A 273,296-nucleotide genomic window follows, 5' to 3' on the forward strand; every position below is an offset into this window, starting at 1 on the left:
TTCGAAGCCGATGCCATGGGCCAGGCAGTTTGTGAGAGCACCCGTGCGCGTGCGTGTGCAAGTAGGATTTGGTCCTGCTTGTGTGCTGATGGCTCGGTGTGAATTAAACGCCGTTGACCCTAGGTAGGCGGGGAGGGGGCTGATATTTCCAGGTGCAAAGTTTTCCTCTCCGTCTCGCACCCCTGCCTTATTTCAGGGATGAGTCACGTGCGATTAACATGCCAGGATCTTCGCAATCCCCTGGAGTTAACCCTTCGCTCATCACTCGTGGAAATGAAATGTCATAACAAACCTCAGTCAAATTACGTGTTTTAATTGGATCGTCTCCGCGAGCCTCCGGGAAGCCAGCGGCGCTTGGAGATCCGTGGAGGGGAAGCCTCGGAGAGGCGGAGGCAGCGTGGTGCAGGGGTGCCCGGGGGCTGTTCCAGGCTCTGCCACTGACTTACCACGTGGGCATGGGCAAGTCGCTTGTCTTCTCGGAGCATGCTTCCCTCCCACCTGCTGCCTGCCCTTCCTGCTTAGGGGATGGGGTTGGCCCGTACTGTGTGGGCGCGCAGCACCTCGCGCCAAGGCCGGGAGGCCCAGACAGGTGTCTCCAAGGCCGGCAGGCCGCCGGAGGCCCCAGGCCGTGCTGCTTTCCCCGGGTCCCGAGACACGGGCGGGAGCTCGGTCGTGACCCAGGCCGGGCAGCAGCAGGGCGCGGGCTGCCCGCCAGGCCAGGCCAGGCCAGGCCAGGCTCACGCCGGCCGGCCTTCCAGCTGCCCCTTGCCCCGGGCACCCGCCAGCGCCCCAGCCCGCCCTCCAAGCCCAGGCCGTGCCCCCGGAAGGGCACCTCCTGCCGCCGCTCTGCTTCCCGGCCGGGCCGGGCCCGGGGCAGCGCGCAGCGAGCCCCCGGCCGCCTCCCCGGGGCGCCCCAGCCCCTCGCCCCGCGCGCAGGCGGGCCGGGCGGCGCCGGCAGGGGGCGGTGCGGGCCGCGGGCGCGGCGGCGGCCGGGAGCCGGCGGCGCGGACTACAAGCCCCATGATGCCCCGCGCCCGCCGTCTCCCCGGGGCTCCGGAGGCCGCTCCCGCCGCTGTCAGGCGGAGGGAAGCGGCGGGGCTGGGCCGGGCGGCACCGGCGGAGGAGGCGGAGGCGGAGGCGGAGGCGGAGGCGGCGGCCGGGTGTCTTCATTTCCTCTCCCCACCCCTCGGCGAGCGCAGCCCGCCGCCCGCCCGCCCGCCGCCCGCTCCCCTTTGTGCGCCGGCCGGGCGGGATGTGAGCGGGGCCGCGGCATGCTGTCCCTCAAGGGCCCCGACGGGCCCGGCTCCCCCGCGCCGCAGCCCGACCAGCCGCGCCCCGACGCCGCCGACGGGCCCCGCCAGCCGCCGCCGCCGCACGGTGAGTCCGGTCCGGCCGAGCGGCCCTTTGTCTGTGGCGCCCGCAGCCCCGGCAGTGCCACACCGCGCTTTCTTTTCTTCCTTTTTTTTTTGGGGGGGGGGGGAGGGATTTGCAAGGAAAAAAATCACAAAAAAAGGCACCCCTCCTTCCCGGCTCCCTCCCCCCGCCACCCCTGCAACAGCCCCGGGCGGAGTGGGGGGTCCCTGCTTGCTTCCCTCCTCCCTCCCCCTCGCCTGCGGCACCGGAGCGGGGTGGCGCTCGCCGGGGTGCTGCGGGACGCTTGCTCGGGGCACGGCCGGTCCCCGGGGGAGTGACAGCTGTCAGGCCGCCCTCCTCGCCTGCCGCGCCTGCCTCGCGCGCACCTTCCCCCGCGGGCGGTTTTCGGGGCGATGCTCGGGTCCGGCAGACCTTTGTCGCGGGGGTGCCTCGAAGGTGTCACGGGGGCCGGTGGGACGCGGTGCCCGTTCCCGCCAGCCCGGGCGCTCGCCTTGGGCACGCCGGGGCGGGGGTCTTCTCATCCTCCTCCCTCCCTGCTCCACCCTGGGGTGTCTGCTCACCGCGGTCTTTCCTGCTGATCTCTGGAATTTGTTCGGGGGGGGTGGAAAGAGCTGGAGGCCGAATTCTGCTCTGCATAGGCCCGAGCCCTCATGGGTGTAGCTTTGTGGGCGCCGCCGGCGGCCACGGGACCCGATCTCGGAGCACCCCCGCTCCATTGATTTTTTTTTTTTCCCCCCGATTATTATTTTTTGTTAATTTTCCCAGCAGAGCAGCCACCGCCTGCCCCTGGCGTCCGTGACCGGATCAGCCCCAGTCGACGCCAGGGCGGCGCTGGCACCGGGTTGCGGGGGAGAGGTGGCCCGAAGGGGCGCTTGGGCAGCGCGTGCACCCTGGCCGTCTCCTCCTCCTCCTCGGAAGCAGAGGGGCCTGGGGCAAGCTATTTCTGTTGAGATCCCGAGGAAAGCTCTGGGAGAATTGTAGGCTTCTATAAATAGTGTGTCAGCCGAGTGGAAACAGAGCCTTGCAATGCTCCTGCTAGTCTCCCGAGTGCTAGAAACCAGCGCTTGGCAAACAGGGCAGCTGTGGGGGGGCTGTTTCCCGCCTCTGGGCCTGCAGCTTGGTTGTGCTGCGGGAGGGGGGACCCTGTCTGATGCACCCCCTGCACCGGAGACCTGGCCCTGTTCCCTAGTCTGTGGTCTGATGTGGGCTCCCCCGTGCAGCCAAGCGGTAATGTGGGGTGCTTCCATCTTGGGGGCAACAGGAGACCCTATAAAGGGACCTCGGTCTTCACGAAGCGCTGTGCGTCCGCTTTTGGGAAATCGGAGCCCGTCGCAGTGCGCCAGGTCCAGCATCCCGGTTGCATTGGCCCCTCACGCCGACTCTTACAGGCCATGTCTCTGGGAGGCAGAGCATGGTCCTGATTTACACCCGGGGTAAGGCAGAGGGGACCAGGGCCTGCTCTGTGCCGCCGCGCAGGCGATGGAGGTTGCGCACGTGGTTAGGCCCAGTGAAGGTTCGTGTAGCGTGTATATTATATCTATATATCTTCCCCTGGTGGGAATAAGTGCCAGGCAGAGATCCCGCCATGCTGACAGGCCTGCTAATAACTTGGGCTTCTGGAGGGAGGGGAGCATTTCTCTTGTGGCCAGCATGGTGCAAAGGGGCCTAAACCCCTGCTTCTGCGGGCATGCTCCGGACCTGGGCTTTGGGACGTGTGAGCGACTGGCCACGTGAGGGGCAATTGAGAGTGTGTCGTCCTGGTGCCCATGGGGGCACGTTCCCTCGTGCGATCGCATCCACAGCAGAGGGGTGACAAATTGCGCCCACGAGGCGTTCTCTGGCCACGCATGGCGCAGGCTGGCGTGACCCCCTGCTCTCTGTGATGCCCCATCTCCCCTCCCTAGATGTGAACGCCAGCGTTGCTCACTCGAACACCTGTGCACACTGTGGTGGGGGCACACTGCCTGGCGTGGCACACGTGGTCTTCCTGGTGTGTATGTGGAAATGCCTTGTGCTGCATGCCACGGCACCTTTGCTGCGTGTGCACGTGGACATGCACGTGGGCATGTTACCAGTGTGTGGACTGGCGTGCCACGGCCTGCCACGCCATGTCCTTGTGCATGCCGGCATGGGCCAAGGCAGCACCTTCATTTCTTCACACGATGGCGCGGTGCCGTTGCCTCTTCCTCCTTGTGCATTGAGCTAACCCCCATGCCCTTTCTACCCCCAAGACGCTAGGGCGTTGCGTTGCCCACAGGACATCCCTTCCCTGGCTGGGGGGCATTGGTGGAGGTGTTTATTTTCGCAGTAAAAGATGGCTCGAGCACCGTGGCCGGGTTTTATTTACTCTTTGCGAATACCAGAGGGAAGCCAACATGATCTCCCGCAGGTGCCCTCTGAGTTTTTAACGTGATGTCTCACGGTTGCAAGGGATCGTAGTGGGGCGAGGGCGTTATCTGGTGCTGTGACGTGAAATGGCCTGGAGTTTATTGTGCTGCATTCAGGGCCCGGCTGGGGCAGAGGGGAGCATACCCTTGCCACCCTTGAGGAGCAGAAAACGTGGCCTGTGTGCAAGGAGAGGGGTGCTGCCTTGAGTGAGGTACGCGGAGCATGCGGGCTGAGCCTGGAGCTGGGGGTGGGGAGGGAAGAGCCCTGCCTCCGTGGGGGAAGTCTGAACCACAGACTCCTCCATGGGAACCGCTGCCCCGCCTGGACACGGGGTCCTGGGTGCACAGGGAGCGGACGGTTTGTGGGGAGAACGCGCCCCTTGCTGCGACAGAGTCATCAAGGCCCCGACGCACTGGGCACGAGAAGGGTCCCTGGGTGCTGAGCAATTCCTCAGGGAGCCAATTAAATGGCTCACCCCCCCCCCCCCCAGCTGAGGGGAAGCCGGATTTCGGAGGGGGGGCCAGGCGTGCTTTCAAACAGGCTGCCCGTTGGGGCCTGTTACCTGCCCGGGCAGGAAGGCTGCCCCCGGGGAGCACCTGTTAGAGCTTGCAGGATGCGTGCATGCCAGCTGGCCGCAACAAAAGCGTGTCCCCCTCAGCCGGGGAGAGGAGGGTAGGGTGGTGTCTCCCTCCTGCCCGTTCCTACCCCCCAGCTGCCCGCGGTCACGCCGCTGGTGCTGGGAGGGGGCGAGACGTGGCCAGGTGCGTGGGATGCGCTCGGAGAGGGAAAGCAGCCCGGCTTCAAGGGCAGAGCCAAGCCCCCTCCCAGGCAGCTGGGGCTGCCAGCCCAGGTGGGCAGCGTAGGTGCCGCACAGGCCAGGCCAGGGTGGCGGGGAGATGTTAGCAAGAACTGGCAGGCGCGAAGCTCTCTGGGGAGGGAGAGGGAGAGAAGTCCCAGCCCACCCTGCAGAGAGAGGGGCAGGCTCCAACGCAGGAGCCGGAGCCGGGATTCGCGCGTTGTCATGCACATGGAGAGGAGGTGGGGGATCCTCTGCAAGCATGTGCATGGGTGCTCCAGAGACGCCCACCCTCCCCGGATGATAACGGAGGGACAAGGCAAGCCTGGCGGCTCCCCTGCTCTAGGCGCGGGCTTAACTCCCAGCTGACTGCAGCATCTGGATCCGCCTGAGCCTTTGCAGAGTCAGGGCCTCAAAACCTCCGGGCGAACACAGCCTGCGCCCGAATCTTCACCCGCGGGAGCCGGAGGGGTCTGCTCAGCGAGGGGGGGGAAATCATCCGGAGCGACCAGAGGGTAAGGCGCTGAGACGGGGCTCAGAGGAGGGCCAGGAGCCGGACCGAAACCCCGGGCGGGGGGAAGCTCCCCGTGGCGCTGGCTGGTTCCTGCTTTCCGGCCAGTCCTAGGTAGGAAGGCAGCCGGTCAGGACCTGTGGGAAAACAATGCGAGCGGGGCGCTCGGCGGGAGGGCAGGAATGCGGGGCCGGAGCCCTGGAGGTGACAGTGGACGGCGCTGAGCAGAGAGGTGTTTGCGAGGCAGGCCAGCGGCACGGGAAGTCCGTGGGCTTGGGGCCTGTGGCCTTAGAGACTGGAACAGAGGAGCCATTGTCTTCCTTCCCAGCCCCCCTCCGAGGGATGGGGCTGGGCTTCCCTGCCCCTCCGGACGGGCTGCGTCCGTCTTCCAGGAGAGGCTCAGCCCTCTCTCCGGGTGGTGGTCCTGCTACTCTGAGTGGGGGCATTTCCCCTCGGGCTCCCTCCCCTTGGCGGTGGATCTGAGAGGCTCTTGGCACGTGTAGGAGGATCCCTCCGGCTCCATAAGCAGCAGCAAACCGTGAGTCACTGGAGGGTCCCAGTGCCCCCAGTACAGGAGCCGGGCATTGGGCTGTGGGTGCCGAAGGAGGCCGGGGAGCCTGGCACACGGAGAGGGCTGGGGAGGAGTGAGCGGGGCTGGGCTACGTCTGGGCGCAGGAGTGAGATGCGGAGCCAAGAATCCAGATGGCACCAGCCGAGGACAGGCGCAGGCCCAGGGGACAGCTGGCTGTGCTCTGGCGGCATCAGGGTGCTAGCAGGGAGACCCCAGAAAGAGGGGCCAAACCCTGGCAACAGGTTGTGCTGAGGCAGGAGAGCTGGGCACCCGTGGGCTGCGATGCATTTGTCCCTACAGTGGCCCTGGGCACAGCCACCCTGATGGGCAGGGAGCTGGGACGCAGGGAGGTGGAGGGTCTTGTCCGGGAGTCTCCCAAGAGCCAGGGCAGTGCCCTAACCCCTGGGCCGCCATTTCACCCTGCTTATCCACAGTCTCAAGGGGTTTCTTCCCTTGCTCTGATGGCAGGCCGGCGACTGCAGGGGGAGGGGAGACCCGGGGGCTTTCCACAGCAGGGCAGAGGCCTGCATTTGCAGATGGATGGCAGCATGCCCGGGCTGTAATGTGACCCCGGCCTTCTGCTCCCAGCCCCAAGGTCAGCGCCTGGGCCTCAGTCTCCTAGCTACTTACCTCTCAAACCCACCCTGTCCCTGCCCCCCTGCGGCCAGCACGGTGCCCCCATCACCCGTTTTGCCCCTGGCTGGCAGCGCTGCACGGGTGGGATGTTCGTGCTGGCTCTGTCCTGTGAGTGCTCTGGCTCCGCGTGGCTCCAGGGATGCAGGGGGGCTGTGGGGACCTGAACCCCCGTCCTGCCCCAGCTCCGGGCAGCTCGGGTCGGGGTATCTCTGGGCTCCCAGAGGGGGGGAAGGCGCCTGCCCTGGGTGGTGGTGGGGCAGCGGGGCTTCGTCCGTGCTTTCTTGCCCATGCGTAGTGGGAGCAGGGCCTGCATGGCATATGCAAGTGTGGGCAGGGCAAGCGCCAGAGACCAGCTGGAGCTGGCTAGATCCTGGGGGTGCTGGAGGAGGCACTGGCATGGAAAGGCCTGGCTCCGGGGGCCTCTTGGCGCTGGCTGTCCCCTGGGCCCGGTATGCGCATGTGTGCACCACAGCTGATGGAGAGGAGAGCCAAGGGGAGGCAGGCAGGGAGGGGTCAGCTCTTAGCCTGCTCCATGGGGGCATCGCTGGGTCCCTGCGGCCTGGCACGAGCTGCAAAGGAGCAGCCTCCCACCTGTCTTGAGGACACTGCCTCGCCTTGGTCCTCCTCCCTCCTGAGATGAAGGGCATCCACTTGGTATCCAGGCCTGCGCCTGAGTGGGTGAGGGGGCCAGGGCACGGCTGGCACGTGACAAGCGAGGGGCTGAATCCCTGATCCCTGGGGACAGGAGCTGTGCTCTGCAGCCTCCATGCCTGGCCCCAGCCATTCGGGAGGAGAGGAGAACAGCCTGCAAAGCTCGTTCTCATCCTGCCCTCCTTCCTCCTGCCTCTGCTGCTTCAAAAGCAGGGATGCCCTACAGGCAGCGCACTCAGGATCTGAACATGGACATGGGGGTTGGGATTTCAGTGCTGCTCCTTCCCCTCCTGCCCCCCAGGCTGGCAACTTTGCACCCCTGTTCCCAGCCGCTTGCAGGGGCAGGGACCCCTCTGCCCTCCTTGCCAGGCCTCTCCCAGATGCAGGAGAGGAGAAGCAAGCCACCCTGGTGCCACTCTCTTCCCAAATAGGCGCAGGGGGGTGAAATGCTGTTGCACACACAGTGCTCCAGAGACTGCCAGCACATGGGCCTGCATGCGTGTGCATGGTCACACCTCTGGGGAATGCACATGTGTGCCTGCGCGCGCGCACAAACCCAGCCCCCGCAGGCACATGCAAGCTCCCTGGGCTCCCCTTCCCACAGCCACCCCTGCCAGATGCAGGCTGGCTGCCAGGCAGCTCCCCTCCGAGATGGGCAAGCGTCCCGTGTGCTCAGACCCCTTCCCCCCGCCCGGCATTCCAGGGGAGTGAAACACAAGCGCTGGCAGGGGCCGTCCGCTCGCTCCGGCCTGCTCTGCTCTCCGGTTCCTGAACAAAGCCTCCTGGCTCTCCTGGGAGCGGGGCTGAAACAGGAGAGGCGGCTGCTGCTGCCGCTGGCCGGCCGTGCCTCACGTGAGCGGTCCCGAGTCCCGGCGTGGGGCCCTGGGGCGGAGGGGAGCCGCCTCTGCTGCCCCGGGTCTGTCCGAGCCGCCGCAGTGTCTCCAGATGGCTTTTTATCCGTGCGCTGGGGCTGGAGGTGCTGCCAGCTGGGGCATTACCTGCACGTGGGGCCTTTGTGAGAGGGGAGCAGCATGGCGAGTGTTGGACCAAGTCCTGTGGGAAGAGGTGGGAGAGGGTGAATCTGGAGTCACTCCTGATTGCCGCCAGCAAGCATCCAGATGCTTCAGGGCCCAGCCCTGCTACCCACCGCCTGGTTGTCTCTTGGAGCGCGTGCTTGGCTGGCTCTGGGGCTGGACTGGGGTCCCCTGGGGATCCTTTCCCCATGGCACCGTGCACCCCAGGGTCTCGCTGCACGTGGGGAGCATGATCCACAGTTGTCCTGTGCCGGGCTGGCTCAGGACCTTTGTCCCCAGGCTGGTGTTGGGAAAGCCATGGGCGCAGGCACTCCCGGGACCTTGGGGTGGGCCCGGGCAGCTCGGGGGGCGTGGTGGGCCGGATCGTAGCATCCACCCGGGGCTGACTTCCATACCCACAGAACAAAGCCGGGTCGCCAGCCCCCATCAGCGTGCTCCCCGACAGTGAAGGTTATTTTAATGGATGCACTACTTTAAACGAACCCTCTGCCATCTGTTCCACCCCCTAATTACGAATGCGGGGGGTGGGGGGAAGAAAAGTCCCATCTCGCAGCCAGCGCAGGAGAAAGTAAAGATATAAGTGATTTAAATGCATGGAGTCGCAGCTCCACTCCTGCCTGCCAGCGAATGGGGGCAAGTGGCGGAGGGGGATGTCCCTCGGGCAGGCGTGCGGGGGCTTTTTCTTGTGTGCTGGCTGTGCCGGAGAGTGGGCTGTGGCTGGGAGGAAGAGGAGGAGGAAGAGGGGGGCATCTTCTCCCTGCCCCCTCCCGGAAGGTTAGCTTTGCCCCAAGGCTAGACTCCTCCTCGCGCTGGATTCGGAGCCTTCAAAGTGCGAGGAAATGTTCCCTTCCTCAGCTGCTGCAGTGCACGCTGGGAATTCCAGCAGGGCGGGGGCGAGCGCGTGCGCGCGGGTGTGCACCACAGAGAGAGAGTGAGCGAGCGAGCACACACACGCAGCTGCCTCCTCTTTCCTCCCAGCCCTGGCTCTCAGCAGCCCTGCCACAGCAGAAGGACGAGTGGCGGAGGCGGCTCAGCTCACGTCCGCACTGCTGGGACCTCATGTGCAAAGCCCCCACCCCCCCCTCGCCCTATGCCCCCTCTTGCACACTCCGTGCAAGCCGTTGAGGGACCGCGGTCTGTGCCGGACGTGAGCTGCAGAGGTGAAGGGGTTTGCCCAGGGCCAGGCAGGGAGACGGGAGTCCAGAGTCCTCAGGTCGCTCGCTGGACTAGGGGCAAGCCAGGCTTGAAATTGGGGCTGTGGCCGTCGCTTGCGTGACATCCCGGTCGCCTCGGTGCCAGAGGAACCAGGAGGCCCTGGGCCATGGAGCTGCTGGGTGGAGGTGCAGTGGACACAGGAGCTGAGGGCCACTGTTGAGCCAGGATGGGGCAGAGCCGGGAGCCCGAGCGGGCTTAAACCCACCGGTCGAGGGCACAGACCGGCGTGGCACCATGTCCTGCCCCGTTCACGTTCACAAGTGTTTCATGTGATGCCTGGCCCAGGGCTGCTAGCTCGTCGAGCAAAGCCGTGTCTTAATGGGGACCCCATCCTCTGGGCTGACATGGCCTGGGGACACCCGAGTTGGTGAAGGGCACCCCAGCACTTCTGCTCCCCCTGAGGCAGCCTGGGGTGCCTCCCACTCCTCACACCTTGCTCCGAATGTCTGTGGTGTCAGCACTCACCCAGCAAAAACCCGCCTCCCAGGGCAGGACAGCGCCAGCCGAAAGCAACAGGGCAGCATTCGACCCCATAGCACCCTCATCCCTGGCGTTTGGAGCAATCCTGGCCCTGGTTTCATGGCTGCTTTGAGTGGCAGGACCACCTCGCACGCCTGCAGGGTCGTGGCCCGCCGGCAGAACGTGGCACAGTCTGCCCCGATCCGTGGCGGGTGTCCGTCTGAGTCATGAGCTTCGGCTTCGGCCCAGCCTGGCTCTGCCTTCACAACCTTTTCCCCCTGCCCCATTTCCTTTAAAGCCCCAGCTCTGGGATTCATGCCATTTGGGAGTCAAGCTCTACTTGCAAAGTTCCCCCTCTTCTGCTGGCAACACCCAAACCCCACGGGTAGGATGCCTCAAAGTGGGGCACCCGACTTTAGAAACAAGACTATTATTATTATTACTATTATTAATTTATTTAAATGTCATGCTTTGGCCAGGACAGGGTCTGACGGGGTTTTCTTGCAGGCTGGGCTGGGCGTGCACGTTGTGCCGCATTCCCATGTACCTACATGCACATCTGGAGTCAGGACCCCAGACCCCTGGGGGCAGCTCCTGCCTGGCAGGGGGGCCCGATGTGACTGGGACACCCCCCCCCCCACGTGCAGGGGTGCAGGCTGGGACCTGCCCTTCCTCTGGGTGCTCCTGGCTCTCCGTGTCTGACTGCAGCAGATGCGCCAGCGCTGCAGGAAGAGGGAATTAAGTTGGGCTGGAGGAATTTTAAAGATTGCTGCAGGCCGGAGGGTCTTAGACACCCCTGTGGAGATGGGCAGTCATGCAGAATTAATCCTATCGGCAGCCCGGCGCGGCTTCAGCCGGTACGGATCTTCAGCAGAACAAGGGGGGAGTGGGGGCAGGGGCCAAGCCGGGGAAGCGAAGGCAGCGCTCGAGGTGGATGTGAAATTAATAATAAAAAATTAAAGCCCGAGCACGGCCTTCCCCAGCGGTGGGGCTGCTGGAGGGGGGTGTGGTTGGGGGAGGAGGCAGCCCATCCTGCCAGGCCTTCAAGGCAGACCTGTCTGCAATAGCAAGCAGCCTCCCCCCCACCCCTGCTCCTACAAAGCACGCAGGAGCTCCTGGGCTGGGCTGGTTTTGCACCCGCCTGTCCGCCCCAGAGGGAACTCCCTGCTTCCCACCCCAGTGCCTGGGTGGGAATCTCCCCGAGCCCTTCCCAGGAGCCCTTCCCAGGTGATCTCTGCTTGCAAAGAGGTTTCTGGGCTTCCAGGGAAAGGCCTCTCCTATGGCACGGTCCCCCCCCACTCCCCACGCGTGCCCGGGACGTGGGGCACCGTGGCCGGGTGATTGGCACCACGGGAGAGAGGGAGGCGTGTCCTGGAAGCCTGCACACGCCGGGCCCCAGCTCATGCGAGCCGCACAATAACCGATGATCTCATGGAGCCGCGGGACCTGTGGCCCGTGGCGGTACCGACCCACGGGGGGCTCCGGGGGAGCCGGGCGCCTGGCCGGACACAGGCGTGCCCTCGAGGCGGCGGGCGCTGGGCAGCCCTTCCCCCCGCGCAGGCGGTGACACATGCCCGTGGCGGCGTGGCTCGGGGGAGCAGGGCAGGGCTGCCCTCCGTGGAGTGCTCTGCAGCTGTTGCCTAGCCCTCTGCTCCTCTGTTTTATAAATAATGCAGCAGAGAGGCGTGTTGGCAGGGAGCTGCACAGACAGTTGGATCGAAGGAGCCTGCAGGCCGGGGAGGGGGGAGCGGCGGGCAGAGCCGTGCAACTCGAACCGGGGGGCTAGGGTGGCCAGCGCGCTGGCGGGGGGGAGGGCAGGGGCCGTGTAGCTCGGGGCAGCTGGGTGCCTCTCACCCCAGCCGCTGCGAGTCTCACGGCCGCGGTGGGGGCAGCGACATGGGTGGTGGGGACACGGGGCCGGAGCCCCAGCCGCGGGGTCGAGAGGGTTTAGGAACCCAGGAGTCCTTGGCGGCAGCCTCTAGATGCCACCCACCCCCGGCTGGGCATAAAGCCTGGCGCCCCTCCCCGACGCAGGTCCCAGGAGCCTGGTGCCCTGCCTGCGGCCGCCCCCCAAACCAGCGCGCGGTGGGGAGGGCGCTGATCAAACTATTCCTGGCGCAGCCCGCGGAGTCTCCAAGGTGACACCCACGCACCGCGGGGGCCATCGCGCCGTCCCCGCTCCTCCTCGTGGCTGAGTCGCCGGTGGTGGATCACAGCGTGAAAGGTTGCCATGGCAACCCTGCCGGCTCACTCAACTAACCTGAGTAAACATTAACGAGCGCTGGGGCCCGCCTGGTCCAGGGTCGGAGGTTGGGGGCGCCGGGCGGGAGGGCCGTGGCTCCGTGGGCACCGGCCAGGCCCACGGGCCCCGGGGCCCCCGGCAAGAAGCGCCAGGGCTCGTGCATGCAGGCATGGAAGTGTGTATGCCTGCATGGAGGGGGTGTTTCTTTCCTGAGCAGGGTGGAAAGATGCGTGGGGTGCAACGTGGCTCGTGGTCTGCCTGTCGGAGCAGGACTCCTCCGTTTTCTTTCTTTCCCAGGAAGGAGGTGCCGTCAGGTAGCTACGGAGCCGGGTGCCAGGACACCTGGGTCCTAGGCCCAGCGCCACGGTGCAGTGCAGGACAACCCTGGGCAAGCCCCCTTGCCCCTCCGGGACCCCCAGAGCCACCCCGAAATCTAGCACCTGGGAGACCAGCAGCTGCACCCGCACCTTTCGGGGAGCAGAAAGAGCACGGCTGGGTTTCCAGGGGTGAGGGCAGCAAGAAAGCCACCCAGGGCTCACCTGAGAGCCTGAGGATTTGGGGTGACCCCCTGAGGGCTATCGGCATGGGAAAGAGCTTCCTGGACACAGCCGCAGGCCGCGCGCTCCCAGCCGCTTCCGGACGTTGCAGCGAGCCGCCTGCGTCCCGGCCTTGCCCATGGGTCACAGGCGCAAGCCCCCGTGTCACACGTGTGTCCCCACCCGCCGTCGAGGGCTGCAGTCGGCGACGTGCCCCACAGCTCCGCTGAGCCGGCGTCCGGCCTCCGGCACCGGAGCAGTCCGGGACCCGGCTTGGCACCTTTCCGGCTGCCCGATACCCTGGCTGGCGTGCCCGGATAGGCTTGTGACTGGGTGTGCCGTGCTGCTTGCAGGGGGGTAGACCCCCGCGCTGGGGTGAGGGGTTCGGAGTCGGGCCTGTCCTGTGCCCCGTGGGTCCCGGGGCCGGCCGGTGCGGGCACCGGGCCGAGGTGCGGGGGCGTGGGCTGCCTTTGCGGTGAGGCAAGGGCGTTCCTCCAGCAGCAGCTGCCTCCCCGCCTCCCTGCAGTTGCCACGATGAGTCAATTCGCAGGGGCCCTCCCTTTCCTGAGAGCTTTTCCCTCACTGCCTTGACCCAGGCCCTCTGGTAGAGCCCCCTGCCCCCAAAGGAGGGGCCGGGCACTGTGGAGGGCCTGGGGGGCGCTTGTTTCCCAGCCTGCCCGTGTCTCGCCCCTGGTTCCCGCTGCCCCCCCGCGGGCTCGTGGCGCTCCGGCATCAGTGGCGGAGAGGACCCTCTGCCCCCTCGTTTGTGTCTCGGGGCGACAGGACCGTAATGGAGCTCATTAGAGGCGGAGGTGCAGGTGCCCCGGGTACCTTCCTCGTCCTGGAGGGCGCTTAATGAGCGGCCGCTAACGAGCAGCTCAGCCCCACACGGCAAGAGGCTTGATTGGAAAGCAGAAATCCCAGAGCTGTGCTTGGAATTGCAGAGCTGCCTTCCTGCGGGAGGGGGTTGCACCTGGACTTGGCAGGAAGAGGTTAATGAAGGGGCCAGCCCACCGCTTCCACCCCACCAGGGTCCCGGGTCACCAGGGTCCCTTCGGGGTGATGGTTCTTCGGGGTCGGAGCTGCCCCTGCTCTGGTGCACGAGGGTGCAGACGTGGCCCCCGTGCAAGGCTGCTTGTGTCCCAGAGGGGTCTTGTGCATGACTGCCCTGGTGCACGCGGGGCACTGGCAGCCCCCAGGCATCTCCGCACCTGGCCCTCTCCATCCCGTGGGTGCCTGGCTGCCCCATGGCTGCGACCCCAGCCGCTGGCGGCCGCGGCGGCACTGTGCTGATTGCTCTCAGGCCTTCTGGCCCAGTTGTCTAACAGCCTGAAACCTGCGGGAAGATGGAGCAGAGACTCCCTGCCAGCAGCTCTCCTGCAGTCGCCTGATTTCCTCTCTCACGCACGCACCTGATGAGGCTCCAGAGCCTCTTCCCTTCTGCCTGCCTGGCTGCAAAATGCACCCCCCTCCCCACAGGCCCCTTCTCTCCACACCTGCTGGGGTGCACGGGGGCGTGGGGAAGAGGGCAGCCTGCAGGGAGCTGTGCTTGAGTCATCCCCACTCGATGCCTTAGTTTCCCCCACCCCCTGCAATTCCTCTATTTCTCCGTGGGAAGGGGGTTGAACCCGGGTCCAGTTTGTAGGAAGCCACCTCCCGCAGGAGTCCCCCGGGAAGGAAGGTGGCTCTGCCTGGGAAGACCTGGGCTATTGGGAAGGGTTGGAGACTCCTCGCTGGTCCCCGCCGAGGTGCTGGGAGGTCCTGTCCGTGTTCGCTGAGGTCCGTGCATGAAGCTTTGGCCCATCCAGGTGTCGCCCACCTGGGGGGCCGGGTGCTCGGCGCCCAGCAGTGAGAACGGCTGTTCCAATGCAACTGCTTCCTCCGAGGGCTTGGGCCAGCTGCCAAGTGCCTGCAGGCACCAGGGCCGCTCCAGGCGAGGACTAGGTCCCCGTCGTGCCCACTGGGGTGGGAAGCAGCAGCGTCCCTGCCGCAGCATTAATGGAAACCAGCCCCTTGCCTTGGGTGAGGGCTTCGGCTTTGCCATGTGCAAAAAGGCTGGCCTGGAGCACCATGCCTCAGTTTCCCCACCTCTCAAGGGGAGGATGAGTGACGTCTATGTGCCTGCACGTGGGTGCTGGAGGGGTCAGGGGACACCAGCGCTGTTAAGGGGAAGGGGGTTGTCAAGGAGGACCTAGGGGCTCAGATCAGATCCCCCTCCCCCCTCCCACCCGCTTCCTTCCTCCCTCTGTGCCCCCCCCATCCATCTGTCTCTCCCACTCCCATCAGATGCTGCTCTGGAGGGAGCGGAAGGATATCGGACTCCTTCACCCCCCTGCCGGCAATGCTAACGAATGGCGACAAGCTGCACCACACTCGGCTGGGGTCCCTCGGCCCCAAGGGCGACCCCGGGCCCAGTTCCCTGGCAGCACGTGCCCTGCTCTCACAAGGTGCCTCCAGGCTTAGCCTGCCTCGTGGCTTCCCTCCCAAACCACCCGGGCACGCCTCCCGTGGTGTTACATGTCCAGGGAGAAGCCTCCTCCTTGCAGCTGTGCCTCTGCACCTTGGTGTTAGCTTGCCTGGCGCTCGTGGCCCTTTGCATGTGAGCACATCCCTGCTGCTTGCTGAGGAGCCAGCGGGTTTGCTCTGCAGCGGGGCTGGCAGTGCCCCCCCAGCCTCGGCTGTCCTTGGAGGGCAGGGGTGTACAGGGAGGCTGGCTGGTAGGAGAGGGCCTGGGGGGTCTGTATTCAGCACACAGGCCCTGACGCCAAGAACCCCCCGGGCAGTGAGCTTGCTCTGTGCAGCCCTCTTGCTAGCACCCTCTTCTCCCCACCAGCTGGTGGGTTCGGATGTGGTCGGCCTATCATAGTGTGGGGACCCTGGTGCATCTCTGGACTCGTGGCACACATGTTGCCACCCGCCATGCCCACATTGGCCCCAGGAAAGTGGGGTTGTAGCTTCAGGTTCCTCCCAACCCCCCTGGACGGACTCGCCCGCGCAGCTCCAGCCCTGGACCTGTCTCCCAGGCAGGCGGGAGGCCGCCCCCCCAGCAGGCGGGCAGCGCCAGGAGCAATCAGCTGCGCCTCTGCACTGCCACCTGCTACTCTGCCTCTGACTCATTGCCTGCATCCGGTCCTCCCTCCCCCTCCGGGCACACGGGGCTTTGGCCCGGAGGTGGGGGGGTCTCTGCCTGCGCCCCGCTGCTGGAGTCGGCTTGGCCCAAGGGAGATCTCCGCCACTTGCTAGCAGTGGCCCCGTCCCTTTGGGACGTGGAGTGGGGAGCTGGCTCCGGGCACTGCCAGCCGCTCAGGGTTGTGCAGCTCTCCAGTCCCCCTTGGAGCCAGGCGCAGGTCCTTTTTAGTGTGCAGACAAAGGCGCGGAGGAGGCTCACGGCCAAGAGCGCGAGGGTCTGGAGACAGTCAGGAGATGCCGGCGTGTCTCGGCAGCCAAGCAGACCAGAGCAGGCGCGCGCTGGGGCTTGCAGCCCCCGCCAGGCCTGTGGCTGTGGCATTGCTCTGCACAGCTAGGCCATGCCAGGCGTGCTGGGGTACCCTAGCCTGGAGGGCATGGGTTGATGCCCCCCTCCCTGCCCCGCACACAGGTGTATCCGGTGCATTTTCCCCCGGGGGGTTGGGCTGGGAGCAGGCGGGGGCAGGGGGAGCAGTGCGTGTCTCCCCACCCACCGTGAGCTAGCAGAGGAGAGACTGATGGGTGCTGCAAGGGGTGCAGCGGCTGATGAGTGCAAGGGGAAGGCAGTACTGTGCTGGTGCATGTGCCCAGCCTGGCCCCAGGTGTTTCAGAGAAGCCTCCCCACCCCCTGCCCCTGCCCCTGCTGTACCTTTAATCTCCCACCAAACCTGCTTTTCCTGCAGGCTGGTGTCTAGCCCCTCTCCCCTTCCCCCTCCCCACAGAGGAGCTCCAGGAAACCGGTCCTGCTCCCGCCAGGACCCTCCCTGCCCTTGCCCTGCTTCTTCCTTCCTGCCCCAGGCTGCTGGGCACAGCCCAGGCCATGGGGCCATGCAGCCCCGAGTGCTTGTGGGCAGGATGCGCGAGCACGGCCCAGGCTGGCCGGCCCCTAAGCGTGGCTAATGCAAGCCTGGGGAGGTGGGGGCTGAGTCCCAATGCCTCAGCACCCTCCAAAGTGGAGGAGAAGCCGTGGGCGCAGAGGAGCTCTGAAGCCCCCCAGCGCCTGTTCTCGCGCGAGTGCCTTGTAGTGTTTGTAGAGCTGAGAGCCGGCGGGAGGGGAGGCGCAGGAAGCCACAGGCCACGGTGCTGTGCTGTGCTGTGCTGCGCTGTCCGGGCACGGGAGAGGCATCGAAGTTTCCCATGGGTTGCGGAGCGACTGTCGTTCCGGCCGTCCTGCTTACCTAGACCCCAGGAGTCCTGGCCCCCTCTCCCCTGTTCTGTCCATTAGGTGACGCTCCCTCCCAGGGCTGGGAAGAGAACCCAGGCATCCTGTCCACCCAGCTCATGCACTAGCCGTGATCTCTCTCTCTCTTCTGCCCTGGTTGTTTGGCCGTGGGTTTTCCCTTGGGGGTGTCTCTGAGATGCATGTGCGTGCATTGTCCCCCTTTTAGAGATGGGGAAACTGAGGCATGACTCACAGGAGTCTGTGGCAGACCCAGGATGTGAACTCAGGTGTCTGCCCCCCACTCCCATGCACACATGTGCACACACTCCTCCAAAAGGCCACTGGCTCCCTGCTCCCTCATCCCAGGACCCCCCGCCTGTGCCAGTAGCGCAGTCAGGTCCCTCTCCATGGCAGTGCACATCTGAGCCCAGCCCTTATGAAAGGGGCTTTGTGTGCTCGGGGCAGCCGCCGGCCTCTCCCCCTCCTCCCCCGGCCCAGCTCTCAGGCTGGCCCTCTGCGCCTGTGCATCAAGGATACCATTTATTCCCGCCTGCTGGGGAAAGCCGGATGGGCAGCGGCTGCCTCTGCTCAGATTTTGGGGGGGGGGGGGGGGTCTTTTTCTTTCCCAGCTGAGCAGCAAGGCAAGACCGCGCGTAGGCACTGGATAGGGCATGGGTTGTTGGCATCTTGGATGCCAGGCTTGTCCTGCGCTAGGCACGTGAGAGCGGGGCTGGGCACCGGACTGAGAGTGGGAGCGAAGCTGCAGTGACCTGCGGACGGGCTTGTCCTGATGCAGCTTGTCTTCGGGGCACCTTGCAGTGGCTCGTGGTTGGTAAAGCCATGCCATTTCCCCCTTAGCACAGAAGGAGGCTGGGGAACAGGGTGGATGTGTGAGCTCATGGGTTACGGCTGTGCCAGAGCACGAACTTGCAGTGTGCCTGCACCGACCCGTGGTACGTGCCAGCTGCCGTGCATTTCCCGCAAGGAAAGAGCGGGCACCCTGGAGGGGCTGACCTGCCCTCGCCTCTCCCCCAGGCTTTCCCTGCCGTGAGCTGTCGGTGCAGCCGTGTGCCAAGGCAGGCCTCGCACCCGAGAAGCTCTCCCCAGCTCCAGTCCAGTGCCCTTGCCCCCTGGAGCCCAGACCCGGGGCAGTTCCCTGGCTGTCAGCCTGGCATCCGGGGGCTGCTGGCTTGAAACAAACCCGCTTGTTTTCTGGAAGGCGCCGAAAAGCCATCAGGACAGAGGCGGGGGGATGCCCTTCAGTGACTACCCCCAGCTGGCAGGGCATGGGTGGGCGCGTAAGGCACTAGCTGGAGGTATAGGAGCCTGGGGTGCCGTCCCCTGCATACCTGGTCTGTTGGGGTCTCTCTGTACTTGTCCCTCTTCCCCCACCCCCTCTGCCCATTGGATCACACGTACTTAGGGGCATCTCGCACTGTGGGAAGTCAGAGCGGGGACTGGAGCCGAAAACAGTGCCACCACCTCTCTCTGCCAGCCTCAGGGCTGTGAGCAGCAGGGACCAAGCCCATGGGCTGTGGCACAGCTACTGTCCTGCCCGTGGAGGGCAGGGGGGTACAAGGAGTCAGGCCAGCAGGTTTCAGCTCCGTGCATCCCTCACCTGCTCAGGGCAGGTGGGTCAAGCCCCGGAAGTGTGGGCAGAGCCCAGCAATGCTCCCCTGCCCACTGCCAGCGCCTTGGGATGAATCTGCCAGTCTAGGCCTGGACAGGCCAGCCAGCCTATGCACCAAGGTGGGCCATGCCCCCGTACCACCCACGTACCCACTCTCTGGGAGCAGGCGGGGAGCTTCCTCACAGCCCCCCCTGCCCTGACGTGGGAGGCCAGCCCTGGTTTGGGGTCTGTCCTAAGGAAGTTCATTGCTTTTAGGCTTTCGAGCTCTGCCAGCAGCGCTCGTCATCTCTCCCTCCATAATGGACTGCAAATTAGCGCAGCCCCCAGCAAGGGCTGGTCCCCTGGCTTGGGACAAGGGCAGAGGAAGGGGTCAGGTTCCCCGCCATGCACGCCTTCGGCCTCCTGCCTCTGCCTCTCTGCCCCCTGGCGCTGAGCCGCTGGCCGGAGGCTTGCTCCCGCTCGGCTCTGGCGTGCGGCACCGGGGCAGCTCTTGGCCTGGACAGGAAGACGAATGAATTCCATTACGGGATCGTGATTTTATTCCACGTGTCAGGGAGTCGGAGATTAACTTGCTCACCAGTCTGTGACAAACCCAGGCGCACACGCATGCCCCTCGCGCGCACACGCATGCACACATGCACGGAGGAGTTTGTGTGCCGGCTGCAGGTGCCCCCCGGGCGCATCTCTGCAGCAGGGCCGGGCAGGGAGCGTGGGCCTGCGCCCCCCAGCCGTGTGGGGCACGCAGGCCCCTCTGACCGCTGGAGCTGTTGCCGCTGTATGTGCACGGAGACCCTTGTGCATCGTTCCTCGGCTCCTCCGTCTCCCACCCTCTGTTTATCCCATAACGCTCTCCCCGTACGCAGAGTTATCCTCAGGGCAAGCTGGAAGGTAGGTAGCATTCACTGCCGGCCCCTCCGTGCAGGAGCTACTCAATGCCCTTGGTTTGCACCTCTCCAAGCCTGTCACCCTCAGGCCCCAATCCTTCCAGAGGCCGAGCCCCTGCAGCTCCTCGTTGTCCGTGGCTTCAGCCCTTGCTCTAGACCAGCAGCCGCTGGGACATTTGGCTGTGGGCCTGGGCGTGCTTTGGCCCCGTCGTGGGCGGACGTGGTTGCCCCCGGGATCCGGGATGTTTCCGTGCGTGCCGGGCAACACCTCGCCTTTCAGGTCGTCCCCCCCACGTCGGATCCTCAGCAAATCTGACCCGCATGACCGTTTCCAGGAGAGCAGAGTCCCAGGCGGGCGCGCTGACAGCGGGTGGGCTCGGTGGCTCGCCACGCGCCCCTCTCTGGGCTGGGGTAGGTCAAAGGGAGCCCGGGTGCCCTGAAGGCCGGAGCACCGAGCCCCTGCCCAGGCTGGAATGGCGGCACGCGGCTCCCCGGTACCTGGCTAAATGGCAGCTGGGCGTCGGGGCCGTGCATCTGTGCCACATCACTGCAGCGCTGGGGAGGGCTCGGCGCGGCTCAGCTCAGCTGGCTGTGTCTTTAACAGCCAGGAAAGAGGAGAGAGAGGCGCGCACACACATGCACACGCAGGCAGTAATGAGCAGGGGAAGAATAGCAGGGCTGGGTGGTTGCAGTTGACCTTCCCAGTGCAGCTGGCTCCCTCCTTTCCTCTCCCGCCCCTCCCCGAGTCGATTTGGGTGCAGGCAGCTGGAGGCTCTCGCATTCCACTTCTTGGGTCACTCGCCTTCAAAGCCTCTCGGGGACGCGGGCAGGCAGGAGCTGGAACAAACAGGCAGCGGGCTCCGGCTGCAAGGAGGCCCAGGATTGCGTCTCCTCCAGCACCCACCCTTCGAACCCCAGAGCGGCCCAGGGGCTGCCTTTGAAGCCCCCAAGGTGGGCAATGGGGTGCAGGGTTCTCCGGTTCCATGGGACATGCACGGGCCTGGGGGGTGGCAGTGTCTGGGACCCTGTGTGCTGGCCTGGGCTTACCCTTATGGAGGTGTTGGGTGCGGGGAGATGGAAGCGAAGACCTGCCCTGGGCTGGTAGACGGAAGAGGCAGGGACCCCAGGGGCTGGTCCAGGCTGGTGACTGTGCCCGGGAAGGCAGGGGCACGCGGGGATTCTCCCCGGGTGGGGAAGAGGCAGGCTGCAGCAGGGAAGGTCAGGCCTGGGCAGCTGCAGCCACTCCACCCTCCTCCAGATTTGCCCATTAATGCAAATGCAGAGGCCTGAGTGGTTCGTTAGCAGCGTGTGGAATGGAATAATGCATCCGCATCCCATTAGCCTAATGAAAAAAGGGAACGGGCACCTGGAACAAAGCTGCCGACTCTTGGCCAGTCTCCTGGAGCCGCTGGCGCGGGCGGCACCGGGGCCTGGCCCCTGCTCGCCTCGGCTGCCTCCCTGCTGTGGGCTCCAAGTGCCTCGGGGTCCCGGGGCTCTGGCGGGGTGTGGGGTGATGGGAGGGGCTGCAACGTGCCCCGCTGCCCCAGGCCTCCGGCCGTGCCCAGGCGGCCGTGTTGGAGGCTGGGGGCCTGGACCAGGCTGGGCTGTTTTTGGGAGGGCAGGTGCATGGCATTGGTGCCTGTGCTTGTCCTGGAGCTCGGCGCCCAAGCGTGGGGCAGGAGCAGGCGTGCTCCAGTGCAACTGCTACCCGGTCGCCCTCGGGCACAGCCATCACCTCCTGCCTGTATCGCCCCGCCTCGGTGCCCGAACCAGAGGGGCAACACCGGGCAGTAGCTCCAGGCCGGGCAGGGCCACGTCCTCTCGCTCCCAGCTCCGGGCCTGGCTGTGGCAGCGCCTGGCCAAGCCGAGCCGACTGGCTTCCAGCAGGCCGGGCTTCAGATGCTGTTATTTCTGCCTCTTGCCTTCCTCTGTGCGTCTCCGCGGCCCTCCCCTTCCCCTCATCCCCGCCCCCAGCCTCTCGGCTGTCTCCATTCCTCTCCGTGTTGGAGCTTGTTTTGGGCATCTCTGGGTTGCAGTGAGTCACGCCGCGCGTAGGGGATTTTAAAAGCCTTCTGCTGTCGCTGGGAGCCAGCTCGGGCTGCTCTGGCTCTGGGGGTGGCGTGCCGGCCGGGGCTTTGCAGACAGGCGCGCTCGGGGGTGGGCGGCGTGAAATTCCCCCACCCCCTGCTTCCCCCCATGACTCCCGCATGCACCGTCCCCCCCGGCGAGCGGGGCCAAGGGGTCTCTCTCTTTCTCTCTCGCTGGAGCCGGCTGCGCTTGGCCACCGCTGCCAGCGGCTGAGTCACAGATGAAACTTTAGAGCCGTTGGAACTTCCTTCGCAGGGCCCCGCGCGGAGGGATGTGGTCGATCGGGGCGACTGGGCTGGGCGTGCGGTTACCCAGTTTCCAGTCTGGGCCCCTGAGACCTGGGCGCTGGGGCGGGGGGCGGGAGATTTCCCAGCCGGGGCGGGTGGGAGGGAGCCCTGCTGCGTCTCCCCGGTTTCCTGGGGAAGGGGGCATGCCCCCTGCCCATCTGTCCCTCGCGCCTCAAGCCGTGCGGGGAAGATCTTGCGGTGGGGCTGGATCAGGCGGAGATTTAGGTCAACGGGAGTGAGGAGAAGCAGCCGTCTGCAAGGCGGAGGAGAGAGGCCGGCGGCCCCGGGGGCGGATGGAGCAGGGCGAGGGCGGGCGCCGGGGAAGACCCCGCCAGCGCTGGGGAGTGGGGGAGTCTCAGCATGGTCTGCAAAACCCCCCGAGCTGCGCTCTGCCATCCCGCCCCCACCCCTGCCAGGGCCATGTCAAGCGCGGGGGGAAGCTTGCCGGGCAGAGAGCCAAGGTCAGCTTGACTTCCAGCACCGAGCTGGGACCGGGGGGAGATCCACGGCAGGGGGACGGGGGGCTGCTCAATGTCAGCTGGCTCCTGGGGTCCCGGCGAGAAGGGCCCCAACAAGCCACGGGGCAGGCCTGTGGAGCAGGGTGCAGCCCTGGGGCTCCCATGCAGCAGGCAAACTTGGGGTCTCTCTAGGTGCTGCCCAGTCCCATCCCAGCGAAGGCCTGGTGCAAGCGTCCTGCGTGCCAAGCCCAAAGAAGATCGTGCCTTGTATGCCCTAGCAAGGCTGGAGGCATGGGCATCCCCCCCGGGCGGTGGCGTGGTGCCCGCATTGCTTTCTGTGCTGTGGTCATGCCTCCCTCTCCGGCCCCCGGAGATCTCCTGGGTCCGTTCGCACGCACAGAAAGGAGAAGCGCTGGTGGTGCTGGGGCCAGCTCCTTCCTGCCGTGGGCCTCCCCACGGCCACTGACTCAGCTCTGCCAGGCCGGAGACGGGCAGGAGTCTCTTCCAGGGGAATCCCGAAAACAGGAGGGCAAAACCCTGCCGTGACCTCCAGCCACCCGCCTCGGTGGGCTAGAGCTGGAGGTGACCCCGGACCCTGGGGAGGCTGCACCCCCTTGTGCCGGGTAGTCCGCAGGAATCCCCCTTGCCCGACCAGGAGAAATGGCCCTAAAACCTGGGCTCCCGGTACCTGCCTGGGCCTTTTCCTTTCAGTTTCCTTTTGTTATTTCCAGTGCAGCTTGGCAGGATCTCTGCTAGGAGGGATTTTCTTCCAGGAGCCCTGGCATGTAGGCCCAGCCCCGGCACTGCATCAGCTGTGCACCCACCATGGCAGCAGCACCCCAGGGTGGGGGCCCAGGCAGCTGACTGGAAGGGGCTCCCCTCGCTGAGCTCCCCGCATCTTGGGGTCCCCTGGGGAGTCGAGGGCTGGGGCGGGGTGGGAGGACAGGGCAAGGAGGGTCGGTGCCTTCCAGGAGCTGCCTGCACGGCGTGGTCTCGGCGGGCTCCACTCATTCTTTAAATATCCAGCCTTTCCAGGTGGGGCTGGCTGGAAATTAATTTCCGGAGCTATTTTCATTTTGCTGTGTTTAATTTGCTGTTTGTTTTAATTAATTAGCGCCGGGTGAGTCTCCTACCGAGCATCCTGCAGCCGGCGGTGGCAGCTGAACCCACGCGGGGAGGCCGGCCGGGGGTCCCGGGATGCCAAGGGGGCTGGGGCAGAGGCGGAGGGGATGCCCACCCCTTGCCTTCAGTTCCCCTGGGCTCCTGTCCCGCGCACGTGTCCACCGGTGCTGTGGACTTGGCGCCCTGGGCTGGGGGAAGCGATGGTCCGATTCCGGGCGTGCTCAGGCTGGAAGGGCCCTGGGCTCTGTGGTGCAGTAGAGGGAAGGGGGTCTGCTGAGAGTCCTGGGGGCAGAGGTCTAGAGGCATCTCCAAGGGGATCACGGGCTCCTCCTGCACCCCCAGATCGGGCAGTCGCTCCCCAGGGGCTGCGGGGTCCAGCAGGACCTGCTGGCATCATTAAGCCTGTGCCATGGAGGGACGGGAAACTGAGAGGAATGGGGACCGTGAGCAGGGCCTGGCGCATGAATCGGAGCAGCCTGGGAGTGCCCGTGTTGCTTGTTGGTGGCCACACAAGCCCGTCTGAGCCAGGCCACCCCCTTTGTAGTCTCCCCGGGAGGCTCTGCTGGGAGCTGCGGACCTGGGGGCCCTGCCTTGCCTGGGGCTGGGTGTGACCGAGTGCCTCCTCCAGTGGGCCCAGGCGTGGAGGAAGGGTCAGTGGACACATCTTCCCCATGCAGCTGGGGGAGGGAGGAGCTGCCAGCACCGGGGGCCAAGTGGGGCTCTTTGCACTGCCCTTCCAGCCTGCCTCCGGCTCTTGGCAAGGCGGCTGGGCCTGATAAGGGGCAGCGGATGAGGGGAGGCCTGGTCCGTGCAGCATGTCTGGATCCAGCTGCCGGGAGGGGAGCGAGAGGGAGAAGAGCAGGGCCCTCTCCTCCAGGGCACACCGGCGAGCCCAGCCTGCCGGGCTAGAAGGCAGGTGATAAGGAGGCTATTCCTAGCTCTGTTGCAGGCTGCTGATGGAGGAGGCTCGGCTTCCCAGGATGCTAAGCCCCCACATGGGTATTTGGGCCCTGTGAAGATCAGCGCCGTGCCTCAGTTTCCCCAGCTGTGGCGGGACAATGGTGCTAAGCTGTGTGCCCAGGGGGAAGGGGCCTCGCATGGGAAAGACACCAGAATCCTTTCAGCGGTAAAAGGAACTGCCTGAATCGGGCCCTGCGCTGCTAGTCCTTGTGCCCTGGGAGAGAGGGCACTTTTCAGGGGGAAACTGGGCAGGGGCAGAGATTGCAGGTGTGGTTGTGATCCAGCAGGTCCATGGCACTGCTGTCAGCCGGGTCTGTAGGCTGCGTGGTCTGGTGGCCCTGTGCTCGCTGTGCCTCAGTCTCCCCTTCTGTAAAATGGACATGGTGGCTCCCACCTCCTGTAATGTGACTTGAGATCTGTGGCTGATCCGCTCTAGAGAAAAGGCAGGCGGCAGTGGCTTTACTTATGGACTTGGGGCAGGTGACGTGACTTGCCCGGGGTAGCAAATCGGTGGCAGGGCCTGAAACATCCCTGACTCAGCAGCTTGCCATTGGCTTCTCAAGTCATGTGACTGCGATGCTGTTAACCCCGTGTGCGTGTTCCAGCTCGGGTGCAAACTCCAGGCTCGGGGCCCGGGCTCCCTGGAGGCACTCCTGCCCCAAAACCCGTGTCTCTGTGGGCGTAAGGACTGGAGAGGAAGATCCCTTTTTTGTGCAGTTGGGCTTTTCAACCCGCTAACAGCCAAGCTCTCTCCTTTCCAGCAGCCAACATATTTTGGGCAAATGCCTCTTTCCCCCCCTTGCAAACACAGAGCTGCTGGCGACCGAGAACAGCAGCTGCTTGCAGGGGGAAAACCAGGGACCGTGCAGACTTGCATTTCTGCATGCCAGGAAGCTCGTCCCGCCCCGTCCTGCTCCCAGACTGTGCGAGCCAACCTGGGCTGCGTCGCCAGCGCCAGGAGGGGAGGGGGATCCGCGTGGTGTTCGGGGGCTTGAATTCCAGCTTGGCTGCCGGAGAGCTTTGCAGGGGGAGCGAGTGCACCCCCCCCGGGGGGATCCAGCCCCTCCCCACAGCTCTGCACGGCTCCATTTAATCTGCAGTGCGTGCTCCTCGCCTCTTCTTTATCTCTAGAGGACATTGCCATGAGAACAGGATCTTTGTTTCCACAGGGCGCATCTCCAGGAAGCGAGCGAGCGAGCGAGCGCGCGGAGGCAAGGCCAGGCCGCGGCTGGCACGCCGTGCTCACTTCCCCACCCGGCCTTGCCTTGGGTCAGTGCTCATGACCCGGTGGGTCTCGGTGCATTGTGGGACACCCGCCCGCCCGGCCCCGTGCTGGGAGTGGAGGCTTTTGGGTAACTTCCAAAGGTGCCGCGATGCATTGTGGGATGGCATTGGGAGGACCAGCTGAACGGCAGCAGCTGCAGTGCTGGTGGGTGGGATTTTCCCATCCGCACTGGGAAGGGATCCACTATCCATCAGCTCAGGCGGAGCGGAGATAAAGAGCTTGTCCCTGCCTTTGCAGCCCCGCCGGCGCAGCCAACACCTGTATGCCGGCGGCCAGGGGGGTCCAAACCATGGCCTGGTGTGAGCAGGGCTGTGCCCCATCCCCGGGGTCTGCGCCCCTTGCTCAGCTGCCTTCAGGGAGCAGAGAGGCAGCAGGACCGAGTGGAGGGGGATGGGTTATGCACTACCCCCAGCCCCAGGCTTTGGGGTGGGCAAAGGGGTTGGGGGGCCGCCGTGGGACTTGCACTAGACAGCACAGAGCTCATCTCATGCAAATCTCTGCTGTTAGGACCTGGATGAGAGGGGATGCATGGCAGCTTCAAAGCATGGGCCTTTCACCTTTGGGAGGGCAGTGCACAAGGGATTCAGCTCCTTGGGTGCCTGGCGCTGCTCCTGGCGTACCAGGGTGAGGGTAGTCTGTGCTCGGGGCAGAGGCAGGCCCCAGGGCTGCAGAGAGGCCGGGCAATGATCCCTGCGCCGGCGTACCTGGATGCCCATGCTCCACGTCCCCACTGTCAGCAGTGCTGGGACCCCCTCGACTGACAACGCTCAGAGCAGCAGGTCCCTCCTCTGCTCGCGGGTCTGATCTGTGCCCTGCTGCTCCGAGACCCCCACGCCGTGAGCTGTGGGGGAGCTCGGGTATGGGTCTGGCCTTGGGCCCAGCCTGAGTTATCGTGGGCCAGAGGGTCCAAGGGGCTCTGCCCCCTCCTCTCCTGCTTCTCAGCCAGGCTGAGGTGAATCTAGCCAGGCCCCTGGAAAGAGCAGGGTTATCAGCCCCCAAGCAGGCTGCCCCCGTGGCATCGCTGGCGCTTCCTCTCAGCTGCAGGATGGCGTTTCAGGGCACAGGTATTGGGGCTGTGAAATACCGCTCGGTTCTGCAGGCCGCGGGCTTCTTGGGGCAGAGGTGAAGCTCCGGTGTGCAGCGCAGATAATGTGGCACAGACCTGTTTGCACCTGGAAAATAGGTTTGTCCAGGTTTTGCCCCTCTGGCCCAGGGCAGCCACCTGTCCAGGTCCATGCCCAGCACCCAGCAGTGGCCTCGAGCTGGCCTTGAGGGGCGGTCATGATGCACCCCGCCGGCCGCGAGCCCCTGGAGAGGGGACTGCAGGGAGAATGCCTTCCTGACCCCAGGCCAGCTTGGGACCTGAAGCATGGCGCTGCGTTCCCCCCTGACGAGTCCTCCTGAGGAAGGGCCCTGCACATTCCCCTCCTCCCCCGCACGCTCGACCTTCCCAGCCAGGCCCACTAGGCCTTTCTCCAGCCTCCCCTGTGCCTTTGAAGTGAGACGGACCCGCTAGAGCATCGGTGTGAGCCGTGCACCGCTGAATGGTCCCGGGCCAGTCCGGCCTGGCTATACCACCCGCGAGCAAGCGCAGTTCAAGCCTGAGAGGCTGGTGCACTTGGGAATCCCCGAGCAGGGCCCAGCCCTGCTGCGCCAGGGGCTGTACAGGAAGGAAGGTGCAGAAAGCCAGCGATAGGAATAGATGAGAGAGACCCACAGACAGCAGCCCAGGGCACAGCTGTGAGCGACTCTCCTTCCCCACTTTCCTCCTCTGGAGACAGGTTTCCCTGCTATCGGGCGGCCACAGCCAGCCCTTCCGCGCAGCCTAATTTGCCCTGCATTATTTCCTATCTCGGTGTTAAGGCACCCAGGCCTCCCGTGCGCCGTCAGAGTAGCAGTAACCACAGGAGGGAAGTTTAAGTGCTGTATGATCCTGTCTTAACCAGAGAGAGACCTCCGCTGGGTGCCTGGGGCTGGGGCCCACCATGGTGGGAGTTGGCATTGGCTACCATCAGGGCTGAGGGTCTGTGCTGTAACTGGCATTGGGATTTTCATGGCAAGCAAAGGGAATTAGGCACTCGCTTCCCACCCACTTGTGAGTCGGCATTTGGCTGATCCCCACCTGGACCACTCTGAGCCAGCATCAGAGGGAAGGGGTCTGCTCAGTACCCAGTGAGCTGTGCTGCCATTCCCAGCCATAGTGTAGACAGGACCCAGGGTGCTTCGCTGCTGCCTTCTAGCTCTCCTCCGAGCCGCTCCTCGCATGTCCCAGGGCTAGCGCTGGCGGAGCTGAATCAGCAGGTTGGGTAGGCGCAGCCTCGTGTGCTGCTGCCCACGCTGGATGGGTTTGCAAGCAGAGGAGGTGTGGTCACAGCCCTGCTTCCAGCTGTGCCAAGGTGTGGCTGGGGCCAGACACAGCTACCTGCAATCCTCCGTGGATGGAAACTAGCCCCTGGCACCGGAGTCAGGGCTTCGCCACTCCACAGCCTGAACCGTGGGCTGCATCAGGGCTGAGTGAGCCTGCGGCCGCCTGGATTACATGTCAGCAGCGCCACCCCCACCCCGCTTTGTGCTCCAGGCAGGAGCCACAGGGCACGCAGGCGAGAGCCAAGGGCTAAGGGGAGGTTTGGTGGAGGGGCCCTGCTCCAGCCTCCGGACTCCCCCTGCTGCAAAATAGCTGGGGTTTAATTGCAGGTTATTAATAACACTAGAAAAAAACGTTCCCCCAAGTGACCCATGCTGAACAGAGGATCCCAGAGCTGCCGGCGTGGCAGGGGGGATATATACATTGCCAGCCCAGCACTGTAGAAGTAGAGCAGGGCCGTGCTGGTGGACCAGGCAGCGGCTGGGGGTTGTGGGGGTCAGCATTTCTGTGTGGCGGAGTTTGGGTTTCCTTGGGATCCCTGTAGAGCCCCAAAACAGAGACCTCCCCACCCACACTGCTGGCTCTGACCAGAGGAGCCGTCGCTGCCACGCAGTCGTGTGTTTTTGGGTGACAGCATGTGTGTGTGTGCATTTGTGCCTGCACATGTGAGTGCGTGTGGGTATGCACATACGTGTGCATATGTCTGCGTGTCCTTGCAGCAAGAATAATGAGAACTTCCCGTGCCGCTTTTCATTCAAGGCTCTGCAAGCTCTTTCCAGCAAGCGCGCGTTCGGCATCCTCCCAGCTCCCCTCCCTCCCCTCTGGCCAGGTCTCTGTTCTTTTCTGACCCGGAGTGAACCTGTGGGGAAACTGAGGCAGGCAGCGAAGAGGTGACCCGCTTGCACGAGGCGGCGGCTGGTTGTAGGCCTGGCAAGCGATGGAGTCCCCAGTCTCCAGGCCGGGCCCATCCCGTAGCATGTGCGCGCGGCATGTGCGGCAGGGAGCGGGCCCCGCTGAGCTGGGAGACGAGGGCGCGGCGCCCGGGGCTGCCCCTGCCCTTTGGATCGAGTCGCGTGGGCGCGCAAAGGACTGCATGCTCATGGGTTTTGCTTTGCAAAGTTCTCTTCAAGTTGCAGGCGATTCTCCGCGGCGGCTGGGGCAGGGGAGGCGCCTGGGTCCTGCTCCGGCTGGCAGAGCAGAGGCGTCAGTGGGTGCTCGCCGCAGGGGTGGCAGAGCCGGGCCGCGGCGCCCCTCCTGCTGGGCCTCCACCTACATCGCGTCCTGCTGAGGGGCACTGCCACACGGCTGCGCGAGGGAGCCGTGGGGCGGCGGCGGCGCCCGTGGCCGTGGCTCTGCAGAGCCTCTCTGCCACCTCTCAGCAGGCAGCTGGGATCTACAAGGGAGATTGTGTCCTTGCGCTGGCAGCATTTCCCTACCCCGCCTCTCGCCGGGAAGGGGGGAGGAGGCGGGAGCACTGGAACCAGGGCCGAGGGAGTGAGAAGAGAAGCCTGCCTTTGAAAACCCTAACCTTATTTTCCCAGGTCCGATGCCAGTTTCCATGGAAACAGCCGGGAGCAGAAACCGGGAACCAGAATCCAGAAACGCGAAGCCTCGCGCTCCTGTTCATTGCGCTCCCTGGATTCCAGCTCCCGTTCCCCCAGGGAAACTGGCTTCGCACGCAGGAGCCGAGAGGCAGGCGCGGGCTGCAGCCGCAGCGTGGCAGCTCCCCGGGACGGCCCCGCCGCGGCAGAGCTTTTGTGCAGGCCGCTCCGGCCCCCGGTTCTGGAAGCAGTCGGGAGAGCAGCCGGCAGCTGGGGCCGAGGCCGCTCCTGGGGAGATCTCAGCTGCTGGCTTCCTGCGGGGGGATGTGAGTGTCAGGTTCCAGCGCCAGCCCAGCTCCGGACCCGTGTGAGCCGGGCGGTGGCTGGGCCGAGGGCTGCGGCGCTCACGCCTTCCAGAAATTCAGCGCGCCACGGTCCCGCCAGCCCGTCGGCTCCTCTCAGGGTCCCAGACGATGCCGCCGCGGTCAACCCATGGGGTTGGTGGTGGGGGCGGGGGGAGAAGGGCCTCGCCAAGCCCCCGGACCTGCATCTTGTATGGGCAGGACGTGCATGGACGTGTCTGTGGTGCCGGGGACTAGCCCCATGGGTGAGGCTCTGTCCGGTCCTGCCCCTATTCCAAAACCCAGCTGCCCCGTGACAGGAGACAACAGGTGGGGAGAGCACGTGGCCGGGGGGGCTGGTGAGATGCACAACCAGCCCTGTCCCGCATAACCGGCCAGGGGCACACGTGCTTCATGGTGTCACCAAGGAGCCTCCGTTGTGCACCTCCGCAGCCTGGTGCTGTACAAGTCCAGAGCAAGGAGAGCCCGGAGCATTGCGTGCAGCTAATGGCAGCGCCGTGATCACCCAGGGTACGTGAGGGGCATGTTCTGCACACCCAGGCAGCCATGGGAGCAGGGCGGATGGGACCTGCCCCTGCACGCGGGGTGTTTGGCTGCAGTTGCAAGCTGCCCAGGGCCCAGCTGCATCATGGCCCCCGGGGGCCTGGCATGAGCAGTGCAGCAAGGCCAGAGAGCATGAGCAGAGCTCCCTGCTCCCCAGTGCTCTGCAGAGGGTCCGGGCAGCTCCTCGGGGTCCGTCTCCCCATCTGTACGCTCAGCAGCAGGGGGAGGGGGCTGGCTGCTTTCGAAGCAGAGACACGCGTTGCACCGGAGGCAAGAGCAGAGCGGAGACGTTCAGGGTAGTGGGGGGGCCAGGCTGCCGCACGGTGCCTGTGTGCATATATCCTAGCTGTCAGGCCGTCCTGGCGCGCGCAACGACGCAGGCCCCGTTCCCTGCCTATCGCAGCCGGCTCACTCAGCCTGGCCTTCACCAGCTCGGCAGAGGCTGATAAAGGAGCTGCCTCGGCTTCGGGGCTGCATCTGCTTTCGCCTTTGAAGCACAAGCCCCGGGCACCGGGGATCCAGGCTCGCCTCCAGCCCAGGCGTCCCATGCGATGGTGGGCAAACCGTTCCCTTTCTTGGGCTGCGGTTTGCTCCTTTGCACCGTGCCTTTCCCCTCCTTTGCTCCCTGGCGGGTGGCGTAACTTCACCGGGCACCTGTCCCCTGTGCCAAGCATGCGGCGGCTCTCCCCAGCCCTGTGTCAAGCCCTATGCATCACAGAAGTGGAGGTATATATGGCTTTACAGTGGTGTGTGTGTACACTGGTGTTGGGCGAGACGCAGAGAGGCTTGCCAGGAGCTGTGGAGGCATGGGTGGGCTGGGCACCGTCACGCACGTCCCCTTCAGCCCGAGCCATTGATGCCCGCTGGGTGCCCTGCATCTGGCCCTCTCCGGCACTGCCCTGGGGATGGATGCCCAGGTATCGTGTGTGCCAGGCTGGCCGTCCCCCCTCCTCTGCCTCTCCCGCGCTGTGCACGGAGGTTGTGGGTCCCGGCTCAGGCAGGCATTGTGTGCACACACCGTTATACATCATCTCCAGACGGACAGGTATTAAGATACATTATGGATAACTCACAGAGAGAGACGCTATTAATAATACAGACACATACAGAGGGAAGAAAGTGCACACTCGCTTCTCCTGCCGCTACCAGGAGTTCTGAAGCTGGCGCCGGCTGCCTCTTTCCACACGTGACTGCAACACAGTGGGTAGCTGACAGCCCAGAGAGACTGGCTCCGGGCCAGGAAAAAAGCAGAAAACACAATGTCTGTGCATATCCTCTGCCTTAAAATAACACTCCGACACCGTCTGAGACGAATTAAAATAAGATCAGGAGCGATCGCGCCGACCGAGACACGGGGAAAGGCAGGCCGGGGAGCGTCCGGGGCTGGGGACCCCGTGCTGCGGCCACCGGCCGCTCTCCCTGGGGAAAAGCGGGGCTTGGGAGGGTGGAGGAGCAACGAGGCTGGGGGGCCAGAGGTGGGGAGTGCCCAGCACATGTGTCTCCTTTAGGGGAGACTTGGCAGGGCCGGGGCCTGTGAGCAGGAACGGCGTGATGGAGAGCATTAGGAATTTCCTGCAGCTGGAGAACACACCAAATACCAGAGCGCGGGAGAGAGCGCCGAGCGAGCAGGAGCCGGAGCCGGCGGGCGGGGGAGGAGGCCATGTCCAATAATCGTTAATGAAAGCAGAGTGAGCAGCAGGGTCCTGGCTTGGGGGGGGGGGGGGGTGCAAGGCAGGCAGGGCTCCTTTCTTTCCCCATCCGGGCATGTGCTTGCTGGGGCCAGGAGCTCTCGCCAGGCCTGGGGCGGGGGCATCCCTGCTGGGCGGGGACGGGCTTTGGGTGGGACCTTGCGGCTACATTGACATCAAAGCCGTGGGCCCGCGTGCCCATGCCAAGCCTGCTCCCTGGTGCCTCCTCTGCCACAGCTTGCTTGCAGACCCTTTTGGCTGGGGCTGCCCCTGCCTTTCTGCTGCTTGTCCCTTCCGTGGTGGCTGCGCAGGGTGGGGCGTGGATGGACAGGTGCCGAAGGGTGATGGGGTAGCCATGGCATGGCTGCTCTCCCCGGCCCTGGGATGGGTTCTTTTATTTCATTTGATTTTTTTTTTTTGAAACACAACCCGAACCGTTTCTGGAGCCAATGCATCCAGGTGCAGCGTGACCCCTTGGCCTCCCCTCCCGCCGGCCTGGCCAGCTCCTCGGCAGCTCCCCCTTGGATTGAGCGCCCGGCTGCAGATGCTCACTCGGCTCCCCGGGGACCCGGGTGGGAGGAGAGGAGAGCAGAGAGCAGGATGGGGCATCCTGCCGCGCCAGAGCCAGGTAGCAGGAAGGTCACGTGGAAAATCTGGAAGCGGAGTTCGGAGCGCAGCGGATGAGAGCGCCTGTAGCACGTCCCCGGGGTTAAGAAAGGGTGGGATGTCCTGGCACTGAGCTGGATAGGGGAGCATGTGTCGGAGGCTACCTCCCTGCTGCCCCTTCCCACCTCTGTCTCCCATAGACAGCACCTTCTGTCCCTGGCTCGGTTTCTGAGAGTGAGGGACATGCCCAGGGTCACACAGCAACCCAGCGGCAGAGACTGGGAGCAGGGGGCAGCTCTCAACCTCCAGCCAGGCTTTCCCCCCCCTTGGCACTGTGCACCTAGCCAGGCGCGGGGTGCTGCGAGAGGGCAAGGGGCAGATGCAGGCTAGGCCACGGCTCGGGGCAGGAGGCCGAGTGGTTCTGGGGAAGGGAGATGGGGGAAGGGCAAGGCATGCGGGGCTAACACCAGAGCCCTGCCCCCGGCATCAGGGCGCCCGGCCCGCAGGGGTGAAGCCAGTGCCTGCTGGATCTGTGCGTGACGGGAATCTCTCCTGCCCCTGCTCGCCCATCCGTGCTGCGGCCCTTTGATCCGAGGGGCCGCGTTCCTGCGCCTAATTGCAGAGGGGAGGAGGAGCAGGCGGGGCAGAGGGATCCTCACTCATAAGCTTGATCCCGTCCGGAGGAGAGCGGGGGGAGGTGGGCCTTCGGTCAGCCCCTGGGGGCAAAGTCCAGGTCTCACCCTGCCAAGCTGCCCCAAGCCTACCCTGGAGCCCAAACCTGGGTGGGTGCCCACCGTGCTCAGAACCGGCTGGGGGGGAGTTCCCTGGAGCAGAGGTGTTGGCCCCCATGGCCTGACTCCCTCCTGGGTCTTGGTGGATGAGCTGAGTTAGGTTAAGGGCTCACGGGCAGGGGGCTTCGGGGTCCTTCCTCTGCTGCAACTGTCCCCCTCCCACTCAGAGCTTGGTCCGGCATCAAACCCTGCCCTGAGCTCTGGCCATCCTGAGTCCAGGCAAACCTCCCGCTGCCTTGCCTGGGACCACGCGGCCCCCGGGGAGCGGCGAGAACCGCGCCCGGATGCAGCACCTGGCCCAGCAAACAGCCACAGCCGCTACCGGGGTGCGTGGGTCCCTGCTCGGCCCCCCCCGCCTCCATTTTCCCAGCGCCGCGTTGCAGTCATGGGTAAGGTAGCTCAGGTGCTGTCCACGGGAAAGGTCACGGGTCCGGCACGGCCCGCGGGCTTCTGGCAGAGGGGGCTGGGGTTCGGGCAGGCCGAGCCAGCCCCTTCCCCCCGCCTTGCTCTCCCGCCCGCCGGGGCTGCAGGATTCAGCAAGTCTGAGCCTGGCATCTGTCGAATGTCACCTTACACAGACAGCCCGTGCTTCCCTCTGTCTCCATATCAACCGTTCTGCTCGAGCCACCTGCGGGGGGGTGCGGTATTTAGTGGCTGGAACACAAGAGCTATTAGGCAAGAAGTATTAGCGATCTGTCTTCTCCCTGCAGCCCGTTGCACACCTACCGCCCATCCCTTCCCCCCCCCGGGATGCAGGGCTGAGGCCCATAAATCACAGCGCGGGAGCCTATTCCCTGGGTAACCAAAAGGCTGACTCAAACTCTCCTAGTCCCACGTAGGAAAGAAACCAGCCGAGAGATCTTCTGCCTGCCGGTGCCTCTCCGCCTGGGCTCCGGTGGCGTGTTGTGGCACGTGGCGGGCTTGTGCGATGTGGAGCTCGAGCGCCGAAAGGGCATGGGTGCCCCCGGCCTAGGAGTGTGGGTTCGAGTCCTTGCCACGGCCTGAGTTTGATGCACGGACGTGGTGACGTGTCTTCCTGCCACCCCTGGTGCGTGGATCGGATGGCAGGATGCATGCACGCCTACTCCTCCCCAGGCTGTTCCCACCTGGACGTGCTCCCCAGCCCCAGCCGCCCACAGCAGCAGGTTTGGCGGTGCTGGCTGTCTTGTGGCCACGTGGCAAGGCCCGGAGGCAGGTGCTGGCTCTTTGTTCTGAGCTCAGCCTCCCTGCCAGCCCTGGCACTTGTGGAAACTGCAGAGGCCTTAAGGCGATACTCTCCTCCCAGGTTGGTGGGCAGCCCCCTTTGCGCACGGGGTCTGCAGCTGGGTTTGTGTGTGCACCCTGCGATCCTCCCCGTTCAGGATGCACGGACGTGCAATCAGAAACCATGCATCTGTGCACAGGCGTGTGCACCTACTTCTGTGTATATGTGCCCATGTGCATGCTCGCATGGGGGTGGGTGCCCCTGTGTGTACCTGTGTGCCTGCCTTTGTGTGTGCACATACCTCTGTGTGCCTCTCAGTGTATGATGTGAGCGCTCGAGCAGGAGTGTGCGTGCCTGTGTATGTGTGCACGTGTGCATGGGATGTGAACGGAGCAGGGCAGCATGAGTTCCCCACGCCAGCTGCACGCCCGGCCCGGGCCGGGCCTGGCCCATTGCATCCTACTCCGTGCCCAGGGCCATTTGAACGTGCTCCAGCGGGAACACCTCTCCCGCGCCCAACCCAGCGCAGACGTGGGGACATGGGGTCGGGGGGCGTGAGTGAGCACCTTCTCACCAGCTTCTCCAGCGCGCGGGTAATTTTACCACAGTGCCTAAGCCAGGGACAGCAGCAAATTGACCTCTTCACCCTTTTTCCTACCCAGGGATTAGAGCCTGTTTCCTGTTAAATCTCCTCAAGAACTGGCTCCATCCTGCTTGGGGAGGGGGGGAGACCTTGTGCATATGCGCGTGTGTGCATCTGCGAGTGTATGTGTGTGTGGACGTGCGTATGTGTGCATGCCTGTGCATGTGTGTGCATGCGTGGCGGGGGTGCTGCATTTCTCCCCCCTGCAATCCCAGTTTGGCTTTTCCAGTAACCCAGCCTGGATGGTGGTGGCTCTCCCCACTCCTCTCCCCAGCCTGGGGACCAGGGAGGCAGCGTGGAAAATTGCTAACAGGAAGGCTCTCGGAGGCGGGGAGTGATAAATATTGAAAGGGTGGGATTTAGATCCGGGCTCAAGCAGCTGCGGTGGTTACAGTGTCACACTATCTCTCCACAGGTTTACTGACCCATTTCCATTCACACGGCTGCCAGTATCTTAGCAACTGCAACAGTCCCCCAAGAACAGGCATATTGCCTGCTATTAGTGACTGCTGCAACTATGTCAAGGTTAGCTTGCTCCCTGAAAGCCCTGCAGTGTTTGTTTTTCACCGGGAGCTGCTTCCCCCCCCCACGCCGCGCCTGCGCGGGCACCGGAGGGGCTGGCCCGCCTCCCTGCCAGCCCCGCGTGCCCCCCATGCCGTGTCCTGTGTGCCAGTGGCACCCCTGCGACCACCGCGGGACGTGGCGTGGTAGCTTTCTTGGAAGGGCGTCGAGTTCGGCAGGGTCCACTGCATTCATTCGTGCCAGCCCCCACCCCCTTGGGATCCACGTGCTGCCCTGATCTCTGGAGTCCGGGCTGATCCAGCACCGAAATGTCAGAGCAGGACGCTGCACAGTACCCAGCCCCCACGCCCTTGCCAGTGGCAGTGCCCGGCAGCGATGGTGCGGGGTTGTTAACCCTTGTCCCTAATGAGCTCGCTGTGGCATGCTTGGAGCATGCACAGCTGCGCGCTGCATTTTGCTGCAGGGGTGGGTGAAGCCGGGCTGGTTGGTGATTTATCCCCAAGCGTGCCCGATCGGGCTGGGGGCACCTTTATCTTCCTTTGCCTCTTTGTGTAGGAGAGGTGTGAACACGCGGGGCAGCGGGGAGAGAGATTTCACTCTGCAGAGTGGCTGCCGGGAAGAGAAGCAGCAGGGATTTTATTGTCAGAGCCTTGTTTGGAGAGGGGAGGTACTGCTACCGGGTCCAAATCACGCGTGCGTGCGGGTGGGTGTGCATTGGGCGTGGGCTTGGATGTCCTGCTGCCCTCTGTTGGAGAGGATCAGCACCACACCGCTGTGTGTCATGAGCCCCGTACCGCCACTAACTGCTGACTAGCGATGGGCGGGCGGTGACATGTCTTATCCAGAGGTGCCGAAGCCCGTGACAGCTAGGGCCTCCCTGGTCCCACGCCCGGAGCCCGTGGGGCAGGGAAAAGCTGCAGCAAGATCTCCGTGCAGATGCAGCACAGCCCCTTTCCGGCGGGGGGCTGCCTTTATCCCTCCAGCAGCCCTGCGAGGACAGTCCTGTCCCCCCCACACTGCACCTTTGCCTCTCTGATGACTGCAGCTCTGAGCTGGTGCAGGTCGGCAGGGACCGGAGCAGGCTCCTGCAATGGGGCAGTTTGTGGCTCTCCCCCACCAGAGATAAGACAGAGCATGGGAGGGGAAACAGAGTGGGCTTGGGGCTTTCCGGGTCCGGGGCAGCGCCAGGGATAGACCCCAGGTGTCTTGCCCTTGCCTTTGCCGCCCCCCCCAGCCAGCGCCGCATCCACTACATGAATAATAGATGTACCTGGCCAGCTTGCGGGGAGCAGAGCCAACACGGAGCTGGAGTGGGGGGCACCGGGGGTGGGGGGGCTGTACCTGTGCTGAGCGCCTCCAGCCCTAAGCCACGTCTGGCCGTGGGCTCTCAGCCTGGCGGGCGCTTAGAGGGGAGCAGCCCCGCTGATTTACGGGGCTGGCAGGATTGATTTATTAAGCACAATTAAAAGAGCTCGATGTGCTTCGCTCAGCCAGGCGGCGCCTGGGTGGGAGGGAGGAAGGGAGCCTGACCTGACGGCTGTACTGGCAGGGTGGGGCCGTGCCCAGGAAAATGGTGAAACTGGAGCCCGGCAGAAGGGAGGTTGCCCCACGGGTGCCCGTGTGCCCCTGAGTGGGCTGGAGCGCGGCAGGGGACGGGCACCCCTGCCTCTGCGTCTTCCCTGAGCCTCAATCCAACCTGTGCCCAGACTCCTCTGCGGGGGCCCTTCCTGTTGGAGTAGGCAGGGCTTGGCCCCATTCCCCGTCCGGCCTGGATAGAGGGCAGCAAGGTGGGGTGGTGGCACCGTGCTCCAGCTGCCTTGGGGGCGCGGGGTGCCCCGGTTGGCCCCTGGAGCAACCCCAAAGGGCTGGCACTGCCTGAGTGCCCCCAAGCCCACCCCACATCCCCGGCCCTGGCTGCTAGGAGAGACCCCAGTCCTCACGGTGCCTGGGTCCTTTCCTTTGGCCCACTCCGGTGCATCTGGAAAGGCTGGGGAGATGCCCTGCCAGGCGCTAGGGGAGGCTTTGGGCACCCGCCGGTGCAGAGGGACCCTCTTGTTTGCTCATCAGCAAGCCCCCTTGGAGCTGGGACCCTGGGCAGGACATAACTCCCCTCCACCCGCCTGGAGAGCCCAGGGCGGGAGGAAGAAAACCCCAAACCCATGCGAGACAGAGGAGGGAGCATGCAGAGAAGACACGCCTTTCCAAGGAGATCAGCTGGGCCAGGCCCCCTCCCTGCCCCTGGGCACTGCCCCCCGCCAGGTCGGCCCCCCTGGGCTGGCACTCGAGAGAGCCGGGAGAAATGTGATGAATAGGAACAAAAGGCGAACGAGGCCGTCGGACGGGGCTAGTGGAGCCAGGAGGCTTTCTGCTGATCTCGCGCCGGCCTGCTCCCCGCCCCCACAGCCCCTTCTGCTGCCATGTCAGCGCTGGCCGCAGCCGGCCTTCCTCCGCGAGCGCCACGAGGGACCAGAGCCCGCCGTGCCAGGCTGGAGGCCGGTGCCGCAGGGGCACCGCCACCCCGAGATCCCGCAGGGGCGTGGGGGGCATTGCTCCTGCTTTACTGCGGGGAAAACTGAGGCACGGGGCAGTTCGGTGGTCCATGTCGCCCCTTGGGCGGGTGGCGGGCCCAAGTCCCAGCCTGGTGCTCTGCCTGTTAGGCAGCCTGGCCTCCCATTCCTTGCAGCCATCCGCAGTCCTTCCCAGAGGCGTGTTTGCTGCAGCTCTGCGCCGGGTGCTGTACAAATGCAGGGAGGCATGTTGTGTCCCGGGGGGCATGGCCTTGCTAGGGATGGGGGTCAGGAGAGCTTCGCTTGACCCACATCAGCCCCTACCCAGCTGGCTGGGGATCCCGCGGGCCGTCTAGTCATTGCCAGCCCAACTGGGTCAGAACCCGCGTGGCGGAGGGGCCTGTCACCCGCCTCCGTAACCGGTCTGGGGTGGAAGTTGGGGGACGAGGAGATGGGCGCTGCTCCCAGCCGTGCCCATCTAAATCTGGAGCGTCCGCGCCGGGTTGACACGGGTGCTTGGCCTGCCTGTGTCATCAGGGCTGAGCCCAACACCGGGGTGGCTGGGCGCGTGGAGGCCTGACCGGGCCTGGCTCTGATGTCGCCGTGGGCCCATCTGCTCCGTCACTGCTTGGCCTGGGGCAGCGTGAGCCCAGGGGCTGCTCCTGAGGTCTGCCCAGCACATGATCCCCAGCCTTCTGCACTGGCCATTGAACAGCACCCCTTCTCCCTTTGCTCCGCCAGTTCAGGTGCTCCTGTCCACCCCTGTGCCCCCCAGCCCTGCCCTCGTGCTCGCAGCTGCCCTGTGAGAAGCCACGGGGTGCCACCGCCCCACAGGGTGCCACCCAGACCCTTGCTCCTGCAGCGTACCCCTTCTCCAGGCCCGGGGTCTCCCCCAAAGAGGCCTTGTGCTGCCGTCCAAGCCCGGAGCCTGGCGAGGTGGGACGGCGAGGCGGAGGGATGCGGACAGCTGGCGTGGCGTGGCGCGGCAGGGCAGGGGTGGCACGCCAGCTGCCAAGCACAGGCAGCGGCGGCGCAGGAAGGGTTAATGTGGAGTTTGCCGCTTCTGCAGACAATTAGTGACATCTCGCTGACAACGCCACACTGAGCCCAGCCGCTCCCGGCCCCCCCGGCTCCCCCACCCCCTGCCCGGCCATCCATCGCTGCGCGGCTGTTTATTCTGAACCGGCACAATTGGAATTCTGACGGCAGGATCCGGCTCCCCTCGCTGCCCTTTGACCCGCCGTTGCTGTGGCAACTGGATCCAATGTAGGACTCTGATGTCAGGATGACTGAGCCTGAATTCACAATCTCCCCACTCCCCGCCGGCACCGCGGAGCACCCGGCGCCTCCGCCCGACCCCCTGCACCGCCGGCCGGCCGCGGCTGGGCGCTCTGCAGAGGCACGGGGCCTGGCAGGGCAAGGCCGGGGCGCCTGGGGTCCCACCGGTCGAGGCACGGGTGCAAGGGTCTGCCATCGGGGTAGGAGCCGCAGGGAGCGGGTGCCAGGACGCCGGGGTTCTGCCACCACCGGCTGCGTGGCCCTGGCCCAAGCCTCGCCCTGCTCGTGCCTGGTTTCCCCTGCCGCCGAAGGGGGCTGCGCGGCTCCAGGTGTGCCGGGAGGGCTGGGACAAGTCCCCGGCTAGCGAAGGGCTGCAGAGAGAGCTAGACCACGCGCGGCCGCTTGGACTGAAGCGCTGAGCTGTGCCCGTCACGGGCGACGAGGGCCATACCCAGCTGATCCTGATGCCTCCTGTCCTCCTCCTCCCTCCGTCCCCCTGGCATCCCCAGCTCTCTTCTCCCCCAACCCTTGCTTGCCCTGGGCTCCGGGGTCCCGACAGCCCCGTGCCAGCTGCCTCGCACCTTCGCTCCCGAGCCTCGTGTGCGCCTTAAGCAGTGGGAAGAGGCCGGCAGATGCATAAAGCACATGTGAGCGGAGAGAGCCAGGGCTGCGCTGCCCATTTCCTGGAGCAGCTCGATCCTCTGCAGAGCCGCAAGGCCCTCCTGCCTTCCCTGCTCCGGTTCACACCCGCTCTGGAGGGCGGCAAGTCCAGGCCGGGAGGTGCCCGGGTGCACCTGGGCGCTGCGTGGGGGCTGCCCCCTGCGTCCCCTCTGCTGCCGGCCCCGGCCCCGCAGCCTTTCCCGAGCGGCTGGAGAAATCAGACCCCTTTCCCACAGTCGGCTCCCAGCAACTGCCCCCAGCTGAAACCTGAGCCCGAAGCATCTGCAAGCCTCCTGCCCCGGCCGACATTCCAGCTGGGAGCGAAGGCCTCCCCCTCCTTTCACTCCTTCTCCTTCCTCTCTTCCATCTCGCTCCGTCCCATCTCCCCCCCCACCTGCTCTCCACGGATTTTCTGCAGGGCTGATTTGGCTTCTGATTTCTCCGTTCCCTCCTGCAGGCGCCTTTCTCTCGCCTGAAGCCTATCTGGACCTCCTCCATCCTCCTGCTGCCCGCGCCTTGGGAGGGGACACGCAGCATCCCAGAGATGTTGTGGAGTAGGGGGGGTGGACACATGCTCTGGGAAGCTTTGGAGAGCAGGCATCTTCCTCCTCCCCAGTTGCAGAGGCCTCCTTGTCCAGCTCCCAGGCAGGAGCAGGCTGCGCCAGCCTCCGGATCTATCTGAGCGTCGTGCTCGGGGCCGCACATGGCAGCCGAGAGCTGGTTTGTGCGTTGCCTGCGCCTGTCCATGCCCCGTGCTGTTGCGCTGAGAGCCCCTTTGGTATGCAGGTGCCCTCTGTTCACCCCGAGTGAGGCTGGGAGCGCGCATGCAGCAGGGCCAGGCCACAGCTGTCCCATGCACCGGGTCTCGTCCCGCCTGCCGGCTTTACCTGGCTGAGTCCCGCGCTCCCCAGCAGCCACGTCCTGCATCGTGCTGCCCTGGGCGAGAGCTCCTCTGCTGCGCGCTGGGCTGCAGCCAGCATGAGCTGCAGCACAGTAAATCGTGCTGCAGTCGCCTGCACGAGGACAGTGCCGGGCTGCAGCCAGACGTCGCGTGGCCCCCCGGCCCTGGGTATCGTCTCGGGGGGGCATGGGAACGAGTAGGGAGAGGCTGCTTCTGCCACAAGACGCTGGCCCCGCGTGGCAGGGAGGCATCCATTCTCCAGCAGGCGCCTCATTCCCCAACAGCTGGACTCGTGGCCAGATGTCACCTGCCCTCCCCGTGCTCCCCTGCTCGTGCTGCATTGCAGTCCTGTCGCAGTGTCCTCTCCTCGCCGCCCTCCCAGCGCTTCTGGGTGCCATCGGGGCCACGTGGCCCGGGGGGCCACCACCCAGGTGTGGGGAGGTTGCCCACAGCCTGCATGGGGGAGTCTGGGCAGTTCTCGCTCCCGCACCCCTCCGGAGCATGGTGACCCGGGAGCACACAGCCTCTCTGCCCAGGCAGCCTGGATCCCAGCAGCTTCATCTTTGGGGCTCGGCATGACAAGCCAGACTGGGCCCCTCATCCCCTGGGGGGGCACAGGGGTCTCCACAGGGCACATGCAGCTCCAGGGGCAGGTGCCCGGCTGCCACGGGGAGCATGGGGAGCACTGCTGGCTCCTGCCCTTGTGGGCATAGCCTGGCCCACTAGCCCAGTCCAGGCCTACAGGGAGGAGCTCAGGGGCTGCATGAGCAGCTCCCCCTCAGCAAGCGGCAGAGACAGGTGGGCAGTCAGGACACCTGGGTCTGTTCCTGACCCCGGGCACACAGGAGGGGTCAGGACCGGATCTGGAGTCCGCATCCCACCTGCGCGGTTTTCCCACCCCCCCCGGCCAAGCGCTGGGGTGCGTGGGGGCTCCCTGGCGTCCTGGCGCCCGCGGGCTGCGCATGAGGCATCCTTCAGAAGGAGCCTGCTCTGCCACCGCCCCTCGGCAGCTGCGTTCTCCTCAATTAGAAGAGGTAATGGAGCAATTTATGGGCATCTACAAAGTGATGCCTGACTGACAGGCGGGAGGCAATCAGCACGGGCTCCGCCGGCAACGGGTGCTTTTCCCGTTGCAACGGAGAGCGGTCTGGCAAGAATAATAACCGGTGTCCCCTGCCCAGAGCCCTCTCCCCTGCCCCCCAGTTGGGTCCTGCCTCTCCTTGCACCAGGGCTGTGGTGGGGAATGCAAGCACCAGTCCCCAAAACCAGGGTGCTCTGGGAAGGCGGGTTGTGGCCCTGAGACGTGGGGTAAATGGGACCCCCAAGCCAGGCGCAGCATGCAGACACGAGTACGGAGCACTGTGGGCTCACGTGGCCCACCTCCACCCGTCCCGGCGTCTCCTGGTCCAGGAGCGTTCTTGCCACGTCGGGGTGGAGGGCAGCTGGGACCACGCTCGCTGCTCTCGGTGCTGGGGAGCATCCCACAACCCCAGCCAAGGGGATTCATCCCTCCCTGCCCCGTTGTGTGACCACAGCAATGCCGCTTCACTGCTTGAAGCATCAGTTCCCCCCCCTTCCGGTAAGAGCGGCCCCCCATGTGTGCCAGCCACGAGGTGCTATGGCTTGCAAAGTGCTTCAAGGTCCCTGGGCACGGGGCCGTGGATGGGGAAGTGCAAAGTGGTGCTTTCCTCCCCTTCGCACCTCTCCGCCTGGCTGCCGCCTGTCAGACGCCCTGGGCGGCTTTTAGGGGGGACAGGCGGGTCGGCTGCAAGTCCTCCAAAGCCGGGAGGATGGTGGAAGGGCCTCTCGGGGTCACCTGCCCAGATCCTGACACCGCTTCTTGGCATGAGGGAGGCACGGGGGTTTGCCGGCACCTTGCTTTGTGGCCGTGGCGCTGATCCGGGCAGAGCCAGTGGATGTGGTGGTGGCACCTGTCCTCGGTGGCGGTAGCCACAGCGTAGAGATGTAGGGGAATGTCTGGGACCTTGGTTTGATTGGGGAGGCCCCATCCGTGCCACCCTGGAACGTAGCCCAGGGATCTGGCTCAATCCTTGCCACGGGCCCAGCCCACACCGTTGTGGCCAGGACCTGCTGCCCTGCATGTCTGCACCGCACCTCGTCTGCTGGCGTGGGCAGGGGTAGGGCTGCAGGTGGGAACACCGAGGTGGGGGGCCCGGCCAGGACCCGGGCAAGGTGGGCAAGGGGCCTGTGAGCTCACCTCTCCCTTGCAGCGTGGGAGCTGGGGGGCCGGAGCCCAGGCGAGGAGAGCCGGCCGTCCTGAGCCTCTCCGTGGCAGATGGGGCGCTGTAGCGCGCGCGTGTGTGTGTGTGTCTCGCACGCCTGACTGGCATGCTCACTTGGGCGTTATGCTCTCCCTGGGTGTTCACCTCGGCCCCCCACCCCCGCGCCGGATCCAGCGCTGCAGCACGCCTGGGTTGGCAGCTGCCCCGTCGCCCCTCCGAGCCCCCCGCCGCGGCCCAGGTCTCCCAGGAAACTGGATCCGGGGCCAGGAGTTTCCGCTCGCCCCGCTCCCTTGCCGCGGGTCCCGCCCCGCCAGGCCCGTCTAGCCGGTTTCTAAAATTGGACCAGGGAGGGGACGGGCTCTCGCCGTCCCCCCGCTTCCCCGCCTCGTCTCTGCCCTCCCCAGATGGCGCGTGAGTCACCAGCGCCGTAGGAGAGGGGCCCCCGGGCGCCTTGAAACCCTACCTGGGTTCCGGCCGGCTGCCCCCGGGCCTTAAAATAAGGCGGCCCGGTGGGGCTAGGTGCTGGGAGCTTGCACCCGGGGTGGGCTTGGCAGGGCCGAGCAGCCCAGGTGCCCCCGCGGGGGGCAGCAGCCTCGCTCCTGGGGACATCCGCGCACCCGCACCTTCCCCACCCCAGCCCCCCAGCCCAGGCCAGCGCCGGGGAGCATCGCCTGCCGAGCTCTAGACCTCGGGACGGGCACGTTTCCAGCTGGCGCCTTCCAAATGTTACTAGCCTCGAAGCCTCCAGCCTGCCTGGCGTTAACCCGCACCGCGCCGGCCAGAGGCCTGTGCCGTGCCCGGGGTGGGGTGGGGGTGGGGGTGGGGAGCCCAGGCGGCTCCGTGCGACGACCCAGCTTGCGGCAGGCGCTGTGCAGGGTGCAGCACGGCTCTGACTCACGGGGCGTCTGCCAGGCAGAGAGCAGGCCCGGCTGCTGCGGGCGCCAGGGTGCCTTGCACGGTCCAGCCCTGGCCCGGGTGCCGCCGTGGGCACCGTCGTGCCGGGGGCCCAGCGGAGGCAGCGAGCGGGCCAGGAGCTGCCGGCAGAGACGAGGGGCGGGGGAACAAAGCTGGCACGGACGCCGGCGGCTAAATTTAGCCCGTTTCCCCACTCGCTCTCCCTGAGCCGCAGCGCGCGGCCGCCGTGCCACTGCTCCGGCGGCCCATCTGTTGGCTCCCTTCGCGAGCCCCCTCCCCACTTGTGCCCCTGCCGCAAGGTGAACGGGGTGGGGCTGCAAATCCTGCCCCCCTGCGCCGGGAAGGATCCGGCCTGGCGCGCCCCGCGTGGCTGCCCCTCCCGCCCCAGCAGGGAAGGCCCCGGGCAGCTGGGCTGAAGGTCAGAGGCGGCCCCAGGCGGGGAAGGAGCCGCTGGCCGGGGCTCGGAGCCGGGCGCGCCTGGACAGCGTCAGGAGGCCGGGCTGGACGGGGGCCGGCGGGCGGCTCGGGCGCCGCGAGGTCGTTCTCGGGGCCTGGCTGAGCCGTTTCTCCCCGGCGCTGCAGATGTCTCGGGGTCGGACCAGCTGCCTAATCCTCCCCCACAAGGCAGCGCTCAGCGCTTGGAAATTACCCGGCAGCCCTTGCTCCCGCCATCTGTGCCGGGCACCCTGCAGGCTTCCCAGAAAGCACCGGGGCGAGCCACGCTCGAGAGGCAGAGGGAGAAGCCAAAACGTCTCTCTCGGCCGCGGGGGCTGGCGTGGGAGGGGAGGCCGCTCGCCCGTGCCGGGACAAGCCGTGCGGAGGCCGCCGGGTGCCGCGTGGCCGGGGCTTGGCGCAGCCGGCCACCCGTCGGGGCGGCAGAAAGCCTTGACGCGCCACAGATGGAAAACCCCACCCCGCGAGAGCTGCCACGTCTCCCGCCCGGGGAGTGGGTGTTTCGTGGCTGTGCCATCTGCCTCGCAGCGATGCGCGGTGCCGTCCCACCGGAGGTTTCCTTCCGGCCGCCGGCGCTCGGTGCTGGGGGGGCTCCGGCAGCGGGGGCTGGCCAGATCCATCGGCCTTCCCCCCCACCCCGTGACCTCGGGCGTCAGCTCCGGCGATGGGAGCCGAGGTCACTGCTGGCCCCGTAGCTGGCCGTGAGACTCTCCCACCATCTGTTCTGGCTCCTCTGGATGAAGGCGAAAGAAACACCCGCTGCGGGGTGATGGGAGCATGCGTGTGCACACACACGCGTGTGTGTATGCACGGGGGGAGGGTCTTATACAGGCCAGTGCTTGGTGGAAAGCAGTGGGGAGCGTGGTCACCTTGCACAGGTGTGTAGATGCACATCGCGTCCCAGACGGGGCTTTACAGCTGGAACGGGCTCGTTGCAGAACTGATGCTCGCTTTCCCGGCTTTGCCCCCCGCCAGTCTGTGTCCTGCTCCCGGTCTGACCACGGGTGCAGTTCCTAAAGCCACAGCTCCCAGAGTCCTGGGGCTCGTGGCTGACTCCTAAACGTTCCCCAGCAAACGGAGCCGGCTCTGATGTTGGGGCTCTCCAAACGCCTGTTACGAATGGAGCTGACCAGGGCCCACCATGCGGCTTTGCCCTGGCCAGGGTTAGTCGTGCCATCGCCATCACCATTGCCATCGCTGCTTTTCTGTGCCAGCCGCCTGTCCTGCTGCAGAGGAAGGCAGGCAGGGGGACAGCTCAGGCTGGGGGAGGTATCAGGCGGTACCCACAGGCGCTGGCAGCACTGAGGGCAGTGAGGAGATGGACTCGGGGCCCGGGGGACTGTCTTTGCCAGAGGGGCCGAGTGAGGAGTGATGGAGCCTGGTCCCCTCCCCGTGTGACCTGTGAACCCCGACAGCTCCTGGCCTGGGCCCAGGGGCTCAGGGACGGGGAAGGGGTGGGTCCCAGTGCCCGGTGACATGAGCAGGAGGTGCTGGCAGAACGCGGGTGGCTTGCGCTGCTCCAAACCCACCTCTCCCAGCCCGGCCAGGGGCAGCCTTGAATCCACCCCATCCGGCCAGGCCCAGCCCGAGGCGCCCTGCAGAGGCACCGTCCACGTCCCGCCGGCGTTCGCTCTGACGCCGTCCGCCGTGCCTTTTGCTGGTCGCTGGCGGTGCTCCAATGTGCCCTCCAAGCCTGTGGGTCTCCCCGCAGAGCCCCGAGCTGCTTGCTCCACACGTTTTGTAGAGCGGCCTTGTGGTGCCGGGAGGCCTCACAGCATGTGCAGGACACAGGACTGTGCCCATTTCACAGAGATGAACTGAGGCCAGGCCTCTTCCCCAAGGCAGTTAGGAGCGGAGCGATGAGTTGAGTGCCTCTCTCCTGGCGTCCAGCCCCGTGCTCATCCCACACATCGCAGCCTCCTTTCATTGCCGGGCACCCCGTTGCCTTCCCATGCGGGGGTGGGGGCGGCCTGGGGAGGGACCGCAGGGCAGTGGGGACCAGGGCTAAGGGCTGGCGATGGGCAGAGCCCCTGTGAGGCACGGAGAGCTGGTGGTGCTTTGCCCGGCACCGGAGAGGAGAGGCCGGGAGGGACGTGGGGGTGAACTGGGCACAGATGGGTGAACAGGGGCCCGGCCCTTCCCTTCCCCAGCACCAGCGGGTGAGCGTGCACCTGGCTCCGAGAACGTCTCGACTAGACTCGGCCTTTGTTCCTCTTGGCTTTGAAGCCTCCGCATTGCTCCAACTATGTGCATGTGCTTCCCTTCACACCCTTGCAACGCGGGACTGGGGCCGGGCCTAGCCAGAGCCAGTGTTTTTCATGGGCTCCTTGCACGGAGCAAACAGAAACCCCGACTGGCAGGAGGCGTGGGGTGGGGGGAGCTCTGCTACCTCCCCCATGGCCTGACGCCCAGCTGGGGCAGACACGGGGCTTCCTGGGGGCTGAGGAACAGACCGGGGCATCCAGGGCTCCGGGGTCATCGTGCCTGCCTCGCTGTTCGGCTTGGCACTCAACCCCTCCCATCTGGGACTCCTGAACAGCCCCCACGTGTGCTGAATCTCACCCCTCACTGCAGCTGCAAGCCCTGCGGCGTCGCCGGGCTCTGCCTGTGGCGCGCCAGGCTGCAGGGCTAGCACGGGCTGATACCCGCTGGGGCAGGAGAGACCCCCGAATCATGTGCTCCTTCTCCGGGTGTGCAGCACCTAGCGCGGCCAGGCCCCGATCCCCAGCTGGGCCCAGTCTGTGCCTCCACTGTGCAGCGGATCAGTGTTGCAAGGAGGGGGCTCAGTGGAGGAGGTCTGGGAGGCCTGGGGAGAGGGCGAGGGGGCCTTCCCCTTGCATCCGGGGCAAGGTGGCCAGAGCTGGGCTGGGGGGCGCAGACCAGGCTGGGGCAGGAGAAGGTGCCTGCAGGCTGTCTGTGCCGCCTGCCTGCCGCGGGACCGGTGCAGCCGCCGTGCCTGTCCCCGTGGTATCGGGGCAGCCCTGGAGGCTGAGGCGCTGCCCCCCATGCCCTGCGGCAGTGGGCTTGGGGGGGCAGCCCATCCCATGCGAGGCTGGTGGAGGGTGCCCCCCCATACGCACACCCTGCCATCCTGGCTGCATCCTAGCTCCCTGCCTCCACCGGCTCCCAGCCGCCTCCCTCCCACCCACGCAGCCCTGGGGACCCCCGATGCCGCCTCCGGGGGGGCCGTGTCCTTCCCAGCATCGCCCCCCTCCATGGGGGAGAGCGGGGCAGCCCCCCCGCAGCCCCAGGCCCAGGCTGCACCGCCTCCCCGCAGGTCCCGGGGGGGGGACCGGGGTGTCTGTGTCTCTGCTTCCTGCCTCCGCCAAGCCTGAAACTGTTAAACTAATTAAAGATTTTCAGTGGCAGGATTAATCCCGCGCTGGGGGGGGAAGGGGGGAGCTCAGGTAGTCGATTAGTTCGCCAGGCGAGGATATTGGATTTCTGAAAGGCAAGTCAGCACTCTTCGGGGGCTGTTATCTTGCCAAGGCTCCAGGGGTCAGGAGGTGGAAAACAAGAGGTGACTGCAATCTCGCTGGCGCTCACACTCGCTCACACTCGCGCACGCACACCCGGCATTTCTCCTTCGGTGTCTGTCTGTGCTGATGCCCCCCCCTTCCTTTCTCTCCTTCCCCATGCATCTCTCTCTGTCTCTCTCCGTGCCTTCATCTCTCGCTCTCTCTCTTGTGTGGTCTCTGCTGGTGTTTTGTAACCAGCAAAAAAAAAAAAGAGGTGGGGGGGTGGATAAAAAAGCCCTACCCCTGGCTAACAACCCAGGAATGGCGAAGTCCAGAGCTCCTAATGTAAAACATGTGGCCGCTGCCTGGGGCTGAGCAGAGGAGGTGAAAGTGAACATTGTGTGGAGAGCATCTGTCTCCTCCGCGCCCCCACCCCTCTCTCCGGGCCCTGCAAACCCGGGGCCCCTGGGCTTTGCCGGGGCGGGAGCGTACCGTGCCCCCCTCCCCACGCCTGGCGGGCAAGATGGCGTGCCAGGGGACCGGTGTGGCGATGGGGGGTGGCGGGGTGCGTCCTCGGGGTTGAATCCCAGCCACCGCTCTCCAGTTCCAAGCAGGTCCCATGCCCCGGGGGGCAGATGCGGGTCTGGAGCCACTCCCCCCCCCTTGCACACATATGTGCACATGTGCATGCACAGGCTGAATGGGGCGCAGTGACTGAGCCCTTCTAGCAGGCTGCCGGGTGGGTGCCCCATTGGTGCGGCCTCCCCCCATGTTCCCAAGCCCCTTGGTGCCCCCAAGCATCCTTCTCCAGGGCAGGGAGTGGTTCCTGCTCCGCTCCTCCCCGGCCACGGGCTGAGCCTCCTGGGGAAAGGGCTGCAATAGCCGCCAGGCAGCCACGGCGCAGGACCCCACGCCTGCCTGCGTGGTCTGGGAGCTAGCTGGAGTGCGGGTGTGCACGTGGGTGTGTGCACCTTTGAGAGTCTGCGTGCTTCCCTCCCTCCGTGTCCACGCGCGACACGGCGTGTGCTGCTCTCCGTGGGTGCCTGTATTTCTGCGGGTGTGTTTGCACCCCTCTGTAACCCTGTGGCTGTCTGTGTTGTGTCCCTGTGTATGCCAGGCTGGGACTTCATGTGTGCGCCCCCGTGCACAGGGGTGTCAGTGAGCCAGTGTGTGCACATGTGGGTGTTACTGTACGTGTGCCTTGCAGTTGCTGCATGCATGTCTCCAGGAGCCCGTGTGTTTGTGTGTGTGTTAATGTGTGTGCCCCGTTGTGAGTGTGTGTTTGGATGCCTGCCTGTTTGTGCATGTTACTATGTGTGTCCTCTGCTGTGGCTGTGTTGGTGTCTCGAGAAGCCTGCGTGTCTGTCCACATGCGTGTGTTCCTGTGTACCCTGCTGTGATTGTGCGAATGTGTGTCTCTAGGAAACCACATCTGTGTGCCTGTATGTGTGTTATTGTGTTCCCTGCTGTGACTGTGTGTCTCCAAGAACCCACATGTTTGTGCACATGTATGTTACTATGTGCCCAGTTGTGACTGCATGTATGTGTGTGCCTGCAGTAGCCTGTGTGTTTGTGCACATGTGTGCGTGTTACTGTGTGCCCTGCTGTGACTGTGTGTGTCTCTTTGTGTCTGCATGTTTGTACACTTGGGTGCGTGTTACTGTGCATTTCCTGTTGTGACTGTGTGCATGTTACTGTATGTGTGTCTGCGTGTTTGCACACATGTGCATGTTTGTGTGCCCCGCTGTGACTCTGTGTGTGTCTCCAGGAGTCCATGCGTTTGTGCACACGTGTGTGTTGCTGTGTGCACTACACTCCCTGTGCACCCCAGGGCTCCGTCCATCTCCGCGTGTCTCCTGCACGCACAGCATGAGTGCCGCGAGCTCGCCTCCCCCGGGCCAGCCCCTCTCCTCCTGCTTGTCGGTGTAAATCCCGAGCGAGTGCCCTGAACCCGAAGCAGCTGCTCTGGATTGCTGCTGATATAACACAGGCCAGGCCCCGGCCCCCCTCCCCAGCCCCAGCCCCAGCCCCAGCCAGGGCTCCCAGTGCCTGCACTGGTTTTCAGTCTCTCCACGTTTCAGCCGAGTGAAAAGGCAGAGCAGTGTCTGTGAGTGTGCCTGGGTGTGTGTGTGCATGTGTGTGTGTGCGGCGGGGGGGACTGGGACCCAGAGGCGGTTCTGGAAAGCCTTCTGTGCACTTCCTGCCTGCTTCGCTCTCCTCTCCAGCAGCTCTCAGCTCCGGGCGCATTAGCAGATGCATCAGAGACTAGACCGGTCTTTCTAGTGCATATTTTCCTGTTCCTCGTTGCCCTTCGGTGTAACCCAACACCAGGCAGGCAGCACAGCAGCGCAGCTCTCCGCTGGGCTGGGGGGGAGCTGCCTGCATTTCCGTGCCAGCTCCGAGACCAAAGGCTTGGAGCAGGGGAAGGGAGAGGGGGTGGCGATGGGGGGAACATGGACTGAAGAACTGACAGGTTTGAATTCTCCTTCCCTGCCTCCTTGATAAGTTGTCACGCTAATCCTGGCACCAGGAACCGGGATCACGCAGAGAATATGTGTGCGTCTGTGTGCTGGGGGGGGAGGACACATTTGCACAAGCTCAGGGTGGTGGGGGGGAACACGTACACTCACAGACACACACCCCGATGAGCGACAACAAAGATCCAGAGCCGGGGACATGCTGTTTCTCTCTCCCGCGCTCGCTCGCACACGGCGGTTGGGGAAAGACACACGCACACACCAGGCGACGGAGTAGGAGGCACAATCGGCGAGGCACACAGGCAGGCAAGCCAGCCAGGAGAAGCTGGCAGAGACACACAATCACACGCACAAAGAGAGGCAGCGCGGCACAAAGAGAGAGAGAGAGAGAGAGGGAGGAAACGCGGGCCAGGACAGCCCAAAACCGGGGCTCGCACGAGCACACGGAGACCCGCACACGCGTGTGTGTGCATGCACAGGGCACGGACCCAGCCAGGCACACAAAGGACGCAAAAAGCACAACCCAGCTCAGGCAGGCAGACACACACGCCGCCTGCCTCCTGGCAGAGAGAGCCCCGGGTGCAAGGTCTTGCTAACGCAGGGCTCAGAGCCAGGCTGAGCTCTTCCGGGGCCAGAGAAACCCGGAGTCAGACGGACGGACACTGGACACACGCAGGAGACAGGGCTGGCTGGGCGGGCACGGAGAGGAGCAGGAGGGCACGCGGGGAGCACCCTTCCCCTTGCAAGGACCCTACAGCCAGAGCCACAGCCGCGCTCAGGGCCAAGCCACCCCCAGCTGACACTCAGGGAAGGGGACGCCATCGCCCCCGGAGCCTCACCTGTCAGTCCTCTCCTGCAAAGGCGGCTTAGAGGGGGAAAGAGAAGCTTAGACAACCCGACAGTTGCCGACAGCTGGGTAGGCGTGAAAGCCGGCGCTGCTCTCGGTGCCCGTGCGCACGCCGCCAGGCTGAATAACCCTGTGGGAGCCCGCGCTGACGACACCGGAGCCGAGCACGACTTGGTGCCGTGCCGGGCGCCGGGCTGCGGGGGGCATGCAGCCCCTCGCCAACGCCCCCCAATGCCCGCCACCGCCCCGAGCCCCTGGCGCATGCCGATTCCCCCCAACATGGCATGCCTCGCCCCTGCCCCTGCCTCTGGCCTGACGCGCCCGGCTCGGTGTGCTTCCATTTTGCAGATGGGAGCTCGGTCGCCTGCCAGCCCATCGGCCTGGAGAACGGAGCCAGCCCGCCCGCCGAATGGTTCCAGCGCGCCCAGGGCTCCGGACCGCGCCAGCCCGGCAGCGAGGCGGAGGGCGGCGAGAGGAGCTTCAAAGTGAACCTGTATTGCAAGCACTCGAGGCCAAGGTAATGGCTGCTGGGCCTATCCACCCCCCACACCCCTTCCCTCCACGCTGTGCCGGGCACTGGGGAATTGCAGAGGCTGATGCCATCTGCAGAGGGCCCGGTGGGGGGTCGGCTTGCCTCCTGGCATCCCCGGGAAAGCTGGCGGGTCTTGCTCCCTCCTCTGTATTTCTGGCCCGGCTGGACCCCTGTCTCTGTGCCTGCCCGGCCTCTCCTTGGCCAGCCGGGCCGCGGCGTACGGTGGGTGGTGCCCACAGGATGCCAGGACTGAATGGGCCCCTTGTGTTTCTCCTCCCAGCTCTCCCCTCCGGCAGCTGAAGCCAGGCTGGGCCTGCCAGGCCGGCCTCCCCCGGGGCACCTGCCTTCGCCCTGCCTCAGGCATTTTGGTCTCCACTGCAGCTGGGTGGGGGGGCGGAGGAGGCATCTTGCCCTAGGGGATGGCGCCGGGGGCCGAGGGGGAAGGCAGGGTCACAGGCGGGTTGGGGGCCGGCACAGCACGCAGAGGGGCTTGGGTCGGGGCCAGCTCCGGACCCTCCTGGTTCTGGGAGCGTCCAGGGGACTTCTGTCCATGTGGCGAGGCGGGGGGCGCAGAGCTGGGCTCGGGGGCATGCCAGGCCCGGCGTGGGTAGCCCTGCGTTGGAAGAGCAGCAGAGACCAGCTTGCAGCTGCTCAGACCAAGCCTGTGTCGCCCCTTGCAAAACCCCCGGGCACGTCTCCTAGGGCGTGATGAAGTGCCCCTTCCCTCCTCTGCTGGCATGGGGACTGCCGGGGAGGCTCCTGCAGCACCCCACACCCCAGGGGCACCCCAGCATGCCCCCCAGCCCTTCCTGCGTACAGTACCATGCGCTGCAGGGGGGAAATGAGGCACGGGGTAGGGCAGAGGTCACCCCAGAGCAAGCAAGCGTGGGGGGCTACATACCCGAGATGTCCTGACATCTTTATACCACCCACCCCCACCCCGCCTGCTCTGACCCCTAGCCGGCGCGGGCCCCCCCTCCGTGCCCCTCCACACAGTGACAGCCAGGCTCAGCGTTTGATCCCTGCGGGCGCCCGTGCTTTTCCCTGGGATCCTGACCCTTCTCACTCCACATCTGGCCGAGCGTTGCCTGGGAACTGCAGCCATCAGCACCGGGTGTCCTGGGGGAGGGAGGAGGGGAGCCCGAGCGCCTGCCCGTGAAGACGAGGGGCTGGGGCAGGGCGGGGGCCTTCTGTGCCAGCCCCGGGGCAGAGGGGCCGGGGGCCGGGGGCCGCGGCACACGGCCGGGACCTGCCAAAGAGCTGAGCTCACTTCCGGCAGCAATTTTCCAGGACTGGCGCCTTCAGACAGCGGCCGGCTGGGAGCAGGGCTGGTAGCTGAGCCCAGGCTGGGCTGGGCATGGGCAGCGGGGCTGAGGCCTGGCAAGCCGTGCCCATGCTCTGTGCCAGGCCAGAGCCCCCCCCGCACACCCCTCCATGGGGCTCTCTGCACGGGGCTGCAGAGCCCCCCGGGCTCCCCGTGCCAACGCCTCCTGCCCCAAGCCAGCTTGAAGCCGCAAGCCCAGAAACAGCTGGGCCCCGTGGGTCGAAGCGGGGGCCGCGGGGTGTCGCTGCTGCCAGTTCAGTCGCTCGGGCCCCATGGGAGCAGCTCGCACCTCTCCAGGTGGCAGCGGCTGTGGGAGGTGATGAAGGGATGGGGGGCTGGGGGGTGCAGGCGGGGGGAGAGGCTGGAAATCCCCGTGGGCCTGTTCTGAGCTTTGCCTCACAGCAAATGGTGCAGTTCCCCCTCCAGGGCTGCGTGGGCTCCAGCCAGCGAGGAAGGCGAGGTCCAGGGCTGGGATGGACACAGTTCCCTTCCCATGCCATGGATCTGGGGGCAGCGGTGAGATGGGGGGTCCTCTCTGCCAGCCCTGGGTGCCGGGAGACCCCAGCACCGACCGCTGGCTGTGAGCACAGGAGGGCGGCACGGAGGCTGGGGCGTGGGTGGAAGGAGCAGGGCAGACTCCCATGCACCCCGGGGTCTGATGGGGGGTCTGCTCTCATCCGTCCTGGGGAACAAAGAACTTCCTTCCTTCCTTCCTTCGACGCCACCCCCCAGATGCCCCCAAGCCAGGTGCTCCGCACGGGAGAAGGGTGCCGCCCAGCCGTCCACCCGGAGGGCAGCGCACAGGGGCCCTGCCGTCCGCCGCCAGAGCCGCTCGCAAACTTGGGCAGGGTGGGCACGGGGGCATGGGCTCGGCAGCCGGGACTTGGCACATCCTAACACCGGGAGGCGGATCGGCGGCTCGCAGGGGACACCTAGTGGCGATGGCCCCGCAAAGCCCTCCGCCGGCGGTGGCGGGGCTCCCCACGCCTCCTCCGTCCCGGCAGCGGGGCAGATGCCAACGGCAGAGGCGTCCGGCTTGGGGCCGGCTGTGGGGCCTCAGGCCGCGCTCCGGCCGTGGCGCCCGTGTGCAAAGCCCAGCCCGGCAAAGCGCGGGGCACCCCCAGCTCAGAGCAAAGCTCAGGACAGATCGGGGCAGCAGGAGTCGTGAGCGCGGGCTCAGGAGGCAGGAGCAGGGGCTGCGGGCACTGATGGCATGCCCAGGAGGCAGCTTTCCTCTCCCAGGTCATGGCAAACCCTCACGCATCTCTTGTTCCCGTGCTTGCCAGCCGGGGCTTAGTCCAGGGGTCGGAGTGCCTCAGTGCTGGAGACAAACCCAAAGCCATGCCCACAGCTCCCGGGGTGCAGGGGGGGCATTGCTCTGGGAGGGCTCATCCCCTCCTCTGTTTCCTTTGCAGGGAGCTCAAGTGCAACAGCCGCAGCGGCAAAGCCGAGGGTAAGCAGTGTGCCCCCTCCCAGCGGAGTCAGGGAGGTTGGGGCTGGGACATGGGCGCTCAGCTGGCGGGGGGGCTTTACTGCCGTGTTGGGGCGGCAGCAGGCATGGGCGGTGCTGAGCATGGCAGCTGCCACCAGTCTGGGAGGTCTGGACCCACATTCACAGTTCATTTAGGGCACAAAGGGAGCAGGGGCATGGTGGGGGGGCTGTTATCTCTGTTCCCCCCAGGTCCCTCCAGCCCGCTTGACTGTGCCTCTTGCCCTTTCCAGGTCCCTGCATCGGCTTCCCCGACTCCCATGTCAGCAACTGCTTGGCTAAGCGGCACCCGGGGGAGGAGGAGTTCAGGATGCGCGTGAAGCCCCCGGGCCCGGTGGTCACATCCAGCGCTGCCCGCAGCTCGCCTGACTACGTCCGAGAGCCCAAGTTCTACTCAGCCGGGCACCCGGGCCAGAGGCCGGCCGCCTGCCCAGCGGAGAAAGCCTTGTCCTGCAGCCTGCTAAGCTTCCCCGAGGGCTCGTGCCCGGCGCTGGGCCGGGAGCACCAATCCGGACCGCTGCTCCATGGGGACCCGGCTGACCGGTGCCAGAGCCTCCACGCCAAGGGAGAGGACTTCTCGCCCCCCGGCCTGCTGAGCGACGCCAGGGTGGTGGTGGGGACCGTGGACGAGACTGCCACACACGACCGAGCCCCCAAGACCTTCTCCAATGCCACGCTGGCCTCTGGCCGCTGCAACGTGGACAGCATCGTCTCGCTGCTGAAGAGCAAGTGCGGCAACGGGCGCATCAACCTCCACCCCGTGGTGCAGCTCATCGACATTATGAAGGACATCACCCGGCTGTCCGAGGACCTCAGGAACAGCGGCCTCCACCTGGACTGCGGCAGCCTGCGGCTCAGCGGCCCCGCGGCACCCGGCGACGAGGTCCGTCTGCCGGCCGGCGACCGGGACCTGCAGTACAGCTTCTTCTCCTCGCCCACCCTGGCCAACAGCATCCGCAGCCCGGAGGAGAGGGTGGCGCTGTGGACCGCCAAGGCCGAGGCATCGCTGCCAGGGCGCTCCATGCTGCACGAGATGGAGGGAGGCAGGGGGGGTGCCCACCACAGCAGCTCCCCCGCCGCCTCCAAGCTGCCTGGTGAGCCAGGCGAAGCCGGCAGTCCCCCGCCGGACGCCGGCAATTACTCAGAGCTGGCCGACGCGGATATACTAAATGAACTGGCCTCTTTGGCTTGCCCGGGCACCCAGCTGCTAGAGCCCCAGTCAATGGAGCCCCAGTCCCAGTTGCTGCCGGCCCAGGAGCTGGACTCCCAGTCCCACTTGCTGGACTCCCAGTCTCTGGAATCGCAGCCGCAGCTCATCGATTCCCAGGCTCTGGAGCCCCTGCCGGAGCCCCTGGAGCTGCAGAACCTGGAGCCGTTGCCCGAGCCGCTGGGGCTGCAGTCCCTGGAGCCCTTGTCTGCGTCCCTGGAGCTGCAGTCTCTGGAGCCCCTGTCCGAGTCGCTGGAACTCCAGTCCCTGGAGCCCCTCTCGGAGCCGTTAGGACTCCCGTCCCTCGAGGCGCTGCCCGAGTCCCTGGAGCCGCAGCTGCTGGACTCCCAGGCACAGCTCCTGGATGCCGAGCCGCCCTTGCTAGGCTCCCCGCCGCCGGCTCTGGGGCCCGTGCCCAAGCTGCTGGATCCCGTGCCCCAGGGGCTGGCGGCCGAGCCCCTGGGCTCGCCCGCCTTCCCGCCCCACCTCGGGAGGTGCCCCCTGGGCGCGGTGGGCCGGCGGGGCGGCTGCGCGGGGCGGGGCGCGGGGCGCTGCGGGGACGACCACCGCAAGTACGCGCTGCGCAGAACAGACAAACCAAAGATCCTCTGTCGCCGCCGGCGGGCCGGGCGGGGGCGGCGCCTGGACATCTCTGCTGAGACCCGCGTGCTGCCCCTGGCCGTGCCGGCGGAGGTGGCAGCCGGGCTGGCCGAGCCCAGCCTGCCCCCGCTGCCCACGGCCCCCGTCCCCACCGTGCCGGAGCCGGACGACGGCCAGAAGGCGCCTCTGCCCTCCAAGAAGGGCAAGTGCCGCGGGGTGCGCAAGATGGTGGTGAAGATGGCCAAGATCCCTGTGTCCCTGGGGCGGAGGAACAAGACCACCTACAAGGTCTCGTCGCTCAGCAGCAACTTGAACCTGGAGGGCAAGGAGATGGCGGCCAGCAGCTCGTTAGAGCCGACACCACTGCTGAAGATGAAGAATAACGGGCGCAACGTGGTGGTGGTCTTCCCGCCGGGCGAGATGCCCATCATCCTGAAGCGCAAGAGGGGCCGGCCACCCAAGAACCTGATGCTGGGCCAGGGCAAGCCCAAGGAGCCTGCGCCGGAGGTGAAGAAGAGGAGGAGGAGGAAGCAGAAGCTGGCCTCGCCGCAGCCCTCCTACATCGCAGACACCAACGACAGCAAGGCCGACTACTCGGACGTCCTGGCCAAGCTGGCCTTCCTGAACCGGCAGAGCCAGTGCGCTGGGCGCTGCTCCCCGCCACGCTGCTGGACCCCCAGCGAGCCCGAGTCCATCCACCAGGCGCCCGACACCCAGAGCATCTCCCAGTTCCTGCACCGGGTGCAGGGCTTCCGCCGGCGCGGGGGCAAAGGGGGTGGGTGCGGCGGGCGAGGAGGGGGCCACGGTGCCCGCACCTCCCGCTGCTCCTTCAGCGACTTCTTCGAGGGCATCGGGAAGAAGAAGAAGCCGGCCGCGGCCCTGCACGCCGACGTGGTCCACCCCCGCAAGAGGGGCCGGCCCGAGCCCGACCCCGTGGGCAAGCCCAAGCGCAAGAGGCGCTCCCGCAAGAACGGGGCGCTCTTCCCGGAGCAGAACCCCGGGCAGAGCTTCAGCGACAGCACCTCCGAGTGGGCCGGGGACAAGGGCAGCCCCTGGGCCCCCCACCACGGCCACCCTGCCAGCCAGGCCAGCCGCAACTGCAGCTTCCAGGGCGCGGAGCCCAGGGCTTTCGCCTCCTCGGCGCTGGAGTCCGGCTCCTCCAGCCGGGCCGGCTTCTACGGCGGGAGCACGACATCTTCCCAGGCTGAGGTCAGCCAGGAGCGGCACAACCTCTTCACCGGCTACTTCCGCTCCCTGCTGGACTCGGACGACTCCTCGGACCTGCTGGACTTCGCCCTGTCGGCCTCACGCTCAGAGTCCCGCAAGTCCTCGGCGGCCTACACCGCGCCCCCCAACGCCATGCCCAGCCAGCGCGGGCTGGCGTCCTACGCGGGCCGCGGCGGCAAGGTGGCGGCCGCCCCCACCACGGAGGCGCCCTTCCACTCGGTGATGCAGAGCCGCCCGGCTTTCTCCCACGGGCGGGCGGCCGCCTACGCGGTGTCTCAGGCCGCCTCCGAGTGCCGCGGCGCCGACGCCTTCCAGAAGCTGGTGCCGCCCTCCACCGTCTCGCGGTCGCCCACCGCGCACCCCGCCGCCGGCACGGCGCCCGGCTACGCGCAGTACGGCAGCTTCGGCTCCGGGCAGAGCGTGACGCCCTCCAGCGTGTTCCAGCCGGCCAAGCCGTACGCCGCCACCCAGGACTGCCCCAACAGCAAGGACTGCAGCTTCGCCTACGGCAGCGGCAGCAGCCTGCCGTCCTCCCCCAGCAGCGCCCACAGCGCCGGCTACACCCAGCAGACGGCGGGGCCCAACCTGCCCCTCAGCAAAGCCGCCTTCTTCAACAGCTCCGAGGGGGGCCAGTTCTCCAGCTCCGCGCACACGCCGCTGCGGTGCGACAGCCGGGCCAGCACCGTGTCCCCCGGCGGCTACATGGTGCCCAAAGGCTCCATCTCCTTCCAGCCGTCGCCCGAGAACTGCCGGCAGTTCCCCGGCGCGTCCCAGTGGAACTTCCGGCAAGGCTACGGCGCGCTGGACTGGAACGCCGAGGCCTTCAGCCAGCTCTACAACCCGGGCTTCGACTGCCACATCAACGAGCCCAACGTCATCCTGGACATCTCCAACTACACGCCCCAGAAGGCCAAGCAGCAGACGGTCTCGGAGACCTTCTCCGAGTCCTCCTCCGACAGCACCCAGTTCAACCAGCCGGCCGGCTACCGGCGGGCCAACAGCGAGGCCTCGTCCAGCGAGGGCCAGTCCAGCCTGTCCAGCCTGGAGAAGCTCATGATGGACTGGAACGAGGCCTCGTCGGCCCCGGGTTACAACTGGAACCAGAGCGTCCTGTTCCAGAGCAGCTCCAAGCCCGGCCGGGGGAGGCGGAAGAAAGTGGACATGTTCGACACCTCTCACCTGAACTTCTCCTCCTCTTCCTCCTCCTCCTCCGTGTACCCCTCCAAGAGGAACACGGGACCCCGGCAGCCCCGCGGGTCCCGAGGGGCCTGCACCTCCAAGAAGGAGAGGGGGACAGGGAAGGCCAAGTTCCCCTCCAAATCCCAGGCGGTGAACCCGCTCTTCCAGGACAGCACGGACCTGGGGCTGGACTACTACAGCGGCGACAGCAGCATGTCCCCCCTCCCCTCCCAGTCCCGGGGCTTCAGCGTCAGCGAGAGAGACCCGTGCGACTTTGCCGGGCCCTACTCCATGAACCCCTCCACCCCGTCCGACGGGACCTTTGTGCAAGGCTTCCAGAGCGACTCGCCTGGCCTGGGCCAGACGGACCTGGAGAGCAAGCACTTCCCCGCCCTGCCACACCAGCTGGCGGCCCCGGCCCCGCAGACGGTATTCGACGCCAGCTTGCAGAAAGCCTTCTCGCCCAACTGCTCCCCGACCCTGGCCTTCAAGGACGACCTGCGGCCGGGCGACCTCCGCAAGCTGCCGGCCTGCGACTCCCTCAAGCACGGCATGGCGGGCAGCGGCCTGCCTCATGCCGCCGCGCACATGGCTTGCCGGGACCTACCCATGCCTCAGCCCCACTATGACTCCCCCAGCTGCAAAAATCCCAGCTACTGGTACTCTCCCAACTCCAGCACCCGCAGCCCGCCCTACGACAACAAGACAGGGGCCAGCATGCTGGTGGACTTCATGGGGAGAACGGACCCCTCCTGCCTCAACCCCCACCTGACCAGCTCCAGCACCGCCGCCGCCTCCAAGGGCGAGAAGGAGACCCTCGAGATGGCCAGGGCCCACCACCGAGGGGCCTACGCCTGCCCCTTGATGAATGACTTGAATATCTCCCCAGTCCCAAGAGACTCTATGCTGCAGCTGCAGGACAACTACAGGTACCCCAGCTTTCCGCCCCAGGGCCACCCGGGCATGGCCTCCGCCCAGAAGAGCGGGTTTCTGGGGCCCATGGTCGAGCAGCACCCCGAGGACACTTTTACGGTCACCTCCTTGTAGTGTCATCTGAAGTGCCAACCGGACAACGAGGTTTTGTTACAGGGTAGGTGCCGCGGGCGGCATGGGAGACCCGGGGCTCAGGGCAGGCCTGGGGAGGTGGGTAGCTGTGCCCACGCTGGCAGCTCTCACTGCTGTTTCCAGCCTGACGTCTGAGCGCAGGGGTTGGAGCCAGGCTGGTCCCCTCTTGCCCTGCCCCGGGCGCATCAGCTCTTCGGGGCAGCTCCCAGCCTATCTGCTGTGGGGGTATCGACCGTGAGAAGTCCCAGCCCCTGGGCTGCTGGGAAGGACACCAGTCTCACAGGCCGTTGCTAGCTCTGGGGTCTTGTGCAGCTGCTTCTAGGTTGGGCAACGTCAGACCTGCGTCTCCTAATGGGACAGGTCCCCGCGGGCTCCTGGCCTGGGGGAGGCGGGCAGGGTCCGCTCCGGGCACGCGAGCGGGCAGGATCGGGGGAGCCTGTCCTTCTCCCGGGTGCAGGAGGCGGTGAAGACATCTGTAGAGCAAAAGTGGGAGCCTTTCGTGCCACCCGCCTGCTCACGCGAAGGCCCCGTGACGCAGCTCTGATTGCAAGGCTTCCCATGCACCCCAGCTGGGAGAGACAGCTTCGTGCCAGGGATCCCTGGCCCTCCGAGGCAGGGACTGGCTCTCTCCAAGTCTCCGTGGGTCAGTGGGACCCTGGCGCGTGGGAACCGGCGGTCGTTGCAGCGCAGACCGCCTGTGAGCGCCCGCTGGGCCCCTTCTCACCCCAGCCTTTTCTGTCCTTCTCTTCTAGAGCTAATTTAGCCAGCACTTTTTCTGGAACACTTTTCAAGTTCTGTATTTAAAGGAGACCGAGAACTCTTTGTTTGTTTTCTAAAAAAAAAGAGGAAAAAAAATTTTAAAAATTAAAAATAAATAAAAAAATTTTAAAAAAATCAAAGAAGAGCAAAGGAAGCGAGAGGAAACCCGGAGTTTTTTTGCTTTTTTTTTTTTTTAAATAATAATAAAAATACAAACTCGTGCTACGATCGACATGGCTGTGATTTTCGGAGCAGGCTGTGTCTTCCCTCCCCACCCCACCCACCTTCCCCCCCACGGACTCCAGCAGAAAGACAATCGGACAGCCACCTCCGCCCGCCAGCGCCAGGGGCCACGGGACGCCGGCGCGCAGCGGGGGACAGCGGTGGGGGGGGCGGGGCTGTTTGGGGGGCATGGTTGCTTTTCCCCCGTGAATCAATCGACTCTGAGAACTCAACCGAAGACCTTGCGGAGGCCGAGGAGGACTTGGCCCCGTCCCTCTGCCCGCGCCTTGGAGGTACCAGAGCCCTGCTGTCTCCGCTTCGCCATTTGTTTGAGGGGGATTTTTGTTGCTTGGGGGTTTTTTCCCTTCTTATTTTGGTTTTTGGTTTTTTTTTTTTGGTTTTTTTTTGGAAAGCCCAAAAGTCATGGAACAGTCCCCCGGCGGATCTCGCCGACACGGCCGCTGCCCAGTAAGTCCCCGCGGTCTCTTCCTCCCCTTTCCCCAACCCTGTTTCTCCCCGCGCGGGCGCGTGGGACAGTGGCACAGAAGGTGGCAGTGCCTCGGGACCTCCTCGCCACAGCCTGGCACCCCGCGGGCCTGAGGCCGAGCCGTGTGAGCGTAGCTGGGGGAGAATCGATGCCGCGGGGAGCTAGAAGCCAGCGTGCTGCACAGACTCTGTTAGCGTGGCACGGAGCGTGGGTTCATTAGCTCTGCTAAGGCTGGGTGAATTAACCTGGGTGGTGCCTCTCCGAGGCCCCTGGTTGGGAGCCCCAGGGGATCCAGGCTGAGCAGCAGGCCCTGGGGGGATTTCCATCCCCTCTGCTTGCGGGAGGTGCTGGCAGCGGTTCCCTGCAGCGTCGGACACGGCTCGGTGCTGGCGGCTGAGCTGCGAGGCCAGATCCTGCCTCGGGCAGCTCCCAGGGGCTGGATGGGGCAAGAGGAAGGCAAGGGCTTTTGGCCGTAGGTCTGCCTCCGCTGCCCTCGGCATCGGCGTCCGGGGAGCGGCTCCTCATCTGAGCCAGAGCTGAGCCCCCTCTGGCTGCCCCGTGGGTGCCCGTTAGCTCCGTTTGGAGCTGGGTCGAGCTGTCGGAGGGGAGCTTTAGGGTCTGTGCAGGGCTGGGTCCAGTCTGTGTGTCCGTGGGCAGCGCTCCCGGTCCTGCCTTCCAGATCACAGCTCCCCCCCTTTCCGGACAGCTCCCCCCACCTCTAGCTTGTGCCCCTCCCCATCTAGCCAACCCCCAACCCCTGCTGCAGCCCTGGCCTTGGCTCTCTGCGGTGTGGCCAGCCTGGGCGGCACAGATAAAGCCCTGCAGCCATCTGCTAATCCTCCCACAGGGCCTAATTGATGGGGCCAGGTGTGCGCAGGCACCCAGCCCCCCCCCCTCCCTTCCCCAGCCCCCTGCCATGAAAGGGACCCCCATGCCCGGGAATCCCAGAGCCCAGGGGCACCAAAGGGCACGTCCTTTCTAATCAGGATGTGGTTAGTGCCATCAGGGCCCAGGTAATCAGGTGCTAATTGCGTGCCAGGTTTATTTCTCCCTGGCTTGTTGGGTTTCAGGAAGGGGCTCTCCTTTAACAATCAATCGATATTGAATTAGCATACCAGAACGGCCTTGTTAAGTGCTGTTTGAGGCTGGTGATCGGAAGTGGGGTGGGGGGATTATATCTTTTTAACCCTTTCTCAGGCAGGCAAGGTGCTCGGAAGGGCTCCTGTAGGCCAGGGGGTAGTAGCCCAGAGGGACAGCTTTGCGGGGAGGAGGAGGGCACAGCCAGGGCAGTACGCCGGGCTTCCCAGCCGGGTTGGCTCCTGCCGACACCTCAAGGGGTGCAAAGACCTTGGCAAGACTTGTCCCTCGAGCGCCTTCGCGCTAGGCACTGTACAAGAGCAGAACCCAAAGCGGGATTGGAGGGCGCTGGCTCAGCCCCACAGGCCTCCGTGCCCGAGGTAGCGCCTGGCCCCTGGTGAGGTTGGTGGAGGGGGCGCATCTACAGTGCTAATTTCCTCTCGTTTCTCTCCTCCAGCTTTCACAAACAAAAGAGAAGACCCCCCACGCTGTCCCAGCCCGGCCACCACCGCAGGACGCTCTCGCGGCCCCCGGCTCCCTTTGGCAACCGGAATTTTTTGGCTAGGGGCTTGGGGAGAAGGAGGTCTTTCTCCCCGAACACCCAAGTCCAGACCCCGCAACGGCGAGAAGAGCGTGCACCTCGCCTCCCGCGCCTCCATCCGCCCTCCCACCCCGACCCCTCCTTCATCGGAAGCAGAGCTGCCCCGGGTCTTTCCTCCCTACGGAAGCAGAGGGACTCTGTTATTATTAATATTATTATTATTATTTTTCCTGCACAAAACCAGCAATTGTAAATACTTTTGAAGAAAAGGAAAAAAAAATGTAAAAAAAAAAAAATGCAGAAAAAAGAGAACCACACACACACACACACACACACACACACACATACACACACACACACACACACACACACACACACACACGGAGAACAGACAAAACCAACAAATAAAGAATGAATTTAAAAATAAAATAAAAAAAATAAAATAAACCCGAGAGAGGCAAATATGCAGGAAAGCAAAGCAAAAACCCGTCAGTATGCACTGAGAAAATTTATTTACAGATCGATTGACAAAAGAGAAAAAAAAAGTAACAATAACCTATTTATTGTATATACTGTTTTATTATAAATCGTGTCTTGTATATTGCATTCTGTACATCTGCTGTGGTTTTGTGATGTGCAAATTCAGCATGGGTTCATTGGGTTTCCGTTGCCTTTTTTTAAACGACAATGACGATGATTTTAGTTTTATTTTTCTTATCCGGACGAAGAATCCTTGTTTTTGGCAGTTCGCACCCAAAGATCCAGATTTGTATTAAAAAAAAAAAAAAAAAAGGACAAAAAAAAAAAAAGACCCCCACAAAAAAAGAAAGGAGAAAAAAAAGATTAAGACAAACAACAACGAGAAAAAGAGGGGGGGGAATGAATAACACGGCCTCTTGGAGGGGCGGGGGGTGCTCGTGGAAAGGGGGTCCGGGGGGTCGAGGTGAAGGAGAGGTCTGCGTTTTGTTTGCTACAACAGTATTCCTTCCTCCGTGCGTCCCCAGCTGCGCCTGTGATGAGCTCAGGGTGTGCGTGCCTGTGTGTGCGTGTGCGTGTGCGGGTGACACTAGTTCGGCCCCTGCCCTGTCTCCCCACGCCCCCTCCCCACCCCCGCGCCCTCCCCGTCTCCAGGATTTGGAAACTGTACAGCTTTTGTGGATTGTGCAAAAAACAAAAAAAACCATACAAAAACCCCCCAAAAAAAGGAGAAAAAAAATAGAAAAAAAGAACAAAAAAACCCCAGACCCAACGGCCCGACACCCCTCCTTGTGTTGTCTGTTACTGATCCGACGGCAGTGCTGGTCGTGAGCCCCGCGCCGGGCCCAGCGCGCCCGCCCTGAGCATCCATCGGTCCAGAACATGAGCTCCTCGTGCTTTGGGATGTCTTTGGCCGAGGCCGCCCCCGCCCCGCCCCCGCTCCCGTGCCCGAGATCCTTTCACTTTCCCCCTTGACTGGTCTTTTTGTGTATTTAGGAAGGAATTTTTAATAGGCACTTTTTTTATATTAAAAGAAACCTATATATTGAGTGACGAGGCTGCTTTTGCTTCTGTTCAGGGTCGGATGGTTGGCGGGGTGGGGTGGGGGGGCCAGGGGAGTGGTCCCCTGCCGCCCCCCCGCCTGCCCCGGTGTGCGAGGGGGCATGGAGCGCGCTGCAGTGGCTTGGCTGAGGTGTGAGGGTGCGTTCGCTGGCGCTGGGGAGAGCGAAGGCGGCTGCTCGGGGAGCTAGGCTGGGTTTGGACGCGGCCCCCTGGAAGCGACTGCGGTGAAGTGATTGCGAGGCGCCGTGCCCAGCGCCGCAGCTGCGCCGGCTTCCGAGGGGGCATCTGGTGCATCCTCCTGCCGCAGGGCGGCCGTGCCAACGTGTCTAGCCTGGCGGAGGGGGCTCAGGGTGCCGTGTCTGTGCTAGCAACGAGGCCGTGTGGCACGAGAGGGATGCAGAGGCCTGCCCCGAAGCCTGCGCGCTGGCTGGGAAGCTGGGCGTGGCATGGCCTTTCCCAGCTCGGAGGACTCTCCTCGCTGCCCGTGCGAAGGGAGGAAGCCAAATCCCCGTCTGGCCCTGAAAATCCGAGAGGAGCTGGTAGAAAGCTTGCAGAAGGCTGGTACGTCCCCCTTGCCGCCCCTATGCATGGCCACGTCCCGCGGGCTCGTGAGGGCCGGGGAGGAAATCCCGGTGGGCTCTGAGCTTGAAGTCACCCCTCAGCCCTTTGGGGGTCCTGTTGCAGCGAGCTCCCGTACGTTGGCCCCCACGGGCGACGCTCACCCTGGCACAAGGCCCAGGCTCTACCCGCCTCCGGTGGCTGTCTGAGACTTGCATCGTGGTTGTGCAGCTCCATGCAGAGCACGGGTGACAGCCTCACGTGTGCTGGCAGAGGTGGCGGCATCACGTCCCGCGGCACCAGGTTTTTCTGAGCCCCCGCACCCGGAGGCAGGAGAGACCGCAGGAACCGGCGTGCTTAGGCTCACAGCGAGTTGCAGGGTCCCGCAAACCCAACCCCAAAGGCTTAGAGCCTGGAGGGCAAAGAAGTGGACCTCAAACCCTAGCTGTAAAACGGGACCCGTGAATTTTGAGTTTTCAAAGCCGGGCTGGGGTGGAAGAGGCGAGAGCTTTCAGACCCCCACGGTCTTGGCAGGAGTGAGGGCTACAAGCGGGGGAGCCTCAGAGCGTGGACAGTCAGAGCTGGACTGGACACGGCCTGTCGGTAATCCTTAGGTTTCAGAGTGAACACGCCAGTCAGAGAAAGAGGGAAATCAGAGCCCCTCTGGTGCTCCTCCTCCTGCCTGTGCCCACGGCAGAGCCCTGCAGGAGTCACCCTGGGAACGGTGTTTCCCTGCAGTGTGAGGTTGGTGAAAGGACAAAACCCGCAATCCCAGAGATGGGGGAGAGCCAGAAACCAGACCCCTGAGACCAGGACGCTCCCCCCACAACCCCCACAGATGTATTGGGATTAACCATTTCAACCTGCTCCAAGCTTCGGGCTGGAAGTGGACAGCGTGGCAAGGATTGCACTGCTAATTCTGCAAGGCCCACGACGAGGGGCTGGAGGAACCAGGGCCAGCGGCCCAAGGATTTGGGCCAGGCTGAAGGCATTGCTGCAGCACAGCTCGCTCCTCTCCCCAACATGGCTAGGCTATAAAAGGCTGATCCTCCCGGCATCGGGAACAGCGGGGTGCTCCCGACCTGGCGGTGCTGGGCTCCATTTGCAGCAAGGAAGGCGAGGCAGCAAGTAGGTGTTAATCAGTCAAGGGATACGGGCTTGGGGGGGTTGGTACCCCCTATGCTGTAGCTGCTGAGGAGTAGGGCAAGGACAGAAGAGGCTTTGGGGAGTGGCGACATGATAGCTGGGAAGCCAGGGGTGAGTGCTGCTCCCATGCTACTAGCCCCTGGCTCGAGGAAAGCAACCCGCAGGGCCTGATCCAGCGGCAGGCTGGGTGCTTTGCACTCGTATCCATAGGAGCCCATGCTGGACGCAGCTCTGGGGCCTGGAAGGGGGAGCCCAGACAAGGGGTCTGCGAGCTGGCAGGAGCCCGGGAGCGTGCAGCGCCCCTCCCCGGAGCAGCAGCAGGCACCGGCTGCCCTTGCTCAATGTGACTGTGGCACCTTGAACATGATTGAACAGCACACCGCATGCTCCCTCCCAGGCCGCCTCTCGCCCAAGGCCGCCCGAGCGTGAATCATCGCCGGCGCGCACCCCCTCCCAGCCCCGGTGCCGCGCCCTTTGCTGTCCTTCGGTGTCAGGGACCGTGGCCGAGCCCAGCGGGCCACCCAGGGAGCAGGGCTGGGGCCGGCCAAGCTTGCACCCCGCAGCGCCTGGGCGCGTGATGGATAGATTAGATTAGCTTGTCTCCCAGCCAGCACCGGGGGGGGGGGGACATTGACTTTGGGCTGCAGACAGGTTAGCAGAGACAAATGGGAGAAGCGCCAGCGCCATAAAGGGAGGCCGGCGAGAAAGTTCCAGGAATCGGAAGATAAAGCCCGCAGCATCCCCCGGCCGGGGGCCTCGGGGGCTGCGGGCAGAGGGGGAGAGGAAAGGCGTGCCAGCTACCTGTGGGTGGGAAGAGGTTAGCCATCTCCACAGGGTCATGGCTACTGCAGCTAAGTGCTTTTTGCATTGTGGGGGGGGAACGAGAGGAAGGAGGTTGCCATGGAGAAAAACACATGATGCATACTGATGGACTGGGGGGTGCGCGGGGGGAGCACGAGCTGCCACAGCAAATACGAGAGTCTTGAAAGACATCTGCACAGTGACAGGAGGGAGCTGGGGGGGCACTCGCCAGCACAGGCCCTGGGGTTGGGGGGGAGCCTTTCTGCAGCCCTCGGATAAAAGCAGGGTCCAAGGATGCTCGGTGCCCCCACCTCTGTGTCCCCCACCCCCGGCCCGGCTCTTGCCACCCCCGGGAAAGCGCTGTCTCCCCGTGCGGCCCTGAAGCCGCAGCCTCCCCGCCGGTGCCATCCTGGCCAAATCAAACAAGAGCCTGGAAACAAATCCGCAAACAGCCCCAGCCACCTGCCAAAGTGCCACTGCAGAGCCGCGACCCCGTGGTTTGCAAATTAAAGGGCCAGCGGGAAGGCGACGGCGGGGAGAAAGGGGGCAGGGGCAGGGGGGGCTTTGCCCTGCCGGTGCCCCCGCTCGCCCCCGCAGCACGGCCGCCCCCGGGCGCCAGCTCCAAAGGCCCCGGGGGCTTGCAGCCACCACCGCCCCGTCGGCGGGTACGGCAGGGCACGGCCGGCGGGGCTTTGGCTGCAGCGAGGCCCAGGACGGCCACCATAGCCACAGCCACGAGCCGGAGGGACTCGCGCGCCCAGGCCGCGGCCTGCTCGGCTGTGCCGCGCCATCCGCCCGGGGCCCGGGGAGCCGGGCCCGACCCCGAGGTCCCGGGGCAAGGCCCGGGGGTGCCGCCGCGGGGGCGCGCTCTGCTCTAATTGCCCGCCTCGTTAGCAGCCCCTCTCCCGAGTGAGGTGCTGCGAGGGGCCCGATGGAGAGGAAGGAGAGCGAAGGCCGTTGCCTGGCAACAACACAGCTGTCTGTTGACCTAGAAGGAGCTGCTCACTCTTGACACAGCTGGTGTTTACACGGCGCTGCGCGCTCGCACGGCGCAGCGCCCGCGCCGGGGAAGGGGAGCGCCTCCGCCCAGCCCCGGGCTGCGGCCGTGCCCAGGCCGAGGGCGTCCACCGCGGTGGCGCGCCGGGCCCGGCTGGGGAAGCCGAGGCCCGGGGAGGTGCGGGAGGCGGCCCGCGGACACGCCTCTGCGTTACTGCGCATGAAGCGTCACTCCAAAACCCGTGCGCTGGCCGCAAGACGGACGTGGCGGCGCGTTTAGCTAGCGCGTCATTCGGCAAGCGCTCAACTTACCGCACCTTAATGAACGTGTGGGCGCGCCCCCTTACACGCCCAGCTCAGGCTCGGCTGCCAAGTGGACCCCAGTCCGCTTGTGCACCCGCTGCATCGGCCCGAGACGGTCCCGATCCCCGCTCGTGCTCAGCTGTCACGCCGCTTCCCCTCTCCTCCACCCTCCCGGGTATCGATCGATCGCCGCGCTGCCCAGCGACGCGCCGAAGATCTCATTTCCATTCAAATCTCTGCTTTCCATTGTCATTTCCTCGCATCAGTCGCTCCTCTTGGGCGGGAGGAGTCTCTGGGGCGAGCCCCCAAATTCCTGCTAAGTTTCAATGACCGGTGATTCTGATTTTTTTTCCTTCCGTTACTAGAGTTTTAAAAAAATCAACAACAGTAAGCCAGTGGGTCCTTTGCCTTCAGGTGTCATGAAACCAGGAACTTCAAAATGGGCTTGTTATGAAGATCTCGTTAAGATCGGACACAAGTCGAGTTGGAAGGAGATTGTGCTTTAACGTTCAGGCGCGTTCAAAAGAGCCCGTTTCAAAGACGCGCAGCACAATTTTCTAACTTTGAGTGGTCCAAACTTTGAAACAACTAAACTGATTTTCTTGGAACACAGCATGATGGATTTGATTTTTTTTAAAGACTCAATTAAATCTCCGAAAGCGCATGTGCTGCTCGTGCGGCCCAAAAGCTTACCGATTGGTTTGATTGTTATTTTTTTATCAGAGTAATCCAGCTTCTCCTATCAGCACAGTTCCTGCTGCATCGTAACTGTTCACTGAAAAAAAAAGTACTTCAAAAAAAGAAAAAGAAACGTTAGGAGTTTGGTTGCCAAAGTGTTGGCGTTGATTGTAGTGAATTCAGGGTTCGTAGGAAGTGCCCTCACACACTTCACGCGTGGGCTGGCATTACATAGCGATAGAAAACGAGTGTTCGTTACACAGGTGCTGCCGTTCGCTCCGAACTCAAGCTCGCCTTCCCGGGGCAAGCGCTGGCGCCCGGGCACTCAGATCCACGGGCCACCAGCCAAGCGCACCGCAGATGATGTCGAGGAAAACCCAGAGCCTGGAGCTCCGTGATCCGTCTTCTCCGCGGCCTTGCGGCCCGCATTCAGCCGCTTGCGCTAGGAGCTGTACGAGCGCACGGCACGAGGTGCTGCCTGCCCCAGAGAGCTTGCGGCGGAGGGAGGCGGAGCGTACAGAAAGGGGAAAGGACTCTCCCTTTCAGCCTCATGCTCTGCCCCGGCAGGCCCCAGGCCTATGCGATGTGCACTGTGCCAACGCTCACCAAGTGAAGCGGAAACCCCCTGGATGTGGGGGGCCGCTAAGCGCTCCTCCAGTGATGGCAGGGGCCAGGAAAACACGGATGGGAGTGAAGACCAAGGGTTCAAAATGAGCGCACCGAGGCAGGGCACTGAGCACCCACCGCAGGCCCGTGTGGTGCAGATGAGGAACCCGTGCCCTCTGCCCACCACCCTGCTAATAGAGAGGGCTATTGGGTATGCGTCAGCTGAATTTGTGGGACGAACAAGAGACTGAACAGGGGCAGGAGTGAGGGTCACAGGTTTATAACGAGGGCGCCAAGGGGGGATGCCGAGCAGAGCACCCCAGACAGCGCGCCAACAAGTCCAAGGGGCCAGCGGACATTGCCCAGCGATGCTCTGCCTGGGGAGGGCAAGGAAAATGGCCCGGCAGTCCCTGGGACCCTCCTGGCCAGAGCCTCCTTCCGTGGCCCATTTGGCCAGGGCCAGGAGGGGGCTGCCCAGGAGGTCCCGGGGCTTGGCGGGGCCGTGGGCGGGGAGTGCAGAAGTACAACGCTCGAGCAACCAGCATCTCGGCACGACGCTCTGGAGGCGGCGGTGCAGGGGCTGCAGCCTGGCCACGCACGGGGGTCTCCCCCGCTCACAGAAGGGGCAGGCGTCGGGGGTCCCTGAACCGCGCCAGACTCACGCCCGTGGCGACGCTCCGTGGAGGAGCCACCAGTTGAGGCCACTGGGAGCTTGCAGGATCACGGTGGAGCAAGCACAGGCTCCTCTACCGGGGAGGCAGGCGTCTTCATCGCCTTTTCGTCTTGTGGGCCTAGCCCACCACTGTGTCTGACTGGCCTCCCTCCGGCGGGGAAGCTACAGGGAAAGGGGCAAGCGGATTTCAAGCGACGAATCATGAAAAAATCAGGGACGGGAGTGCTGGTCATAGGCCGGGGGTGTGAACGCCGCGTGCCCCCGGAGGTTGGCGGGGCACGGCGAGCTCCCGCGGGTGGCGGAGGCGGTAAGCGGGGGGCTTCGCTGTCGGCGGCGGGGGGGTGGCAAATGCCGATCGGTGGTTGGCGACCACCCGCAGACGCCGCTGGCAATCGTGGACTGCCCACAGATGCCACCGGCGCGTGGGCGGTGAGCGAGGGTGGCAAGCGGTGACAGCCTGCCGGTGGCACCTTTTTGCAGGGGTTGCACTGCCACGCTCAGGGGGTGCGCGTGCACTTGTACACATCGCCAGTGGAGCAGGGGACACCGCACTGCCTGGCGCCCACTGGTCCACCGAGGACCCGGGAGAAGGGGACAAGGCGGGTCCAGCCCCACATCCATGCTGCCAGGACGGAGCTTGCAGCACCTCTCTCTCTCTCGCTCTCTCGCTCTCTTGCAGTGTTTTGCTAGTGGGGAAGTTCTCCCTCGCAGCCCCCCCGTGCTCCCCGTGGGCAGGGTGGGGCAGGGCGGGGCAGGACTTGCAGCTGGCATGGGGCGCGCGGCGCTGCGCGGGCTGGTGCTGTGCTGTGCGGTGCTGAGCCTGGCGCGGGTCTTGCTGCGCGGCCGCACCCGCACCCCGGGGCCCTTCACCGTGCGCACCATCCGCGGGGGCCCCGACCCGGATCCTGGCCCCGATCCCGGCCCCAAGCCGGCCCCACCTGCCTGCCCGCCGCGCTACCAGGATGAGAACGAGAGCCCTGCACGGCCCGTAAGCCCGGAGCCCCCCCACCCCAGGACCCACCTGGGTGCTTCCCCTTCCCCTTGCTCCTGGGTGACTTGCCCCCAGGCTCTTCTGCAGAAGGGCTGCTGGCCTCCCCCGCCCTGCCCAGGTGCTGAGATCCTAGCGGGGTGGGGAAGGGAAGGGAAGGGAAGGGAAGGGCTGTCCTTTCGGCCTCCTTTTGGGCTACGCGGACCCAGGGGGTGCTCAGGTTGGCGGGGGGTGGGGGGAAGCGGCGGGGCTGCAGGTTTTCCACGGTTAAAACTTTTCTAGTTTCTGGGAAGCACAGGAGGGATTTGCCTCTTCTCCTCCTGCCCCTCTGCTTTGCAAGGCATCCCAGCCGGGCAGACGGATCCGGGAGGCTGAGAAGAAAACCTCGCCAGTCCCCAGAAGGGAAGAAGGGCTCGGAAGGGGTTCCCGCAGGTTACGCAGAGGGGGGACAAGGGTGGCACAGGCCTGCATCGCACGCACAGCCACGCACACACCCTCACGCCATCACGCTCCTCCGCAATGTCACAGCCCCTTGTTGGAGAAACCCTGGTACATGGACCCCCCTCTGTTGCCGCAGACACAGCTCCATCTCCCTCTCACACGTGCACACGCACATGCTCGCACGTGCACCATTCTCCACGGAGGAGACCCATGCAGTCCCTCCCAGAGGCCCCTGCTCTGAAGGGCCCCGGAGACACGCGCGCTCACACGGGTGCACGCTTGGCCATTCATGGCAGAGTAGAGGAGGGAGCAGGGACGTTGTTGCATGGTGCTCGGGGGAGCGGTGGAGGACGCGATGCCTTTCGTCCTGCTCCTGCGGGCCCCAGTGACTCAAGACTCGGTGAGCAGGGAGCAGTAGAGGGTCTCTGGCATGGGCCAGCGGTTTAACTCCTGCTAGCAGAGGGTGGCGGTGCCCGTGCCCCTGCGCCGGCTTGTTTTGCTGCACACCTCTGATGCGCAGAGGCTGGAGGTTTTCAGAGCAGCCCAGGAGATTGGGACGCCCCGTTCTCATTTGCATGAATAGCCGCACCTCTGAAAATTGCAGCTGTTGTTCTGCGCTGGCATCCTTTGCACCCACTCGCCTCAAGCGCTTTGCACACGAGCCAGGAAGGGGAGGCCGTTTGAGGAGGCAGACCTGCAGCCACCGAGCCCAGCACCTTGGCTCAGAGTCTGGCACGCGTTGCTTCAGGGACTGGGTTTCTGCCCCCGCCACCCCGTCTTGCGCAGCAACTTCCGGCAGGAGGGCTGTGGAGAGCAGCCCTGGAGCTGCCCCTCCCCCACCCTAGGGCATTCCTGTTTCTCAGATGGGGAAACTGAGGCACTGAGCAGGCCGAGGCTGAGGCCCCGCATCTCGCGGCAGGCCAGCAGCAAGGCTGGGAACAGACGTGGACTTTCCCGATGCCCAGGCCCCTGCTCGTAGCCTCGGCACCATCCAGCCCCTCGGCCTGGCGTTCAAGCTGCCTGGTGCGGGGAGGGGGCGCCCCTCCCAGGGGCTGCGGGAAGCATTTCCCAGTGTTTGTCTTTCAGTCTTGCAGGCAGGCTGGCTTGGAAGGGAGACGGGGAGAGGAGGAAATGACTCAGGGGCCTGGAGAGGTGGGCCGATGCAGTGACCCGATCGGCTGGGCCCGAGTGGGGGGGCATGGCCGAGCAAACATCCCAGGGACCCAGCGGCACTTGGCCCAGCTGGGCTGAGACCCGGCGCACTCGTTGCATGCCAGCAAAGAGCAGGCAGCGACGCCCAGGCGCAGGCATCTCCCGCTGGATTTGAACCGGGCACCTCGAGGAGAAAGACCGCCAGGCAGGCCCTCGCCCGGGCGCTGGCGCTTTGATTTCGGACAAAGCTGACCCCGGCCCAGCTCGCCCAGCCAGAAGCCCGCAGCTCCCCTGCATAGCCGGCAACGAGTCTGGGGCTGAAACCCAGGGGCAGCAGGGTGGCGCCCGCTGGGAGCCCGCCCGCTGGATTATGATGAGCCCCAGCTGGGGTGGGGTGGGGACGGGGGGGACAGGTGTTTCCTGCAAAGGGCCGAGCCGAGCCGAGGGGGAGCGCAGCCTGCAGCATTCATTTTCCCCGGGGCCAGGCCGCGCGGGTTTATCAGCGGCGGCAGAAGCGCCGCGCTTCCTGGCTCAGCGCGGAGCGCAGGCTCCTCGGGGAAGGGATTAAGGGGATTATATTATTATTTGTGACCGTGGCGGGGGGGGCACAGCGAAGACACCCCGGTGCCTGGGAATTCTGCCTAATCGGAGCAGAGATTAGCTCCCGCGGCCGCGGCCGGCTCCAGCAGGCAGCCGCGCTCATCCACCGCTCGGCTGCCAGGCCGGGGCGTGCCAGGGCGGCTCTCCCCACCGGGCCGGACTTGCCCGCCCTGCGCCGCCGACGCGCCGATCGCCTGGGCCTCTGCCTGCTGAGACGCGCCAGGCGAATCGCAGGGTGCCCCCGCCCAGCCCCGGGGCACCCTCGTCCCGTCCTGCCCGCCGCGGCCTGCGGCGCAAGGGCACTTGTTCTGGCCCAGCCCTCGGCTCCCCCGGAGCTCCCCCAGCCTGGTTAGCGGGCGAGGCCTGGAGGGCGCTGGCTTCTGCATGCCCGGTGCCAGGCTTGTCCTGGGGCAGAGGTGCCCATGCTGTCTTGCATGTGGCCAGAGGGAAGGGTGGCTCACTGGTTAGAGCTAGGCTAGCAGCAGCCGCTCCTTGCTTGGGAGCATCCCTCTGCCTCCGTTACCCATCTGAGCAATGGGTCTGCGGCGAGGGGAGGCGTAGAAGCGCCTTTGCTGGTGGCTGAGGTGGGGTGAGGCAGCTCAGTGGGGGGTCGGGAGAAGACCCTGCCCAGGAGCCTCCTGCCTTCGGGGTCTGGCCCTGCTGCTAGAGGGGCTGGGGCTGGGGGGGAGAGGAGGGCGGAGGGGCTGTTCGTCTCCTTGCGCTCGAGGCCTGCTCTGGCCGTAATTAATGACCTGCGCATCCGGAGCGTTTTGGGACTCGCGGCGGGAGGCTCCGGGCCGCTTCTCTGCTGACCAGACTGACCCGGCAGGGCCGGCCGCCCCCTGCCCTGCCGCTGTTGCAGGCTTTCGCCGCGCTGCGGTGCCTCCGACCTGGGCAAGCAGGCCTTTGTTTCCTGCGCGGCGTCCTCTCCAGCCAGGCTGGGAATCGCGGGGGGTGGGTTTCCTTCTCGTGGGCCTGCTCTGGCCTCCGCCACTGACTGCCCAAGGGACCTTGGGCAAGTCGCTGCCCCTCGCTTCCAGCCCTGGAGCGGTGGTGCCTGCCCGCTACGGAGCCCCAGCTCCAGGGAGCCCTGATGGCAGGGGCTTGCAGAGGTTGCAATACCTCCTCCTCCTCTTTCCTTGGTGCTGGAGAAGAGTGCGTGTGCGAGTGATGGTGCCCACGTGGCTGGTAAATCCGTGGGGCTCTCCCCAGTGCGCTGGCCCCGCAGAGAAGGGGCTTGCTCGGCCCTGGCTGGGAGGAGCAGCCCCGACTGCCAGGGGCGACCAGTCCCCTTCCCGTCTCCCTGCGGCACTCGGCAGGAAGCTGCCGGCGCTGGGTCTGGGCTCCGCAGCCCTTCGGGCCTCGTCGGGGTCCGGTAAGGGGCTAGGAGCCTCGTGAGCTCCCTGGGGCGCGGCGGCTTGTCTCGCGGGCTTCCCCGGCCTCCCGTTTTGCAGCGTGTTTTCTCTCCACCCCCAGCAAACCCACCAGGACGTGGTCCCGCAGCCCTGGGCCGACGGCAGCGAGTCCCTGCAGAAGGAGGCCGAGCGGTTCCTTGCCTACATCAGCACCCCGCAGGTTGGGCGCGTGGCACCGCGGCCCCTCTCCAAACCAGCCAGCTGCCAGGGGGGGCTGGCACCGGGGCTCTCGCCGCCCCCCGCCCGCCCGCCTCCAAGCTGCTCTGCTCCCACCCCGGCTGGCCCGCCTGGCGTCCTGCAGCGCCCTGCATCCCCGCGTGGTCCCCGAGATGCTTGGCCGAGGGAATGGCCGGGCTTGGAGGGGCCTAGCCCCCGGCCCCGCCGGGGCGAGGAGGGCATGGGAAGGGCTCCGGCCCTGCCTTCTCCCTGCCCAGCGCTTCCTGCTGCAGCTGCGGGAAGGCCGGGGAGGGCAGGTCAGCGATTACGGCCGGGTCCCGGGGGGCCGCGGCGAGGCCAGGCAGGGCTGGAAGGAAACATCTGGGAGGGGGCCTGGGGAAGGCGGCGGGCGGCGTGGACGTGGAGTGACCGCTGCTGGGCTCGGGCTGGGACGCGAGAAGCCCCCAAGCCCTCCGTCCTCCTGGGCTGGACCCGATCCTGCCTCAGGGGGCTGCTTTTGCCCTTGCTCCCCCGCAGCTGCCTTGCTCCAGGGCTCTGAGCCAAGCAGGGCCCAAGGCCTTAGCGGACAGCACGCGGGGGCCCTGGCGAGTGTGTCTGGATCACCTGCCCGGCCTGGCCCCGAAGCCACGGCAGCAGAGGTGCCTGGCATACACCTTCAGGTGAGGGGGCTCCTGCGAAGGGAGGAAAGCGGGGCTGGGGGAGGCCTCCTCGTGCTGCATCCCACCCCTTCCCCGCCTGCAGCTCTGCTCCTCGGAGGCAGCCGGCGGTTCTGCCCCAGGCTCGGGGCTTTCTGGCAGCCTTCGTCACGGCATTGTCCCCTCCGACGGTGCCTCCGGGCGGGCTTTGTTGGCCGGCTGGGCCGCAACGGCAGAGGGGCCGGGGGCTGCTCTCGCATCCTTCGGCAGCTGTCCCAGGGGCTGCCGCGCTCCCGGGAGATCTTGTCACTGGGGCTTTTGCAACGGAGGTGTTTTGCCCCTAGCAGGCGGCTCCCTCTCGCTGCCCTCGGTAAGAGCCTCCCGGGCGCCGATGTTCCCGGCTTGCTTTTCTCGCTGAGTCTGGGGTCGGCACCTGGCATCCATCCCCCTAGAAGGGCAGGGCGTGTCTGATGGGACACAGGCGGGGTCGCGGGACACGTGCCCCGGGCGCGGATGTCTCCTCCAAAGCACGGGTGGCTAGCCAGCGTCGGAGACGAGCCGCTGGCCCACCGCGGCATGGCGCGGCTCGCGTTCCTAACACTTCTCCCCCTTTGTGCCCGCCGGCAGCATGGTCAAAAGGGGCTCCGAGTTTGCCCGGAGGATGAATGAAATGGGGTGCCAAGTGCACAGCTTTGGCTTGACCCCCGACCGGCGCGCGGAGGAGCGCTGGCAGGAGGGACGTGTCCAGCATCACCGCCTGTGGCTGGACTGGCGCGAGCAACCCCCGTCGGCCTCGTGGCGGAGGCAGAGGAGCGCTTCCAAGAGGCTGCGTCGGATCATGGAAGGCCTGGGCCACGAGAAGGTAACGGCACGTAGCCGCGTCTGTCTCCCCCCTCCTGGCCACGTCCGCGTAGCAGAGGGGAGAGAGGATCTGAGAGAGTCTCTGCTAATCTGCTGTGGCTCGAAGTGCAGTGCTTGAGTTTGCGGTGCACAGAAACGGGGGAAAAGCAGGGCTGGAGAGGTCACCGAGTCCAGCCCCTGTCTGAACCAGCTCCGGCCAATGTTTGTCTAACCGGCCCCTAAAGACCTCCAGTGACGGAGACTGCCCGGCCCAGCTGGGTAAACCATTCCCAGGCTGAGCCCCCTCCGAGTTAGACGGGTCTTTCGAATATCTGCCCTGCAGCTCCCTGATTGATTAGGCTCCGGGCTTCTGGGATGCAAAGCACGATTGATCGCCATCCTCTGTGCTGACCCTTCTCGTACTGGAAGACAGTTGTCAAATCCCCTCGTGGTCTTTAAAGAGTCCCAGTCCTGCCATGCTCTCCCGATCTCTCGTAGTGTGCCGGCGTCGCACTGGAGCAGCGCCCTTCAGTCTCGAGGGGTGAAGCCTCCTGCCTCTTGTAGCACGGCCCGGGCACTTTTTCAGCATGTGCAGAGCCTCTTCACACATGCAACACTCCTAAAATGCAGCCCCCTCCCTGCCTCTCGCACGGCTGTTTCATGCTTGCCTTCCCTGTGGTTTCCGTGTTGTTCGTCAACCCGTGATCAGGTGTGCAGCAGTCGCCCACCCGGCAGGTAACGGGGCCTAGAAAGCTGGGCTGGGCCTGCCGCTGACCCGGCCCTGGTGTACCTGAGTGGGCTTTGAGAGCCGGCTTCTCGGACAATACCGCTCTAGGACGGGCCGCAGGGAAGGATGTGCACTGAATCGTGGCCGCGTGAGCTGGTGAATGGAGGAGGAAAGGGGCATCTATGCCCGGCTGCGGCAGGATATAATGCCCGGCAAAACGCACGGGATGTTGCTAGCAAAGCCGCTGGCTCCTTTTTTTCCGGCCCTGCTAAATCCTTGTCCCTTAGAAGCTGTGCATGACCGGAGCAGGGGGCCATGCCTGCTGGCAATGCCTTGCCTCCCGCCCGGGTGCTGGCGAGAGCCGCTGAGTGTGCTTTCCCCTCTCTCCCTGGGGCAGATCGACGTGCTGGAGGCCGACTTGGCCAGCGCGGAGTGGAAGATCCTGGAGAGCATCCTCCTGGACGGCACCGTGGCTGCCGTGCACCAGCTGATCCTCACCCTGCACCTCCACTGGCCCGGGTTCGAGGTGAGCGGGAGCCACGCCGCTGTGGTCCGGCACTGGTACAGCTTGCTGAAGGCGCTGGAGGCCAGGGGCTTCCGGCTCTTCCACAGCTACAAGGACCTGCAGAAGCCGCAGCTGTTCCTGCACCGGGAACTCCTCAACGCCAGCAGCTCCTACACGCTGAGCTGGGTCAACACCAGCTGGATGTACTGAGGGGGTGGGCTGTGGAGGGGGCCTCGCTCCCAGCACACCCCGGAGCGAGCACCCTTGCTCGCCGCGCGCGGGTGACGCAGGCAGCGGGTTCCCGAGGAGCCCACGGAGCTCTCCGAGGCCCGCGACTCGGATTTGGGGGGCGCCTGAACTGGACCGAAACCAGCTCCACGGTGCCGAGACACGCTGGAGCCCCGCGTACCGCGTGCCCGCGTCCCCGCTGCCCTGGGGCGCGGACGGCGAGTGCCCTGCTCGCAGTCTCCCTAGCCCACGCGAGCGCCTTGCTGCTGAGCTCCAGCAGCTCAGGTGATAAGCCCTGCTGACGCCTTCCCGGAGGAGACGCAGCAACGCTTCGGCTCGCAGCTTGCATCGGTCCCCCCACCCCTCCAGCCAGCAAGGGCCAAACGGCCCCGGGGAGCAAGCGCGACGCACCCATTCCCTGCGCCCTGCTGCGTGGGAGCCGCTGTAATCGGGATCGTTATGGGGGCCCTGCAGACGGGGTGGCTGGAGTGGGAAATCCTGCGGAGGTTGCTGGGACCAGCACCAGCCTGGGCTGCTGCAGTTAGGTCAGCTGGGCTTCTCCACCAAGCCAAAGGCAGTGACCCAATAAGAGCCCGCTCACATCTGAGGGGGAGTTTGGCCTCCCCGCTCCCAGGGACTCCCTCCCAAACCCCGGCAAACACCTGTACCAAGTGACAGGGGGTTCAGCGTCCCCCTCGCTGGGAGCCCGCCAGCCCCCCAGGCCCTCGGAAAGCGGGCAGAGGCTCTTTGGAGAGGCGGCTGCACCGCGAGAGCGTCTCTGGCCAGCTGAGTGGGAGCTCGCTGGGGACCGCTGCTCGGCTGCTACCAGCCACAGCAAAGCAGTGCAGCGTTTCCAATTTCATGCCAAAAGTGTGGGGGGGGGGGGGACCCCTGCACTTTTTTTGAGCGACCAAAGAAAAATTCCAGCTCCAGTTTTGGGTCAGGTCAGGCCCGGTTTGCCCTCATCTCCATCCCTAGGTTCAAACGCTAGCGCACAACCATGCTAACGAATGGCATTTAAAGCCAATTCGACTTGCGCGCTTCCCTGGTGGCGAGAGCTATTTCCTCGAGGGGCTTTTTTTTATTATTATTATTATTTTATTTTTTTTATTTACACTTTTATTGCTCTTGTTTTTGTGGCTGCTCTCACTGCTGGAGCGCACAAAATCCTTCAGATCTCGGCTGGCAGCAGAGATCCGCCTAATCATAGTCATTATCTGGTAGCAGGTAATGGGCATCTTTCCCATATTAATTTGAAAACAGAATTGCTGAGAGCAGGACACTGGCGCACCGAGCATGCTCCTAGACCCCCCTGCGGCTGGAATTCGCTGCATTTTTTTTCCCTTCCTCCCCAGCAAGTTGTGTGCAGCGGAGATCCTGCTTGATGGGCTGAGGTTGCTCTTGCGGTAGCAGGGCCCTGAGGTCACTGGCGTAGACATAGAGTGCAAGAGGATTTTTGCTTTTCGGTATAACCTGGCAGAGCCCAGGCGTCCAGGTTGCGAGAGCCTCTTGAGATGCTCTGCCGTGATCTTGCCAGCACCGACCCCAGTAACCTGCTGCTAAATAAGCAAGCCCAGGTGACACTGGGGGCTGGATGACTGCGCGGCAGCTGCAGGCAGGGACGAAATGCGCCAGCGAGAGCTGTGAACCGCACAAATTGCGCTCTGCCCAGCAGTGCAGAAGCCTGGCAAGGATCCCATCGCACACCACGGAGGGAGAGACCCTTTTGGCTGCTGCAATAAAACCTCCCCGAGCTGGTTTCTGGGGTGGACCTTGCAAAATAAGACCATCTCTTAATTGCCCGCTGCATCGGTGCCACCCGAACTTGCTGTGCCAGCCTCCTCCTTGCACTCGGTGGCGGGGGGCCAAATCCTGCCTGCCTCTCGGCGCCGCCTCGCCCTTCTTCTCCCTGGCTGTCGATGCAAAATACCTCGGAGGCGACAGCCAGGTTTTGTCTCCTCTGGGCAAGTTCCCCCTTCCCACAGGGGCGGGAGCCGGGAGGAAGGGTGGCGTCGGAGTTTCGTTTTTTCTGAGATACCGTTAACTAGTGAGCAAAGGTTGCAGTGTCTCCATGGAGACAAGACAGCGAGCAAGACGGAGAGTGTGTGGATCTAAGGTTAGCGCTGATTAGTAAATGTCAGCAGCACCGCTGTGTTCCCGCAAGTGCCCTCCGCCAGCGCCAGCGCCGGCCTGGGCGCCCGGCGGCACGGGCAACGCAGCGAGCCAGGCTGGGGCGAGGGGCGAGGAGACCAGCGCCTCCCTGCCCCGGGGAACTGGGGTCCCGCTGAGCCCTGGGCAGTGACGGCGTTATCACCTTGCCATCACGACCGCTGCCAGGCCAGGTCTCCGGCCCCCGAGGTTTCTCGCGGCTCCTGGCTGCGCCCCGGGGCTCTCGTGGTGCCGTGCGAGCATCGATCGAAGGGGAGACTGGGGTGCAAGATGCTTGCCCCCTTCCCCTTGGCCTGGCTGCTGTGCTTGGGCTGCCATGCTGACAAGGCCCCAGCAGAAGATCTCAAGGATGACGAACTCGAGCGCTCTGCGAAACAGAAAAGTGCAGCCGTCTCCGGCTCGCGGAGAGAGAAACAGCGACTCGGAGAGGTCAGGGGGTTTGCGGTTAGCCCGGGCTGGGATCTATTGAGCTGAGGACTGACACGATGCCAATCGCTGTCGTAGCTCAGCGCCTGGATCACATCTTGCTGCTCCCAGCTCCCAGCCCTGCTCCGTCACCACGAGGCTACCCGGCCTCCCTGCAAAAGAAGTCATTTCGGGATCCTGGAGGCTTCGGTCGCTGAGTTGAGCCCCTTTTGAAGAATGGGCCTGTTTTCGTGTCCGTAAAGTGCTGATGGCGTGATGAGCTAGCGCTTCGCAGACCTCCTTTGCAGCTTATCAGAATGAGAAATGTAAGCAGAGCTCTCCTCCACACGGCACAAGTGAGCAGCTGGCTGGGAAAACCAAGGGACCGCTGAATCTCACAGGCAGGATTTCACATCCGCCCCCAACGCACAGCACTGCACCACTACTCTGTCTTCACAAAGCAGATCAATCAACTCGACAGGCCGGCTTTACTTGATGCTCTTCGGTCCCCGCATCCCTTCAGCTTTGGTCCGGGTCGGAGCCCGGCATGTGAACACGTGCTCGGACCCGGAGGCGTTGCTCTGAATGGCGAGGCCAAGGCCAGGTGCAAATCCCTGCCCGTTGCCTCCGTTTCCCAAAGCCAGTAGCAATCTGCGTGCGCATCTCGGTTGGAGGGTGCGCGGCTCCGTGAACCCCTCCTAAGGCAGGGCAACCGTGCAGTCCCGGGTTAGACTGCAGCACGTACCTAGCCTGCCTGGGGATTAGCGATGCAGCGGCACAGGCTCCAATGCAGGCTGGGCAAACCTGTCCGAAATTCTGGGTGTGTGCTGGGCTAGGGGTGAGCAAGCCTCCCCATTCCTAGAGACCCTCCGTGTTGTTTGGGTAGCGGGGATGTACTCGGATGTGCTGCAACACCACCGCTGCTGTTAGCACCGAAGCAGTTGCCTATCAACACGGGCTGCCATTATGCTGCAGTGCCGTGAAGAGATCATCCCGTACAGCTCCGAGCACGTGGTCAGCTCTGCACAGAGTTGCAGTCTGATGGCACAGTGAGTCCTCCCGAGTCCAAAAGGGCAGTGGCTTGATCTTAGCTCCCTGAGATCAAGCATCTTCGTTCCAGAGGGCATCATTTGGTCCGCAGGCCCCTGCTCATCTGCTGCCCCCCATCAGCGGTTGGCACTAACATTTTGACAGGCACGACCCACGGGCTTAACATAATGAGATTGCAGCACTGGGGAAGGATAGAAAAAAGGAGCATAAGCTCAGGACTGAAGTTCACCATGAAAGCAGCGTGTCATGGAAAAGCCTCCATCATATCTCCCCCCCTCCCCCCAGCGCCAGCTGCTCGGCTAGTCACCTTGGCGGTCTGCAGGGCAGCGCAGCCAGAGGATCATTTACAGGCAGAAAATACAGAAAGGCAATTGGCAGGTGATGAGATCCTTTCCAGGAGAGAAATAAGTGTCAGGGAGCTGCCTGGGATACTGCAGCATAGCACATATTCAGGAGGGCTAAACTGAGACACATGTGTGCGTGCAAGCACGCACACCCCTTGAGATAAAGGTTGCAGTGCAGACACAGATTAGGTGGCTCCCTCGAGGCTGTGACACCTAGAGAGAGAGAAGCAAATCCTCTTCGAGTGAACTGGCAGCGAGGAAAACCTGGAGTCCAAAACCTCCAGCACCTTCCTGTCGGGGCACAGGCTGCGCCTTGCAGCTGTGTGAGCCTGTTAGCATCAGCGAGAGGTGCAGGGCAGCGGGCAAGGGGCTTCTGCAGGGGGAGAGCGTAGAGCCGTTGCTCCCAACCTCGTTAGATTCGAGGCACCCCTGCATAGACTCGAGGTCCCCTTGGAAAATGCCAGCTCTTAGCTTTCACTCTGGTTTGGGTTTTTTTTGGACTACAGAAAAATAACACGAGCATTTTTTTTCCTGTGGCAAAGCGCTCAGAAAGACCCCAGCTGTGGATTCCTATTTGAAACCTTCGGGTTTATCTCCTGAATCGATAACCTGGCAGTGTTCATACTGTGTTGCACCCGGAGAGGATCCCAGGCACCCTGCTTGAGCATCACTGGTGCTGATGGGAGGAGTATGTGGAGGGGCGGAGCCAAGTAATTAGTTCTGATTATTTCAAGATGAGAGCTAAAGGCAGGCCCCAGGGAAGAGGGAGGGGGAGATGGGATGCGGTTAGGGAGCAGTGGTAGATTGGCAGGTGCCGATTAAGATGAGCGTGACCTTCAGCCCAGAAGATGTTCGCTGACCCAGTTGCTGCAGTTCAGCTGCTGAGCCGTTCCTCGTTGGCCTTTGCTGCGGCAGCCCTGTGAGGCGCTGCGTTGCAGGAGGGGAGAAGGAGAGCTGCATGGGCCTTGCACGTGGCTGGGGTGGCAGGTGTCTCGTATGCAGGCGCCGGGGGCGGGGGGTCCAGGAAGGGGACTCTGAGCTGTTCTCTTTGTGCTGCACATAAAGTGGAGTGAGGACGAGCTGCTTTCCCCACCCCACCCCACCCCCTTCCCCTCCAGCTGGAGCCTGGCAAGGTGGCCGAGTGGGGTCCCCATGTCCCCAGCACAGCCAGCTTCCTGTGGCACGTAGAAACGCAAGGGGGAAGTAGGTGGGCTATGGTGCACTCTGGCTAGTGCCTGATCCATCTCCAGCTGGCACAGCTTAGAGTAGCCTGGGGATCGCTCTAACTTCCCCTAGGGCCGGGAGGGAATCGGGGAGTTTGCTCTTACGTGTGTGCCATCGGTGCAAATAGGAGCGCCCGCACCACTCTTGCCTGCCGTGCGTCCCTGCAGCATTGCAAAGGGCATATACTGGGATTTGTGGGGGGGAACCCCACCTGAGCAATGCAGAAGATGTAGGGTGGCACTTAGTGAATTAATTATAATGTATTTGCAATGGCACCCCATCCCTCTTGGACTGAGCAGATGGATGCCTGTGGTCTATGCTGCTGATGTCACTTATGCCCATTTCCTTGCCCAGCTAGTTGTGCCTCTTAATCCGGAAGTGGCAGGTAGGTGAGGCTGCGGCACTACAGGGGTTAAACAGGCACCGCCCGCCTCTGCTCCGCCCCCTGCCGGAAGGCCCCAGCTCCACCCCCGCTCTCGTTTCCACTTGGGCCCTTCTCTCTACTAGTATCTGCCGCCCCCTTTTTTTTCCCGAAGTGGACCCTTCCTCAGAGTTCACGAGCCGAGCGGGTAGGGCGAGACCAATGCCAAATGAGGGGTGGGTCAGCCCTGGAAATGCCCACCGTTCCCTAAAAAAAAGAAAAACAAGGCAGCCCAATGGCATCCAAAGAAGACACATGGCCATTTCCGTCAAGTTCTGGCCTTGGGTTTCTCCCCCCCGCCCGAGCAGCCATGCTTCGCTTCCCCTCCCCGCCCCGCGGGTGGTACGTTCCCCCTTGTTTACTCTGTTTGCGTCGCCCGCTTGGGTGCGGCCCCGGCGTTGCGCTAGCGTCGTACGCAAGCGGCGCAGCGCGGCGGCTTTGACAGGCGGCAGCCAGCAGCCAATGGGGTGCAGGGAGAGGCAGACGGGGAGCCAATGGGACGGCGCGCCGGTGCTCGGGGAGGCGGGGCAGGGCCGCGCCGGGCCGGGCGGGCGGGAGGGGAGTCGCGGAATGGCGGCCGGCGGGGGCGGCCCGCCCCGGGGGTAGCGGCGGCGGCCGAGACGGGGCTCCAGGCGTGGGTGAGCGAGCGCGCGGCGGGCGGACAGCCGGGCTCCAGGCCGCTGCCACATAGGGAGCCACGGGCCTGGGGGGCCGTTCCTGCCACATAGAGACCGGGGGGGGGCCCACCCCGGGGTGTCCTGGGCGAAGCTGGGACTGCCCCCCCCCGGTTTATGGGATTATGCCCCCCCTTGGGGTTGTGGGGCTGCGTGCGTGTCCCCCCCCCTTGGGGTTGTGGGGCTGCGTGCGTGTCCCCCCCCTTGGGGTTGTGGGGCTGCGTGCGTGTCCCCCCCCCCTTGGGGTTGTGGGGCTGCGTGCGTGTCCCCCCCCCTTGGGGTTGTGGGGCTGCGTGCGTGTCCCGCCCCCTTGGGGTTGTGGGGCTGCGTGCGTGTCCCGCCCCCTTGGGGTTGTGGGGCTGCGTGCGTGTCCCGCCCCCTTGGGGTTGTGGGGCTGCGTGCGTGTCCCCCCCCCCGTGGGGTTGTGGGGCTGCGTGCGTGTCGTCCCCCCCTTGGGGTTGTGGGGGGTGTTATGGCAGAGGTGCATGGGGTGGGGGCTGTGCTGTGCCCTGCCCACAGCAGTGCCAGGGGACAGCGAGAGCACATGGGCCCTGTGTCACGGGGCGGGGCGGGGCGGGCACCTTGCCCTACGCTGACCCCCTGTCCCTGCCGGGGGTCGTCTCCCTTGTGTCCTTGGGCCTGCCTTCAAGCAGAACTTGGAGGGCATGAGCCCTGAATCCCTTCGGGCTCGGGGAAGTTGCAGCACTTCCCGGTCCTGGCCATCCGCCCTTGGGCCCTGCTCTGATATCAGGGAAGTTTTCTCAAAGTTTGTACTGTTGCCTGGGGTGGAAGTGACTCAGTAATATCCTCAGCCCTGCTCACCCTCACGCAGAGGTGGGTGGCTAGCAGTTTTTGATGCCACTTTAAAATGCCAAGAGCAGGTTTGTTTCCCGGGGTGTTAAAAGTGTTGGTGACCTACGTGCTGCAAGGCTCCCGCTATCCCAGGCATCAGAGGAGATGTTAGCAGCAAGGAGGAGCTTTTAGAAAATGTTTCTGCTGGGGACAGGGCTGTAATTTGTCAAGCCCTTTGTGCTCCTTACGCTTGTATGACATCCCTAAGAGCAGGAAGCCTTGCGAGAAGGGGGAAAAGTTGAAAGTGAAAGATGTGCCAGGGCCAGAGAAGAACAAAGGCCCTGCCTTGCAGTAGAACTGACACAAGATGTGTTCCTTAATGGGCAGTATTTAAGTGTGCATGCTTGCACAGTATTTGCCAAATGAGGAAGGAAAAAGGCCTAAATGTCTTGCGCTGGTTTGAAATGCCTGCAGAGCTGGTGGTTATTAAAAGCTGCTCGAATGAACGTGTTCAGTGTTAGGATTTTTGGTTCAGCAGAAGTTCTGTATCGAGTAGTCTGAATTTTGTTTGTGCGGGTTTCGTCTTGTATTTAAGTTATCCTCTTCCATTTTGTGTTTTAAAAAAAATCAAATTTAAACGCCGATGATATCTTTATAGTATGACTTGGAAAATCTGATAAATTGCAGACTCGCAATCAATGGTAAAGCTTTACCTGGTGAAAGGACTGAGCAGGTCAGATGCTTCTGCAGATTTTATGCTTTTATTTTTTGCTTTTTTGAGAGAGAGTTTTTATTGAAAATGGTAATGCTGTGAGTGGGAAAGCTGGACCTAAGGTGCAGAGGTCAACCTAATCCAAATCCTTGTGTGAGCCAGCACTTGGAAGGCAGTACCTGAGTGTGTTGTCAGCAGCCGGGATTGAACCTGGGACCTCTGCATTCAAAAGCATGAGTTTTCTACTATGAGTTGTTTTTATGTGTTGGGTTGGGTTTGAGGGGGTTTTTTTGACTCCAAAGCCTTTGTTCTCCCTGCCAGGACTATAGCAGGCTCATCAACTTTAGGGTTTAACCTAGCCAAAAACAAGAGGGTGTGAGTGCCATGCTGAGTGGGTGGAAGCTACAGAAAATAATCTTCCAGGGTGAATGGACTGCAAATCTTTCTGAGGCCCTGCTTCACTATGGTTAGTTTTTTTGTGTACATATGTGCCTCAGAGTAACCAATGGGCATTACCTATCCTGAAGTGAAGACCGGGCCACCTCAGTTTTACCATGAGGAAATTCAGCAACATGCCTTGTCTTGATCATTTTTTAAATTTATCATGCCTGTTATTAATTATGTAGCTAAGACTGGAGCCTGCATACACTGGGTCCGGTACCACTTCTACTGGCCAGGGTCTTTCCAAGCGCCCGCAGGTGACATGAACAACACGCCGGGCAGTTTCACCACCGCCTTTTCCTTCTGAATCTGGTTAGCGGCAGTGAATGCTTTGGCTGAGATAATGTTGTTGTTGGGGCTGGCCCTGCTTGGAGCAAGGGGGTTGGACTAGATGTGACCTCCTGAGCTCCCCCCACCCCAAATTTTCTGTGATTCAATGAAACTGGTACAACCTGGGGAAGCTGAGTTGTCCTTGAAACTTCAAGGTGGACCTCCACTCACCATTCATTTGCCCTTTGCCATGATAAGTTTTTGGTGAACTTCCTAAGCTCAGATATGTACAGGTGTCCAGAACATTCACAATAATGGAAAGTGTGCTAGAATAAGAGTTGAAGAAAAAGGCAGGCGGGCTTTGGGTAATAGTACTGATGCAGAGTGCAGCTGTATTTAAAAAAAAAAAAAGTCTTAATAAGCAGTAGACAGCCATGAAACTATTGACAAATTTTTGGCAAAAGGCCTGAATTAGTAGTAATGTTCTGTTAAGCCAGATTTTATACCCACATCTCTAGGAAATATATTGTGTGCCAAATACAGAAAACATATCTTGAAGCTTACAGTTGAGAACACTTTCATGAGTAGTGACTCATTGGTCAGTGAGTCTCATTGAGAAGAAAATCCTTACACATAATTGCCAACCCAGTTTTCTGGCATATTTTAAGTGTGACTTATTCTTCAGGGCCAGCCTAGGAGGAATTGATTCATTCACAAAGCTTGGGTAATCTTGTGGTGTAGGTAGAGACGTGAAGACTTTTAAAGCTCGTCTTTTTTAATGGCCAGTTTGGTTGATTCCAGGTCTAGTGACTTTTGAGGGTGGAGGAGGAAATTGAAGGAGATGCATAGGTTTAATGTTGCCACAAAAGTCAGGTAAGATTTTTTTGGTTGACAGCTTGTGGTTGGGTAAGTTTACAGCTTAAAAATTCTGTCTTTTAATGATTCTAGCTAGCCTTTTCCACACGGCTTTTTGGAATCATGTTTGGTTCCTGAATTTTTTTATTTTTTTTTATCTGAGGTTTTCAGTTCATTGTAATTAGGCATAATTTAAACTTTTAGCCCCAAGAACACAGCCGAGCAAACCACACTGCGAGGAACAGTCCTGCACACATGGAAGGTGGGTAGCTTGGAGGAGTCAAGTAGGTGTTTTCCTGTCTCTTGGTTGCCTGTTTCAGGTAAAAGCTTTTAGACTTCCTTGGGCCTCCATTACACAGAGACACTTCAGGATTCAGCAAAGCATATTTTGCTAAAGTATTTTCATGAGAGCCAAGAATGGCAAAGACAGGCTTTGGGCCTTTTTTAAAAATCTTACACAGTGCCTGTACAAATGCCATTAAGTGCAAGGGGGATGCACAATGGAAAAACTAAAACAAAAATCCATTCTGCATTTTGTCTCTCTCAGGAGACTTGATAATTTCTGTTTTTTCTTTAAGGGAGGAAGACAAGAAGTAAGGCAAATGCAGCATGGTATGTTATATGATCAGTTATGCAATCATGTGTACAAAACTCATAAAATACAGTTTGTGGCTCATTCGGTGTCCTTTATCTCTAGTTACACAAGCAAAATGCAGCTGTTCTCCAGTAGAGAAGGAACTTTTGGTGCTTTCAAACATTAGCCATCTTCTTTCTTTTAGTGGAGCTGCTTGTAGCCACGAGCACTGTGCGCAGTGATAGCTCTCTGCAGGATCAGGTCATTGGTTATGACCACATGCATATTAGAAGTGTACATTATAAATCTGTGCTGGAGCTGTTGATGATTAATAAGCAAATTAATGCTCAGAGCAGAGCCACCCTGCTGAAGTTTACTTCCTCTTAGAGTTCTTGCAACTCAATTTAATAGAGGGAAAAAAATGCTTGGTATATTTAATTTTCCAAGGGGTGAATAGCTGTTTAAATCTGACACTGCTGATCCAGTCTCAGCAGATTGTAATGCAAAAAGAGTGTGCTAACGTGTTTCTCTAGGTTACAGGATGGTAGTGTCACCCAGCTTTAGCCAAGATTTTTATTCCTTGGGGAACTCTGTAGTTTTTCCTCTGGAATTAGAAGGGGCAGCACCCCGCCCAGAAAAGCCGAAATACGAGCCCAAGTCACGTTTGGTCAAGGCATGCAATGTATGGGCAGTGCAGTGTGTTAATCGCATCTAAACGCAGAGTGCTCTATTGATGTTGTGGTCCAGCTTAAAAAATAGTTTCCTAAGATCCCACCCCTAATTCTTGAAATTGTAGCAAAGCTTTCCAGCCCGGTACTACTAATAACAGACCTTCCTCTTCCCTGCCCCTTGCAAGGAGGGGCTCTCCCAGGGGACTTGCTGGTCTTGGAGCTTGCAGCAGAAATGGGTGTCTGCAGATATGCAAGGTGACTCTAGGCTTCACTGATGCTTTTTAACTTCCCCTTGACATTTCCATATGTCCAGTCACTAGTATTTGGCCATAGTGGTTCTGTGCCATGTCTTCTGTTTCTAGTGATATTGCTGCCCTTTGAAGTGTGCAGACAGGCCGGGTTTATACACGGTAAGCATTGTTGCTTTGCTATCAAAGAACTATGCCATTCTGTTGTGGCTCACCCCCACGCTTCCCCTCCTGTATGTGAGGTCTGCCCTAAGCCCATCATTTCGGCTGCGTTTTGCAGGCATCCATTACCTGCCGTTCTGAAGGCGAGGGCCAGCCACTGTTGCTGGAGACGGCCCTCAGTACAGAATTGGATGGCAAATGTGTAAAGGAGATTCCCACTAAAATGCATTGATCTATCAAGTTGCTCTAAATCAAATATAAATGGGCTCTGGCTTATTTAGCTTTTGCTGGAAAGCATCTAACTACAGCTGAGCTTTTCCGATAGGCTGTTTGGTATAGCCAGGTAATCATCATCATGGAAGGTGCTGATTTAGTGCAGGGAAACATGTCATTTCCCTGCTGGATGGCAATACATTTGCTCGAACAATTCCTTTGTGAAATGAAGGACCTTCCTTTTCTCTGCACAGATTGATTTGCGATGGAAATGTCCTTTCTCCAGGGCAGGTGGTTACGGTGCAGGGCTGCAACCAAGATTTAGCTTCTGGGCTTAGCAACTGGCTCTCCACGTGACTTCAGACGAGTCACTTAACTCTTCTTTGCCTCTACCTCCCTGTCTGTAAAACTGAGCTAATGGTTCTTGCCTTCCTTTTGTAAAGCAAAATGAAGGAGAAGGACAGAATGCACGAGCAGTTAATTATTGGTCAGAGAATGCTGCGAGCTGCCAGCCCGTGGTGCCTTGGACAGACCAAACTGTAGAAGGGGAGGTAAATACCTAGAGAGATGCAAGGTTCTTTGGGTAAATGTGGTATCTTTTATTAGACCAACTAAATAGCTGGAAAAATTGTTCTTTGCAGGCTTTCGGGCACAAACACCCTTCTTCAGGCATGGGGGGATGCAAAGTGTTTTCAGATGGTGAATGTGGGGTGGGGAGAAGAAGCAGGAAGCAGGCTCCTTGCAGGCCCTTGCCTGCTCTCCCTTCCACGAGAGCACTCAAAAGGAAAGAACAACTCCAGACTGTTTGGTCCTGAATCTCCCACAATCGGGCTGTTTAGAATTGCTAATGGAAACCTCGGTTCTATTCTGCGATGGCCAGTGGGGCTGATGTCACTGATTTCATAGCAGCCCTGCATAAATTGTTTGCATGCTCTAGGGTCTGGCTAAGCACATTGTTGGCCTATTATATTACGATCAACAGGCTCGAGTGTGTTTAATTTCTTGTGTTTTCCTCTCTCAGTAATTGCCTTTTTCTACTTCTCAGAGTCCTGCTTTAAGTCTCCGTCTAGCAAAGTTCTTTTCTATTGCTTGGAGGAATGAATGGTGCTTTCCTTTCAGGCAGCTCTGCACTGAAGGGCTTTAAGTGGCATTCAGAGGAGGCTATCAGCCACAATAGCCGCTGTATTGGTGTAGCTGTACTTTCATGCATGGAGTGCAAAAAATAGGACTTAATTGAGAGGGAGGGGGAACGGCAACCCCGGCTGAATGGATGGGTGAAAGTGCCACGACCACCCCTTAGCCCAGCAAACTGTCACTTGAGTCGCTGCCAGAGCAGAAGTGAGAGTCCCCTTCGCACACACCCTGCTTTTGTGTGGTGTAAGAGAGCCCACACTCTCCCAGTTTGGGTTTTACAGCTGCAGAAAAGCAGAGAAGCATGCCCACACCCAAATCCTGTCCTAACAATACCAGCAGCTGCCTGTCTGATCCTTTGCAGGAGAAAGGCACTGTTGCTATAAACACAGCTTGTGTAAAACCTTTACCTTCTGTCTGGGACAGCATGAAATAACTGGCCACTTCCTCTGTGGAGGCTAAATTAAAAACCCTGTAATCAGCCCATTTGTACAGAAGAGCAGTTTGGTCTCTTGAGAATTCAACATTATGTCAAGGACATTGCTTCTGGGGTCTGGCTTTACACGAGAGATCTCGGTGAAGCGGCTGTAGGTGATGGAACGTGTGGCAGGTGTTGAACAGGTGCTGAAAGATTTGTATTCGGAGCAGCCCTGATAAATCTAGTCTCTGTTCCTCATGAAAATACCAGTTCTGGCAAATCGTGGTTTCAAGTCTTTAAAAAAAGTATAGCTCTGACTCTTTAGAGCTGAAGACCCAGAACTTGGAGTAGAGGAGGGTGCACTTAGCATTGAGTCTTGGCCCATGTAAAACTTGAACAGCAACAATTAAACCAAGAGTTTATCCCATTGCCAACTGGAGAGTCCCCAGCCATTTCCCTTGAGTCCTAATCGCTGCTCATCATCACCTCTGTGACCCCGCCCTTCCAATCCAGAAAAGCCTGATTAAAACAGCTGGTTTTGCCAACACTGTCCAAAGGCCATTGAGCCTGGCTTCGCAGAAACCAAGGGAGGAAACGAGTTCCAAAATCAGAGTCTGTATTAAGAAGGTTCAACCAGTGGTTAGAATAGGAGACCAGCCCCTGTCTTTGTTTTCATAACCACCACCACAATAAAACCTTACATTTGCAAACTCGTGGTAAAACCCTTGTGAAAGTTAGGCCCTTGGGTGTGTCACTTTTTACGGGAGTGATGAACCATCTCTGGGAATTCATCTCCAGTTGGCTAATTTGAGCAAGCAAAGCGTGTTGTGTAGCAGAGGCAAGGCCTCAGTTTAGCAGCATGGTCCTTCTTCAGGATGCATTCAACCCCCTGGTTCCTTCTCTTTTTTAGCTGCTGAAGGTATTGGTTGTTTTCTGGAAACAGTGAAGGACTCTCATCTCTGCTGTCCTGCTTAGCATCTTTGCATTGCCCTTCACAGTAGAACACACCCAGATGGCTGAAGTTGTTTGAGATGGCTGCCGTATTGCTATCTGGTTTCCAAATTCTTTAAGATTTTGGAATATGAGAGTTTCCCTGTAACAGTGCATTAGTCTAAATATATTCCATGCATTTCACTATTAATTTAGCTGTCCCTATGGGATGGCAGAGGGTATCTGACTTCACTTGTTCCTCAGTTTGAAGATGTTGTCCTAGTCCAGGCAAGGTTCTTTGGGTGAAGGTGATGTCTTTTTATTAGACCAACTAAGTAGTTGGAAAAATTGCTCTTTGCAAGCTTTTGGGTGCAAGCGCCCTACTTAATCCATAAGCTTAAACTGGTAACGATTCCTATGAAGGGTGACTGAGCAATGAATGCATAACTTGAGCAGACACTGGAAGTGAATGTAGTGGTCGTGGGAACCTGGGAGGTGTCGACACCCATGCAAGGGAAAAATTCTCTGCCTCGATGCAAAGGGTTGAGGGTAGGGATATTGAGAATAGAGACCATTTAAACTTGGTCAGTGGGTCAATGGCTGGTATGTAGTCTAACCTGCGCCTCCCAGCCGGGGAAAGCTTTTACTGTCGGGAATCTCCCAAAAGAAGTCATCGCCATGTTATTTGCTTTCTCGCTAAATTCCAGGCTTTCCAAGTGGACGGCAGCCCCTCTCTTCCTCTCCTTCCACAGCTCTCGGGTATTGTTAGCTTGGAGAGAGACAAGATAGCACTATGCACAGTAGTAGAGCTAAGCAGGTGTCTGAAAGTTTGGGGCCCTTTTGCAAAAGAGCAAATGCTGAGTTTGTAATGGCTCCTATCATTGGTCTCTCTCACCAGACATCTTTGCGCTTTCTTCAGCTTTTAGTCGTGCAGTCTAATAAACCGTGTTTATGCCTTCACACAACATCTTGCGTATTAATTTTTTTCTTAATTGCAGTAAACCTGCATCCTCTTTGGACATTACCTAGATGTTCTTCACAAACTGTTTCACTTGGATGAACCTCCAAAACTGTTGATGATGGGAATCCCAACAGATATAAATAACACTTAAGAAAAAGACATCAACTCCCTCATTTTGCAGTGTCAAAGTTTAACTTAAAATATTAACACTGCAAAGATTAATTTAAGATATTAAAACTGTTCAGGCAAGAATACATGTACATATTGTAATTACTTCCTTTTCTTACAATTAAAGTAATTGGATTATATTTAATGAGCTATTTACATTTAATAATTAAGAAAAGACTTATCTTTCCAGTATTCCCCAAGTGCAGCAGAAGGGTGGGGGCACTCATTGCTGTGATATAATTATCTAGGCGTGAGTGGAAAATGAAAGAGCAGTTGAGCTGTATGGTTTCAAATGAGAAATCAGAGGGGTTTTTGTGGGGAAGTATGTCTCAAAATCTGTCTCGGCTTCAAAAGTAAGTTTGTGTTTTTTTTAGAAAGCTTGTTCCCATCAGTGTCCTGTTCTATCCTGAATCCATGCCAGAGCGATGGGAGAGTGGCACTTCAGAAAAGCACAGTGAATGTTTCATTACAGATAAACGGGAGCCCCTTTTCCTGTTGGAGAGGGGGCACGAGAGAGGAGGAAAACATGCTATCCTCATTAGCACCGATTCAGCTCGGGAATGAGCTCTTTAGTGGCGCATGCCTTTGCGGACGTGCACCATTTGCAGATCTTTGCCTGTGCTTCTACGCAGGCATTTGTGCAAGAGTGTCGTGGAGCTGGGGTATTGATACTTGTGAAATAGAAATAAAGTTAATCAAGTAGCTAATTGAAAATGTGTTGCCTAGAAAATGAGTAATTGAAGTGAACTGAGTGCCGGTAGAAAATGCTAGTATAGAGCCCTAGAGACTGAGGTCTTCTGTGTTACCCAGAGCTGTGGTGCTGCAGGCGTAGCAACAGAGTGAACTTCAGTCCTGACCAGCTCTTGGGCTGAGAACAATAATCTTCTTGGCCCCTTCAGTCCCTGGTCTGTCTCCTGAGGTTTGTCACAGAAGCCAAACGTGGTGCTAGCCACTCTCCTGAGGACTCTGATCTACTAGGAACGCATCGAGACTAAATCATTTAATGTATGTCCTTGAACACCCATCAGATGCAAATAATATTAAGTTCAGATCTTGGGGAAATGCGACTCAAACCTGTAAGATCCTTGAGTCTCCTGCCAGTCCTTGTTCAGTCTTTTCCTCCACATAATTGTAATATCTGAGCATCCAAGGTGATATTTCTTCTTTTGGTTGAACAGTCTAAATGTACCTGCAGTATCTGGACCCAGCAATTCTGTCTTGTAGCATCACTAGTAACCTTGTTTCCTTTGCAAAACTGGGGAGGGACTTAAAAACTCCTTTGCCGGTTTCCCGTGGACAACAGCAAAGAGCTTTTGTTGCTCAGTAGCCAAATCTCCCTCTCCTGGTGTACCTCTGTGTGCCAGGGACCTTGAAACCTTCCTCCCCTGAGTTCCTGCAAGATTAAAAACCGCTTTCCCCACTGGCTCTCTCTTCTGAAAATCAAACATTTGTGACAGCTGTTCTTAATTGTGCCTAACTGGCTTTCTCTGGTCACTCCCCTTCAGAGATTCATTTAACTGCATCAGTTCTGTCTGTATTATTTCAAGGGCCAGAGTCACCAAGTGACTTTTTTTTTTTTAACTTATTTTCTAACGAAATGAATGGAGAACAGGATTCTGCTCTCAAATGCCCGGGTGGAAATGCTGTCTTTCTCTGTCTCTGTGTAGAGCTGACCCAGCTCCGGAGGAATAAGCTGCCTTCTAGTCTGCCTCGCTCAACATCAGCAGAGCTAAAGCCAAATTCTCGGTCACAACTGGGCGATCCCCTTGAAGGCAATAAGTGCTGAGGATGCAGAAGCCAGAAAAAAAACCTAGCTTGGCTTTCATATTCCTTTTATGGGTTTGCGGAGCTGGCAGTTTCAAAAGGGAGGGCTAAAAATCCAAGATGTCACTTTGGAAATGGAGCAAATCGGCTTTGGGAGACAGGCAATCCAGGGCCCCTGATGGAGTTGCTTGTCTGCTGCACCTGGATTTGAGGTCTCAGTAAGCCTCCGCGCCTGTTCTTACCCCCCTGCTTGCAGCCAGCCTCTCTCCAGCACTGCCTTTTTCATAAGGCTTCAGGATCCCTTTTCTGAATTTCCTGAATCGATGATGGAGGTGCCCCCCACCCCCCACGTAACCATGTTCGTACATCTTCAGGGCAGTTATCTGATTGGGGCAGACCTTGGATCTTGCTCCAGGGAAGCCTTTGTGTGGTGGCAGGTGAGTGGAAGGACTGGACCGACCTTTCGGTACCTAATGAGCTGTAAGCACCGGCGGGGGATGCTTTCCCCTGCACAGGGGACTTGCCCACACAAACCCCCCGAGGCTGGTGGACCTCTGTGAAAGGAAGCAGCCCCGCAGCTGCCCTTCACCACTGACTCTTGCTCAGCTGCTGGCAGGCTTGGCCGCTAATGACAGATGAGCCCGTGACGTGGTTTTGGGAATGAGTACTTGTTACAGCTGGCGGAACGGAATAGTTTGTGGCATCACATGGCAGTTTGCTCTATAATTTCACTCCCTATTGCTCAGATGCAGTACTGATTGCTAGGTCTCTCCTCTCTTCGCATGTAACAACAGCATTGCTGATTGCTTCATCCTACTCCTCTAGCCACATTGTGCGCTTGGATCCAGCCCTGAGCGCTCAGCACAGCCTTCTGCTGAATTTTGCAGGTTCTCCCCCCTCTCCTCCTCCCTCCAGTCTTCCTGTGCATGTGGTTGCTGCTGCTTTTTTTGCTAGCCTTTGGGGGTTACATAAAAGCCTGTCTCTCTCTGGCCATTACAGCTAGATGGGGGAGCAGTGACTGCTGAGAGAAGCTTGAAATTTAAAGCAGTGTTGTGATAGGCATTAGAAAGAACAGTCAGCCTGTGCTGGCAGGCCACTGAGCAAGGCTCGTTTCATACTGATGGGAATTTCAGATCTGATTATCTCCTTCCTCCCTCATTCCCAAACCTGCTGGTGTGTCTAATCCACCAGTGGGTACTCCCAAGGCAGCTCTCCGAGGAGCTTAGCTGAAGGCCACTTCCTCTTTGCTGGGCTTTTTTGTGTGTGTGCGTGTTCAAGAGGAAGGTTTGTCACCACCCTGCTGCAGAGACTTTAGTTAGATAGTTAGGGGAGGGTTAGCAGTGACCCCCACGCACTGAAAATGCAGATTCCTCAAAAAAGTGCGGGGTCCACCCAGGTGCTTTGTGCTCCACCAGGCATTGTGACAGGCGAGATTATGGCTGGTGTGCAAATTTACGTGCGGATGGTCCCTTGCTGAAGAGAGGTCACTTCTCACATTAACTGACTGTGGGGAATTTGATTGGTAACTCCCATTAATGCTATGCTAGTCGCTCGGTGACAAAACAGCTCCCCAAATCTTCCAGGCAACACGGCAAAGTGGATTTGTGCAGTAATTTTTGCGTATGCGGCTTGTACGTGACTTGCTTTTAGCCCTTCTCCCTCCTCTGCACCATGGTGATGACCACAGCATCCGAGCTCTCCACTGCCAAGTGGTGGTATTTTTCCATACCCCAGCTGCGTGGTAGATGGATTCGGTCTGGCTTGTTTCACCGACTTCCTTTTGTTGACACAATTCCCGTAGGAAAGGTGATGGTTAACCTGGCGGGTCACTGCAGTGCATCTTAACATTTTCTAATCACATCGTCTCCCTTATTGCTCTCAACAGTTGTTCGTTCTCAAGATTTCACTGTCCCAGCTCTATTTTTAATGGCCACAAATAGGGGTGTAGCTTTACCCAAAGGGCTTGTAGACAGGCAGCATCCATAAACCAACCCTTTTTGAATTCAGGCCACAGTGCTGCAGTTCCTGTGAAATCCTCTGTAGCAGAGCCCTGTCTACAGGATTTGTGAGTACCAGTCGGCAAGTACACACGGACCAGAAATCTTGGTAGCAAGATGCTCATCCTCATTTAAGCATGCTTTATAGGCAGCGTGGTGGAATAGGAGTTGCATTTCTCCTTCGGCCGCTTTAACTAGCTAATGACAGGAAATGATCTGTTTTATTTATTTTTTTTTTTGAAACACAGCTGAAGTCAGCCCAGAATTAAAGAGCCAAAAGAATTCAAGGAGAAGATTTGGTTGCTAAGAAGGGGAAGCTGCAGATTGGCAGGGTACGATGAAGAAGAGGGCCACCTCTCCAGCTATGGAAAAAAGCAAGGGGGATAAGGCTGGAGTGAGCAAGGAAGGGAATTACTGTGAGGGCCAGCTCATAGTGAGCTTTGAAAATGAAATAATGGGGCTGGGTGGGAGACGGGTAGGGATCCATGGGTGGTAAATGAGTTTCCCAGAGCAGAGTTGTCTGCTGCTCCGCTCTGCAAATTTTTAGGAAGAGCAGTGGGTAGTGCAGTCAAGCAAAAATGGCCCCGAGCAAAGCAGGAGAGAGACAAAGCTCACAGCTCCGGTGCCTCTAGTCTCCTTGCTTTTTGTGGTTGTTCAGAAAAAGCCTCGTCTGGGTTTAACCCAGTCGTGTGCCCTCTTGTGGGGCTTGAAAAAATACCATTTTCCATTATCAAGTGGGTGGCGATTTCACCATGTGAAAGGATCTTAGTCACCAATTGCTTAAAAAAAATTTTTTAAAGTAATTTTTTAGCATTGATTCTGTTGCAGTTTTGAAGATGGCCTTCCAAATGTAAACTGAGGCAGTGTTTCCTTTGGATTTGGGCAGACAAGTATCAGGGCTCCCATTTAAAACCACACCAGCAGCAGTCCAGTACTCCTGATAGATAGTCCATTTAATATTGCTGCTGGAAGAAGTGACGAGCAGCATCTGGGACGCTGGGATTGTTCTTAGATGTGGTTGGTACTTGTCTTTGTATTCTTTCCAATATCCTGTAGCCGTCTCTGGCTCCAAAGCATCTTGTGTCCCTGGAGATGATGCCTCATTACTTTAGGTATCCCACTACGGCTCATATCACAACCGGGAGGGTGTGGGTGCTTTAGATCCATAAAGCATTCTTGCTGTGGGTTTCTGCAGTACAGCACACACCTGAAAACCACGGCATATAAACAGAACCAACACTAAGACACTGAAAAACAAAAGCACACGGTGGTTTTCAGCAGAGCTCTGGCATCTCAACCTTGTTTAATTGGTTTGACTCAAAATATCTAAATCCATACATAATACAAGGGCTGAAACATTTACTTGACACCTGCTAATGCCTGACAACTAATCCTACTAGCCAGGGTAGAAAATAGCTGTGCTGTCATGCGCCCGCAATTTAAAGAGAAAAAAGCAGTTCTTTGTGTCCTGAATGCATTGGTAGCATCTTGCTAATCAGTGTTCTTTCCTAATGACTTTTTTAAAATAAAACGTAATAGTAGGTTCTCACTCTTATTTGAACTTTACTTTCCTGGTTACACCCCACTGTCTCCTTTTTTTTGTTAGACATCACGTTGTATTTATCCTTGCCCTGTCTGCAGCGTATTCTTTCTTTCTTACTCCACACTCTAATATTGTCCTTTCTTTACATGTAGCTTACGTGTAGTCCACCTTCTCTTCTCCTTCCAACTTCCCCAGAATCCCGCTCTCCATATACACCTGTCTTCCCTTTTTTCCAGTCAAATTTATCAATCTCTTCTTCCCACCTACTTGCACATCAGGCTTGAAAATTGTATAAAATGGGTTACACGTTTACATTTTCACAGACCTGCCTTTTGCATATGGGCTTCTGCTCTAGGCAGGAGAGCACGCACACACCAGCAGCCTCTCTCTCTGCCTGAAGAAGGGTGCCTGTTTCCAAAAGCTTGCAAAGAACAATTTTTTTCCATCTCTTTAGTTGCTCTAATAAAAGATACCACGTCTACCCAAAGAACCTCGTCTGCCTAGGTCTGTAGACAAACACGGCTACAACCAACACCCCTGATAAGATGGGTTTAGCTTTTGGTTATTACGTATTTCTTGGAGACCGATATGGCAGATAAGGGGGTTCCCAATGTCCAGGCAGTATCTGGCGGGGAGGGAAGAGCCACCTCTTCCCAGAGCTGGTGGGGGGTAGGAGGGAGCAACCACTACAACAGCTCCAAGGTCCCAGTTTCCATTCCAGTCGGTCTGATGTCTGATAATGCTGAAGTCCCTGGTGTTTTGATCCTATTGAAAGGGAAAACTTTTATTTTATTTTTTTTTACAGCCTCCCTTCCTGCAACTGCAGGGGACATTTGTGCAGCTCTGCAATCCTTTCTATGCCCATCCTCCCTTCCCCACCCCCCTCCCATTTTTCTTCTCCTTTTGAGTGCTGTACCACCCACTTCTGCAGTTCTGCTATTTGTTCCCCGTTTTCTCCCCCCGCCAAGTTTTTTCCCCAACAGCAGCAGAATGAAGTTGATCTCATTCTTGTCAGCTTCAGTGCTGGCTCCGGGACTCAGGATGGCAGCAATGGAAGCTGACAAGCCTGCTGCAGCCTGGGGAAACCGAGCGGCATTAGGGGCTCCAGGGCTGCCTGTTAACTGAAGCACTCTTTTTAATTTTTTTTTGCCTTCCAAGTCAACAATAGAAAGGCTGTCTTCACAATCACAGAGGCTAAAAACCGAATTTTGCAGCCTGCGTAGTGGGCATATGGAGCGCTCTGCCCCCTGCCTTCATCTCATTTGGGTCGGGTCTTGTGCAGCAGGGTTGGCAGGTCCAGTGTGGACAGTGCTGCATCAGAGTAATAAATGGGTCTGGCAGGTGCTGGGTACTTTGGTTTCTAACCCCTTGGTGCAGATTAGGGTTTGCCAATGCGTGGTGTACTCAAGGTAGCAGCTCCTAATAGATCACTGTTGGTTGTCTGCTCTCCTCTCTCGTGACATGTGCTCTTGGATTAGCAGCGTGGTAATCCCTAGGTCCTGACCGTGCTATTGACAGGCATGGTTGCCACCATCTCTCTCTCTCTCTCTCTTTTATTCGGTCTTTTCTTTGGTGTCTTTCTCTGCACTTTTTCTGTTCATTTGTTCTCTGGCTGTCTCACTTCTGATGGCTGTTCCACGCATCGGAAGGTCTCAGACCATTGTAGGTGTGTGGGATGTCCAGAGATAGCTCTTTGCGGTCAGGGCACACATGCTCCCATGCTTGAATTTTAAATAAAATATAGGAGATTCAGAATGAGCAATGCAAATCTTTTTGTAGTTTACTTGGTACTTAAATATTGCAGCAGGTGTGGGTGACTTTGGCAGCACCCAGGCACAGCGATTCCCAGTGGCGAGACCTCAGACCTCTTACTAGAACCTCTTGCTTTTCTTGGTTTAGAGTTGGATAGTCTTTATCACCTCTTGGTGAAGTTTTCAGGGTCTCGGCATTTTCCGTTACACCAGGACAAGTAAACCAAATGACCTGCCCACCACAGAGTTCAGCGGTGCTGTTAAATGACAAACTGCACTGGTCCGTACCAGAGGTTTCTGCATACCTGGCACATCTGCAGGGCTCCGGATCTTGAACTCCTCTGCCTTAACGCATTAAATTTAGAAATTCAGAATCTGGTTTGTGAGGTAATTAGCAAGAGATAATACTCACTCCTTCCTCTTAACACCCTGATAGAAAAGCATCCAGGAAGGACTCCTGGACCTCAGAGATAAGCTGCCAGCTGCCACAGAAACTATCAAAGGGTGGCTCAAAGTCAAGAGCAAACAGCTGATGATTTTTTTTTTTTTATGGTTCTTGGTTTGTTGCTGTGGATGACAGGAAGCCATGTTCCCCAAGCTGTTAGCTTCCTGTTTTATTTTTACACCTAATGTGAGCAGATCAGCATACCCGTTACAAAGGGAGTTGCCTGCATCTGTAAGGCTCTTCCTCCTCTGACCTGAAAAAAGAGATTTTTCTCTCTGAAATGCATTGAGAACTTGGGAGTACATTTGCTTTTGCTTGGTTTGAAGATGCTTGGAGATGTAGCTAAATACTCATCAGAGCCCCATTTACTCGGGAGTGAAGTTTCATTCTCTTGTGGGAATGGGGTCGATGTGAGAGAGGCCAGTTACCTCCACGACTGACTGTGCTTGCTGGAAATCTTGCTGTTAGGAAGCACTGGGAGGGTAACAGGCAGGCACAGAAAACCACTTTCTGCAGTGCAACCCTCCAAAGTCCTTGTGGTCCATAAATTGTCAAATGCACTGGAAGTCAGGGTTGGAAGCACCGTCTGTCTGCTGCAAGAAATCAAGGTTCATATTCCCCTTCCCTCCCCACCCCTGGAGTTGGGCTCCAGCCCTGAATCCTTACAAAGCTACCAGTTAGGATCAGCTATTGAAACACTAAAACAATGGTTCAGTATAAACCTAGGCCCCAAAGGGAGTTTCCAAGGGAAGAGGGGCACAGCCTACAGGATAAAGAACAGTCACCAGAAAGTTTCCTGGTCAGCTGCAAGCATTTCCTGTTGTCTCGGGAGAGCCTGCTCTGCCCTTGAGGAAGGAGGGACTGGATATGACCATGGGGTTGGTGTGTAATATGTGCTTAAGGTCTGCCAACCCTCTGGGCGAGACAATGGCTGAGTTGCAGCAAAGGTTCTGGCGCTGTCGTCAGACGTTCGCCGGCTTTGGTGCAGGAACGAGCCTGTCCGCAGGAAGGGTGCAGCGGCAGTTGTGTAAACAGCTCCTTGCTCAGCAAAGGTGGGTAGTTTTCCACTGCCGCCCGCACACCTGAGCCAGCAGGTCTCGGCGGCTCCCCTGCGAGCCGCAGAACAGCGGGATCTTTCTTTTCGAAGAACCAGTTTTATAAGAGCAGGGAGGGGAAAAGCAGGCTTATAAATAAAGCCATTTCAGAGCAGGAAAAGCGAGTGCCATGGGCCTGGTGTGCCTGGAATTTGCAGTTGAGTAATCCTTTCCTGTTTCTTTTTTGGGTTGTTTTTCATCTTTCAGAGCACTGCCTGAAGCGGGTCCACCATGCCGTTAGTAACGAGGAACATCGAGCCAAGGCACCTGTGCCGTCAGACGTTGCCTAGCGTTAGAAGCGAGCTGGAATGCATGACCAACATCACCCTGGCAAATGTCATCCGACAGCTGGGCAGCCTGAGTGAGTACCATGGCGAGCCTGTGCCTTGCCCTCAGGAGCTGTTAGCGCTCTTTATTTAGCTCCCTCCCTCCTCTTGCGTTCCTGCTTCTCCCCCAACTGCCCTCCCTGGGTAATGCTAAAATCTTCTCCCAAGGAAATCAGCCGCTTGTTTCTTCTTCTTCTCCCACCACTTCCCCACCCAAGAGAGGACGGGAGGGGAGGAGATTCAGGGACTGCAGCAGAATTGCAGATGGAAGGATGGAGCGCCATTCAGGCTTGTGAAATGGGAGGCTCTCCGAGCAGCCAGTATCTTACATTGGAGAATGTGCCTGTAATTGCACGCGCTATTAAATGTAGCTAGACTGTGTTAAATCTACAGTGTGGCAGTAGCCTCTTATTTTTAATGAAAGGTAATCAAAACACATAGGCAGAATCCAGCCTGTCTGCCTGCAGTACATTTATTGCCTCACAAGCCCCGAAGTCGCCACTTCAAACTAAGAATTGCCTCCGGGGCATTGGAGTTTGCAGGCTACACGGACAAACAACAACACAAATCATAACCACAGCTGGTTTGGCTCTCTAGTGAGCTGACCGATAGCCTTACAATGGGCAGAGTGAAAACATGGGCCTAAGCCTTATAATAAAAATAAATGGTAAGAGCCATTGTGTCTGCAGTTGGCCTTGCAGTGTGTCTGATACTAAAAATGTCTACATAGTCACAGACATGATCAGTCTATTTCCACCCCTCAATCCAACACTGGGGAAGGTCCTGTAATTATCAGGGTTCTCTTAAAAAACACCCTGTGAGTGTGTGACATGAGGGATCAGGCAGTAAATCTGTGCAAATCTCAAATGCAGAGTGACAGAGCTAATCCAGGTCCAAGAGGCATGCAGCGGGTGTGACGAGCACCAGGGAGATCCCTGAGGTTTAGACCTTCTTCGTGCATCTCAGCTATTCAAAGCATCTCTTTGCGAGTCTCATCAGAGACAGCAAAGTGCTGGAAGCCAAATTACAGCCTGGTTCCTTTATGAGGAGGATACCGAGGGAGCCTGGCTCTGGGGTTTGGAGAGTGCAAGCTGCTGGACCAGTTGCAGATACAACGAGGAGAGTGCTGTAGGGGAAACGCAGAGAGAGCACACAGAGGCAGCAATACTTGGGTGTATCACTGAATTTGAGGGGAACAAAGAAGGAGGAACTAGCATCTCCTAAGTCCTACTCTAGGGCTGGAGATGATACTTTTAAATAAGGTATTTGCTCTGATCGCTGCGGGTTGTTTGTACCAAGTGATCATCTTCTAGTTGTCAGCATACTGCTTCCTCATGCCTTGAATACCGGAGTAATCAAGGGTGGGTTCAGGAAGTGACAACAGACCTGTCATATAATCAGCTGTGCCTATCACCCCGCTAACTTGTTTACAAAGACACGCACGCAAAACCTGTACGGTATTCATAACGCAGTAACTTCGTTACTATCACAGCCACTGCATTCGTCATCTTCGTATTTTTGTCAGGTCCATGATGTTGTAGAAGCAAGGACTAGAGAAGACCTATGAAATCAGTCTGTCTTCCTGCCAGTACACTATAAAGATCATTTCAGAAGTTATGTTTTTTGCAAGTTAAAGCAACTGAGTAGCTAACACAATGAAAGCTGCCCTGTTCCCCCCCCCCCGCAAAAGCGCATGAAATACAAAAGTGTGTACTGGATCTTTCTTATATGATATCCCTATGTGGATACAGTTATGCAAGTATGGGAATAAACATACCCCCAAACACACAGACCAGTGCATGTGATACCACATATTATGTTTCAAGTGTAGTTTTCACCATTGTAAAACTAACATCGAGGTTTTTTCCAACATTTGCAGCCTTTCCCTTGGAAATTTAAAAAGGCATTCCCGCTCTCATTAGAACAGAAAGCAAATTGCAACTTTTTTGAGTTTTGTGGGGGGTTTTTTGCTGTGAGGTGTGTCAGATTATGCTACAGGTGAGCCTTGCCTGTGCTGTTCTGGCATCCTTTGCAAAAATGTATGACCTCTTACAGCAAGGTAGCATAGAGAGGATGCTTCACAAAAGGCAATTGTGATGAGCTCTCCCTGACTCCTGGGTCTGAGACGACAAATACTCTCCTCTGAGTTAGCCCAGGGAGGAGACGGTGTCCTGCATAAAACTTCATATACAGTGGGAGGAGAATCCTATTTTAAGCAACTTGCATAGAAACCCCGAGTGCGGGGCTGACTGAGGATCCACACTGAACACCCCCCTAAAATGCACTTGTCATTTTACCCACGTGGTTTGTTGCATGAGGGGCTGAATTTTTTTTTTTAAGAGCTTGAAGTTCGGCTCTAAAAAAATCTTTATTTAGTTTCTGGAGTGTGTAGTGGGATTTTCAAAAGTACTCAGCGTTTGACATTTGCCAGTGACTTCAGGGGGGAAGCTCTTGGCTATTCAGTGCTCTTTAAAAATCATACTGCTTATTAGCAGCTTACCTCTGGGCTTCTGTTTTGCCAATCTTAGCAGGAAATGTTTAGAGACTTGCAGTTCTGCAGGAGCCTGGCAGAGTGCTGCTTCTGATGGTGGAGCAGTTGGGCAGCAGGTGTGACTAAATCATTAATAACCAATGCTCTGGTTTTATCTCCCCACCCCCATTAGGTAGTACCTGAAAGTCCCAGTCAGGGACCAAGAAGCAATTGTGTTAGGTGCTTTACAAACAGAAAACAAAAACAGCCCAGACGTCTCTCTTTTCCTTGTCCTCCCCCGTCTGTGTCTAACTGTTGTCTCTGGCAATCTAAGGGCAAGACAAGCTCTTTAGGACAAAAGCCATTTTCTTCTATTCATACAATGCCGGGCACAATGGACTCCATGACAGGCTTATAGGCGCTTGCACAGGGCAGATAATTATTAATTACGTGTGTTGTGGCAGGCTGCTAGCCAGTGGCTCGGCAGCCCAGCAGAGATTTTACTAAGGGAACATCCCTGTTCAAGCAACTCTGGCAAAAGTCACCGTACATATTTTTTGATCTAAAATAAACTTGAAAGCGTCAATTTTTCAGATGCTGCCACCTGAAGGAACTAAAGGGTCAGTGCTCTTGTCTGCGACTGCAGCTGGAGCTGGATTTCGCATGTAGGGTCTAAAGAACACTGAACTGTAAAAATATGCACCAATTACCCTCGAGATGGCCCTACTGCAGGGTGGTGGCTTGTAATATGCGAGCCTTTGGAGGGTCCACGGAGCAATAAAATCTAACTATATTTGCTTGTCTAATAACGGGAGCATGATAGAACCCTAAAGGGAGTGTAGACCAATTGGACGCGGCGTAATACAACATCCTGTCAGCTTGACTGGTGTCAGCCCTTCTTTATTACTTTAATAAAAACTTAAGAAGTATGCCTCAATTGTGTTGCGTTATTGTTTAAAGATCCCTGAGAAGGGTCAGCTTCAGCTGGAGCGGTGCCTCGCTGCGCCGCGCCTCGCCTCCTAGGCTAATATCAGCACTGACAAATTTGAAAACAAATGTGGCTCTTTTAAATGCCAGTAATGGCTCACTAATGCTAATGGGGAAGCAGCAGCAGGTTGGCTAGTAGTAGGGAACAGTATCGGGAGAGCTGGGGAGCACCATGGGCAGGGGGTTGAAAAGCCTAATGCAGCCCAGATGTGTAATGCAGCTGCTTTAATATTCCAGGTAAATTTGCAGAAGACATTTTTGGAGAGCTCTTTACCCAGGCCAACACCTTTGCCTCTCGGGTGAGCACTCTGGTCGAGAGAGTTGACCGCTTGCAAGTCAAAGTCACTCAACTGGATCCCAAAGAGGAAGAAGGTAATGGAGTGGAGCGCAGCGCTTGCAGCCCCCGCATGCTAAAGAGCCCCAGAGTTCACAGCCTTGGAATGAGTTTGAAGTTGTTTTAAGTGCTAGAGGCTCGTGGGTGGGTTTTTCCCCCCCTTCCACTAAAAAGGCATTCTTCCCTCCTCTCCTTGAAAAGCCCTTTGCTGCATGCATGTGGAGGAGTTCCAAACCAGTCTGCTTCTGCTGGCTTGGGCATTATCAAGTCTCCACACACAGTGGCTGTCTGGTCAGTAAATGAAATGGCAGCATAGCTCTGTTTACAGAGATTTTAAAAGCTCATCAGCACCTTTCTTGACAGCCATAGCTAAACCGGCTCTGCTCTTGGTGGAGATAGGGTCAGAGTGTTGCTGGGCTTCCTAAGAGAGCTGTGGAAAAGGAAACCTGACCCCAAAAAGTGCTGAGCATGCTGAGCCCCACAACAGAAGTCAGATATTGCAGCTTAATCTTCTGTGTCAATGGCTTAAGGGGAGGTGTCCTTCATTTTCTCTCTCTACTGCTTCCCTACAGTGTCCTTACAAGGCATTAACACAAGGAAGGCCTTCAAAAGCTCTACCACTCAGGACCAGAAGCTGTTTGACAGAGAATCTCTCCCAGTTCCTGTCCTTGAAACCTACAGCACCTGCAATACTCCTCCACCCCTCAACATCCTCTCGCCTTACAGGTAAGGCAGCAGCATCTCCGCAGCCAGATGAGGTGATCGCTCAAGGAGCAAGGTTATCATCCAACCTCATCAAGAAGTGCAGTTTCCTATGGGAAGCAGAGTAATCTGCTGGAGTGTCAGACAGTCTCTACCCTCCCCTTGGGCTTTCTGTAGTTCTGCTTATGGGGTCAGGCATACAAATGCCACTAGAAACTACATGTTAGGTTACCTTGTGTTGTTTCTGAGGAGAGCCCTGAATAGCACTGCATATATTTCCTAGTTGTTCTTTATGATGCATGTTGTCATGCTTCTCAGTAACCATGCCCCTTTCTGAGAGCTTTCTTACAGACCAAGTTGGGCCCAAATAAGCAGTGCAAGAGGATCCTGTAAATTTTGGGGTTTCTTTCTATATTTTCTGTGCCAGGTCTCTGGTGCCTGTTGCAACCTAGAACCTGGCTAGATAAGCAGCCTGAAGTCTTTCCCCATAATGATCTAGCTGTGTCATGTCATCCTGTCGATGCTTGCAGAGCAGGGGGTCAGAATGCGAATTTTTCTGTAGTCCACCTCCATAAATATCTTTTGAACAGGTAAAAGTAATTACAGATAGCTGGAGGCAGCTGTCTTCCACGGGATGCAGCCGTACTGCAAAGTAGGAGTGTGTGTATGTGCTCATGAGTTTCAAGGACGCTGCTGCTCTGATTTAGGGTTTCTGCAGCAGAGAAGATGGTTCTCTACAAAAAGAAGGGGGGAAAAAAAAAAGCAGGATATGGGTGAGGGGAAAGGAGGAACTTGCCAAAAGATCACAGTATGTGCAATTGCATGAAAGGTTTGACTCTGCGTGCTCTTGGAGGAAGTAAGAGGAGCACAGGCTGTGGTGTGGGGGGAGCAGGATGCAGAATTTCACCAGAGTTTCTCTGCTTTCTGATAGGAGTTTTGTCTAGAGCTTTGAGACATGTCCGCTTGGGGGTGTATTTATCAGCCTTGCTGTGCAGCCACGCTGTCTGCAGAAGGGCGGCGTGAAGAGAGGAAGTAGGAGGAGGCCTCGACAGAAAGTGGGAGGGGAGGTTCTATTTTACAGGGGCAGAGTGGAGGTGAGAGAGGTGCTGTTCTCTTAGTGATGATTCAGAACAGCTGAGGTCTTGCACCGAACTTCAGATGCAGAAATCCAAACCAGAGGCAAACTGTGCTGCAAAGCCTCAGGTGAAATGGGTGGCTTCTGTCAGACCCAGAGGCCTGCTGTCTGTTCTGAAGGAGATGAGGAGCAAGTGTAAAATGTCTGGCCTTTTGTTTCCAACTCCTGGAGGGTTGTCTGTGGCATTTTGTTTGGGCTTCATGCAAACACCTAACCGGCTCTTGTGTGTCTTTCTATCCCAGAGAGGATGGCAAAGAAGCACTTAAGTTCTACACTGACCCTTCATACTTCTTTGACCTTTGGAAGGAGAAAATGCTGCAGGACACCAAGGATATCATGAAAGAGAAGCGGAAGCACAGGGTGAGGGAACAGGATGTCTTTGCACACCAGTAAAATGATCCTAGACAAAAGTTAGGCAATAGTCTGAAGTAGCTATTCTTCCGATCCCGGTGTTTCCTTCCCCTTGGGTTCTTTAGGGAGGAATTGGGTGTTCTCACAAGTAAAAATACAAAACGCAAATCCTGGCCTGATTGTTGTAGCTGAGCTTCCTTTTAACACTGGTGAATAATATGACCAGTTGCATTACGAAAGGACTTCATAGCTGGCCCACCAGGGATCACCTCAAAGTGACTTGCATTTTAGGTGACTGCAGCATCACATCTCAAAGCATATTGGGGCTTTCCAGCCAAAGCACAGAAGCAGGGACTTGGGCATGACTGAGTGCTGGAAGTGAGCTTGGTCATGGCCCAGCCCAGCTGCTTGTGGCAGGTGTGTGTCCATGTAACACAAGTCCCACTTAAGTCACCGCTGTTTGGCAAGGGGTTATAGGCAGCCTCAGCATAGGCCAAAGAACAACAGGCCAGGGAAGGTCAGCTGCCCTACCATTCCTTGCCGTGCTAGCCTAGTTTTTCTCAGGCACAGTTTAAACACACCGGCTGGGCAGTTTTGGAGAAGGGAGTTTGCATTCTTGACAGCATCTGTTGAAGCTGCAGTGTAGCTGGAGTATTAGTTTTAGTATTGATCTGCCAGTTGGACCCTTCAGTAGTGAAGGCTCTCTAAAATACTTCGTGACATTAGTACCATTTCCCCAGCTCTTCGCCACCCCACTGCCAGTGACCCTGAATAAGGAAGAACTAAACCAGCCACCATTTTGTGTTCTCATGGGTTTTCCCCCCCCAACTCTTTTTCTCTTGTAGAAAGAGAAGAGGGAGAATCCCAACCGAGGGAATATTAATCCTCGGAAGATCAAGACCCGGAAGGAAGAGTGGGAGAAGCTGAAAATGGGCCAAGAGTTCATTGAGTCCAAGGATAAACATGGGCCTGCTGGGTAAGTGTCTGTGGCTGTTCATCCTGCCCCCCACGAAGGGGAAGTAGCCTTTCATTGCTGATTGTAATGCAGTTCACCCTGCTCTGCAGTTTCTCCGGCTTTGCAGTGCAGCCTGGATCAATACCACTGCTAATCAGAGTCTCTAAAGTAAATCCATGTGACGATTTGAAATTTGCTAAATAAATCACTAACTTAGCAGTTTAGAGGGGCGGGCCACGAGTGGTTTTCCAAGGCAGCTCTGCTCTTGGCTCTCCTGTGCCACAGACCTAGAAATGCCAATGGCTTGGAAGTGGCGATAAGTGCAGTACCACCTAGTTCACCAGGACCGTGTTAACCAAAAGGCAGTGCAACTGGGCAAGAGGGTGGAAACAGGCAGTGCAGATTCTGTTCCCACCCTAGAAATGTCCTTTTGAGGCAGCCTTGCAGGGATCAGGCTGTGCTTGGGCTCTGGGGGAGGTGGTGGGTGCTGTCTGCCATGTGGAAACCCCCCCTACCAAAAAAATCAGCAAGTAAGATGAGGCGGTTTCTTTACCCCGTGACTCACATCAGCACTCAAGGAGTTAAAGGGACATCATTTTAGTAGCCGTTCTGTCTCCTTGTAGTTGTGGCATGAATACATTTAGCAGCCTCTTCCTGGGGAAAACCCGGTGGAGATGGGGCAGGCAGATATTCCCAGAGCTAGCTGCTTCAGGTATCTGTCTGTTTTGCATCAAGAAAGTGTTCTTGGGTCTTGCAGCGAGGGGGCGGGGCAGCCTCTCCATGATTGCTTTGTTGCGTTTCACAAATCGCACTTCAACATTTTAAGCCTCTTCTCCTCGCCAGGTCTTTTGAGCTACAGCTCTCTCTCCAGCCCCCTTTGCTCGGAGATTTTAATTCAACTGCTGACATCAGTTAGGCTGAAAGCAGACTGAATCCCCACAATGCACTTCTCAACATGCTCCCTTCTTGCCGCTTGCAGCTTCTTTTCATTTGAGAAAATCCTGGTGGTTTTGCTGCTGTTTTTAAATCCCACTCTTCATAGTTTTAAAAATAAAACTTGTTTACAGGAGGTCTGGCTGGAAGAATCAGGCTGCTCAACAGCACCTTTCCCTTGCTTCCCTGTTTTCCATTTTGGCTTCTGAGCCTTCGAGACCTGTTTTTCTTTCGCTGCTTGGAACAGTCTTACTGACTGTCAGAGGCAGGGGTGATTCATTTCACCAAGACATGTGGCTTCTGCTCTGGATACTTTATTATTGCATCCACAGTGTGCTAGGTGCTTTCCCAGGCCTTCGGGAAGTGCTAGTCCATGCCTTGATAAACTCCTAGATGCACTTGGGACTTTTTTGATGCCATTGACAATGTGCAGCCTAACAGAGATCTTGCAAAGTTCATTTTGGAGCAAAATCCAGCCCTGAAATAAAAGCAAATATTAAAAATACTAAAATTAGTAGGAGTAGGGTTTTTTATAATTATTATTTTAAATAAAACAAAGGAAAATAAATTTCCCTGCAGTGTTTGGGAGTGAACATTGAGTAGAGAATGACACTGAGTAGGTGCTAATAGTAAATAAAAATGAAAGTAACCAGCATGCTTCCATGTTTCTGAACTGAGAAGCCCATACAGTAAATCTTAGGTTTCTAACAATCTATGCCTTTTTTTTTTTCCTGGAAGCAGAGATAAGGAAACTTAATTTTACTGTGTATAGGCTGTTTTGAACTGGACTGTGCCTTCAGCTGTTCTTTGTATTTTGGTAGTCTATAAGGATGTCATGTCAGGGCTGCACTGCTTTGGGTGTTTTTATGTGGAAAGAAACTCTTCCTTTAGAGGAGCTTGAATAATATGGTTTCTGCTGTCTGCATGGCGGTCCTCTTGTTCCCATGTTTCCGACTCCCTGCTGAGAATTTTCTCCTCATCCACAATGAGCACTGGGTATAGCTGAGCCACTGTTTTCTTTTAATCTTGTGTTGGCTTTTTTTAGGTACCCTTCCAACATGGTGTATCAGAACGGCAGCATCGGCTCCAACGATAGCATGGATGTAAACTGCTATCCTCCGCCGCCACCGTCAGACTCCATCATGCCTCCACCTCCCTCATTCCTAGATGATAGTCTGCCTCCACCACCAGTGGAATTTAGGTAACTTCCAAGAACTTTTGTCTCGCTATAGAATCGCGCGCACTGCAAAGCAGTGGCATAAGACAGGGTTGGCTGCTCTGCTGAAACCCATTAACAAATACTGTACTGAGGTAAGACCGAGCCTGTCTAGAAGAAAAGTGCACAATGCCAGTGACCCCCTTTGTAATTTGGGAGACAGTCAGCAAAAGTAAAAGTCATAATGAGAACAACAGCAGGTAAAACTTCAAGTGCTTCATAATATGCACTGTGGAAGGAAGGCATTTCCCCAGTTCTTGTGTAATTTCAGGTATTGACAGCCTCCTCCTAGCCTCGCAGTTCCAGTGAACGGTCTTTGTTTGGTTAGGAGAGTTTCAACTAATAGGTCTCTTTCTCCGCGTACAAATATGTTAGAACATGTGGCCTTGCCTTCCCAACCACTCTCCGTACAAAACCGGTTTCTCATGCTAGATTCCTGCCCTATCCCTATCTACCCTCTCTGATCTTTGCAAGGGCAAGTTGTAGGTGCTAGCAAACATCACAGTTTGAGGGCTTGGGAACCAATACTGCCAAGTGCAGAGTGCCTCCTGCAAGGTCTTGAGCACCCTCTTGGCTTCAGCGTACATTTAACCTATTGCCCTCAGTGTAAGTTTGAGGGTACACGCATTCTGCAGGATCAGACCCATTACATACCCATTCCAGGCTGCAAAATTATGCTTTAATAGTAGCTCGAGCCACAGAGGTCTGAACTATAGAATATTGCTTCCACCACAGGTGAATGTTAATAAGCAGAGAGGGAGAGTGTCTGACAAACAACACCAGTTTGTCTAAGGGCAGTACAGCGCTCTGAAATGTGATTGCAGAAAATACTCTGATTTCTCATAGCCCAGGCTCTGGTGCTCCACCCTGCATTTTTTTCCAGGACTAGAGGTGTGGGGTTTTAAATGGCATTTGATCTGGCATGCACAGTTACTGAGATCTGTGGCTGCTCACTAAGAACCTCTCTCCAGCCCCACCCCCCCAACTACCATTATAAAATAACCAGTAATCTCTCTCTATCAGATCAACACTGTTAGCTCCATGTTAAATTTGCCCAGCTTTGAGGCAAAACCATTCTTGTTTGCTGTTTACCAGGCAGTGAGCCATCATCGTAGGGCTTCCAGTAACGACATGTGCAGTAGTTGATGGTGCTTCCCAGGCCTGTAGTGTTTTCTGCTTATGGAAACAGTTTTGTTTCCAGATTATTCACTCAACTGTGAATCACTGTTTCCCATCAGTGTGTACTGGATCTCCTTGCATTGTTATCCTAGACTTAGGAAAAGCGGTGGCAAATCATCCCTAGCGCTAGAGTTGTAGGCTTCGAGCCACAGCGGTGAATCCAATGAACAGCTTTATACAAATGCCCAGGAACACGCAGCATAAATAGCAAACGGAGGAATAGATGTTACCTCACCTGCCATTCCTTACTAATAAATGCAACCCCTTGGATTTATTGATGAATGCCGCTGCGGCAGTATGGGCTGAGAAGGCACTCGGGGCTTGGTCATGCTGCCTGGCCTCGGGCAGGGAGAGGCTGGATGGCTGGTTTATAAGATGGTTCTGTCAGCTGCCCTGTGAGCTATCAGTTGTTCTGTTGCCTTAGCCAGGAGAAAGGCAACAGGATACTTAATACCAGCAAGCAGCGTCCTGGGGAATTTCAGTAGAAGCTGGAAGTTGGAGGTGATTGTTTGTCAGAGAAAATCCTTCCTGCACAAAGGTTAGTTGATGTAATGTAAGCGAAGCTCACGGCTAAAGCTCCTCTTTCTCTTTCTTCCACAACAGCTACCCAGTAGACAACCAAAGAGGTTCTGGCTCTGGAGGGCTGAAGAGATCCAGCCTGGTTAGTCCAAGCCACCCTCCACCAGCTCCTCCAACTGGATCCCCTCCAGGAGCCAGGCCAGGCTTCGCTCCCCCTCCAGCTCCTCCGCCACCACCACCGATAGCAGGAGTCCCCCCGCCGCCACCTCCTGCAGGCTTTCCCACCCCAGGCACCCCACCGCCACCATCGCCGCCTGCCTTCCCTCCTCACCCCGAGTTTGCTGCCCCTCCTCCACCCCCACCCCCTCCCGCAGCAGAATATGCTGCTGTGCCTCCGCCTCCGCTACCTCAGCAAATTGGCGGTGCGCCACCACCTCCCCCACCCCCGCCACCTCCTGGCCCCCCTCCTTTGTCTGCAGGTGGCATGAATGGCCTGGCAGCTTTGCCTCCACCTTTGGACTCATCAGCCTCCAAGACAAAATCCTCCTTGCCCGCAGTCAGCGATGCCCGGAGCGATTTGCTTTCAGCCATTCGTCAAGGTACGTCCTGGCATCGGTTTTTTTGAGTGTAAAACATTTCTCTTACCCGTAGCTTCTGTCCCTTCCTGGGGGAGGTCCCAGAGCACTAAGGGTGAGGGCCCAGGTGTCTTTCCAGAGGGCATCGCTACCACTGGCTTCCTTTTTGCAACCCACACTTGCTGTAGATAGCTGCATCCAGAGAGGATCTCAATATGGTGCCCACCCCTGCTTCATCCTGATAAGAGCGATAATTCTGACTATAATCTTTTGCCGTTCGCCCTGCCAGCTGCAGTCATCCTCCCTTCAAAACAGCAGCGTGTGCAGCACATCCAAGGAATATAGAAACAGACACCTTTTCCCAGCCTGGCCTCATCGGTTGGTGGCTTGTTGCTACACCGAACTGGCCCAGCCTGCTTCCAGATACTGAGTCGATCCTGTCCAAGGCTGTTCAGAAGACAACATTAGCAAGTCATTTCCCTTTAGCCCCCATGAAATCACAAGCCCTTGAGTGACTATCTCTGTTGTTGCCTTGACAGGCTTCCAGCTCCGCAAAGTGGAGGAGCAGCGAGAACAGGAGAAGCGGGACGTCGTGGGCAACGACGTGGCGACAATCCTTTCGCGCCGCATTGCTGTAGAATACAGTGACTCTGAGGATGATTCTTCGGAGTTTGATGAGGATGACTGGTCAGATTAACCATAGCTCTACTCTCCACTCTCCAAGCTGGTGTAGCCCTTTCTTAAAGAATCAAGTACTTAACCAGGTTGCCAAAACCTTTTTAGCCTTTCCTCTTTCATCCAATAACCAAAGATACGCCAAGGACCTTGGCTTTGGCAGGACTTGTAATTCACCTTTCTGCAAGGTCTCCTCAGGGACACCAAAGATTGCAATGTTGTTTTCCATCAGGAGGGGACATGGTGGCTTTGAAAGCAAACTTGAACTGCCAGATTGTCGGTGCTGCAGAGAAAGCCAACTCAGAGAGCCTATACATCGTGGGGCTCTGTTTCCTAGTAAAAATCAGACCTATGATAGACAAAATCAGATTTATTACAGATCTATTGGACTTTGCAAAAAAAAAAAAAAAAAAATTCAGTCAGTTTTCTCACTGCAGCAACACGAGGGAAGTAGTGGACATAATTGGTTCTTCCTTCTCAATTAATGCTGCAGGGAACTAGTAATGTCCCTTCTGTAGTGCAACTCATTGCTAAATAACTTCTTTGGCAATTAGCACCATTATCCCAGGGTTTCCAAGCTAACTCGAGTTAAGCTGCCTGCCTCATCGTGGGATGGCAGGGTGCACCAGATGGAAATGTCAGCACTAGGTTTTCTTTAAGAGCGGCCTCTCCCCTCCCAAACACTGCCCTGAATATCCTTTATTGTGCCTCTGAATCTGTCAGCAGAGTCTGAGTTAAAAGGCTGAAGCCTGAGCAGTCTGCTCAGCTGGCTGCCTCCTCCTGGGTGAGCAGAGGTGTTACCAGACCAAGCAGTTCCCCTGTCACGTCTGGAGTGCTGACAAAACTGGCCTTGCTAGGCACCACATGTTCTGTCGTGCCAGGAGGGCTTTATTGGTTATCTAGTCAGCTCTGCAATGTGTCTAGTACAGGGAGGTGGAACTGGTGATACTGGGAGGGGCAGGGTGCTCTCGGTGCAATAGAGGCTTTGGGCACATTGGGCATTCAGCGTGGTTACAGCTAACTTACAGCCAGGGCTCAAGTGCGATGTCTTCACATCTCATTCAGCCTGCTTAGAGCAGCACATTGGTCAGGTAGATTAGGGGTGCTTTTCCATGAGGTCGATAGTGCACTTTATGCAGGAACATGAGCCACCGAAAAGCCAGTATTTAACCTGTGCTGCTGTCTCCTACCCTGAGAAAAAGGATTTCATATTGCATAAAGGTGTCTTGTCTGCAAACCAAGTCAGCCAGTAGTGACATTAGACCTAACCCATGTTGTTGGTTTTCCATCGCTTCACATCCATATTTCATTAGTGTAATTCTCAGTAAATTTTCTTAACAACTCCTTTCCCACATAAGGGTACAAATTCCTGACCAGAGGTGCATCCCAGGGAACTGGGGAGCTTGGATTACCTGACTTGACTTAGATACCTTTATTGCCTTTTTTTTTTTTTAATTGAGCAGAAGTATCTCCAGAGCAGAGAGACCAGAATTTCTTTGGGAAGCAAAGCATTTTCCATACCTTACTTGGTCCCAACTAGCCAAGTCCGTCAGTGTGCTATAAAGGAGCAGTTCTGAAGTCTCTCTGGGAGACTGTGGTCCCTGCCCTGCCCCTTCTAAAGGACTCTGACAACATGTGCCTGCCCTTCCCTTCCATCTGTGGTGTGCCTTCTCACTGCTTTCAGGTATTGAAGCAAGGATGCTGCTGCTGATACGTGGGAACCAGCTTAACGATCCTGTGTTGCCAAAACTCCCTTCTCGAGCTTCGTTGCTTTTTATAACATTTAAATTCTTGCATTTCTGAGTGCCTTTCTCTCTCTCTTTAATAACCAACTGTCGCAGCTCTTAGGTTCTTCTAGAGGACCAGGGACCAAGCTAATGAAGGCGCTTGTTGTCAAGTTTCAGTTTGACCATAAACACCAGTGAGACTAATTTATTGGGCCTCTGCATCGATGCATTTTAGCAACAAGGCCAGAGCATAAACCAGAATCCTCAAAGGAAGTGGGCAGTGTGCTTACACAGCTTCCCAGTGCGGCCTGCATTAGTTTCAGTTTTGGAAAAGGGAACAAATCTTCCCATGTCCAAGTGCATCACAGTGTTCTGGAAACCAAAAGCACACAAAGCCCAGCTTGGGTTTGAGAGCTGCCTTGGCTAAGCCCATGCCCTCATGAAGAGGGAACTAGCATTCCCTTCACGTTGAGTAGGAAAGGTGCCGTCCCCATCATGACTGGTGATGGGCAGTGCCTCTGTGTGCAGCTGGCTTGTGGGGAGGGTGCAGTTAGACCGTTCGGGGACCTGCCCCCAGCTCTGCCCACCGTTCTCCACGCCCGTGCCATTGAGTTTTCAATCCTTTTGTCATTGTGCAGACAGAAGCAGCATCTCCCATCAAGGGGGGAGAAATGCTTCTATTCTTGCCAGCCTAGCTGAAAAGCAATTGTGCTTCAAAAGCACCAAGTCCTTCAGAGTGCATCTCCAGTGGGAGCTGTGGACAGGTGCTAGGGGTCCCTAACCACCCTCTCCCCACATCTGCAGATGGGGGTGATAACTGCTAAGTACTGCTGATCTCAACTGCTCAGCAGCCCGGTGGGGGAAGCACAGAGCTGTGGGTAGCCAGGTAGGTTCTGAGCAATCCTTAAAGTAGTGGTGGGGAAGGGAAATAGGTGCCAAGAACAGTCTCCGCAGGGTGGTTGTACTCTAATTAGAAGCCTGCTGACCCATTTGTAGCAATGCCGCGGCGATTGGCTGAGCGGCTGCCTGACCTCTTTGCTAACCTCACTGCGTGCACTGCGCCTGTCGCAGCGGCCAACAGCACAGCCGAGGGAGCGCCCAGCAGCTAACGGATCCAGGGAGGGGAGCAGGAGGCACTTGAAAGGGCTGTCCAGAGCCGCCCTTGGGGCAGACAGGAACAGAAGCAGAAGATGGTGGGCGCCTGTGGAGATGCCAGCTCAGCGCAGCCTGGGTCCGATGTGCCATCGGCTCTCTTGCCTTGCAGTGAGCGTCCAGGCCGGTCACAGGTCTGTCCTTTCTAAGCAGCGTGATGCTGCTTAGCGGTTAGACATTCTCACTGTGTTCTCAGCTGCAGCGCTTGGCTGCTTCTCGCTGCACTCCCCCCCGCACTCGCACATGGGGAATGCCTAGTCCACGTTTCCAGGGCTCATCTGCAGTCGCTGACCTTCACTGGTCTCCCCTCTCCTTATCAGTCATAGTGCACCAGACCAAATCCAGGGAAACAGCTCCTGGCAAGTCCCAGATGGCCATGGAGCTGCAGGAAGTCTAATTTCAGAAAGAAGAGATTTGCAGTCCATGGACACGTTTAATGTGCTGGCTTGGAAAGAACCTGCCCTTGAAGGGCACTGGGCCTGGCTTTGGCCAGGGGTAGAGGCGTGTCCTCCCGCATCCCTCTCAGCTGCCCTGGGTCTGGTTTGCAACCTGTGTTTTTCCCCCACAAAGCCTTCAAGGGGGACATGGATCAGATTGTATTGCTGTATTAACTTTAGTCATTTTAATGCATTTCAGAAACTTAACTGACTTTTTTTTTCCTGACTAGAATGATGTAGAACTAGAAGAGCCATAATGCTCCTGAAGTGCCTTATTTCCTATATGACATAAATATATTTATCAGAGTAATTATTTCCACTTGTATCGGTGGGGTCTGCCGGGCAGCCGTGGTGGGACGGGGAGGAGACGCAGCATGCTGCCCAGCGAGCCGTGCCGCGAATGGGCCACGCTAGCACATCCTCTGGGTGCTCAGCCCAAGGGAATGCACTCTCTCGGACCAAAGGAGTGCAGAGGATTAAAAGCTCCCCTCTGAAACCTCACCAGCAAAATATCAGAGTGGCCACATCCAGGCTTGGACTCCAGATTAAGGACTGTCTGCCTCCCACCCACCCCAACCAAGTGAGTAATGATGGCCCTGATCCTGGGGGTCCATGCCCATGTACATCAGGAGGAAGGTCACTGGCTGCAAGCATGCAGCTCCAGATTTACACCCGTCTCCCTGAGTTCAGAGTCTGGCCCCGCCAGTCTTTCCTAACAGCGTCTGTCTCCATGTTCCTCTGCCAGTTGTTGTTAAGCCAAGCTTTCGTACTTTTTTTATAATTGGTTCTGTCTCCCCAGGTTGAAGACCCCTGATTGCAGGTTTTGTAATGTACATGTAAAAAATACGATGGTCTTTTTTTTTAAATGTAGACTTAAAAAAAAAAATCTCGATAAAATCTTTCTATCCAATCAACCCTCGTGTTGATGCTCCTTGGAAGCAAGGGTGGGTGTTTAATGGACAGGGAATGCAGGTAACACGCAGCGAAGATGCTTTTGTTGCAGGCCTGAGGACCTGGTCCCCAGAGAGTGGGTTTGGTAAGCTGCCTGTGGCCACCTTTGAGAGGAGGTACTGAAACTGAGAGGCCAAATTTGAGATCAGATCGCTACTACCACCCAATTGCTGGGACTGGCTTATCTGTACTCAGAAGTTCCCCAGCCCTGGGACAGGAGAGAGGGGATCCAGAAAAGGGTTGTGTCTGCATAACCCACGTACGAGTGATGCATCTCTCCAGGGCTGCTGTATTGTGATCTGAGAAGCCAGCCCCAGAAGCTGGGAGTTTAAAACAGATTTTGCGAGCTGTGCAAGCAGAAATCTCTTTATCCACCACCAAATGCAGCCACTTCTGGGGTGGAGAAGTGCCATCTGTGCAGCCAGCCAGCGCTCATCCATCTGCAGAACCGTGCCAGGAAGGAATCCTTGCGCAGGGAGACAGGCCTATTTCTTCACAGCACATTAAAACAAGGCCCCCGCGGTAGTCCTTGCTTTTAAAGAAATAGGTATTTATTTAAAAGCAATTCATTGCCTTTAAAGTTGCTAATAGCCCCACTCAAGCTGCATGGCACACCGTTTGTTGCGCATGGGTGATCTGCAAGCTGGCCGCGTCACTCGGGATGCTTTCTCAGGGACAGCATGTCTTGTCAGACAACTTGCTGAGTTAGCCCATTGCCTGAATGTGCTGCTTTGCAGATGGAGGTGGGAGAGAGAAGAGCCTTTGTCTCAAACCCTCCGGCCCACGTGCGCCACAGCCTTCAGGCCTGGCTGTCCCATATTGGAAACTCCCTTGGTTTCCCCGGGTGCATGCAGGCTGCACGGTGCCGGGCGGGTCACTGAGGTTCACGTCCCCCCTGCAAACTCATTAGATTAATTAGGTAATCCCTGCCTGCTATTGCAGAGCGGGGGGTGGGGGGAGAGAAGGGAGCTGGTTGCGGTCGGCGCTTAGCTCTCAAACCGATGCCCCCACCCTCCAGCCGTTTGGTGGCGAGCAGCAAGCCCTGTATTGCAGGTGAGGCCCTGAGACGAGCAGCCAGGGCTCTGCCAGCCCTGCCTCGCAAGGGGACCTAGATGTGACTGATTAGTCGTTTCAGCACGGCGGGCTCTGCAAAGGTGGCTGAAGGGGAGAGCGCGATGCGGGAACAGCACGCTCCTGCAGCTCCCCATCCCTCGTGCATCAGCCCTCCGTTTCCCACGGGCTGGCTGACCTGTCAGTTCCTCTTGTCTTAATAGCGGCGGTCTCCTTGATTAGGACCAAAACGCTGCGCAGCTCCAATTAGTGGGAGGCTTCCTAGCAGGGTCCTCTCCCCGCAGCTCCTCTCTTCTGTTCTGCGGCCGTCCCTCGCCCCTGCACGGCTGTGGGCTGAGCTGCCTGGCAGCAAGGCCAGGGGTCTGGCAAGCCAGATTGGACCCCTTTTGTACTTGGGCAGGGGGGGCAGCTGCTCTAGCATCTCTCCTGGCTGCCCAACACCACAGCTGCGGCCCGGGTGGCAGGCGAAAGGCCGCATGTTTCGCACACCTGCTTCGCACGGCTCCGGCCCGAGCGGGGAAATGGCCGTGGCAGACTCCAAGCCAACGCACTCCCTCCACCTGCCTCCCCCGGCAGCGAGGCACGCGATGGCGCGGCGAACGACGCGTCCTGCAAAGTTCTCCTCTCCATTAGCCGCGATTTCCGGAGGAGCCGCCGCTTGCAGAAGCAGCTGGGAGAGCCTCTCGGGGCCTGCCTGTGCCTTGCAACTCTGGCCTTGTCCAAAGCATTTGATGTGCGTACGTGTCTCTCTCTCCTTCCACCGGGCTCGGTGCTAAAGCGCAGCTGGCTGGAAGGCTGCTTCACAGGAGCCCCGGTCTCCGAAGACCCATTTAATTTTCTCCTTCAAGGTGGTGTGAGCAACACCAAGAAGATGCTGCTGGCTGGCTCGGACAAGTGGGACATTGGGCCTCTCCACATTGACGTCATCTTCTCTCCCTTAATTCCCCCTCTGGGACCGAGGCAAGTTCAGGCACTGCCAGCCGTGATCAGTGTTAACAGCCTGCTCTCCCAGCGTGTGGCGCGGCTCTGCTACGCCCCTGTCACCCCTTCCCAGGCCGCGTTCGTTAGCCAGGCATCCCTGGGTGCTGGGAGACATAGCACGGGGCCTGATCCTGCCTGCTCATCCTTCCCCAGGCCTCCACGGCGTGCCGGGAAAGCAGGACAAGCCTTTTGGAACTGTCCGGCTATATTTTCTTTTATATTTTATTTTATGTTGTATTTCTTTCTTTCTTTCTTGTGCTGTTTCATCTGCAGCCGTGCAGGGACCAGGCAACGCGGCTGCCGCGCTGCACCGGGCTTTATCTCTAACTCTTCCATCTGCTCGCAGCCGCGCACAGATAACTGCGGGGTGCCAGAGGAATTATGGATTTGGAGCTGGAGCGTCTGCAGTCTGGCAGCGCGGCGGCTCTGCGCCAGGCCCGGGCGCGCTCACAAAGGCCGGCGCCTGCATGCGAGCGGCTTGAGGCAGCGGTTGTCAAACCCTCGCCGCAGAGGCCCGAGTCCTGCTCTTAATGAGGGTCCGTGGGCCAGGGCTGCACAAACGAGGCTACCCCGCAGCAGCTCCCCTGCTGCTACCCAGAGCAGGCTCCAGCAACGGCAGAGTCTAGAAAATGGTCTGTGGTTGCGCGGGCGGCCCGCTTGCTTTTTGTCTTTTCAGTCTTGATTTGCTGGCAGAGATCTCTCAGCCAGGCCAAAAACCAGGGGCAAGAGTCCCCCCTGCCCTTGGCAGTACTGTGAGATGCCCATGGAAGGGGGTGTCGAGGGCTACCGCTTTCCTCCCAACCCCTCCTTGGCTTCTGGGCGCAGGCACGCGGCCCCCGGTCAGCACGGCTCTCGCGCTGCAGAAGCGGAGCGCTGGGTTGGGGCGGACGCCGGGGGCTGATGCATCTCGCGCTCCAGCCTGGCCCGGCAGCGCTCAGCTCGGGGGTGGCAGGCTCGTGGCCGCCAGGACATCACACAAGCACCTTCCTCCCCTGCAAACGCTGGCTAAAGGGCTTCCTGGCACGCTCAGCAGCCCGGCGCGCGTTCTGCCCCAGCACTCAGAGGCCAGGAGCGTGAGGCTTGGGGCGCAGTGGGGCCCGTGCTCGGTGCCACCCCCTTGGAAGGGCCGCGGGGCAGGAGAACAAGGACCTGCTGCTTTGGGAGCGGGGCAGCTTGCACAGGGGTGCCCGTGGCCCGGGTGCCTCCTCGGGCAGCAGCACCCCCCTCGCCGGCCCGGAGGGGAGAGGCCTGGAAGAGCCCTGGCACCTGTGGGGGCTGGCGCTGGGTTGCTGGGAGAAGTCTCTCACCTGCAAAGGAGCAAGCCTTGCTTTGCCATGGTTACCTTGGCGCGATGTCACCTGCAGCCCTGACCCCTGCGCAGCCTCCCTGGTAACGAGCGCGGCGCCATAAATTCCGGCGCCGCAGCGATAACCTTTAAACTGGCCTCGCCGGCGGAGCGGGCCGCGGGAAGACGAGGAGCCCCACCCGAGCAAGACAGGTGACAAATGCAAGGAGTGCCCGGGTAAGAAACGGGTCCCAAGTCGGGGGGTGGCGCAGGCAGCTAGGCATGGCCTTAAATGCCTATGTACCAGTGCTCGTAGCATGGGGAATAAGCAGGAGGAACTCGCCCTCGGAAGAGCCAGTTCAGCCCCAGACGGAACAGGGCTTACAGAAACGGGGTGGGATTCATCCCACGACTGGGCAGTGAGCATTAGGGGCTACCGGCTTTACAGACAGGACGGAGAAGGAAGGAAAGCCGGGGGGGGGCGCTCCGTGTCAAGGGGCAACACACGTCCTCTGCCAGCAGAACGGGGTCGGAGGGGCAAGCGGAAGTGCTCCGGGTCAAGATACCAGGGGGCCGTGGGGAGAGGGATCTAACGGGGGGGTCTACTACAGACCCCCCAGCCGAGGGGAGGAGCTGGACCGGGAATTTTCGGGCCAGGTTGCAGAGGCACTTAAGGCGAGGGATGTAGCTGTCATGGGAGATTTAAATTACCCGGACATCTGCTGGGAGGAGCAGTCAACCAGGTCGGACCGTTCCCGGGGGCTCCTGGCCGAGATACAGGCCCGCCACGTAACCCAGGAGGTGCACAGTCCTGCCAGAGGAAACGTCCGGTTGGACCCTGTCCTGGCCGCAGGCGATGACCTGGTCAGGGGCCTCCGGGTCCTCGACCCCCTGGGCGACAGCCAGCATCGCTTGCTGGAGTTCACCACCCAGCGCAGGGTGTCGAGGGCCGGCAGCAAGGCGGTAGCCCCAGGCTTCAAGAGGGCCAACTTCAACGAGCTGAGGAGACTAGTGGGGGTGGCGCTGGGGTTCGAGAGCAGGGGAGCTCAGTGCCCAGGACGAGTGGTCGTTCCTTAAGGAGACGATACTCGGGGCCCAAGGGGTGACCATCCCAACAACAAGCAAGGGGGGCAGGAGTGCCCGAAAGCCCCGGCTCACCAAGGGCATCCGGGAATGCCTGATTGCCAAAAAGGCGGCGTACACCCGGTGGAAGGGGGGTGCTGTCTCCAAAGAGGAGTATACCGCCTCTGCTCAGGCCTGGAGGGGGGCTGTCAGGAGAGCTAAGGCGGACATAGAGCTAGGACTAGTGTCCAAGATCACAGATAATAAAAAGTCCTTTTTCAAATATATAGGGAGGATGAAGAAAGCACTGGGAAACATGGGGCCCCTGCAAGATCCTCTGGGCAATCTGGTGGTTGCGCCAGAGGAGAAAGCAGACCTCTTTAACCAATTCTTCACCTCCGTTTTCTTGTGCAGGGACCGGGACTTCCCCACCGCGATGCCAGACGGACTCGAGGGGAACGCCTCCAGCCCTCAGGTTGGGGAGGACCGGGTCAGAGAGCTTCTGGAGGGGCTGGACGTGTTCAAGTCAGCGGGTCCTGAAGCTCTCCGCCCCAGGGTGTTGCGGGAGCTAGCAGGGGTTATTGCAGGGCCCTTGGCACGGCTTTACGAGCGCTCGTGGTGCTCGGGCCAGGTGCCGGATGACTGGAAGGTAGCCAACGTGGTCCCCATCTTCAGAAAAGGGGGGAGGGAGGACCCGGGCAACTATAGGCCCGTCAGTCTTACCTCTATCCTTCGGAAACTCTTTGAGAAGATCCTCAAGGAGCACATCTGCGATGGGCCAGCTTCAGGGAGGATGCTCAAGGGCAAGCAGCACGGTTTCATGAGGGGCAGGTCGTGTCAGACCAACCCGATTGCCTTTTATGATCAGGTCACAAAGGCAACGGATGCAGGTGTTCCCGTGGACGTAGTCTTTCTGGACTTCAGCAAGGCCTTTGACACCGTCTCCCACCCCATCCTCATTAAAAAACTAGGCGACTGTGGCATTGATGCCTACACAGTCAGATGGGTTGCAGATTGGCTCAAGGGTCATACTCAGAGGATGGTGGTGGACAGATCATACTCGACCCAGGGGGAAGTGAGCAGTGGGGTCCCCCAGGGCTCAGTCCTTGGGCCCGCGCTGTTCAATCTCTTTATCAGTGATTTGGATGAGGGGGTGAAAAGCACCTGTTTAAATTTGCTGATGATACCAAAATTTGGGGTGAGGTGAACACACTAGTAGGAAGGGAAAGACTGCAGAAAGACCCGGATAGGTTACAGGGGTGGGCTAGCAAAAACAGGATGCGTTTCAATACTGACAAGTGCAGGGCGCTGCACGTGGGCAGGAGTAACCAGCAGCACACTTATAAGATGGGAAACTCCCTTCTTGAGAGCACAGAGGCAGAAAGGGATCCAAGATGAACATGGGCTGACAATGCGAGGTCACGGTTGGCAGGACTAACAGGACTAACCGCACCTTGTCGTGCACCCTCAGATGCATCTCGAGCAGGTCCAGGGAGGGGATCCTCCCCCTCTGTGCGGCACTGGTCAGGCCACAGCTGGAGGACTGCGTCCAGCTCTGGGCAGCGCACTGCAGGAGGGATGTGGGCAGCATGGAGAGGGTCCGGAGGAGGCCACCCGCATGGTCAGGGGCAGCAGGGCAGGCCCTATGAGGAGAGGCTGCGGGACCTGAACCTGTTCAGCCTTCACAAGAGAAGGCTGAGGGGGGACCTGGGGACCATCTGTAAACTCATGAGGGGGGACCAGAAGGGTTTGGGGGAGACCTTGTTTCCCCAGCGCCCCCCCGCATAACAAGGAATAACGGCCACAAGTTGTTGGAGCGGAGGTTCAGATTAGACATCCGCAAGAACCGCTTCACGGTCAGGGCGGCTAGGGCCTGGAACCAGCTCCCAAGGGAAGCGGTGCTGGCTCCTACCCTGGGGGCTTTAAGAGGAGGCTGGATGCCTACCTGGCTGGAGTCATCTGAGCCCAGTTTTCTCCTGCCCAGGCGGGGGTCGGACTTGCAGATCTACGAGGTCCCTCCGACCCCACTTCTGTGATGCTACGATATGAGCCTACGGCTTCCGTATGGGCCCGGCTCCCGGAGAGCCTGCGAGGGGGAGCGCCGGGCTCGGGGCAGGGTGGCAGCATCTCGCTGCAGGGAGCTGGTCCACGGGGACGTTGCGAGGCTCCCCCCCGCCTCCCTCTTCCAGGCCTGGCCTTTGCAAGGACAGCCGTGAGGGCGGCTGCGGGGGCTCCTGCGGTTCAGATCGGCCCCCGCAGAGCTGGGGAAAGGAAGGAGACGAACAGCCAGGAGCGGAGAACGGCCCCCGGTCTGAGCCAGCCCAGGGGCCCAGCCTGCCCGCTCCTGACAGCTCCTCCTGCCCCGGGAAAGGAGCAAACGCTGCCCACGTGCCCATGGCCAGGCCCACGGCTGCCGTTAGCGTCATCCAGACGTGCCTCTCCCGGGATCGCTGCTCCCTCGTTCGGCAGCTGGCTGTCAGCCTCGTCCCGGCGGCCAGGGCAGTGCCAGCCACGAGTGACCTTTGTGACGGCCGTGGGTGGAGACGCAGGCACTGCTGCACCTACAAGTGACAAGCCACCCCCCCCACGCCCGCTGCCCACAGTCCTGGCACGGGGCCGAGGGCACCACCACCACCGCTTCCTCAAGCATCCAGCTTGCTGCCCACGGGGCACGTCCAGCCAGCCCGCCCTGCCGCCGGGCACGGAGAGCCTGCCCCGTCCGAGGGACGGCAGCCACGAGCCCGGCACGTCTCGGGCCACGTCACGGCCACGCTGCACCCGGGGTTACTCGCGTGCGATCGTTATTCTGCCTCCAGGTCCTGCTCCCTCTGGAAGGGGAGAGGGCCGGCCCGGGCTGCCCCGGGGGGTGCAGCTCGCGGGCTGCCCGTGCGCCGGGCGCTGAGCCGGCTGCCAGCCCCGCGTCCCCTGCGTCGGGTGGCTTGGTCCCGGGACACGAGCCGACCAGGGGCTGAGGCTCCCTTGGGGAGCTGGGGGCGCTGCTCTGGTCAGCCTCTCCCCACCCCGGTGCAAGGCCAGCGCCGAGGTGTCGTGCCACCCAGCCCCGTGCCCTCGCCCTCGAAGCACGCAGCACGTGGCCCCGCTGCTCCCGGCTTGGAGGAGACCCTCCGCGGGGCGCTGGCGGGGTGCGGGGCCGCCGCCCGGCCTGCGCTGGGGGCTCGGCCACGAGCAACGCCGGGAGGAGGAGGAGGGCCCGGGCAGGAATACGGAGGCCGGGGCGGTCGGGCGGCGAGGGGCCAGGAGCCGGCGAGCCCGCTCCGCTTTCCGCTCCCCACCCTGCAGGCCCGCGCTGGGCTGCTCGCTCCGCCCCCCCCCGCCGCGCGGGCCCCACGAGGCCGCCGGAGGCCCCGCCCTTCCCACCTCCGCCCGCGCGGTGCATGGTGGGGGTTGTAGTGCGCAGGCGCAGGCGGCCGCCGCGCTTGCCCGTCGCTCCGCGCGCTCTGCCTGCGTGCGGGCGCGGCTGCCGGGGCCCCGGTGCGGAGGCCGGCCGCTCGGGCGCCCGCTGCACCTCGGGGAGACCCGAGCGCCGCAAGCCGGACGCGCTGCTACCCCCGGGCCTCGGCCGCAGCTCCGGGCTCCGCCGTTCAGGAGAGACCGGAGGCGCTCCGAGGTGGGGGCGAGGGCTGGGGCGCAGCCCCGGGCCCGGGGGTCGCGGCAGTGCGTGGCGCGGCTCTGCGAGCTGCTGCCGGGCCCCGGCCCCGGAGCCTCGCGGGCCCGCCGGGAGCTCCGCAGGGAGTAAAAGCCGCTGCGGGGGCGAGGCAGAGGCGCTCCGGCCGAGCGGGCGCACGACGCGGAGCCCAGGCGCCTTCACCGCCCCGAGCTGCCGCGGTGCGAGCGGCGCCGCTCCGACGCGAGGCCCCCGCCCCCGCCCCCGCCTGCAAGAGACGCGCCCGCCCCCGCCACGAAACAGGCCTGCGTCATATCACAAATCATCTTTATTGTCCCGGGGCTTGTAAACAAGGGCACGGCGCTTCCCCGCCCCGCGCGTCCCAGCGGCAGGAGTTCCACGCGCGTCTCCCGGGTGCCCCGCACGCGTCCCCTCCAGGGTGGCGCAGCTCGGAGGAAGGCGCGGCCCCGGGGCGGCCGCCCTGCCTCCGGCGGGCAGAAGCGGCGGTTAGTTCCAGAGTTTCTAGTGCAATGCTGGAGAAAGCGACCCGATAACCTGAGCCCTTGGGTTTTGGTAGGCACGGTCTAGTATGCCAGTATTCCCTTTTTATTCCGGTCGCATATACACGTCACGGTTAAACACGCCGGTCCCTATTATTCAACATGCAGAAAGGCTCCTTCACTGTTCTCGGTACTAAAACAGACTGAACACGAGAGGGCAGCAAATCACACAGGTGGGGGGGAAGAATCTATTGTCTGGAAGAGGGTGGTAATAAATAACAATAAATTAATAAATAATGCATGGATGGCTTAAAAAAAAACCCCAGCAAAACCCTGGTGTCTCTCCGGCCCGTCGTTTTTGGGGAGGGTGAAATGACGGAGCTTTTTTCGGTTTTTTTAATGTAGAAAATAACCTTTCTGAGGTCGACAACGCTGTAGAAAAGCAACCCAAAAAAAAGGGACGGAAGGTTTCAGGTTTTGGTGAGAGAGGGACTTTTTCTGTAATAAAAAAAAATAATGATGCCGCGCCTTTACTGAGTTTCCAAGCAAATGCGACGCCGGCTCGGTCGCGCAGACACACGTCTCTCATGGATAAAAATAAATCTCTCTCTCTATATATATATATATAGTTTTTCCCTTCTGTAAATTCGAAAAGTGGAAAAATAAAGGGAGAGCCTCTCACGCGCAGCGGGCCCCGGGGTCCGGAGGAGAGGCGCCTGCGAGAGGGCTCTCGGTCTGTGGTTGTGCAAAAAACAGGCCATGGCATGTGCAAATGAGTCTTCGGAGAAGGCTGCCCGGCTAGACGTCGCTCGGCGACCGGGACCGGAAAGGCAGCGCCGTGGGGCAGCACCCGCAGCACAGGGCCCACAGCGCTCTCTGGACCTCCTGGTTGCGGAAGGCGTAGATGACGGGGTTGATCATGGAGTGCGAGGTGGCGGGCAGGATGGTGGCGTAGGTGTAGAGGGGCGGGGAGGAGTGGTCGCCCAGCAGGCAGCAGACGGCGAAGGGCAGCCAGCAGGAGGCGAAGGTGCCGAGGATGACGGCCAGCGTGGCGATGCCCCTGCGCGTGGTGGCGTCGCGCGAGGTGGCCAGGAAGTGCCGCTGCACGGCGATCTGGTGGGCGTGCCGGCGCACGATCTTGCAGATCTGCGCGCAGAGCTGCAGCATGGCGGCGAGGACCAGGAAGAAGGCGACGGCGAGGACGGCGAGGTGGTCCTTGGCCAGAGGCCGCACGACGCTGCAGGCCGCGGCGTCCCGCAGGCAGTTCCAGCCCGCGAGCGGCAGCAGCCCGTAGCAGGCGGAGGCGCCCCAGGTCAGGACGAGCATGGCGTAGGTGCGCGCGGCCGTGCGCTCCGCGTCGTAGCTCAGCGCGTTGTAGAGCGAGAGGTAGCGGTCCACGGTGAGGGCCAGCAGGCTGCCCACGCTGGCCGCGAAGGCGGTCACCAGCAGCCCCGCCGTGGCCAGGGCCGCGGCCTGGGAGCGGGCGCAGGACGCGCAGGCGAAGTGCAGGATGAGCCCCAGGCCGGCCAGGAGGTCGGCGGCGGCCAGGCTGCCGACCAGCACGAACATGGGCGTGCGCAGGGCCGGCGCGTAGCAGATGACGGCCACCACCACGGCGTTCTCGCAGGAGATCACGGCGCCCGACACGCACAGCGCCACGTCCCAGGGGCCGAGGCCGGGCGGGCGCCCCGCCGCGTCCAGGGGCAGGGCGGCGCCGCCGGCGGCGGGGGCGCCCGTGGCGTTGGGGGCCGCGTCCCCCCGCATCGCGCCCTCTCGTGACCTGCGCGGCGGGACAAGCACCCACTCAGCGCGCCGCCCCGCCCCGCCCCGCAGCGCTCCGCAGAGCCGCGCACTCACCTCCGCAGCGCCGGGCGCGGAGTTATAGTGACGGAGCCCCTTCGGGCACTGACTCACCCCCCCGACGTGCGCCCCCCTCCCGGTGACGTCAGTGGGGCGCCGGAGCCAATCAGCGCGGGCGCGGGGCCCGGCGCTGCATAGTAATCGCATTCCACCCATTCATAAAAATCCCCGGGCGGCAGGTGCCCCCCCGCCCCTGCCCTTGCAAAGCCCTTTGGCCGGCTCCCCGGGGGCCGGGATGAGGTGCAAGGTGCACCCCCCCGCAGGGTCTCAGCCCCCACCGCCCCCCGCCCCCGTGCATGGGGGCACCAGGGAAGGTGCGGGGCTGACGCCCGGCGGGGCAGGAGGAGGATGGTTGGCGAGCTGGCAGCATCCTGACGCCACGGCCAGCCCCGAGGCCTACGACCCGTGTGCCGGCCCCGACGGCCCCTCGCGCGGCGCCCCTGGCTCCACCCGCGCTCGAGGCGGGGGCCACGCGGACCTGCCCTCCGGCGCCCAGCACCGCACCCTCTCCGGCCCGGCTGGGGTGCAGCCACGTCTCGATGTGCCCGAGCCCCGGCGCCCAAGGCTCGAGCAAGCGAAATGGAGGTGGGTTGTTCGCACGGGCAGAACAGCGGGCAGCCAGAGTTGGACCATCTCCCTGTGCCAGGCGTCCAGGGACCCCCGGCACCCGGGGGTGGAGGCTTGGGGTGCAGTCGGATGAATAACGGGTGCCCGCTCCCCCCCCCCCCGGGGCACGGGGGTGCGCACGCGAGAGGCGGCCCGTGCTGGGCACGCTGCGCAGCAGGGCCGTGGAGCCGCAGCTGCTGGCAGTGCGGAGGCACTGTCCCGGAGGGCGCTGGGGACAGGGAGACCCGGCGCGGGGCTCTCGCATCCCCCACGCTTCGGCCGCTCCGCTCCGCCTTTCCCGGCCGCCTTTTCCCTTCCAGCGATTGGCCTCCGGCGCGCGGGCCGTGCGGCCCAGGCGAGGCCAGCGAGCGGCGGCCGCGTGCCCCTCGGTGCCCCGTGCAGGCCCGGCGGCTGCCGGGTGCTGGGGAGGGCCGGGGAAGGCAGGCGGTGCGCGGGCACTCGGCCAGAGACGGCGGAGCTGGGCGCGCGCGCCGCTGGGAGAGGGGTCTTGCGGGCGGGGGGTGGCAAACCGCGGTGCTGCGTGTGTCTGCCGTCTCCGGGGGGCTTTCTGGTGCAGCGGCGGACCCCTCCCCCGCCCGCGTCGCCCGCTCCCAGCGGCCCCGGCCCCCCGCCGAGAGGAAGCAGAGCTCCCCGCTCCCGCTCAGGGCTCCGCGGGCGCAGTGAGGCACCGCGCCGGCCCCGAGCAGCGGGCCTCCGGCTTCTTGCAGCCTGCGCCTCGTTCCCCGGGCCCCCGCCGCCCCCACGGGCCTGGCGCAGGCAGCGCTGGGCCTGCAGGCTCCGCTGGAGCCTGGGAAGGCCGCGGGGGGGAGCGGGCAGCCGAGGGAATAGGAAGAAGAGCACCGCAGTGCTCAGGAAGCCAGGCAGCCCGGATCCAGGCACGCACACATCCAGGCCGCCTGGCTTCTCGCACGCGTGTGGGATGCGGCGGAGCGGTGACTCACTGCTGCAGAGGCAATCGGTCCCGGTGTCCTGGAGGGAGCCAGGCGCCTTCCCCATCCCCGCGCTCCTCAGGGCTCGGGCACCGCGGCCCCGGCCCCCTTCCCGAGATGCTCGTGGGCAGATCGGACCGGCCCTTTGCTCCTGGGAGCTGGGAGCGTGGCTGCTCTTCCCGCCTGCCTTGCAAAGCCGGGGCTGTGGCGTCAGTGCGAAGGGCAGGGATGCAGCTCCTGCCTCTGGCGAGAGGGAAGGCGCTGCCAGCCGGGGAAATCGAGACCTGCTTCACTTGCCACCAAGGGAACTTTTGGCTACCGGCTCGGTGGGGATGAGAGGTTGCTCACACTCGCATCTTGCCAAGCGGCTGCGGGGTTTGGGAGAAACATTTAACGGCTCCCAGACGTGCGGAAGTCTTCCCGGGCTGGGAAGACATTTCGCCCGCAGCTTTGTCAGCGCAGCTCATGGGCCTTCTCCGTGGTAGCACCTGCCGTGGCTGGAGGCAGCCTGGGGCATTACATGGGTCCCATATTTTTTTTTTTTTGCGGGGGGGGGGATAAGCATATTGTATGCGAGAAAATACAGTACCTTATTTACTCACGTACCTTGCTCACCTCTCCCCTAAAACTAGCTCCTGAAAACCGGGGTTGTGACGTAACCCAGGAAACGGCCTCTCAGCTGTTGGGTGACAAGGGCCGTTTCCTTCCGCTCCTCACGCTGCCGCCCCAGGGGTGCGTGCCTTCTTGTGGGGGCGCGGCGTGTGAATAAATAGGGTCCGGGCCACTGCCGTCATTGCCGAAGGCTGCAGAGATCCCGGCTGGGGGGAATAGCTCAGTCTGGGGCCGCGGCGCCTCCCTGCTGCCCCGCACGTCCCGTCGCGCGCGGGACCCAGCTCCCCAGCGCCTTCCTCGGGGGGCCGTGGGGCCCGCGGCTCTGCTTGGCTCCAGGCCTCGCGCTGGAGGACCGCCGAGCGGGTCGTCGCCAGCTTTGCGGGCTCCCACGCGAGGCGGGGAGAGCAGCGGGCGGGAGCTGCCCGGATGGCGGCGCGGCGCGGGGCATGGTGGCGCGGCGCACGACGGTGCCTTGATCCGCTCCGGAGGGAGAGCACTGGCACGGGCGCCCAGCGGGCCCTTGACAGACTCCGCCCGGAAGCAGCCGCGCCACCGGGCAGTCTCCCGGCCCAGCAGCCGGGCGCCGCGCCCCGGGTTTCCCCCGCGCCCCGCGGGCAGGGCTGTGCTGCTGCCCTACACCGGGCAGGCAGGGATCCTGGCCCCCGAGGCGAAGTGACTTGCCCAAGGCGGGGGGGGGGAGATCGGTAGCCGGGACTGGGGTCTCTGTAGCCCGGGACCCGCCGGCCCCTGCGAGCTGACACCGCTGCTGGCCTCACCAGGGGCACAAGCAGCCCCGCGCCGCCAGCGCTCCCTGCGGTGGCGACGCCTGCCCGACTCCTCCGCCCCCGGGCTGCCCAGGGGCTGCCGAGCCCAGCCCGGAGGTGGACGCCCGGGGCGGGGCGGGGCGGGGGCATTTTAGCAGTACTGCAGCTGGCTCTCTGCCCCGCGGAGCTTGCCAGGGCAGAGCTGCCGGGTCCAACGCCCGCGGCTGGTGGCGATGCCTGAAATGCCGGCTCCTGGTTAAAGAGGAACGGCCCCGCCTCGTACAGCGGTCGCTCCCTCCTAGCAGGCGGCACGCCTCCCAGGCCAAGGCGCGGCGGCCCGGGCAGAGGCCCAGCAAACTCACTGCAGGCCAGGAGGCGGGAGGTGGGAGCAGCCCGTGGGTGCTGAGCGCTGAGGACTGCCCGTGTCTCCCAAGGCGCCGACCCCACCGCTGGCCGCGGGAGCAGGCCCACGACTATTGCCCCGGCCGGAGAGACCCGGAGGAGGGGTCTGCGCCCGGGGAGCGGCGAGCCCCGGGGTGGGTCCCGGCCAACGCGGGAGACGCGGCCGGGGCTGGAGCCGGGGAGGCTGGCCCGTCTGCCCGTGCAGCAGCGGGACGGGGCTGCGGCCGGCGCCAGGGGAGGAAGGGCCCCTCGCCCCGCGCCGCCCGCCTCCTGCAACGCGGCGCCGGGCTCTTCTCCCGCCGCGGGCTCCGCGCGGCCCGGGCGCAGCCCCGGCCCGGCCCGGCCCTCCTGCAAGCCACGAAGAGTTAACTTCCCAGCGAAGGCACTGCTGCAGCTCACGCCCGGCTGAGCCGGCGCCGAACACCCCCGCGCACGTGCTCTCCCCCTCCCCGCCGAGGCCGGAGGAGCTGATTAGCCCGGTAGTTTCCACGGGCCAGAAACAGGAGGCTGAAAAAAAATCACCAGAGGGGGCTGCACTAGGATTGCAGGGCCCGCGGGGCCTCGCTCGGCCAGGGGCTGCAGGCCCAGGAGCTGCTCGCGGGTCCGGCCCCAGCCCGTGCCTGGCTGCGGGGCGGCCACGGCCGCCGGGCAGCGGCGTGCTGGGGGCGTCGGGCGCCGGCGCCGGGGCGGATGTGGCGGCCGCCCAGGCCGCTGCACGCGCGAGCCGGGCGCCGCCGAGCCCGTCTCCCCGGCAACGCCCGCACTTCCAAAACCGCTCGCGGCCTTCAGAAGCCGTGTCGCCATGGCAACGCTCCTGGAGCCCGCCGCGCACCGAGCCGCCGGGCCCGGGCCCCTCACGGGCGGGCGCCCGCTCGCGGCCCGGCTGCCCCCGCGCGGGCCGGGCGCCTGGCAGGCGGGGGGGGGCCACGCTCCCCTGCTGCCCCGGCACTTGGTTCTGCCCTTTCCGGGCGCGGAGGCTTGCGGCCTGCTCCGGACGGGCCCCGTCTCCCCGCCGCGCAGTCGTGCGGGAGGAAGTCCGCGGGCACCTGCGGCCGGTGCCGCTTCCCCTGCGGCGCTGTCGGGGTACGGAGCGGCGGGGGCGCGGGGGCCGGGACCAGGCGGCAGGCGCCGTCCCGCCCTTTGCCAAGCCGCGGGGCACGCGCCCCCGGGGGGGCCGAGGGAGGGCAGCGCTGCTGCGCGCCTGGCCGAGGGGACGCGGGGCGGGGCGGGGCCGAGGCGCCCCCCCTCGGCCCCGCCCCTCCGCGCGGCCGCACCTGGGCAGGCGCCGCCCGGCCGGGGCGGGCCCGCACCTGCCCCCCGCCCCGCCCCGCCGCCCGCGCCCGCCCGCCCGCGGCGCCGCCTCCCGGGAGCCGCTCGGGTTTCGCGGAGCCGCCGCCGCCGCCGCGCCCAGGACATGGCCCCGCTGCGCCCCTGGCTGCTCCGCTGCGCCCTGCTCTGCGCCCTCGCCCTGCGCCCCGGCCGCGCAGGTAGGTCCCGGGGGCACAGTGCCGGCTGGCGGCGCGGGCCGACTGGACGGGCCTTGCAGGGGCCGCTCGGCGCTCAACTTCGCGGCGAGGGGCTGGACGGGGGCCCTTTGTTTCTGGCTGTCGGGCTCGTGCTAATCCCGGGGCCGGGCGGGCGCAGCCCCCTCCTCCCGGGCTTGGGGCCCGCGCGGAGCCCCGGGACCTCGCTCCGGCCCCGGCCCCGGCCAGCCGAGCGCTCCCGGGGCCCCGCCGGGCGGCAGTAACCCAACCCGCCGCGCCCGGGCATCCATTATTCAGCGGGAGCGTGGCAGAGGCTGGCACGGGGGAGCCGGAGCCGGGGGCCCAGCGAGCTGCCGTGCCCTGGCATCCAGGTCTGCCCTCTTGGAGCTGGTCTCTGCTCCTTGTGCAGAGGTCTGAGGTGCCCCCGTGGGAACAGGCCCCTTCCCCCCCTTCCTCCCCCCCTGGACCTCCACCCACGAGGCAGCAAGGTGGTGTGAGCAGGTAAACTGAGTCGCCGCAGCAGACTCCGCTCTGCGCTGCGCCCCGGCGACAGAAGTGACGCCCATGCAAATGTGTTGGCAGGATCGGGGCCATAGCCCCTTACCCCACATCCCACGGGGTCTGGGGCATTCCCCGAGGGGCTGGTCTAACCACTAGGCTACATGGTTCCCCGGCCCTTGGTGGGAGGCAGGGGATCCTGGCTTTAAAATAGACACCGAGCCGGCGAAGTGCCCGGGTGAGTCACTTCCCTGGAGGGCGCGTTGAGTGTTAGGGGGGCGGTAGGGGGTCCCGAGGGAGCTCGGTCTGCTAGAGCCAGGGCAGGGGTTGATCCTCGTGCCGCTTCTAGGTCGGACTAAGCCTGGATGGCGGTCGGGCACCTCCCGGCAAGGGATCGGGGCTGAGCCCTGGCTGGCGTCGGGAGCTGGGGGGGCTCCCTGGTGCCCAGGCTTCGGGGCAGGGGTGGGAGGAAGAGGTGCAAGTACCACAGGCCCTGCGGCTGCCTGCTCTGGGCGCGCGCTGCGCAGACTGGGGCTGCCTGGGTGTGTGGCAGGCGCAGCCCGGGCAGGGCTAGGGGCCGGGTGTGAAGACTGGCCCCCGCAGAGGTGTGGAGGGGAGCTGGGCGGGCAGGAGGGGGTGCCCTTGTGTCAAGCCCCCGTGGAGCTGGCATTCAGCACTGCACCCGGGGATGCAGGCGAGGGAAGCAAAGGGACTTGCCTGAGGTCAGCGAGGGTCTCGGTGTCGGAGGGCCGTGGGACTCTGCCTGGGGATTAGCTGGGCCCAGCTGGCTCCTCGAGGGGCCCGGGAGTCCAGGCGCCTGCCCGCCCTTCCTGGTGAGGGGCCTGACCTCAAACGGGGAACGAGGCAGACTCGCCGGGGCCGCGGCCTGCGCCCCGTCTGACGAGGGCACGCTGAGGGGAACGGAGCAGGCGTGGGGGAACCCTCGGCCTGGCGCGGAGGCCCCGTCCCCTGACCCCGGCGTGCTCTGCGGCTCGGCAGGCGAGTGCTCGGAGCTGGAGACCTGTGAGAAGTGCCTCGAAGGAGCTCCCTCCCGCAACATCACGGACTGCGCGTGGCTGCACTGCGGAGAAGCCGAGGGGCCAGGTACGTGGCTCTGCCTGATGCCCCGAGTCCTACCCGCACTTCCAGCCACCCCCTTCACCTGGCTCTGACGCACGGGCCCGGTGCGCTGGGGGGCACCGTGCGTGACAGTGCCTGCTAGGCAGGCCCGTGGCGGGGAGGGGGGCTTTCAAGCCTTCCCCAGCAGCGCTGCTCCGCGGCACCATCCCCTCCAGCGTCTCCGTGTCCTGCGCTGGGTGGGTGTTGGGTTTCAGAGCCTTTGGCTGCGGCCCCAGCTGCTCCTGGCACCTGATGGCAGGTCACAAGGGGCCAAGGGGAGCACGGGACAAACAATCCTCAGCTTCCTGCCGTGGGGGAGGGTGGGGTGTAGAAAGCGGGGGGCAAGACAGACGAGCCCCTGCTGCAAGCAAGTCCCTTTGGCAGAGCTGAGCTGAAGGGCACGGGGCTGGGGGGCCCGGAGCCAGCGCGCTGGGGGAAACGCGAGCCGTAGCAAGCAGGCCCTGTCCCGGCTTCTGGGGGAAGGAAATGCGACCCCCGGGTCCCAGCCGAAACAACCCGGAGCAGCTGGAAAGGGGGTTAGTGGGTGGCTCCGGGTCCAGGCTGCTTCCCAGGGGAGCGTGACCCACGCTGGGAGATCAAGGAGGGACCTGGGGGCACCCACCCGGAGCTGAGAGGCTCCGCCAGGCTGGCCTGAGCTTGCGGGCCTGCGGCTCCGTCTGCTGCCTGGGCATCGGGGTGGGGGTGTCGCCGTCGGCTCCGGGCCGCCCCCTCTTCATACCCAGGACGGAGGGCGCGTCTGAGCTGTCTCTGCCCCATGCCTTTCAGGGACCGGGAGCTGCGTGGAGAAAGGGGAGCCGGCCAAGGACAAGTGCTCCATCTACAACGTCACCGCGATGTGTCAAGGTAGTGGGTGGTGGCATGGGTGGCCCACCCTGGTCCCTGGGGCTGGTGTGCTCTCTGCAGGGCAGCGCTGGGGCCTGCTTCTGCCCCCTCCCGGTGGGTTTTGTCTGGCCAGCTGCGATCCCATCCTAGCCCAGCGGGCCTTACTGTCCTGCCCGGGAGCATGGACGCGCCCGCCCAGCGTGGCAAGACAGTCGGCAGCATGGAGCGTGGCAGAGGGCAAGGCCATGGGTCTAACCAGCTTTTTCCATTCTTCCTCCTCCCCCTTGGACCTCTCAGCACCGAAATCTCCCACCGAGAAGCCTCGGCCAGTCTCCACCAAGGAGCCAGCAATACACACGCCAGGCAAGCGGCGCCCAGAGGGGGATGGACCCGGTCGGGGGGTGGCACGAGCAGCAGGGCTGGGTGGCAATGCCCAGCACCCGTCAGGCAGGCCAGGACTTGCTCGTTGTGGGAGCCAGCATGGGCCCCTCTCCCTCCCCCCGGGGTCGGTGAGCTCGGGGGGGGCCGCAGGAGGAGGAGGAGGAGGAGGGGTGGGCATGCGAGCAACCAGGACTCCTGGGTTCTCCGGCCAAGAAGATGCAGCCAGCGCTGGGGTGGGACCCAGGTCCTCTGGGACCGGGTCCGGCAGCATGATGCGGGCGAGGGATCTGATCCCGTATCCACCAGCCCTGGGAGGAGGAAGCCGGGCAGGGGGAGGATTGCGGGGGTGCTGCTGCGGGAGGAAGCGTGGGAAGAAGCCTGCTCGTGCTGAGCGGAGATGGAGCCGCTCTTCCAGGCAGGAGGAGCGGGGATCCGAGAGCTCGGGGCTCGTTACAATGAGTAACTCCATCCCGGAGCCTCGTGAATTATTGATCCGGCCGGGCGCCCGCTCTCTCTGTCGGCACAGGCAATGGCCTCTTCCTGGTCCTCCGGGCCGCTGCAAGCGGCTCCCTTTCCGCTCCCGGCTCTTTGCTCCACGCGCTGCATGCCAAATGCAGCTCCCACGGTGCCCTGTGGGCACGGGGGCCTTCCTGCCCCTGGCTCAGCAGCTCTGCTCGTGGAAGGGCTGAGCTCTTCCGGGAGAGTCCGGTTTCTTAACGAGCTCCTGCGTGGGAATTGCAGCTGTCGGCTTGGTTGTAGGAGCTGGCGTCTGGGCCTGGAAGTAGCAGCCTGTTGGCTGGGCCAGAATGCAGCCAGCTCTGGGGCGGAGCATGGCGGCTGTGGCCGTGTGGGTTAACCCCTGGTGCCCCTCCCTGCAGGGACCACGACAGCCCCCCCGCTGACAGGCACCCCTGCCTTCCACCCACCCGGCTTCGACACGGCCAGCTTCATCGGGGGCATCGTGCTGGTGCTGAGCGTCCAGGCCGTCATCTTCTTCGTCATCAAGTTCCTCAAGTCCAAGGACAGCACCTACCAGACGCTGTAAGGACCCCCTCCCCCCTCCCCCCCCCCTCGCCCGGCCCCGGGGCGGGGTGCTGGAGAGCAGCCCCGTTCCCAGCAGGGGATGGGACGAGACTGTGAGAAGCGGGGACTGCCCAGGCACGGCCCCCCCAGCACATCTGGTGCCATAGACTTGGTGTTGACCCCCAGGGCGGGGCTTGGGGCAGCCTTGGGAAGGGTCAGGGGTGGCTGAGCATTGACTGACCCCCCGTGCCCACAGCGGCTTGGCCAAGCCCCCCGGAGCGCCCGTGTCTTGCGGGCGCCGTCATGCCATCTGCTCTCACCCCCTCGTGCGTTTGTTTGCTGTCTTGTGCCAACTGCCTCGTGTCGCCCCCTCCCCCTGCCTCTGGTGCCTCCTGCATGGGGCTGCTTTGCCCACCCCCCAGCACGGTCTGTCTGGCATCCACATGAGGAATAAACCCCCTTCGGCTGCGCGCCTCGTCCGTCTGTCATCGCCCGCTCGCCAGCTGGCGCAGCGAAGAGGGGGTCTGTTGCCAGTGCCGAGGGCCGGGCCCCTCTCTGCCCCCCACCTTGCTGCTGTTTGATCCCAGCCCACAGCCCCTCTGCAGGACAAGCACGGGTGGCCTTAATGCCCTCGTCCTTCCCCAAAGCGAGGGGCTTCTGCACGCAGCCCCCCCAGCGCGGTGCTAGCGCTCGCACCACCCGGGGAGCCGGGACGCCGCCCCCCCTTCCTGCCCGTGGGAGCAGGGGGCCCTCTCCTCTGGGTGCATGGGGAGTTGGTCCCCGCATGTCTAATGCTGGGGGGTCGCCCCCTCTTTGTTTTCCCTTGCACGCTGCAGAGAGGAGAACCAGTAGGTGCTGCCGCCTGCGCCAGGAGACAGGCCGCCCCCACCCACCCCGAGACCCCTGCCCCCTCTCTGTGTGCTCTTCCGGGGGGCCAGGGCCGTTTGCTGTTCTGGACTTGCTGTTCCCCTGCCCCGAGCTGGGGGGAGGCAGGGGCCATGCTGCCCGCCCTGGGGTCCCAGGCTGGTCGTGCTGCTGTGCCCAGCCAGCCTGGCCGCCTCTGCCCCCCAAACACGGCGAGGAGCCGCGGTGTAGACATGGGCTGTCCCCCCGTCCGAGCATCCTCCATGCGCCACCGCACGCCCGGGCCCCAGGAGAGCCGTGTGGTTCTCCAGGGCTGTCTTGCCTTGGTGATGGCGTCCTGGAGCCGCTGAGGTGCAGGAGACACGCGGGGGGGTTGTCTGTGGCTGCTGTGGGCTGCGAGACCCCCGCGTGTCGGCTCCCCGGGAGGTGCCGGCGTGATGCCGGCTGGGGCTCTGCACCGCGCGCCCCCACGCTGTGCCGGGGCAGGGGCTGCTCCGTGGCACTGCCGTGATGGCTTAGCCAGTCCCTAGTTCCTGGTAACACCCAGAAGCCCCCCAGAGCCAGGCGCCTTGCAGACCTGGAGCCAGGCTCGGTCCGTCCCGGTTTCTGCCCCGCAGCGGGGAGCCGAAGCCCCGAGAGGTTAAAAGCCAGATGCTTCAAGTCAGCTTGGCTGGGGGGAGAGACAGCAGTGCCATAATGAAAGCCTGGCCTGCCACGCGCCGGGGCCTGGAGCCTGGGACTGTACTGGCAGCTCCTGGGTGCCCCCTTGCCCCGTCTCCCCCTGGGTGGACGCCCTCCAGGCTCCTAAAACCTCCTTCCCCGGGCGGGCGCTATCAGGGCGCCGGAGCTGCCTGGCCAGGACCTCCCACCCCACCGCTGAGCCCCGGGGAGAGCCCCACAGCGAGGTGCCGGTGCCCGCGCTGTGGAAGGAGATCGCTGCAACGCAGCAGCCTCCGCGCCCTGCCGGCGGCATCGCCTCCAGCCTCGCGTCGGCCTCTTCCAGAGTAGCTTCACAACTGGTGCCTGGGGCCCCGGGCGGCTGCATCCTGGGTCCTGCCCCTCCCCTGCTGGGATGGGGGGACTGGGGCACCCCCTCTTCCCTCCTCCTGCCCCCCCGAGGCCAGGCCTGCCGTGTGCTCTTGCTGTGCCTGTGTGTTGCTGTGTGGTTTCTCATGTCTTGGGGGGTGGGGGGTGCGTGCTGTGTGCGGTGGGGTCGCGCCGTGTAACCCCGGGTGATGAATTAAAGCCATGAGGTTTGATTTCTCCAGGGCTGCTCTCGTGGATGTCTGCAAGGGGGCTCGGACACCTTGCAGCAGGGGAGCCCATGGGCACGGTCGCGCCTGCCCAGCCCCAGGCGGGCGCTGCTGCCTGGCTCCCCTGGGCTGAGCGCTGGGATCTGTCCAGATGTGCACATCCGCACCCAGCTGCATGCTGCTTAGCACCCCGGCTTAGGCAGGGATGAGCTGGGGAGGTCCCAGGGGGCCATTTCTAGCCCAGCTGCCTAGGAGGGGGGCACACAGCAGGGCAGCAAGCGGTGGGGGCTGCCTGTGCCCTGACTGCCCTGACAACTGGCTCCGGGGATGGCCAGAGTAGCTGCTGCCGTGGGGCTTGCTCAGGGGAACCAGCCCCGGGCCTGAGTCCTGCCCTCCTCTCCTGCCCCAGCTCCCCCCACCCCCCACTTGGGCCTTAGCAGAGCAAAGCTGCCCCATGCAGAAGCTTGCTCTGCTTTGGTGGCAGGGAGCCGTGCCCAGCAGAGAGGCAGGGTCTCCTTGTTCAGTGACAGATGGCCAAAGCCACTGGTGCTCCCAGCCAGTGCCAGTCTAGCTGCCCCCCGGCCCTCTGTTTGCTTCCCCAGAGGCCAGCCGGGATGGCATTGGTTTTGCCTCCCCCTTGGCTGAGCAGTGCAGGATGCTACCCACCAGCTTCGGGTGCATCGCCCCAGGCCGGTCTCAAACGGGGGACCTCGGAGCTGGCCCATGCCCCGTCGTGCCAGGGCCTTGGAAGCGAGTCTCGGTGCCCAGCCTTCTGGCGCGCCGCACTGCGCGTGCCAGGCAAGGCTGGGTGCCCCCGGCCCGGCCTTCTCTGGCGAGCTCTCTCTTGTCTAGGATCTGATGCTGATGCCGCTTGGGCCAGTGCTTTGAAGTGCCGTCCCGGGGCGGAGGTTGGTGTCCCCCGCTGCCCCGGCGCCAAGCCAGGACCCTCTTCCTCCTTCGGTGCCGCTTGCTGGGGCAGGGGCTCTGCCCGCCCGGTGTCTCCGCGCCCCCCGCAGCTGTGCACGGCCCTGGTCGCGTCCCCTAGCTGTGCCGCTCGGCGGGCGAGAGGCTCGCGTGCTGGTCACGCCTTGAGCCCAGGCCGGACCCTGGCATGCTCTGCTGCGGGCCTCGCTTGCGGTGCCCTTGGGCTGGCTGCATGACCCCTGCTCCAGAGCCGCAGGGCCCAGGCCCGTCCCCGCTGTGGCTCTGCTCCACTCCTTTTTTCACACCCCTTGGCCAGCTGCCGGGTCCTGCTGGATTGCTCCGGGGCCGGGCAGGGGCCCGGCTTGGGCTGCCCTCTGCATCCTGCCCGCTAGCACTGCCTGCGCTCTGCTGCTCCCCTCCATCCTTCGCCCTCTTTCTTTGTCTCGCCAGCCCTGGGGCGGGGGTCTAGCCCATGTGGTCCTGGGGCCAGGGCGGCCCCATCTTGCTGGTCCCTGGGGGGAGCGCTTGGGGCGGGCCCCCTGTTCCACAGGGGCTGCACGGACGCTCCCTGGAGCGGGGGGCCGGAGTCCGTGCGGCAGGCGGAGTTGAACCCTCAATAAAGGAGCTCTTTTTCTTGAAGGCTTGGTCTCTGTGTTGTGCTGCAGGGTCGGAGGGGGGGGTCATGAGCTCGGCGACAGGACCCCTGAGCCCTTTCCATCCCCACCTCTCGACCACCCTCAATGCCAGCCCCTGGCTGCAGTTCACTCTGCCACTGGTGAAAACGGGGCAAACTTCCCACTCCCAGTCTGCGAGAGCCTCCCGGGGGCACTGGGGGAAGGAGAAACAGCTCAAGTCCCTCTTGCTTTTTGCAGAGACCCCCCCAGATGGGTTGTTTGTGCCCTGACCTACCTGGGTCTTGCTCTCCCCACACCAGCTCTGCCCCTTTTGTCCCAGGGGGTAGCCGGCTCCAGTAGACGGGGGACTCGGGATTCAAACGCAGGTGTGGGTATAAAAGCCATGGCTGTGAAGCAAATCCTCCCAGCAGCAAAGCGGGCTGTTTTCTCCCAGCAACATGGCAGTCCCATCCTGAGCTCTGGGCTAAGCCAGTTCCCTAGTTCCCACTGTGGAAATGTGGGCCAGGCGAGTGCCTGGGGTCAAGAGCAGACCCAAGGGTCCCCCTGGTGAGGACCAGACACCCGGGCAGTGCAGCCCCCGCTCCCCAGGCACCCTGGGGCTCTGTGCCTGGGACATCCCTGATCCCAACCAGCCGCTGCATGGCCCTGCCTGACCCGGGGAGCATCTGTCCCATCCCAGCTCGCTTCCAGCTCCACGTGGCCTGGTGGCTTCCTTTGCTGGACACCAGTCCTTCAAGCGCGAGAGGGATTACACCAGCTGCCAGCTGCTCCTGCACCCTTCTCGGGCAGGCTGGGCAGGTGGGGCATGAGCTGGGCTGGCAGCCGCACGGGGGGCAGAGGAGTCCTTTTGGCAGGACACCAGCCAAAAGAGCCACCAGTGCAACCCGGAGCAGCCCCCGGGGTGCTCTAGCTTGCAGGAGACTCCCATGGGCTCCACAGCTTGGCCAACAAGCAGGGGCCTCGGTGGGGGGATCCGTGGGGCTGGCTCCTGCGGCCCTTGAAGGCATCCAGAGCAGCATCCAGGGCCTGGGCGGGAGGGGATCTGTCCCCCGGACGTGCGACTGAGTGGGAGGGGAGAGCACGTTTCACTTCCCTTGCGAGCAGACGAGGCAGGAGCCGGCCCGCGCCTTCCTGGACTGTTGGGGCTTTGCAATCCAGCGGGGGCTGAGCACCGGCAGTGCTGGACCCTGGCACCCCACGCCCCAGGCCCTGCTCCTCCCAGACCCCTGCGCATCCCCCTAGGCCACTGGGAAAGATCAAGGCAAGATCCTCGTCACCCAGCCCGGCAGCCGCCTTGCATCGTGGCGCAGAGCGGGGTGCTTCGGCCCAGAGGTTTCAAGTCTCGGAGGAGCTGCCGGCTTGTGCTGGCGCAGTCTGGGAAGGCCTGGAGCTCCCTGCTCCCACTTGCAAGCCGGGAGGCGCCTGGGCCAGATTCCCCGGGGGCGGGTTGGAGTCATCGCCCTCTCCGAGGCAAACAAACAGGAACAGATGAGCTCAGCTCGGGGCGGGCTTTCCCACGACACACCTGCATCTGAGCTCTGCAGGCACGGCTGTCAAATAGCCGGGGGGAGGGGGAGGGGGCATGCATGTTGGAGCGCAGGAAGACAGGCATGCCTGTCGAACATGACACGCGTGCCAAGGCTGGCTGCAGCACAGACGTCACGCCAAGCTGCTGCCTCTGTGCCCGCTGCTCTGCACGCACAAGATGCCCATCCCTAGGTGGAGATGGCCCAGCGCTGCCCGCCTGGGGGCTCTGCAGACGTCCGGGGGCTGCAGTGGAGCCCCGAAGGCATTAGGCAGCTCAGCTGGTTCCCGGCATTGGCGGCGTCTGATACCGCGAAATCCCCTTGTCCTATGGTGTCATTGCACCTTGTCTGTTTGGTGTGCATGTGTGTGTTTGTACACGCGTGTGCCTTGGCATGCCACGCCCCTCTGGCATGGTCAGGCCCATGTATTCCCCAGCCCCCGCGGGCTGAGCACCTCGCCCCGGGAGCCGTGCTGCCCTGAGCCCGGCACAGGCCACCCCGCCACAGCACGGGATCTGCCCGGAAGCGCGTGAACGGCTCTGGGCGCCCGGCACCTCCGCCAGCCGGGCCGCGCGTCCGTCCCGCTCTCCCCTCCGGCTGGCTGGCTACCGACGTACTGCCGGGGCCTCCCCAGCGGCCGCGGGTGCACAGGCGGGTATTTTTATCTCCCGGCCCCGAGCTTGTTTGTGCCGCGGCTCTGCCGGTCTCTCCCGGGATGCGCCGGCTGCTCTGGCCGCGGCTGCTGCTACGGGGAGGCCGGGCCGCGCCGCGTGGCGGTCCCGCTGTCTCGCCTCACGCAGGCCGCTTCCGGGCGGCGCAGGACTCAGGCCCGTGGCAGGCCCCAGGCCAGCCTGGACGCACGCGTTTAATGCGGTCTAAGTCCCACAGCGATGGTGCCTGGCGCCAAAGCCTGCTCGGGTCCTTTGGGCCCTCCTGCCCTGAGGGACTTGGCCAAGGCTGCATGGGAAGGCGGCGGCGGAGCAGGGACCGGCGTGCCCCCGACCGCAGGGTCCGTGCTGGGGCAGGGCCCTGCTCTGCATGTGTGCGGGATGCCTGCCGAAGGGGGGAGGCCCCCGCCTCGCAGCAAGCAGGAGGCTGCTTCAGTGCTGCCCCCAGCCCTCGGCGCAGAGGGGGACCCCTGGGCGGCCAGCCCCGGGGCTGGGCTCCCGCGTGGCACTGTCCAGGGAAGGAGCGTCTCCCTTGCTCCCCATCAGTTAAGGCTGGCACTGCTGCCTCCTCACGCACGCTGGCGAGTAGCCGCTGCCCGGGGTGCCCAGGGCCGGCCCGAAATGCAAGCCAGTCCGAAGCTGGCACCCAGTCCAGGCGGGCAGGAGGGGCTGGGCTTTCACCCTGCAGCACAGGCGTCCACGTGTTCCCAGCAGCCCGGAAAGCAGGGCCACCTGCTCCTTGGCGTGTGTGACTGCCGCACCGGGGTCATCTGGCCACGGAGAACGCACGTTAGGGACGGACCCGGGGCTGCTCCAGAGCCTCTTGCCGGCCCCCAGCCCGTCCAGCGGGCTGCAAGGGGCACTCCGCCCCGGCAGCGAGGAGGCCGCGCCCCCGCGAGATGAGTGCTGTCATCACGGCGGCGTTGCGCAGCTGCTCCCCCCGAGACGGCCCCGTCCCCCGCCTGAGGGGAGGTGCAGCAAGCGGTCAGGCCCGGGGTCCGGCTCTGGGAGAACCGGCCGACGCCAGCAGGCCGCCGGCGCGGGGCCTCTGCCCCGAGCGCCGCTGGCACCTCCCGGCTCCCTCCGGGCCTCCAGGCCGCCGGCCCGGGCCAGACATCCTCGCGCCGCCTCGGCCGCGGGGAGCGGCGGGAAGCCGGGCCGGGCCGGGCCTGGGCAGCGCTCTGCGGGCCCGGCTTCTCCCCGCGGCCGGGCGCTGCCAGCGGCACGAGCACCGGGCCCGGGACGGTGCCGGAGGCGGACGGGAGCAGAGGCGGCGTGTGCAAGGAGCCCCCCGGCCGCGCACGGGCCCGCCACGCGGCCCCCCGTGGGCGCTCGCGGCTGGTGGCCCGCCGCTCCCTCGGCGCCGTGCCCGCGCCAGCGCGGGGCCCCCCCGCCGGCGGCAGCGCCCGGCCCGCCCTCGCGGCGGGGGCTGCAGGTGGTCGCGTGGCTCTGCCCGGCGCGCCCCGCTTAGGCGAGGCCGGGGGCGCTGGGGCCTCCCAGCACGCGGGCGAGGGCCCGGCAGCGGCGGCGCCCGCTGCGTGAGGGAGCGTCCCGGGCGGCCCGTCCGCCTGGCCGGGAGGCGCGGGGCGGGCGCTGGCTCCCGCCGGGGGCGGGGCGGGGCGGGGCGGCGGCGCGGACTTCGGCCCGGGCGGCGGGCGCGCGCCATGGCCGGGGCGGGCAGCTGCTGGCAGGACCCGCTGGCCGAGGCGAGCGCGCCGCGCAGGGCCGTGGGGGCGCGGGGCGCGCGCGCGCTGGGCGCCGTGTTCGTGGGCGCGGGGCCGGGCGGGGCGGCGCTGCGCTGCCTGAGGGAGGTCTGCGCCCCGCCGCGCGCCCGCCTGCGCGCCCTGCCCCTGGCCCGCCTCGCGCTCGGCGACCCCGCCGCGCTGCACGCCTTCTACAGCGCCGGTGAGTGCCCCCGCGCCGCGCCGCGCCGCGCCGCGCCGAGCACACGCCGCGGGCGGGGGGGCGGCCGCGGCGCAGAAGGATGTCAACGGGTGGGGAAACAACTGTCGCGCTGCGGCCGCCGCCTTCCTGCCCGCCGCCGGGCGCAGGGCTCGCTTGTGCCCCCGCCGCGGGCTCGGCGCTTGCCATCGGCTCCGTCCGAGGGGCGGGCCCCCTCTCACGCCGCCCCTTGGCGCCGGCCCGCCCGGCCAGAGGAGCCGGGCCGATGCCCGGGCCTCGGGCCCTGCTCCGGGCCCGGCTTCTCGAGGGCAGCGCGGGGCGGGGGCGCTCGGGCCCCCCCGCGAGCAAGCCGGGAGCGTGCAGCCGGCCCCTCGGCGCAGAAGCTGCGCCCACCGCGCGCACCCTCGCCTGCCTCGGCTGTGGCGCGCAGCAGCCCGGCCGCCGGCTCTGCAGGAGCGCGCGGGGGTCCCGTGGCTCCGAGCCCGGCCAGAGCCCCTGGGGTCGTCCGCGACCCCAGCCGGCGCCTCCTGCCCGGGCCCGGGCGCGACGGTCCCCCTGCTTCCCCGCAGATGTGGCCGTGGTGGAGGTGAGCAGCTCCCAGTGCCAGCCCTCGCTCTTCTACCACCTGGGCGTGCGCGAGAGCTTCAGCATGACCAACAACATCCTGCTGTGCTGCCACACCGACCTGCCCGACCTGCAGGCCCTCCGGGTGAGCGGGCCGAGGGGCGTCTCTGGGCCGGCGAGCCCCAGCGGGTGGGGAGCTGCGGGGCAGGCGGGGCCTGCTAGGCTGCTGTCTTCCTGCCTTTGCTGGGCCAAGACTCGTCCCCAGCCCATGCCTCAGTTTCCCCACCAGAGGCGGCACCCGTTTGCCTGCCTTACGAGGCGAGGTCTCTCACTGGGAAGCACCGTGCCAGAGCTCAGACCCGCAAGCTTGGAGCAGGGCCTGGGCCATCTCCGGGCACGGGCAGGGGTCCCGTGTAATCCTCCGTCTCCCGTGACAAGGAAGCACCTCGAGTCTGGGGTGCTTCTCACCAGGGCCCCGTGGTGCTGGGCACCCTACAGTGAGCGGTGCATGGAAGTCCGCGCCCCCACAAGCCTGCGATTGAAATAACGGGGTGGAGGAGGAATCGGCTCTCCTTCGTGCAAGGAAACTGAGGCATGGAGAGGCTTGGGGCCTCACCCACAGGCAGGCAGGGAGCTGGGGGCCCTGGTGCAAACAGCTGAGCTGGGTGGAGGCTTTCCACAGGCGGTGCAAGTGCAGCTCAGACCTCCCTGCAGCGTGCCCCGCACCCGGGGACCCCCAGCTAATGCAGCCTTAACAGTCTGGCTTGTCCCCCTCCTGCAGTAAGGACCCCGCAGCCGTTTAACACTCTCTGCCAGCCCCGGCTTGGCACCGAGCCTGCCCGGGGCCTGAAAGCCTGCACAGAGGTTGTCGGGGAAGGGACATGAGTGGCCCCGCGTGGCTCCCTGCAGCGGGCATCCCGCTCCCCGGTGCCTGGGCACGGCGCGGAGGAGCGGGTGCTGGGGCGGGCTGGTTGTCCCTGCCCGCGATGCCCCGTGCGGGTCCGTGCTCAGCTCAGCGCGCCGCTCTGTCTCCGCAGGAGGACATCTGCCAGAAGACCTCCGTGAGTCTCCTTCGCTGCTCCGGACCTGCCTCTTCCTCTTGATTCATTTCCAGCCCCTCCTGGCCCGGCTCACCTGGGGCGATTCCCCTCCTGGCATCTGCCAGCAGCTGGGCCGAAGCTGGCACGCACATACACACGTGTGCGCACACGTGCATGCAGGCATACATTTGAACACATGCACGCCCATGTGCACGCATGCACGCACATTTACACGTATGTATGCATATACACGTATGCACACACACGGCTGTGCAGGAAGTGTCCCAGCCTCCGTCTGCTCTAGCCCTTGCCCACACGCTGCCACATCCTCTCGCTGGCAGCTACACAGTCTGCTCCCCCCTAGCTGCCCACCGCAGTCCTGTCCCCTGTCCCCTGTCCCCCCCCCAGGGGCTGCACGGAGGGGAGGGGTCAAGGCACCCCTGGCTGTCTTGCTTTTGATACAAAAGGGGTGTTGACTCTGAACCCTAACGATGGCCCCGTTCCATGCAAGGTGGTTAAAGCTCTCCGTGCTGCAGAAGTTGCATGAACGGAGCTCCTGCTTCTCCAGAGCTGGGCAGAGATCCAGCAGCGGGTGTGTGGGTGAGCGGGAAGGGGGAGCCCATGCTGCTCTGCTCCGTGGACAAACAGGTTCTTTGCCCTTGGGGATGTCAAAACGCGAAGCGAAGGCTGGGGGAGGAGGGGCTGGGGAATCGCCCTGACCCCTGCCTTGCTCCCTCCGCCAGGACTGCTGCAGCAGCTACACGCTCATTGCCTACGTGGTGACTGCCCAGAACAAGGTCCTGTGCTGTGACGCCAGCGCCATGAAGTGCCTGACCGAGCTCTTCCAGCCCAGCTTCGACATGGAGGCCTTCTTCACCCCGCTGGCGGTGCGCTTGGCCAAGCTGCTAGAGGCCACCCCCACCAACTCCTGGTACGGCTGTGCCTGCCGGGCACGGCCCCTGCGCCAGCCCCGGGAGGCAGCTCCCAAGGCTTGTGCTGGCACCACTGCAGCTCTGCCCCCAGCACGGGACCTGGCAGTGCTTTGTCCCCATCTCCTGATCGAGGCCCTGAGCAGCTGAGCTGACCCCCTCCCCCCCGCACGGCTTCGGTCTTTGCAGCTGTCTCATCCCCTTTCCAGGGGTGGGGAGAGGCAGGAAGGCAAAGTGCCGAGCAGGCTTCAGCAGGGCAGACCGCAGCTTCCTGCCGGCTACGGGGGGGGGTAGAAACAATGGGCCCAGCCCTGGCCACTCCCTGCTGGGGGAGAGGGAAGGCGGGGGGGCTCCTGCAAGGAAGGCCTAGGGCTGGGGGGCTCTGACCCCACATCACTGTCAGACCAGACCAGGGTCTTCTGCATGCAAGCCCAGCTCTGTCATGGGTCTATTGGCACCCCGCTGGGCCCTCTGTCTGAACCCCTGGGGTCCGGGCTTGCACCCTTTGGATGCTTGGCCCTGCCTGTCGGTATGGGAGTGCAGGGGTGGGGGGCATCCCTCATGGCCTGCGATGGGGGCTTGTCCCTGGGGTTCGCCAGTGCCACAGTCCCAGGGAGCAGTCTCCCCCTTGGCTCAGGGGTGCTCCTCTCCTTGCTCGGCAGCGAGTACCTCCGGGAGACCCTCCGCCGGGACATCCGCCATGCCCGGGAGCAGTACCGGGGCGAGCAGCTGCGCCAGGAGCTGGGCCGTATCCAGCAGCGCCTGGACAGCGTCGAGTTCCTCAGCCTCGACATCATTGTGAACCTCCTCCTGTCCTACCGCGACGTCCAGGTGCCGCCGGGTCGGGGGGCCCTGGGTGCGTCCCCGAGAAGGGGGAGCCCGGGTGCAGCTGCCTCGGCCCCCCCCCCCGGAGGAGCTGGGATCTGCCTGGCTGCGACCCCGGATGGAGCTGTCTGTAGGGGCATCGCCCTGACAGAGCGGTCCCGGTGTGCCTGGGGGGCATGGAGCTAGCTGCGGGGCAGGGGCTAACCCAGCAGCAGACCTCTCTGGCTGGCGTGGCTGCCCTCTTAGCTGGGGGCAGAAGGGTCTCTGGAGTGGCCCACCAGCTCCCTGTGGCCCCCGCACAGGACTACGACGCCATCATCTCGCTGGTGGAGACTCTCCGTGCCCTGCCTACCTGCGACGTGGCCGAGCAGCACAACATCCACTTCCATTACGCCTTCGCCCTCAACAGGTGAGCAGGCCCTGCCAGTGCCAAGTGCCCCCTCGCCGGAGCCCGTGGGCACCAGTGGCACTGGCGACTCCTGCCAGGGGGGCTCGGGCAGGGGTGGACATGCCTGTCTGTGCGTCCTGGGCTGCACGCGGAGGTTTGAAGCCGCAGGGTAGACTTGGCCCGAGCTGCAGAGAGGAGTGGGGGTACTTAGCATGGGGTGCCGTATGCGATGCCAGAGGGTGGGATTTAGACACTGCTTCTCCCTGCTCCCTCCTCTGGGACCCATTGCCTGGAGGTGCCCGGGGCATCCTCGGCTCACTGTGTGCCCCCTGTGCAGACGAAACCAGCCTGGGGACCGGGAGAAGGCGCTGACCGTGCTGCTGCCGGTGGTGGAACAGCGGGAAGGCGTGGCACCCGACCTGTACTGCATGTGTGGCCGCGTCTACAAGGACATGTTCATCAGCTCCAACTTCACGGACACCGCCAAGAGGGACCGGGCCTTGTACTGGTGAGATCTGGGGGCAGGCGCTGGGCACCGCTGCACGAAGACCGAGGGCGCCAATGCAAGCCCCTGCCGAGTTGCACAGGGCTCGGGCTCTCTGGGCACCAAACCCTGGGAGGCTGATAACCTTGCAGTTTCATATCTGTTGCCCCTCCTTGGGGCATTTGGGGGGAACGCCCGTGGCCCCATGCGCCTGTCACACCACACCCCCGAGCAGCCGCCCGGTGACAGCAGGGCCTGGGGGCCTGTCGAGTGACTGGCGGCGTCTCCCTGTGGCCACCGCCGCCCCAGGTACAGCAAAGCCTTTGACACAGAACCCAGCCTCCACGCTGGGCTCAACGCCGCTGTCCTTCTCGTGGCTGCTGGGCACGAATTCGAGACCTCCCTGCAGCTCCGGCAAATAGGTGAGCAGCCCCTTTCCCCCCTGGCCCCATGTCTCGAGGCCCAAAAGAGGGGGGGTGAGATGGGGGGAGGGGTCTGCCAACTTCTCTGTCTGCAGCAGATGAGCCTCTGGGGTGGGGCAAGGGGTCCTTGGGGGTTGCAGGGGAGGAAGTGTGTCCTCTCTGTCCTGGGCCCTCCCAGCGAACCGAGTGGGGGGACGCTGCATCTGCTAGAGGTAGGGAGTGGTCTCAGCCCTGGGTTGGGCTTAGCGTGCAGTGTCCCCGGTGCAAAAGATGCCCTGGGGGGCCCTGGCAAGGTTGGGATGGGCTGCAGGGCCGGTGTGGCTTGCAAGTCGAGGGCCGTCCTGGACGCGCGTGCTGCCCTGGGGGTTGGGGAAGAGTGTGTGCTCGGCACAAGCCGCGGGGCAGTGGGGTGGGCAGGGGGTCCCCATGGCCATGCCTCTGCCCTCCCTCCCCTCCTCCCTGCCAGGCATGAAGCTGAGCTGCCTTCAGGGCCGCAAGGGCAGCCTGGAGAAGATGGAGTATTACTGGGACGTGGGCTTCTACCTGGGCACTGCCATCCTGGCCAACAACCTGCCCAAGGTCACCCAGGCCTCCGAGAAGCTCTACAAGCTCCACGCCCCTGTCTGGTGGGTGGCAGACCTGCCTGAGGGACCCCCGCACATCCCGACATGGGCAGGGGAGGCTGCGGTCCCGCTCGGGCATCCCTCAAGCAGCCTCTCTCATGGGGGACCAGGTTGGCCCAGAGACCCTGCTCACCCTCTCCCCACAGGTACCTGGTCTCCGTCATGGAGACCTTCCTGATTTACAAGCACTTCAAGAAGCGCCTGGCAGACACGTCCCCCAGGCAGGCCCTGGCGGACTTCTGGCTGGGCTTCCTGCTGGCATCGTCCCAGCCCTTCGCCCCCACGGACAGCTGCCCGGTGAGGGGCCCACGCGTGCGGTTTGCTGGTCTTCTCTGTGGGGTCACCTGCACCAGGGGTCCTTGCTGGGGGGAGATGAACGAGGCTCCCCTTCCCCTGCCCCACAGCCTGCAGGGTCCAGTCCATCAGCTGCCCCTCCGTCTCCTCCAGGTGCTGATCCTAGAGCCGGCCCAGGTCCTGCAACCGGCCCAGCTGACCGTGCGTGAGGACCAGGCCGAGTGCTCCCTGATGCTCCGCCACGTCTGCCCCACGGAGGAGGTGAGAACCCTGCCCCGCCTGGGTCCGCGGGCTCCCCAGCCTGTGCCCCATGCGGTTTTTGTTTCCCCCCAGACAGGGGTTTCCAGCTGGACCTTCCCGGCTGCCTCCATCCGCGGGGCCAGGTGAGGCGTTTACCCCTTGCTTCGCCTCTCGGCAAGGTCTCGGGCTCAGCCGCGTCCGGTTGACCCCCCCCCCGGTGCCCTGGCTGAGCCGGCAGTGACCACAGCCTGTCCCTTGGGGGTACTGGAGGTACTGGCAGTGCAGGGAGCGGGGTGAGGGCATGTGGCCCCTACCCAGGGGCACCAGCCCAGCTCTTTTGGGGCATCTGGGAAGCCTCACTGTTGGGCACCTCCTCCAGCATCTCCAAGTGGGACGAACGCTGCTTCTTCCTGTACGTGCTGCCCGCGGCCGAGGACTTCCAGCTGTGCTTCCCCACCGAGCACCACTGCCGCTGGTGAGCTGGGCGGGCGTGGGGCAGGGCAGGGTGGTGGCTGCGCCTGGGTGCTCCCCCAGCCCAGCCCCACGCAGCCTGTCACGGCGCCTCCCCCCCGCGGAGGCCGCATCCGAGCCTCATCCCATGCGGCGGCAGGTTCTGCGAGCTGGTCGGTTCCATCGTGGCGGCGCAGGCGGGGTCCGGCGAGGAGGCATGCAGCAGCACCAGCGAGGTCTTGGAGGTGGGTGCCCACGGCAGCTGGGCAAGCTGCTTTGGTGGGCACCGGGAGCTCTGGCTGCCCACCCGGGCTGCCAGGGCAGGGTCTGGGGTCCACAACCTGGCTCTGGCCCCTGCAGTACGACTACGAGTACACGGAGACGGGCGACCGGGTGGTCCTGGGCAAGGGCACCTACGGCATCGTCTATGCTGGGCGCGACCTCAGCAACCAGGTGCGCATCGCCATCAAGGAGATCCCGGAGCGGGACGGCAGGTAGGGCCGGGCTGGATGGCAGATGGGGGCTGGAGGCTGGGAGCGGGGTGGGAGGGGGGTGTGAGCAGGCCGGGGCTGCATGAGACTCCCTGAGGTCCCTTCCAACCCTGCTTTTCTCTGATTTTATGACTCCCCACAAATGCGCCAGTACTGTTGCAGAACAGGCCAGCAGCGCCTAGGTTGCGCTAACAGGAGTGTCGCCTGGAAGTCGAGGGCCGTGATTCTTGTGCGCTGTTCAGCACTAGTGAGGCCTCCCCTGGAGTCAGAGGATTGTAGAAATGGGGGTTGAAGGGCCCTCAGGAGGTCACAACTAGTCCAACCCCTGCTCCAAGCAGGACCAGCCCCAACTACATCATCCCAGCCAGGGCTTTGTTCAGCCGGGTCGTCAGACCCCCAGGGATGGAGACTCCACCACCTCTGGCTATCCTGTTGCAGTGTTTTACTGCCCTCCTAGTGATAAAGTTTCACCTCATATCTAAATAGAGCCCTCTGTCCGGTCTTGGACCCCAGACATCAAAGATGTAGACAAAAGAGTCCAACAGAGAGCACCAAAAATAATCAGGCCTGGGAGATGAGACTGAGGAGGACAGGCTGGTGAGGAGCGAGGGTTGCCTAGCCCAGAGAGGAGACGTGTGAGCAGGGATTTGGTCACCGTCTTCAAATACCTGAAAGGTGGTGACAGAAGGGACTGAGAGGAGGTTTTCTCGGTGCCCACAGAGGACAGGACTAAGCAATGGCCTCAAGCTGCATCAGGAGAAGCTGGGGATGGTTTAGTCAGGGTGGAGCCTGCCTTGAGCAGGGGTTGGGCTAGGTGTTGCCCCTTCCAGCTGCCTCCTATGAGCTGCAGCTGGGGGCCCTGCCACGGTCCAGGACCCTCACCGCCAGGGAGGGACAGGCCAGGTATAACCCCCTCCTGCCCACGGCCTAGATACTCGCAGCCGCTGCACGAGGAGATCGCCCTGCACAAGCGCCTGAGGCATAAGAACATCGTCCAGTACTTGGGCTCCATCAGCCAGGACGGCTTCATCAAGATCTTCATGGAGGAGGTGCCAGGAGGTGGGTGCAGCTGGGACCCCCTTTCTGGGCCAGTGGGGACTGAACCCAGCGTCCTCGTGGCTCTTGGGACAGGGTGCGAGGCGGTGCACCGGGGCCCAGCTGGCCTCACTTCTCGCGCTGTCCCGGGGCCGCGGGGGCTGTGCATTGCCTGTCCATGCCCTGGGGCCGTTCCCCTCCTGCTCCCACTCTGGAGAAGCCCCAGACGTTGCAGATGGGTGTGGACCGGGGGCCTTTGCCTTCCTTCTGCCCGGCATCCCTTGAGCGCGTTGCCTGTTTACAGAAGCAGGACGCTGGCTGCCGTAGTTCCCCTGCGCGACCCGTGGCAGGGTCGGGCACAGTGCCTGGTGCTGTGTCGGGGGCGACCAGCAGTTTTACTGAGAGATCAGACGACGGGTTTGTCTGGGACGGTTTGGATGGGGCCCGACTAGACGTGACCTCCGAAGATGCCCTCCAGCCCCCCGTCTCTGTGATCCGCAGGGAGCCTCTCGTCCTTGCTGTGCTCCAAGTGGGGCCCTCTGAAGGACAACGAGCCCACCATCGTCTACTACACCCGGCAGATCCTGGAGGGGCTGCGCTACCTGCACGACAACCAGATCGTCCACCGCGACATCAAAGTGAGCCAGGCTGGTGGAGCCTGGGGCCCTGCCAGCCCCTCCGGGGATCGGGGCCCTGGGGCCAAGTGGACCCACACGCCCAGCCCTGCTGTGGACCGAGGGAGCCGAAGGGACCGTCCCTGGCGCCTTCGGCCAGCAGAGCTGGCTCCGGGAGAGAGCGACCCTGTCCCTTCCGGCAGGGCGACAACGTCCTCATCAACACGTACAGCGGGGTGCTCAAGATCTCCGACTTCGGCACCTGCAAGCGGCTGGCTGGGATCAGCCCCAGCACCGAGACCTTCACAGGTGAGGTCCTCATCTCAGGGTCATCCCTCTTCCTGGGAGGAAGAGAGCGGGCGGCCAGGACCCTCCTGCCCCTGTGTCGGGGTGAGGGAAGGAGCCGGTGCTGCCAGGATCGGGGCCGTCCGGCTCCTCGGGGCCAGCTTCTCCTGGTCACTCTCTGGTGCCTGCCCCCAGGCACCCTGCAGTACATGGCCCCCGAGGTCATCGACCAGGGCCCGCGGGGCTACGGGAAGCCGGCGGACATCTGGTCCCTGGGCTGCACCCTCATCGAGATGGCTACGGGCAAGCCCCCCTTCTACGAGCTGGAGAGCCCCCAGGCTGCCATGTTCAAGGTACCCACCGCGGAGAGGGTATCTGGACCGGTCAAGCACAGGGTGGACAGCGAGGGGGGGCTGGCCTGGACCCAGCCTGTGCAACGGGGATGCAGAAGAGACTGATGAGCCAGGAGCTTCCCCCTCCACCCCATCTCCTCCCGCCCAGGTGGGGATGTTCAAGGTGCACCCCACGGTGCCGGACTCCATGTCAGAAGAAGCCAAGGCCTTCATCCTCGCCTGCTTCGAGGTGGAGCCAGACAGGCGGTCCACAGCTGCGGCCCTGCTGCTGCAGCCCTTCCTGGCGCCCTCCAGCCGAAAGAAAGCCAGGAGCCCCGGCGCGCCGGCCGAGGGGGCAGGTGAGCTGTGGGGCGGGCATGGGGGGAAGGGGACGGAGGGCCGGGGCAGCAGGGTAACCAGGCCTGTCTTCCCGCAGGCGACTCCCCGATCCTGGCGCGCCGTGGAGAGGCTGCCGGCATCCCCAGGAGCGTCTCCTCATCCTTGCAGGTCCCCAGGGCAGGTGCCAAGGTGGACAGCAGACCCGTGGCCCGCTGCACCAGTGAGATGACCCTGAGACGCGGCTGCCGCGGGTACCGCCGCCTTTTGAGGGGGAGGGGGTAGCTCCTGGGCACCCATGAACATGCCCCTTGGCCCTGGTGTCCTACCCTGCCTTACCCTGCGGGCACGGTCTGTGCAACTCGGTCCCTGCTGCGGAAGGGGTGGGTGCGGGTCCCGTGCCCCGTGCCCCCTGGCAGGGCCAGCACCGGTGCCAGGGGCCGGCGAGAAGGGAGGGGGTGACCCCTGGCGGTGACAGCCTGCCCGTGCACCTGGCTTTATGTAACCGGGTCCCACCTCTCCGTGGGCGCAGCTCCGGGCGCTTGGAGGGGATGCAACGCAGAGCCTGCGCCTGGAGCGCACAGCCCGGCCGTGCCAGGCTGTCTGCAGCCCCCCATAGATGCTTTCGAGGCTTTCCTCGGTACTGAAGTGCCAGCAAGGAAGGCGCACCCCCCAAGCCTTTGCCATGGCCCGGCCAGGGGTCTGCATCTCCCCTGCATCACCCACCAGGCTGGGAGCCCCCTGGGCTGTAGCTGGGGGAGCTCTGGCTTTAGCAAGGGGTTGGGGGTGCCTCCTCCAGCTCCTTGCCCCCCATTGCTGCACCCCCCGCCACTCCCTTGCCTCCCCAGGGCACCTGAGGAGTCATCCAGCCCCGATTTCAGCATCTCGTCGTCCTCCGTGGAGGAAAGCAGTGGGCTCTTCCTGCTGCGGAAGGACAGCGAGCGCAGAGCCACCCTGCACCGCATCCTCACCGAGGAGCTGCCCACCCTTGTGGCCACCCTGCAAGAGACCCAGGCACAGGCCAGTACCAGTCCCCGGCCCTGCCACTCCCTGGGCAAACTCGGGCAGGGCCTGGCATCTAGCCCAGGTGATTTGGGGGCCTCAATGCTCTCCCGAGCTGCGGCTGAAGCTTGCTTTCCCCTGCAGAGCACGAAGGGAGCTTGGCTGGAGCAAGACCACATCGCCCAGCTGGTGTCCTGCCTTGGGGGCTTCATCCGCTCCCCCAGCCCCCAGCAGCTGGAGCAAGACCTGCGGGCGCTGCAAGGCCAGCTGCAGGCAAGCGGCCGGAGCCTCCGCCATGCCCAGCCTCTGCTCTTTGGCTTCCAGGAGGCGGTGAGTGCCCCAGGCTGGGCTCTGCCCCCACCCACATCGCACCCAGGGGGCAGGGGGTCTTGGAGGGTGGGGTGGGGTGGCAGAGACCGCCCCCTGCCCACGCCCCATCTACCCCCAACTCCTGCAGGTGAAGCGGGTCCTGCGGCTGCACCAGATCAAGCCGCACTGGATGTTCGCGCTGGACAACCTCATGGGACAGGCGGTGCAGGCGGCACTGACCCTGATCCTGACAGGTGGGCCGGGGCAGGCGTGGGGGGGCCATGCTCTGGGATGCCCTTGGCTCAGCTGGGAGCTGGGGGGCGGGTCGGAGGAGACAGCATCCTTAGCTGAGCTGCAGCTGGGACGTTGGCATGCTTCGGGGGCTGCACTGCTGGACCCCCCTCGCCATGTCTCTTGGGTGCCTCTAGAGCTTGGCTTGGCAGCCGGGGTGCAGGGCAAAAAGGACCTCGAAGAAGCAAGCAATGAGGAGGAGGAGGAGGAAGAGCAAGAGGAGGCCAAGAGCCAGCCAGCCGCGACGGGCAGCGAGGAGGCTCTGAGGCCGGGTGGCGATGCCAGCCCTGGTGCCCAAACCAACCCGCCAGGCACCTCCCTGCTCCTGGCAGAGCTCAGCCACCTCCGCGTGGAGACAGGCAGGTGAGGCCAGCACGCGGGAGCATGAGGCTGCCCACGCCGGGTGCTGCGCGGCTCTGCCCAGCCGTCGAGGGCAGGGAGCGGCCAGCCCCCGGCCCCCAGCCTCATGGCTTATCCCCCCCAGGCTGCTGCAAGAGCTGGTGCAGAAGGAGCAGGAGTGGCAGGGGCTGGTGAGGAGGGCACTGCGGGCGGCCCAGCAGGACGCCAGCACCGGGCGGAGGTCGCAGCCCATCGGTGAGCAGGGGCTGAGGGCAGGGGGCCTGGGGTCCGTTGCAGGACACGGGGCAATACCCTCCTGGGCTGGGGTGAGCCAAGCCGAGCCGTGATGGGTGGAGAGGTCTGTCTTCTGGCCCAGGTGGCCTTGGGCACGGGGTTTGCTGGGGTCCCGGAGACTCACCCAGCCCCTTGCCCCCCAGCCGTCCCTGCTCCGTGCCAGGCACAGCCCCCGGACCCCCTTCTCGTGGACTGGCTGCAGCACCACAGGGTTGACAGGAACACGACCGAGACGGTAGGGCCCCCAGGGCACAGCCATGGACGGGGTGGGTTTGGGGCTAAATGCTCCACCGCTTCTGAGCCACATGCCCCATGTCTCCCCTCCTCGGTGTCGACAAGAGCTGGCCCACAACAGAGGCCCCCCCCCCGCCGGGGCCCTGGAGCCCCCTGCCCGGCCCAAGGGGGGAGTCAGGGGAAGGGAAGGGATTGGCCAAGCCCCTGCCCACACCTCCTCTCCCCTGCAGCTCCTGGCGCACGGCTTCACCCTGCACAACCTGCTGACCTGCGCCACACGGGACGACCTGCTGTACATGGGGATCAGGTACCACCTCCCCGCTCTCCGTCCCCGGGGCCCCGAGGCAGGCTGCCCCTTCCTGGGACGAGGGGGCTCCGGGTGGCAGATGCCAGGCCTGGGTGGGGCTGTCTCCTCCACGATGGCCACGTGGCAGCCTGGGACCGAGCCGTGGCCTCACAAGGCTGCCCCTGTCCCGGCAGCGGTGGGTGGGTATGCCGGCTGTGGGCAGCCATCCTGGAGCACCGGCGAGCCACGCTGGCACAGCGGGGAGCAGACTGAGACCTTCTCCGGCCCTTGCCCAGCCGCAGAGGACGGAGCCGCCTGGCCAAACCGGCCCAGCTTGCTTGCACCGCCCCCGTGCAGGGGGCCGCCGACAGCTGCCTCCAGCATCGCGCTGGCCCCCGGACTGGGATGGGGACACCCCCAAGGCTGGTGCCTATGGCTTCCTCAGGGACACCGCAGCACTGTGCACGGAGCAATAAACAGCTGCTTATTTTGCCTGCGGGCACCTCCTCACTGGGGCATCGCGTGGGGAGTTACGGGTGATGAGAGCCAGGGGCCCCGGTTGGGCATCACCCTGCCTGGGCTCAGCACCCCTGGGCAGGGGAGATGGCCGCCCCGTACCCACCGCAGTGGGCAGCCTCCCTCCATGTGGCACCGCGCGCTGTGAGCGCAGATCCTGGGGCAGCATCTCCAGCCTTGTGTGGTTCCACGGGGGTTTATTTCCAAGACGGGTCGGGTGCAGCAGCTCTGGGACTCGCTGGGAGCGCCCGGGCCAGCACCCTGGCACCAGAAGCCAGTCCTGCCTGCCACCCCCAGCAGCGGGGGGGGCTAAGTCCTGGGGGTGAGGTTGGTCCGCAGGGGCAGCAGGGCTTCCACCCAGAGGCAGGGCTGCTGCAGCAGGCGGCCCCAGACGCGCCGCTCCTCCTCCGTGGAGTCCATCCAGGGCACGGGCAGCCCGTAGCTGCTCCCTGCCAGGGGGAGAGGGGGCACCATCACCCACGCGGCCCCTGCACCCTCACCTGGGCCCTTCCCCAGGTGGACGCAGACACCCAGGCGGTGCCCGCCCCCCCCACCGTGCCCAGCGGCCACCGGGCCCTGGCTCACCGGTGCCCAGGCTGAGGCGGAGGCCGCCCAGCAGCTGCTTGGAGAAGTTCTCGTGGTGCCAGAGGGTGAACTCGGCGCAGGCCTCGCTGAGGTCCTTGGCCTGGAAGCCGTCGTACACCATGGTGTGGTTGAACAGCGGGGTCAGGCTCCGCTTCACCACCCGGGTCTTCTGGCGGCTCGCCTTGCTGTCGTCTGGCAGGACGTAGCTGCGGGCGGGAGCGTGGCGTGAGCCCGGAAAGCAGGGCGAACTGGAGGCTTACCTTGCTGCTCCCCCAAGCCGTCTCGCAGCCCCCTCGGGCATCCCCGACCCTGCCGGAGGCCTCACCACTGCACGGAGGAGTCCATGGTGCCGCCCCGGAGGGGGATGAGGCTCTGGGCATCCTTCACCCAGATGTGCAGCTCCCCCGTCGGAGGCAGGCCAGCTCCTGGGCGAGAAGGGGCATGTGCTGAGGCAGGGGCAGCTCCTTGCCCCCGCTCCCCTTGCACCCACAACCTGCGCGGGCTGGACACGCGTGTGCGTTGCCTTCCTGCCGCCAGGCCCCCGCGTGTGCCAGTCATCTCTGCTCTCCCCGTCCTGGCCGTGCCAATCCCCCCTGGGCCTGGCGTGAGGGTGCCCAGGGCAGCTGCACGCCCAGGTCTTACCTTCAGCCCCGGCGGGGATGAACTTGAGCGCCAGGTTGAGCTTGCCCCGGCTGCCGAGGCCGTGGGGGGAGACCGGCGTCTGCGGGAAGGGTGCGGGGAGATCAGCGTGCGTGCAGGAGACGCAGGACCGGGGGAAGGTACGGCGGGGGACGTACAGCCCTTCGCCCCTGGCTGGCAACAAGGGGCAGGCAGGCAGACGCTCGCTGCCTGAGCGTGGTAGGATGCGGGGGGTGCCTCACCCGGGGCTGGAGGTTGAACCACTCGGGGTGCACGTTGCCCCAGTCCCAGGTGCTCAGCGCGATCTCCACCTCGCCCAGGAAGAGGTTGCGGCCCAGGGGGTCGTGGTGCCAGACGGACGCGTTGAGCACGCGGCTCTGGAGCTCGTCCTTCTCCATCTTGTACTGCGGCCGCCGGGGCAGAGAGCGGGCGCTGGGACCAGGGCTCCCCGACGCCCCCGCCTGCCCCTTGGCTGGACCCCCGCCCCTTGCAGCAGCCCCGAGAGAGAGCGGTGCCCCGCCACGGCCCCCTGCCCCCAGCCCCCTTACCCAGGGAGAGGATGCTGCAGACACCGCTGGGTGGGGACCCTGCTCACCTTGAGGGTCTCGTTGAAGACGGGGTCCAGGCTCCGCTTCTTGATGGCTGTTTTGCGCTTGCCGTGGTTGGACTTGTCCGGCAGCAGGTAGGTCTTGACGTACCTGGGAGCCGGGCAGAGGGGTCGGGGCTGGGGCCCATTGCCGCTGCCTCGCCCCCAGCGGAAGTTCCCCCCTCCTCCACGCCCTGTGCTGCGCCAGTTGTACAGCGCCTGGCGCGGAGGCGGTTAGACCAGCGTACAGGAGCCTTGACTGGCACTGCCGCTGTCCCATACGTGGCAGCCTCACCCCGGCGTAGCTGCACCCAAACAAGGCTGCGACCCCCGCGCGCCCCTCCCTGCGCCAAAGGGCAGTGCGGCCGTGCCCAGGAAGAGGGCCAGAGGGGTCTGGGGCTGGGCGGGCAGGGACGCCTGGCACCCCGAGCCTGGGGGCTAGGGCCTAGGATCAGGCCCGCGGAGATGGGCCCCCGCCGGCACTCACGGGTCCGAGCGCCGTTTCTTGGCCTGGGCCAGCCCCCGGCACTGGACGACGTGGACGCGCAGCTCCTTCCTCGTGGCCTCGTAGTGCAGGGAGAGCTGGATGCAGCCGCACACCTCCACGCTGCCCACGTCCCCCTCGCTGTACAGGCTCATCATGCTGCCGCTCAGCTGCAGCCGCGCGGGGAAGAGCCAGCGGGGTGTCGGCGGGGGCAGAGGGGCCGGGAGGGGCGACCAGCTCCCTGCGCCATCCAAACCGCGTCTCCCGGCAAGATCCAGCCCCCCGCCCCGCTCCCGCCCTCGTACCGTGGAGCCGAGGCTGGACACGGAGGAGCTGGTGGTCAGCAGGGTCTGGGGGGGTCCTGCGCCGTTCCTCCTGGGGGGCGGCTCCACCAGCCCGTCCTGGCCGTTCTGCAGGGCCCCATTGCTCTGGGGGGAACACGGCGCACCCCAGCCCCAAGTGAGAGGCCAGCCCGGCCCCACGCACCCCACACCCCGGCACTTGCCCCCACCCCGCGGGTGCACGTGGTGCCAGCGCCCCCTTCGCTCGGGCTCCTGCGGCCCGGCCTGCTCGGGCAGGCAGGTCCGGGACGCCCAGGGTCTTGCCCTGGTCCTCGCCCCAGCTGTGGGACAGATGCTGCCAAGGCCCGAAGCCCCCAGCCGCCCTCTGCCCTCGTACCTGTGCGGTGACAATGATGGCCGGACACGCCTGGGTCTCCCTGCTCCCCGCCTCGTCCCCTTCCTCTGGGCTGGACGTGTCAAATGATTCGAACGAGTCATCGCTGTCTGCATCAGCAAAGAGGTTGGAGGTGGTTTTAGGGACTCATGGGGCCCAGCTGGGGAGGGGGGCCTCTGCCCCCTAACTGCCCCGTGCCCCACAGCACCCTGGACACGGGCCCAGGGGTGCTTTTGTACCTGGCTTGTCCCCAGGCTCCTGCGCCCTCGCCTGGCCTGCATCCTGCAGAGACAGGACAGCTGGTGAAGGAGCTGCTGAACACAGCCCGCGCTGCTTCCTCATTAGGCAAAGCCATTCTAATTCAGCTCATCTGCATATGCAAAGCAAGCTAATCACCTTCCCGGCTCTTCAGGCTGCGCGGTGCAGAAGCAGGAAACCCGGCAAGTAACAGTGACAGCAGTGAAAAAGGCACATCGCCCCCCCCAACACACACCAGGGCCTTCCGGTGTAATTTGCATGCTTCAAACAGCTGATCTGTATGTCTAATTATGCAAATCAGCCTCCAGGTCCTCTGTCAGCGGAGGGGACTTTGCTCTGACAGTGGCGTCGATGCGTTTTGTGGAGACGGTGACGCTGCTGCTTCCATGGTGCATCTCACCGGCATCCACGAGCGAGCTGGGCAGGGGCTCAGAGGGGCCCACGCCCTGGGAGAGCTCCCGTCGGCACCAGGGGTCGGCCCCGCTGTCCCCTGCCAGGGGTATTATCGCCGTGGCAGCCTTTTCCTTCCCAGCAGCTCTGGCCCTATAGCATGCCCCCACGTGCCCCCGACCAGGCAACGCAAACGCCAACACAATGCCTCACTGATGCCCCGACATCGTGGGGGGGCTTGTGCCCCAGGCTCCACTGACCTGCGTGTCCTCGGCGTGGAGGGCAGCCTCTGCGGGGAGCCTGTGAGGGGAGAAAGCCCTCAGTGACACGGCACAGGGCAGTCTGCTTCTGCTGCTTTCCCCCCCGGCGGGCAGCGAGGTATTCGCCCTGGCACCAGCGCCAAGCCCTCTGCTCCCCGCTCCTTGGCCTGTCTCCATGCTTCTGCTGCCCAGCCCACTCCCTCTCCCTGGGGCAACCCCTGGCCTCAGCTGTGCTGGTGGCAGGGAGCAGCCTCCCACCCCTGCTCCTCCACCGGCCACGACCTGTGGACGTGGCACGGCCCTGCTGCCCAGCCAGGCAATTGTGACCTCCCTCCCTCGGCTGCCAACCTCGCCGATGCCCACCTGTCCTCGTTATCCAGCGCCCCCTCCTTCTCCTCCGGCGCCGGCTCAGGAATCGGCCCCAGGTCCCCCGTGCTGGGGGCACGTTGCGGCTCCTGCTCTCCTGCTCCCGCGGACAAGACAGCGGCGGTGGGAAGCCTCAGAGGGACTCGTCTCCCCTCCCTGTCCCATCCCACCCTCCCGGGCCCGGGCTTGGGACGCTCCAGCAGCAAGACGAGGCGGCCTCGTCAGCATCCCCGCGAGCTGCCGGCCGGCGCAAGAGGGAGACAGCCCAGCGTGGAGCCGGCTGGCCCCGTGGGCACCTCCGCCGTGCAGCTGCCCAGACCTGGGAGGAGGGTCTGAGCCTGGCAGCCCATGCTCGCGGTGTGGCCAGCTCGGCCCCCCAGCCCCTACCTCTGGGTTTCTTCTTCCTGCGGATGGAGGCGCGGACGATGTCGGCGCCCAGGTGGTTGTGCCGGTGCCGCTTGGCCCGGACGTCGCAGAACCAGTCCCCGGTCAGGCCCTTCAGCTGGCTGGGGTCGGAGACCGACTTGCGCAGTTTGCTGGAGGGAAGGGAGGAGCGCGGGAGGGCTGAGCCCCAGCCGGGGTCAGGGACCACCGGGGCAAGGTGCCCCCGGCTGCACATCCCGCCTGGAGCCGCAGCCCAAGGCAAGGGAGAAGAGCAGCGGTTTCCAGAGGTGGACGCAGGGCCTCTGGCCTCCCAGGGACGCTGCCGGGCTCCCTGCTTTGCAACCCCTTCGTCCCCCAAAGCAGAGCCCGGCACAGGCCACCCCACCCCCAGCCCCATCGACCAGCCGGGAAACCAGCCTCCCGCCCAACACACTGAGCCAGGACGAGAAGCAGGATCGGGACCGTCAGGGCAGCCTGTGCTACGACTCACAAGGTGCCCAGAGACCACAACGACGGGCAAAGCCCCAGCTGAGGAAGCCCTGGCTGAACTGGGGCCACGGCCAGGCCGAGGCCGAGGCCGAGGCCCACGGGGACGTCTGAGCCCTCCTCCCCGGAGCCTGGCGTGGCCGAGGCGGTGGGATGCTGCTGTGCGCTGGTGGGCTCGGGGGCGCTTCGCTGCACCCCGCAAAGCCGAGGCCGCGGGGCTGGGCCCCGAGCAGCGTGAAGTGGAGCGGGAGACACGGCTCGGCCTCCCACGCGTGCAGCTGCCCCCAGGGAACAGCAACCAGCGGGCCGATCCAGACAACGTCCAGCCTGAGACTAGTGCCCTTTGCTTCGCACAGGTGCAGGGACGTGCGTGCAAGCATGTATACGAGTGCCTGTGCACGCATGCTCGCACACACATGCATTCCTGTGCACACACGTGTGGACGGGGGGGTGGAGCCAGGTCCGCAGGGGGGCGAGCGGGCCCCAGGGTCTCACCTGACGCGCCCCTCCTCCAGCACGCGGAGCTGCGAGTCCCGGAGCAGCACCTCGCCGATGGTGCTCTGCTCCTCCTCCGTCAGGAAGCTGAGGTCCAGCAGGCAGTCCGCCTCTATGTCCTGAGCCATGGCCAGGCCCAGGCCGCCCCACACGTGCCGCCCGTCCCGAGAAGACGCGCCGAGCTCCGGGCTGGCGGTCAGCCCTGTGGCCCAGGCAGCGTCAGCGCGTCACCGCTCCGCGTGGATCCAGGGGCCTGGGCAGCAGCTGGCCATCCTGCCCCGGTGCCAGGGCGCACAAGGACCTGGGGCAGCAGGGCTCAGTGCTGGACACTGCTCCCCCGAGGGCCTGGACGCAGGTCCCGCATCGTCCCGAGCCCTGCAAGAGACCAGGCGGAGGGGCTGAGCACGCCTCGACCGGCTCGGCCACAGCACCAGGGGAAGGCAAAGAGTCGGGGAAAGCCTCCCGGTGCCAGGACTGCGCGCTCCCCAGCTCTGGGGCTGGGCACGCGCCGGGGGTAGCAGCTCGTGGAAGCGCGGTGCTCCGGGCCCGCGTGCGGGGTCTCAGAGACCCCCATCAAGCCCCGGGAAAGCCAGCAGCTGGGCAAAGCAGCCTCTTGCACCAGGGCAGCACTGGATGCTTCAACCCCGAGCTAGTTTGGGGAGGGACGAGGGGAACAAGGAGGTGTCTGCCTCCTCCGCAGCCTCGCCAGCGCTGATCCCTCCCCGCAGGCCTTGCACGCTGGCACCTGCATGCTGGGCAGGGTGCAGAGACGCCCCAAAGCCCGCAGCCCTGCAGAGGCGCCGGCTGGTGACCCCCGACCGGAGGGGGGAAGTGCCTGAGCTGCATAACCGTCACCTGCGGAGCAGATCAGATGCTCGGCGCAGCCCTTCCTGTCTGTAGCAATGTAACCCCACACCCACACGCAGCACAGCTTCCTCCTCCTGCGGCGACGGGCGCACCGCTCCTGGCCTGCCAGGCAGAGCCCACTCAGACGCCCCAAAACCCTGGCCCCTCCAAAGCACCCGGGCCTGCGGGAGCTGGGCCGGGGCAAGCCCCAGGCACCCCCGGGCAGTGGCAGGGAGCCGGTGCCCTGCAGACGTGCAGTCAGGGCTAGTCCTCGCCCGTGGCAGCACGGCGCAGAGGGGCCAGACGCACGAAGGCAGCCCCGGGCCGGAGTCGGCCGCCCCCCGGGAAGCCCGTTCACGCAGAACGGGGGCTGCCCAGCTGCCTCGGGACCCCGCGAGCTCTCCCCTGGCAGCGAGACCCCAGCTCCCGGCTGCAGGGAGCGGCTCCTGCGTGCCAGGAGCTGCGCGGGCTTGCTCGTGCAAGGCGCCTTGCACAACAGGTCGCCGTGCTGGGGCAAGGCTGGGGGAGTTGCGTCAGAGCGGCCTGGGGCTGCAGGCGGCAGAGGGGAGAGGAGCAGGCTCGTGCCGTCCCCCGTGCCCGCAGCCAGGCTGCGTTCACCCGGCGCGGCCTGGGGACCCGCGTCGGGGAACGCACGTGCAGCACGGCTCTGGCCCCGGCTGCTGGCTTGCGAGGACACCCCCGGAGCACAGCCCGGGGCAGGGAGGGCTGGGCGGACCTGCCCTGACATCCGCCCAAGGCCCCCGGCTGGCCGTGGTACAGCTAACAGGCCGCGGCTGGGCCTGGCCCAGGCCCCGTGGGGTGCCGGAGGCTGGGGCAGGGCAACGGGTGCCGCAGCCCGGGCGCGGCTCCAGCCCAATTTCGATGGGGCGGGACGCTGGGGCTGGCACAGAGGCCCTCCCAGAAGGAAAACATTTGCACAGGGCAAGGGGCAAGCCTTGCCACGCTGCACAGCCAGACAGGCAGGGCGGTGCCAGGGACTGCGGGCTGGGGGGCCGGTGGCCGTGCCCACACCGCGGGGCAGCTGCGGGGACCCTGAAACAGGCTCCCGCCCCCAGCCACCGCCACGGGAGGATGAGCAGACCTGGGGCCGGAGATCCAGCCCAGGGTTTGCTTGCTGCTGCCCCAGGAGAGCAGGGCGAAGGCAGGTCACCTGGAGGGAGCAGGGCCAGGCAGGGAGCTGGCAGCGCTAAGCTCTCCAGCTGGGCTGCAGGGCAGAGGGCGTGTGAGCCAGGCCCACCACCCCAGAGGCAGCTGCATTTCACAGGCTCCCAGCATCTCCCCTGCCCCGGGCCCGGAGTGCTATCTGCTGCAGGCGGCATCCTGTTTACGAGGCCCCGGAGAGGCGCCGGCTGCGGTTGGCTCGTCCCCTCCAGACGCGGGGGCCGGGGTGCTGCTCCTCCGCCAAAACATCTCGGTCATCGAACGGAAGGAGCCCACAGACCCAGAAGCGCCCCCCCCGCCCCTTCCAGCAGTGCCCGGGCGAGCCCTGACCCGAAGACACGAGGAACCAGGGCAGCGACAGCCCTTCGCCGGCCTACTCTGCCCCTCTTAAGCCCCAGCACTAAGATGCAGCCACCTCTGGGGTGCAGCACAGCAGCCGGGTCCCGGAGCCCCCGGTTCCCCATCCAGACCCCCCGGCTGGCGCCACAAGTCCGGCACCAAGGGACCGGCTCCCAGGCCCGTGGTGCTGAGCGGGGAGACTCGAATCCACCTCCCACGTCAGACCTGGTGCCCCCAGGCCCAGGGAGCAAGAGCGCGGGCGAGGCCCGGGGACCGGGGCAGGGCCTGCCCTTTCGCGCCACTCCTGCCCGGCGGGAGCTGCGGCTCAGCCTTCGCCAGGAGATTCCCCGAGGGGCCGGCGGGGCGGATTCGCTGCGCCCTTGCCCAGCCCAGCCTCTGGCCCCCCGGGGCCAGGCGCTGCAGGCTGGGTGCCCCCCACCTCCGCAACAGGCGGAGCTCGGGGAGGTGCGGCCGAGGCGGAGTTACCTGTCCTGCCGGGTCCCTGCAGGCGAGGCCCCGGGGACCCCTTCTTCCTCCTGCAGCGTGCCGGAGCTGCCTGCCGTTGCCTGCCGTCGCCCCTGCGCGTTTGCAGAGCTGCACAGAAGCAACCTCAGGGAGACCTAAGGCTGAGTCAACCGCAGGGGGGAGGAAACACCGCCCCACCCCACGCAGCCGGCGGGAAACCAGGGCCTGGAGGCGAGCGGCTCGCCGGACCGGACTGGCCGGGCCTGGCCCGGCCCGGAGAGCGTCTGGGGGTCTGCAGCGCCTGGCACAGGGGGCACCGGGGCAGCTGGCTTCGCACCCCATACGAGCCAGGGCTGCCCTGGGAGACGGCCCCAGGGGGGTCACAGCGTGGGCTTAACAGGGGTGACGCTACACGCGAGAGGGGCACCCACGCCACACTTGCGTCAGTTCAAAGCCTTATTATTTGGGGTTTTCTCCCCCTCTCAGCCCCATCTCACTTTCTTCTTTCCAGCGTCAAAGGAAAGAGACTCGCTGCTGGGCTCGGGCTCCGCAGGGTAAGACTCTGCCCCCGGGGCCAGGATTTCAGCTGTTCGAGGCAGGAGCAAGCTACCATGCAGAGTCCCCAAGAGGGGCAGGAGTTTGGGGGTGGGGGCTTGCTCCCCTGGTGTTTTGGCCTGGTGGGCACAAGGGGGTGCCCTCGAGCTGCCATGAGCGCTCTGGGTTTTGCCAGCCAGGGAGATGCTCGCACCCGGCTCTGTCGGGCATCTGTTCCTCTGCGCCCCTTCCTGCCCCAGCACCAACGGAGACGCCAGGCAGGACCGGGAAGTGGCAACACCCCAGGGCACTGGGAGCCAGGGCTGGGGTCCCGGGGGGGACAGGATGACCAAGGGGCCTTCCGGCGGTCGCAGCTGCATGCAGCTGGGGTGCAGCGCGCCGAGGGATGTTTTCGGGCACATCGAGAGGCTCGGTCACAAAGTCAGTAGGAGCAGGTGAGAGCGACGCTCGCCTGGGACAGGGCCGACCCGCTACGGCGAAACAGCCCCGCCAGCAGCGGGACCGGGGCTGCTCGGATGGGCCAGGCTGGCGCAAGGAGGGATCCCAGCGGGCAGCAAGGGATGCAGGTATGTCCCCTGCCCCTTCCCCCGGGGACCAGTGCTCCCTTGACGGGCCCGTCCTCCTTTGTTTCTGGACGCTCCCTGGAAGAACAAAGTCCCCCTGCCCCAAATAGCGGGTTGGCAGCCTTCAAGCGCTCGCCCCCACTGCGTTTTGATAGACCAAGCACCTGTGGGGCAAGCGCTTTCTCTAGGGGAGACCACAGGCAGGGAGAAGGGGCCTCTCTTCCCCTAGCTGCTCTGGCACGTCGTCCCCATGAAGCGCCTGCCGGCCTCTTCTGCTTGCCCCCCTCCCCTGCCATGCTGCATCGGGGCCGGAGACACGTCACCCCACACGTGCCAGGCGCCATTCGAGCAACTCTTTATTGTTCGCGTTGGGCGACAAGAGGCAGGAGCCCGTCGGTGTCACCCGACCCGCCGGCTGCAGCCACGCAGCCGCTTTGGGGCCCAGCACCGGGAGCCCGTGGGGCAGCGCTCGGGGGCCTCGGTGCCCCCTGCCGCCCACCTCTCACTTCGCCCAGGTCGTCAGCCAGAGACCGAGCCTGGGGGCAGGTTATTGTGCCGAGAAGAAATCAAACCCCCCATTTATAGCAACAGTAAAACACCCTAAAATGCCCTCCGCCCCTTCCCACTGAAGTAGGGTCCCTCCGGCCAGGGGCTGCAGCCGCTGGGAATCAGCTGTTCCCAGCCGGGGGCTGGACCCGCCCCTCATGCTCCAGGCCCGTCTTGCACATCTCGGCTGTGGACGAAACTGCCCCGGGCCTTCCTCTGAGCCGGGCAGCCCGCTCCAGCAGGATCGTCCTTGCCTCCCTTACCCGGGTACAGCTGCGTCAGAAGGGAGCCCCGGGGCTGGCCCAGCCAGGGTCCCCCGGGGCTGGTGCTGGGCTGCGAGGAAGGCCCCGTAGGCACGGGAAGCATGTGCCAAAGGGACCGAGGCGTCTGCGAACCACTGCAGGAGACGGGCAGGGCTTGGCCAGGCGGGCGAGGGCCCCAGCGCCGTCCTGCCGAGATGCCCAGGCTCACATGGCCAGGGCGGAGACCCGGGCGGCACGGGACTCGGCGCGCATCTCGTAGCGATAGCGGCGCTCCTCGAGCAGGCTGCGGCAGGCGCCCCGCGTGCCGCTCGCCCAGCCCTTGAGGCCGCGGCGGTTGAGGTAGAGCACGAAGAGGAAGGCCACGCCGAGGAGGCCCAGCACCGCGCCCAGCAGGGCGTAGGAGGTCTGCAGGGCACACTCGCCGTGCGGGCTGGAGTGGCAGCCCAGCTGGGCCCCGGCCAGCGCCAGCAGCGAGGTGTTCTGGAGAGCCTGGGGGAAGGCACAGGTCAGCTGCTCGGCGTCGGCTGCCTGGCGGCTGCGGTTCAGCCAACCCGCCAGGTCCTCGATGTCGCAGCTGCACACGAACGGGTTGTCCCGCAGGAAGAGCTGGAGCCGCGGCTGCCGGCCCAGCTCCGCCAGCGCCTCGGCCCGCAGGGTCTTGAGGGCATTGGCAGTCAGGTCCAGGCGCTCCAGGTCCAGGCCGGCGAAGGTGGCGTTCTTGATGTCCACCAGCGAGTTGTTCCTCAGGTCCAGGTGCCGCAGGCCGGCGAGGCCAGAGAACAGGCCCGGGGGCAGGTAGACGATGCCGTTGCTGGCCAGCTCCAGCCTGGAGAGGTTGCGGAAGCCGCCCCGGGCGATGGCGGCTGCCAGGGGCGGGAGGGCCGAGGCGTTGTGGAGCGCGCGGCTCAGGTTCAGCGCCCACAAGGAGCTGTTGCCCGCGCCGAAGGCGTCGGGGTGGACGGCGGCCAGGCGGTTGTTGCTCAGGTCCAGGGAGCGCAGGCTGGGGAGGACGGAGAAGGCCCCCGTCTCCACCGTCGCAATCCTGGGGGAGAAAGGAGCAGGCACACGGTGAGCATCCCGTGAAGCCCAGACGGCTTTGGCCCCCGGGAGCAAGGGCCTCCTTTCCCACCCAGCTCCAAGTCATCCCCGCCCAAGCAGGCTCCGTCGGGTCCTGGAGAAGGCTGGCATTGCTGGGCCTGGGCTGCAGCTGTGCTGCGGGGCAGTGATCTCTAATCCAACGATGGAGGATCTCAGGGAGGCACTGAGGAGGGCATGGATCACTCTAGAGATATCGGGATCAACGCTCTCCCCCTACAGCACCCACCCTTCTCCACGCTCCTCGTGGTTATTGTGATCCCAGCACTCGGTCCTGCCCAGCGCAGCGGTCAGACTTGATGATCTGTTCAGGTCCCTTCCGAGCCTAGAAACTACGAAACGAGGAGACACAATTGCACTCGCGTCAGGCCTGTAAGCAGAGCTCTTTGGAGCTCTCCGCGTCTCTGCAGACCCTCTCCTCTACATGCCTCAGGAGCAGGACAGGCCAAGTCCAAGGGGCTTCCCATTCAGAGACCGAGTCATCAGTATCAGGTCCTGCGTGGCGGGACAGGCTCCTGGGGCCGTCACCCTCGTCCGCCCCAGGCGAGAGCTCCGCCGTGCAATCCGGGAGCAGCTGAGCATTTGCAGCCATGGGTGAGAGAGAGAAATCCCGAAAGCTTACACATGATGGGAGACCAGTCTCCTCGATTCCTGCAGGAAGGAAATCAGGGCTGCCAAAGCAGCCTATTCCTGCGAGCGGGCAGGCTGCAGCCGTGGGTGTGTGGATGAGCTGCAGGAGCTTCCCAAGCTGGAGAGACCCCAGGGAGGGTCTTCGCCACAGCTGGGTGATGCCAACGCCTTCCCCGGCAGCCCCGACTCCTCTTCCATCAGCACCCACGTGCCTCAAACTTCAGCGCACCTGTCGGGAGTTCGCTCAAGGGGTCACCCAGGCGGCAGAACCAGAAAGGCCCGGAGTCCCACCCAGCAGTGCATGGGGACATGCAGCTGTGTCACACGCTGGATGCCACTGCAGTGAGCGGTTAGACCCAGGAGCGAGGTGCCAGCCTTCTGGGGGCTCCGGCAGGATGAGAAGCTGCACAGCTTCATAGTTTCATAGTTTCTAGGGTCGGAAGGGACCTGAGCAGATCATCGAGTCCTGGCAGGAAGGAGTACGGGGGTCAGACGACCCTGGCGAGGCGTTCGTCTGCAGAACGGATGCAGCCGCAAGCCGGAGCTTTGCTCCGAAACACCCAAGGAAAGGAGCTGCCTCGTGCCTGAGACTTTAGGAGCCCTTCTGCACGGGCTGCCCTGCTCCAGGCAGCAGGGTGATGTGGGCAGGGTCCTTACGCCCCTAGGCCCAGAACCCCCTGGGGGAGCGCGGAGCCCTTTGCTTCGCTTTGCTCCGGCAGCCGGGAGCTCCCCAGGCTGGGTCAAAACCAACAGCATTTACACCCCCGCCGCCCCCTCCCCAAGCAAGAGCCGGCACGAGAAGGCGAGACGGGAGCTCAGGAAGGCCGATCCCCCCCTCGCCCATCCCAGACAGGCACCCGTCCAGCCCGCGGGCTCCCAGCCTCTGTAGAGGCAAGGTCCCTTTGGTCACAGCCCAGGCTCCCGCGGAAAATGCCAGCGCCGAGCTCGCGCTTGTTCCTCCACTACGGAACAAAACGCAAACCAGGGCAATTTTCCCTGTAGCAAAGAGAAGATGGCAGCAGGTCAGGAGGCCTGCGACGCTCAGGATTCCTGCGGGAAATCTCCATTTTACCTTGCGACTCGCGGGTAGGCATCTGCCCAGCGAACACTGCAAGTATCGTGCAGCAACCTCTCGCGGCACCCCTCAGAGGACCTCACGCCACCCTGGGGTGCGGCAGCACCCCCAGAGGACCTCGCGCCACCCCTCAGAGGACATCACGCCACCTCCAGAGGACCTCGCGGCACCCCCAGAAGGACCTCACACCACCCTGGGGTGCAGCAGCACCCCCAGAAGGACCTCGCGGCACCCCCAGAAGGACCTCACACCACCCTGGGGTGCAGCAGCACCCCCAGAAGGACCTCGCGGCACCCCCAGAGGACCTCACGCCACCTCCAGAGGATCTCGCGGCACCCTGGGGCACGGCAGCACCCCCAGAGCACCTCGCGGCACCCCCAGAAGGACCTCGCGGCACCCCCAGAGGACCTCACACCACCCTGGGGTGCGGCAGCACCCCCAGAGGACCTCACACCACCCTGGGGTGCAGCAGCACCCCCAGAAGGACCTCGCGGCACCCCCAGAGGACCTCACGCCACCTCCAGAGGATCTCGTGGCACCCTGGGGCACGGCAGCACCCCCAGAGGACCTCACGCCACCCCCAGAAGGACCTCACACCACCCTGGGGTGCAGCAGCACCCCCAGAAGGACCTCGCGGCACCCCCAGAGGACCTCACGCCACCTCCAGAGGATCTCGCGGCACCCTGGGGCACGGCAGCACCCCCAGAGGACCTCACGCCACCCCCAGAGGACCTCACACCACCCTGGGGTGCAGCAGCACCCCCAGAAGGACCTCGCGGCACCCCCAGAGGACCTCACGCCACCTCCAGAGGATCTCGCGGCACCCTGGGGCACGGCAGCACCCCCAGAGCACCTCGCGGCACCCCCAGAAGGACCTCGCGGCACCCCCAGAGGACCTCACACCACCCTGGGGTGCGGCAGCACCCCCAGAGGACCTCACACCACCCTGGGGTGCAGCAGCACCCCCAGAAGGACCTCGCGGCACCCCCAGAGGACCTCACGCCACCTCCAGAGGATCTCGTGGCACCCTGGGGCACGGCAGCACCCCCAGAGGACCTCACGCCACCCCCAGAAGGACCTCACACCACCCTGGGGTGCAGCAGCACCCCCAGAAGGACCTCGCGGCACCCCCAGAGGACCTCACGCCACCTCCAGAGGATCTCGCGGCACCCTGGGGCACGGCAGCACCCCCAGAGGACCTCACGCCACCCCCAGAGGACCTCACACCACCCTGGGGTGCAGCAGCACCCCCAGAAGGACCTCGCGGCACCCCCAGAGGACCTCACGCCACCCTGGGGTGCGGCGGCACCCCCGGGCATCCTGCCGCAGCCCAGGGCGCCGCCTACCTGTTGCCGGCCAGCGAGAGCGTGGCGAGCGCGGGCAGGCCGCGGAAGTCGCGGCGGGCCAGGCGGGCCAGGCGGGTGCCGGTGATGAAGAGGGTGCGGGTGTAGGCGGGGATGCCGGCGGGCACGGCGCTCAGCTCGCGCCGCACGCACTTGACGGTGCGGGCCGGCTCCGAGCAGGCGCAGGGCGGCGGGCAGGCCGCGCCGGGCGGCGCCAGGAGGAGGCAGCCCAGCAGCAGGAGCCGCCGGGGCCCCGCCGGGCGCGGCATTGCCCGGCTCCGCTCCGCTCCGGCCAGGGGAGCGCGGCGCCGGCTCGCCTCCCGTGCCGCCGCGCACAATGCGGCTGCGCGGCCGCGGGAGGACACGCCGGCCCCGCCCCGCCCCGCCCCGCCGGCCCCGCCCCCGCGCCCGGGCAGCCCCGGGGTGCAAACGCGTGCGCCCGCACCCAGGGAGCTCCGGGGCGCGGACACGCCCCAACTTAGATACCCGCACGGAAGCCAAGACATGCGTGCGCGCACACACACAGCTCCAGGACACACGTGCACACACCTAGGACCCAGGCACGCACACATGTGCACACAAATGTGTACTCACACACACAGAACCCCAGGACACACACATGCGCGCACACCCACGCGGGGGCAAGTCAACGACACGTCTCACGAGGGCAAACAGCTCTCTCATACAGACCCCCACGTGGCAGATGTGCACACGCAAACCACACGCAGATGCACAAATACACAGACACTGCAGCAACCGCGCGCTGGCACAGAAAGCTGCACACTATTGTGACACCAAGCTTTGCCTACTTTAGCTTCACATAGACACACGTGTGTACACACACACACACACACACACACACACACACACACACACACACAGTTCCTCTGTCCCATCCAAAAAACGCCTCATCAGCCCGGCGAGCGGCCCGGGTGATCCCGAAGCGAGAGCCGGGGCCCCGGGGCGCAGAGGCCGCAGGAGCGGGCGCCTCGGGGCACCGAAGAGCCAGAAGCTGCTCCCCTCCGTGGGCCAAGCACGTGCGCTCCCAGGCCGCCTCTTCCCCTCCTCCCCTGCCCCGTGCTAGTTTGCCGGCCCCGGGCCCGCTCCAGAAAACCGGAATCTCGAGCCGAGGACGAAAGACGAGCGCAGAAACGGGGGGCCGCGGGCCCCGGCAGGGACAGAGGCACTGGGGACCTCGGCACGGCCTGGGACAGGGCTCATCCCCAGCAGCACGGCCCCGGCGCCACGTCTAGGAAGTTCCCGCATGGCCACGGCTCGGCCCCGACCCCGACCCCGACCCCGCGTGCCGAGCCCGCAGGCCGAGACGGGGGAGACGCGCCCAGCCCCCTGGGCAGAACCAGCTCTGCCGGGGGTAGCGCCCAGTCCCAAACCGGATTCCCGCCGGGCAGGCTAGCCCCCGAGCAGTCCCGTCCCCGGGGCCATGGGTTTATGGCACAGCACGGAAGGGTCCGGCCTGGCCCGTTAGTGGATGAGCGGAGACTGCTTTGATCTCTCAGGCGCGGGGCGGCGAACGGCATTTTCAGTTTTCAAAGCACTGAAGGTCCCCGCAGGGTCAGCGACGGGGGAGGCTCACCCCCGTGCGGGGCCCAGGCGGGAGGGCACGGGCCACAGCTCCCGGCCGCGTCCCTCGTCCTGGACAAAAGGGGGAAACAAGTGGGGGGGAGTGTAGAAGCAAAGGCCCAAGCCAAGGTGGCAAGGCGTGCCCCCCTGAGGCTGGGGCCAAGCGAGCGGGGCACGGGCAGGCTGATGGCAGAGCAGGCTCCAGGCCAGAGCCCTGCTCCGCTCCCCCCACCCCTCGGCTCTCTCCTCCCCGCCTGCTCTCCGCCGGGCCGGGCCGGGCCGCAGCACATCCCCGAGGGATCACCTTGGGGGCCAGATCGAGGACCTTGCACTTGCTCCTTGCAAGTGGCCAAAGCCCCTTTGCAGCCTAGGACTTCAGAGTCTTCCGGGAGGCACGGCCTGACCCCACTACAAGGGAGCCGGGGCTGCCAAGATTAAAGGGGTGGTTATCACCCCCGCGAGGACAGGGAGAGGTGCCAGGGCGGAGGGCAGGCGATGGCTTACGTTATATCCCAGCAGGAGGAATTCATTTGCACCCAGGCACGAACCTGCGGGGAGAGCGGCCGGCGGAGCGTTTCTAGGGGCAAAGCCGCACGCTCTCGTCCGCCGGAGCCGGCGGGGCTGCTTGAGCGGGCCCAGCCGCGTCTCTACGCGGGCGAGGGCCCGGGAGAGGAGCCGCCGGGTTAGGTAGGCGCTGCAGGAAAGGATGCTGGTGCTCTGGTACCGGGGCTGAGCCGCACACGGCTGCAGAGCCAGCCCGGTGCTGGCGGCTGACACCCCAGCGAGGAGCTATAAAAGGTCGGGGGCCGCTTTGCTTTGCAGGCCCCGAGCGAGTATTCAGCGGGCTTCCCCGGCGCTGTGCCCGTTTCAGGGCCATTTTGCCCGGCCAGGCTCCCCCTACCCGCTCCGTTCTCACTTCGACGTGCCGATTCTGGCATCCTCCCCGGTGCTGGGACAGCGTGGGACCCCCCCCCCACACACACACACTTGCTGGGAACAGAGGCCTGGGATTGTGGGGGGCATGTGTGCCCAAGCAGGGGTGGGGGGGACCTTGCAGCTCTCCTACCTTCCTTTGCAGCAGGGGTGAAGCCTGCCCCACCACCCTCCCCTCCCCGCCCTGGGAACACGCTGGGCTCTTCGGTGGCTGCACATTTCAAGAGGCTGCAGCCGGGCAGGCACCAGGGCCCAGACACGGCTGCTGTCATTTCAAAAGCTCTTAATGTGCAAATGCTTAAGTGCAATTTGATATCATTCACCCGGGAGCCCTTTGATGCGAGGCCCGCTAACAGGATGAGAGGCACCCCCCTCCATCCAGCTGTGACAAAATGACCCCACTTCAAAGCCAGGCTCCCAGCTCTGCTCCTGACCAGTGGTAGGCACAGCCCCCCCCCCTCCCTTCACAGCCCCTCCTGCTGGGCTGGTTTTGTTCCTCCCCGTCCGGGAAAGACATTGGCTTTCCACCAGGAATGTTAATTCACGTGGGGATTGTCAGGGCTCTCCTTGGCAGCAGCAAATCCCAGCAACCCTCTGCTAGGAAGCCAGGGAGGGACCCGAGCCTGCAGGTTATTGGAGCCCGGGAACAGGGACTGCGGGCACGCACCCTGGGTTGAAGGTTAACGTCCGGACAGCCACGTGCAAGCGTGGGTTGGGCCTGAGACACCAGGCACGCGGGCCTCGTTTCAGCTGAGGCTGGGTGCGAGGGCTGCAGGCAGCAGCAGGCCGGAGGCTGCGGCAGCTCCACGAACGCCAGGGCGACTGGTAAAGGCACCGGTGTGCAGGCGGTGGCGTTCGGTACTGTTCGAATAGCGCGTTACCTTTCAGGGAAGCAGCAGGCTGGCCGCACGCTGGGCTCCAGCTGGAACGAGTCATTGCAGCCGCCATCGGTCCCCTGCACGCTGCCATCGCTCGCCTGTGCGCCACGTCAAAGCTGTATTCTGCTCCCAGTAGGGACCGAGATGCCCAGAGGTCTCCCAGGGCCACGGTCACAGCCCGGGAAAGGTCAGGACCTGGCTCTGCAGTCAACGCCGCCCTTCACAGAGCAATCAGCTAGCACCGGGGACATCATCTCCCTCTGCTCCCGTTCGTTCCCTGCCTGCGCAGGGGGCAGCAGGATTCAGACAGACATACCCAAGCCCAATGGCCTGCAGGCACGCGAGGCCTCATTGGCCCCGGTCACCGATGAAAGGCCAAGGACAAAGGAATCGGGCACGTGCCTTTCTTTTACTCTTTATGATAAAGGAAGTCTGGATGCTTCCTTTTAAATGAGAATCGAGGCCAGGTTTGAAACAGTAGGCATTCAGGTCTCGGGGGGCTGCTTCCCCAGGAAGACCCTATGGAGGGCTGATAAGAGCTGGCGCCATCACCAGCGCGGCCTTGTGCCAACGTCTCCTTGATGGACCCTCCTAGCCGTTCACCCAGCAGCCCTGCACCAAAACAAAGCCTTCCCCTCCCAACACATTCTTCCTTCTTGCCTGGCGCCAGCCAGCCAAGCCCCGTCTCCATTACAAAGCCCTGCCAGCCCATCTGTGTCAGCACAGCTCGGCCCCTGGTGTGGACGCAGCTTGGCTGGCAGAAGGCAGCTCTTGCTGACAAAGCTTTTGCATGCAGGAGAGCTGGATGCAACTCTGGTGGCACAAAAACTCCCGTCAGCGCTGCAGTAAGAGCAGGGGGCCCCAGGGCTGCAGCTCCAGCAGCCGCAGCCTCGTAGCACAGGAGCCTCCTGGAGAAAAGGAAGATCAAAGCGAACTGAATCAATAGAGAGGTTCCCAGGGTGAGCAGCAAAACCTCCGCACTCCTGCTGATGCAGTTAAGCTCGAGATGCACGGAGGAAACCTGAATTCCCCATCGGTAATTCGACGGCAGCAAGGACTCCAGAGCCTGCATCTACAAAAGGTCAGGAATTGTTTACGGTCACTCTTACCTGGAAACCTGCACGAGGGAGATGTTCAGATCCATTGGCCTCAGGGCTTCACCTACAGACAGACAGTCTCAACCCTTTATAACTGTGATCTCGCATCCCCCGAGGCCCTGCTGTGCCCCTCTGCCCACAGCAAGGCACCTTTGGGAGACCAAGAATCTGGCCCTTTCCTCAAAGAGTCTTTTGTAGCTGCTCCCTTTACAAATTAAACCCTCATCAAGCAGCTTTTGAGGGGGGGAGCTCGAGCCCCTCTGCTGCTGATGGTCAGCCTGATGAATTCATCTCAGGCAGCCGTCAAGAGCAGAGGAAGAGCCCCGAGTGCAACCAGGACCCACCTGACATCCCAGCATGGAGGCAACTTTCAAGTGAGAGAAATCAAACCCAGAGCATTAGCCCCACACATTTCCACGTCCCCCATTTTCTCCCTCCCCTCTCAATAACACAGTCCACATCACGGTATCCAGACACCAGGATCGTCCACAAAACCACACGAGCATCAGTCACGGTCCTAGGACTGACACTGCAATGATGGATTGCAGCTATTTTAGCACATACTAAATTGGCCAGTTACACCTGTCCTTCGGGCACCGCAGTCCAAACAAGCCAGTCCGGACTTTAAATCCCATTACTTCTAGTCCAATAGTAGCTATGCTAATAGCTGCAGCGGGTCACAATAGTTTGGGGGATTTTTTTTGGAGGGGGAATCAACGTCTCCCATGCAACAATCCTAATGCATAGGCTGGAAAATTATCATTTTAGAAATCTGCAATTTCACTTTGACCTTGTAGGGAATTTTTCTTCTTTTTTATATTGTTTTTTTATGACTTTTGCCTTGTTCCCTGCCATGCCAGGAGGGGCACAGCAAAAACTAAACAAACAAGCACTTTTCCTATTTTTTTTGGCAGGGAACAACATGGGGAAAAACCAGACGTGATGAGTGAACGCTTAAAGGACCTTTCAAAATTCCAAATGGAAAATTCTCTAAACTTTGTTTGGAGCATCCGTTTCCCTGGAAATGTCAAAAACACTCGTTCGCGCTCTGAACCAGAAGGAAAGCTCACGGGGGAACATGCATTTCTCAAGTACAAACCCGAGGGGCGGGCTGGCTCTGTTAATAGCATCTGTTGTGTCTACCACCCAGGATCACACACGTGTTCGCGATTCTGAAACACGCAACGGCGCAGAGCCATGTATTTCAGTTGCAAAGATAATGAGGTCCCCTTTGGGGTTCAGATGATGCCACAAACCTGTCCAACACCACTCTGGGGATTTAGGATGTGCCCAAAGGCAAATGCCTGCAGAAGGCTGGTTTTTGGCCTTTTATGGCTGCCCAGTCATTACCATCATCATCTAGACACGGGACCGACTGCAGGCTGACATCCCTCCCAGGCCAACTGTGACTAAAATTCACCTCCAAGCATCAGGGACAAATAGGCAACAGTCTACTCGTTTATAGGCTTCTTTTGAACACGGCTCTTCTCTGCAGTGCTCCAGACCATCGCTTATAAAGGGGCTAACCCACACAATACTGCAAGGGAGGCAGGCACTGGCACTGCCATTTAACAGATGACACAGAGAAGTTAAGGGACTTGCCCAGGGTCACAGAAGCGTGGAGCAGAGGCTCTGTACAGGGGACAGAAGAAACTGGAGTCTCCCACAAACCTGGGGAAACAGGGACTCTGAAGAATTAAGCAACGCAAAGGGAGCTATTCCCAGCCGAGTGGGCTAAACCTGCCCAGGCAGGAGGGGGCTTATCTTCTAAAGGGCAGCATACGCCTCCTGGGAGGTCTGCTCAGCTCTTTGCTCGATCCCAGCCAGGCAGGTCTGCTGATGCATCTGTGCCACTGATCTCCACGATGAGCAATGCAGGGCTGTCGGGCGGTAACAGCAGGCAGGGGGGATGGCGGACGGCTGCAGGAGCAGCCTTCCTTCCTAAAATATAACAAAGGCCTTTGGACATTTTATGCTGCTTAGGGACCTGTGTGGACTACACCAGGGGTGTTATGGTACCCATTACTACAGGGGGACCCAGTCACAGGGACCTACAACATAGATGGCCCCCAGCGCCTGGCAGCCTGGAGCTTTAACCCGGATCTGTGCCAGCCAAGCCCCCATTTATGCCTCATTTCAACCTTGCTGTACCCAGCTCCCTAGCACGCTATTGGAGCCAGGACAGGCTCCCAGGTGCTTGTGTGTGTTTGGGGGGCGGGGGGAGGGGGAGGGGGTGGCAAAGACACACACACTCTCTACCTTACCTGGACATGGGGAATAAAACTCTCTCCTCACTGGCAGCTGACAGCAGAAGCCAAGACTGAACAAGGCAGGAGCCGGTGGTTGGAGACAGAGACAGAAACAAGTTTATTTCCCCACCTCAGGTTCACGAGATCACAGCGGCAAAAGCGATACGTATAAAGCCACGCAATGTCCCATGGAGAATGTGAGAACAGAGGACACGGACGAGGACAAGGACGCTCCAGGCTAGCCGCTGCCAAAGAACAGAGGCAAAGCCATGGAGCTCTGCAGCAGAACTGCTGAGGAGGGCAAGGGGGAGGGACATGGGCCAACTCGGATGGAGAGATGCGCCTTTAAGGCATGTATGTGGAACGAGGGCAACCCTTTCTGGGTGCTGTGCTTGATGGGGGCTGCTTCAAAAGGGGTGCCATGCACTGCATTGGCGAGGTGAGGGAAGCAGCAGGTAGAAGACCATCGCTCCACGTCAGCCAAGCCACACTTGGTAGCTTCAGCTTCGCCATGTAAACATAAAAGCCGTTAGCTGGTCTAGGACCTGCATATGCTAACAACCACGTCCGGGTGCCTACCGTGATAAACCCCCTGCACCCGTTCCCTGGCCTAGCTCCCAGCTCCTACTGGAGCACGATGGCCTGCATATTGCTTGTAGAGATGGAGCCCCCCCACAACCCCGACTTCCTACTCATGGCCTCCCTGCAGATCCTGCACCTTCAACTCTCCTCCTGCCTGTGCACACACCTGCGCAGGACATTTTAGCTGCCTGCATAGGATCTTCTTCCTAGAATCAGCCGTGGCTTCCCTCTGCACTCCCCTGAGGTGCCCTGTGCTCAAGTGGGCCGTGGCACTGACCGCCAGGTGCCCAGGGCAAGCTGGTTGGATATTTGACAAGAACTCAACCAAAGCAGTGGTCCCAACGGTCAGAGCGCTGCTTTTTCGCTGTAACCCAAAGGGACTGGACAGCCTACTGCGTTAGGCAATTCTCACTTTGGCTCCTACAATCCTCTGGTTCTATCACAAGGGAGGAGGGTTGGCAATTAATGCAAGTTCAGAAAACCCAAGAGCAAGCAAGGTTTTGCCTGTAGATTTGCTCTGGACTTCAGTCACTGACAGCATTAAACACCTCAACTTTGGCAACACTTCCACAGCTTATCGGTGAAGTGCTTTGAATCCACTTGTAAGCGATAGATCCAAGCGTGCTGGGGGCTGTTATTATTGCGAGAAGCGGGCTGGCTTTTAGCTCCAAGTCCAGGAATTTTTAAGCCTTGCCCAGTCGGATTCTTGCCAGAAGTAAGATTTTAAAAAAGAAAGGGAGAGAGAGAAAGAGGGACAGAGAGAAAGTAGAGCGAAGACCCTTTCCTATTCAATTGGCCAGGTCTATCATGTCACTATTAAGTAGCAGGCCTGCTGGGTAGTAAGTGAAGCGGCACAGGGTAACTTGATAAAACACCATGCTCTCATTGTAAGGTTCTCTTTGATGTAAGACCTTTGATATCTAATCAGCCTAGAGCTTATTTATCAGCATCCTCCGGCCTGCTCTCCACTCATGCTTGAAATGACTGAATGCAAGGGAGATACTGAGAAGACTCTTTCTGTTCCAGGTGTAGGGGAAAGACAATGCAGTTTGTATAAGACTCCGGAAAGGAAAGTGTTTGGCTGATGAAAAAACAACTGGATACCAAAGAGAGATGGTTTAAGCGTGATTAGAAGTGACCAAGTAGGAGGTGGCAATCCAGAGAGAGGTCCCCCTTTCTGATGGAAGCTAGAGTGCGGGAGACAGTGAGTGGGAGAAAAGCATGCTCCATTTGCAAAGCTGGGTTCAGTATGGACTTCAAGAAGGAAGGGAAGCCATGAAGGAGATGTGCCACTGTGAGCATAGAGCATTGGTTCTGGCTGTGAGCATGGCATGTTGGTTTTTGGCCATAACAGGTACCTGGGGGTGAAACCCACTTCTTAGAAGCATCAGACTTGAAAAAAAAAGCTAACCCCTGCCCTGCAATCCAACAGCTGAGCTTGCCCAGGTTCACCGCAGACAAGCTGCCATACCGTAGAAGCCAGCCAGCACCACTGGCCAGCTAGATGGGCCCCTCGGCACGGGACTTTACAAAATGAGCAGATAAGGGCATTGGACTGTTCTCTCTCCTGCTGGAGATGCCACTTCCACTTTCGAACTGACGCCCATTCCCTGACCAGCATCTAGCAGACAACTGCCCCACGGCTACTCACACCATCTCTGCTTCAAGGCATTAGTAGAGGTCTCAGCTGCCAAGCTGGCATCTCCAGTGGCAGTCACATTCTGGCACTGGTAAAAAAAAAACAAACCCACAAGTTGCTCTCTATTGCTTTTCTATTGACGCCCCTGCCTCCTTGGGGCAGGACAATGAAACTACCCCGCAGCCAACTGATGTCCTGCGTAATAACCTGAGACTGGCTGTCAGAAGGCTGCTGCCACCCCTGGCTCGGGGGCAGTCTCCCATTCCAAGGCCCAAATGTGAATGGAGGGGTACACTGCTTTAAAGGAATTTGGGTCTTCCAAGTACTTTGAGCAGTCTCAATATTTCCCATTCACCAGAAAGCTGACAGCACATGTACTTGCCCGTCAGAACAGGGATGCTTTCAAAAGCCTACACACAAGGCTTCTGCCCCATCCAAACCCTTCTGCAGTTGCCACATCATCTGGGCTCCTGCTAGGCTTGGCTGAACAAGTGTGAGGGATGTCAGAGAAGGAAGCAGCTTTGGGAAAACAGTGCTGCAACTGGAGAAAGACAAAGCACAGGAAGGGGCCCAAGAACTGTGCTTTCTGAGGCACTAGGCCAGTAAAGCAACAGCAGATTCCGATCTCTGCAACATGCAACTGAAGTGCACGAACTGCTCCAAGCCAGAGATGCTGCACAGCCCAATGTGCACATCCATGCAGCTCCCCTCAGCCTGAAGTTGCCAGGAGTTGCTTGCCCTGCAATAGCAATATGCTGAAAGGGAAGCGCTTTTTCCCCACCAGCCTGTTTCACTAGCAGGTACTGGGAGGTTGTCCACAAGCACAGCGGCAATATACACCCCACTAGGACACTGGGCCATGACTAACTTGCATCTCCATTTTGAAATGTGCCATGGGAGGCTTCTTCAGTTGGGGAATCCTTCCCTGCCTCTGCTCTGAGTTTAAGAACTTGCACCAAGCTTGAGAAGCGCAAGAGGCAAGAAGCATTGGATGGTGACATCTGCTGAGAAGGAACAGCTGTGGGAGGAGCAGCCCTGGGTCAGAGAGAACCTTACAAGGAGGATCTGTTTGTGCTCTGATACTGAGGGGCAGGTTTAGCCCTTGCAACATTGCCCTGTGCTGAAATCAAAGCCCATACTCCCACCATCCCATCTACAGAGGGTGAGCAGGAGGCTCCAGGACCCCAAACACCAGGAGACACTGATGACAGAACAAAAACAGAGGGAAAGAAGCCAGGCCCAGGAAACAAAGATGAGAGCCGTTACTACGGGGTGACGTGACCACTTGCTCTTTCAAGTAATTCCCAGAGTCCTGTGTCTCCACCTTGCTGGACTGAGCAGCCACGGTTCCTCCTCTGGGCACCAAGGGGAAGGGACGATCACGGGATCCATCACCGCAAGTGAAGGGTTAAAGCGACTGTCAGGATTGCCCCCAAGAAGAGGACAAAGGGAAGCCACGTCTTCACAAATCCCCCTATGCTGCAAGAGAGAGAGAGAAATGATTAAAAAGGGGAGCAGATGGCAAGGGACAGCAAGAGAGAAACATATGGGGATCGCTGAACCATTCTGTTCTGCTACTCATCACCCCACTGGCACCAACACTGCAATAGGGATGTTCTATTCATCAGGTTAAGACTTGATAGCAGTGCACAGGCAACTGGGCAGTCACTCCTCTGCTGTCAGTTCAAATCTGAGTCACAGGTTAGCTCTGCCTGACTATTTCGTGGCTTTACAAATGGAGATGGCAATCTTGGATGAGACCTTAGTGTACAAGCATCCACAGTACAAAGACATAATGAAATGCTGCTATAACTGGCCTCTTTATTCAGACTGTCTTGCCAAAGGCAACAGGGAGAGAACCCACTCAAACGCCCCTGGTACAAGACTCTTTCACAACAGCTGAGACAGGTTGAGAGAGAAGCATACGGGAAGACTGCCTTCTATGGCTGGCTCTCCATATTCTGTGGATGCAGAGGATCTCAGTCTCCTGGAACATGTTACAGGAGTCATTCAGGAAGAGAGAAGCCACGCAGAGTGCTGATGAACAGACATGGGGCTAAAGGGCCAAGGAAGAAGCTGGCAAACTGAACAGGCAAGAGTTGGGAGGTCAACAAAATTCAAAATTAATTATATATTGTAATCCAGGACTCAAAAGAGCAAAAGCTTGCAACTACTTTGGACTAAGCCAACTGCCAACCATGGTCACAGAGTTATGAACAGCACAAGCGGTGGCCTGAACCATGGGCCAGAGAGACAAGAGACTGTGTTGGAAGGGAGGGAGGAGTTGCTTTACACTATTCTTCTCATATTCTCTTAAGCATGCAAAAGGTTAAGCCTTTCAACAAATGGATGCCCCCTTGGTCCCCAGCTCACCTGACATACTTCCCATACAAAAGGGAAAAGAAGCAAAGTTTGACCATGTTCCAGGAAGAGCTGTTATCATATCGCATGAGGTTTAATGCCAGAGCCACGTGCGAGTGGCAATTGTCACAGCAGAGGTTGTGCTAGAACAGAAGAGACATGCAATGAGAATGGCAGTTGCTTCAGGTCCTCTCTTGCCATCCCCTCTCTCAGCTGTTGGAAGATGGTAGATTCTCCACCGCGGGAGAATTCTCCTACAGCCCCTAGGTCAGAGTTTAACAGAGCTAAACAGCTCCCCCAACCCTCTAAGTTATGTACTGCTCCTCCATCCTGAAGGCTTTCCCTAGGCAAGTGTGAACCTGCAGACACGCAAGTATCTATAGTTGCACATAGAGCCAAACACCTGCTCTGGTCCCAATTATTACCACCTTCTAAAAGAAACGGGATTGGCCTTCAAGGGACTGGAGATGGCCGCTTCATGGACAAGTGGAGAGGAACAATGGCAGGCTTGTGCGAGGATCACAAGGAAATGTTTCCACAAGAAGACACACAGGCAAATTCTTTTTTGCTGCATCTAATGAAATCAAGGCTTCCCCATGAACTAAACAAGGCTTTGTCCTCTTCCTTCAGCCTCAGTCAGTCCCCTAGACATTTTGGAAAATAAGGCAGCAGAAGCCAATGGCTAAGACTGTAATGCTGCTCTTTACACATCCTTCTGGAAACTCAGATCCAGGACAGCCCTGTTTTTAATTTCCCAGAAAAGATTTTCAGTGGTAGGTTTAGTGATACTTGGTGATTTCATCTGTGATGCGCTGAGCCTGTAAGGTGCTACATGTTGTCAAAGTGGAAAAATACACTACATTAGAGCTGGAAACTGGCTGTGGCAAGTCTCAGTGCTAGAGATCAGCCCCTGAATTAGCCTGCAAGCATGTGCACACTGCCCCACTGCAAACCTCAGCTTTTATCCCAGGGTATGGTTTGCTGTGCAGCGCATAGACTGGACCTCAGGCCACCACAGCCGTACCATTCGGTGCTTGTACTCTTCTGAGGCGTCATGTACAGCTGTGTCCCATGCATTGGGACTCGTGGAATACACTTTATTTGGATCCAGTTTCCAGTACCTGAATGAAGAGAAGAGAACTCCTGATGTAGCCACTGTTCCTTCCATTCCCTTGCTGCTCCCTTTCCTTGAAGGCTGCGTGAAGCAGAAGTTAGCAGACAGGCTGCCATTCTTTCATGAATGCGACTCTGGGAACCCAAGGAGCTACTCTGTCTAAAAGGACATGCTTAAATGGGTCTCAGGATGCTCCCCCCACATCAGGCCAGCTCACCCCAGACAGAAAGGGACTGCTGTGCACACAGCATGAACACTATTAACTCCAGGTCTCTCACATTTAAAATATACACTGCATCCAGAATACTTGTACATATAAATAGAACAAAGAACCTAGGACCCCTCCTCCCCCTCCATGTGCACATGCACGTATGCACGCACACATGCACACTTTGATCTGCAGCCTGAAAAGTGAAATCATTGGCAAGATGTAAGCACTGAGAGCTTATCACTCAGCTTCTAATATCAATAACTTGTAGCATTTAAGACTGTCAAAATGCATCTGAAAGGGGGCTTTTAATTTATTAAAACTACTGTTGTAACAGATGCATCTATAGAGAGTCTCATATTAAAAGCAAAAGTTATGATATTAAAAGAGAACTGATTTAATTCACCTTCTTCCTTGGGAAGCAGAGACATTAGCTGCTTCTTTGAATGAGAACAGGCAATCACCCACAGTAAGAACTGTGTCACACTCCTATATCGGTTTCAGTGAATTCAGGATATTTGCATGTGAATTCATTCAGTTTAACAAGAAACAGTACTTACTTCACTGGCCTCCCAAAGGCCATGTTGTCTTCCTGCAAAGAAGAGATCCAGATCATTCAGTGCATACTGCTCTTCCAGAGTCCTTGCTTGCTTAGTGGAGTTGACAACCTACGTTTTCCTCTATCTAATTTGATCTGGAAGCAGAGCTTATTTGTTCGTAGAAGTTTGCATTTCCAATTAATGCCACACCTATATTGTGCTGGTGACTCACCTGTACATTCTGCATACCCCCTCTATGCTTCTTTTGCAAACACCTCTTTCCAATTGCTGAGATGGTCGCATATTCATAGAAGCTGTAAATGATCCATTCCATCACAATGAGACTTGCCCTAATTTAGATCCTCTTCCACCAAAAATCCACCACAGTGCATGCATTTTTGTTCAACATGCTGGCTTAACCTTTGCTAATGGAAGCTAATACTTCTCCAGGTTCACTAGGAGTTAAAAACCTCCTTTCCCCAATTTTCCCATTCTTTTTATCCCACTCCACAGCTCATCTACATCAGCCTGTAGTCAACACCAAAGTGACTAATACGGTTGCATGAGTCACAGCTCCAGGCAGCCTTGAATCCAGTATGGAGATAGCCAGTGGAAATGCTGGAACACACAGCAGCCCCCTGCTCCTCAGAGATGTACACAGCAATTATTTCAAGCTTTTAATACACTTTGGAAGGGTAAAACAAGCAGCAGCTCCCACACCCTTCAGTCAGCTCAGAACAAGACCAACTTCAAACACCTCTTTTATCAACCAAACCCACCAGCAGCTACTTACTGAGACATAGTAGGGCCCTGCAAAGTCCCGAATGATTCCAGCTGATGTACAGATGCCCATATGGCCAATGATTGGGAAGAGCCATCTACGGAGGTAACAAAAGAATTGTCAGGGTGAGATATGTACTCCCCAGTCACGCACAGAAAAAAAGCAACAAGTCAACAAGGGACTGCTGGAGTGGCCGTAAGGAGAAGTATACAACAAGCTCACTGCAGACAGGCAATCAGCTGTCAACAGAGGCAAGGTCCTACAGATGCACACGGGGCACCCTGAAGATGTCCAGGCAGGAAGAACACACGTCCAGACATCCACCCCCACAGAGCTTCCGACGGGCTGTTCTGCAGAAGTGTTCTCTGCATCAACGCCAAGGCTTTTAATGTGATGACTAACTGGAGGTTTTATGAGGACAACGGTCCCAGGGGTCAGATTATTCTCAAAGAAAGAAGGAGCCCTAACACTTTTACCTGAAACTACCCCATTTCCTTGTTCTGGGTAAACTGGTTCTAGAAAGGCAGTCATCCTGAAGACAAACCAAGCCTTACAGATTGGAAATAAAATGTATTTGATCACCTAAGCCACCTTTCTATTGATAACAGGCTGGTTTTTACTGCAATCCTGTTTTACATGTTATAGGTAATGGGGCTCCCACCACTAAAGAGAATATTCCCTAGCCTAAATGGGTCCTTTGTTCCTTAAAAGGCTCCTCCCTCCCTGGTATTTACAGCCTTCAAAGACAGCTGAGTTATGCCTCCACATCCTTAGTCACTGTTTAGAGCTAAATATTTACACCCTGGTAAGTCAGTCACTCCAGCCCTAGAAAATCTCCACTCTCCATCTCTCTCTGAAACAATGTGGTAGTCTTCTCCATCGCTTCTCCGCCTTCTAGGTAAGATCACGTTTAATGGGGGGGGGGGCATCTGAACTCCCACACCTGGGACTTAACTACAACTATCTAGTTTACTTGTCATCATTCATGCCATTTACTCTTTGCATTTCACTACCTGGGACAGGGGTGGCCAACCTGTGCCGCGAGTGCTGCCAGTGACACAGGCAGCCTCGGTGTGTGGCATGCGGCAGATCAGGGCCTCTGGGATGAGATGAAGTATGGGAAGTCTATGCAAATAAATAGACATTACAAGGAAAGTAGGTGGGCAGCTTTAAAACCGCCACAAAACTCAGCACCATAACAAAGATTTTCCTCTTTCATGAGAAGTTAAGTTGCTGTCATTCACATTTCTAAAATGGGATGTAGCAGGTGTTTTAGCCCCCATCTCAGCTCAGGCACAGTCAACACCCACTGAGACCATTAGCAGGCAAACAAAAATAACTTCATTAGGGTTGGGATGATTTTGTTGCAGCACTTTACATACTGATTTATTTGGGAATGGGTTATGTGTATTCCAAGTACCTCTCTCCGCTGTCCTCATTTGACATGGACTTGTTAGGACACCATTAAGGATTGTCACGTTTGGATTGTTTTTTCCAGTCTCGTAAAAATATTATATATATGGCTGTAATTCTATTTATATATAGCTGTAATTCTAGTTAAAATGTTGTGGTAGGACTCTTCAGCCTATTGAACAAAGAGGTTTGCTGTATGTCAGCAGGGAGGTGAGGGGGTTACAGTTTACAGAAAGTGGCCTAGAATCATTTAAGTTGCTTCAAAGCATTATAAAACATAAGATGCTGCTATGGGGGTCCCTGGAGCTGTACATACAGTCTGGCTGGGGGTGACAAAGGCCATCACTTTTCACACAAAACCCCTAAGAAGTCATGGTTTGGGTCAATGCAAGTGGATGGTTTTACTCATAAGAAAAGCTACAGCTAAAATAGTGCCTATGGCTTGGGACCCAGGGTCTTCTGTTGCTCAGCACCCGTTGCGTTGGGAAGTTCTTCCATTAGATCGAGTGGAGGCAAGAGCACCTTATGAAAACAAACCTTCCTTGTCTTCTTCGTATGCCAGAGACCCATTATTCCCAGTCCTGAGCCCAAGCCAAGCTCCAGAGGCGGCTCGCGGGTTGAGAATAACTGGCCGGAGCTTTCTGTAGAGACACAGCAGCTACTCTGCAGGGGCTTGTCTATGTAAAAACTCTCAGAACAGGGACTGAAATAAAATCAACCAGAGGTACGAATCAAAGGTAAAATCTTCATCTTTACACACTGGCAGGGAGGCTCTGTCAGGTATAGTGGCCTTAGATCCCTGTAGCTTAATGCTTTACTCCAAGAGCATCAACATCTTCGTACCCTTGGCTGATTTCCCTAAGGTCCCCGCAAAAACAAGTCTTTAATTGGTGAGCAAGTTCATCAGCAGGCACCACACCTGTCCCAGGGGAGCAGCGCCCTGCCCCACCCTGCCAGCGATGTCTGGCTCACCTGAAGCCGCCATCGAGCCCACGTCTCCAAACACGCAGCGCTGCAGCTACTGGGCAATTAAGCCTGTATCACACCTCCCATTGCTCGCCTTGTCATTTGTTGGGCAGAACCAAACAACCAACTGCTTTACACCCTTTCTAAACAGGCTGGTCAGGTTTTTTTCTTTTTTGAGTACCATCTATGGTACAAATTTAAGCAGATATAATCCACCACGTGACCATCTCTGTCCTGATACTGCGCTGCCTCTGGGCTAAGAAAGCCTCTTTTCATGTAGCTCGTGGCTGCTCGAGAGGCTTAAGCTAAACCGAGCACTTCCACAGGAGCGAGGCAGCGTCCGCTCCGGGCAGCTCAGGCCTCCGGGGGCTCGGCATTGCTCGACCGGGGGCTGGGGCACCGGGTGCCCTGAGGGCCTTTCAAGGGTGCCCCAGGATGCAGAGCAGGGCTCGTGTTCTCCACGTCGAAGGCAGGGCGGACTTGCAACTTGGAGGCTCATCAGAGCGTGTGTCAGTGTGTAACGTGCGTCGAGTTCGTTTCAAGGGTTCAACACATTGTATTCCCAAGATAAAGGCAGTGTAGATTCGCACCTTACCGACCAACCAAAGTGTGTGCGTGTATCTATATATAGGTATGTACAGCAAAAGCTTTCATGAACAAGAGCTCACAGATATGTGTGTGTGTGTGTGTACATACACACACACAAAATTGTGTACATATATACGTATGCGTGTCCCAAGCTGGAGCTCACCCCGGCGCTCCGTGGCCTGCCCCGGTCGGTCTACAAGGTGCACCGCGCCTCCCCCCTTGGGCCCGGGGCGGGCGACCTGACTCACGTGAGCACGGGGATGGGCGTCCATACGACGCAGTAGGGGAAGCGGCCGCGCTCCGCGTCCAGCCCAGCGCCGCCGCCGCCGAACGGCTTCATCTTGCCCCCCTGAGCCTCCGCTTCCGCCATCACCGGGGCGGGGCGGGCGGGCGTTGCACGTCACTTCCTGGAGACCGCTCGAACTTCCGGCGCGCCGCCCTCACTTCCGGGGGAACCCGGAAGCGCCGGGAGCCATGTGCAGTTTCCGCTCCCCCGCCACGTGGCCGTGGCCGCGTCCTCGTCCTGCGCCCCGGCGGACGCGGCGTTTCGTTTCATGCCGGTATTTGCAGCCCGGCTTGGAGCCGACACCTGCCCGGGGTGGCTCGGGCACGGGTCAGGCCTTCGTGCGAGACGGGGCAGCCGCCTGGGCAAGGCTGTGTGCGCATGTGACGGCGCCTGTGGGATACGTGTCCCGCATCATCTGTCAGGGGGATACCAGGTGGTTCCAAAATGTTGGTGTCTGTAGGGGTGTTACACACACACCAAGTGCCTTTCTCTCTCTCTCACACGCGCGCACACACACACACACACATCATCCAAGTGCCCATTCATATATATACGCACAGCCCATTCTCACACACGCATTATCCAAGTGCCTGTTCAGTTCCAAATTCCACTGAACAAAGCTCAATAATTGTATCTTCAAAGACCCCAGGGGCTATAAAACTGCCCCTGAGCCCATATCCTCCCTCCCAGCCCCCTAGGCCGGGGCTTCAGACATTCCCATAGCCAGGCAGGTATCTTGCGTGCAAATCCCATGCCTGGAAGACAGAGCACCAGTGCTCCCCAGTCGTGCTTGCTCTTAGCTGAAAGGCTGAGAAGCAGCCAGGTAAATTCCAAACCCAGTTGCGTAAAGCTCAAGAACGGGTGAGAAGGCCAGACTGATGAGCGCAGGCTGAAAGAGCAATGGTTATTTAGCCTAGAGAAGCCTGAGCAGGGATTTGATCGTGGTCTTCACCTCCCTGGAGGGTGACTATAGAGAGGATGGAGATGAGCTTTTCTTTGTGGCTGTGGGGCACAGGACTAGGAGCAACGGCCCCAAGCTGCAGCAGGGGAAATTGAGGTCAGAGCCAAGGAGGAGTTTTCTGACAAGGGCGACTGAGCGTTGGAACAGGCATCTAGAGAAACTGGAAGCTCCATCCCTGGAAATTTTAAAGAGCTGGTTGGACTTGGCTAAGATGGGTTAGTTGGGGCCAATCCTGCCTTGAGCAGGGGGCTGGACCTGTGAATCCTGTGAGGTCTCTTCCCACCTTGCTTTCCTTTGAATGTGGGCCATATAACTTCATCTAGGCCAGGCATCCTACATAGGCACAGGAGTTAAGACGCTCCCTGTTATCCAGATTGGCATCCTATGTACAAGTTTGGATGTCCCCCATCACGTTTGATTTTAGCCTACAGTGATTCTCACCCAGCACTGGCTGCAGCACCCTAGGGTACCTTGAAATCCTTTCAGGAGTGTTGCAGTGTGCCTCGCTGTTAGGCATGCAAATGTGATTCACAAGATAAACCCAGAGACTTCAAATAGGAATCCAAAGTGTTAAATACACTCTCACCCCTGATGTCTGAGTTCTCTGCAACAGAAGAATTACTCCCTTATTTTTTTTTTTACTATGGGGAAAAAAGTGAAAGCTAAGCCGGCATTTTTCCAGGGATGCCTCGAGTCTCAAAAGGTTAAGAACAACTGCCGCAGATGGTTTACTTTGGTCATGAAAATTACAGAGATGAGAGGGGATTGGAAGAAAGCACCCCCTTGGGAAGGAAAGAAGTTGGAAACAAACCAGATCTTATCAAGAGAACAGAAGAATCAGATCATATGTGCTAGAAGAACTGTGGGAGGTGGTAATTGCCCATCCCCAGTGAATTTTAGATGAGGATCTTGGAACATTTTATAAATGTGGATTGAGTTCCAGCCAGTCCCGGGAGGTCAGTGTGGGCTAGATGCTGTATTTACAGTAAGGCTATTTAAGAATCCAGAATCATATTAGAAAAATAACAGCTGCTTTATTAGGAAGTTCAATTCAACTACACAAGGAAGCTGGAAAAAAACTAGTTCACCCCACCCAGAGCTCCACCCCCTACAACACACCCAGCAAGACACTGAGGTACGACTTGCCTGACCTCTTCCAAGTCACTTCCTGCCCAAAAATCAGCTGCTTTTTCCCAGCAACCGCAGGGAAGCCAATCTGCAGTGTGGGTTGGGTTCACAAGCCTCTCTGCACCCCTTTTATTACTCCCCCATCTTAGAAGGGATTCTGCTTCCTCATTGCACCCAGATCCATGACTGCCGACTAGCAGACAGTGGGAACATGAGCCCACAAGTGCAGCGGGGGGGAGGGGGGGAGCAATAACGAGTAGTGCTTGAGGTGTTGTGGAGTGTGAAGCCAGCTGGTGGAACGCTGCTAATAAAACAGTCTTGGCCCAGTTCCTATGCGCACATGCTTGAATCAGTCTCCTCAAGGAACACAAAGTAGGTGCAATGCATCCAGAGCGCTGCATTAATAAAAGGAGTGCTTTGGGGAGGAGTGGGGGGTGAAGGTCATTCATTGCTAATCAGATTTGGGAACAGCATTCCCAATAGCCAGTAGGATACAAATTCACCAGCCAAAAAGGCCCATTTTTATATAGATTTTTTCCCCCCCTTCTGTCTCCGTTCTTCCACGGTGCACACAGCCCCTCCATTATTGAACAGCTGCAGGCCCTCCTCAGTTTGAAGCTATTCTAGAAATCTTTTAGGAAAGCATCAGGAGAAAGTGAGGAGAGGCAGAGGGTTGATTTAATTCCATTTTAACCCAGGGGAAGAGCTCACTTTGAGCACACTGGGGATTAACACCCTCTATCCACAGAGCACACACAGGATAAAGAGCAGAACTGCATGTTTTCCCTCATGCTACATCAGGCTTAAGTAAAGGTCTGTCTTGATTAGGATTTAAAGCTGCAGTGTTAGTAGGCAATTCAGCTAACATCCTAAAAGGCTAGTTAGGAGGAGATAGTATAGACTTTAACATGCTAGCCAGTCAAGTTAGAACCTAACTTTTAAGCAGCGAGTTTAGCTTGTGTCGAAGCCGACTTGTCTTCGTTCTAACCAGTTTGCGTGGATGCACATTAGCTACTATCCTACCCCAAGTCCTAGTCTAGACCAGAACAACCTGCAGGGGTGAACTTCAGTGCAGTCCACCCAGTTCCTTGATTGCTGGACACTGAGATGCCCCCAGGGGACTTTCACGACATGGACATCTGGTCTGCAGGACCTGGCCTGACATCCATCAATCGCTGCACCGATGGCAAAGGAGCTTTCAACTTGTGATGTCTTTTGCTCTGCTCAGGCTTCAGTCTAACCTTGACGGGAAATGGTTTATAGAAGAACGCTCCACTCCCAGCCTTCAAAGAGGAAAAGGCAAAGAGAAAGCACAGAAAAAACTCTCTTAAAACACAAACAATGCCCTAGCTTGGGGGGGGGGGGGTGTCATTTCCATTTCCCTTTCCCTTACAGACACCCAAGGCAGGCAATATTAAAGGGACAAATCTGCCTCCATTTGCTGCAGCAGAATTAAGTGTTAATATTACATCTGGCAAGCTTGGACCACTGCCCCCCTCAGCAAGCCCATCCATTTCAGGTTAATTTAGATTCGATTTGGTCTTTCAAGTTTTCATTGATGGCAACTGGGCAGAGACCAGCGCTAGAGACCAGTGTCCTGTATTTTTCTATATAGTGAGTAGCACAGGTGACAGCCCCATCCTACCTGCTTCCACCCTGGCTGGTAACTACACGGCCATGCAGTCCTCGGGCCCCCTGCTCACCTGCAGTGACAAGGACCAAACTGCTGAAGGGCAGAGGAGCTTTACTGCAAAAGGCACAAAAAACTCTCTGTTTTCCGCCCTTGTATCCCCCTTTAATGTCCCCCCACCCCACTTTCTGCAGGCACAAGAGACAGCCCACACTAGCAGAGCACATTTGCTTTGTTAGACAAGCTAGCAAGGCTCTCTCCCGCTGCTAGAAGTCCATCTACCCCTAATTTTCCATTTGAGAGAGGCAAGTCAGCCGCAGCTCGCACCAGGTTCTGCCTAGTGACGGTGGCAGAGAACTGGCACCCATCTACCCCAGGACACCTAGTCAGTGGCATGAAAAGGCTGCATCTGGAAAGCAAGCTGCAGGCTGTGAGCGGGGGGTGGAAAAAGTATCTTCCAGGTATCAAAGGATGGTACAAGGAGTGCTAGTCACAATACCTGCTGCAGCAATCTATGCCTTGCCAGAAAAGCAGGAGAGCAGAAACATCACTAGCCCCCCCATGGCTCATTGTGCCTCTTCCATTTGCGTTCGCACGCAGGTGGCTTGCGCCTAGGGACCCCTTCTCCTGTCATTCAGGGAGAGGGGCCTGTGAACCTGGAATCGACAGGGGGGAAGTCATCTTTTCAGACCTACCCTTTAGAAAAGGAAGAGCCCTGCGGGGTGGTGGGGAGAGCATCAGTTTGCATTTACCCACCCAGTGGGGCATCTCTCTCCCCCTGAGTTAGCAATCAGACCGAAAGGGTGTGAATCCTTCCTTTCTGCTTAGTCCCTTTCTAGCGCTGGCTCTTACCCAAAGACTGAAAGAAGCAGGCACACAACCAGCTTGTGCTCAACACGCAGCCTTCTCCCGAGCCTTGTCTGTTGTGACAGCTGAAGTGTTATAGGGACTGCCAGAACTGAGCCATTTGTTGGGGGGAGGAAAAAAAAGAAGAAAAAAAAGGGGGGGGTGTCGAGGGAGGGAACCCAAATTGACAAGCAAAGTGGCAGCAGCATGTGGGCAGCTGATGCCATGTGCAAGAGCCTAGGGAAATGGATCTGAAATGTCAATTAGGCACAGGTTGATGGAGGACACTTGAAAAATACTCCTCCTCCCTCTGAAAGGCTTGTGCTGGGGGGAGCTGTTTTTCTTTTCTGCAGCCTGTGCCTGCTGCAGTCTGACAGCCATGAACAGCTCAACGCCAACCAGAGACGTCCGCTCTGTCTCTATTGCTAGTGGCGATATCAAGCAGGGACACACAACCCCCCAAAACAAGCAGCCAAGCCAGCCCCACATCCCATCTTCAGTGTTTAGGGCTTCGCTTTATGGATGCCATTTCAATGCCACCTCCCCCTTCTCACCGCCTGCCACTTGCAAATGACTGGCTAATCCACACAGCAGCTTCTAAATTTAGCAGAGAGAGAGAGGGGAAGAGCGAATGGTTTCTCCAAGGGCCTGAGCTGCAGGAGCTCTCCCGTGATGGAAATGCAGGGTCCTGGCACTTTTCCCACCCCCAGGCACCACCTCCCAAGGACACTCTGAAAGCCCACAAAAGGGCAGTGCCCTGCCTCTGCCAGACCATCGCAGGTTCCCGTGAACCTCATTTCATGCAACATTGGGAAGGTTAAGTGAAGATTAGCCGGCGGGGGGTGGGGGGTGCATTTAGGAGTGAGGGTTTCAGGAGAGACATTTCCTCACTTGACTTCCCTGCTTCAGTTCAGTTCTCTCCATACTGCACTCCCACTACTTTTTCCTCCCATCCCTTTCAGGTAGAGACAGCTTGGATCCACTGCTGGTGTCCGTGTAGGCTTGCTCCCTACCCAGTCTAGTAATCTGCCATGCAACAAGGCTTCTACCTCCTCCCAGGGCCGAGTAGCTTTTAGGGTAAATCTACTCCTCTTGGAACCCAAACCTCTCTTGCCTGGAGTTGCAGAAAGCCTAGTTTTACCCTTCAGTTATTCACATTTTCATCTCCTGGCTCTACAACCCTACTCCATCTCCTCTTTGTTCAGCATCTCACTGCAAAAGCTGATGCAAGGAGCATATTAAGAATAGTACAGCTGGCAGAGTGCGTCTCCTGGCACGCTCAGGAGTTACTGTTGTAGGGCAGAAGGCTTTTGCCAAGGTTACATTCACCTCAGAAGAGACACTCCCAGAGCAGGGTTAATAGCAGGAAAAAGATAAAATAAAATTTTAAAGAAATAGAGCAAGGACAACACACACCTTTGAGACCATTTTGGAAATATGCTTTTCCTCTTCAGGTCAATTCACAAACACTTGGCTTCCTCCTTCTTGATCTCACCTACTCTACGGAAAGCAGCATTTAATGAACTGGCCTAGCTTGGGGTTAAATGAATGTTTTGGGGGCGTTTTTTCCGCCCCCCATTCACATGTAGCCACAGATGCATTTTAGTTGCTTCCCTCTGGAGGTAGAGACTAGCTGCAGGTTTCCAACAGGTTCGGTCCTTTCTGGTTTGCTGGCAGAAAACCTGAGCCCAGCAGAACCTGCTTAGTAAAGACCAGGGTGACAGCTGAGTGTTTTCATTAAGAGACAGATCACCAGACACCACTTTCACGCTAGGCAGGAGGTCTAGAAACAACCCAAGTGTCTGATAAAAGGCAAAGGCAAACTCAGATACCGCTACCTCCTGTGGGAAGAGACCCAGAAGTCCGGGATTTGCTCACGAACCTGCTTGAGATGAGAAATAAAAATACTAAAGAAAATATCTGATCTTTGTGCCAGATTTGGCAAGAAAGGTGTCTGGTTCACAGCAACATGGGAAGGGGTAGAAATACCGAACAAGTGAGAGAACACGTGGCCTGTAAACCACGGCATATATAAGAAACTATCCATCTCCAGAATGCGACAGCACATATAGAGACCGTCTTTCTAGGACCCCTTGTCCCCCCTACATAAATTCCTGCATCTCCTTATAGTTCAATGGACAAGGCCCTTCCAACCTGCGGCATCCTGTCACTAGAGACCGGTTCAGGGGGACCAGCCTTGCTTCCATCTCCAAGGACCAGAAACCCTGGTGTTCAGTAGGCGGCTGAGCCATTGCTGCTTTGTCCAAGCAAAGCTGAAGCGGTTGTCAGGGACGTTTCAGGCTGCCTGCAGCGTCAGCTTGGGCAGCGAGCAGGAAATCAATAGGTCCTAAACCTCTGCAAAGGCCTTTGCTTCAGGCAGTGCACAAAGCTGGCAATTGCACTGTCCGTTCTCGGCTGTGTTGCAGAGGTGGAGGTGGTTGCAAAGCAGCTCCGATGTGCTAAAAGCTGCAGGGGTAACTAGGTGCCGTCCCCCAGAGTCCTGTCAGGCTCCAAAGCATTCCAGGTAACTTAGCCCACTGTCAAAAGGGAAATGCCAACTCCAGTCATTTAGAGCCTGTGGTTTGGCAAAAGAGCATCTGGCCTGTCACAGGGGAAGGACAGAGGGGAGAGCAAATCTGAATCTCCTGCAGAAGGAGGCATTTGCCACTTTGAGCTCTGTGCCCAATATAATGCACTGGATGCAAACCTTTTAAATGGCAAGGCCTGTGGAAGACAGCAGGCAGTGACACGAAGGCTGCCTCCACCACCTCAGTCAAGGTGTGCCCTGCACTGCTTATTTCAGATGCAAGAGGCCATGCGAGAAGAGGTAACAGGCCAAGGATGGACTGTTTGATCACTAGGAAGAGATCCACATCCTTCATGGGAGAAAACAATAGGGCGATTCTGCGACGCTCAGCTTCCTGGTACTTGATACTACAGCCTCCCCCAACCTCCTCCCTGGATTTAGCATGAGCTCAAATGACCACATACAGATCCACCCCTCTCCCAAACCTGCCTAATGCCTCCAGTTAGAAAGATGCAGACCTTTTAGCGAGTCAGGACAAGCCACCAGAGGCTCTCCAGCATAGCCAGCTACCCCCAGTCTCTCAAGCTGCAGCACCCCAAGGAGCTTGGTTTTCAGCAGTCAACCTCCAAGACAAGCCTTCGGACCTCCCCACTTCCATCCCTGTCTCCATGTGCAATCCCTCTTGCGTTGGTCTCCAGCACGGCCTGCCCAGTCCCCCGAACAAATGACAAAAGAGAACTAAAACAAAGAATTGTTTAATTGCTTAACCCTTTCTCTTCCAGGGACCAGAGAAACAGAAATATTCTGCTCCTTCTTACAAGGACAGTAAGGCTTGTGTGTTACCTCTACAATTGCAGGGGCAGTTTGAGACACCATCATCTTTAACACTGGTAAGCTAGGAGCAATGGTCTTTGCAACATCCAAAAGAATCTCAGAGTTTCCTCAAGGAGATCTCCACTGCTACAATACAAAAATAAAAGGAGGCATCTCTGCATATCCTGGGTTAGAAAGAGTTAACCAAAAAAAAAAAAGCGAAAAAAGGGGCTTCTCCAGAGGAGGGGGTAGAAGAAAACAGCAGAGGTAAGTAAATAAAGCTACATCTCTTCCCCAGCATGTTTTTTCTTCACCAATAAATAGGAGTTCCTCATTAACAAGCAATGAAAGCAGACAACCTGCCCCCAAAAAATGACGGGAAGGAGGGGCAAGAGCCAGAGGGACTTCCCCTCTTCAATCTGACTAATATTTCTCTTTTTAAACAAAGCAGCCATTTTTTTTTTTTTTTTAAAAGGCAATCCACTGCTCTCGTAGCTTTGTGCTGCAGCTGGCAGGTAGGAGAGCTGCTCTGTCTTGCTAGAGTAAAAATAGCTGTCACAGCATAAGCTCAAAGGGAAGCGACATCTCCCAAGGAGCCAGGGGTTCTGTTCTGTTCAAAGCCTCCATTCTCAGCCTATTTGAGAGTTAAAAAAAACCCCCAAAAACCCAAAGCCTAAAAGGCATTGCCTAGCATAAAGTGGGAGAGGGAAGGGAGACAGACAGATGCATCCAGGAAGCCTTCAGCAAACAAAGAACCCCAAACACAAACACAGGCCACTTCAAATAAAAATAAGAAACCCACACAAGTGAAAACCATTTCCTGCTGCCACTGGGTTAAGAACACCGAGCGCCTGGGACTGCTGCCGCGCTGCTGGGGGAGTAGCCTGGACACAAGTGAATGGGCTCAGCTAAGTCATGAGCGACATGGACTGCATTGCAAGGATGTTAACTCCAAACAGGCTAGAATGGGAGAGGATGCTAGGACCCCTACCAGCTAAGGGCTGGCTTGACCCAGGCAAGTTGCCTGGGTAGGGGAAAAAAAGACATGGGGCAAGTTTGCTGGACCTGAGAAACAAAGATCTGCTGCTGAGGGTCTGTAAAAGTACCTTGGAAGCCAGTCTCTGCTCAGCTGTCCGGCATGTTGCCAAAGATCCAGGAGCACATTAGCCCTGGGCCCCCCATCCACAGAAAACAGAGCAGACGCTGGCTACCTTTGAGAGGCAAGATGTTCCCACGAAGCCCCCCCCTCCCCATCAAATCACAGCTGGTGGAAGATGGAGCACTGCTTGTCAGAGGTCTGCTGCACCATATTACAATGGGACATGGACCTTGTTAGGTCCTTTGTGGCTCATCCTTGCTGTACAGAAAGCAGGTAAAGTGGTGTGTACAAAAGTTGAGGGGAAGCCAGTCATTTTGATCAGCTAACACAAAGCCAACTCTCCCACCAACACCTGGCAGCACTGAGCAGCCAGAGAAGGAAGAGTGGGTACTCGTCCTTCCAACGCAGGTATGGGAAGACCAGGGACTCCACCGTGTGGAAGAACAGCCCTAATATAGCACGCCCATACACACGCACACATACACACACCCTGTGCCCTGGAGACCAGCGTCAGCACGTTTAAGTCTTCGGGAGGAAGAAAAAGACAGTGCAGAAAGATAGTAAGATCTCCAAAGGCTCTTTGGTCTTAGTTGATAGTCAGAAAAAAACTCCTTAACTTGGGCTGTAGCACAGCTGTGTTAGATCTATTTGATATATTTAATGCTTGGCAAGTGTGAGAGGAGAAAACAGGCTGAAAGTTACTTGGGAAGAGTGGAAGTACAGTGCTGCATTAAAAAAAAAAAAAGTTGTGGTCCTGGCTTTGAAGCCAGCATGAGTAAGGAGAAAGAAGAGCAGTTCCTGAGAGGACCACTGACCCACTGCAAGGACTTCCTCCACAGCTTGTACAGGAAGGAGGTCACATCCATCAGGAAGAGAAATCACCTCAGCTGATGAAATCCAGAGCAGTCAACTGCACTAAAAATGCCAGCCTCTAAAAGCTCAAATGCCAGCTGGGATGGGTGCATGGCAGCCACACTCAATTGTAGAGCAAGGAGGGGGCTAGGAGAGGGGAAGGTAAAACAGGGCTAGCAGCAGCATGGGTGGAAGAGATGGAAGTGCTGTTATCAGCCACCTTCCCTTGGTAGCTTCAGTCACGCCAGTTATCCCAGCCTTAAAACCTCACGCCCCCATCTCCTTTTGTTACCACCATCTTTCTTCATGGGGTCACAAGTCACAGAGGACATCAATACTTGTGCTAGGAAAGAGGTTCCTCCTCCATTCAACTGCATGTATTCAGTGTCTCCATTTATGCATCAGCTAGAGGAGATGCCCAAAAGACAGACAAGTGGTGGCCAAACCCTAACCAATATAGTCACTTTCAGCAATCGTGTTAGAGCCAGTGGCCAGAGAAAAGTCCCCTTGAGGTGTTCAGTGGGCCAGATGGACTTTCTATGACCACCAGCCCTGAACCTGGGCCCAGGAGCCAAGCTGGCAGCAGAGCAGCTAAGCCAAGCATCAGAAACCAAGATCGCTGCAGTAAAATCATTCTGTAATCCCTGCCCTAGGTTTACGTTTTATTTAGCAGTTTAACATCCCCTCTGCAAATGCATGAACGGAGGCGATGCCCCTTCCGCCAAGCCATACAGCAGCGTCAGAGAAGGTCACCAGCTTACACTGCTCACAGACAACTCAAAACATCCTTACAGGGACTAAATTCCACTACAGGCGAACCCAGACTGCATTGCCATGCTGCTCAGTAGTGTGACAGGGGGGAGCGGGGAGAGGTGGTGGTAATTTAACAAGAAAGCCACTCCTGCCCCTGTCAGCTTGTCCTACTCTGTGCATAGTGTGAAACAGTGCAGCCGTTCATCAGAGAAAGTTCAGAACCAAGGAAACGGGGTTCCCGTTCAACAAAGCAATTAGAGGAAGGAGAGGCAGGTCTGTTTTAGCTGGGCCGGCACTGGACTTGCCCCTCCGAGCTGTCTTCATCATCTGAGCCTCCAGTCCCGCTACTAGTCAGTCCTGTGATCCGGTAGCCCATGTTCAGCAACATCACCTCCAAGGGATCTGCATTCATTCGTCTCTGGTTAGCTTGGGAGGCACCTTCCATGTCTTCCACCACGCGGCCATTGAGGGTTTCGCTCTGCAAATGAAAAAGGAGACTGCATGAGGAAGACTGTGCCATGAGACGACCTTTGACTCATGCTAACAAATACTCCAGGATAGCGGGTATAATTCCTACTGCTGCCCTCTGGAGCTCAGGATACCTGATGTAAAAACAGAGTCAAGTCAAATCCTGTTTAATGCCACAGGCTGTATCTGGTACCTAGCAGGTCTAACCCCATTACAACCCAGCAGCGTAGACCTAAACCACACAGGCAGCCACACCGAGAGGACAGCATTTAGAATAAACAGACATTCTCCAGCATGTAGGACAGAGGTGGACGTAATGGCTTGATGGCCCAGCTCCTGCCACCTGTAGGGGAATTCAGAGTCTAGCCATCTCTGCTCAGCTTTGGCATGCAGGAGAGCTCTGCACTGTACAGCGACTCAGAAGCACAGTTCAGGTGTGAAAGTCCTCACTGAGATAGGGATGGGAGATTAACTGCAGCCACATCCACAGCTCACAGGATGGCATTTGCAAACACATGCTTGGGCAGTGTCAGAAGTGCTGTCCTGTGCAGACACAGTTTTCCTCTTGTGCTACCCAGGTTCACTCAGGATGCCCAGTGTTCCTCTAAGCGTTCCATAAGCATCCCCTCGTTCCATGAGCAGGACAGGAGTGATCAACCCAGTGGTAAAACCCAGGAATCTCTTTCCAACACAGCTAGTTTTCCCTGCTCCCTGTAAATCAGTCTTTGCAGTCTGGTTGCAAAGAGGCAGTCTACCACCTGGCACAGAGTCCCCAAGCCCACTGGTGAGTATTTCTCTCTTTACAGATGCTCTTACCTCTGGCCTGGGATTCCAAAGCCGTACGACTGGATCGATGCCACTGGTTGCCAAGAAGCAGTAGCTTGGGTGAGGCTGCAGGCAGTTCACAATCGACTCATCCCCTTGCAGCACTCGCACAAGGTTGGTAGTGTCTTTCTCCCAGATGAAGAAGGAGCCATCATCCGAGCCACTGACGATGTACTGTGCATTGCTAGGGTGGAGAGAACACAGATACAGAGAGCAGAGCAGAGGTGAAGAAGCTAGCAGTCACAGCTTTGCCAAAAGGTGTGGGCCAGCGTTCTGGACAATTAAACCGCATCCAAAGCACTAAGGGTCATGGAAGTCATATGGGATAGAAGGACCCTTTGCTACAGATCACAGAATGAGGATGGGAGCTGGCTGTCCCTCGGTAGGAAAGCCAGCCCTTTGCCAACTTATCCTCATGCGCATACAAAACTGTAGTTCAGAAAGTTCGCTTTTGACAGACCTCTCAAATCCAGCTGGGGTTTCACTGATCATTTAAACGGCCTGCCAGTATCTTATACCTCACTACTGAATAATGAACATCAGAAACCTATGCACCTCCAGCTTCACAACTGGCTATTTCTAGATATGGACAAAGAGGTGGCTTTCTGCCTTCTTTCCCCCTCTTTCTAATTCATACAAACAGGCACACTGAAAAGATTGTTACCAGAAGAAAAAAGAAAAAAATCTCTATGCTTGTGTGTCATTTAACCTGTGACTCTAGAGAAACACAGAGGTGGCTTCTAGTTGTACTGACAGCGGTAGTCACATCACTAATACTTCTGATTTGTGGTTGGGTTTCCTCTCACAACCCTGAAGGCAGAGAGAGAGGCTGTGCATCACGACACATCCAGTCAATGGCAAAGCTCTGGCGTACTGTCCAGACGTGCGATGACAACATACCTGCCAAAGAAGTTGGCCTCTTTGATATCCGTGGTGGTGTTGCAGTGGCCACAGTACCGGTATTTATAGTCGTAGCTGCGCTCCCTCAGCACCATCTCATCTTCCGAAATGGAATCTTTGCGGCCAGTTGCTCGCAGCCGGATTGGGCCACTCCCTTTCTTGTCTTCAGCTGGAACACCAGTGAAGAGAAAGAAAAATTTCCCCTCTTTACACATCATGCTTTGGAGAGAAAGGGTTGTGCATGCAAGAGACTACTCAGCTGCCAGTTCTACCTGGTGGTTTACATAGGGAACAGGGCTTACCATGTGCCCTTTCTCTACACCGTTCCACCAACCTACTTCAAGTCCCTTCCAGCAGGGCCAACCCTAGAGCTCCCGTGCAATCCAAAAACAAGAAAATGGCTACCTTTCAGCTCAATGGCTCCCACAGTAGATATGATATCACAACTGGAGCACTTAGCCTAGTTCAAAAAGAAAGGGAGGAGAACTTTCCATACTTAAGGAGCAGCTGCAGCAAAAAAGACAGAGCATGACACATTTGGGGACCCACATCTCTCAGAGATCAGCTGTCGGTTAAAAAAAAAAATAGCAGGACTGGTCCTTGAAAGCATCAATTACAAAGGCAACTTTCAGTTAGAAGATCAAATCATTCTCTGGGCATATAACTGATAGCATCTAACAAGCCTTACTTTAGGGAGCTATAATTCCAGGGGGACATGCTTCCTTGGGTTACATTAACATCCAAAGACAATACAAGGACTATGCTGAGCACTGGCACCCACCGTTATCGCTTTTAGAGAAGAGGGCTGCGTTGATGTCTCGGTCAAGGGCATCACAAGCGCTGCTATGTGCCTGTTCCGGGAACTTCCCTTTAAAGTCATCCAGACACTCCAGTGCTTCCGCCACGTACTTCAGTTCGAAAAGGCAGCGGGCAAGACGGAAGTGGGCCTTCAGGTGGCAGGGGTTCAGGGAGATGGCCTTCAAGCAGTCTCTTAAAGCGTCATAATGATCACCATCCCTGCAGAAAAGATGAACACATCCTGGAAGTGGACAAGGCCTACGCATCCACCAGCCACTCCCAGTCCGGGAGCTATCTGGGGATTTTCATGTGGGGAGACTGGGGAAGTAGAAAAGGCTTCCCACTTGCTCATTAGCACCAATACCACTTGCCTACTTCCATCCCAGCCACCAAGTGAACCAAGTTTACTGACTGACACAGTACAGGACCATCGCCTGTCCAAAGGCCTGGCCACCTGCTCACTCCCCTGTCAAGGTATTGCATATAGGAAGCCCCATGCTTTGAGCTACCAGGCTACATCCTACAGAGCAAACATTACAGGTGCAGACTCCTGGCTAACCAACAGCAGCCCCTCCTCAAAGCAGCAGGGCTTTAGACCAAGGCCCTAGAACAGAACACAGCTTCCATTCCCCACAGACAGTAGCTCAAGAGTACCCCTGTGTGGCCAAGTAAGTAGCAGCATGTTTCACTGTCCAGGGATCAAAAACAAACAACTAACAAGGGATCACAGAACCACTGCAATTTTATATTCCCTATAAGTCCTGATCCCATAATGTGGCAATTCTTCCTGTTCTCAGTGACAACCTGTTATATATACCCTTGAGTTTGACAGGGAGAACTGATGGGCTCTGGAGTGTGTCAGACATTCTTGACAAAACTACTCTTAAAACACCAGGCAAAGCCACCCTGTCTTCCTTGCAGATTTAAATATCAGATGCAAAGATTAAGTGAATGACACAAGAAATATCTTAACCCTCTTGAGCAGAAGAGCCAGAGCCTAGACTGTTGGCACCAGGCTTTGAACACGTGCACAGGTGCAGAGTACTCAGTTTCATGGCTCTTCTACTGATTTCACACACCAGGCACAACATCTCTGCACCCTGAATGGTCAAGAGAGGGCACCAAGATCATGATAATATATGTAGGTTATACCTCTCTTTCTGGAGCCTGGAACTTAAGCCTCAGCACTGCTTAGTGCACCAAGCCCTTTGGTGCACAGCTCCACAGCCTCCTGCAGAAAGGTCCAGTTCACTTACCACTTGCGCTTCATGTAGGCTGCAGCTCTGTTCCCATACAACATGGCATTGTTGGGTGCCTTCTGAACAGCTTTGCTGTACAGCTGGATGGCTTGAGTCCACTGCTGGCAGGCAAAGGCCTCATTTGCTTGCTGCTTAATCCTTTCCAGATATGGAGGCAGCTCCATCTGAGGGCTGCGGACATAAGGAACAGTGGAGTCAGGATCTTCCCGGGGGGGGGGATTTAACCAAATCAGAGGCAAATATTTAACCAGACCAGACTACTGAAAACCTGATACTCCAGATCACATCCAGAGTCCATATTCTCCTGTTTCTGGCATTGATTTTTACCAGATGTGCCACAGGAAAGTACAAGCAGCTCTTATAAGTTGGGTAACTTGCCCTTAGGGGACTTTCTTTATAAGCCCATGAACTAAGAGATGGCTTATGCCTTGGAACTCAAAGACGATTGCTAATACTCATTTAACAGTGAGTGCTTTAATTATCCATATGGAGCCACTAAATCCTTTGAGTTCTACTAACACCTTTGGATCTAGTATCTCGTGGCAGTGAGTAGTGTAGATAGTGCTATTGGTTTAAATTTACATTCAGGCATGCAAGAGCTCTCTTTGAGATGTCCACAAAGCTCATTCATATGATTTTTGATATGTCAAAGACATCTGATAAACCAGCATTTTAAGGCACAGATGAAGGTCTTAAACTTCAAGTTTGCCTCTGCTTCTCCAATTCCAGGTAGTCCTTAAAAATCAAAGTAGGAAGGAGGAAAGCAGAGCGAATAGCTGGGAACAAGAAAGACCTTTGTATTCATCCCCAAGACAGTACTGAATCAAATGCCATTACCAACTAGTGGCTGCAGAGGAGTGCATGCAGCTATTCTGGTGGCATTAGTTCAAGCATGCAGCAAATAGGGACCCACATTACAACCGAGCCCTTTTGCCAACAGAGGGACAAGGGGACCCGGCGACAATCTTTCACCAACCACAAACCACCCTCTTCAGGTCAAGGAGCGGAGACCAGCTGTGGATAAGCACAGGAGTTCAGTGTCTAGGCTTAAGGCCAGGTATCAATTTTACCAGCAAAGAATTTTACCAGCAAACAAGTAAGAAGATCTCTACCAACAGGATCTCCCCCATCAGGCTCCTGAAGACCCCTAACAGCTAACAGATGAGCAAACCCCCAAGTGAAATACCCGGAGCAGTCACTAAGTGAGTGAGTTAAATGGAATCACATTCAACACAGCAGCTTCAGATCTAAACAAGAGGACAGGGCACAGAGCTCTCACCCAGACAAGTATATCTACTTACCTGACATGGGCTCGTCCCTCAGACAGCCGGAATCCATTGCTGTGGAGATGGATGCCGTTTGACACTCCGTTGGTTGATGTTTTGCCATTCTGCACTTCTGAAAGGGTGCAAACAACACACACACACCAAAGTTAAGAGGGAAACCAGATGACAGGCCAGACAGATCTCCCCAATCCAGATTCAGACCACAGCTAAGCAGCTACAATTCCACAGGCTTCAAAAGAGAAGTCTTTCCACCTCTAAGCACATAAATTAGGGAGGAATAGCTCAGATACCAGGTATGTAAGCACTACAAGTTCCCTCACACCAGAACTTGAAAGGAAAAAAGTTGGATGCACTTAAAGCCGTCTCCTCACATAATAGAGGACAAGATGAAGCTCATATGGAAGCCACCTTCAACAAGCTGGACTTGGGCATAAACAATCTACCATATCTGCCTTTGAGTACTAGACCACAAATGTTTTAAAAGACTGCTGTTTCAGACAGAAGGGTGGCTTTTCAAGCTATAACCCTTAGGATCATCTTAGGTTTTATAGGTGCCTGGAAAACAATAATTGAGAAAAATATCATGGACCTGATGAAGGTAGGGGCTGAGCAAGAAGGAGAAGCAAGGTATTTGGAGATTAAATCAGCATTGCAAGCAAGCGATCTTTGCTCTTCGTTACTTTTGAATAAGCAAGATAAAAAGCCCTTATCTCCATTAAACCTTTGAAGGCCAATAGCACCCACAATGCTTGCCCCTTCTACAGAGCTTCTCATTTTCATATCTACAAAACTGTGCCTGGAACACAAACGAGGGGCAAGTACTGTCATGTCCTTACTAGAGGTTGGCAAACTCAGGGAGGATGTGACAGACCAAAAGACAGATGATGTCTAAAGTGGGGCTAGAACCCAAAACTCCTGGCTCCCAGTCCCACACTCCTCTCTGCACACCTCCTTCATTAGCTTATCCAGAATACTCACTTGGGTTGAAAATATCATGAGCTGGCTTCCAATTGTCTTTTTTTTTTTTTTTTGTTCCTAAGCCAGCTTCCAAGTAGTTCAGTTGCACACAGGAGCAGAAACCAATGGTTAACAAAAGAAGAGTGAACTGAATATAACAGATAAGCAGCCACTCAGGACATGCCAGGCAGGTGAGAGGGTTGGGAGGGCTCTACATCCTCCCTGGAGCTGCTGAAAGGTTTGGTGTGGAGACACCCACTAATGGTGCAACGTAAGTGTACATGTGCCCTCTGCCGGACAGCCTGAAATAGTGCAGGCTCTGCCCAGAATCTGTTCCTGTCATTTTGCTGCAACTACAGCAGTGGGTGGGAAGAAGTTAAGGATTGAGACCATCTCCCCTCCATGTCCTGCCATTGAAGCTGTGGACTCTCCAGGTACTATAACTCAGCTGATTAAGGTACTTTTGGGGAGGGAAGAGAAAAGAGAACAGGGCTCTTTGATTCACCAATCCACCTTTGCTTGGGACCCATTCTGTCACCTTGGATTAAAAGAAAGTCCAAATGCACTCTTAGAGGCCCAGCCCAACCGAAGGTATTGCCATGAAGTGAGAATACAGCCCCAAGGCCTTCACAGTGCTAAAGACTAGTGGATTTCCAGTAGTGGAAGAGGATAGACCTGCCAACTTTATTCTTAGGCACAGTTTTTAAGGCTGTCCTTCACCCCTCACCCCCACCTCTTGGCATTTCAGTTACTTCTGCATACTTGCTCTGTGAATGGCTTTTGGACCAAATGTACAAGTCACACTGCAGAAATAGCCAGGCTACTCCCTGCCCCAATTCAGTTTTCTGGTCCAGCCCAGATCAGATTTCATGCTGGAAGGTGTCAGAGTGTATAACTTGGTTATGCCTGGCTCCCCCTTCCCTTGCAGACTCGCACTTACCCACTGAAGTATGGCACTTCTTTGGCAGGAGAAACGTGTATGGCCGTTGCTTGTAAGTCAGGTCAAATAAGTAGACCTAGAAGGCAATGGGAAACCATGAAAAAGAGGGCAGAAGAGTTCATGGACACTCTGATGCAAGAACTATAATAATGAACAAGGCATCACACTCCCGTATTGCTCAGAATTTTGCCTTCTGTCATTTTCAAAGTTTGGTAAAATGTTTAACACACACATGAAGACAAACAGAAAGCAGTATCCAGCATTGTGACTAGAAAATACAGCTTCAGAGAGAACTGTGCTAAGACATGGGAAGCTTGTTCTACTGAATCAATGGCAAGTAAATACAGCAAGAATTAACTGGAGACTGACTGGTTAGCAAAACTAAAAGAGGCTCCAGCTATAATAGGATAATATCTGAATCATTCTATAATACAACAGCTTATGCAAACAAGGCACTGAATCACTTGTCTATGGATATGTGACAATCATAAACATTCATCACTGGGGAAAGGAGGCAAACGAGTCACAAGTGAGGCAAACTATCTATAAACAAATGCCAAGACTTTCTTCCTGCGGAGCAGCCCAGAATTCAGTCCCATGAAGCCCTGAAATAAAAATGCACTGCCACATGAGCTGCCAACCCAGATCAGACCCATGATCCATCTAACCCAACAGCATGTGTCCAAGACCAAAATAAACACAGGTGCTGAGAAACATGCAAAAAGCCCTATTTGGAATACCCTGCCCAAAAGGCAAGTCCCACCTTAATCCTCACTAGTTAATACCATCAGCAGGATTTTCTTGTTTCACTGGAATCTAACCCAACCCTATTTCTGCAGGTGTTGATTTGCAACAGGAAGAGATTAATAATAGGTTTTACAGAGGACCCAAGAATGTCACCCAATTCTTGAAAAGAAAACTTAAATACTCTCAGTGAAAGCCACAGTCTCTACTTGCACCACTCATCCTCCAGACTCTACTGCAGAACTGGTTTAGTGTTTCACTGTAGATTTTAGGGAAGATTGCCAAAGTGGGTCACTCAGGTCAGGAAAGATTTACATCTCTTCTGGATGGGAGAAAAATTCATCTGCAAAGCCACTATGAAATACTACTCAGACTGAACACTCCATCTACCTCCAAGGGAAAGAAGGTCATTTCTAAGAATTAAAAAATGAATCTGGTCTGGAGAACCACCCTATTCATACTGCACTATAAAACATAGGTTGCAAACAGCCTGGCACACTGACGCTGCTCTGCAGAGTTTAAGTCAGGCTTCAGTGACCCCAGCTAATAAAACCTGCAGGTGAAGCTCATACCTAGACTTCAGGTCACAACCTACCTGCTCCCCTCCCATGTTAACCAACAGCTCCGTGCCATCAGGACTGAAGGTGACATATGTGGCTACTAGAACTCTCAGGCGATTGTTGTAGTCGGGTAGTTTCACTGGAAGATGTCCTGAAGAGAAGAGAGCCCCAGTATAAGGTACTTTAACTTGTAACCATCAATAGCCTGTTTCACCCTGGCCATTATGGTTTATGGGAGACTGCTGGGAGGAGCACGCACATGAAATGCAGTCACATTCTAAGCCATTTTATACCGTCACAGAGCCTAGGATGACTTCCCAGTTCCTGAAGTGCTCCAAGCCAGTGGTGTTCAATCTTTTCACCACGCAGGCTCACCAGGATCGAGCCTCACCCTCTGCCGCCCTTGCCTACCAGGATCAGGCCCTGTGAGAAGCCCTTCCAACAGGAAGGCATGGCACTGAGGACTGGATCTGGCCCATGTCGGGAAACTTGTTCTAAAACTTGCATAACTGTCTTTTCATGTCTTTTTAAAACCTCTTTGGCATGGCTATGCTTATGTGTGGAGGAACCAGACCTCTAAGACTCATGTTTGCAGATCAGCTCAAGCCCAAAAACAGTAGAACACGATTTCAACAAAAATCACCAGAACTGGGGCTTCGTGGCACTCACTAGAATTGTAGAACTAACCAATTCGTGGAAGGGTCCATATGAATACCTCATTTTCAACACTCCAGTGTGTCCCTGCCAGACTCGCTAGGGCACAGCCTAACACTGACTTCCTACTATGCAGTACTGAACGGCCAAAGAGACTGAGAGATCCCACAGTGGGACTTTAGAAAAAAAGCTCTTTAGAGAAGCCTCTCTCTAGTCTGCCTAGGAATATTCAGTCTGTGAGCACAGCAGTTCTAACTTGCACATATTAAGTGCTTTTAAATGCACTGAATGATGAGCAGAGATGAAGGAAACCATGCTGACAGCCCTAGAAACAAAAGCCCTGCTTCTCCACAGGATAGGGAGAGCACAAGGGTGTTGTGCTACAAGTATTTCAAGCAAGGTCCTGGCAGGGGTCTCTCTAGAGGAGGGTTTAAAGCAGGGGTGGGCAAAATGTGGCCCGTGGGCCAGATGCGGCCCACCAAGCCATTCTATCTAACTTGCAGGGCCCCTAAAAAATTGAGAAAATTAATATTTATCTTCCCCAGGCTGCCTGTCACGTGGCCCTCGATGGCTTGCCAAAACTCAGTAAGCGGCCCTCCACCCAAAATAATTGCCTGCCCCTGGTTTAAAGTCTACAGCTTATTCAATCCTTGATTCTCCAAGGAGGCCCCAACAAGGTGCCAACTAAGCTGTGGCAGAAGAGCAAGAGCAGCTCATTCATTACAGCTGGTTCAGCATCCAGCAGTAATAAAAGGTCATTAACTTTCCATATCAGGTATGAATTTAGAGCCTAAAAGGCAAGAGAGGAGGTGGTATCTGGTCCTTCCCCATGTTCATTCATTTGCATGTCTGTACTTTATGACTGTGCAAGGCAGAAAAGCAGGGCCAGTTCCACTTTTCATTACTCAAGAGCCAGTGCTACCTGGAGCTACATGCCACAGGATGTCTGCCCTGTCAAGCAGGGACTGCTTGGCTGGCATTGCATACATGCTGCCCAGCACACTAGGAACCTAGACCCTGACTACAGCTCTTAGGCACCAGCTTGAAACAGGCATGTTGGAGCAGCAGCAATACCTGCTACGTAGTACTGGGCCGCACCGTCAGGGAGGGGTTTCTGCCGATCACAGAATGTGTGCACTCCAGCCGAGGGACTCTGCTTCATGCTTTTTCTGACCAGAAAAAAGAGAAGTTTTATCATTACAATGTACAACTGCCAGGCTTCAGCCTGTCTGGAGAGAGACTTCTCATAAGGACATAGTCATAGATTAAACACTTGTGCAACTACAAACCTGTCCCAAGCAACCTCAAGAGTGCCAGGAAGTTGCACTTAGCCATGTCTAAAGGATGCTGGGAGGGAAGAAGACTTAGTACCATTGCACAGCTGAGTTGGATCACCACCAGCTCCTCTTGCTGCTCCCTTCCCACTATGCAAGGCCTCTTTCAGATCTTGTGTTACTCACTTCTCTGTCAAGAAGGTCCTATAAGTGATGGTCACTGTTACCTGTGGTTGTGGATCATGCGTATGTCATACAGCCGCACGAAAGGCCCACTAGCGCCCACCGCTAGGTAATTGTTATCCTGGGGGTTGACAGTGAGGCATTTGGCCTCCACCAGCTGCCCACAGTATTCAGTTAGGTCTATCAGGACTTCAGAGCGTTTGCTGTTCTCTCGCAAATCATACTGTCTACAAAAAGTAAAAGACAGATTTAAGTAAGCCATGGCGGTAGTAGAGAACCATGACAGTAACAGTATGAAGCTTCTCTCCATGCAGAGCAAGAGAAGAATTTGCACAACACAATCTTATTACTGCTAGACAGTAGCCTAGTTTTTATAAAAGGTCTGTATCGTGCAAAGAGGAAGAGAAAAGGGACTTTTCCTAAGGGCCTCTACTACATAATGGTTATTTTCATCTTGTATCCCAAGGTATGGGACACTGGATTTAATGCACTACACCTCAACATCTGGATAATCATCATTCTTAACAAGTCTATTTCGCATGGGGATTTTAGTTAGCACCAAAAGGAATGCCAAGTCTTGATCTCATGTGCATCAGATCTAGCATGAACCCTGGAACAGATTCTCTGAGGGCACTATCTTTAGTCATTTTAGTCTCTTTGATGATTCAAGAGCACAAATCACACGGGACATGCATCTCACCTTTCGTTTTTCATATTTATGCAATAATATCCTTTACTTAAAGTTGAACTGCTGTTATTTTTGCCAAGAGTGATTAAAAGTAAGTTCTTTCACGTAGGGATTGTCTCCTACTAGACCTACGTATAACACCAAGCATGATGGAGCCCTGGTCTGATATTGCTATGATGTTTCGAAGCCAGTAAGAATTACATAAAGGTCAAAAGCAGCAATAAGAATCAGTAATTAAGGGGTGATCCAGTGTTTTCCTTCATCATTTAACTGAACTGCCAAGCTAGCAGGAGGGAGCATGGATGTACGAGAGCTACAGGTATCAGCAACTGTTCAAATACGTTTTTCCCACCACCAAGAGATGTACCCTGAAATGACCAAGAGCTATTTACCTGATCAACCCATCCTCTGCTGCACTCCAGAACGTATTGGGCCACATGGGAGCCGTGGCAATGCGCTTCACCCTGTTGGTGTGGTCACCAAACATGTGGATGGTTTCCTTGACAGTCAAGTCATGGACATGCACTTTGGAGTCTGCAGCTCCCGTAATGAGGATCCGATCACCCGAATGCGGCAAAAACTGTGGAAAGCAGATTGGTCATTCAGACCAGGAAGCGCTTTGGACTCTTCACACGCTGCCCTCCCTCTGACAGAGAAGGAGGGACACACAATCACAAGACAAAGCATCCTTCACAGTGACCTACTCTCAGCTGGCAACTGCCAGAGCTCCCTTTACAACAAGCTGCAGCAGCCAGAGTCGCCTCCTGAAACAATGCCGAGATCATAATACGCAACAGCACAAGATGACAGGAGCGCCTATCTGTACAAGTAGTCAAAGCTTTTTTGGTGGAAGATTACTCTTATTTGCAAGAGGCAGAGCAACTCTTGCCATGTCAGAAAGCCCAAGACTGAAAATCTAGAGAGAGGGTTTTGCATTCTCTAATAAGCCATATGCACATGCAGTTCCGCTATTGCTGCCTGCCCTCAGCCTACAGCAGTGACCAGGCAAATGGAGCTTTTCTTTCTATTAAAGAAAATATTACTAAATTGAGAGCAAGTCTGTTTTCAAAATTTCAGTCAGTTAAGTCCCATTTCATAGGAAGATACAAATCAGTCAGACCGGTGGGCAGCTATCCAAGCTACAAAGGCTTTCACTCACCTTGACAGAGAAGATGTTTGCAGTATGTCCTGTGTGCATGGAAAGAAGTTTCTTGTGATGCAGTGGATCCCAGACAATGGTGTGCTGGTCATCAGACCCAGAGGCCAGCAAGCTGTAAAATCAAGAGGAGAGTGCTACACACACTGCTCCACTCCTGGCTACATTTAACTTCTCATCCACTCCTCCTGCAGGTTAAACCATTCACAACTAGGACTCAGGATGTATTGCAGCAGCTCTCAGACATGAATTCAGTGATTTGCAGGTTGCTTTCTAAGTAGGGGGGAATGGGTACCTGAGGGAGAGGATACTGCAAGTAGCAGAACACATCATCAGCAGAAGGTGTACAGGATGAGAGATCATCAGGTGGTGATCCCTGAGCTGTCAGGACTACAGACCAAGAACTGCTGCCCTGAAGCCAAATTTCTCCTTCAGGTACATGAAGTTCCTGTGATCTAAATGGATTTGGGTGGACAATGAGCAGAATGTGTCTCTGGGCTACCCAAGATGTCTTTCTTCTGCTTGGTTATTTTCTATGTGGGGAAACTACACACGGATGATAATGAAAAGAAGGGAGTTATTAGGTGGATGGAGTGAATACCGCATCCATGTAATGTGATCCCCCCAGAGGAGTACTTTGAGCACAGAGCAGGGAAAAATCTGCCATTCTAGTCCCAAATCAGAAGGATACAGCCAGCAGAGACCCACTGGGCCCTGACACCAGCTTAGTAGCATCCTGGCCCTCCAGGACAGGACCTTACATTTGTCATCAAGCCTAGTTCTCTTCTAAACTCACAATCAGGTCATTTCCAGTGACCTCCAGGTCCAAACAACAAGATAAGAGCCTCTTCTTGAAACCTGGATTCTGCTACGGTTCGAAAGCTTCAGCCCAAGCCCTCATTTATTTTACTGGGACTAGAAATCAATTGCTTATATGATGTGCAGCCTACTTTTGAGAAAGCCTGGGTTAGTTGCATCATACCCAAAGCCCAGCACATACTTACTCTCCTTTTTCATTCCACTCCAGGCAGTTAACACATCCACCATGACCCTGAGCAAAGAAAGGAAGAGAACATTACATAAATTGCAGATTTCTCAAATAGGACTGTTCCAAGACAAGGGCACAGCAAGCTCCCCACACAACTAGCTTTCATACAAGCAGCTTTTAATTTCAGCTTCACAGAGACACCCACCCACACCAGACAGGCACTTCCAGGAAAGAAACACACACTGTAACAGCTGGAGGGGGGGAAGAGAAAGGACATTTAGTGCTGAACAAAATGACAGCTCAGCCTCAGGAAGTAAAATCCTGCTGTGCACAAGGAAAGGTGACCGTTTCCAAAGCTCTTGGACAAGCTGAGATCACATGCACAGATCCTAAGGGCAGTAGAGGAAAATGCACTTTCAACACCTGTGAGAAGCATCTTGCTGTTGGGTGATCATTACTTAATACCTTTTTTGTCCTATTCAACAAAGCCTATTAACAGGGAAAGGCTGGAGAGTGCCATCAGTAGTTTCATAGTTTGTAAGGTCGGAAGGGACCTAAGCAGATCATCTAGTCCGACCCCCTGCCATGGCAGGAAAGAATACTGGGGTCAAACGACCCCAGCAAGATGTTCATCTAGCCTCCTCTTAAACACCCCCAGGGTAGGAGCCTGCACCACTTCTCTTGGAAGTTGGTTCCAGACCCTAGCTGGCCTAACCATGAAGTAGTGCCTCCTGATATCTAACCTAGTAATCTGGGGTGGGGATTGGGCTGAGAGGAGAATGGAGAAAACTAAAATTCCACCTATGTGGAAACTCATTCCTCATGATCTTTAACAAATTTTAGGAGCTTTAGACTGCAATGGGACAGTTCATTCACCTGCTTCTGGAAACACTGCTACAGTTCTAGATGTCATGCAGTTTGACTATCTGATTTCTTGTCAACTAGGAGATAAGAGGATTTCCCTACAGAGACTGTCAGCCACAGTGAAGATTAGCTGACAAGCCCTGGTCAAGACAAAATGTGCTATAGCTGCATTAGCAGAAGAACCTGCACATGGAAAAGCTAGCAGTGCACTTCAAACAAACTGGTGTGTCTCTACATACACAGAGACATATGAGGGTTGGAAGGGACCTCAGGAGGTTACATCCAGTCCAACCCCTGCTCCAAGTAGGACCAGCCCCAACTACATCATCCCAGCCAAGGCTTTGTCTATCCGGGTCTTCAAAACCTCCAAGAATAGAGACTCCACAACCTCTCCAGGTAACCTGTTCCAGTGCTTTACTACCCTCCCCATGACAAAGTTTTTCCCAATATCTAACCTCAACCTCTCGTGCTGTAACTTGAGCCTATTGCTGCTTGTTCTGTCATCTGCCCTCACTGAGAACAGTCCAGCTCTACCCTCTTTACAACCCTCCACAGGGAGTTGAAGGCTGCTATCAAATCCCCCCTCAGTCCTTTCTTCTCTGAACTAAATAAGCCCAGGTCCCTCAGTCTCTCCTCACAAGTCATGTGCCCCAGCCCCAAAACCATTTTTGTTGCCCTCCACTGGACTCTCTCCAATATGTCCACATCCTTTCTGCAGTGGGGGGCCCAAAACCAGATACAGGACTCCAGATGTGCTGAATAGAGGGGAAGAATCACTTCCCTCAATCTGCTGGCAATGATTCTCCTAAGGTGGCCTAGTATGCCATTAGTCTTCTTCACAACCAGGTCACACTGTTGGCTCATATTCAGCTTACTGTTCACTGTAACCCCCAGGTCCTTTTCTACACAGCTATTGCTTAGCCAGTTGGTCCCCAGCCTGTACTGGTGCATGGGCTTATTCCATCTTAAGTGCAGGACTTTGCACTTGTCCTTACTGAACCTCATGAGATTTCTTTTGGTGCAATCCTCCAGTTTGTCATGGTCTCCCTGGATCCTAGGCCTACCCTCCAGGACACCTACTACTCCCAAAAAGTTTGTTCCAAATGTTCTGTATATAGATTCAAGTAGACCCAGAAGGCAGGTTTGTTTCTTTTTGGCATTTCCCACTTACCTGTAACTCTCCTTCTAGGCCCAAACGTCGGATGAAGGGGTCGGTGACATGGTAATGTCGCTCAAAGCCCAATGCACCTTTTTCCTATATGTGGAAAAAAAACAAACCCACATATTGCACTTAGTTCAGCAAACACAGAACCCTTCTTACCTTTAACACAGACATCAGTTGTAAAATACACTCAGACACCCTCCCAGTGCCTCAAACTGTTCCCAGTACTGGCTGGATGCCTTTCCACTGCTAAGCTCGCATCTCTCTCAAACTAAAGAAGGCCTCATATTGTATTCCTAAGTTCAGGAGTAAAAAGGGGGCATATGGGGCGGGGGGGGGGGGGGAAGAAATCAATCATAATTTTGACAAGAACTAAACAACACAATCCCAACTGCCAGGCTCAAGTCTGGCAACCAATACAAGAAAGGAGAGAGAGAGAGAGAAAAAAAAAAAAAAAAAAGTCAGGGGCATGCACATTATGCTTCTAGCCAAAAAAGGAGTTTGCAGAAGGAAGCTCCATCTTGGGCAAGTACAGGCTAAAAGGCAGAAGCCTCAAGTCACAGCTGGAGGTTCACTCCAAATACTAGATTAAAGGCTGCTGGATGGAAAACCTACTATGGTCATAGGTTGTGTAACTCTAACAAAGCAATGAAGGGCGATTACATTACAACAAAAATCAGCTCTTCCATTTTCAGTATTCCTAGGCCACTCTCAGTATTTCTTTGGAGCACAGCAACTAGGGAGGAAATTGTTGTGACAGTGAACTGGACCACCTCCTTGGGAACCAAGGCATGTTTTTTATAGATAGGAATGGAGCAGAAGCATACAGCTGCAGTGCCACAAGGCTGGGATGCACAACAGGAGAGAGAATAGCAGCCAGACAGCTGTGGCAGTACCTCTGAAGGTCAGGAAAAGTAAGATAGTTGTTTTCCCCTCAAGAGATTCCCAGATACATGAGCAGATGCCCTGGATGGAGGAGGAAGGCTAATGGGAGAAGCAAAGAAAGGTTGGGACATCTAGTAGTTGGAGTACAAACCTAGAAGCTAGGACCCATGTCTGCTCAGCATCATGCGTTTAGCCAGTGGAAAGCCATGATTTCTACACTCCTATTTCCTGCTGTGTACAACAATGAGATGGCACCTACTCCCAGAACCCAGAGGTCTTTGTTGAAATAACTGCAACAGATCATTTGAAATGCCTCCCAGTAGGAGGATGTGGACAGAGGAGCAGGATGTACCATATCACAGTACAGTTGACCAGAAGCTGGTTTCTGAACATTAACAGCTATTTTTCCAGCTGCTAAAGCCAAATTTGAAGCAATTAAATTCATTTTCATTGCAACTTGCGACATTTTACACAAGTTCATCAATAGCATAGATAAAGCCTTCCTATACCCCATATGAGGTCCTGTAGTACATATGCTTCTCTTATTATTGTGGGATAAAAGTACTGGCACTCCCATTCTGCACAGGGGCAGATGTAACCTTAAGCAAGTGCTTTTGATCTGCATATGAAGCCTGATGTAGAGCAAAGAACTGAAGCCAGCTCAGAGTCCCAGGCTCATGCCCTAACCACTGAATAAGAGAGGCACAGAAAGGTTAAGCTACAGGCTTTTAGCCTCATGAGTTATTGGGAATAAAATGCTGTACTGGGAATAAATGCCAGTTCCCATTTCCTTGCTCTAGCTACTAGCTTACACTCCACTCTCACAAATACTATGAGCAAAGTTGCAAAAAATTTAAGGCCTCAAGCACTAGGAAATGATTGTATGTTGTATCAGCTGTTGTTATTCCTTTCAAGTTAATGGACATTTCATTAGTGAAGCTATCAGGACAACGGGAGGTTTTCCCCTTAGATTAAAAAAGAAAAAGAAAAAAACATGCCAAGCTGGCTCTGCTGTGACTAGATGATCTCTTGGGAACACAAGAGATGGAGGGTTTATGGAGGGTAAAACCTGACAGAACCATTGAGGGGACCTGTTAGCAACCCTTTACAGTAACCCAAATGACAGGAGTTTTGAAGCAGCAAGACTGTCTCCAACACTGGATTAAAAAACTGGCTATCTTGTGGGTTTTAAACTTCACAATTCAGTTTTTGCCCTACTGGAATACATTCCCTTTCCACCACACTTTGTCCAGCTCTTAAGGAAATGCAAAGATGTCAATGAATCAAAGAAAATTAGGGTTGGAAGGGATCTCCGGAGGTCCAACTCCTTGGTCAAAGCAGGACCATCCACAACTAGATCATCCCAGCCAAAGCTCTGTCCAGCCAGGTCTTAAAAGCTTCTAAGGATGGAGACCCCACCACCTCTGTGGGTAACCTGTTCCAGTGCTTTACTACCCTCTGCATAAGAGTTTTCTCTGATATCTAACCTCAACTTTCCTTGCTGCAACTGGAACCCATTGCTCCTTGTCCTGTCATCTGCCACCACAAAGAACAGTCTGGCTCCATCCTCTTTGGAACCCCCCTGTAGGGAGTTGAAGGCTACTATTAAATCCACCCCCCCACCCCAGTCTTCTCTTCTCTATACTAAATAAGCCCAGGTCCCTCAGCCTCTCCTCACAAGTCATGTGCTTCAGTCCTCAAAACATTTCCACTGCCCTCCACTGGACTCTCTCCAACTTGTCCACATCCCTTCTGTCCTGGGGGGCCCAAAACTGGACACAGGACTCCAGATGTGGCCTCACCAGTGCCAAATAGAGGGGAATAATGAAGTCTGAGAGCTAACAAAACCACAGCACAAAGGCACATGGCAGATATCTGTTGTGTGAAGACTAAGCTGCACTAGGTTGCCTGTAAAACCTGTAGCATGAACACTGAACTTGCTTCTTACACTTGAACCCTCCCACCACAATCAAGTCTTCTGGCTAACACATACCTTGATTTGCCGGTGGATGAGGTCTCTCGTAATGTTTGCTTTCGCCATCTTCTCGCAATGGGGCAGGCAGAAAGAAGTTATGGGAAGAGCTGCTGTGCATCCAAGCATTCCAACAGAGCAGAGATCCTCAGTAAAGGCATTTAATTACCTAGAGGGGAAGGAAAAAACCCAAACAATGTACCAAGTCAGTTATACCCAGGACTTAACTACTAACTAAGGGCAAGACTAAGTTCCCCCTGCAAAAGGAACTGCCGAGCCTCACACAAGATTCCTTCCAAACACTCAGGAGCAGGACACATGACCGAGAAGGGCATTAAGAAAAGATCAATGCCAGGAGGACATCTCCAGATAAGGACCAAGCACAACAGGAATATACCTGTAGCAATGAGTCTACACAGACCATCTCTATTTCCACGGGTACCTGTGAGGAGCAGAAACCTTGCAGAACTGACTTTCTACCGTACTTATAAATCTTGGGAGCCAACGGGGCGGTGGAAGGAAGCGACAGAATAATAAAGATACTCAGCCAATTTCACAAGTCTACTTTCTGTCCTCCTGTGCAGGGCAGAGTCTCAGTTAAAGGAAAATTAGTTGGGGGGGTGGGGGGTGAGAGGAGAGATGGACTAGAAGAGTGCAAGTGTTCCTTAGATGTGATAAAAGCCAGTTTGGTGATCAGACATCACTGCCATCCTGACAGCTGAGCAGAGCAATGGGAAATGGTGACTTTTTGAACACAAAGAGCAATTAAAATTTTCCAGTTGTTAAGCTAAGTCAACCCCCTGAAAATTAACCACGTTGGTTTAAAAAATCAGAAGTTGCCCAAGAGCTCTGAAGTTTTCAAGTCCTCCCCCTCTGCACTCGAGTTGTGAAATTTTCTTGCGTCTCAAGACCATTTCTAGCAGGAGGTCCGGCTGATGAAGAATAAGCAAGACGGCAGCTCCCAAGGAGGTTAACACACTAAGGACTGTTCCTGCCATTGTTTCAAATAACTAAACCCCGTTTTGAAAAATCCCATTTTTAAAACTCACCCTGCGTTATACAAGGCACTAAAACCAGTTGCTGAAGCTACTTTTTCCAAGAGTTCACGAGTGGAGCCAGTCAGGAGTTTTCCAACAAAACAGCTTTTCACTGGAAACTGCCGATCGGTGGAAACCAGCACACTGCACAAATGTATCAGCCCCAACTCACTGTTGGGTTTTGGTTAGAAGGGTTGACCAAGCTGTCAAAGCTTTTTCCAAGTGTGCATGGCTCTGGGAAAGATGTACCATGCAGGCCCTCCCAAGACCCAAGGGGGTCCCAGGTTGCAGCTGTGGAGCCCAGAGATTGTGGCAGTGTCAAACAATCGAACTCTAAATAGTCTTCCAGTTTCACAGCAAGTCTAGAAAAAACAAGAATGCTGGCTTATGCCTTGGAGCCAGGACTCAATTAAATAACACATCTTAATTATCTCAGACCAACTTTTTGGATGTTCCTTTCTGCAGGAACTTTAGAAACAACATCAACTTTTTTAAAAAGGGAATAAACTGATCAAAATTTTCCACGGAAGGGGAACTCTGACTTGTTTAACCATGAGGATTAGCCCAACTTGCTCTTGCCATACCACTCCCAATAATAAGAGCAACATTAAAGCTCCTATGTAAACCTACAGAAGTCAGGGATTGCTAAGCAGTGATGGAAAGCGGGCTAATGTTTTCAGTCATGAACAAAAACCCACTCTGGCTTGTACATCATCAAGGAGAGAGAAACAAGGTGGTCAAGTAGCACAGTGTTTCACCTCCAGAGACCTAGAAAAAACTCCTAGCACGGATTACAAGGGACAATGGGTTATTGTCTTCAACTCCTTCTTTGTACACATCACAAGAACAAAGTTTGCTAAGCTCTGGATATCCAAAGCGAGGGCCTGAATAGCAGAAGACGAGATCAGGATCACAGGAAAGCAGCGCGAGGCAGGAGCTTGCCCAGCACATCTCTCCTGCACTCAGGTACAGCTGGTACCATTGTGCTCCCTTTTTCACATGGGCTAAACCCACTCAGATTTAAGAATAAAGGCCCAAATTCATCCTTGTTCACACTCCAAAGACCACGACAGTAGGCTAAACACACCTCTTGTACACAGCTCGTATTCATCAAGTTGGAAGAAGTACACAAACCCTACCCTCCATGACAGTAGGAGAATGCAATCAGCTTTGGCAGTGACTACACCAAGGTCAGTACATAAGTCAGGAGTCTCTCTCTCTCCCCAACTTATGTCACCAGTCAATCTTATGCAACAAAATTACCCCTCTGGGCACCTACACTTGAGCCAGTTAGCCCCACACACAATTTATACCTGCAAAGTGTTACCAGAGAGCTGCCATGTATGTCCAAAAAATGATTATCCATTCTTAAAATGAACTCAACATTACCCCCTGTCATGCTGAACCACTGGCTCCCAATTCCTGGGCTCAATGTCAAAAGGCAGTGTTGCAAAGACATACAACTCAACATGATTTCATGCCAAGCTTTTGGCCAGATTATTAAGCTGTAAGGTTTTTGAGAGCTAGCCTCTGCTTACCCAGGCAATGGATCACTGGCATTGATTTATGCCTCTATGGAAACACATTCTTTAATGGTTAGAGCCTGGCGGCAACCAGCAATAAGGCTGGCTCCTTCCACTCCAGATGTTTGCACAAAAACACCTACCAACCTAATGAGAAAGTCTGTTCCTGCTTCCCTTCCCATGCCCAACGCGGATCAGGCTGACTCAGCAACTCGGAGGCAAACATCGGACTGCTGGGGCTGCAGAAGTGCAGAGCGCCAGGCTGTCACTTGTGCCCAAGGCCAGCCATAGGTAAATAAGCTGGTGTATAAAATCAGCTACTTCATCAGAGAAAGCATTTAAAAACTCCGCTTCCAGTTAGTCACTTTTCTGAAGTGCCTGAATGAAGATAACAACCAGTAACCTGAAATAGGGGACTAGGCTTCTCTGATTTTTGTTAAAAAGATTACCAGGTCAGAGGTGAGCTGTACCCGTGAGCTGTGCCCCGGGATCTCTCCAAAACAAAATGCTTCTCTTACTTCACATCATGTTGTCGAGCTATAGCATAGTTCTTTGCATCACACAGCAAGGATTATGAGACAAGCAAGGTCTTGTATCCCTTTACAGTTGGGACACAAGTCTCTCCTTTGGCTAGAGGTTTCATTACCTTCACTTCATTATACGTGAAACTCCACAGTTCTCTATCCTTGGTAGGCTGAAACCTGGGACAGCAGCCCCACTTACCCCGCTCCATGATTAAAATGACTCGAAATAACTCCTTCTAGACAGACCTCTTCTGTTCCTTAGACACAAAAGGTTAATACCCCAGAAGACTTGTATTCCTGGGTCCTATCCAAACCTTAGCACCACTTCTCTCAAAGCTTAGGCAAGACTAGTTGCTTCAGACAAATCCTGTTGAAACACTGCCTCTGACAGGCTGCCCTTCTACAACTTCTCTTCACCCACATCCCAAACATACACCCACCACTCGCCCTCCTCCTTCCTCTCCAGGACGAGACTTCTAAGTTTAGTAGCATTTTGGTTTTAGGAGCCCTAGCCCTAGAACAATACATGTGCAGTCACACAAGTAGACACCTCCCAACTGATAATGGACCCATTGTTCTTTTAAAGATCCCACCGAAGAAAATGCTTTCGTCTCTAGTCATCCCTTTAATTTTGTTCTATATACTACCGTGTGTGTGGGGAGGGGGCGGGGGGGTTATGAATATTATAAATATCTCAGATTGACCTTGTATCACACACAGGCCAATATACAGTCAAACTGCCATCTGGCTACAAGACACTCCAAATCCTGCCATTTGTTTGAAGTAGCCCGAGAAAGGCATTTACATGCTCTCAAAAGAAAGCTCCATTGACAAACCCTTCCTTTCTTTCCTTCTCCTCCGCCACAATTTTGGACATCTTGAACTAAAGGAAGGCATGTTTGCTGATGGAACACAGACAAGTCAGTTCTTCAGTATTTTTGTGAGCGTTTAGGATTTTGGCCAGCTTTTAGGATTAGTAATGCATTTTGGAGCTTCTCAGCTCATTTGGCAGTTCAGACACAGCACAAGTTTGCAGGGACCAGAAGGTTCTGTCATCAGTTATTAGTTCTTAAAACCAGATAAGAATCGCTCCTCTCCACGTGGGACAGCTCCTAGCAGAGGTACTACCGCAGCTGCACAAGCCAGTGCTGGAGTCAGCTGTAACATCCCCCTGCTTTATACTTCAGTAAGACTACTTACATTAGCCAAATGAACTGGGGTATTTCTATTTAAGCAGGGAAAAACAAAGACAAGATGCCCCGAGACAAAGCAATCAAGCAGAAAAGCATGAGGGGAAGGAACTTAGCTTCACCCAGGAAGAATCTGGCGTGGATCCTGACTTCTGATCCCTGGTCTGGTTGAATTTTGGAAATCTCTGTGCATGACCACTTTGAAAGACGTCTGAAAAACTGTCCTTTGCTTTCTTGAACCTACGTTTGTCAGCACCGCTGGTGTTCAGAACGCAGCCCGCAAATTCTTCCGTCTTTTAGCTTTAATAGGACCCATTTGAATCAAAACATAAATGAGGTGTCTGTGGTCTGACTGCCCAAACGGCCCAAGGGTTTGAGATGAAGACTGAAAATCAAAACACAAGTTCTAATCTGAGGTTTCCTGCCATCTGTTGTCACAGGCAATCAACCTCTGCCTTCTTTCTGCCATACCCAACATGGGCATACCTCCCTAAAACCCTAGTTGGGTTAGGATTTAAAGGGTTTTGCCAACAAACAGCAATTAGAGGAGTTCACGACTTTGCTGGAAAGACTGTGCTGACTGGGCCATCTTAATTTTAAAGTGTAGTAGCGCTAAGTCTCAATTAATTTAGAAACAGACTCCAAAATAAAGTTTACCAGACTTAAAAGCTTTACAAGTCTCCTAGAAAACAACACAAGGGCTCCTAAGTATCTCTGACCAAACGGCTACTGATTGCCTTGAAATTATTCAATGTCAAACACCAGGTCCCCAGAAAAGGCCCCAACTTTCATTACCACCTATGGAACATAATAGTCAATATGCTGTTTGTCTTGCAGCCAGTCTCTCAGGCCATGACTTTTATTCATATTCAGATATCGTGCCCTTATCAATCCAGGGCTTCTCCAGTCTTTAGCCTTGCAAGTTTTAAGCCACTCCCAGCAGGAACCTGTTTGAAGGCTAGCTGGTTTATTTTTGCTCATTTGATATGCCCCTCTGTGCCCTATAATCATGTCTACAATAAGAGCTCTTTGTCAGTGTACCCCAAGACAGTCTACAGGCGCAAGGCCAAGCCGTGACCCAAGGTCCGCATGGTCAGGTTGGGAGAATTCAGATGGAACAGAGGCCTCTCAGGAAAACCCCAAGGTGCTCAAAAAAAGTACTCGTCCCTCCTGCACTTTGCATGGCATCTGACTGTCGGATTGGAAAGCAAGTACCAGTAGCCTTTTCCCTTATTTTGTTAACTCAGGTTTCAGTTTCCATGCTGCTCCAGGAGAGAGAAGATCCTCCAGCTTCCCTAGGAAGATCCATTATCTGATTTCCAGAGGTCAATACATCTGTAACTCCCCGCACTGCAATCTCTTGGGATGAGAGGATTAAGCCACAATGGTATGAAGCAATCAAGGGTAAACTTTTACTATCACTGCCAGTGCTCTAAGGGCCCCATACACTACTTCCTCTGGCTGCATGCAGGACTCAACTTATACTCTGCTAAGAACAAAAAACAGACTCAATCACACTTGAGCATGAGGCTAACTCTGTGGCTTTTATGGGGCATGTGCCCAACTCTATCCATTCAAAGCAAGTTTTCCCTTTGTCACTGCCTCACAAAACTTCACAAAGTCTGAATATACTGCAGATTGGGAGACAGGGGATCCTCATCTCCCATCCTTTTGCACCTTTTTTCCCCCTCATAGAAGAATCCAACAAACAGGATGTGCAGGACTAAGCTACCCGTGCTTAGCTGCTGTTTTACACTACAGAGTGGGGGTAGTGAACAGGCAAAGTCTAGGGAGATCGCCAACACTTTTGCAATGCATGGCCTCTATTTTTTTCCAGTCAAAGGTTAATAATCTGCAGAATTCAACAGGCTTTGGCCCTGCCTGGCTAATACCCAATCCTGAAAGACAAGATGGCAACAAATTCCTGAAAAGTCATTCACTCCCAAAGCTCTGCATGATGGTGACAAGATGATCCCATTTCCATGCTTTGGGCCTGCTAAGCAGCCTAACAGTAGGGCTTAGTCAACTCCAACCGCTCCCAGCACTGGAGAATCAGGCAACTAGTCATAACATAACGGATTCAGACTGGAGTTTGGGACACATCAAAGTCCACCGAGGTTTTCATACGAATAGCCAGTTCAGTCCAATCCACTGACTATCTCCCTTTGCTTTCCCAAGACAAGCGGGTTATGCCTCTACACTCCTAAAGGATGCTAAGAAAGAAGTTCCTAGCACGGCTGGCACTTTCGCTCTCTGCAGTTTGAATCTGGCATCAAAAAAAAAACCTCTACCCCGTCGCACAAACCCACGGAGCATGGCATTCCCCCAGCGATCAAACCCTGCCGGCACCTTTTTAAGGCTAAACCCAAGGTCACCAAAACCCGCACGCTCCTGAAACACCATTCGCCCCCGGGTGGGGGGGAATAAATCCCCATCGCCACCTCCCCAGACAGGCGTCCAGCCTGCCTGCTCCCAGCCGGGACATGGCTCGTGGCACGTGAAAACGTGATAGGAGCAGGGAGCACACTAGCTGTTAAAAGAAAATTTTAAAACGAGAGAGAGAGCGCAATGGGGACAAACTGTTTTGGGGGGGGTGTGGAAACCTGTCAGGAAAAGGATGCTGCAGGGGGAAGGGGTAGCTGACAGCCCCCAGCACGAGGGGGAAGAGGGGCAGGCCGGAGCGGGAGCGCGGTGCCCAGGGCATGGTGCAACCAGGCCTGGGGGAGCAGAACCCCCCCAGCCTGGCACAGAGCTGCCAAGTGCCCCCCCCTTGCATGGGCACCCTCCCCCCTGCATGGGCACCCCCCAGCCTGGCACAGTGCTGCCAGGGGGGTGCCAGTTGGGGGGGGCCTTGCCCCGGGCCCAGCCGCGGGCGCACGGCCCTGCCGCGGGGTCAGCCAGGCCGGGGGAGGGGGCAGGTACCTGTCAGGCCTGCTCCCTGCAGCCCGGGGCTGCCTCGAGGCTCCATGCAGGCCGCAGGGGTGCCAGGGCTCGCGGCCGTCGCCCCCCGCCCCGCTCGGCGGGCCCAGCCTGGCCGCGGCCCGCTGCCTGCGCGCCCCCTCCTCTGTTTATCTCCTCCAGCTGTCCGGGGCTCAGCAATCCCCCCGCCGCACTGCGCCTGCGCCACGCCAACTGCGCCACACCGCCCTCCCCGCGCCGCCGCCCGCGCCACGCCAGCGGCGCAGGCCGGCTTCGAGAATAGCTCTCCCTCCTCCCTCGTACGCCTTTCGGAGTGGCAGCGCGGCTAGCCACAGGGGCGACCCGCTGGGGGGCGGGTGAAGCCAATGGGCGCGCGGGGGCGGGGGCTGGGTGCGCCGCGGGGGCTGCCGGGAGGTGTAGTTTGTTCCAAGGAGGGCCTGGCCTAGGTGCATGTTGGGCTTAGGGCTTCAGTCCTGTACTTCCTAGGCCTGCCCAAGCTCTAGGTCTTTGCTGTTGTCCCCCTGGGCTTGCCGCATCTCGCCCTGCCCTCCTGCAGCAAGGCTCACCCATGCCTCATAACCCTGCCTCTGCTCTTTGTTGCAGGGCCTTTCTGCTTGGGAGCCAGCCTCAAAGCTGCCCTCGGGCTTTCCAGGTCCTGCCCCAGCTGCTGTGGCTTCTCTCGCCCCTTTCATGCCTCCTTTCCATCCCGAGTGCGTGCCAGCCTGCTGTCGTGCTAGGGCCTCCGCTTCCCTTCCTTTTCCCCAGTAGCACCTGCTACTGCGAACTTGTGCTCCAAGTACGTGCATGCCCTGCTGCTGTGCTAGCTCCTCCAGCAGCCCTGTCTTTTATACGCCATGTATGACCAGGCTGGGTAAGTAATTGGATACGGCTGAGTTGCATCACAAAAAACACTACGTGCCTCTTCCTGGCTGTCGGAATGGCCTAGAAATCAAACGTGGAACTTTGTCCTGTTTGGGGAAGCTGCAGGGCTGGGGATTTAAAAAGAGGAAATATATATATATAAGGAAACAGAAAAATCCATGTGGTGGCACTGTTTGCAAAAGTCCTCGTGCACTTCACCCTTCCAGTGCAGCTTCCTGGAGTTCTGGGTGGACAAAATATTGCTCTTTTGTTTTAGGAAGCAACAAGGGTATGTTGTTCGGCTTCTCGGAGAACACAGCAAACGATGGCTAGAGCTAATGCTTCATTACCATCCGCTGGCTGCTGGGGGCAGGCAAAATGTAGAATCAATAAAAAGTTTAAAAGTCATCAAACATCAAAATGTCCTGTATTTTACAGTTAAAGGCAGCGTCCGAATTACTGGGGAGCTCGGGGGGGCTGAGCCCCTCCATAAGAGATGGGAGCCCCTCTGCATGTTTTAAAAATCATAACGGGGGGGGGGGAGGTCACTTAAACTGGTTCATTGATTAACAAGTCCACCTAACTTCATGTGAACCGCCCCCATGCCCGCCCCAGGAGTCAAAGTGTAATTCAGACTCTGGTTAAAAGTTATAAAATGTCTTACACTGTTTAATCGTGTTAAGCTATATTTAACAACTGCAACTCCGTGCCCTCGTCGCTAGCCTCGGCAGCACTGCAGGAAAAGATTCCTGCTCTCTTCTCCTGCTCCTGGAGTAGGAGCTGTATAGCCTGCAACCTGGGTACTGTAGGTAAACCTCACGACTCTCCCAGTAGCTGCCAGACAAAAGAGAAACCATAACCAGCCTTTCTTGGTACAATTTCTGCTCTTGACCTATGCAGGCCAAGATTAGAGTTGGCAGCTTTCTCAGTGAATATTCAGGTGTTAATATATCACTTATCCACCCTCTTGAGAAAGTCCCATAATATTAAGACACTTAATACAATCAGAATCTATTACTTTCCTTTCAGTGACTTAGATGTTTGGGTGGGGGGGAGTGGTTTCCATTTCTGTAGTACTGCCCCTATTAGGGTCTCGCAACACTTGGCAAATTCATTAAGCTTCAGTAGCCCCTTGAACGTAGATCTTATTTTGTTCCCCAGATGGGGAAACTGAGGCACAGGGAATACATTTCAGAGATGATGAGCACCTGTAAAGCCAGCTGAAGTCATTAACTGCTGTGAGCACTCAGCAACTCTGAATGTCATGCCCGGAGATTTTTAAGAAACTCTCCTGGTCTCTCAGTAAACTAGTAGGAGAATTTGTAACGTCACCAAGACATTTTTCCCCCAATATACACATAGCCTTTTATACAAGTAACTCATAATGAGTTTGTTGAATTTTCAGCCTTAAGAAGCATGTAGGGAGAATGGAATAGAACTACCTTGAGGACTAAAAATTCACCTGACTTGCAAGACTTGAATTAAATGGTTAAAGGCATACAGCACAGGATTAAATCCTGTATTCAATAGATGTACAGTTTATTTTCTTTCTCTCTTTAAAAAAACCAGAGAATTCAACGCGGAGCGCTTTGAAGAATGTGCTCTTGTTATCCTGAGTTGGGCGTGTAAGCCCCCAAAGATCAAGAAAATCAAAGTGACGTTTTCATTTGGAACGTTAACTTCGTTATGGGATGCACATACGGTATTTCATAAAGATGTGCTTGGGAAGTGCCAAAACTCAAACTAGAATATGAACCAGATAAGACCGTTTTCTGGGGATTCTGTTGTTGAATTACCAGGAAAGTGGGCCATATGTGATCAAGTGTTTAGTGTGTTAAATGAGAGAACTCATCTCCTTCGTTCATCCGCAGCTTCTGCACTATATAGAAATTCTGTAAAGCCAGTTTTATATCTTCATCATACATTATTTCTCAATGCTGTTTATAAGTGAGCCTGTGCACCTCTAGAATAGTGTTACTGCTGTTTACAACCTCAGAAGGTTGTTGGGTTTGTTTGTTTTTTACTTATTCAGCCTCTCAGGTCCCAGGGCAAGAGGGGGTGAAGCAATTTGCCTAAGGTTATCTAGCTAGTCAGTGGCAGAACTGGATATCAATAATGTGATTTAATCAGTAGGCCATGGAAATTAGAATGAAATGGAAAATTACCTGGAGCGTTATTTACTTATATGTAGTCTTTTGAGGGGTGCATCATAGGCAAAAATGTCAGAAGCAGCACCATTACAGATTTATTTGCAGGGGCTTCACAGGGAGGAGAATCATTCGATCAGGGTGGGAAGGTTGTACCTTTTCTCTGCTCAGCTTCTGAGTTACCATCAGCTGAGAGAAACGGAGGCTACAAGAAAATGTATGAAGAGGCAAGAAGGTAGGGTATTTGTCATTAATTAAAAATGCAGTGGGAAGAGAGAAACAAGTCAGATGCAGGATATACTAACAGAAGTACAAAAAATATATATTTATAGCAGAGCCGTCTAACAACCAGTACATGTTCATGGCATGAGGATCTCTATGTCCCACATTTGCCACTGAGTCAGTATATGATCTGGATCTGATTTCTACATGACTTTTGTGCGAATATGACTAAAAAGGGGCTCTTGGGATCTGGGTTAGGTGAATGGACTGGCAGTACTAATGGTAAGTTCTAGGTCATAGCACAGAAAGCATGGGTTTATTTTTTGTAAGAGGTGCTGGGGGCAGGGTTGTGTTTTCTCCTTTAGAAAAGGATAATTTACCTGACTGCTCCCATTAACACACTGGCTGCTTAAAGACCAGAGGCAGGACGACAGACCGAAAATGTTTCTAGAGGGTAGGGAAGACAGTGATGTATTCACAGGGCACATTTCACTTTCCAAAAGACAGTAGGCTAAGCTCGAACGCATTATAGCTGATGTGATTTGCTTGATTGGATGCTTTGGAAGAGCAGTCTCCTTGCTCTGTCCTGTTGTACTGCATGCTTTCTCCTTTACAGATTAATGAGCTTAAACCTAATTAGACTCCCTGCTGGTATGAAGGTGATGTCTGTTCTAAGGTTCTCTGTGGGTATCTCTGGTAGATCTTAGAGTTGTGGATAGTTTGACTATCTGCATCACCTGTGAGTTAGAAATGATTTTTAAGCAGCACCAGGATAATTGCTAAGGACCCAAAGGGTGTATTTGTGTTCTGGAGTAGTACAATGCTGATAGATTTAAATCAGGGCAGGGTAGTATCCTACAGACTAACTTGTTCAGAGCAGCCCTTATAGGGTAGACTTGATACTTTATGAATGACAGACCCCTTTGCAGACTTACCTGGATATATGCTATATTTTATGACCCCTGATGGAAATGCTGGGGTCTCCTTGGAACATCATTTCACTAAGATTTAGGACTGGAATTTGAAAGCTTAGACTTTAAGGTGCAGTTCTTTTGGAGCGGGGGGGCTTCAGTATTTTGGATAGATACCACTGGATATCTCTCAGCTACCGCTAGTCTGGGTCAAGATGATTTGTGAAATGACCGACCAAATAGTGAGCAATTAATTTGGAGCTCATGTTCTGGTTGGCAAATATGTGATTGTCAGTTAGGGGAGAATTCACACCCGCTTCTTGACTGATCCAGACAAGTCTGACGTGCTGTGGGGGTGGAAGAATGTGACCTAGTTATTCCAAAAAAACCATGGCACCAACTTTAGCTTCTGGGCACTGTTTCTGGAAGGGACCCAGCCCAGGTGGATCCTTTTGAATAAGTGTCTGTTTTCTCCACTTGCCTGTGGCACAACCCTGTTCCTGTTCAAACTGGTGGTGAACTGCTCCTTTAACTGTAATAGCTCAGGATTGGGCCCCATGTGACTAAGCCTCTCCCACTGGGAAATGTAATGCTCAGGATTTCTTGCTTAATCGCCATAACTGATGACTGTCCACAGTATCATCACAGTAACTGAGCAGAAGTGAGACATTTGGCTGTTCCTGTTCAGGCTTGTGATTCATTTCCATTTTCTCTCTCATCATAGGTCAAGCTGACAGTTTTTTGGTCCCCTTCTCTGCAAGACAGTAAATTCCTCCAGTTTGGGGTGAGGCTATGTCATGCCTGCTACCTGCAGTGCTACTAACCTTATGGTTCTTCTAATCCTAGTTAGAAGAGCCCAACATTTCACTTCCTCCCAGTGTCTGTCTAAATGGATGAGCAGCAACCTAGTTAAAAAGAAAAAGGCATAGACCAGCTAAATCAATGGGTCTGAATTGCTGCAATAGGGATTTATCTAACCAAGGGGTTTGCAATGTCCTTATAATGTCTCAGTGTCCTGCAGAGAAGAATTCACCTCATCTCTGAGAGAGAAAAGTATCATTCTGCCCATTTTACAGACAGAGAAGTGGAGGCATGTGGTTTTTGCCATTTAATTGGTGCAAAGCTCCCACTGACTTCAGTGAGGCAGGCCTTAAATGTGATGCTCAAGAGATGCTCAGAAAGTGGGTGCAGGGCCAGAAATAAGAATCATGTTGGCTGATTCCCGGTCACATTCTTTACCATAACACTAACCATATAACTTCAGTAGCATGTGACTACTTGTATTTTATCTACTATGTACTTGTGAATTTGCTTAATGACCAGATGTGGAGGGCATGTAGACGGTGGTGCTTTGGCACAAAACCCCATTGATTTCAGTAGGCATTAGTGATTTCAGCTGGATTTATCTGCCTACTAGGATGCAGAAGAGAGCCTGTCTATAACTCTAGGTGTTTAAATACCTCTAAGGATTGGCCCTGAGTCAGTCTCAAGGGGCAGAGGTGTTTGGCAAATTGGTGGTGTCCTTGGTAATAAATCTCCTTTCTGTTTGTACAGGTGAATGACAAGTAAGTGAAAACCACACTGTGTGTGCTTCTTGGCTTTGCTGTCGTGTTTTCACGTCATCCACAGCCTGCTGGTCGGCTCTGCCACAGGCCCATACTTGCTGCATTTATCTTAAATACATGACAGAGTTTGCTTCTCTTTGGGGACAAGTTACTTGGGAGGTGACTCAACAAGGTACCACCGTGGGTGCTTTGTGGTGGTGCTTCTCTTTGCATATTTCTGAGGTGCCCGTTGCCCTGGGTCCTGCGTAGAAGGCAGGGGAGGTTTGCATGTTATAGACTAGCGAGAGAGAGAACAGCCACAAGCTTTCGTGAGCTGAAGCTGACGTCATCAGCATCTGAGGATATAGATAGATAGATATTTATATACTTTGGTTAACCCAACAGTGTGCCTGTTTCTCTCTACAGACCTTTTCAGACCCCTGAAAAGGATCTCAAGGCACCCCAGGGTGCCATGGCACATGTTTTAGAACCACTGGGTTAGTCTCCAAGGTGCAAATCTACCCTTGCCTGCTATTGCTCTTGACACTAGGGAGGCTTGTTTCCCTGGGGCTGGAGTAGGGGCTGCTCTCCTGCCACGCACAGCTCATCCCCCTCCACCGCATTGTGTCCACCCTGTGTTCCTGCGTGCTGCCAGGGGGCTGCTCCCCAGAGGCAGCTGCATTTTGGCAGTGGAGCTCTCCCCAGACATCAGGGCAGAGGCATGGGGGGACGCTGCAAGCTGCAGCCTATGTAATGGTGCTCCCAGCCAGTGGGTGCTGCTGCAGGTGCAGCTGGGCCTCCACTGCCACTCTCCTCTCCTTGTTTCAGGCTCCCTCCCTTCTGCAAGGACCCAGCCTCTGCTAGGGGCGGTCTTGCAGCCTCAGCTGCTTGCTCCTCCCTCCCCTGCCCGGGCTGATTCTGCTGCTTCTGCTTCCTCCTGGGTCAGTGTGTGTTTTGCATTGCATTTGCGTTTGCAGGGCTCCCTGCTCGCACTGCCCCCGCCTGGAGCAGCCAGCGGTACTGGGGGCTCTGGAGTGGCCGGCAGCAGTGGGGGACTCTGGAGTGGCAGTCTCTAATCTCTGTCTCCCTCCTCTCTGCAGGGAAGGCTGGAGCTGGGCTGGGCGGTGCTGGCCCCTTCTTGCCCCTCTCCGTGCCCTTGGCAGCACTTGCCCCATGCGGCTCTCTGGGACCAGCTACCGGTGAGGCACCGACCAGGCGCTGTGCAAGGACCAAGGGAAGATGCAGGCGACAGGCTGCCTGGGGGTCCCGACCCTCCACAAGCTGCCCAGCGTGTTCATGGTGGCAGCCCTGCTGGGGCTCCTGCCTTTGCTTCACAGCCATGGCTTGCAGCCAAACCCTATGCTGGCCTCGGAGGCACCCCACCACTACCCAGCAGTGGTCCGGGGCAACGAGCCAGGGGACTTCACGTCTGCCCCTCCTGGCATCTCAGAGGAGATTCACCCTCTGAGCAAGCACTCCAGTAACCACACAGGCAATGGGCACAGCAAGCCTGAGAAAGCTTTCCCCGTCCTGGGCATTGACTATTCCCGCATCCGGATCCCCTTTGAGATCTCGCTCTGGATACTCTTGGCCTGCCTCATGAAACTGGGTAGGTTGGCGCGGTTCTTCTGGGGTAGGGGCAGCCGGGTGGCATTTATATAAGGGCCTGAGCTCCTGCAGTCTCCTCCCGGTTGTCTCTGTGACCTTGGGCATGTTTCTCAGCCTTCCAGTGTTTGCCAGTCTGTAAAATGGGGTGATTTAAAATGCAAAGCTGCTTGCTGTATGGCTATGTCCCTGTTCGGGAAGCTTTTATAGGTCTTGGGAAGAAGGATGCTCTAGAAGTGCCAGCTATCACCATCTTGTTGATGCTGGTTCTGTACGGATCTGATATTAAGATCTGTTCCTTTCCATAACCAGAAGGGGAGTAGTTAAGGCACTAGCTTAAGCTTGGAGAAGTCAGGTGAGTTCCTTATTCCTCCACTGGCTTTCTCTGTAATCCTAGTCAAGTCACTTAATTTTTCCATGCCTGAATTCCTTATCTGTTGGATCAGGAGGGTAACATTTCCCTATCTGGCAGGGGTGATGTGAGGTTAAATGCACGAAGAATCATGAGATGCTGAGAGGTGCTACAGGCAGGAGGGCCATTTAAGTACCCAGATAGACACCCTGCAGCACTGCCCAACCCAAAGAGGCACTGGTGTTGCCGAGCTTTCACCACTGGCTTCCTCCAGAATTCCTCCTGCAGCTGGATCAATACCAGCTGAGTTTCATAGTTTCATAGTTGTTAGGGTCAGAAGGGACCTCAATAGATCATTCAGTCTGACCCCCTGCCCTGGGCAGGAAAGAGCGCTGGGGTCACATGTCCCCAGCCAGGTGCTTGTCCAGTTTCCTCTTAGACTCGCAAGGTAGGGGAGAGCACCACCTCCCTTGGAAGCCCAATGCAGATTCTGGCAACCCTTACTGTAAAGAAGTTCTTCCTGATGCCCAACCTAAATCTGCTCTCTGTCAGTTTGTGGCCATTGTTCCTAGTTATTCCAAGGGGTGCCCTGGTAAACAGAGCGTCTCCTATTTCTTGCTGCTCCCCCCAATGAATTTGTAAATGGCCACAAGATCACCTCTCAGCCTTCTCTTGTGAAGGCTGAAGAGTTCCAGGTCCCTCAGTCTCTCCTTGTAGGGCCTTACCTGCAGGCTTCTAACCATACAAGTGGCTCTCCTCTGGACCCTCTCAAGGTTATCCACATCCCTGGTGAAGTTTGGCGCCCAGAACTGGACTCAGTACTCCAACTGTGGCCTGACCAGTGCCGCATAGAGGGGAAGTATCTCCCTGGACCTGTTCATGATGCATCTCCTAATGCATGATGGAGTGCAGTTAGCTTTACCGATTACTTTGTCACATATTCACCTTGGAGTCCGCTATGACTCCAAGATCCCTTTCTGCCACTGTGCTGCTGAGAAGGTCAGCCCCTAGCCTATAGGTGCATTGGTGATTCCTTCTTCCTAGATGCAGCACTTTGCGCTTGTCTTTGTTGAGCTGCATGCTATTCTTTTCTGCCCACTTTTCCAATCTGTCCAGGTCTGCCTGGATTCAATCCCTTCCCACTAGTGTATTTACTGTACCCCATAATTTTGTCATCTGCAAATTTGGACAGAGTGCTCTCCATGCCCTCATCCAAGTTGCTGATGAAGACATTGAATAGCACGGTTCCAAGGACCGAGCCTTGGGAGGACCTCACTGCCCACATCTTTCCAAGCTGATAACAACCTGTCCACCATCACTCTCGGGGTGCGACCGTTAAGTCAATTTGCCGGCCACGTAATCATCTGTCACAGCCACTCAGTTTGTTTATGAGACTAGGATGAGATACCATATCAAATGTGTGTTCTGCAAAAGTGCTCCTAGCTCTGTTGGACACCTAGGATGTCACAATTACCTTCTGGCCCTTGGCTTAGTAGTCAAAGTGGCCACTCTCCAATTGGTGACATCTCTGTTTATGGTCTGTCGTAAAGCCAAGAGTGCGGCTGAACCAGCTGCCTCTTCCTGTTGTGGGGTGGACAGATCTGCATTTCCTTGATTTTTATTCCCAGCTTTCCCTGTTAAATATTTTAAATCTACCACGAATCAATCTCTCTCCAATGGAGTGCTCTCACTTGCTGATTGAAATCGTATGCAGGCTCTGCAGTCAGTCTCAGAGGTGAAAGGAAAGCTCAGTGTTTGCTCTGAGAAGTCTCCAGGCTGCCTGTGCCTGCTGTCAGAAACTGCCTTGTCTCAATTTTAGTCTAACAGACCTCCAGACTTGGACTCATAATTCAAAGTTAGCACAGAAAGGTGCTATCCTTGCACAAGCCGGTATGAATGGGAATGCCCACATGGATACAGAGTCTCTCCCTATGCCTGAAGAAGGGTACCTGTGCCCAAAAGCTTGCAAAGAACAATTTTTTCCAACTATTTAGTTAGTCTAATAAAAGGTGCCACTTTTAACCTAGTCTGCACATGGATACAGACAACTTTCGATACGCTTCCTTGAGCCTCTCCATTTTTTATTTGAATGATAGGAGAATAAGCTTTAACGCTTAGGCCCAAAAGACATCCTTTACGTCTGTGTGAGAGTTAGTGATTCCAGGAGGGTGCTGAGAATTGGGACTCCTGGGTTCTGCCCCTCCTATCTCCAAAAAAAAAAAAAAAGGTGCCACATAAGAAAGAGCCAAGATTGCTTTTCTGCCTGTAGCCAAAAAGTTTCCCATCAGCTGGTACCCACCCTGGATGTTAGGTAACTTGTACTAGCTGATTCTGTACATGCAGTTAGTGCATGGCATCTACAGGCATCCTTACATCAGAGAGTAAGGGCTGATTAAATTGGAGAGATCTGCACTGAAGCTGTTGGAGGGAGGAAGTGCTGGTGATTCTGGCTGTTCTCCAAGCAGCACTGGTTTCAAGTCTGACTAGGTCTCAAGGCATCCTTTGAGCTGGTTATGAAACTGGGTGGGAAAATGCCAGCCTGGGGAACAGAAACGCCCTGTACGGAAGTTTAGTGTGCAAGGAGGAGGAAGAAGCAGGGAACGAGGCTGGAGGATCTCATTTCTGAGAAGTTTGCTGGCTTCCCCCTCCCAAGAACATTCCCATTTGTCAGTGATTTAGAGCATCTGTTCAGGACTGTGATGCCGAGCACATCTTGCAGAAAGCCACATCAGGTTGAGCTGGTTTGAGGGCAGTTTTCAGCCTGGGACTTGTCATGCATCACAAGGAGTCTGGGTGTCCAGGGCACATGTTTAGGGGGAAGAGATTTGCATCTATTCAAGGCTGTGTGTGGATTTGCTGGAGGGGGCATGGAAGTATTTGGTGGAGTGGTAGGAGTCCAGGCACATACCGCACCCTACACAACCTTACTCCCACTGAAATTTTGGCAGTAGAGCAGTGATGGTACATCCTCCTTGGCCTTGTTTCCTGGGGTTTTTGCGCTGCTTCAGAGCAACAGGGATAGTTCCCCTTGCTTGTGTGTCATCTGCTAGCCTCATGGGTTCCTACTGGGCCCTCTACACTTTTGGTTTAACTGTGTACCCAACTGCTTTTCCAGTGACTCTGGGTGACAAAGCTTGCTGTTTTCTGGGCACCTGATTATGGGACTTGTTAGATTGCCCCCAGGTCTGAGTATATGGCAGGAGCCCGCACCCCAGCAGCTGGAATTGTGCAAGTTGTGTAATTCTCCATCTTTGTAGATGTGGGGAGTTTCTGGCTGTGGGTGCTGGACAGAACAGGGCATTAGAGTGGCAGGATTGGGCAGATACAAATTTCAGGTCCTGGGAATCGGAGAGACTTTGTCCTTTTATCTGCTTGCTCTCCCCAAGGCATTGGGGGAATAGTGAATTGCAATCTATTGTCAAAGGCTTGTACAGAGATCATTTTAAAAACAATGGTGGTGGGTAAAAATATTACTGCTGTTTTACAGAAACAAAAAGTGGTGCAAAGAAGTTAAGTGATTTGTCTACAGCTGGACAGGGAATCAGTGACAGATTACAGTTCAGATTACAGTCTTCTCTCCCATGCCTGAAGAAGGATGCTTGTGCCTGAAAGCTTGCAATTTAAGACATTTTTTTGCAAAGATCTAGGTGGTCTAATAAAAGATATTGCCTCTCCCATGAGTTCTGATTCCTTTTGCCTCTAGACCGATACGGCTACAACCTGGACACCTGACAGATTACAATTCAGGAATTCCTGGCTTCCAGTCCGGGCTTACTCCACTAGATCAAGTTGCTTGCTCACCTGAGGTGGTGATTGAACTGGGTGATTGATCACCGCAATCAGACTGGGATTATTGCTGTTTTACCAAGACATAGCACCGGAGGCTGAGGATAATGCTACCTCCTCCTGTTTCATAATAGTGGTGTTTTGAGGCAGAGCATTCCCTGAAAGATAGCGGGAGTGGGGAGTGGATGCGGCTTGACACCTTTTCTGGAGTCCTACCTGCTGTGTGCAGGGGAGATGTTACGCGCTTTGGCTTTGTCCATCTAGACAGAGCAAACGTGCAATTAGTCATGTACCATGAATGTGTTCAGCATGGATCTTGCTTAACTGGTTAATACTGAGGCCTGGTTTGGATCTAGAGTATTACCACAGCATTTTCTTAGCAGCCAATTGAAGTGTGTAGATGAGTCCTTGGTCACCACCAGCTTATGAGAAGATATTGTTAGTAAGGCATCTGTAGAGCAATTCTGTCCTGCATGGGAAGCCAAGACTCATCACGCCCTTGGGTTTTGGCCCAGACTTGATGCTCTGGGAGAGCATTTCACGTAAAACTTTAAGATCATTTCTGACATGTCCTTTCAGAAGAAAGGAATGAATTCACCTTGCCCTTACTCACCTTTTCAAGCCTCTCCTCACTCATTTTACTGTAAGCAGCCCTGGGACTGTGTTAGCTAGCTTTGTCCATGAAAAATTGTTTGGTAGGATCACAGTCACCTCCGACTTCAGAGCTCCAGACAAGAGAGAGGGAGCTGACCTTTTGATTCAAATGGCTCTAGGAGACATGCATGCAATTCAGGCCAACTTTATTTTCCATTTCAGTGGAATTGGAAAAAATGAGTAAGAAATGCAAATAATAGCTTAAATACCAAATTGCTGTAATAGTAGCTGTGGTGATGTAACTTGAGTGTCACGTGGTGGCTAATGGACCAGCAGGCAGGATTCTCATCTTGGCCACAGGCCTGCTGTGGTGGCCTTGGGCAAGATGTTTTACCTGTGTGCCTCATTTTACCTGTCTGAAGATGAAGATACTATGCTGGGGTGCTCCGCTTCTCTGTCAGGAAAGCACATTCCTGGAGCTAAATTTTAAAGGGGCATGAGATGTTGTTCTGCCCTGTGTTGGGAGCTGTTCAGCGGCATGGCAAAGCTTTTCTCCCTACACCTTCCGTCTGGCTTTGAATGATGCTTTGGATGTGATTTTTAAAGCATTCTTGCTTCTACTCCTGGGAGCAACTTTGTCCCAGTCACCTTGCAGTTCTACACAGCAGCAGGCATGAATGCATTTCATGCCTACACTAAGGCTTAGGTAGGGGAGAATTAGGCTGTGTTCCCCACCTCCCCTGTGTAAAGGGTCCCTTGGAGACCGTACCTATTAGCGGGTACCCTTCTTTGCCTTGCCTCTCTTTCTGTAGTGTGAGACACTAACTCACCAGCTGACACAGCGCTTCTCTTTAGTTGGAGCCTGTTATAATTACTGAGTCATTGCTGGTTTTTCTTTGCAGAATCTGGTCTTTTTGAATGTCTGGGTCCGGGCCGTCTAAATGGGACTGTCTGGTGTATATCACCCACTACAGCCAACCGTCTCTCAGGGCAGCAGACAGCAACCAATACTTAAATAAATATCTGTATAATTGTGAGATTAGCTGTAAGGGGATCTGAGGTGATTACTGGGCAGATTACTGCTTTGCAAGCTCTCCTGTTCAGTACAGACATGCAGAGCCCTGCGTCCTGGATAATATCATGCTGCATTGGCATTCAGGATGTTTGGCTGAGGCTTCTTGGGCCCTTTTACAGTGTGCAAGGCAAGAGCTATTACAGAAATCCTGTGCTGCTGTATCCCAGAAGTTGTAACTCCAGCAAGCAGCTTTCTTTGATGGGGTTTGGTTCTGCAGTGAAATATTCAGGGGTCTTTACCTCCTGCGCTGTGGAGCAGTGACCAGTTCAGGACCCACACAACCAGTCAACATTAACCAAAGAGCTGCAGCTACATATACGCCCATCAGTGAATCTACATAGCGACATGTTTGAAATAATTGCAGCTAAACCGCCAACTATTACTAACATGCTGTTTTATGAAATGTATATATTTAAACTATTTGTGGCTATAGGAAAGATGGACCCAACATATTCAGTAAACAAACGGATAAAACCTCCTTCTGCAAAGATGCATGAGTGATAAAATGAAGATCTGCGTGTGGCTTGGGACCTGCATTCTGAATGTCCAGCCCTAATGTCTATGAAAGCTGTGAAATGTCTCAGCTGTAAAGGAGTAAGAAAGGAGGTCCCAGCAATTTGAAGTAGACAGAGGACAGCAGAGGAGAGTTCTGGGAGGATGGGTGCTGCAGTAGAGGATCAGGGGGATCTTTTGGTCCTATGCATGTATTGTTGGTTCCTCTGATTATGGATAGGATTTTCAAAGGTTTCCAGGTGGCTTTGGAGCCAGGCCCCCTTAGACACCAAAAGCCCCTTTATAGTCAAGCCCCCTAGTGATGGTTGAAAACATTACCCTTCAGCTCCTGTCTACTCGCATTGCTTTCTTGAAAATGGAACATGAGTCTTTCCAAAATTCAGCCCGTGACTAATAGAAGAGGCACCGAGATGGGCAGCACTGTTTCTGGAGCAGCTCTACCAATATGGGATGGGTTTGTAGAGAGCAGGTTTGTTTTGGACATGATGGCAGTGAGCGCGATTGCAAACGTCCAACAGCTATATGTAGAGGAAGCCAAGCGAGTGGGGTGGAGTGGAGAGCTCCATGAATGAGATGACTCAGGATCACAGTGTACGGGATGGTGGCGGGGAAGTCATTCCAGGCAGAGGAGGAGGAGACCTGGGACAATGTGAGGCCCGCTGAGCTGGCAGCGCATAGGCCAGGAGGGAGTAGGGCAGCCTTGTCCGTCTACTGGATGCCGAAAGCAATCGTCCAAGGAGAGTGTGCGGTGACCAGCATGCTCCTTTCAGACTGGGCTGGCTGATCGTGTTTGTGACATGGGGTTGTTAAACAATCAGTCCTAGTCCTAGACGAATTTCCCTTGGTGAAATGCAAGGGGTTGCTCCAGCTGTCGCGGCTGGCATGTGCGTCAATGGGACAGTGATAAGGAAACAATGGAATCACGTGGCATTCGCTGTTGTGACTTGGGATGTTGTACTCAATTGACTACATCCATGCTGCGCTCCCTCGGTCCTGCACGTCCAGCCAGGCTCTAAGGGAAGCCGGTGCCTACTGTATATTGGTTTAGCCAATTTTGCAGCTAAAAAACCCTCTAGTGGCCTAGCCACTAGAGACCTGGGAGTTCAGAATCTGGGATAATGGTCTTCAGCTCTGCCACTGGTACCCTGCCAGGTTTGCTCCAGGCCTGGCGTCTTGTCTATGGAGGCTGTGAGCTCTTTGCAACTGTGCCTTTGCAGTGCTTAACGGTGGCTGGGGCTTCTCAGGGCAATAAGTGATGCTGCTCAGAAAGAAAGCAGAGAGCTGACCAGGGACTAACCCTCACAGCTGTACCTTAACGTGCAGAAGCAATTTGCAGATGGCTAGTGGCAAGGAGCAAGAGCCCTGGGAAAATACTGGTACAACTTTCTTTTTTTAAGCAGGAAGTTTATCTCTTTCTCTGCTCTTCAACTGTGTTGAGGTCTTTGGTGCACAGAGCGAGTCCTACAATGTGTATGAGAAGCAAGCAGCATTATAATCACTCTTGACTTAATAGAAAGATAGTGAGAAACCACAAACCATTCTGTGCCCTAGCAGGACTTTTTTTTCCTAGCAAGACTTCCCTACCAAGGGAGGGGGATTGTGAAAGATTCAGTGCAGCTCTCAGCTGGACTTCATAAATGATCCTTTTCTTAGCAGTTCAGCAGCTGCCGTGGGGGCTTTGGCAGAAACACCCAGACCTGGTTCACTTTGAGATCCCTTGGTGCCTAGGTGCCCTGATGCCTTCGTTTTCTGTGACCCCAGGAGACTCTCTGCACTGGTTTTTCCATCTGTGCTGTGGAGATAGTGCCTATTTTGCATGAGAGATGAAGCTGAATTAACGCCTATTAGCAAAGGGTTTTGAGATTTTGACAGGGCTGGTGCTGTCTAAGTGCAAATTATTATTATAATTAAGTTAAACAGTCTCTTCCAAAGCCGATGTATTGGTCTTTCTCACTCCTTTATCTGTGAATAATTCCCCTGCCACACTATGATTTCCCTCTTGCCTTTTATTTTTACACCTTGGGGGAATGTTGAGATGTTGTCCATGATATTTCCTCTCTCACTGGTCTGTGCACTGCTGGCGTTGGAACAGAGGGGGAGAGTCCACGGGGATCTCCAGGGAAGCAAAGAAACCTTTAAATTAATTAGAGCTTGGGCAGTGAAAGGTTTCAGACAGGAAATGCAGGATGTTTATGGAGTAGGGAAGAATGTGAGCTTGCATGTGCAAGAGGTGGGTGTCTGCAGACCAGGAGAGCTCTCCTTGCTAAGCCCTGATACCCACTATAAGTGAAATACAGTCACTCTGTGGCTTTAACTTTTGTCTAGGGCACGTTTGTTCCTGCTTATTTCCCCTCAAGCTTGGATTGCTTTGGGTCTCTGAAAGGCTGTGCTTTGAGACCCCAAAACTAAAGCTGTTGCAGTTTCGGCCTCCTCTATTAAATTGAGTCTTCAGACCCAGGGTCCAGTGCTGGTGCCCAGGGATCTGCACTGGATCTACATTAAGTGGGTGAAATTCAAGATGCAGTTGTTAACCTATGATGTCCTACATGCTAACTAAATCCACAGCAGAGCTGCCGCAAAGGTAGATAACCTCCAGGTCACTTCTCAAAGTTGAAGTGACTTTTCCATCACCTGCAGTTTGTTAGTTCAAACTGGTTGAGCATCTTTAGATGGGCCACCGCTCAAATACGGGTTATGGGCTAGATGCAGAAGTCATTGGGTGAGGTTCTTTGGCTTGCCTTTTTCAGGAGAGTGAACTAGATGCCCATCATGTTCTCAGGTGACATTAAAAAACTGTGAATCAGTTCAGAGATCCTGCTGACAGCCAGACCTCTGATCATCAAAGGCCCTTGAACTGACTTCCATAGCAGGTTAACCTCAGCATGAGAACCAGGGAGTATCTCTGCATGTGATGAGTCAGGGTCTGGAGGACTGATCAAATGGAGAAGTGAGCAGAGGAGAGATACAACCAAGAGAGTTGGGGAGAGAATACCATCCTCACTGGGTCACAACTCAAAACCGAGTCTGGCATATTGAGGATACAGCATTTTTAACAGGCCCTGCTTTAAGTAACACAGAAATGCAGTGAGCAGCGTTTGAAAACCAGTGTAACCTATTCCTTCCTCCCAGAACCCTCTCCTGCTTTGAGACGTCACACTTCTCCATAGGATAGTTCCTCTGAAATTCTTGCAGTGATGCAGGAAGTCCTGAGTCGTCCCAGCCTATCTAGCCTGAGCGCTACATAAATGTCTTGTTGGCTTGGCATTGAGGGAGGAAACTTTAGAAGCAAAATGATAATGAGGAATGAATTACTGCAGCCGTCTTGTAAACATTTGATTCACTTGCTCCCTGAGGCTTAATTTGTTCAAATAAAAACCAAAGCCCATCAGGAATATGCTGTGAGAAGGTAGGTTTGCTGAGCTGAGGACGTGCTTTGCTCTAAGTGCAGTGGTGTAAATCTATTTCTTCCCTTTCTCCACTCCTTGCCATTGCTCCCCTGGCTTCCAGCAATGTATTCTGATCTCCATGAGCCTGAGTCTGCTGCTTTTGATTTTAGAGAGTGGGGTGGGGTGGGGTGGGTAGAGACCATCACCAAATCCCACTTGCGTAGCACCGAAGTGACCAAATGCAACCCTTGAGGGAGCCCAGAAATGTTAGCTATAAAGTAGACTTTGGCCAAATGTAGACTGTTCTCTTAGCTTACCGTGCTATTTTTGGAGAGCTGCTTAGTAGGGCTGTGCAAAGTTTTGGATCACTATTCTGGTTCAGATATCACAGAATCATAGAAGTAGGGTCGGGAGGGACCTTATAGATCTTCAAGTCTGGCCCCCTGCCAGGGCAGGAGAAAAAACTGTGCTCAAATGATCCTGGCTAGGTAGGCATCAAGCCTCCTCTTCAAGACCCCCAAGGTAGGAGCCAGCACCACTTCCCTTGGAAGTTGGTTCCAGGCCCTAGCCGCCCTGACCGTGAAGTAGTTCTTGTGGATGTCTAATCTAAACCTCCTCTCCAACAACTTGTGGCCGTTATTCCTTGTTATGCCGGGGGGCGCTGGGGAAACAAGGTCTCTCCCAAACCCTTCTGGTCCCCCCTCCTGAGTTTATAGACGGTCACCAGGTCCCCCCTCAGCCTTCTCTTGTGAAGGCTGAACAGGTTCAGGTCCCGCAGTCTCTCATTGTAGGGCCTGCCCTGTTGTCCCCGGATCATGCGAGTGGCCTCCTCTGGACCCTCTCCAAGTTGTCCACATCCCACCTGAAGTGGGGCACACAGATCTGGACGCAGTAGTCCAGCTGTGGCCTGACCACTGTTGCGTAGAGGGGGAGGATCACCTCCTTGACCCTGCTAGAGATGCATCTGTGGATGCACGACAAGGTGCGGTTAGTCCTGCCAACCGTGACCTCACATTGTCGGCCCATGTTCATCTTGGAGTCAGTAATGACTCCAAGATCTCTTTCTGCCTCCATGCTCTCAAGAAGGGAGTTTCACATCTTATAAGTGTGCTGCTGGTTACTCCTGCCCACATGCAGCACCCTGCACTTGTCAGTGTTGAAGCGCATCCTGTTTTTGCTAGCCCACCCCTGTAACCTATCCAGGTCTTCCTGCAGTCTTTCCCTCCCTACTAGCGTGCTCACTTCACCCCAAATGAGTGATCATATCACCCATATGAGTCAGATGATTCAGAGGCTGAATCTACGAATCCGAATCAAAGCTTTAGACTTTCCGAATTGATTCAGAAAAGAGTTGGAGATTTGGCCATAGGGTATAATGGGGAATCAATGAACTATCTATAACTTCATTGTCTTTTGGCTTCTTCAGATGAAACTTGCAGGGATGGTAGCCTCTGCTGAGAGCATGATGCATGCCAAGTTTCAAGATGATAGGTGTGGGGGTTTCTGGGAAATTGCCCCTCAAAGTCGTGAAAGCAAAACTCATGTCATGTGTGCGTGTTAAGCCACATGGGGGGGGTGAAAACTGCAGGGATGGTAGCCCCTGGTGAGCCCACAAAGTCTGCCAAGTTTGAAGGTGATAGGTGCAGAGGTTTGGGGAAAACTGCACCTCAAGCTGCAGACAAGCAAAACTCGTGACATGGGTGACACTGTGTGTTAAGGCGCAGCAGGGGGAAAGCTGCAGGGATGGTGGCCCCTGCTGCTGCCACAAAGCCTGCCAGCTGTTGAGGAGATCGGTGCTGGGATTCTGGGTTCTGGGGCCCTGCACCTCTAGCTGCTGACAAGCAAATCTTGTGTCAAGGGTGCTTGTGCAACTGTGTCTGTCTTGGGGCACGCCAGGAGGGGGGGCATGGAACTACTGCAGGCCTGGCTGGTAGGCTACTGCATTACCAATCAGTCGTGATTCACTTAGGGACCAGCTCAATACACAGTAGCTAGCTAGTAGACAACCAGTTAATGAGCAAGGATTAACACCTACAAAACCACAGACTAAGGAGAGGAAAGAATCAATACAAACAATCACCTGCCCCAAGACAGAGACAGTTGGTTGCACAAGCACCCATGTCATGAGTTTTGCCTGTCACCTGCTAGAGGTGCAGGGCCCCAGAAGCCCTGCACTGATCTCCTCGGCAGCTGGCAGGTGGTGTGGCCACAGCAGGGGCTATCATCCCTGCAGCTTTCACCCTGCTGCGCCTTAACACACACAGTGTCACCCATGTCACGAGTTCTGCTTGTCCATAGCTAGAGGTACAGTTTCCCCCAAACCGCTGCACCTATCTCCTTGAAACTTGGCAGGCTTTGTGGCCTCTGCAGGGTCCACCATCCCTGCAGTTTTGACCCCTCTGTGGCTTGACACACATGTGACATGAGTTTTGCTTTCAAGAATTTAGGGTGCAGTTTGCCAAACCCCTGCACCTATCTCCGTGAAACTCAGTAGGGTTCATGCTCTCAGCAGAGGCTACCACCCCTGAAAGTTTCATTCTAATCAGACAGAAAACAACAAAGTTATAGATACTTCATTGATTCCCCATTAGACCCTATGGCCGGATCTCTGAATTGGCTCCGAAGCTTCAGAGCCGATTTGGCCGAATCGAAGCGGAAAACTAGTTTGGAGCTCTGAATCAAATCGCTGGCATCTGAATTGGCCAAATCCAAACCCGGATCGAATAGTTCCCTATTCGCACAGGCCTACTGTTTCTTTTCTCTGGAACTTTTTTTCTCTATAGATTCTTAGGTTATGCTTAGTTATCACCATATTATCTGAAGCGCCTTCTACATAGCAATTAAGCAGGAGACTGGTATCCATCACGCTTGCTTTGTCATCCCCTTCCTTAGGGGAAGAAAAGTGCGTGGGGATTTTTATTTTGGAATATGTTTATGACCCAAACTGCACACAAGTGCATTGCTGGATGTTCGACCTTGCCTTCTGCCACAGAAATGCACCCACAGCAAGGCTTATGATAGTCCTTAGTGCCTGTGAGAGTTTGCTCCACATTTGTGGGCCGGGTTCCAAGAAAGCTCTCGTCACCTGCCCCAGCTTCCTCCTCCATAAAATATAACGTGCACAGGGGTTGTGATCCCAGTAAAATGCTTGGAGATCCTAGCGTGGAAAGTTCAGTGACTGCAACGTGTCGTTCGTAACTAGAATAACTTCCTGGGTTAAGAGTGACTCAGCCTTGCAACATCCACTGTTCTTTGTTTTCAGTATCAAATGTTGCCATGCAATTTTCTAGAGACAGCTCTTAAACTCGGTTTAAAAGTGGGGAGGAGGGAACAATCTCCCTGTTTCCACCCAGCCTGTGAGAAGCAAGTCTGCGGAAGCAAAATCCTTCCTTTGGATCTGCAGTTTTTGGAAGTACTCTGCCTTGAGAGTCCTGAGGGATCAGGGAAGGAGGGTGGTGCGTGGTGGTTAATCATTATGGATGAGGGTTCATCAGCACAAACCCCACCAGCCCACATTTGCACGTATCTAAGCTTGTGCATAGAGATAATGGTGTACAGAGGCGTGTCAGTGGCTCAATTCCCATTTGGAAGCCCTTTTTCCACTGCAGTCACAAATCCGGTTGGGGTTTGAAATGTAAATATCTCCCATGTCTGAACCGCTGAGAGAAGGGAGCATTGCTGGCACCACCCTGGGAAGCCGAGCGGGCTGAATCCCAAGACGCTGCGGCTGGGGAAAACTCTCTGGAGGGCGGGTTTGGGTACCGCGGGCTGACATCTGTTCTGCAGATGGATGGGAGCGGGACCTGGGAGTCGTGCACGTAGCTGCAGCCTGACACTGTGTGTGTTGCTGTCGCTGGAAAGAGCTCGAGGACTGGCAAGTACCAGCCAGCAGAGATGCGGGGTTATAACTGAGCTTGGGTTGGCACTTGGCTCTCCAGGAAACCTGCGTTGCCGACTGTGCTATTTAGTAGTTGCTTGGGAAGCCACAGGAGTGGTCCCAGTGCAATACTCATCACCTTCCCCTCTCAGTGAGTCGCTGGTAGACCACGTCCCTAAAAGCTTTGCTGGTTTTTTCCTGCACTGGCTAACGTGGGGAAATCTCCCTTTCCTGAAGAGAGCCATGGGGCTGCCTCATTCAGTGAGTTTATTTATGGCCCATTAACATGACTGAGGGAGGTTTTAAGACCGCTTATATTTAACCACTCCAGAGGCTTTGCAAAGGCCCAGCAGGCAGGATGACAACTTGCATCATGGGATAGAAGGCAGGGGGCCAGGACATGGGATAATTCCTCCGAATGGGGAATAATTAGTCCATCTTGTTCCATCGTGACCTATGTGTTGCAGTCCTAACTCCAGGAAATCATCGGGATCCAGGCTTCCAACTCTGTCCAATAGTGGGATGGAAAGCTGCATTGTTGTGACGTCTAGGAAAGCAGCACAAATTAAATTTCCACAATCACAAGCAGATATGCTGCATGGCCCCTCTTCATCTAGTTGTTTGTGGCATCCAGTGTGCGCTCCTGAAATGTGGGGGAAATGTGAGGGTCACGGCTAAGATATTTGCAGTAGAGTTATGCTTAGTTATTCAGGTTTGAGCAGTATTTTACCAGTGGGATTTTTTTTTTAATTAGGCTTTATCCAAACACACAAGCTGTCCTGCTCTTCAGATACCCTTGAAGTGATACAGTCTCTGACTAGGGATGCAGTTTATCAGCGTAAAGGGGCTTATACCAGTGTAGCTCTTTCTGAGATGTCAAGGCAGGCAGGCCCTGCCAGTCTCACCCCAGATCTTGAGCCAGGAATGCTTTAGCAATACAACCCGGCTGGCATGCTGCATCCACAAAGCAACCGTCGTGTGGACACAGCTGTGCCCGCAAAGCTGTGCCTTGTATTGCGGTAGTAAATCCACCCCCAAGCAAAACAAGCAACACTGATAAGAACACAGCTTTGCACACGTGACTGTTCACACTACGGACTTGCATTGTCGCAGCGCTGTGGTTCAAGGCCCCTATCTAATCTCAGTCCTGATTTGACAGTTCTGGTGTAGAACTAGCCTTGAGTGGGGTTTTTTTTTATCCAAGCATAGCTGCCTATAGACTCTGATTTATGCCAATATAATTATAGTAGCAAAAAAGAATGGCACCTCTCACTATTATAGATATGCCAGTAACAACTGTAGATAGGGTGGCCTTGGGGTTTGAAGCTGTTGAGCTGATCTCAGCTCCGGTCCTGGGGAAGGTGTCCGTAATAGGAAACAAATTGTGGAATTAGCCTGTTCCAGCGCTTCAGGCTGTCTAGAGACGATGCAGGATCTCCATTGCTGGAGGTGAAGAATGGGTTACACAAATGTTTGCTAGGGGTGGTCCCTAGGCATGCTGGATCCTACCCAAATGTAAGGTGCTTGGACTCAATTTTGTGAGGTCCCCACCTGAATTTGTGTTATTTCCCTGATAATATTTTAGCGAGATTCATTGCATTGCAGTTTCTCTTCAGAATTGGGGGCCTCAGATTCTGGAGCTAGGAGGACTAGGTTGGTATCCAGAAGACTGCGGACAACGCTACAAGAAAATAGCTATGGGAGAAGCATCTCCTGAGCACCAGGCAGTCCATGATGGGTGTATTTCCTGAAGCATCTCTATTGTCCTTTCTCACCAGCTGCCCTGGTCCTCTCCAGATTAGATGGAAAAGGTGTTCTCTGTACTGGGCTACAGTATCTCATTGGGTTACAACTGAAGGTTTTATGATAACTGTTGGGCTGTGTAATAGCAAATGGATGCTCCTTGACGCTTTCTTCCTCTCACTTCCCTTCCCAGGACCCCTATTGAGGTATAAGAGTGATCTAAATGCAGAACTGGGAATCAGGAGCTGCTGGCTTCTTGTACAAGCTCTGACACCAACTCAGTCTGGGGCTTTGGGTGAGCCTCTTTCTCTCTCCTCTGTGGAAAGGGAAGGAAAATGTGGTGCACAAAGAGTGAGATTGATTTGCTAACCACCGTCAAGTGGTTTGAACATAAGAGCAGTGCAACTGCCTTTTTGTTGCTCTAGTATTTCTAGCCCTAGAAGAAGAACAGAAAAGTCTCCTTGTTTCTCTAGTTTGCAGATTGTCTTGTGCTGGTTTACAGTAAGTGGGGAGATTTCTTCTCTTTGCAAAACCGACCCAGTGCTCGGCGTGGGGATGACTTGAGGTTGCAGCAGAGCGCTGTGGAGACAAAGGTGCCATTGCAGCAGTGCCAGGGGCTTGCTTGGCACGTGTCAGGGTGTGGAGTACGCCAGCTGCATAGACAGTGGTAGTGTATCAGCTTCTGGAGTTCAGCTTCACAGGCCTGGCTCATGGGAGCTGTATGCCAACCCGCAGCTGTCCAGCTAGGTCAGCGAAGCTGTCTCTTCCTGGAGCCGAGAGCGGCTGTTCCTCTGGCTTGGGGCAGAAGCACTGGTTGTCCCGTGTGTACGTCTGTCTCTGTATCAGATGACAGTCACGTGTTTTGGCTTGCTAACATTTCTCTCTTTTCTTGCCCTTATCTGCCCACTGCAGGGTGATGCACTCAGGCCTGTCCTGTGTTCTGAGAAGTGAGGGGGGCAAAAGAAAGAGGCCAGCTTGAACTGCACAGACACATGCTCTTCACTCAATCGTAACAGGAGAATTTAGGGAGGATTTAATGGTTTAATCAAGATGGGCCTGTCCTGTCTGGGAGAAGGGAGTCCTCAGTTTAGCTACCGCTGTAATAATGCCCACAGCACCAGCCTGTTCTAAACATAGCTCTTGGTTGCATGGTCCTAGATCAGTGTAGCTGCCTGAGCGTGGCCCGGGTTTAACTGATGCTCATTCCAGATTGATTCCAATTTAACGCTATTAAATTGATTTAGCTGAATTGATGCAAAAATTGTTTGTTTGCAGTCTCACCCGCAAGCAAATTGGACACCTTGTGTGCTGTAGGAAGCCAGTCCACCAAGGACGGCTGTCTTCGGCGCCTCTCATTTCTGGGCATTGCTGAGAAGTGCTGGAATAACTGAGATCACCCCAAATTCAGTCATTATTTTGTGGGTAGACAAGTGAGGAAGGGTTTGGATTGGTCCAAAGACAGTTACTGAGCTAAATGAGCAGACTGTTTGGGTGAGAGTAATAAAGTGGGGAAAAACTGCTGTTGTCTGTTCAGGACTCATCTGTAATCTTATAAGAACAAGCCACAAGTAAGATTTGCTGTCTGGTGTTTAATTGTCTGCTAAGTGCGGAGGGTATCTGAGGTCCTTTCAGAGACCTGTGGTTGAGACTGCAATCAGTCAGAGGAACAGTATTTGCATTTCTCTTTCAAACAGGAAATCTCCTTGTGTGGGCTTCCCGTTGAATTAGTGGTTGCTAGATGTGAGCTTCAGGGGGGTGGAAAGCACAGGACTAGCTGTGCTGTATATTAACAGACTTCTTCCTGCAATGCCATCAGCCTCTGGCATCTTCAGAGCAGAGGACTTGGAGGCCTTTTTCTCCTGAATCTGTCTGCTACCAATACACTCCATGCCCCCGGATAAATCGCTTCTCCACACTTAGTGCTTCAACTACATTGTTCACCATGGATGTAATCAGTACCGTTTGATTGCATTAACATGTGCTTAATGCCGAGACGCTTTCACCCTTTTGGTCTGTGGACTGGGACAGGCTTTACAGATGCAAACAAATTCAGCCCTGGAGACTGGCAAGTGCCCCCTACATTTCACAGATTCTCAGTTACACCGAACATTGGCCGCTGAGCTGCGATCTCCTGATCCCCAGTCCTATGCCTTAACTGTCATGGACACAAATGTCTTGGCCGATAGGCTTGCAAGCAGAAATCACTTGTAGGACAATCGGTGGAGTTGTCGCTGCAGAGAGGTGAGAGCTGCGCAGGCTGATCAGTGCTGCGGAGTGGGTGTTGCAAGAACCCACACTGCTTGTAACACACCCTGCCTCCCCCAAGCATCTGCAGCAGGGCACAGCACATGATTGCTGTTTTTCTTGCTCTGAGCAAGGCTGATCTAATGGTGGGTGGGTTGGGGAAAAGTAGTATGCTGCTGGCATTTTGTTCAGCTGTGGGGCTGCATCTTATCCACCCAACACACAGTCCCATGCATGCCAGAACATAGACAATATTTCACAATATTTCATGTGCCAGCATAGGTCCTGGCATTGCATATGAATATGTATGCACAGGCATTTATAGGTCTTGTGACTCAAACTTCTGAGCTTGTATATTTTACAAGTAGGTCTGGGCAGGGGAGGGCCCTGTGGCATGGATACCCGCGACACAGGGCCCCTGGGAAGGACAATTGCTGGAAAAGCCCTGGCCTTCCTTGTAGGACTGGAAGGGACCTTTGTAGCCATCCAGTCCAGTTTCTTCCAGTTGCAGGTGACTGTATTATTATAGCCCTGTTTGTAAACACATCAGGATTTTCCATCCCCTTATGCTAAGATGTTTCTGCTCAAATCATCCATCGTTACATCTACCTGTTGAGAATATAGTAACAGATGAGGCTCTTGGGGCTTGGAGTCTGGCAGCTGTGCTCTCTCTTAAAGAAATGCCCCCAGCAGGGGAAGATGACCTGGTACTTCCCATGCCAGCAGCACTTTTCAGGCTCTACACCCGTCTGGAGCTGGGCTGGTGGTAACTATCAGAGCAGAGCTTCACTAGTGAAGAAGGCAAAGCCTTCCTCACTTCCATGCGGGGTAGAGGGACCCTGCCTGAAGTGCCAGAGAGACTGACTCACTGCCACAGGTATTCCTTTTTCTGTGACTCCTCGCACTGCTATGTGAGCAATTATATGTAGAACAGAAACTCTCCTTATCTTAGTTTAGCCCCTGGTCCCAGGTAGCGAGGAAGTGGCACTTGTCCCATGTAGTTCCTGTTGCTGTGGTGGGGAAGGAACTGCAGCCAATATGACATTTGCTTCCTGTCTAGATGATTTCACTGTGCAACTCATCTGATTTCAAGATACACTCTGTTCCCTTCCAGCTCTTGCATTAAAACATCCTCAAACTTTTCCTGCCCCCCGAACCCTGCAAAATGAGCCATTTTGTGTCTGTCCATGTCCTGCTGATAGCTCCTGCCTGTGGATCTGGTCTCTGCTGTGTGCTTGGGTACAGCAAAATCACAGATTCACAGAAGTTTAGGGCTGGAAGGAAAGACTGCTGGGGTCAAATAACCCCAGCAAGGTGTGCGTTCAGTCTCATTTTGAAGATCTCCAGGGTAGGTGCAGAGAATATCTGGTGATCTGTTGCTTACCAAAGCTCATGCATCTCTGAATTAGTTGATAAGGTGCAACTCGGTCCTGCCTTCTAGGTAAAGAATGAGAATATGACCTCCTACTTGGGAAAGGAGGGGGTGAATGTGGTAGGTTAGGGCATCTGATGAAACTATCAAACTTATTAATCCTGACACCTGTGCTATTTTGTAACCAGTAGAGTGTGATGATTTAGGGATGATACTTCTGCCTGAGGGAACAGGGTTTGCTAAACTGGCTTGGTGTACTCGAGGGGATTGACTGTATCACAGCCCTACGGGGGTTGGCCCCATTTATGGCCAGCCAGCTAAAATCAGCATTGTCATCATCTTCTGCAGAAGGGCCCTGGGCAGGCTGCTTTCTCAGGCACGTTTGGCTCCTGTATGCACTGAGGTTGTTTCGTGCCAGGCGATGTGAAGCTTAGTTGAACAGCCAGCTGTACCAGGTACCCATTGACCTGGGACCATGGGGAAGCTCTCTCCCCAGCAGTTCGCTAGTGGGTTTGTTTGCCATAGAAGAGGATAGCGTCAAAAGACCAAGAAGCATTTCTGTTCTTGGAAGGCGGGTCACTGTATGAGCAAGGCTTGAATTCGTGAGCGGGTTATTCTTTTTGCAGGCAGGTAGAGGCAGGAAAGCTAACAAGGGATCTCCCTGACTCCTGAGTGAAATGCAGTTGCATCCTGTCCTGCTGCCTTCCATGGGCATCCCTAATATTCACTGCAGAGTCCAGGCAGGCTTGGTACTTTGGATCGCTGCAAGGCCACTGATGGGCACCTGCCGTTAATCCAGATGGATTTTCTCTGCTGTATTCAGCACTATGGGCCAAACGCTCAGTCTGTGTAACTGCAGTGATGTTGGTGGTGCAATGGCAGATTCCATCATCTGGGGAACTTCCCTCCATGCAAACAGGCCAAGGTGAACAGGAGCTAGTAGGACCAGCTTAGGGAGGAGGTCTCTCCTCCAGGGCTCTGTCCATGTCTAAACTCCATGGATGAACTGGCCTCAAAGGGGCAGTGGACTGAAGAGCTTCTTCATGAAGTGCAGACCCGTCTCTTTACCCTTCTGGATTGCACGTTGCCCTGCCTTGCTTACACCAAAATGCAGCTGATCCAGCCATTTACTGTCTCCAGATAGCAGGAGCTGAATGGAAAATACAGAATAGCGTGTGGATGCTAATAGATCTTATCTACCTTCTGAGTGAATGGGCCCACGCATGGGATTGTTTAAACAGTCCCCAGTCCATTAAACTGGTTGAACGTGGCTGGAATAACAATGATTTGCTGCTTAACAGCCTAGGTCAAAGTTGAGGACGTCAGGAGTTCAGACAACTGGTTTCCTTGTGACTGATGTAGCCTATAGACTTTTTTTTTTCCTTTCCCTTCTCTGCCACCCACACACCTTCCTCTCCTCCTCCAGAGGAGACATGGGATCTGCAGACATTGATTAGTGCTTTTATCTTGCCATTCAACTAACTCAGGAGAGCTGTGCAAATACATAGCTTTCCATTTTGCTGGCTGCTGAGGGTAATGCAAAAAAAAAAGAGGGATCGGGAGGGGGGCCTGAGTGAAATATTTTGTTAGATCCAAAACAAAAAGTGTTTGGAAAGGAACTCAAAAGTGTAACGTTTAATTGGAAGCCAATTTCTAGGCATCCTGTCGTTTCAGACAGAGAAGTCAAAGCCACTGGAAGTCAAAGTTATTGGATTATTTCAGAACATTGTGTAGATTCCTTCCCCTCCCAGCAGCAGGAATAAATGGGTTGAAACTGGCACTGATCCGTGAAGTTGCACAATGCTCCCATCAACTTAAATGTGCATTTTTTTGGTGGAAAAAGGCTTCATGCAACCGTCCCCCACTCCCCGGGGTCCAGCTATGATGAACATTGGTGCTTGGCTTGGCTCCCGCGAGCACACGGGCTGCCCTGGGGAGCAAAGCCTGCAGGGGGGAAAGCTAAGGCATAGGGGAAGAAACCTGCTTAGTAGGTTCCCAGGATGTTGCAGGTTTGGGTTGGTCCCTCTTTAAATAAGGGGTTGGGGGGGTGGGATAGGTGATTATGTGCTTTGATGAATATAATTTCAGCCTTGCCTGAATCTCCTTCCCAGATGAGCTGAGCTGCGGTTTTGGTCTATTTTTAGGTGGAAATCACTAGCTGTTTAATTCCCACAGGCCAAACCCAATCTCTGCCTGTGTAGGTAAAGGCATCCACGTCACTCTTGACTAGGTCAAGGTGCCGGGGTTGCATCTTTGCCTCTTTTTTTTCAGTTGAAGTGTACTGGATTGTTCTGCCTGCCCTCCTTTCTATGGAGGCGATTTGTGAGTTGAAACATCAGTTTGTAACATCCCACCAGATTGTAATGCTGGAGGCCCTTGGTAGCTGTCAGCAAAGCCCGTGTTTGATTTATGGGATCTGCAACTTGTAAGCAGGTGGCTGTGCTGGCCCCTCGGAAGAGGCCATTGCATTGCTTTCTGGAGTAAGGTGTTTGCAACCCCATCAGCAGCCCTGGCTACGTGGAAGGCTTGAAATAGCTCAGGGAGAATCGCTAGGTTCCCTCTGGGGAAGTGCTTGCAGGCCTGGACTGAGGCACTGGTTGGACTGCAGGCGTGTGCGTCCAACCCAGGCAGCCATAACCAAGAGAAATGCTGGCTGTTTTGCCAGAGGGAAGAAGAGTTGCTGTTGGACAAAGCACTGGCTGGAAAGGCAAGCTTGGGATTGCGAGTCAGGAAGCAGCCTCCCTTCCTGCTGGGTTTTGGGGAGCAGGACTTTGGGCAGCTGCTGTGTCAATAACCAGGGATGCGCGGCCAGGCATCATCCATCTCTCTGGCAAGAGATGCACTCTGTAAGGCCCCAACTAGCAACTCCTGGCTTGGGTTAGGAGGGCTGCAGGTACCATGAGCAGGCTTTCTGGGCTTGTAGTTCACCCAGGCCTGGACAGATTGGTTTGGGATCTTCTCCCTACACCTTGTCAGCAGGAAGAGAAGCCCCAAACTCCCTCTGGATTTAAGAACCCCGCCTCCTATATAAATGAATAATGGGGGTTTCCAAGTTCTCTACCTTACCAGGGAGGGCTCTACATCATAACGGGGAGGCTGGAATAGGAATTCAGGTAGCAGGCATCCTGGGGATGGGAGCTCTCTGCTCCTGCTCCCCCACCCCACCATCCACATCTCATTAGTGGAGCCAGGTGCTGGCTCCCAAGTGCACAGAAAGGCTGGGTGCCAATTAAGAGTAATCTCTTGCGGTTCTGCAGGGTCTCTGGACGCTTGCAAACACTAATGAAGCCTCCTCAGAGCTCTTGCTTACGTTTAAATGGGGATGACAAGGGTGAAGTCACTGGCTCTTGGAAACTGTGAGTCAGCAGCGTTGGAGCTGGGAATAGAACGGAGGAGTCCTGAGGCCCAGGCCTCCCTCCACGTGCCAAGGAGCCTTCCTCGCTCCTGTACTACTACAGATGGCTCAGTCAGGAGTGTGTGATGCGAGATGGCGCTTTGCTTCACTTGCATTTTCCTCTGTCCTCTCTGATGCTTGTGTGCCAGAGTTAGACCCTGTGCTGTCCTAAGGCATCCACCGGCAGCTCCAAAGTGTGCAACCATCACTTTGTGCAAGGTGGCACCTTTGCCCGGGTGGCCGGTAGCATCTAGTGTAGGCTGGTGAGCCCCGGCAGTGCATGTGAGCGATGTGTTAGTGCATCAGGCTGGAGGGGAAGGGGTTGGCAGTAGGGAAGCAACCTTGTGCGTGGAAATGGATGTGGACTGTCAGAGTCTCCAGCTGACCAGGTGCAGGAAAAGGGGGATCATGTGGGGGTGCAGGACAGCAGCTGGAGTGGGCTCGTGGTTCACCAGGTAATAGAGGCCATGTGGTGTCGGTACTTGCAGTGGGTCAGGGTAACTTCTTTATCCGATGATTGCATTAGCTCCCATGTGTGATGTTCTCTGGGCCTAGGACTGGATCATGGTTCTCCAAGACCAAAGTGGCCACCTCCCTGTCCCCTTCATATAGGAAAGAAAGAACCTTCCAGACCTCCTTATGACAGCAGCATGGGATGTCATCGGGGACCCGAGACGTGAGAGCATGCAGAGCGGTCCCCGGTGAATGTTGGTGCTTTCTAAAGTCCAAGGAAAGCAGCAGCCTCATGCCTGGTTGGCTGGAGGGGCTTTGCATGCTAACCCCAGCTCCCTCAAGGGTTAAGCTAGCATTGCTGATAGGGTGCGTGTTGCACGAAGCCCCGAGGTGTGCACGCAGCTTTGCCTTGCTGGAGTGAGCTATCTGCAGTGTCCTTCAGAAGGGCAGCTCTTCTGAGCATGCTCCGCTCCCTGTCTGCATGACTTCGTTTCCCAGCATCTGGTGCCTTTGCCCTGTGCCGTACCTGGAGCATGGATGGGACAAGCTCCACGATGCCTCCCCCCCGCAGAGGCAGAGCCACAGGCCTGCTTTGGTAGCGTGGCCACGTTCGCAGGAGCTGAACTACTCGGCTCGCTGCTGTTTTGCTGCAGACAAACTTTTTTTTTTGCTCCCTGTCCTCTGCTGTCTGTACCAGCTGGCTTTGCAGAGTCTGGAGGTGGAAGAAGTCTCCCGAGTGCGTGTTCTTCCAGCCTACGTTCAGGCTAACATCTCATTAACACCCCCCTTTGGAGTGATGCTTGCAGGGCGAGGGAGGACGCGTGATTTCACTTTGCGGTGCTTGTTCCTTTTCTGGGCTGTGCGGTCTGTCTGGAGCTGTCCACTTGCATGCTGGAGTCCACAGAGGCTGTAATAAACTTGAAACTTTGGGAGTTTTATTCTGCAACAGGTCTGATGTCTAGGACCTCCAGTTAGTAACGCCGGAGGATCCCATCTACCTGTCCTTGCTCTTCAGCCCTCTTTGAAAAGGGTGATTGCTGTAAAATATCTGATCATTGCAAAAGCAGTGTGGCTGGTAGACGGGTCAGACAATGGGGACTCTTGGATGCTTTTCCTCTATCCCCCCGCTCACTCTAGCAGGGTGGAAGTGTTGCTTTAGGCATCAGACTGCCTCTCTCTGCCTCAGCTTCTCTCTCTTGAATGTGGGCTAACCCATCAGAGATGCATGAAGACTGATGCGTTCACACTGCAGGACAGCAGGACTCGCTGTTCAGAGAACCCGGTCATGGAAGTGGCTGGCTGCAGATGGCAGGGCCTGTTGTTGGACACTTACCCACCACTGGTGGTTGCCTTTGGAGAGATGGCTGAACGGTTGTAGAAACAGCCTAGGACTTTGGAGGCCTGGCCTTATCTCTGCTTTGCCTGGAGCTGTGGCCTGTGTTATAAATGAGTCTGTCCCATCCAAGGGCTGCTAGGCAGCACTCCCTGCCTGTGCAAACTCTGTTCTCTCTAGCCACTTCCTCATTCTCTTTCTCCTCCCCTCTTCCTGGTTATTTGACTTTCCTGCTCATTTTATTGGACTTGAAATCACGATAAGCCACCTGAAGCCTGGCTTCTCCCCTTTGAGGAGTGGCAGGAACTCGCTGGTCCTGATAAACTGGCAGGCAGAAGTTAACAGAGCAGCTCCAACTGCATGGCTTTTAAGCATCATGGTAACGTGCACAGGGACTAGCGCGGGGTCTTCCTAGCACAGCGTCCTGCCTTGGCCATCGGCGAGTAGCAGAGGGCTCCAAGGCAGGCAGAGGAAGCCCATAACAGCCGTGGCAGAGGAGGAGATTTCTTCCCGGCTGCAGGCAGGGACATGGCTGGATGGTGCTGCTGAAATGCAAGGGCTTGCCTAGGGGCATTTCCACGTGCTCGTGTGTGACCGAGCAGCTTCTGAACACTTTCTGCAGGAGATCCCTTTCCAAACCGCCCTATGCGCATTGCCGCCACGTGATCTCGTGTGCTCTTGAGTTCCACAGCGCAGCCGTGCCCTGCATTAGACCCTCCTGAAGTCTCCGAATATATCACCACCCAGTTTTGCTGGTGTGCTTTTATTCCTGTGCCACACTTGAAGAGGGGGACGAGAACACGGACTCCCTTCTCCGTAGCCGGTGTGCAACTACTGTTCCCATTTCATCAGCTGCCACGTTTCTGCCCGGAGGTGGCTCCCTTTTGCTGCTGGGTGAACAATTTCTGTCTCTGAGACAGCTAGCAGAGCACTGGTATTAACGAGAGATTGCAAACTATGGGCACTAGACAGCCTGCCCTGCCTCCTGCAAGGCAGGGGTTTGGAATAGGAGGGGAGGAAATGCAGGCCCCTCTCTGAGTCTCTTTCCTGCTCCCATTCTCGTGCTTGGCTTCCCTTTCCTTTCCAGCCCCTTTCCTGCTCAGCATTGCTAATTCCATCCTGTCTCCTAAGTGTGGCTGGATGCTTTCAGGCTTTGCAACTATCTATAACCTGGGCTGTCGCCACCAGCACCCCCAGCACGGATCAGGAGTCCCGATGCATCTGGTTCAGCTGGCCGTGGCCAGCATCTTGTTCTTACGTCTGTGTGTGGTTGCGGGGGGAAATAAGTGACCCAAACAGCCAGCTACCCAAAGGTCATGAATGGGTTGGGGCAGGGGAGAATGCCCCCAAACTGCCCCCAGGCAAGGCTATAAAATAGGACTGCCTGTGTCTTGGCTGCACTGCTGCAAGCGTTAACCCTGGTTGCCAGATCACCCCTCCCATGCTGCGTTTTTCATCAGGAGCGCATTAGCGCACTCGCTGGTTTTGAACGTGACCACAAAGCATGAAACTGGAGCTTTCAGTGTTAACACGCTTTTTTTCCCTGCTCCTATCGCCTTAGACAGCCCCTGTCTTAGGCCTGAGACTCATCCTGAAAGAGACCTGGTCCGTGTTTTTCCTCAGGAAAAAAAAAGAAAAGAAAATTTGCATCCCAGTTCTTAGAGTCATTAGAGCCGAGAAACAAAATGCCTTTCTGATTGCACGCTGGCTGGAAACGATCACTCGTGTAATGCCAATATTTGTATCTGCGGCCGCTGGATACAGCTGGTTCTCTGTAATGAAGACAAAAAGCAGGCAGGTCTGAAGGAAAGCAGATCTGTATCTCTTCAAAGTTACTCTCTTAGTAATAAATCGTTACGCAATATCTCATCTGCAGCTATCAAAGTGCTTTACCGAGGCCCTGATCCTGCCCCTGGTAGCACACAACAGAACTGTCCGGGGAGCTCCCCAGGGACACGGCGCCCTACACACGCCATCAGCGGTAGCATCTGGATCTCTGTCACAAACAGCTTGAAAGGGAACTTTTGCCAGAGTTGAACAGAGCAACTTCTGTTTGTCTTTAAGTGGTATCTGGAGCTAAGACCGCTGAGCACATTGGGCATCTGCAGATGCTTGCTGACTTGTGCTGTAAAAAAAAAAAAAAGAGAGAGAAAAAAAGCCTGCTTATTTCTACCCTAAGTTAATGATCTCAATGCAATATCCCAGTGGAAAAAACTTAGTGTTTTCAATTTGATATGGCTAGTGAAGGGAAACCCAGATGGTGGGTTTTCTGTTTGAGCTCCACCCTAGTAAACAAAAAAAAAAAATTAAATCTCTGCGTGTCTGGTCTCCATTTGGAAACTATATAGAGGCTGCAGTCTGGATACAAAAGCACTTTTTTTTTCCTCCAGAGAAGATGCATCCTTGGTACAATCCTGAATTGTTAAAAGCTTCTTTAGTTTGAGGTGCTGTAACTTTCTCCTTGCCTTTAAAAGCTGACGGTGCATTTAATTCCCCTGAAGCTGAGATGGAGAAGCCTATTTAAGAAAGCCAGCTTCTGGCTTCTCCTAAGCCTGGTCCTGTTGTGTGTGGGTAATAGTTTCTCTGCCTCTGTCTTCCATAGACAGCTGCTTTGTCTGCGCATGCAGGATGCCTGACGCGGACAGGGGCAGTGTTTTCATAGAAACTTTTAACGTCTGGATTTCCTTGCTTTGTTTGGCTGATTTTCGGCATCCTTGTTGACTTAAGCTTTCTTGTATGTAATAGTTTTTATGGCATTCACGGTGGCTGCTTGCAAACGTCGCCGGCCCCAGGGACTTCTCCGCAGCGTTCCATCAACAGCTGAAATTAGGCTGGAGCATTTCTGTGCGAGCTGGCTCCCTCTGTTCCTGCTCCTACCTCATTAGCACAGGAAGGCTGTTTATTCTTCCCCGTGCATCCAGCACGAGTCACGTGGTATGCACCTCCTTACATGCTTACATGCACATCCTTCCCAGCTGGGGCTTTTAGTAAGGGACCTTCCAAACATCAGCCTCGTGCCTTTTGCTGCAGATGGTAATGAAGCACTGCTTGGGACAAGAGGCTCTGGCATTTAACAGGTAGCAGCAATGGGCTCCTGTGGCACTTGCGTCCGTGCAGAAGAGGCTGGTAGATTGGAAGGGCTTTGGGGCTTGGACTGTTCTGTTGTCCCGGATCTGTACAATGCTTACCATGAAGGAAGGGCTTCAGCCCCCGCCTGCAATCTGAATACTTTCCCTGGACCACATATGCACAACATGCTCTTCAAGCCACTGTGCCCACTGTTTTGTCACCCTGTTCCCCAAGGTGTTTGAAGAGCAATGTGACAACCACCCCTGGCAGGAAGAGAAGGGCACAAGGTGCAGAAAGAAGGGAGCATAGCAGACACCAGGCAAATCCCCTCTGGGTTAAGCTATGGAAGAGATGGGAAAGTAGCTGTGGTTGATGCCCCTGCCCTGTACGTTCCCAAGAGGAGCTGCTGTGAGCAGAGCAGATGCTGGGTCCAGAGCAAAGGGGCTTGGAGGAGGGGGTCCCCTGGATGAAGCAGCTGGGCTAGTGCCTTCCTCTCAGTGAGGGATGGATGCATTACGCTCCCCTCTGACATACAGCACACACCAAGAGCCAGCAGGGCTGGGAGCTCCCAGCAAGGGGGCATTCCCTTGGTAATAGGATGACATGATATGGAGGGGGTGCTGGGGAGCTCTGGTGTCCTGACCCAGCTTCATCGTGGCACGTTGGACCAGCTTACATAGCTCCCCGGCTGTCGGGTACCAACCTTCATCTTCCACATTCCTTTGAAATCAGCTCTCAACCTTCACCAAGTCCCTCTCGGAGGCGAAGCAGTGGGGGGAATCTTATCCCCACTTTATGGATGGGAAAGCTGAGGCATGGAGGTAAAATGACTTCCTCATGGTCCCATGGGCAGTCAGCATCAGGGCTGAGATTAGATGGCAGGTGCTGTTTGTTCTCAGAGCTTGGTAACACGTCCCCGCACTGTATTGCTGCACTGCAGGGACCGCTCCCACCCACTCGCCTCTGTGCAGCATTTTGCATCTGCTCGTTCCTGTTCCATACCCCTGGAGCCACAGTGAGATGGGCTGAGGCTCCTTGCTCCCCATGGCTGGCTGGCTGGCTGATATGGGAAATCGTGATGATGGCATCGCAGCAGTAGACAGATAGAAATAAACTTTCAAATGCTCTAAAAATACTGGAGAGAGAAGAGGGGAGGGGAGAGATGTGCAAAGATTCAGTAGGATCAGAGGCATAATGAAGACATAGCCCCTGTGAGTTTATTTTTAAGGCCTCACAAAAGCCTGTAAATGTTTCATTTGCATTTGCTCACGAATGTTCCTGTCTATCCAAGTCCCCGGGGACCTAGCAGGAGGTGCTGGATGACTGGCACCGGGTTTTATCTGTGCTTGGGTGTATTTAGCCAGTGTCGACTGAGGGGCTGTGCAGCAAGTGGGACGTGGTGCCGTGGGTGGCTCAGGTAGAGCTGAGAGATGCTGCCTGGGGTCCTGCACCAGGCGCTATCAGCGTCTAGGGCCTGGGCACCGTCATGGGAGTAGGGCCTGCGTGGGCTCCAGCCCCGTGCCTAGCATGGTGGGCAGGAACCGGGGTTGCTGGCCTCTGTCCTAAAGCCAGCCCCGGCAGAAGCTCACCCCCTCCTCCGGCTGCAGGTTGAAGCCGGGTCAGTTCTCACAGCCCCGGCGCTGCAATCTGTTCCAGCTCAGCGTGTCTGCTGGAGAAGCCGGATCCGTTCCCACGCAGCTCCTTCCAGTGCCCCCAGCGGATGCAGAGAGGGAGGGGGAGTCCTTCGGCCTCCTCCTCCCTCCCTCCCAGGCTGCCACTGGCAACGGCAGGGCAGGTGTGCGGAGGTGAACCGCCGCCGCCTGGAAGCTGTTCTGGCAAAGGTGCCCCTCGAGGGGTGGTGCCGGGGGAGACCGCATTAGACACGGGGCACAGAAACGCTGGCCTTCCAGGTCGCTGGATCGGGGGGCTGGAGGGACCTGAGGGCATGACAGAATCTGGGTATAAACTGGGACCGGGTGGTCTCTTGGCAGAAGCCGAGTAGCCTGAGCTCTCCACCTGGCAGAAAGCTTGCCCCCAGCCCTGGCTGGCCCCAGCACAGGGTGGGCAGCGTGCAAAGGGACTGCGCTCTCCTCCATACCCAACACCCCTGCGTGCAAGCTCACCTGCCTTGAAGTCAGTGCCTAGCCCATATGACTGCCCCTCTGCTGGGCCATCTCGGCCCCCACTCCCACCAGTGTCCCTGCTGCTCTACGGTGGCTGGCTCTCCAGTGGGTAGGCTGGGAAGGAGCCCTCCCCTGGGAAAAGCAGCTGAGCGGCTCTGGGATATGAGAAATGAAAGACATTTGGCTGGGATGGTTTAGCTGGGGCTGGTCCTGCCTTGAGCAGGGCGTTGAACTCAAGGGCCTGTCTTTTCTGTTTCTGTGGTTGCAGTAGCAGCCAGGAGCCCCCGGCTGGGAGCTCTGCCGCGCACGGTGCTGTACAGACTTGGAGCAAAAAGTCCATTTGCTTCCGAGGCTCCACAGAGACTGAACATTTAGACACCTTCCCTCGCTAGGAAGGTTTTCTTTCTTTGCCACATTGCTGGGAGCAGATGGTGCCTCCGCAAGCTCGGAAGGGAGTTGAGAACAAAGTGGCCAAGATGCTAACGCAGCTCTGCGATCTCTCATTTAAAATCAGCTCCTGTGCCAGGCAACGGGAGGGCAGCAAAGCTGCCTCACTGTGACAAAAAGAGAAGTCCTGGGTATTATCCAGGGAATTACAGATTTGAAATCCTTCTGTCAGCATCGAGGGAAAGTGGCTGACATGATAGCACGGTAAAATGTCTTTTAACTGGAGCGCCAGTCTAATCCTGTCTCCAGACCCCCACAGTGCTGGAGGGAATGGGGGGGGAGCGGGGGTGGCTGGAGAAGGTGGGCGTTGGGGACGCAGACCCACTTCTGTGCCCCAGCCCCTCCTGTCAGGCACAGGAGGGACTAATACAGGTCCCCCTGTTTGAATACAGGTTCAGCTGCTTTCCCCCTACCAGAGGGGATGCAGGGGATGGCTGCTTTTTTTGCTGTGCTCCCTAGTGCCAAGGGCTGCTATAAGCATGAGCGCTAGAGGTGCTGGGAGACTGGCATCCGGGGAGGTTAATAAGCAGGTGTTGCTAGCACTTGGCCTAGTTCCTTTTGTCCCTGTGTAGCGTGGGCGGTGCCCAGCACCGCAAGAGGAAGACGGGTGCACACGCGGGTACAGGCTCGATTGCTCTCATTAGCGGAGTGGCTGCAGCCAGCCACTGGGGCTGTTCTTGCACTGGACTGGGGTTTAACCCCATGCTGGGGTGGCCTTGTCTTGCCGTGGCTGCAAAGTAGCTCCTGCCTGTAGAAATTCCCAGCTTCTGCTGTTTCCTAGCCTAGGAGCAAGCATGGAAGACCTGGGCTGTGCCAGTGCTCCTGCTGGGACTCAAAGCCAGAGGGTCTTGCCCCTTTGCTCAGGGTCAGACCGATGCTGCGCTGGGGGCAGGAAGGAATTTCCCCCGTGGTCAGGCTGATACAGACTGTGGAGGGTTTGCCTTCCTCTGTAGCAGAGGCATGGCCGGGGATCTCTTGAGCGTATATTAAAGACCTTTACATTGGCTGCCGCGGTTCCCCTGCTCCGAGGCAGTGACCTGCGGCAGGTTCTGGCGTCACGTCTTGTGTTGTGCCAGGGTTGACGGTAGTTTTACGAAGAGGTTAGATGATGGATGTGCATGGGGTTGGCTTGGATAGGGCTGATCCTGCCCCTTCTGGCCATGTTTCTCTGCACTTTCTGTGCCAGGTCATGTTAGTCCCGTTGCTCGTTTCACAGCAAGGGGAAACTGAGGCACAGAGAAGGTTTGGGGAGGTTTGCCCAGAGAGAGCAGCAGTGCCAGGGATGGCCCCCAGCTCCCCAAATCCCCGTCCGGTGCCTTTGCTGCGAGGTGATCTTTCCTTAACACACCAAACGCACATCTTGCAGCTGTGGTTGCTGACAGCCCAGGGAGAGGAAGGGCTGCCTGCTGTGACATGGATGCCATGTGCTCTTCTCCCCAGGTTTCCACGTCATTCCCTCTGTGTCCAACATCGTGCCGGAAAGCTGCCTGCTCATTGTGGTGGGCCTCCTGGTTGGGGGGCTCATCAAAGGTGTAGGGGAGAGCCCCCCCATCCTGAACTCCGAAATCTTCTTCCTCTTTCTCCTCCCACCCATCATTTTGGATGCCGGCTACTTCCTGCCTCTGCGCCAGTTCATGGAGAACCTGGGCACCATCCTCATCTTCGCTGTGGTGGGGACACTGTGGAACGCCTTCTTCCTCGGCGGGCTGATGTACGCGGTGTGCCAAATCGGCGGCACCGGCCTCAATCACATTGGCCTGCTAGCCAACCTGCTCTTCGGCAGCATCATCTCGGCCGTGGATCCCGTCGCGGTGCTCGCTGTCTTTGAGGAGATCCACATCAACGAGCTCCTGCACATCCTGGTGTTTGGGGAGTCCCTGCTCAACGATGCTGTCACCGTTGTAAGTAGAGTGCTCACGCGTGGGCAAGGTCCTGAGACCCGTGGAGCCCCGATGGTGCCGGGCTGGTGGGAGCAAGCTGGGAGGCTGTAAAGTCTCTGTTGCAACGTGGGGTGGATCCTCTGCTGACCCTGACTCTCCTTTCCAGCCCTGGGCCAGAAGTGTTGTATTACCTCAAGCCCCATGGACTCCTCCAGAGCTTCATAGGTCTTTTTGCTAAGGGGTGGGAGAGAAAGCCGTCTCCTCTTTGTCACACAGAGCGGGAAGCACTTAGGCAAAGAGCCTCTGTCCATAGCCACTAAACTCAGGTCTCCACTGGTAGGGCACGGCTGCAGTCAGGGCTGAGATGTGAGGTGCCAACAGCAGTAATACTCATGCAGTGTTCGCTCTCCTGGAGCACTGATACCCTCCAGGTGAGGCAAGCATGCAGGGCAAGACAGCTTGCTGTGTCGGTCAGAGCCCTGCCCTGCAAGGAGGGACCTCGCTGATCTCCCTCCGCTGTTGCAGCCGGATAGGAGGGAGCGGAGCCCAACAGGAAGCAGAGCCTTGCTGGGTGTCACTTGGCACCAAAGCAGCAGGCTCCGCTCCACCTCCCGGCACTCTCCGGCTGGAGTCCAACCCTCTGGAGCTCTGTGTTTCTTTGCATGCAGTTCCTCCCCTTCCCTGGGTCTCGGCAGGGCCTGGCACATGCCACCCGGGACAGGGATCTCTCATTTCTCCCCCTCTCTATTGCTAAGATCTCTGCTATCTGGGTACACCAGCTCTTCATATCAATTTAAACACCAGAGCAGACATACATGCTGTAGAGCACCTCTGAGTGTCCCCACCACCAGCAGGCTGGGGGATTTCTTGTAGGAGCTGTATAGAAATGCTGAGCTGTCAGATGGAGGGCAGAACTGCCAGCCTAGCTAAAGCCTCCCACAAGGACATGGGAAGGAAATGGGAGCAATTACTTTGCTTGGTGCTGCTGCCTGGATCCGGCAACCCACACCCCAGTACCAACCCTCCAGGGCAGAGCTCGCCAGGGGCTTGGATGATCTGCCCAGCTGGTGCAGGGTCCATTTCTGAACTGAGTTCAGTGCTCTTGAATGTCCTGTGTCTGGCTTGGAGCAGCAGTAGTGATTCCTGGTATACAGGGCTCACCAGCAGGCATGTTGGCCGTGGCAGGGGGCTGAGCGCTGATTGTTTTGGGAAGGGTGTGGAGAAATTTGATCAGATACAGACCAAAGGGAATGTGTAGGTTTGGGAATGCCCAGAAGTTTGCAGGCCTTGCCTAGGACTTGGTATTGGTCTTGGAGGCATGACAGTCCCATCGCCAGGTCCAGGTATAATAATGGACTGATACAGGCGCCTGCAGGAGAAGGCAGGCAGCTGATCCAGGGTCCCTGCAAGTCTCTCCAAACAGGTCCCTCCTGCTGTCGCTAGATCCCAGGGCCAGGAGATCTTGGCTGCAGGGATCTCTCAGGTCCACTGTCCTCAAGAATCCCATAGCCTTGTAGACACATCCCGTGGGTCTCCCCCTCCCGGGACCAAAGCTGTGCTGCTGCAGTGCTGCACGGGGCAGTCCCACGTAGAGCTGCTAAGAATAAACTGCAGTGACCTGTTAGCTCTCTACACAGTAGAAAGCCTGGCAAGCCCTGCCCATGCAACATGTTCCTCTTGGAGACGGATCACACGCTGAGGAAGATGACAAGCCCTCTGCTTATCTGGAGGAAGCGTTGTGTTGCCGAGCTGTGGTCTGGGCTTGAGGCAGTCAGTCAGCCCATGAAGATGCTGCGAGCACCGCTTCACACAGGGCTTATGAGAGCCCAAGCAAGAGAGCTCTGCACCAGAAGGAAATCACCCCACCACATCCTCTCTGGGAGGCCTCTGCGATGAGCTGGCATGAGGCCTCATACCAGAGCCTGGATTGTCATATTCAGCCTCCAGCTTCAGCCCTTCGTTATGCCATGCCCTAGGTGACCACTCTGATGCTCTGCCTACACCTGGACACGTGCTGCACGTACATGTCCAGCCCTTCCCTGGGTCCTGGGGCCCAGCGGGTTTCTCTTGGAGCATGTGCAGGATAGGAGCATGGCTCGCTCACCCCATCTCTGCAAGGCAGGTGGGCCCTCTGCAGGGACTCATTCTGCTGCTCCCATTACTTGGCTTATTGCACCATCCACCGGTTCTGACCAGGGCCCGAGTTCAAGTCATGCTGAAGCTGTGTCCTGGCTCAGGGTGCTGCAGTAGCTGAGCCCCTAACAGAAAAGGAGACTGGAGTTGAATGTGATACTTGGGGTAACAGACTTTTCCACCAGGCGAGGCACAGGGAACGTGGCCATGAAGAGCTCCTGGCAGGGCAGAAATAGCGCAGCCCTGCGGAGCCGGGCAGCAGCTTCCCACGTCCTCGCATGTGACTCTGGCCGTGGGGTTTCTGCGGGATGATGACTCCTTTCTAGTCCCTCTCTACAGCCTTTAAACCCCAGTTTTCTTGTGCCTTGTGGCTTCCCCAGTTATTACCAAATGTCCTGTCAGCTGTTTGCACTCCACAAAGAGCAGCCAGGACCTGGTGGGGAAGTGAAAAGTGACATGTGCTCTACTCTGCCCTGGACTCCCCACCCTGCCAGCCTGCGGGAATACCTGGCTGCCTTCTCTCATGTTGGTAAGATCCCAAACGTGCATAAAACCAAGCCTGTGGCTCGCAAGAGCTGCCTCTCATGAAGATGCTTTAGCCAAGCATTGGGATCCTGCACCTGGGGTCTCAGCCACCATTTGAAAACGTCCCTTGGCACCTAGCTGGCTGGCTGGTGCTCCGGCTGGAAGCAGCCACTGCCGTGCTGCAGTTCCAGCTGTGGAGCTGCCTTTTTAGCTATGAGATGGCATCTGGTCTCAGGTCAGCTGTGCGACCCAGGGCTGCTCCCAGTTCTCCAGTCCATGTGTGCCTCCAGCTGGCACTTGGCAAGTCCCCCCAGCATTCCTCTATCTTGTCTACCTAGATTGTAAGCTCCTGGGATCAGAAGCCGTGCCTCACTGGGCCTGTACAGCCCCAAGCACAGGGAAGCCCTGGCCAGAATCCCATTTAGATTTCCAGCTGTGCACAGTCCCCCGGCTCACAGGGTGCTGAGGTCAAGCAGAGCACCAGAAAACCAGATGGGAGTGTGCCCCCAAGGGCTGGCCCCTTGCCCCTCCCCAACTCTGTCCTGAAGGGTGATGTCTTGTCCCACAGAGCAGCTGCTAACATTTTTGCATGAGGTTTGATTAAGCAAATGCTCTAGGCTGCAATCCCCACAGGGTGTGCACCCTTGGGCAGGGAGCCGGGGGCATGGATATGGCCTGTGGCATGTTGGATACAAAGGCTCAGGTCCTTTGATGTGGGTCTTACAAAGGCTTCTCAGGCAAGATCCTGCTTTCCTCATGTGGTATGGGAGTGCAGCTGCCTCACTGAAATGACCCCTCAGCCCTGTCTCTCTCCTCACCCCTCCAGGTGCTCTATCATCTCTTTGAAGAGTTTGCTAACAACGAACAGGTGACCATCATCGACATCCTCCTGGGCTTCATCAGCTTCTTCGTGGTGTCCCTGGGTGGTGTCTTCATTGGCATCATCTACGGGATCGTTGCAGCCTTCACCTCCCGCTTCACCTCCCATATCCGGGTCATCGAGCCCCTCTTCGTCTTCCTCTACAGCTACATGGCTTACCTGTCGGCTGAGCTCTTCCACCTCTCCGGCATCATGGCGTGAGTAGCACCCAGTACCAACCCCTGGCATGGGCATGCTGCCCTGGCTTGGTTAGGGCATGAAGCTGTGCTAGGGCCACATCCAAGATGGGGCTGACCTGCTATCCAGCTAGGCCAGTTTGTAGCCTCTGACTTCAGAGAGAGATGCAAGAAACCCTGCTGTCGGCCATAGTGGTGCCTGCTGGCACGTCCCTTGCTGGCCATTCACATGATCGCTGCCAGGGGGCCTTGCTGCTGAATCCCTCAAGCTGTTCTTAAGCATCTGGAGTCTAAGCCAAAATCTAAGCACTGTCTTCCAGGCCAGGGGTCTCTCAGCACGTACCCAGGTTGTAGCCCACCTGCCTGTTCCTCAGCCGGGGAGCTGGACGCCTCCAGCTACCTGTCTGTCCCCAGCATCCTGTCCTGACTCTTTGAGCTTAGACGTGCCCTTTCCTAGAACCTGGCCAGAGGCTGGAGCCTTCTGGTACAAACTGTAACCCTTCAGGAGGTGCCTGACAGCTGTAAGCAAATAAACAGGTGGACACGAGGGGTTTGCCCTGGAGTTTCTAGGTGCACAAGAGGCTGTGGATCCCACAGCCTACCTAGGAGCACTGCTCTGCTAGCCCACCCTGCCCTCTGGAGCCCTGACGGGATTTTCCCTGCTGCAGGGACTGAAGGTGGCTGAGAGCAAACTCAGTGCTCAGCGCTGCTCCTCTCTTAGGGGACTCCCATGCCAGTCTGCTAGCGGAGGCACCACACCCAAGGCATGCTCAGAGCTGCTGTCTGTGTTAGTGCCCCCAGGCATGGGAGGATGCAGCCCCCATCATTTTTTACAGTAGCTCCCGTGTGTCTGCTCTTACCCGGTAGGGAGCATGAGGGAGTGCATCCCTTTGAGTATAGGGTGAGAACCTGCCGGGTGCTGCAGGGGAAGCATGCGCATCTTGGCACTGACTGCAGAGGCACATGCGCTCTAAGCGATCTCGCGGCACATTGCTGATGCAGTCGTATGCTAAAGTCCAGGATGGATTGTAGCCTGGCACTAGCCTCCCTGGGGAATTGTGGTCCCCAGGGAGAGGAAGAGCAGGGGGGACAGCAAACCCCAGGCAGTAAAAACAGAGGCTGCAGTTGGAGCTGCACAGAGCTCCGCACCTTGGACAGAATCCACATGTGGTACAGAGGGATTCCCCGACCTGATGCTCCAGAGAACATGTTGCCTCCTGCCCATGAGAGCTAGACAGGGGCCCTGGAGCAGATGGCCAAATTAAAATGGTTCTCCCTCCCCGAATTTTGCTGCAGGATTTCCACTCCCTGGTGCCTTGCTGGTGCCTTGCCTCTTCTTTAACCAGTTTAAGAAATGACTGGGAGCTGTGATAAAGCTCTGAGGTACAGCTGGAGTTGGGGAAGCTCCAGGACAGGGGGCTAGTGTTTTCCAGTCCTGCCAGATACCAGTTCCCCTGGCTGCCCCCGAGAGCTGTTCCTTGCCTTCCCCTGCAGGCTCATTGCTGCCGGCGTGGTCATGCGCCCGTATGTAGAGGCCAATATCTCCCACAAGTCCCATACCACCATCAAGTACTTCTTGAAGATGTGGAGCAGTGTCAGCGAGACGCTCATCTTCATCTTCCTCGGCGTCTCCACTGTGGCCGGCAAGCACTACTGGAACTGGACCTTTGTCATCAGCACTCTGCTCTTCTGCCTCATTGCCAGGGTGTTAGGTGAGGGTCTGGGGCCTTGGTTGAACAAGGGGCTGGGAGCAGCCCTGGTCTTGGCTTCTGGATGGTCTGAGATGCATTCACACCCAGAAAGCCTGGGTCCAGCCTGCCTGGACCTGAGTGGGTTTGGGAGCTCCAGGTGAAGTGCTGGTTTTAGAGACAGCATGGGCAGGGACAGGTATCTCCAGTTCGGCCCCAGAACACAGAGACTTTTTGCAGCTCCCTTGGATCTGGGGCCTGGCTGTGAGAAACAGCTCCGCTTGTGTGCGGCCAGTGTCTTCTCAACAGGCTAGGGAGAACTGACCCATGCTTTTGGGGCCTGTATCCTTGGGACCTCCCTGGCTGGCTTCTCAGGAGCCTGCATGTAGCCTTCTGGTAGGGACAGAGTCCAGTGCTAGACCAACAAGAAGTTTCCCTGTAGGCTCTGCTCTGTGATCAGTCCTCTGTGTTGTGAGGGAGGCCTGGGGCTGGGGTCGTGGAGGTGAGAGGGGGCTGTAAGTTGTGTGGGGAGGCAGAATTCAATGGTGGGCGGGGATGGAGGAGCCCACGGCGCCTAGCGTTAACCATCTGCTTTGCCCCTGGAAGTCTCTTCATTCTACTCCTCCGTGGGTGCAGTCCCCGTGGAAGGAGCCAGTGCTGCTGGGGACTGATGGAGCAGTGTGGCTGGGTGTCTAGAAGGAGCTGCCCTCATCCCTGGGGCCTCAGGGTGTGTCTCACTAAGGCCAGGCCTGTATAACCTGGAGCCACCCTGCCCTCTCCCCCCAACCTCTCTGCAGGTGTCTTGGGCCTCACCTGGTTCATTAACAAGTTCCGCATTGTGAAGCTGACCCCCAAGGACCAGTTCATCATCGCCTACGGGGGCCTGAGAGGGGCCATCGCCTTCTCGCTCTGCTACCTCCTGGATTATTCGCGCTTCAACATGAGGGACATGTTCCTCACAGCCATCATCACCGTCATCTTCTTCACTGTCTTCGTGCAGGTAGGCAGCACTCCACCTTTCCCCCTGGGCCTGTCACCAGGTGCCCGGGTGTCAAGGTGAGGGATGTGGGTCTGCTTCCTGCAGCTCCTGACTGCAGCCAACTGAGCGAGAGTTGGGTAGGGGCACGGCCGTTGTTAACAAGCTCGTTTGGGGGGTGGGAGAGTATGTGGGGTGTTTACAAGGCTGGTCCCGTGGGGAGTACACTGGCGTGGCAGTCGGAGGACCCTGTCCCAGCTGGCCTGCCCTTCCAAGGGGGAGAGTGACACCTCTCTCTGGGGTTGCTAGTGACAAAGAGCTCCGCAGCTCTGCTGGCTCTGATCAGGGCGGTCCAGAGCAGCTCCAGCTACCAGCTGGCGTTGCTTTAATGTGTCTGGAAAGAAGATGTCCCCAGATAGGCTGAGGGGACAGTCCTTGGACTCCTGTGGCACAGGGGGCAATGGGCTTCTCACAGTGCTGGGACCCAGCTGGAACTCTCCTAGGCCATAGGTGTGGCAGGAAAACTAGGGAGTCTTCATGACATCCCCGAGGCACCTGCTCCTCGTTGTCCTGTATGGGAACGTGGACCGGGCTGGCTGACTCTGGGACGGCAAGGTTTGCTCCAGCCTCAAGATGGGGCCAGCCCCAGAGGATGCCGGGTCCACTCTCCTTCCTGGCCTCAGAGGTGAGCAAAGGCTCTGAGCGAGGTGTGACCCGGCCCTCTTTTGCAGGGCATGACCATCCGCCCGCTGGTGGACCTGCTGGCCGTGAAGAAGAAGCAGGAGACAAAACGCTCCATCAATGAGGAGATCCACACCCAGGTAACCGCTCCCCACACACGGCACCTCTCCCTCAAGTTGCCCAACCTCAGACCTCTTTCTGCTTCCCCTTGCACTGCAACCAGGCAGGGTCTCAGGACGGGACGCCTGTGGGTTGGTCTCCAAGGTAAGGGCCACGGGTGAAGCACTGCCCCAGCCTGGCTCCTCTTTGTCAGTTCTCTAACCAGGACCTGCCGCCACCTGGTACAGGTCTGTGCTGCCACCCAGAGGCCCCGCCCAGAGCTGCACCCAGTGTCACCAGACTGTCATCGAGGCCCATGCAGCCCCATGCAAACTCCATGTTGGGAGTAGTTTGGTGGGGAGAGGGGAAGCCTGTGGCCGAGGCCTGCTAGTGTCAGGCTAAAGAGGTGGTCATGTGCTTTGCCTTCTTTCCAGTTTCTGGACCACCTCCTGACTGGGATTGAGGATATCTGTGGTCACTATGGCCATCACCACTGGAAAGACAAGTGAGTACCATTCATTGTTCATGCTGGCAGAGTCTCCACTGGTCTCTGATGGCAAATCTAAGGGAGAGGAAGGAAGGGATTTTAAATGCCATGTCCCATGTGCACATACAACACCTCACAGCTTCCCCCTGCCCCATTCATCAGTAAGTACCTGCAGAGCCCCAGTGTCAGGGGCAAAGGAGCATTATGCAGGGGACTCTGCTGCTCCAGATGTGTGAGGGCATTTTCCTCTCCACCAGCCAAATGTCTTCCCCTATCCTTACCCTGCTCTGGCTCCAGCTTCTGGCTTCTTGTGCTGGAGAATCACCATGTTCCCCAAGCATGTGAGGAAGGGTTGGTCGAGCCCTGGGAGCTGGGCTGAATGAGATCAGGGTATTATCTGTCCCTGAACTGAGCCAGGATTCTCTCCCTTCTGCCCCGTGTTCAGGCCTGGAAGGACCCACAGGAGAAAGAAGCCATTAGTTGGCTCCTTGCAACCGTCCTTTGTGTCTGCGAGTGCTGCACTGAGGATCTGGGGGTCGGGGTCTGGGGTCCTTGACACTCAGAGGTGCCAAGAGATCCATCTGTTGGGCCCTTGGCTGTAGGGGAAGCCGAGGGAGCTCATGGGTGGTGCGCTCCTCCTGTGGAACAGGGGCTGTGCTGCCCCCACCTGATGTGTCCCTTGCTCCTCTGACCCCCTGGGAAGGCTGAATCGCTTCAACAAGAAGTACGTGAAGAAGTGCCTGATCGCGGGCGAGCGCTCCAAGGAGCCCCAGCTCATCGCCTTCTACCATAAGATGGAGATGAAGCAGGCCATCGAGCTGGTGGAAAGCGGGGGCATAGGCAAGATCCCCTCAGCGGTCTCCACAGTCTCCATGCAGTGAGTACTGCCCTGCCCAGCACGGCCTGCAGGCAGGGGTCTTAC

At 58.1% G+C, this 273,296-nt stretch overlaps 11 protein-coding genes across 24 annotated transcripts in view; 6 read left to right on the top strand and 5 right to left on the bottom strand.

Moving 5' to 3' along the window:
- Nucleotides 1-319: 319 nt before the first annotated feature.
- On the top strand, nucleotides 320-64,714 carry AHDC1 (AT-hook DNA binding motif containing 1). Of its 6 annotated transcripts, none has more exons than XM_090056741.1 (6): nucleotides 320-1,377; nucleotides 51,828-51,996; nucleotides 54,751-54,788; nucleotides 55,058-60,127; nucleotides 60,855-61,551; nucleotides 63,105-64,714. In XM_090056741.1, exons 1-4 carry the CDS (start codon nucleotides 456-458, stop codon nucleotides 60,082-60,084), a joined length of 6,156 nt encoding a protein of 2,051 aa, XP_089912867.1. In that variant the 5' UTR covers nucleotides 320-455; the 3' UTR covers nucleotides 60,085-60,127; nucleotides 60,855-61,551; nucleotides 63,105-64,714. The 6 variants fall into 6 exon arrangements, with proteins under 6 accessions (XP_089912867.1, XP_089912872.1, XP_089912870.1 ...); XM_090056746.1 differs by lacking the exon at nucleotides 320-1,377 and adding an exon at nucleotides 4,935-5,073; XM_090056744.1 differs by lacking the exon at nucleotides 320-1,377 and adding an exon at nucleotides 5,454-5,607.
- A 6,543-nt stretch (nucleotides 64,715-71,257) lies between these two features.
- On the top strand, nucleotides 71,258-79,937 carry LOC149859267 (putative methyltransferase-like protein 24). The gene is made up of 6 exons (XM_090057913.1): nucleotides 71,258-71,476; nucleotides 74,898-75,044; nucleotides 75,146-75,244; nucleotides 75,778-75,920; nucleotides 76,524-76,758; nucleotides 77,861-79,937. Exons 1-6 carry the CDS (start codon nucleotides 71,258-71,260, stop codon nucleotides 78,176-78,178), a joined length of 1,161 nt encoding a protein of 386 aa, XP_089914039.1. The 3' UTR covers nucleotides 78,179-79,937.
- Nucleotides 79,938-84,339: 4,402 nt separating this feature from the next.
- WASF2 (WASP family member 2) lies at nucleotides 84,340-118,210 on the top strand. Its single transcript, XM_090056951.1, has 9 exons — nucleotides 84,340-84,447; nucleotides 101,831-101,984; nucleotides 105,644-105,778; nucleotides 106,313-106,466; nucleotides 107,820-107,937; nucleotides 108,774-108,904; nucleotides 110,862-111,017; nucleotides 112,815-113,329; nucleotides 113,845-118,210. Exons 2-9 carry the CDS (start codon nucleotides 101,855-101,857, stop codon nucleotides 114,000-114,002), a joined length of 1,497 nt encoding a protein of 498 aa, XP_089913077.1. The 5' UTR covers nucleotides 84,340-84,447; nucleotides 101,831-101,854; the 3' UTR covers nucleotides 114,003-118,210.
- A 7,852-nt stretch (nucleotides 118,211-126,062) lies between these two features.
- GPR3 (G protein-coupled receptor 3) lies at nucleotides 126,063-130,262 on the bottom strand. Its single transcript, XM_090057537.1, has one exon. It carries the CDS (start codon nucleotides 128,785-128,787, stop codon nucleotides 127,570-127,572), a length of 1,218 nt encoding a protein of 405 aa, XP_089913663.1. The 5' UTR covers nucleotides 128,788-130,262; the 3' UTR covers nucleotides 126,063-127,569.
- Nucleotides 130,263-132,693: 2,431 nt separating this feature from the next.
- On the top strand, nucleotides 132,694-140,276 carry CD164L2 (CD164 molecule like 2). 2 transcript variants are annotated; one of them, XM_090057538.1, is made up of 6 exons: nucleotides 132,694-133,452; nucleotides 134,947-135,051; nucleotides 135,853-135,930; nucleotides 136,207-136,272; nucleotides 137,169-137,331; nucleotides 138,150-140,276. In XM_090057538.1, exons 1-6 carry the CDS (start codon nucleotides 132,768-132,770, stop codon nucleotides 138,163-138,165), a joined length of 1,113 nt encoding a protein of 370 aa, XP_089913664.1. In that variant the 5' UTR covers nucleotides 132,694-132,767; the 3' UTR covers nucleotides 138,166-140,276. The 2 variants fall into 2 exon arrangements, with proteins under 2 accessions (XP_089913664.1, XP_089913665.1); XM_090057539.1 differs by lacking the exon at nucleotides 138,150-140,276 and having other exon boundaries at nucleotides 132,697-133,452; nucleotides 137,169-137,335.
- A 3,848-nt stretch (nucleotides 140,277-144,124) lies between these two features.
- MAP3K6 (mitogen-activated protein kinase kinase kinase 6) lies at nucleotides 144,125-157,684 on the top strand. Of its 4 annotated transcripts, XM_090056945.1 has the most exons (29): nucleotides 144,126-145,088; nucleotides 145,655-145,794; nucleotides 146,687-146,710; nucleotides 147,433-147,620; nucleotides 148,281-148,449; nucleotides 148,746-148,852; nucleotides 149,169-149,339; nucleotides 149,625-149,737; nucleotides 150,204-150,363; nucleotides 150,507-150,657; nucleotides 150,808-150,915; nucleotides 150,988-151,037; nucleotides 151,274-151,369; nucleotides 151,505-151,589; nucleotides 151,705-151,838; nucleotides 152,767-152,894; nucleotides 153,372-153,508; nucleotides 153,688-153,793; nucleotides 153,965-154,122; nucleotides 154,271-154,460; nucleotides 154,538-154,691; nucleotides 155,286-155,457; nucleotides 155,584-155,769; nucleotides 155,897-156,002; nucleotides 156,177-156,402; nucleotides 156,524-156,633; nucleotides 156,816-156,907; nucleotides 157,137-157,213; nucleotides 157,387-157,684. In XM_090056945.1, the coding sequence occupies exons 1-29, from the start codon at nucleotides 144,848-144,850 to the stop codon at nucleotides 157,463-157,465; spliced, it is 3,858 nt and encodes a 1,285-aa protein (XP_089913071.1). In that variant the 5' UTR covers nucleotides 144,126-144,847; the 3' UTR covers nucleotides 157,466-157,684. The 4 variants fall into 4 exon arrangements, with proteins under 4 accessions (XP_089913070.1, XP_089913071.1, XP_089913072.1 ...); XM_090056944.1 differs by having other exon boundaries at nucleotides 144,125-145,088; nucleotides 150,808-151,037; XM_090056946.1 differs by lacking the exon at nucleotides 144,126-145,088 and having other exon boundaries at nucleotides 145,670-145,794; nucleotides 146,687-147,337; nucleotides 150,808-151,037.
- A 214-nt stretch (nucleotides 157,685-157,898) lies between these two features.
- Nucleotides 157,899-167,517, bottom strand: SYTL1 (synaptotagmin like 1). The gene is made up of 15 exons (XM_090056948.1): nucleotides 166,170-167,517; nucleotides 163,317-163,691; nucleotides 162,339-162,487; nucleotides 161,949-162,048; nucleotides 161,586-161,625; nucleotides 160,917-160,959; nucleotides 160,681-160,787; nucleotides 160,308-160,430; nucleotides 160,006-160,172; nucleotides 159,528-159,630; nucleotides 159,175-159,336; nucleotides 158,936-159,014; nucleotides 158,619-158,718; nucleotides 158,294-158,499; nucleotides 157,899-158,157 (listed from the first exon to the last, which is right to left on the bottom strand). Exons 2-15 carry the CDS (start codon nucleotides 163,442-163,444, stop codon nucleotides 158,018-158,020), a joined length of 1,647 nt encoding a protein of 548 aa, XP_089913074.1. The 5' UTR covers nucleotides 163,445-163,691; nucleotides 166,170-167,517; the 3' UTR covers nucleotides 157,899-158,017.
- Nucleotides 167,518-167,602: 85 nt separating this feature from the next.
- Nucleotides 167,603-172,569, bottom strand: LOC149859273 (trophoblast glycoprotein-like). The gene is made up of 2 exons (XM_090056949.1): nucleotides 172,222-172,569; nucleotides 167,603-169,117 (listed from the first exon to the last, which is right to left on the bottom strand). The coding sequence occupies exons 1-2, from the start codon at nucleotides 172,485-172,487 to the stop codon at nucleotides 168,280-168,282; spliced, it is 1,104 nt and encodes a 367-aa protein (XP_089913075.1). The 5' UTR covers nucleotides 172,488-172,569; the 3' UTR covers nucleotides 167,603-168,279.
- A 6,481-nt stretch (nucleotides 172,570-179,050) lies between these two features.
- TMEM222 (transmembrane protein 222) lies at nucleotides 179,051-189,531 on the bottom strand. 3 transcript variants are annotated; one of them, XM_090058008.1, is made up of 6 exons: nucleotides 189,396-189,531; nucleotides 186,193-186,277; nucleotides 185,421-185,452; nucleotides 184,563-184,659; nucleotides 183,551-183,681; nucleotides 179,051-182,651 (listed from the first exon to the last, which is right to left on the bottom strand). In XM_090058008.1, the coding sequence occupies exons 1-6, from the start codon at nucleotides 189,515-189,517 to the stop codon at nucleotides 182,471-182,473; spliced, it is 648 nt and encodes a 215-aa protein (XP_089914134.1). In that variant the 5' UTR covers nucleotides 189,518-189,531; the 3' UTR covers nucleotides 179,051-182,470. The 3 variants fall into 3 exon arrangements, with proteins under 3 accessions (XP_089914134.1, XP_089914132.1, XP_089914133.1); XM_090058006.1 differs by having other exon boundaries at nucleotides 179,051-182,656; XM_090058007.1 differs by lacking the exon at nucleotides 183,551-183,681 and having other exon boundaries at nucleotides 179,051-182,656.
- Nucleotides 189,532-197,264: 7,733 nt separating this feature from the next.
- WDTC1 (WD and tetratricopeptide repeats 1) lies at nucleotides 197,265-225,997 on the bottom strand. Of its 2 annotated transcripts, XM_090057263.1 has the most exons (17): nucleotides 225,802-225,997; nucleotides 219,655-220,004; nucleotides 218,627-218,774; nucleotides 215,758-215,841; nucleotides 213,739-213,785; nucleotides 212,738-212,849; nucleotides 211,971-212,158; nucleotides 210,935-211,117; nucleotides 210,508-210,602; nucleotides 208,815-208,930; nucleotides 207,476-207,551; nucleotides 205,594-205,690; nucleotides 204,290-204,463; nucleotides 203,017-203,252; nucleotides 202,236-202,404; nucleotides 201,327-201,519; nucleotides 197,265-200,520 (listed from the first exon to the last, which is right to left on the bottom strand). In XM_090057263.1, exons 3-17 carry the CDS (start codon nucleotides 218,732-218,734, stop codon nucleotides 200,323-200,325), a joined length of 2,076 nt encoding a protein of 691 aa, XP_089913389.1. In that variant the 5' UTR covers nucleotides 218,735-218,774; nucleotides 219,655-220,004; nucleotides 225,802-225,997; the 3' UTR covers nucleotides 197,265-200,322. The 2 variants fall into 2 exon arrangements, with proteins under 2 accessions (XP_089913389.1, XP_089913388.1); XM_090057262.1 differs by lacking the exon at nucleotides 219,655-220,004.
- Nucleotides 225,998-232,310: 6,313 nt separating this feature from the next.
- SLC9A1 (solute carrier family 9 member A1) overlaps nucleotides 232,311-273,296 on the top strand; it is a 46,219-nt gene continuing 5,233 nt past the window's right edge. The window contains exons 1-9 of one of the 2 annotated variants that reach the window (XM_090057461.1): nucleotides 232,311-232,424; nucleotides 232,584-233,092; nucleotides 264,290-264,750; nucleotides 268,214-268,464; nucleotides 269,938-270,155; nucleotides 270,929-271,131; nucleotides 271,839-271,928; nucleotides 272,322-272,392; nucleotides 273,078-273,251. In XM_090057461.1, the coding sequence (XP_089913587.1) occupies nucleotides 232,723-233,092; nucleotides 264,290-264,750; nucleotides 268,214-268,464; nucleotides 269,938-270,155; nucleotides 270,929-271,131; nucleotides 271,839-271,928; nucleotides 272,322-272,392; nucleotides 273,078-273,251 (1,838 nt within the window). In that variant the 5' untranslated portion in view covers nucleotides 232,311-232,424; nucleotides 232,584-232,722. The other variant, XM_090057462.1, reaches the window with a different exon arrangement.

The sequence above is a fragment of the Crocodylus siamensis genome, chromosome 7 (assembly GCF_052110815.1).
Source record: "Crocodylus siamensis isolate JL-2025a chromosome 7, ASM5211081v1, whole genome shotgun sequence".
NCBI lineage: Eukaryota > Metazoa > Chordata > Crocodylia > Crocodylidae > Crocodylus > Crocodylus siamensis.

Coding starts and splice junctions, on each gene's coding strand:
- AHDC1 (XM_090056741.1), top strand. CDS start 456: ATGGGCAAGTCGCTTGTCTTCTCGGAGCATGCTTCCCTCCCACCTGCT. Junction 1,378..51,827: donor CCAGCCGCCGCCGCCGCACG/GTGAGTCCGGTC, acceptor TCCATTTTGCAG/ATGGGAGCTCGGTCGCCTGC. Junction 51,997..54,750: donor TGCAAGCACTCGAGGCCAAG/GTAATGGCTGCT, acceptor TTTCCTTTGCAG/GGAGCTCAAGTGCAACAGCC.
- LOC149859267 (XM_090057913.1), top strand. CDS start 71,258: ATGGGGCGCGCGGCGCTGCGCGGGCTGGTGCTGTGCTGTGCGGTGCTG. Junction 75,245..75,777: donor CCTACATCAGCACCCCGCAG/GTTGGGCGCGTG, acceptor GCTCCCCCGCAG/CTGCCTTGCTCCAGGGCTCT. Junction 76,759..77,860: donor AAGGCCTGGGCCACGAGAAG/GTAACGGCACGT, acceptor TCCCTGGGGCAG/ATCGACGTGCTGGAGGCCGA.
- WASF2 (XM_090056951.1), top strand. CDS start 101,855: ATGCCGTTAGTAACGAGGAACATCGAGCCAAGGCACCTGTGCCGTCAG. Junction 101,985..105,643: donor CCGACAGCTGGGCAGCCTGA/GTGAGTACCATG, acceptor TTAATATTCCAG/GTAAATTTGCAGAAGACATT. Junction 105,779..106,312: donor GGATCCCAAAGAGGAAGAAG/GTAATGGAGTGG, acceptor GCTTCCCTACAG/TGTCCTTACAAGGCATTAAC.
- GPR3 (XM_090057537.1), bottom strand. CDS start 128,787: ATGGGTGGAATGCGATTACTATGCAGCGCCGGGCCCCGCGCCCGCGCT.
- CD164L2 (XM_090057538.1), top strand. CDS start 132,768: ATGGCAACGCTCCTGGAGCCCGCCGCGCACCGAGCCGCCGGGCCCGGG. Junction 133,453..134,946: donor CCTGCGCCCCGGCCGCGCAG/GTAGGTCCCGGG, acceptor GCGGCTCGGCAG/GCGAGTGCTCGGAGCTGGAG. Junction 135,052..135,852: donor CGGAGAAGCCGAGGGGCCAG/GTACGTGGCTCT, acceptor CATGCCTTTCAG/GGACCGGGAGCTGCGTGGAG.
- MAP3K6 (XM_090056944.1), top strand. CDS start 144,848: ATGGCCGGGGCGGGCAGCTGCTGGCAGGACCCGCTGGCCGAGGCGAGC. Junction 155,458..155,583: donor TGCAAGAGACCCAGGCACAG/GCCAGTACCAGT, acceptor TTTCCCCTGCAG/AGCACGAAGGGAGCTTGGCT. Junction 155,770..155,896: donor TCTTTGGCTTCCAGGAGGCG/GTGAGTGCCCCA, acceptor CAACTCCTGCAG/GTGAAGCGGGTCCTGCGGCT.
- SYTL1 (XM_090056948.1), bottom strand. CDS start 163,444: ATGGCTCAGGACATAGAGGCGGACTGCCTGCTGGACCTCAGCTTCCTG. Junction 161,626..161,948: donor GCGCTGGATAACGAGGACAG/GTGGGCATCGGC, acceptor CTCCCCTCACAG/GCTCCCCGCAGAGGCTGCCC. Junction 160,431..160,680: donor CCATCATTGTCACCGCACAG/GTACGAGGGCAG, acceptor TGTTCCCCCCAG/AGCAATGGGGCCCTGCAGAA.
- LOC149859273 (XM_090056949.1), bottom strand. CDS start 172,487: ATGCCGCGCCCGGCGGGGCCCCGGCGGCTCCTGCTGCTGGGCTGCCTC. Junction 169,118..172,221: donor CTCTCGCTGGCCGGCAACAG/GTAGGCGGCGCC, acceptor TTTCTCCCCCAG/GATTGCGACGGTGGAGACGG.
- TMEM222 (XM_090058008.1), bottom strand. CDS start 189,517: ATGGCGGAAGCGGAGGCTCAGGGGGGCAAGATGAAGCCGTTCGGCGGC. Junction 186,278..189,395: donor ACGCCCATCCCCGTGCTCAC/GTGAGTCAGGTC, acceptor TTACCTCCGTAG/ATGGCTCTTCCCAATCATTG. Junction 185,453..186,192: donor CAGGGCCCTACTATGTCTCA/GTAAGTAGCTGC, acceptor TCTTCTTTGCAG/GAAGACAACATGGCCTTTGG.
- WDTC1 (XM_090057262.1), bottom strand. CDS start 218,734: ATGCTTGGATGCACAGCAGCTCTTCCCATAACTTCTTTCTGCCTGCCC. Junction 215,842..218,626: donor TCATCCACCGGCAAATCAAG/GTATGTGTTAGC, acceptor TTCCACATATAG/GAAAAAGGTGCATTGGGCTT. Junction 212,850..213,738: donor GAGTGGAATGAAAAAGGAGA/GTAAGTATGTGC, acceptor TTGATTTTACAG/CTTGCTGGCCTCTGGGTCTG.